General features: G+C 42.6%; 4 protein-coding genes and 1 non-coding gene across 7 annotated transcripts; 3 read left to right on the forward strand and 2 right to left on the reverse strand.

Annotated features, from left to right (window-relative positions):
* Window positions 1-29,819: 29,819 nt before the first annotated feature.
* Alkbh1 (alkB homolog 1, histone H2A dioxygenase) lies at window positions 29,820-44,079 on the reverse strand. Of its 2 annotated transcripts, none has more exons than XM_090344611.1 (6): window positions 43,830-44,079; window positions 42,240-42,348; window positions 40,510-40,639; window positions 36,272-36,362; window positions 33,336-33,529; window positions 29,820-30,402 (listed from the first exon to the last, which is right to left on the reverse strand). In XM_090344611.1, exons 1-6 carry the CDS (start codon window positions 44,001-44,003, stop codon window positions 29,976-29,978), a joined length of 1,125 nt encoding a protein of 374 aa, XP_090200737.1. In that variant the 5' UTR covers window positions 44,004-44,079; the 3' UTR covers window positions 29,820-29,975. The 2 variants fall into 2 exon arrangements, with proteins under 2 accessions (XP_090200737.1, XP_090200735.1); XM_090344609.1 differs by having other exon boundaries at window positions 40,510-40,672.
* Window positions 44,080-44,094: 15 nt separating this feature from the next.
* Window positions 44,095-49,428, forward strand: Slirp (SRA stem-loop interacting RNA binding protein). The gene is made up of 4 exons (XM_090344612.1): window positions 44,095-44,191; window positions 46,432-46,490; window positions 47,873-47,980; window positions 49,317-49,428. The coding sequence occupies exons 1-4, from the start codon at window positions 44,095-44,097 to the stop codon at window positions 49,371-49,373; spliced, it is 321 nt and encodes a 106-aa protein (XP_090200738.1). The 3' UTR covers window positions 49,374-49,428.
* Window positions 49,429-86,780, reverse strand: Snw1 (SNW domain containing 1). Its single transcript, XM_090344616.1, has 14 exons — window positions 86,676-86,780; window positions 81,607-81,760; window positions 77,025-77,186; window positions 67,892-67,987; window positions 67,693-67,799; window positions 66,919-67,023; window positions 66,267-66,336; window positions 64,743-64,808; window positions 62,231-62,347; window positions 61,009-61,150; window positions 57,207-57,303; window positions 55,673-55,790; window positions 50,188-50,351; window positions 49,429-50,103 (listed from the first exon to the last, which is right to left on the reverse strand). Exons 1-14 carry the CDS (start codon window positions 86,687-86,689, stop codon window positions 49,905-49,907), a joined length of 1,611 nt encoding a protein of 536 aa, XP_090200742.1. The 5' UTR covers window positions 86,690-86,780; the 3' UTR covers window positions 49,429-49,904.
* Adck1 (aarF domain containing kinase 1) lies at window positions 86,344-174,845 on the forward strand. 2 transcript variants are annotated; one of them, XM_090344613.1, is made up of 12 exons: window positions 86,344-86,678; window positions 94,371-94,438; window positions 104,403-104,548; window positions 106,915-106,998; window positions 122,486-122,689; window positions 141,586-141,744; window positions 155,018-155,176; window positions 158,540-158,656; window positions 168,198-168,347; window positions 169,629-169,826; window positions 172,896-173,089; window positions 174,156-174,845. In XM_090344613.1, exons 1-12 carry the CDS (start codon window positions 86,626-86,628, stop codon window positions 174,325-174,327), a joined length of 1,704 nt encoding a protein of 567 aa, XP_090200739.1. In that variant the 5' UTR covers window positions 86,344-86,625; the 3' UTR covers window positions 174,328-174,845. The 2 variants fall into 2 exon arrangements, with proteins under 2 accessions (XP_090200739.1, XP_090200740.1); XM_090344614.1 differs by lacking the exons at window positions 86,344-86,678; window positions 94,371-94,438 and adding an exon at window positions 96,853-96,928.
* Window positions 174,846-282,567: 107,722 nt separating this feature from the next.
* LOC150054752 (U6 spliceosomal RNA) lies at window positions 282,568-282,673 on the forward strand. Its single transcript, XR_016537760.1, has one exon. It is a non-coding gene; the product is annotated as a U6 spliceosomal RNA (small nuclear RNA).
* The last annotated feature ends 5,685 nt before the right edge of the window (window positions 282,674-288,358 follow it).

Below are 288,358 nucleotides of genomic sequence, written 5' to 3' on the forward strand. Positions count from 1 at the left end.
TAGTCCTGGGGCTTGAACTCAGGGCCTGAGCACTGTCATTGGGCTTTCTTCAAGATTAGTGCTCTACCACTGGAGCCACAGCACCACTTCCAGCTTTTTCTGTATATGTGATACCAAGGAATTGAACCTGGGTCTTCCTGCATGCTAGGCAAGCACTCTACCACTAGGCCAAACTCCGGGCCCCATATGGAAGCCTTTTTCTTTTTGCTAGTCCTGGGGCTTGAACTCAGGGCCTGAGCACTGTCCTTGGGCTTTTGTTTCCTCGAGGCTAGTGGTCTGCCACTTGAGCTACAACGCTACTTCCAGCCTTTTTTCTGTGTATGTGGTACCAAGGAATCCAACCCAGGTCTTTTTGCATGCTATACAAGCACTTTACCACTAGGCCAGACTCCTGGACTACCACCAACGTCTCCTTCTCCTCCTCCTCCTCTTCCTTCTTCTCCTCCTCCTCCTCCTCCTCCTTCTCCTTTTTCATCTTCTTCCTCTTCTTCTTTTTGTCAGTCATGGGGCTTGAACTCTGGGCCTGGGCAGTAGCTCTGAGGAGCTGAAGAGCTCAGTGCTACCTCCCTACTCCTTCCTCCCTCCCTCCCTCCCTCTCTCCCTTCCTTCCTTCCTTTTCCTTCCTTCCTTCTTTTCTTCCTTTCTTCCTTATTCTTTCTTTCTTTCTTTCTTTCTTTCTTTCTTTCTTTCTTTCTTTCTTTCTTTCTTTCCCTTCCTTCCTTTCTTCCTTCCTCCCTTCCTTATTCTTTCTTCTTTGTTTCTGTGTGTTTTTTGTGTGTGTGCCTTCCCTGTGGGGGTCTGGGTACTGTCCCCGAGCTTCTTAGCTCAAGACTAGCATTCTACCACTTACTTGAGCCACAGTTCCACTCCTGGCCTTGTGGTGGCTCATTGAGGATAGGAATCTCAAGGATTTTCCAGCTTGGGCTGACTTTGAATTGCAGTCCTCAGATCTTAGCCTCCTAAGTACCTAGGATTACAAGTATAAGGCGCCAGTGCCTGGTGTGAGACCATTTTCCATGGTAATATTTGCACTTACTGAACTAGACAGGCCCTAGAACGGCTCAATGTTGCATCAGTATTGGGAGGGCTGAGCTATTTAAAGGAACCCGTGTATGTAAACACAAAGCTGCAAGAGGCATGATGGCACCTGATCACACACCTATCAGGTTGCCTGCTGAGTATCTAGTAGAGTAATTCTAACTAATAAGACATTTGCAATAAGTGTTCTGAGGTAAGACAAACTAACACCCCAGGAATGGGCAAGAGCTTGTGCTTCAACGGCAAGTTTCTTCCCTGGTGTTTCCTTTACTCTAGGAACTTCCTACCCAAATGTCACACCTCACACTGCCACTCTGAATTTCCTGCGGGCATTCGTTCAGCTAAGTGCTGCAATCATCTGAGGGTTCAACTTCCGGAAGCGGACTTTTGCTTCTGGCTCTCGGAAGGAGAAAGGGGGGGAATATCGATAATGATTGTGGCTGCTGTGGTGGTGCTAGTCAGGATCGCAGTGGCAAATTTTGAAATGGAATTCAAACGAGATTAGTTGTCTTGGCTCATACAACCAAAACAACCAAGGGTAGATCTGACTGGATTCAAGTGTTCAAACGGTGTCAGAGCAATATGTCTCCATCCTGGCTTTGGTGTCCCTCCTTTGAGATTTATGTTCAGATTGACTCTTACCATGTGGTGACTTAGCTGGTGACAGGCAAGCTTCTATACAAGTATTTTTGGAACCTCAGCCAAAAGACTGATGTGTAGCTCAGTGTCTAGAGCTCTTGGCTAGCATGTAGAAAATCCTGGATTCAATCTTCAGCACTATAAAAACAAAACAGAGAAAACAAACTTAAAAAAAAAAATCTGAGGGCTGGGAGTGTGGCCTAGTGGTAGAGTACTTTCTTAGCATGCAGGAAGTCCCTGGTTCAATTCCTCAGTATCACATACACAGAAAAAGCCAGAAGTGGCCAGGAGTTTGGCCTAGTGCTTGCCTAGCATGCACAAAAATGTGAGTTCAATTCCTTGGTACCACATACATAGAAAAGCTGGAAGTGGTGTTGTGGCTCAAGTGGTAGAACACTAGCCTTGAGAAAAGCCCAGTGACAGTGCTCAGGCCCTGAGATCAGTCCCTAGGACTGGCAAAAAAAAAAAAAAAAAGCTAGAATTGGTGCTGAGGCTCAAGTGGTAGAGCACTAGCCTTAAGAAAGCCCAAGGACAGTGGTCAGGCCCTGAGTTTAAGCCCCAGAACTGGAGGAAAAAAAATTGGAGCTCAGCAATAGTACATCCTTTTTTCAGTCTTTGATATCCCTACATAGACTTCCTCCCTTTGGCCTGGCTTGGGTAATATACCTAAAGGTAAATCGGTTGATCAGACTTGAATCTTATGCCACTCCTTCAATTGGAGCCAATGGTTTCCCAATTGGAGGAGATAAATGCTGTTACCAGAAAAAAAAAATGATCCTGGGAAAGGCATAAGCAACAGAGGGTCATTATTCTAATCATGTTAGATATGAGAATATGGTAAGAAGCAGGAGGTAGGGATGCCTAAGATACTTTTCACTTTTTCAGGACACAACAGAAAATACTGATACAGCCTCTTCCTCAAATCTGACCTCCAAAATTTATTTCCACATTAATTTCTACTTATGGAAATTATGTTTGTTTATTAACTGAATAATGTGATTAACACTGTATCATCTTCCTCTTCAACAAATCATCATCCTAAAGCAATGAATAAAAAAACCATGTGTGTACGGGCCAGGAGTTTAGCTTAGTGGTAGAGTGCTTGCCTAGCACGCACAGAGACCTGGGTTCGATTCCTCGGTACCACATACATAGAAAAAAGCCGGACGTGGTGCTGAGGCTCAAGTGGTAGAATGCTATCCTTGAGAAAGTCCAAGGACAGTGCTCAGGCCCTGAGCCCAAGCCCACGACTGGCAAAAAACAACAACAACAACAACAACAACAACAACAAAAAACCATGTGTGAACCTGACGCAGTGGCTCATACCTGTAATCCTAGTTACTCAGAGGCTGAGATCTGAGGATCAAGGTTCAAAGCCAGGCCAGGCACTAAAGACCATGTGACTCTTTTCTCCAATTAATCACTAAAAAATGCGAAGTGGAACTACTCTGGGGTAGTAGCCTTGTGCTGAAGAGCTCAGGGACAACACCCAGGTCCAGAGTTCAAGCCCCATCACCCACAGGAAAACAAAACAGTAGTTCATGCCTATAATTCTAGCTACTCAGGAGGCTGAAATCTGAGGATTGCAGTGAAAAGCTAGGAAAGTCTGCAAGACTTTTTTCTTCAATTAATTACTAAAAAGTTCAAAGTAGAACTTTGGCTGAAGTTCAGGGACAACATCCAGGCCCTGAGTTCAAGCCTAACGACTGGCACCAAAATAAAATAATAACAATAATAATAATAATAATAATAATAGTAAGAAAACAGAGAAGCCACATTCTGAGAGGTCAGATCTTGGAGTCTGTAATATTAGAGTGCTAGCACTCTGCAGGCAGCCACTTGTTACAAAAGGCCTGCAGCCCACAAACACACTTAACACAGACACAGTTAGGAAACAGGCCAGAAAAAGAAGAACAAAAACAATACCAACAAACCAATTCAGCTCCAATAGAGAGCTGAATTGCAATGCCTTGGTGACAGAACAGCCAGGAGATAGAACAGGAACATGGAGACACATGGCATGGCATAATGGCACCTCAGCTGATCCAGATCTAAATAGGGTCAGCTCAGTGGGCAGGATCTCAGGAAACTCCCAGTCCCAGGCACTGGCCTGACAGGTTCAGTAACCTATCAGGCCAATGTCTGTCCCTGTCTCCAGTGATTCAAGTAGGCCCATCACCTAGGGAGGAGTTGGGGGAGCGGGGGGGGGGGGGGGGGGGGAAGGACTTCACCTATCCCCACTATGAAGACAAGATGCTAGATCTTAAATGTACATGAATTTATGTACCAGCAGACCTTTTCCATGTAGGGAAGATAGGCCTCAACCTCCCATAAAGGGTATACTTAAAGACTACTCAGAGACTGGTGATTCAAGCCATTTATGGAGGTTAATTAAGACAGAATCAGAGCATTCTCTATGTGCAAAGCTTTCTTAAGGCTATGACATCTGCATTCCTCTGAAGCAGAGTTCCCCTAGCTCACCTTGAGCTAGGCATGCATTCAATGAATGGCTGCTCTCCCTTCTAGGCTTTCCAGCACTGGGTGGAAAATTCCCTGCACACAGCAAGAGGCATCAGGATGGTTGTAAGCAGTTACTTAGACTCAGCCTCCCTAACTCAGTAATACTCAGGTGTGCACATAGCTGCATAAGACAAAGAAGTCTGATTGCACAAGCTGAGAATTTACTCTCCGAAAGAGTGTAATAATGACAAAGAACTCATAGACAACCATACCAACTCTGAATATGTGATAGTCAATTTTAAATTACAGAGGGGATGGAGCTGTAACCCAGCAGTAAATAAAGCATGTTGAGCATACACAGAGGGCCCTAGCTTCAATCCCCAACACTAAAATAATTTTTAAAATGAGGTAAAAGGGATGGGAGGGAAAAACTGGGAAAGAGTGAGGGAAGGGGTGAAATTGTTCAAAAAGAAAGGTGCTCATTACCTGATTCATGTAAGTAAAAGCCTTTTGTATATCACCTTTATAACAATAATTTTTAAAAATCAAAAAGTAAAATGACATGAATTGTATTATATATGAAATATATCTCAATTTTTTAAAAATATAAATAACACTGAGCCGGGAGTTTGGCCTAGAGTGCTTGCCTAGCATGCACAAAGACCCCGGTTCGATTCCTCAGTACCACATACGTAGAAAAAAGCCAGAAGTGGTGCTGAGGCTCAAGTGGTAAAGCTCTAGCCTTGAGAAAGTCCAAGGACAGTGCTCAGGCCCTGAGCTCAAGCCCAGGACTGGCAAAAAAAAAAAAAAAAAATATATATATATATATATATATATATATATATATATATATAACACATACATTTATTTTCCCTAGTCAACATTGAATAGGCCTTCTGTGGAGTGACAAGAGTTTGCATATTTAGGCACCTGTAACCCTAGCTACTTAGGAATTTCAGATCTGAGGATCCTAGATTGAAGCCAGCCTGGGCTGCAAACTCTGTGAGACTCTTATTTCCATTTAATCACAGGAAAAGCCAGTAGTAGTAGCACTGTGCCTCAAGTGGTAGGGTGCTAGGTGTGAACAAAAGGAGCTCAGGGAAAGCACCCAGGCCCAGAGTTCAAGCCCTAGGACTGGAACAAAAAGGAAAAGAAAAAGTGTAATTTTAAGCAATGCTGCCACTTCTTTTCCATGCCAACTTTGATTCTTCAAATTTTCACCGTCTTCCCCTTCACTCTGTATTTACTTGGCAATGCTTCACTCATGTCCCTGGACAATATAGTTTCATTTAAAATGATCTTTTGAAACGATTCTCCCTGTTCTTAAAAAAAATACCTTTTTTTTTGTTGTTGTTGTTGTTTTTGCCAGTCCTGGGCTTGAACTCAGGGCCTGAGCACTGTCCTTGGACTTTCTCAAGGCTAGAGCTCTACCACTTGAGCCTCAGCACCACTTCGGGCTTTTTTTTTTTCTATGTATGTGGTACTGAGGAGTTGAACCCAGGTCTTCGTGCCACTAGGCCAGACTCCCAGGCCCCCCACCCCTTTTTTTTTTTTTTGCCAGTGCTGAGACTCAAATTCTGGGCCTAGATCTTCTCCCTAAACTCTTTTTTGCTCAAGGCTAGCACTTGACCCCATGAGTCACAGTGCCTCTTCCAGCTTTTTCTGTGATTAATCAGAGATAAGAGTCTCACAGTCTTTCCTGCCCCAAATGGCTTTAAATTCCAATCCCAGAGCTCAGCCTCCTGAGTAGCAAAGATTACTGTTGTGAAACATGGGCACCCAGCTTATTTCCTATCTTATACCATCCTCAACTTTAATCCTTCTGGTGCCTGATATCTAGAGAAGTCATTTGAACCTGTCTTGAAGCGTGTTATTCTGTCGTTTATATTCCCAGGTGACTCCAAAGCCACATGAAAGTCATTCCTAATAAGTGTCTTTAAGTTAAGGTATTAAATCAGGCAATGTGGAGGCTACCAGAGATATCAATGTTATAAGGTGAGAGTTTACAGAATACACAGAAGCCACTCTGCAAGTTCGAATTTTGGAGTCTTTTATTAAAAAGGCCAGTGACTGCACAGCGGACTCCGGCCTCAAAGTCTAGCAGTCGTAAACCACACTCAATACAGTTAAAAAACAGGCCAGAGATGACAGAAACAACAGATACAACACCAACAGACTAATTCAGCTTTGATGGAGAGCTGGATTGGGATGCCATGGTAACTGTAGAAGACTCAAGGCAGGGGACAGAGTCACAGGAAGCTTCCAGTCCCAGGTACTAGACTGACAAGTCTAGCAACCTACCAGCCAAGTGCCCACCCCTGTCTCCAGGGATGCACGCACCACCTATCACCTGGAGGAAGGGTGCTTAACCCCCCCCCCCCCACCAGGAGGAATGTAAAGCTTTCCTGGGCTTTGTTTTCATAAGCAGAGTTCTCCCAGCTCACCTTGGACTACACATCTGTATTTAATGAATAGCCTCTAACCTCTAGGCTTTCCAGCACTGGGTGAAGAATTCTAGCCAGAGGTGCCAGGATCATTGGGAAGCCACCAGCCACCAGCATCTGGGCAGGCATTGGCATGGTTGAGACTCAGTTTCCATACTTAAGGCTCAGCCACCTTACTTCAACAAGACTTAGCAAGGAAAGGAGCTTTCTTGTTCCTACTTCAAGACACTGCTATTCTGCCCTTTCAAAATATAGTGCCTCCTTCTTTTTGTATCCATAACAGCTTCTAAAGTCTAAATAACAACCTTAGAATCACCTCTTATTTCAACCCAAACCCTTTCCCATGCTGACCAAACTCTGTCCCCCCACATCAACCCCCACTCTTCCCTCCTTGGTCAGTATTCCTATGCTTAAAGGTTGACTGTTTCCCAGACCCTAATGCAGTGATTGGATCAGGATCAGAACCAGGAGTGTGGTTGATTCAATCATAGTTCAGTGATTAGAGGAAGGAAACCCATCTGATCTCTTAGAAAGTGTGGTGGGGGGCCAGGATTCTGACCTAGTGGTAGAGTGCCTGCCTAGCATGTATGAAGACCCGTGTTCAATTCCTCAGTGCCACATACATAGAAAAAGCAGGAAGTGGTGCTGTTGGCTGAAGTGGTAGAGCTCCAGCCTTGAGAAAGTCCAGGACAGTGTTCAGGCCCTGAGTTCAAACCCCAGGATGGCAAGAAAAAAAAGTGTGATGGATGAATGCAAGGTTCATATCTGCTGTAAGAAGAAAACTATCTAGGAAAGAAGCTGATGCCAGGAAGAGGGACAGAGTGGCTTAAAGGCTCATGGGATTGATTGGTGCTGTGATAAGACCATGCTTGCCATATGTACTGGACATCTCAATTAGGCCAAGTAAACAACAGCAGAAAACCTCCACGAAACTCCATTTAATCAGGTTAAAGGTGTTGTGTTCCCTCACCCCACCCCTTACCTGCTCCATGGATCTTGACTCCAAGGCCTATGAGCTGTCACTGAACTCTTTTGCTCAAGGCTAGCACTCTACTACTTTGAACCATACACTTCCAGTTTTCTGGTGGTTAATTGGAGTCTCATGGACTTTCCTGTTTGGCTGACTTTGAAACAGCAATCCTCAGATCTCAGCCTCCTGAGTAGCTATAATGTCAGCTATGAGCCACCAGAGCCTAGCCTGAGTTCATGTTTTGAATGTCAATGTCTTTCTGCTTCTTAGTCCTTTCCATTTTGAAATGATGCACCTATTTATAATCATAATCATGGAAAATTGACAACAATACTACTAGTTTGTTTTAATAAGCAAGTCATTATTTTTCATGTTGATAAAAGACAAAAACTACACAATCATTTAATAAGCACACAAAAAGGGCATTTGTTAAAACCTAGAACTTTTTCAGGATAAAAGTTTGCGGTAGTTCAGAATACAACAGAATTTCCTCAACCTGTAATAAGATGTTTACAAAACCTATACAGCTTGAATTATTCTAAGTGGTAAAAAGTTAGTTTTGTTAAAAAGAAAAGTTTCCTTCTAGAGCCAGAAACAAGGCAAGAATGTTAGCTTTCATTACTTCCATTTTAACACTGTACTGGCCTTGTAGGTTCTAATCAGGGAAACTAAAAGAAATAAAAAGCATCCAGATTAGAAGGAAGAACTAAAAACAATTTCTACTCATAGATGATATGATCTTCCCTGGAGACTATGTTAAGGAGTCATGACAGCTACTTTGAAAGCATGAAGCAACAGACTCAAGAATGGCAGTCAATATGTTGAGTGGCCAAGCAATGGAAAGAGCCATGGTCCTTGGTGATGAGGAAAAGCAGAAAAAAATCTGGCTCCAGATTTCTTTAAGAAACAATCTGTTGAGCACTGGTGGCTCATGCCTCTAATCCTAACTGCTTAGGAAACTGAGATTTAAGAATCACAGTTTGAAGCTAGCCTAAACAGAAAAACCTGAGATTCTTATCACCAACTAACCAGCAAAAAGCCAAAATAGAGGTGTGGCTCAAGTGGTAGAGTGCTAACCCTGAACAGAATGGCCAAGTGACAACACCAAGGCCCTTAGTTCAAGCTCCAACTCCAGTGTTGGTACGTACACACGTACACTCACATGTACACACACACATTTCCTAGTGATTTAACTCACTACCATTTAGGTTATCTTTGCTTGTATTCAAGTAGGTACCAGCTGCTATGGACATACAACACATTCACCTTTAGTCTTAAGGATTCAAGGCCAGCTACTTCCAGTGCTCAGGAAGGCTGAGGCAGTAAGACTCTTTTTGAGTCTCTTCTCTCCATCTATTTGAGGATTTGCATCCTTCACCCTTTCTCTAGAGATGAGTTTGCACTAGTTGAATAAACACACATGTGGCAAAACTGCTGGCTTCATTTCCTGCTTCTGAAAGACTAGCTCAGGCTACAGCTAGCACCAAAAGCTCAATTCCAAAGTGCAGAAAAGACTATAGGCCTTATCCAGGTGTGACTCATCAACATCCTGGCCCAGTTAAGAAGGCCATAGGGGAAGGTCATAACTCAGGCTCAGAGTTGGAGAGGGAAGGCCCACAGTGGAAGGTGGTGTGGGCCTTGTGCTGAAAAAAAACAAAAAAGAACTTTTTTTTAGGTGGAGGGGACAGGGTCTTACTGTGTAGTCCCAGGCCAGCCTCTACTTTTGGGGTCTCAGTCCAGCCTACTCCGTGTTGGGATTACAAGTATATGTCACCACCTCTAGAAAATCCTTAGAGAACTAGCAGGTAAGGACTAAGGATGTCTTTAGGCTGTCTATCATATTGAGTGAGATTGAACAACAGGAAGGAACAGTTGAGGTATGCTGGAAAGGGGTAAAAAGCAGACTTTCCATCTGAGAAAGGTATAGATTTCTCTTTTTTTTTTTTTTTGCCAGTCCTGGGGCTTTCTCAAGGATAGCACTCTACCATTTGAGCCACAGCACCACTTCCAGCTTTTTCTGTGTAGGTGGTACTGAGGAATAGAACTTAGGGCTTTTTGCATGCTATGCAAGCACTCTATCATTAAGCTACACTCATGGCCTAAGGTATAGGTTTCTACAGCATGTGGGAAACCCTTAGTGAGGTAAGAGGAGGCAGTTAAGAAACCACTCCATTAATAAGCCGGTATCAACTTCCTAAGGACTTTCCTTGAATGAAGAGTGGGGGGAGGAGGGTAAGGAAGGTAGGAAAGATAAGAACAAAAAAAAATATTGTCCCTGAGAAGACAGAGGCTCAGCCATCCCTACCCGGTCTGCACACCACTAGTCCTCTCCCCTCCTCCCCAAGAGCGAAAACCAGGTCAGCTGGTTTATTTTAGGCTGATGTCCCAAAGAGATTCCTCTGTTTGCCTGTTCCCAGGCGATTGCTGGCTTTCTCTCTTAAAAGTTCACTGAAACAGATGGAGGTCAACCTCAATATGGCTTTCCTGTGAGGATCACCACACTGGAAAGGTGGCCAAGGTGCAGCTGGAGGGTCATCTGGGCCCCATGTGACAGCATCTGTGCAGGGGGAGGGCTTCCCAGAAGGCTGGGTGGGGCTGAGGCCAGCAAGGCAGAAGGGTGGAACTTCCAACCCTGGTTCCTTGACCCCTGCATACTCAGAAGGTCTGGAACAGAGAGCATGCAGAGTCCAGGGACTAACAGGAGGATGTGTTTAGAGAAGCAAAGGAAGGAAGTCAGGAAAGGAAGATATGGGGGGCAGGCCAGTGGAGGGACAAAGGTCACTTCTGGGAATGCACACACACACACATGTAGGCACGCCTGTGCAGTGATATACTTATATTCCCAGGGAAGGAAAGGAACTTTGGCATCTCTGTTTGATCACTAGCTGGTGAAATACTGCCAGTGAGTGGAAAAGCAGGAAGAGCAGAATCCTTGGTCTGGTTAGCAATTACCCATGCTTCTTTGTTGGAGGAAAACTGGTTTTAATGCGCTTTCACCTGGAAGTCAAACAACAATAGGCCAGTTGCTGGTGTCTCACACCTGCAATCAATCCTAGCATCAGCCTTTGAATGAAGAAGCTAGGGGCAGCACTCTCAGGCTCTGAGTTCAAGCTCCAGTATTGGTGCAACTCAACTCATTCCATAGTAAACTGGAGTTTTGAAAAGCAATTTCACTGTCATACCAGAGTTACTGGTAAATTAAAAATTTTAAAAAATGAGGCCCAGAGAGGCTGGATGACTATCATAGCAGTTGGGATTTATTTAAGTGCAGAAGCTCCAGGGTACACTGCACTTAGAGAATTTCACACCCGGGTCTGGAATTTTCAGTAAGACCCTGTAGTCTTTCTAATTAGTGACACATTTACAAGGCGTTCGAATAGATAGATCCATGGAGGAATCACAGCACTTTACCCCAGGTTAGCTCTAAAGTCTAGCTACCAGTTTTCATGCCACATAAAGAAATAGGGCTCTAGAAGATGGGTAGCTAAATGGGTGAGAAGAAATAAGACCCATTGCTCCTCTGAAAGCTGCCCAGATCTGCCTACTTTGAAAAGGTTCAACCACTGTTCAACAATAGTCTGTCATTCCCATGTGAAAAAGGTTTGGCTTTTCTTGTTGTTGCAAATTAAATTTGTATGTGATATCGTCTGGCTTTAAGTATTGACAACCAATTTGAGTGTGTGCGTGTGTTGTGTGTGTGTGTGTGTGTGTGTGTGTGTGTGTGTTGCTACTGGGTCTTGAACTTAGGGCCTGGCCACTATCCCTTAGCTTTTTCACTCAAGGTTGGTGTCCTACCACCTAAGCCACGCCTGTACTTCTGACTTTGTGGTGCTAATTAGAGAAAATAATCTCAATTTTTTTTTTGCCGGTTCTAGGGTTTGAACTCAGGGCCTGGGCTTTGTCCTTAAGCCTCTCTGTGTTCAGGCTAGCACTACCAGTTGAGCCACAGCACTGTTTCTGTGTATGTGGTACTAAGAAATTGAATGTAGGGCTTCAGACCTGCCAAGAAAGCACTCTACCACTAAGCCACTTTCCAAGCCCCTCTCACAGACTTTCCTACCAAGGCTGGCTAAGAATAACCGTTCTGGGAGCTGAGCTTCCTGAGTAGTTAGCATTGCTGGTATGAACCAACACCTGTCTTGCTCTAAGCATTTCTGAACTCTATCTGCAGAGTGAGTATAATGGCTGGACACACAGCTCAAGGCTCCAGTGATAGAGCCACGTACTAAGTACCAAGCCCTCAGTATAAACCCCAGTGCCACAATAAATAAACAAACAAATAAACAAGTGAATAAAGTACTCACCACCACATGTTGCATAGAAACTTACTTGAGGGAGTGAAAATAAAATGATAAACACTGTGCTTAGGGTCTTATGTGCATTGAACAGAGCAACTAATTGCTCTTATTATACTTTATATATGTAGATATAAATTATAAGCCCGCAAGGAGAGAATACACTGAATGGCAAACACAAGTAGCTTGTTCTTCATTTAAAAGATTCCCACCCTCTTTTTTTTGCAGTGTAGAGGGGATTGAACACAGAGCTTCATGATCACTATGTCATCGCTTCAGCCATGTCTCCAGTCTTCTTGCTTTTTTTTTATAGGGGCTCAGACCCTTTTTTCAGGCCAGTCTTTGGTGGTGATCTTCCAACCTCTACCTCCCACGTCACTGGAGTAATTGCAATGCCTGCTTTTTGTTGTTGTTGTTATAATATGAGGGTCTGAACTCTGGGTTTAACACTTGCTAGGCAGGCACTGTTACTTCTGAGCCATGCAACACACTGTGTTTATTTTTTATTTGGGCCTCACTTTTTTCCCAGGACCTTGAATAGATCACTAATCTGCCTATTTTAGACTTCCTGTCATAGCTGAGATGACGGGAATATGCCACCATGCCCAGCTTCTTCCAGATTACAGGGGGAAGGGAGTCTCTTGGAAGCATTTTGCCAAGATAGGCTTTGAATTGCGATTCTCCCAATCTCAGCTTTCCAAGTAGCCAGGATTCAAGGATTGAACCATCAGAGCCTGTCTTGGCTTATTCTGGAGAACAGTCTTGTTAATTTTTGTTGGGTTGGCTTCACCCTCCACTTTGTGAGTAGCTGGGGTTGCTAGCATGCACCTTCACACTTAAACCAAAAGTTCTATTTCTTGCCATGTACAGTGGTTCTCACCACATATCCCATACTTAGAAGGCTAAGGCAGAAGGATCAACAGTTCGAGGCCATCCTGGGCTGGAAGGTCTTTGAGATTCTTATCTCCAATAAGCAGCAAAAAGCTGAAAGTACAGGTGTAGCTTAAGTGTCAGCCATGAACAGAAAAAGTTAAGAGACAGTGTGCAAACCCTGAGTTCAAGCCGTGACACAAAACAGAAAGAAAGAGAGAGAGAAAGAAAAAAGAAAGGAAGGAAGGCAAGAGAGGGATAGAGGGAGAGGGAAGGAGGGAGGGGGGAAGGAGGGAGGGAAGAGGTAGGAAATAAGGGAAGGGAAGAGAAGGAATGGAAGGGAAGTAAGGAAAGGAAAGGAAGAGAAAAAGAAAGAGAAGCTGGGCGTGATGGTTCACACCTGTAATCCTAGATACCCAGGAGGCTGAGATCTGAGGATCTTAGTTCAAAGCCAGCCCGGGCAGTAAAGTCCATGAGACCCTTATGTTCAATTAACCACCAGAAAACTGGAAATGGCACTGTGGCTCAAGGGGTAGGGTGGTAGCCTTGAGCTGAAGAGCTCAGGGACAGTGGTCAGGCCCAGAGTTCAAGCACCACGACTAGAGAGAGAGAGAGAGAGAGAGAGAGAAAGAGAGAGAGAGAGAGAGAGAGAGAGAGAGAGAGAGAGAGAGAGACAGACAGACAGACAGACAGACAGACAGACAGACAGACAGACGATCGGACCCAAAAGAACTGAGGACTACCATAGACAAAGCGACCCCTTTCTTCTTGCCATTCATCTCAGGAAATAGGCCTAGCAGGCCTTGGCCCAGACTCACGGAGTTCCAGACTAGAAGTTGAGAGAAGTTCAGTGTTGGTGCTGCATGGCTCTTAAGCAGCAAGAACAACACCGCCTGTACTGAGAGCTGCCACTGAGAAGTGCTGCAGGTGGAGAGGGTACTTGGCACCTTGGCACATGGTTTAACCCTTTCTCCCAGGTTCCCTGTTGCAGTCACTGGGGATAATAACCTGGTGAAGGATTAGTGGAGTCAGTTCAGGCCCAGTAAAATGCTCCCTAAATGTCAGCCACAGCTCTGCTTCAGGAGCCCAGGAGGGGGCCAATGCCCCACAGATGCCCGAAAGCCACAAAGAAGCCGTGACATGTGCCTTTATGGCTGAATAGAGGGGGAATAATCCCTGTAACATTGTCACAGTAGAGGACAACTCCTGTACCAGGTGTCTTTATGGTGCTGAGTGGTTTCAAGACAGCGGAAGAAGACTGGCATGTAGGGTGTGTTTGTTGAAAATCAAGTTCTTTAATGTTACTTAAGCAAGCATAGGGGTGTGCGCCAGGTGGCAAGCAGGGACAGGGGAGGGTGATGGCGGCAGTGGGGTGTATGAGTAAGTGTGTACACCTGTGTGTTCTGAGAATGTATCTGTGGGAGTCAACGGTTCTGAGAAATGGAGATGTCCCCTCACCCTGAGGCCCCTGGTATAGGGTAGACTCTTGGGGCCAGCTGGTATATTACACACCTGGTGTTTTGTCCTTGGGGGTGTATGGGGACCCCATTGCTCAGTCACATACACATCTTGGAAAGTGGGTTCTGGGGTATCCATTCTGGAGAGCGGAGCCTCGACTGTTGTCCCCCAACTGGTCACTAGAGGGAGGCCTGGGTTCAGAAGTAGCTGCAAATGGTGTCGAGAGGGGCTGTAGGCCCTGGGAGGAGGAGGGTACAGGAAGGATGCATGCAAGATAGGACAGATCCACGCTCATTCTACCCTTCACCAGGTAGAGGCCAGCTTGCGAATTTTGTCCACGAGGTCTTGAGGGAAAAGGGATTCCCCTGGTTAGGTGTGAAAAGCTGTACCTTGTCTTCTCCGGGGCTAAGCCCCCTTTCCTTTCTACCCTTTCCTGTGTCCCTGGTATGTGCACACCCACACTCCAGCCTACACAGCCACCTTTTTTGCACACCCCACAAAGAGCCACCCAAGGTCCTGAGGTGGGCATCCTAATGGGAGGATGAGTTGAGGATGAAGCCTGCATAGGTCTAGAGAAGCAAGTGCAGCTTCTTGGGAAGAAAATGAAGTTCACGGGCTCTATGTACAGTCCAGGACAGGACAAGGGGGAGGCAAACATTCCTCTTGAACCTGTGTGAAGAGGCATGGCTAGCAGGGAGCTTTGAAGGAGGATATGTCGTGTGTCTGTGTGTGTACCATGCTGGGATTTGAACTCAAGGCCTGAGTGCTGTCCCTTAGCTTTGTTACTCAAGGTGGGCACTAATCACTTGAGTCATAGCTCCATTTCTGGATTTTTTTTTGCCAGTCCTGAAGCTTGAACTCAGGGCCTGGACATTGTCCTTGGACACTTTTTTTTTTGTTGCTCAAGGCTAGTGCTCTACCACTTTAGCCACAGTGCCACTTCTGGCTTTCTCTATGTATTTGGTACCAAGAAATCAAACCCAGGGTTTCATGCATGCTAGGCCAGCACTCTACCATGTAGGCTACACTCCCAGCGCTGGATTCTTGTTGTTGTTTTGTTGGTTAACTGGAAATAATAGTCTCGTGAACTTTCCTGCACAGGCTAGGTTTGAACCTGAATCTTCAGCTCTTGAGTAGGTAAGATTATAGGGGTGAACCATCAGCAGCTGGCTCAAGGATGTGTCCTCTTTCACCTAGATCTCTTGAGCAAAAGCATCTTGTAGTCTGTCTCTCTTCTCCTGTCCTTTCTCCTTCCTTTTGTCCCTCTCTTCCTCCCTGAGACTCCTGAGCCTCACACATGCTAGGCAATGCTCTACCACTCCCCTCCCATCCCAATACCTGTGCATTTACATGCCACGTCCAGCACAAAACCTAGTGGTTGGTGAAATTTCAAGAGAGCCAGCAGAATAAATGAAGTCTCTAATTCTTGGGTGATTTCTCATGGGAAAGCGGAGTCTCTTTTTCTATTGTTGAGGAACCTGTGACTTAAAAATATACAAGTTCTTGGGCCTTGAGTGTGGCCTAGTGGTCGAGTGCTTGCCTAGCATGAACAAAGCCCTGGGTTTGATTCCTCGGTACCACATACACAGAAAAGCCAGAAGTGGCGCTGTGGATCAAGTGGCAGAGCGCTAGCCTTGAGAATGCTCTAGGACAGTACCCAGGCCCTGAGTTCAAGCCCCGGGACTGGCAAATATACATACATACATATATATATGTATGTGTATATATATATGTATGTGTATATATGTATATATATAATTGTTTATGTGGTACTGAGGAATTGAACCCAGGGCCTCATGCATACTAGGCAAGAATCACGAAGCCACATTCCCAGCATAACAAACCCAGCAAAACAACATAACAGCGCAACAAAACACAGTGTAGCAAAACACAGCAGCAACAACAAATACACAAGTTTTTTGTTAGTGTCCTGAAAATGGGGACCATATTTCCTCCTGGGCTGGAGTTGAGGGGTGAATGTTGGTGTATGTGTGTGTGTGATCCTGGGGCTTGAACACAGGGCTCAAGGGCCATCCCTGAGCTTTTTATTTGCTCCAGGATAGTGCCCTACCACTTCTGTCACAGCTCCAATTTTAAGTGTTTTTTTTTAGGTTTTTTTTTTTTTTTTTTTTTTTTTTTTTTTTTTTTTTTTTTTTGCCCATCCAAAGGCTTGAACTCAGACCCTGAGCATTGTCCTTGGACTTTCTCAAGGCTAGAGCTCTATCACTTGAGCCACAGTGCCACTTCTGGCTTTTTCTATATATGTGGTATTGAGGAATCAAATCTAGGGCTTCGTGCATGCTAGGCAAGTACTCTACCACTAGGCCACACTCCTGGCCCAGTTTTTTTTTTTTTGTGGGTCATGAGGCTTGAAGTTAACCTGGGCACTGTCCCTGAGCTCTTCAGCTCACCTCTCAGGTCCTTTTGTGCCCCGGCTGGCTTTGAACCTTGACCCTCAGATCTCAGCCTCCTGAGTAGCTAGGATTACAGATGTGAGCCACCAGGCCTCACTCCTGCTCAGTTTTAACTTTTTTGTGTTCAATTGGAGATAAGGGTCTCATGAACATTTGTGTCTGGGCTGGCTTCACACCATGATCCTAGATCTCAGCCTGATGAGTAGCTAGGATTACAGGTGTGAGCTACGGCTCCTAGCTGGGGGCTGACCTTCTCCTCCTTCTTCTCCTTCTGCCAGTCCTGAGAAATGAACTCAGGGCCTGGGAACTGTCCCTGAGCACTTTTTCTCAAGCCTAGAACTCTGCCACTTGGGCCATAGCACCACCCTGGGCGTTTTCTGTGTATGTGGTACCGAGGACTTGAACCTAGGGTTTCATGCATGCTAGGTAAGTACTCTACTGCTAGGCCACACTCCAGCCCTGGGGGCTGACGTCTAAAAGAAGAAAGAGAAAATGTTGGTATGAAACCTTAGAAACTAGGTCATCCAAGGTGGTGCTGTGCCTTTTTCCTCTTTACTGTTCAGATGACCCTCAGGGGAAGCCAGCTGCCATGTCACAAGGACCCGAGCAACCCTGTGGAGAGCCCATCTGGTGTGAACTGAGGACTTCTGCCAACAGCCAGGTTGGAAGCTTGTGCTCTTGCCTTGTGGAGCTTCAGATAAGTGCGTGCCAGGTGATGGTGCAAGCAAAGCTTTAGAAGCAGCTCTGGACTTAAATGTACCACCTACGGGAGTTACTCCCTGACAAACAGGGAGATCTTAAATGCATATTACTGTAAGTCACTAAGTGTGTGGCATAATTAATTAACTAATGCCGACTTTAAGAGCACTCCCAATAAAGAGAATGCCTATTCCCTCCTTGGGTTTTGTGGTCAAGAAACAAGAAAAAGGAAACATAGGAGGAATAGCATTTCTCTTAGTGATAAGGGCCAGATTGTAGGTCTTCAGTCATGGCAGCTACTGTTGACCCCAGATGATAGGTGGACTTGCCCATGCAGTCCTGAAGAACATTAGTTTAGAACAGACTTCCCCTTCAGAAGTAAAAGCATCAACTTAGCAGGTGGTTCATGCCCAAAGGAGATGATCTGAGTTAAGGTTGTCCAGGTAATTTGCCTCGAGTCATAGTTCTACCATGGAGCCATACTTTTAGTGTTTCTATTTTTCTTTTTCATGTGGCTTGAACTTGGCCTGGGTGCTGACCCTGAGCTCTTCAGCTCAAGGCTACCACCCTACCCTTAAGCCAAACTCCACTTCCCATTTTCTAGAGTTTAATTGGAGATAAGAGTCTCAGGTCCTTTTGTACCCTGGAGGGCTTTGAACCTTGATCCTCAGATCTCAGCCTCCTGAATAGCTAGGATGATAGGCGTGAGCTACCACCTTGTTCTTTTAGCTTTTTTTTGCACTGGTTATTTTCAAGCTAGGGTAATATTTCTTCTCATGCACTGGTCTAGACAATGGTAATTCTATTTTAGGCTTTTAAAAATATATAATTTGGGAGAGGTGGGAGTTTGCCCTAGTGGTAGAGTACTTGCCTCTACCCAGGGCCTCAAGCATACTAGGCAAGAACCAAGAAGCCACATTCCAAGTGTATTTTAGGCTTTTTATTGTAGCTAGAATGACAAGCGGGCATCACCTGGCTGTTTCCACTGAGATGGAATCTCAGAGACTTTTCTGTCCAGACTGGCCTGGAACTGCAAGCTTCTTACTATGAAGCTAGGAAGCTGGGATGTCAGGTATGAGTTTGTTCCTGCTTCTCAGTCTCTCTCTCTCTCTGATAAGATATACATCTATTGCATATGCATAGTTATTTCAAAATCTGCTCATATGTATCTGCTTATAGTGCAGGAATCCAATGAATGAGTCATATTTGGTTCCTTTGCTTTTTAACATTTATGCTTCCTGCTACATAATCACTAAACATTGTTGTCACATCTCTAGCCCTGGATATTTCAAATCTCATTTTCTTATTTTTTTTAAAAAAAGCTCATCAGAATTCAGTATTTCAGATTAGTAATCTTGAAGGAATCCTAGATTTCTTTTCTGAATCATGAGCTCAAGTATACTGCTCTACCACTTTGAGCCACAGTGCCATTTCTGTTTATTTTTTTTTTCCTGGAGGTTAATTGGAGATAAGAGTCTCTTGGACTTTCCTGCCTGGGTTGGCTTTGAATCACAGTCCTCAGATCTCAGCCTCCTGAGTAGCTAGGATTACAGGTGTGAGCCACTGTGCCTGCCAATTGGAGAGACTTGTCTTTTTTCTTGTTTTTGTTTTTGCAAGTCCTGGAGCTTGAACCCTCAGGTCCTAGGCAACTTCCAGCTTTTTCTCTGTGTGTGATACCAAGGAGTCGAGCTCAGGGCTTTATGCATGGTAGGCCCCTGGGTTCTTTTTACTCAAGGCTAACACTGCACCTCTTTGAGCCACAGTGCCACTTGTGAAGACATTTATTAATAACCAATCACATACTATTTGTGTGTGTGCTCAACCTGGATTGCTCATCTCTTTAAAGCCACCATGATGTACCTTATTGTACAGCTACATCACAATGTATTTACATATTCCTGGTTAATGGACAATTAGGCTATTCACCACTATTGGTGGTATCACAATGAATATCCCCAGACAGTCTGTCTGTCTTCCCACTCTAGCTCACCCTGTTCTACACTGTCTGGATGAAGGGAGGGGAATTGTGCAGGACTTTGGTCTTTTGTACAGAATGGCCACCATGGCTTCTGTCTTTATTTTTCCTCTTGGGAATTATTAGAAACAACACACAAAGGAGATTTATGAAAGAAGATGACAGTATGGCTGCATGTTAGGGGCACTGGAAAAGCATGCTTTCTTTCCAGGTGGCATGTGCCTGTCAAAGAGGGCTTGCAATCACATGGCACTCTAACCTTCCTAGAGTGCTCTGTGCTAGCTGACTGGCTGGTGTGTGTGTGTGTGTGTGTGTGTGTGTGTGTGTGTGTGTGAAAGAGGAGAGAGAGAGAGAGAGAGAGAGAGAGAGAGAGAGAGAGAGAGAGAGAGAGAGTCTGAATGGCTGAGGTCTTGCAGGAAAGGAAGGAGTGTGGATATCTGGGATGAGGAGAAAGGGTTCTGACCCCACAGAGGGGTTTCTGCCAGAGGTTTGTGTGTGCACAGCATCCCAGGGGCTGCTGACAGGGTTCTATGTATGCTGAGTGAGGATGTGACCAAACTCAGGGATGTGCTGCTGGTAAATGAAGCGAAGCATTTCCATGGCAACACAGCACTCTGCTCCCAGCCAGATGCCAAGCCCTTAAATTATATTTTTCTGGCTGAAAGCACCTCAATTGCCTTTGGTCTCCAAAGCAATGGGACTCTGGGGGTACCAGATGCCTCACCCTCATCTCCAACCTTTCAACAAAGCCCAGGAGCTGATAAGCAGAGGAGATGATCTGCGCTGGTAGATTTTGTTTGCAGGGGAAGACCTGGGAGTAGCTGTTGGTAAAGGATCCTGGAGCCATTTGGTGTAGATCATCATTCCTGGTCTGATGACCCAGGGTTAATAACCTCCAGCATTTCATCCTAGGAGAAACATTTGCACAATGAATGTCACAAGAGATGCCAGTCAAGACTTCCACTCATTCTTTTCACCCATTCCCATCCATTGTCCTTTGTTTGGTTTTGCACTTAGATCCTATGCACTATCAAGTGTTTCTAACTCCCTGGCCAGGGTCTAAGGGGTAAACAAACAGTTCAAGGAAGACAAGTGTCCAGCTGACATTTCAGGCAATTCAAGTTTGGATTGTTTACACACAACTAGCTTGAAAAGGGAGGGACCAAAGGGGCCATTTAGGGGGAGCATTTCTGTGTAAGTAAAGTCAACCAAGTGAGAAGGAAGCAGATGGGGAGGGGGTAGGGAGCTGAAATAACAGAGGGAAGGGATGAGGGAGGGGAACACAGAATTTGCTGTGGTTCTGTGTCTTTCTGATTCTAGTTCCCTGTGAGGATTGACTGGAGTGCTTGCCCCTGATTGTTTTTATGATTAAGAGATTTTTTTTTTTAATCTTGCTGTAGAATGTTCAAGCTCCCTAAGGAATGGAGTGTACTTGGACAAGATTGGATTGGTGCATCTTCTAGCTGCATTCCTACTCAGAACAAGCAATGAAGTCTTTGAGTCTGGTTGGATTTGTACAAATGCAACATTTGCCTGCTGCTCTTCCAGTGCAGATGATGTGCAAAGACTTGTGTGGGATATAATGCCACAGAGTTTCTTCATCATAACCTATTTTATTGAGCAATTACAATGTACTAAACACTGGAAATAATCCAGAATAAGCACCTCCTTAGGGGGTTTATTCAGAGAACACAAATAATGAGAGAATGAATGATTTAGAAGCAGATAGAGCTATGGGTTATGGACAAGTGAGTCCCTCAGTGTGAGATATAGTTACAACTACTGAGGTTAGAAAGGCCTAAAAAGCCAGGCATGGTGGCTCACGCCTATAATCCTAGCTACTCAGGAGGCCGAGATCTGAGGATCATGGTTCAAAGCCAGCCCAGGTACTAAAGTCCATGAGACTCTCATCTTTAATTAATCACCAGAAAAGTGGAAGTGGTGCTGTGGCTCAAGGGGAAGAGCCCTAGCCTGGAGCTGAAGAGCTCAGGGACAGTGGCCAGGCCCAGAGTTCAAGTCCCACAACCGACAGAAAATAAATGGCCTTTGGCCAATAACAGGGCAGTGAATCTGTAGCTTTTCTTCCTTTTTCCTTTTTCTTCCTTCTTTCTTCTTTTTCTTTTTTGTGCAGGGGCCTGAATTCAGGCTCAGGCAATGTCCCTGAGGTTTTTGTTTTTTTTTTCTCTCAAGTCTAGCATTCTACCACTTGAGCAACAGCTCCACTTAAGGGTTTTTGGTGATTAACTGGAGATAAGTATTATAGAAGCTGGGCACCAGTGGTTTATGTCTGTAATCCAAGCTACTCAGGAGGCTAAGATCTGAGGATCACAGTTCTAAGCCAGTTTGGGCCAGAAAGTCTGAGAGACTTTTTTTTTTTTTGCCAGTCCTGGGGACTGAACTGAAGGCCTAAGGACTGTGCTAGGGCTTTTCTCAAGGCTATTGCTTTACTATTTGGGCCATAGCACCACTTCCAGCTTTTCTGTGTTATGTGGTACTGAGGACTCAAACCCGGGTCTTTGTGCATGCTAGGCAAGCACTCTACCACTAGGCCAAACTCCCAGCCCCGAGACTCTTATCTCTAATGAACCACCAGGAAACCCAGAAGCGGTTCAAAGTGGTAAGTGCTAGGACTTGAACTCAGGGCCTGGGTGCTCTCATTTGGCTTTTCTGGTTGACATTCTACCACTTGAACCACAACTCTATTTCTGGCTTCTTGTTGGCTAACTGGAGGTAAGATCTCATGGACTTTACTGCCTAGGCTAGTGTTGAACTACCACCCTCAGCTTCCAGACATGAGCCATTGACTCTGGGCTGGATTAAATTTATGTAAATGTTGATAATTGGCTTCCAGGGGGCCTTACCAATCTTATATTAGTAAGTCTTACATTACAAAGTAGTCCTTCAGGGCACCCAACAGTAGGTATCCAGTAGGTACAATGGTTATTGACTCATTATTGCCAGGCAATGTTCTAGACCCTAAGGCACAACTGCCTTCTGGTGCTTAAAGGCTAGAGAAGGGAAACAATAATTATTATATATATATATATATATTTTTTTTGCCAGTCCTGGGCTTGAGCTCAGGGCCTGAGCACTGTCCTTGGACTTTCTCAAGGCTAGAGCTCTACCACTTGAGACTCAGCACCACTTCCGACTTTTTTCTATGTATGTGGTACCAAGGAATCGAACCCGGGTCTTCATGCATGCTAGGCAAGCACTTTAACCACTAGGCCAAACTTCCAGCCCCTAATTATTATATTTTCTTTATAAATATTATTTCTTATGCGACCCATGTAAAATTACACGGTTTTTCATAAATGCTATAAAAAAACAGGACAATGAAGGTTTCACTGAGAAGATATTTGAGTAGACTTGAAAGAAGTAAGCATACTTCAAGTGGGAAGAAAGTCCTAGGCCAAGGAAACACTCAAGTACCAGCAGGAAGGCACTTGTCATGACCGAGGTACAGCAAGGAGGCTAGTGTGGTTGGAACAGAGTGAGGCAGCCCAGAGAAATCAGGCCCAGATAAACTGGTATTTGAAGGCACTTGTACTCAGGTTTAGGAGTGACATGACCTGGACAGGTGTTAATAGCTCTTATTCTGCTGTGCTGCCACTCAATATAGGGCCAGGTCAAGGATAAGATAATGAAGATGCTACAGCAAGAGTCCTGTTGAGGGGGCTGGTGGCATGATTCAAGTGGTATGTGCTTGTCTGGAAAGTGCTAGGCTGAGCTCAGTCTAACAATATTACCCCTGCCCCCTACTCCTCAGAAAACCAAATGATCAGTTGAGAGATAGCAGTGGCTTGAACCAACATGGTAACTGAGGTAAAGAGACAATTAGATTATGTACACTTTAAAGGTGCAGTGCATATTTCCTCTAGGATTAGAAGTATGAGTGTCAAAAGTTTGTAGTTTTATTTAGTTCTGCCCAATTGCTGGGAACAAACTATCTTGTGTTAATTTGCACTTAACTGCCAAGGAAGTCAGTACCTTTTTACACGGATTGGCTATTTGCCTTATTAATTTTTTTTTCTGAGAAGTTCATTTTCTTTTACTGAATACCTCATTTCTTCACGAAAAACCATGCCCACTGTGGCTGGGAGTTTGGCCTAGTGGTAGAGTGCTTGCCTAGCATGCATGAAGGCCAGGGTTCGATTCCTTGGTACCACATACATAGAAAAAAGCCAGAAGTAGTGCTGAGTCTCAAGTGGTAGAGCTCTAGCCTTGAGAAAGCCCAAGGACAGTGCTCAGGCCCTGAGCTCAAGCCCAGGACTGGCCAATAAATAAATAAATAAATAAAATAATGGTGTCTCTTAAAAAAAAAAACAAACCATGCTCACTGTTCTGGCTACTTTAGCTATTTATGTCTATTTCTCATTTTAGAAATAGAGCATTTGGTGTGCAGAACATCTCCTTTTTTACTTATTTATTTTATTGTTGGGAGGAGAAAAGGGCTCAAGAAGGTAAACTATGGCTCAGTTCAGTGACTTATTCAAGGTATCAAAGCTAAACATGACAAGTGTTACTAAAATTTAGCTTTCTTAGTAATCATCCTATTTTATGCACCTTTTACTAAATCATCTTACCTTAATCTGGTTAGTAGCTGATCAAAAAGGATAAATCAAAAGGAATTTACTACCCCAGGCTGAGAGACAGGATTTCCATTGCTTCCCATTGTAGCCCAGGAAGCAGGAGATAGCAGGAGAGGCATCTGTACTTTCTGTCCAGCTCCTCTTCCCTTCAGGCACACTGCAATCAGCAGTCCCCACACAGGGCTCCTCTTTGGCTCATTACCATTCTAATTTGCCTTAGTTGAATCCACCTAAGGTATTAAGTTTTTCTTTTTTCCTTTTGCTACACAACCTTCAGATTAGAGGAAAATGGATAAGACCAGCTTATCTTATGAAAAACGGGAGCTGAGAAAATTGGAATGCTGAAAAACCAAATCTTGCTGAGTCTGTCCTACTCAGCAATACATCTGTGTGTTGCTGAGGCTTCTAGGGAAAACTGCACATGAGGTGAGAATGGACACAGGCAAGAGGCTGTGGTGGAAGAAGCAGAAGGCACTCGGTGGATCCATCTGAGTCAGGCATATTTTAAAACAAGTGGAAGGTCAGAGACTCTGAGAGGTTGTCAGAATGATCAGGGAAGACATCTAGTAAGGACAGTTGACTGTGACACTTCATAAAACCACTGTTACTAAGCTCAGAATGTACCTCACCTGCTCCTGCAAGACATCCCACAAAAGCCTTTCAAGAAAGTAAGTTATGTTAGCTACAGAAAATTGAAAGTCTATGAGGATATTAGCTTTTCTATGCTCACTTTCTATGCTGTTTCGCTCACTTACTATATTAAGCATTTGATCTAACTTTTTTCTTTTCTTTCTTTTTTTTAAGCCAGTCCTGGAGCTTGGGCTCAGGGCCTGAGCACTGTCCTTGGGTTTTTCCTCAAGGCTAGCACACTACCACTTGAGCCACAACACCAGTTCCAGCCTTTTCTGTGTATGTGGCACCAAGGAATTGAACCCAGGGCGTCATACATGCTAAACAAGCACTGTACCATTAGACCATGCTCCTGGCCTAGTCCAATTATCAAATACACCTCTAAAGCATGATTTGTAGGACACAAGTATAACATAATTTCATTAATGAGGCCCCTTCCTTAGTCAATGATGTCCTTAGATATGACAGTAAATTTTAGAGAGGCAGGACTGCCAGGTCAAAGTTATCTTTCTTAAAAAACTTTTCTCTCTCTCTCTCTCTCTCTCTCTCTCTCTCTCTCTCTCTCTCTCTCTCTCTCTCTCTCTCTCTCTCTCTCTCATCCTAGGCCTTGAACTCAGAAATACAGAAAAGCACAAGTATCAGAAATAATCCCACTGCCATTCACATTTTGGTATACATACTGTTCCAGTTTAAAAAAAGAATAAGTAGACATTCTGTACAAAATTAGGCTACTATGCAGTTTGTGACTGTATTTTCTTTTTTTTTTTTTTGCCAGTCTTGGGGCTTGAACTCAGGGCCTGAGCACTGTCCTGGGGTTTCTCAAGGCCAGCACTCTACTACTTGAGCCACAGCACCACTTGCAGCTTTTTTTGTGTGTATGTAGTACCAAGGAATTGAACCCAAGGCTTCGTGAATGTGAGGCAAGCACTCTACCAGTAGGCCAAACTCCTGGCACTGTGACTGTATTTTCTTAGTGTTGTCTTAGTACTTCCACATGTATAGGGCATGTCTATTAGGAAATGTGTTCCAGAAAGAAAGTGCTAGAGAAGATTCTAGAACCACTGTTGAGAAACTACATGAATCTCACCAGCACATGCTAGCTGCTGGATGCTGAGCTTATTTCCAATTCTCATTAAAGTAAACATTTGGACTCAAGTCTTTTTGGATAGCTCTGGTTATTCCTGTCAATTCAATTGCTAGAAGTCAAAACCATGAGGATGACCACAAAATTTATCAAAGCCTTCAGAGAGGAAAAGGGGATGTAATTTGGGACTGTGTCTAAATGGTACGTTGGTACATTATTTGCTCATCATGTGCCTGATTGTCTATAGCCATTCACATTCTCACAAACAGTATTAGAGGAACAGTTTCCTCAGGCACAATAAAGAAAAAAGTTCTTACCTAAAAAAGGTGAGGTGCCAGTGGCTTATACATGCAATCCTAGCTAGTCAGAGGCTGAAATAGGAGGATCATGGTTCAAAGAGTAGAGTGCATGCCTAGCATAAATGAAGCCCTGGGTTCAATTCCTTAGTATCAAATACACAGACAAAGCCAGAAGTGGACTGGGAATGTAGCCAAGTGGTAGAGTGCTCACCTAACACGCACAAAGCCCTGGGTTTGATTCCTTGGCACCATATACACAGAAAAAGCCAGTTGTGGAGCAAAACGTGTCCAAGGACAGTGTCCAGCCCCTGAGTTCAAGCCACAGGACTGGAAAAAAAATTCTACTTTTTAGGAGGGCAAAGGGGGAATTCAGAAAGGAAGGGAGATTAGGTGAACAAGCACAATCTTGGTATTACACAACATGGAAAATGAACAACTTGTGGGCAGGGATGAAGGGGGAATCTAGAAGAGAATGAAGGAGGGGGTGACTGTCCAGAAGAGAAATGTATGCATTACTTCAATTGTCGTAACCCTCCTGTACAACACCTTAATAGTAACAATTATATTAAAACCAAACCAAGGTTGGCACCAGTGCTAATCTCTAATCCTACCTACTCAAGAGGCTGAGATCTGAGAATCACAGTTTAAAGTCAGGCAGGAAAAGTCTGTGAGACTATTTCCAATTAACTACCAGAAACAGGAAGTGGTGCTGTGACTCAAAGTGGTAGAGTTCTATCTTTGAAAAAAAGAGCTCAGGCTCGGCACCCCGGCCCTGAGTTCAAGCCCCAGGACAAACCAAAAAATCCTAGCTCAGTGACAGTGCACAGGCTCAAAGGTCAAGCCCAGGACTGGCATACATACACAAAAAGAACACTTGCCCTTTAGTCCTTTCTTGGTTTCAGATCAGTTCCTAGGGTCCTTTCTTTGAGTGCCAGTTCTATCCCAGGAGTTACTTTTCTCCATCAGAGGCCAGGTCATTTATTAACTTTTAGGTTCAGTGAACCATCTAGGTCTCTTGTCATGGCTCTGCCCAGCCATTACAGCACAAAAGCACCCACAATAATATGTACATGAATTAAAGTGGCTGGGTTCCAACAAAATTTTCACTATTGTGGATACTGAAACTTGAATTTCATATGCCATTCAATAGTCCTGATTTTTTTTCCCTCCTACTTCTTGGAGTCCATTGAAAGGGTGGGGCAGAGGAACACTGCAGGCGATTCTCCTCACCATCCAACCTGAGAAGCACATTCCTTATGGGAAGCATGCAAGGGCAGACAGGAATCTGCTAGGTGCAGTCCTGTTTCTATTTCCTTCTCAAACTTCAAGGATAAGTCTAGCATTTGGGCCTTGATACTCAACTGAAGCAAAAATAATCAGTTCTAATGCTAAGGGTAGATTGTTTCTGTTGGCTTTACTAAATGACAGTATGTTGGTTTCAGGTAGATACATCTAATGTACATTACAGATGACCTAAGGACTTTTCCCAGTGGTAAATTTAATTAAATACAATTTCCCAATCATGCACTAATTTTAGAAACTTACATGTAAGTAATAATTCTATATTAATTTTTATTCCTTAAAAAAATATATATACCTAGGATGGGATGTAGCTCATTGGCAAAGCGCTTGCCTAGCAAGTACACTATGCTGGGTTTGCTCCCTAGTACCAAAAAACAAAGGACCTCCCCCAAAATAGTTAAAAAAAATCTATACTTGCTTTTCTGGGTGATCACACTTATGGTTTATGGGCTAGAGGATCATGCCTGTAATCTTAACTGCTCAGGAAGCTAAGATGTAAAGAGCTCTATTCAAAGTCAGCCCAGGGGGGAAAGTCTACGAGACTCTTATCTCCAACTAACCACTCAAAAGCCAGAGTATAGTTGTGGGTCAAGTGGTAGAGCACTAACCTTGAGCACAAAAGCTCAGGGACAGCACCCATGCCCTAAGTTCAATCCTGAGGTGCGCGCGCGCGCGCGCACACACACACACACACACACACACACACACACACACACACACACACACAATCTATGCCTGCTAGCATATGAACTTCATACTCAATACTGGTGATTTGTTTTTTAGAAAAAGGTAGGGCATAGAAGATAAATCTGCAAGACATGTTGCCAATATCAGTCAACAAAGTGGCTACCAGCAGGTCTTCCTTGCAAACAAGCTCATTTAATAGCAAAACTGGCATATCTTAATCTACAAAGGAACATCTTTCTGTTTGGTTTTCTTTTTGTTTTTTTCATTTTTTTTTTTTTTCTTGCCAGTCCTGGGCTTGGGCTCAGGGTCTGAGCACTATCCCTGGATTTTCTCAAGGCTAGGGCTCTACCACTTGAGCCACAGCACCACTTCTGGCTTTTTGCTATGTATGTGGTATTGAGGAATCGAACCAGGGTCTTCATGCATGCTAGGTAAGCACTCTCCACTAGGCCAAACTCCCGGCCCCAAAGGAACATCTTTTTAAATATCAAAATCTCCCAAGGAAGAAGGCAATAAATATTCTATTGTATGAATGAGGAAACCAAGGACTAGACAAATGGTGCAGGGTACGGTGTGGAATTTATGGGGTACAAAGATTCAAATTTGGCAGCTAGTCCTGCTAGCACATGCCTATAATTGCAGCATTTGGGAGGGTGAGGGAGGAGCATCCTAACTTCCAAGCCAGCCTGGGCTAGAGACAGTAAGATATCCCATTAATTAATTAATTAAATTCCCAGCCCAGTAAGACTCTTTTAAAAACAAAACAAAACAAAGCAAAACAAGTGAGATTCTTAAAACACAAAAGTCTAGGACTGGGAATTTGGCCTAGTGGTAGAGTGCTTGCCTAGCATGCACAAAGACTTGGGTTCAATTCCTTGGTACCATGTATATAGAAAAAGCTGGAAGTGGTGGTGTGGCTCAAGTGGTAGAGCTCTAGCCTTGAGAAAGTTCAAGGACAGTGCTCAGGCCCAAGTTCAAGCCAGGACTGGTAAAACAACAACAAGAGCAACAGCTTATTCCAAGCAGTCTCACTGGACAAGAGAGCAGTGATTGTACTGTCAAGCAGTTTTCTCTTCTGTGAGATAACTACAAAGAATATCCAAGGCAGAGGTGGGTGGGTGCTTTAGCATAGGAATAGCCACAGGGCTTCAACAGCATGAACAATGTTCCAAATAAAAAGGAGAAAAAAACTAATCTCAGATACACTAACCCTCAAAGAGAGATACAGATCTTTAATTTAAAACTGAGTAAGTTTATTCATGAGGAAAACAGTAACAGAATACCCTCGGGACTTTTTTCAGTTCAAAAATTAAAACTGCTTTAAAAAGTCAACAAAGACCTGACCAGTAAGCTTAGATACTCAGGAAGCTGAGACCTGAGGATCCAGGTTCAAAGCCAGTCTGGGCAGCAGTTTGTGAGAAATTCATCTCCAGTGAACAAACAAAAAGGCAGAAGTGGAGCTGTGACTCAAGTAGGAGAATGCTAACCTTGAGCAAAAAAGCTCAGGGATAGTGCTGAGGCACTTAGTTCAAACCCTGTGGCCAGCATTTAAAAATAGAAAAACCCAATAGACAGAGTTTGGAGATGCTAAAAGGCACATGGACAATCTATTGTTCCCTTTTATAAATATTTATCTTTTTGGAAAAGCTATGGCTGTGTTCAATGTCTTTTCTAAGAAATGAGATTTCCATTTTCAATGTATTCATGTGTTTAGGATTCCTCTGTGATAGTCAAAGAAGAAAGAAGAGATCAGAACTTGATGGTGACTGGAAGAATTAAGATGAATATAATGGGAGGTTCACAGAAACACGATTTTTTTCAACAGATGTGCAGTATTTCCCATCTATAAAATCAGAGGCATTTAGACTCCACAGACTCATAAACTCACCTCTACCTCTTTCAGAGGTAACGGCAGAGCCTGGAAGATATATATGGATGATCCTATTTCCTGTGGATGATCTGTCTAGAACCAGCTGCAGTCAAATACTTTTCTGAGCACACCGAAATATTTATTCTTCAGGATGTGTTCCAAAACAATGAGTTATTCCCTGTCTGTCTTGGCCCTAGAGCCCATGATCATTTTCAAACTGTCTGAATGAAAGAATGAGACTTTGAAGTCTCAGCTGTCAGGGTTTAATCTGGCCCGTTTTATTCTGCTGTCCTGGTCAGTCAAATGACAGAAACCTATGGTGATGTCTCTCTTTTTCTCCTCCATGTGTTCCGAAGGGAAGTCCTGGTCTGTGGCTAGTACTTGTCGAACAGTCATGTTAACACGAGCAGTTTTCAAGTAGTTGGCACACACCTGCCAGTCCTCCATAGAACAGGGCTCCACCACTGATCCCCTGGGGAGGACAGCTGGGAGAGGTGTGTCTAGGCAATGAGGCAGGCCTTTTCCCTCAGGGCTTGGAAGCACACGAGGGACTGCATGGTTTAACAGGCGGCTGAAACCTGACATTACCATTATGTCACCACTGTGCATAAACATGGCTGTGGGGGCTTCATCTCTTTTGAGACCTCCAAGGAGAAAGATGGCAGACTGTCCAAAACTATAAAAAAAATAATAATAATAAAAAAAACAGCAAGGTTTTGTTAGTAGTCATAGTGGTAAAAGTTATTACATTATTTATACTTCCTTTTTGAATGTTCCTCTTTTGGCTTGTCTCTGCATCACTAAACCATGATCTGCTATCTATAATTGAATTTTTTCCCCCCAAGTGTTGAGACTGAGCACAGGGCCTTTCACATGCTATTGGAAATGCACATTTTATGACAGGGATTGGGTCTGGGTTTACACAGAAACTTGCAATCCTGCCTTAGCCTTCTAAGAAGCTGGGATTAAAACCACGTACCCCGTATCTGGCTATTTATTAGCTACACTCATGATTGCACAAATGTACTGGAAAATAAAATTTGGTGCAGTAAATGAACAAATTATCCATAAACTTTATCAATGAATCTTTGGACTTTTTTTCTCCCCTTTTTGGGTCATGGGACTCGAACTCGGCCTGAGCTGTTCACCTCAAGGCTTCCACCCTACCCTGGAGCCACAGCCCAACTTCTCGTTTTTTAGTGATTAACTGGAGATAAGAGTCTCAAGGTCTTTAGTGCCTGGGCTGGCTTTGAACCTTCATCCTCAGATCTCAGCCGCCTGAGGATTACAGGTGGGAGCCACCTCACCTGGCTAAACATTTAAACATATGTTCTTTTTTTTTAGTCGGTCATGGGGCTTAAACTCTGGACCTGGACACTGTCCCTGAGCTCTTTAACTCAAGGCTAGCATTCTACCCTTTGAGCCACAGCGCTGCTGAATCTTTGGACTTTCTTGTCTAGGCTGGTTTTGAACCGCAATTTTCAGGTCTCAGCCTCCTGAGTAGCTACGATTACACGTGTGAACTACAGGCAGATAGCTATATTAATGCATTTTTTAAGATTCAGTATTTCAATACAATGTTTTGAATCTGTTACTACATTACTATGTGTAAGATATTTTCTTCATTGAAATACTAGTAATCGTTGGAAAAATTTGCTCCATATTTGCTCCAAAAAGGCTGTTTGTCTTTTGGCCTTCTATTTGTCTATCCACAAAATACTAATAATGCCTTTCATTATCAAAAACATAACCATATGTCTTAAAAGACTTAAGGCTGGGAGTTTGGCCTAGTGGTAGAGTGCTTGCCTAGCATGCACGAAGACCAGCGTTCGATTCCTCGGTACCACATACATAGACAAAGCTGGAAGAGGTGCTGAAGCTCAAGTGGTAGAGCTCTAGCCTTGAGAAAGTCCAAGGTCAGCGTGTTCAGGCCCTAAGCTCAAGACCAGGACTGGCAAAAAAAAAGACAGTATTTCTCAGCACGAGTAGCTAATGTCTATAATCCTAGCTACCCAGGAGTCTGGAATTTGAGGATTGTGGTTCAAATCTAATCTGTGCAAGGAAGCCCATGAGACTCATCTCCAATTAACCAGCAAAAAGCCAGAAATGGAGGTGTAGCTCACAGATAAGGAACAGCACCTAGAACCTATGTTCTCATACTTGGGGGTGGGGGGAAGGGAGGGAGAAGTTAGTCTTACAGAAAGAGTAACTGTAACTACTCTGAAAAGGTTAGGTGAATTTTATTTTATGATACATTGTTAAGATGATCTATCCACAGTAATGGGCCAAGAGTTTGTCCTAATGGTAAGAGTGCTTGCCTAGTAAGCACAAAGACCCAGGTTTGATTCCTTGGTATCACATACATAGAAAAATCTGGAAGTGGTGTTGTGGCTCAAGTGGTAGAGCTCTACCCTTGAGAATGGTCAAGGACAGTGCTCAGACCCTGAGTTCAAGCCCCAGGACTAGAAAAAAAAAAATAGAACAAACCATCATTCTTAGCTGGGCACGGTGGCTCATGCCTGTAATCCTAGCTACTCAGGAGGCTGAGATCTGAGGTTCGCACTTCAAATCCAGCCAGGGCACTAAAGTTCATGAGATTCTTATCGCCAATTAACCGCTAGAAAACCAGAAGAGGGGCTGTGGCTCAAGGGGTAGGGTAGTAGCCTTGAGATGAACTTAGGGACAATGTCCAGGCCCAGCAGTAGGGCGGTAGCCTTGAATTGAAGAGCTCAGGGACAGCGCCCAGGCCCAGGGTTCAAGCCCCACGACAGACCAAAAAAAAAAAAAAGTCCACAGTGAAAGAGTCCAGCTATTTGAAAAAATTCAGGGCTGAGAGTTTGGTCTAATGATACAGTGCTTGCCTAGCATGCACAAAGACCCAGGTTCATGTCCTTGATAACACATACATAGAAAAAACTGGAAGTAGTGCTAGCTCCAGGCCTGCCCCACTCCCCGGATTCAGTCCTGAGCTTGAGCACTTCCTTGGGCTTTCTCAAGGCTAGAGTTCTACCACTTGAATCACAGTACCACTTGCCTAGGCAAGCATTCTACAGTTAGGCCAAACTCCTGGCCCATGACTGGCTTTTTAAAAATTTAATGTTGGAGTTGGGTGGTACATATCCATAATTCTAGCTAGTCAGGAGGCTGAGAATTGAGGATCACAGTTCAAAGACAGCCTGGGCAGGAAAGTCTATAATACTCTTACCTGCAATAAGCTATTCAGAAAAAACCTGAAGTGGTGTTGTGGCTCAAGTGCTAGCTTTGAGTAAAAATAAGGAACAGTGCCCAGGCCTCATGTTCAAGCCCCAGGACTGGCAAAAGAAAAAAAGATGTTGGGCCAGGTGCTGGTGGCTCAGACCTGTAATCCTACCTACTAAAGAGGATGAGATCTGAGCATCAAGGTTCAAAGCCAGCTTGGGTAGAAAAGTCTGTGCGATACTCCAATTAATTATTAAAAACGCTGGAAATGGAGCTGTGACTCAGTGTAAGTGGGCTAGCCTGTAGCACAAAAGCTCAGGGACAGCACTCTGGCCCTCAGATCAAGCTCCAGTCAGAAAACAAGAAAAAAAACGATACAAAGTAACTCAAACTTCCCTGGAAGGAACTTACCTGAATGATAGCAGGGGTTTGGAATGATCTAGCTCAGACCTGTCCACGTGGATTCCCAGTGTGGAGTCTAAGCGGTAGTAATTCAGGATCCCTGCTTCAGCTCGGAAACCCTGAAACCCACAGGCAGCAGCTACTTGCTCTGAGAGGAAAGCCAAGTCAGGAGGGAAAGGTGTATAATGATCTGCTGAGTATTTCTTTGGTAAAAGTAGAGAAAATAAGAAAATAAATAATAATCTTAGGAACATAGGAAAACTGTGGCACAAAATTAATTTACCACACTTTAAAATCCTCCAACTCAAAAACTAACATTAACATAGCATTGTCCATTTAACCCTTCTTGAGGCAGTCAGTAATTCAACAATGAACATTCAAAATACTGAAAAATATGGCAAGCACTGTGCTATGTAGTAATAAATTACACAAATTCATCTGCATGGAGTCTAGACGACCCTCCAGTACTCTTTAATGCTGAGGAGGATAGTTCTCTTGGGTAAAAAAACTGCTACAAACTGCTGGAGTTGGCAGCAGTCAATCTGATGAGATGATATGCTCAAAACATCTGAATTGGCTAGGAATGTGGCTTAGTGGTAGAGTGCTTGCCTAGAAGGCTACAGGCCTTGGGTTCAATTCCTGAGTACCACATAAACAGAAAAAGCTGGAAATGGTGTTGTGGTTCATGTGGTAGAGTGCTAACCTTGAGCAAAAGAAGCTTAGAGACAATGCCCAGGCCCTGTACTCAAGCCTCAGGACTGGCAAAAAAAAAAACAATTATATCAGAATTAAGTCTTATTTATAACCTTTGCGCACCGGCCATCTAGACTTTGAGTCTCAGTTTCACATGCAGAGGAGCTGAAGAGCTGAGAAGGCTGTGTTAAACAGGCAGTGATGACCCTCTTCATCCCCCCATCCTCCCACATCTGACTCTGCTCTCACCTCTCTTTCTTCCCTAGGTTAACCTCAAATCTGATCAGAAAATCCATTTTGTCTCAAGCTCCCTTAGTGCCTTCTTATAATTCAGTTGGGATAACAAGTCTCAGAGCTGGACAGATGGAATTTAGCTAGAAGTGAGCTTTTAACTTCAACCTTTTTTTTTTAAAACAATTTTTACTTTTCATTTCTTTAGTAAAAAGGCTAACTTTGAGGTCCACTGGACCAACAATAACAAATAAAATTATCGTTGCAAGCAATAGCTAACCTTTTTATACTAAATGCCTTTGAGTGCTCAACATAGTCAAGAACTGCAGCAATCACTCTACAATAAATTAATCTCTTAATTTTTATATCCACCTGCTGAGGCAGGCATTGTCAAATACAGGATTCAGACACCGACTGCCTAACCCAGAGAAAAATCACATGGCTTGTTCCTTGAATAGTTTCCTAATGAACCTGTGGTATAAAAAGCATATCTCAGCCAGGTGTGGTGGCTCCTACCTGTAATCCTAGCTAGCAAGGAGGCTAAGATCTGAGGATCAAGATTCAGAAGACTAAAGACTGGGCACTAAAAACTGTGAGACTCTTACCTCCAATTAAATACTAGAAAACGGGAAGTGGGGCTGTGGTTCAAGGGTCGGGTGGTAGCCTTGAGCTGAAGAGCTCAGGGGCAGTGCCCAGGCCCAGAGTTCAAGCCCCGTGATCCACCAAAAAAAAAAAAAAAGCATATCCTAGGTCCAGGAGTGTGGCTTAGTAGTAGATAAGTAGTAGAGAGTAGAGTGCTTACCTAGCATGCACCAAGTCCTGGGTTTGATTCCTCAGTATCACATACACAGAAAAAAAAAAAAAAAAAAAGCTGGAAGTGATACTGTGGCCCAAGTGGCAGAGCTCTAGTCTTGAGCAAAAGTGCTCAAGGACAGTGCCCAGGCCCTACATGATTTGCAACAGTTATTTAGTGAGAAGGATTGACTAAAACAATGGAGTTTTTCAAGACTAAATGCTTAGTAGGTAGAGGAGGTAGTCTATACCCACATGTTTTCTTCCATTTTTTTTTTCTCAGTCCATAAAATTTATTTTATTCCAGGAAGACATCCTATGAAAATAAGCAGCCAACAAATTCTAAACAATAATGGAACAGAAGTGGTAGTTGAGACTTGCTCTTAAAAGCAGTAAGAGGTGGGTGCTGGTGGCTCAGACCTGTAATCATAGCTACTCAGGAGGCTGAAATCTAAAGATCACAGTTTGAAGCCAGGCCAGGCAGAAAAGTTATCTCCAATTAACCACTCAAAAACCAGAAGTGGGGCTGTGGCCCAAAGTGGGAGAGTGCTAGCCTTTAACAAAAAGAGCTCAGGGACAGAGCCTAACTCACCCCTCACAAATAGTAAAGAAATATGGATATTCCTGAATCTGTACATTTTGAGAAAGCATTGACAGATAATACTCTGAAGACAAAATTTTCTCTTAACAATTATTCATTCTTCTAGATAGTAAGTGAAGTTATTTACATGTGAAGATCTATAAATTTATTTATTTACTTGTCTAGCTTTTAGATTTATCTTAGTTTTTAGAGAAGGGCCTCACTGTGTTGTTAAGGCTGGCCTCAAACATTTTTTTTTTTTTTGGCCAGTCCTGGGGCTTGAACTCAGGATTTGAGCACTGTACTTGAGCTTACTCAAGGTTAATGCTACCACTTGAACGATAGCACCACTTCTGGCTTTTTCTGTGTATGTGGTACCAAGGAGTCAAACCCAGGGATTTGTGCATGCTAGGCAAGTACTCTACCACTAGTGTACACTCCAGGCCCTGGCATCGTAATTTCGACCCTTCCAAGTTATAGGATTCTAAAATGAACTATAATAACTGGCTCCTAAAGAGAAACTTCAAAACAGGAAATCAATGAGACATCTTTTCAAAAATAGTTTATACTCTACATTGTCTCTGTTGTTATGGTCATACTTTAAGAAGTACATAAGTGGAAAACAAAAGAATTTTAAAACCCTGGATACCTTGCTGTCCCAGTTATAATGGTATCCTAAGGTCACCCAGCGCAGTTTCTCCAGTAAACTTCGTGGTTGTCGTTTGTTCATTTCTTTACACCTATAGAGGTTGGCAAGAAAATAGAGTTTATTCATCTTACATAGTAGAAACAGCACTATGTATGGATGGTGGAGTCTATAATTTAGTATACTCTCGTATAATCTGTTAGCCAAAATTCGGTAGGGGAAACAAGAACAGATAAATGAGGTGAATAAGCATAGGTCAGCAGTAAAAAAATATTGGCATTTTTAATTTCTGATTTTAATTTCTAAATCTTCTGCTGAATGGGATTAACTTTAAATGTTAAAACTCTAGAATCTCAGTAATGATACAACAAAAATAAGAGAAAAGAAAAATAGAAACATGATAACATTAGATCTATCTATGGGAAACGAGCCCAATGTATTGTGGTCAATGTTAAATATCTAGGGGATCCTCAATTTGGCCTTCTAAAAATGGAGGATGACTAATCACAGTTATTATGACTATAATGATGGTGGCTTCCCAGAATTGCAGGTTGGGAAAAAAAGCCTGGCAAAATATATAGAATAAAATTTACAAAAAACCTGGTTTAATATGACTTTTTAAACCCTGTTTAACATAGCTTAGAAAATTGAGACTTAGCTAGCAATTAAAGCATAACTGAAATTTATTTGATTTCTGTCATTCTATTGTCCAAACCTTAAGTTAGGAGAGAGATACTCTTTCTGAAATTATATCTTGTCTTATCTATTTTTTTTTTTTTTTTTGCCAGTCCTGGGGACTGAAATCGGGGCCTGAGTACTTGGGCTTTCCCCAAGGCTACCACTTGAGCCACAGTACCACTTCCAGCTTTTCTATATATGTGGTACCAAGGAATCGAACTAGGGTCTTCGTGCCTCATAGACAAGCACTGTACTAGTAGGCCAAACTCCTGGCCCCACTTTTCCTTTTCTTTTTCTTTTTTTAAAAGAGGAAGCCTGGGTAGGGAGTTTGGCCTAGTGGTAGAGTACTTGCCTAGCATGCACGAAGACCCAGGTTCAATTCCTCGGTACCACATACATAGAAAAAAGCCAGAAGTGGTGCTGAGGCTAAAGTGGTAGAGCTCTAGCCTTGAGAAAGTCTAAGGTTAGGTGCTCAGGCCCTGAGCTCAAGCCCAAAACTAGCCAAAAAAAAAAAAAAAAAAAAAAAAAAAAGGAAGCTTAACCAAGATTTGTTTTAGTTTATTTTATTGTCAGGATAATGTATAGAGGGGTTACAGTTACATTCATTAGGTAGTAGGTGCATTACTTCTTGCAAATTGATACCCCTTCTCATGTTTTTGCCCCTGTTTTTCTCCCCCAAATCCCTTCCAATCACCTTGTTTTCCCCCCTTCCCTTCCCTATTTCAAATAAACAGATAAACATATATACAATATAATTAACCAAATTTTTGTCTAAAAAAAATCCCAGCTGGCTGGGAATGTGGCTCAGGTGATAGAGTGCTAGCCCCAAGCAAAAGAAGCTCAGTGACAGTCCCTTGGCCCTGAGTTTAAGCCCCAGGACTGGCAGGGTAAAAAAAAAAAAAAAAAAAAAAAAAAAAAAAAAATCCAGCTGTTTAATACAAAGAGAGGACTCCTTTAAGGAATTTGTGCTGGGACAAGAAAGGGCACATTTGAAGTTTAAGAAGAAATGAGGAGAAATAGGCAGTAAAGTTCTAGTAATGGATTGAACATCACGGACTTGGAGAGGTATGAGAGAGCTCAAAGTTATCTATCTCATCAGTAAAGCTGTGACAGAGAAGAATTATATATGACATGAAAGAATAGCCAGTAAGCTGAGTGCCTGTGGTTCACATCTGTAATTCTAGCTACTTAGGAGGCAAAGATCTGAGGATTGTGGTTCAAAGCCCACCTGGACAGTAGTCTGTGAAACCCTTATCTCCAATTAGACACCAAAAAGACAAAAGTGGAGCTGTGGCTGGAGTGGTAGAGTGCTAATCTTGAGCAAAGAAGCTTAGTCAGTACCTAGGTCCCGAGTGCAAGCTCCAGGACTGGCACAAACAAATAAACAAAATCCTTGAAAACAAAAGAATGACCAGCATTTAAATTGGTGGTAATGGCCACATAAGGCAAAAGTGAAGGCTTTCCTGGAAGCCCATACTCAAGTAGCCCTCATCCTGATGTTTACGCTGTCTTCTATAGTTTGTAAGTTGAGAAGGACATCATGACACAGACATCTATCAAGACCAGTATAGATAGTTCAAAGGAAAGGAACAAAACACTGATTTATTTAAGACAGGGGTACCTAAGAGAGACAGTTAATCTATTATTCTTTCAAAGAACTATGAAGATGGCCACTGGATTTTGAGAGGGCCCACACCACTGTCTCACTGATAAGAGTAGTTCAGTATATCGGGCCGGGAGTTTGGCCTAGTGGTTAAAGTGCTTGCCTAGCATGCATGAAGACCCGGGTTCGATTCCTCGGTACCACATACATAGAAAAAAGCCGGAAGTGGTGCTGAGGCTCAAGTGGTAGAGCTCTAGCCTTGAGAAAGTCCAAGGACAGTGCTCAGGCCCTGAGCTCAAGCCCAGGACTGGCAAAAAAAAAAAAAAAAAAAAAAAAAAAAAAAAAGAATAGTTCAGTATAATCTGACCGCGTACGAATGTGCGAATGTGGAGTTTATATTAATGCCTGTGTTTCTTCTGGGAGTATGCAATTTTGTCGTGTGTTAGGAAGAAACTGCCTATGTGGCCAGTTTCTAGTAAAGTCTGGGCACTGAGCTTCTTCAGTGGATATGCCACAGATGTGCATCACAACTCACTCATGACTAGGAAATCAAGCATGCACAACAAAATCAGCAAAGGACAAAACAGCATAGAACAAGTCTGGGGAAAACCAGATGTGAGCTCTCCCTATGAAACCACTCAGCATGAGCTTAATTTCCCTAGCCATGAACTGTTTCCTTCTCTTTCCCTCACTCTTTTATAGCCCTGATATCAAACCCAGAGCTTCATATACGTTAGGCAAGTGCTTATCACCTTTCTACCACTAGCCAGCCTTTTGATTTTTCTGACTACTACACCCATAAACATTTAGAAGATCAACTGAGACAGGCAAGAGTAAAAAGGAGAATATGCTCAATTAAAAAAAAAATCACTTTTACTTCTTTGATACCTCTACTCTACCAGGAAGAATTATTTCCTTCTCTGTTGCTACAGTTTTGTTGTTTTTTTTTCTCCTAACCTCATTGTAAGCTTCTGAGCTCTATTATATTTCCGTAGATAATGAATTTTTGTTACTGACGTTCAAGGAGAGTGTTACATTAAGCTTTGTGTCTCTATTGCCTTGTATCATGCTTAGTAGCCAGTGAGTATTTTTTTGGGGGGGGAGGGTCATGAGGCTTGAAGTAGGCCTGGGCACTATCCCTGAGCTCTTAAGCTGAAGGCTACCACCCTACCCTTGAACCAAGCTCCACTACCTGTTTTCTAGAGGTTAACTGGAGATAAGAGTCTCAGGTCCTTTTGTGCCCAGGCTGGCTTTGAACCTTGATCCTCAGATCTCAGCCTCCTGAGTAGCTAGGATTACAGGTGTGAGCCACCTCGTCTGGCTCCCACTATTTGTAGAATGCATAAATGGTTGTGGAAACAACATGAAGGTTCAAGTAACTGTTCTCCCAGGACCAATAACTGACATAGCATAAGACAGGTAGCAGCATCAGCGTGATTTAGGAAAGTAGAACTATCAATGATACTCTTCACTATGACACTAGAAGTCTTTAAACAACTTGCTTTTACGTAGAACAAAAAGAATGAAGCTGAATAAAAATGGAGAATTTGATGATTAATGTGGATGAACTCAACATTTAAGTTCTGATAAATGGATTGTAAATGGATTTCAGTTTATTATAACTGTCAAAGCATCTATCCAAATGTTCAAATGTTCTCAGGGAAAGAATACAACTGTGCTGCCTTGTATGGAAATGAGACAGACAAAACCCAGGATGTTGTTTTTGGGTTTTTTTGGTCAGTTCTGGGGCTTGAACTCATGGGCATCATCCTTGGGCTTTCTCAAGGCAAGTGTTCTACCATTTGAGCCACAGCACCACCCAGAACTTTGTGTACACTAGCAGAGCACTCTACCGCTAGGCCACATTCCCAGCCCTCATTGTGCTCTTTTAGAATAGTTTCTCCAAAGATCTGTGATGATCTGATCAGTGTATTAGCTCTCAGTCTTAGGAAAGACTTACCTCAGAAACTCTTTGCTCTGTTCCCACACATCTTGGGTCTCTTGTTCAGTCATGTGCTTGTCCAGGTTACATACATTAGGTTTCTGTGAGTATAACTTAAGGCACTGCTTTACCCAGTGCCATTGGTACCCTGGGAGGAAGGGGTTTGGGATAAAAATAAATCCTATACAAAAGATGGGTAGAAAAAAGAAAGGCAAATTCTCTGTTATTCTGTCATTCACTCTCTATACCCTTTAAATTATGCTCAAGTTAATGAAAAGTTAGGTTCTGATCATCAGGCACCTACTCCTATGCAAATATCCCTGGCTTTTTGAAGAGGCACAAATATCCCATTAACAACTGCAAACTGTTTTATCTCAAAGCCAATTCTAGAAGTCAAAGTGCCAAAAGTCAACTTTCTAATACAGTCATCCAAGACTTTAGAATTAGGTGATAGAGGCAGGAAAACTGAAAGTTTGAGGTCAACCTGGGCTACACAGTGAAAACTTACCTAAAAAATAAACAGTTCTAAGAACTCATGGCTAGTGGTGGAGTGCTTGCCTAGCATTCATGAAGACCCGGATTTGATTCCTTTCCATATACATAGAAAGTGGTGCTGTGGTTCAAGTGGTAGAGCACTAGTGCCTTGAGAAAACCCAAGGACAGTGCTCAGGCCCTGATTTCAAGCCCGAGGACTGCTCAAAAAACATAAGAATGAAAAGCAAGTAGTAAAGAAAAAGGCCAAGACTCAAACAAAAACAACTTTGGTTTTAGTGTCCTACTCTTCCCGTCATTTTGAATTCAACTTAAATATAAAATAACAATAAAGTGGTAGAGTGCTAGCCTGGAACAAGAACAGATCAAGAACAGTGTTCAGGCCCTGAGTTCAAGCTTCAGGTATACTGGCTGGCACACATACACACACACATACACACACAATAATATCTCTGAAAGTATTAGTTTAAGTGATTTTTTTTTTTTTTTTGGACAGTCCTGGGGCTTGATCTCAAGAGCCTGGGAATTGTCCTTGGACACTTTTTGCTCAAGACTAGCACTTTGCCACTTGAGCCACAGTCCATCTCCAGCTTTTTCTGTGTATGTGGTACTGAGGAATTGAAGCCAGGGCTTCGTGCATGCTAGGCAAGCACTCTACCACTAGGCCAAACTCCCGGCCCAAGAGAATAGTTTTGATTTAGCTCAAGCATGTACAGTGGTAGAAAGCTAAGCATACCACATGTATAGTCTAATGTGAAGTTCATAATTACGGTGGTTACTTTTTTTTTTGGCCAGTCCTGGGGCTTGAATTTATTAACTATAATTATCCTTTCAAAAGTTTATAGTCTTGATAGCAAGTTTTAAGCTGTTATGCTATTTAGCAATTTGTCTGGCATGATACTTATGCATTATTTTATTATTTAAAGCAATTTTTTTCTGGCAAAGTAGATGTACGGATGTATTCTGTGCCAGGGAGTCCAGACTCAGTATCTATTTTAATTTTTATTTGTTACACCCCTTCCTGCCACATAAAGACAGGTAGCACTGACTCTTGTTCTTCAATTAAAACAATGGAAACAATTTAAGGTGTGCTAGGGAGTGGAGTGGAATATTTATGTGATTACTTTTCTCATTTGTCTATTATGTATACATATATATATATATTCTTTTAATTTGTTTTTTGCTCACAGTTTCTTTTGTGAAATTAAGAGAAATAAATGAGTAATTTCATTTACTCTGAGGGCAAGGGCACTTACCAGGATAGCCTTCAAGTCCATATGCTCGCCACTTGCTTACTGGCTGAAGCCCTGCTCTGTGTGCATCATGCTCACTGACTGAGGACACACTTAGCTGAGACCTAACCACCTGGTAGGAAAGAAACAGAGAAAGGTTAAGGCTGTTTTGTAGGTCAACCTAGGAACTTCAGATCTCTAAAGTCATTTCTGGTATGGGGTAAAACTAAAAGTCTTATGCCTAAAATCTTAATCTTAGCTCCACCACTTGATGTAGGGCTTTTTAGATGAGTCACCTAATTTCCTAGAAAGCCTCAGTTTCTTCATCTGTATTCTAACACACATTATGCAGACAAAACTAACATAAGTTGAAACAGGAAAATTAATATCAGACTTATTCTGATTTGCTAAATTACCTTTTTCTATGAGACATACCCTAATGACTTAACAGGACTCAATGAAAGGTGTGTTGCATTGGGTGATTCCCATTGACAATGCTACTTATGTGCCAGATTGTTAAGTATCACTTTCTCCACTACTTTCATCAGATGCATTGTTATGACAACTTCTCTAATTTGCTTTTAGTCTTTTGAGCTGAGGAGGTCAACTTTTCACATACTCAACATATAATGTGTGTTTAGTGCTGACTGCTTTGGGTACTTTGCCAGGCACATCATGTCCCATCTTCAAGAGGCTCACATTCTACAAACTATCAATGCATTACTGGAAAATGGAGCTGAATTAGGGTCTTACCAGGTTTTGTGAGTCAAGTGTTGTTATTTGCATGCAGACTTTTTACTGTTAGCCTGACACTTGAAAGGCATTTTGGCTTTCGAGTTCTAGACAAGTGTGGATTTATTGCAGTTTTACCGAGTGCTTTAAACTAAGCTTGGGCCTCATCTTGAGCATCGGTGGACAATACCAAGGGCCAATTAAGGGATTATATACATCCGCATTTGTAAAGCAAAATATAAAGAGAAATGGCAGCACAGTTGTTCTTCTTGTGTACTCCTTTCTTCCTACTATTTTTCAGATACCCCATTTTCAAAGAGAATATATGTATGTGCATTTAAGTGTGTGTGTGTGGGATTGTCTCAAAATTCCTCCATGGCTTGCTTCTCTGTAAAAGTCCCACAGGAGGCAGGGACCACTTGAAATCCACAACGGGTTAGTTAACCACGTAACTTTCAAGTTAGTCTCAAGTTTGGGGGGTTTTCGAGGTTTTTTTTTTTTTCTTCTTATTTTTATTTTTTTGCCAGTCCCGGGGCTTGAGCTCAGGACCTGAGTGAGCACTGTCCTTGGACTTTCCTCAAGGTTAGCACTCTACCACTTGAGCCACAGCCATGTGGTACCGAGGAATCGAACCCGGGGCTTCGTGCATGCTAGGGAAGCACCGTACTACTAAGGCCAAACTCCCGGACAGGTTTTTTTTTTTGTTTTCGTTTTTTGAGGGTACAGAACCTTATCCCCGTGTGCACGGAGGCGCAGGCGGCGGTGGCTCTCGCGGGAGAACGTCCCGGAAGCCCCGGCAGGAGGCGGGGCGCGGGGCGCGGGGCGGGGCGGGGCGAGGCGAGGCGCCCGGCGGTCAGGTCGCTTCCTCGTTCGGGCCCATACCTTAGAGGCACTAGGACCGGTGCCACGGGCTGCCGAGAAGTCGATGACCCCACCCAGGTCTCCAGTCCCGGGCCGGCTCTGCCTGTAGAAGCGGAAAAGTTTTCGAAAGGCGTCCTCTCCGGGTTCTGTCGTCAGCGTTGCCACAGGACCCGCGACGGCCGTCATCTTCCCCATTTCGGAGGCTGTCACATTTGACCCCGGAAGTAGATCTCCCAAGGGTTCTTCCGGGGTCGCGACGTGAGGTCACACGGATCTCCTCTTAAAGATGGCAGCCTCCGCCGTGAGAAATGCTATGGCGCTGCGCTCCGCCCTTGGTCGGCCGGTTGGTTTTGTCAGAAGAATTCCTTGGACCGTATCGTCTCGTAAGTGGTGGGCACACGGGAGGTACACGGTTCTCAGGCCCGAGCGATCTGCAGAGCCCTCTGGTTCCTGTGCAGGACTCCAGTCAGTCAGCTTGGTGGCCGCACCGGGCGGCCCAGTGTGCGCCTGCGCAGGCCCAGGGCCTTGGAGGGAAGTTTGTTTGCAGAAACGGACGTTCCCTGAGCTTTTGGGCCGCGAAATCACGGTTTGCCTCCTGCGATTCTGGACTGGGAAGGTTTGTTGATCACGTTGACACAGAGGGACTGTTTAGACCGCAGTTGTGGATCATGGGTGCAAGGTACTATAAAAGTGTAGCATTGGGGACAAAAGAACATGCCATGCGTAGTAGAGTGCTTGGCTTAGCTTGCGCGTAGACCCAGGTTCGATTCTATGGTACCACATACACAGAAAATGCCAGAAGTCTACCACTTAAGCCACAGCATCACTTCTGACTTAGTTTCCTTACTTGACGCAAAGCTTAATCTAGACAAGAATTGGTGAAATCCCACACCAACCTTGGTTTTTACCAGCTGTAGTTTTTTTTTTTTGGTCAGCCCTGGAACTTGAACTCTGGGCCTGTGGGCCTGGGCATTGTCTTGAGCTCTTCAGCTCAAGGCTACTGCCTTACCCCTTGAGCCACAGGGCCACTTCCGGTTTCCAGTGGTTAAGAGTCACAGTCTTTAGTGCCCGGCTGGCTTTGAACCGTGATCATCAAATCTCGGCCTCCTGAGTAGCTAGGATTGCAAGCGTTAGCCTCTGTACTCGGATGTTAAAGTCAGTCTTTGAGGCCTCATAAAGCTAGTACAATGTTTATACTTCAATAAACAATACTCAGTGAATGTTTCTGGCTGACTCTGGATAATTAGGACTACTGGCATTATGAAAGGAAGGGAGCTGGGTACCTGTGGCTCAGACCTGTCATCTTAGGTTCCTAACTACTTTGGAGGTTGAGATCTGAGGATCAAGCTTTGAAGGCAGCCAGAACAGACAAGTCCAGCTCTTATTTCCAGTTAACAAGCAAAAAGCTGGAAGTGAAGATGTGACTCAAGAGGTAGAGTACCAGCCTTGAGCAAAAAAGCTATGCAGCAGTGAGAGGCCCTGAGTTCAAACCGTAGTACTGTCACACACATACACAGAGAAAAAAAGGAAAAAAAAAAGGAATGGAACTATTGATAGGAATATTTATGGGAACTATTTATAGAACTATATGTAGGAGTCCACAGGGTAGGATTCAGTTTGCTGTACTGGAGAGTAACTGTGGGGCAGCAGTGGGAAATGACTGGAAGAGTAGATTTAACTTACTGTAAACTTTTAAGTTATGAAAGACCAACACTAAGTTAGGATTTTATTTGGAAATCTGTTATGTTACTGATAAAACCATGGGTAATAATCTTTTTATGATCCTTTTGTATGATCTGCTCACAAGGATTAAAATTCACATACTCACTATTCACTATGATGGAAACAATATTTGGTTAATATGAAGACTAGCCACTTCAGTGATTTATTCTTTTGTATTGCCAGCCCATCACCAAGTCTGCTACTTTATAGCAATGTAATCAGCCTGGTAGCTGCTTGCTCAGTCTTAAGGCCAAGGAAAAGCAGAATAGTTCCTGTCTATAAGAAATTTAGGGGCTGGGAGTGTAGGCTAGTGTTAAGAGTGCTTGCCTACTATGCATGAAGGCCTGGGTTCAATTCCTCAGTACCACATACTCAGAAAAGGCTAGACATGGTGCTGTGGCTCAAGTGGTAGAGCACTAGCCTTGATAAAGCCAAAGCACAGGGTTCAGACCCCAAGTTCAAGCCCCAGGACTGGCCAAAAAAAAAAAAAAAAAAAAAAATCTGGGGACAGCTGAGTGTTGGTGGCTTCCGCCTGTAATTCTAGCTAATCAAGAGACTCACATCTGAGGCTTGCAGTTCAAAGCTAGCCTGGGCAAAAAAGTCTGAGACTTTTATGTCCAATTAAACATCAAAAAAGCAAGAAGTTGGAGGTGGGAGTGTGGTCTAGTGGTAGAGTGCTTGCCTAGCATGCATGAAGCTGAAAGTGATGCTGTGGCTCAAATGGTAAAGCTTTAGCCTTGAGAAAGCCCAAGGACAGTGCCCAGGCCCTGAGTTCAAGCCCCAGGACTGGTAAAAGGAAAAACAGAAATCTGGGGACTCCAGGGCTCTTTGGGTTTTATGTCTAATCCGGGAGAGGGAACACAAAGTATAGTTTTTCATGTATCTTTTTTCCTTTGAACAGATGAGCTAAGAGAACACTTTGCGCAGTTTGGTAATATACGGAAGTGTACTGTACCTTTTGTAAGTATTATGTTTAGAAATTAACTATTAGGAGTTGGGGGATCTGTGATAGAGTACTTATCTAGCATGTACAGGGCACTGGGTTCAATTTCAGATTTTTAATTTTTAAAATAATGTTAAATTTTAAAGTGAAAACCAAATATACTAACATCTAACGGAATGAAGGTTTCTTACGGGTGGGAGGTGGTGGTGAGAGGGGTACCAATTAGCTGGATCCTCTGCTTGATATCTTACAGCTTTTTTTGTCTGTGTTGTAGTTTGCTTCATAAGAGGCTCAACTAAGGAGAGGTCGCTGCCTTTTTTTTTTTTTTTTGCCAGTCCTGGCTTGAACTCAGGGCCTGAGCATTGTCCTTGGACTTTCTCAAGGCTAGAGCTCTGCCACTTGAGCCGTAGAACCACTTCCTGCTTTTTTCTATGTATGTGGTACCAAGGAATCAAACCCCGGTCTTCGTGCATGCTAGGAAAGCACTCTACCCCTAGGCCTGGTCTTTGCCTTGCTTTTTTATCTTTGGGTTTTCAACTGGGAGCTACTTTCAGCTTCTCAGGAGCATCTTCAGTTCTTGGTGACCTGCCTTCTCTGCTCTCCCATACACCATGGCAACTTGATTTTTATTTTTATTTTTTTATTTTTATTTTTTGCCAGTCCTGGGCTTGAGCTCAGGGCCTGAGCACTGTCCTTGGACTTTCTCAAGGCTAGCACTCTACCACTTGAGCCTCAGCACCATTTCCGGCTTTTGTCTATGTATGTGGTACCAAGGAATCGAACCCGGGTCTTCGTGCATGCTAGGCAAGCACTTTAACCACTAGGCCAAACTCCTGGCCCCAAGCAACTTGATTTTTAGAGGCTTAGCTTTTCTAGTTCCTAAGAATTAGGAGGTAAGGGCAGGCGCAGCAGCTCACGTAATGTAGATACTCACGAGGCTGAGATGTGAGGATCATGGTTCAAAAGCCAGCCTGAGCCCTAAAGTCCGTGACACTCTTATCTCTGATTAACCATCAGAAAACCCAGGGCTCAAGAGGTAGAATGCTATCTTTGAGCGGAAGAGCTCAGGGACAGCGCTCAGACCCAGAGTTCAAGTCTCACAAGTGACAAAAAAAGTAATAATAGTAATTAGGAGGTAATAAGTACAATGCTTTGGCAACCATTTCCATTGACTATGACTGCATGTGGAAAGACAGGAATTCATTATTGGCAGAGGAAAAACAGGACTAACACTCTTAAGTTAGCCTTGAATATGGGAGGATAAATATGTACTAACACAGGTTAGTGACAATTGCTAATGTCTGTAGTCAGATTTTGGCAAATCTAAATGTTAGTATTTGGAGTTCATGAAAATTTCAAGTTCACAATTGACCTTATCGTTTATATTTTGAATTGTTAGGACAAAGAGACTGGCTTTCACAGAGGTCTAGGTTGGGTTCAGTTTTCTAAAGAAGAGGAACTTCAGAATGCATTACAACAAGAAAATCATATTATTGATGGAGTAAAGGTAAATTTTTTCCTATCTTATGACCTCTCTCATTCATCAATAAATAGGTCAGAAGTGTGGAATAACAAGGATCTTTGAGAAATTTATGCTCGGTAAGCTTTAATGCTTGTTAAAGAGTGGTGTAGATTCTAGAAGGTCTGGGAAGTATAGAAGACCTTTTGTGTTCCTGAGCTATGAGCTCAGAGCCTTATGTATGCTAAGATATACCCAACACCTAGAAGACCCTTAAATGGATAGCAAGGCATGCACATACACACACACACACCTACCCACCCATGGGGGGGGGGGGGGGTGTGTGTGTGTGTGTGTGTGTGTGTGTGTGTGTGTGTGTGTGTGTGTGTGTGTGTGTGTGTGTGTGTGTGTGTGTGTGTGTGTGTGTGTGTGTGTATACATATCACATAACTGTGTAAACTAATCCCGGCCAACCTGGGTTGAAGTCTTGGTTTTTCCATTTACTATGTGATCTCAGTTATATGGGCTTATAAATTTTTAACTAAAGTTCAGAATAAGAGACAAAGACAAATACTTAGCATTTCAGTTATTAGTCCTGAGTCCCTAATAAGAAGGATCTCATTGGGCACTGGTGGCTCAAACTGATAATCCTACCTACTTAGGAGGCTGAGACTCTTACTTCCAGTTAACCACCAAAAAGCCAGAAGTAAAATTGTAGCTCACTAGCCCTGAGTAAAAAAAGTGTGCAGATAGTATCTAGGCCATGAGTTTAAGTCCTAGGACCAGCACAGGAAGTGGGGGAGGAACGGGGGCTTAGGGGATGGGGTGAAGGGTGGTGGTGGTGTATTTTTATATCAAGTGGTACTATCTAGTTTTTGTTGCTGTTGTTGTTTTGGCCTGTCCTGGGGCTTGAACTCAGGGTCTGAGCATTGTCCTTGGTCTTTCTCAAGGCTAGGGCTCCTCCACTTGAGCCACATTACCACTTCCAGCTTTTTTTTCTATATATGTGGTACCGAGGAATCAAACCTGGGTCTTCGTGCATGCTAGGCAAGCACTCTACCACCAGGCCAAACTCCCAGTCCTGGTACTATCCATTTTTTTGTTTTGTTTTTGCCAGTCCTGGGCTTGAGCTCAGGGCCTGAGCACTGTCCTTGGACTTTCTCAAGGCTAGAGCTCTACCACTTGAGCCTCAGCACCATTTTCGGCTGTTTTCTATGTATGTGGTACTGAGGAATCGAACCCGGGTCTTCGTGCATGCTAGGCAAGCACTCTGCCATTAGGCCAAACTCCCAGCCCCGTACTATCCAGTTTTAATGTGTGTGTATGTGTTTTATAACCAACAGTGCCTTTTCTTAAAGTGCTTATTTGATGTTTCTCCCCCCAGGTACATATTCAACCTCAAAGACCAAAACTAGGGGATCAAACATCAGATGAAGAATAATATTTCTGAATATTTCTGAATATTATTCATTAAATAAAGCAAACATAAATGAGAATTTTGTCTAAATGTTTTTATTGGAAACAAATAGTTGCACTAAACAAGACTTTATTTTCCCCACTCCAAAGTAAAACAGCACAGTAGGGGGAAAATTCACTTGCTAGCACATTTCCAAAATGTGAATATCCTCAAATTGTAATTGGGGCAACCTCATTGATAAACAGTAATTCTTACACAAAATAGTACCCCCAGACTGCTAATGTCACACAAAAGGAAGTGGTCTTGACTGTGGGGGACTGGAGCAGGTATGTTCCCTAAGTGCCAAAAGGTGGGAAAAGCATAAACACAGCCCACTCTTTAAAAAAAGGAAGTAATTCAAAGTTGCATTTTCAATCCCCCATCTCATATAATAAAAAGTAGCACTGGGATCTGGCACCCAGATTTAGTTTTTATCCTGACCATTTATAAAGTGTACCCCCATGACTCACATCATTAGGGTTATGGACAAAGTTCATTGAATGGGAAGAGGAGTATCTATTCCTTTCTCCTCTTCTTGCCTTCATGTTCATGTTCCTTGGGTCGGCTGCTGTCTGAAGGTCTTTTAGAGCCACCGTGCTGTTTAGCTTCTTCCAAAAACTTGTCCAAACCAAAAGGATCTTCCTCAAACTGAACTGGTCCTTCTCGTCCTCTCTGCCTACGGTCTGAACCGGAAAACTCTTTGTCGGGAACAAACCTAGGGAAAAAGAGAAAGGATTATGAACTGTTTTTGTTTCACTGGTGTGAATACTGAGATAGGGCTGTGTGCCGTGTACAGTACCTGTTGGTCTTTATTCTGGCTTCTAGGTCATCACCATACATGTCCTTGTCCAGATTTTTACTGGGCCTGTAGATACTCTGGGCCATGTCTTTACCACCTCTCCAGGCTTGATCATAAACATTGTAAATTTCATCCTCTCCACCTGCAAATCCACTGTCCATGCCCTGTGGAAATATGGATGTAAAATAAATGCTTATTATCAAAAGGTGAATCTGATTACTTATGAGCAATAAAAACTTGTTCACTTATAGCTCCCATTAAAAAAACAAACCCTAGGGCCGGGAGTTTGGCCTAGTGGTTAAAGTGCTTGCCTAGCATGCATGAAGACCTGGGTTCGATTCCTCGGTACCACATACATAGATAAAAGCCAGAAGTGGTGCTGAGGCTCAAGTGGTAGAGCTCTAGCCTTGAGAAAGTTCAAGGACAGTGTTCAGGCCCTAAGCTCAAGCCCAGGACTGGCAAAAAAATAAAATAAAATAAAATAAATAAATAAATAAAAAAATAAAAAAACAAACCCAAATTCTGAAGTACAATTTTTAAAAAGATCTTCATTAAAAACCTCAACAGGATTCCTCCCTCTCCCTCCCCCCCCAACCCCCTCCTATCCTGGGGCTCAAACTTTTGGCCTGGACACTCCCTGAGTTCTTTTTTGCTCAAGGTTAGTGCTCTACTATTGAACTACAGCACCACTTCTGGTGTTTTTCATGATTAATTAGAGATAAGGTCTCACAGACTTTTTTGCCCAGGCCGGCTTTGATTAGGATTATGGGCCTGAGACATTAGCACCCAGCTAAGATTAAAAATAAATAAACCTTTTCAGGTCATGTTTAGGTCCTTAGCCAGAGGCTTAAACAAAGTACAAGTTTGTCTATGTTGACAAAGCATTACAACTGATGGATGTTACTATATAGCAGGTAACTGAAGCTTTGTTTTTATGAAATGGCAAAACATTTATCTGATGCCATTTAGAGTATAAATGCTATATTCCTTAACTTAGTGAGGATGCTATAGCAGAATATGGCTCTCAATGAAAAGTTTAAGTCAACAAGAAACAAAAGATTTTCATCAGTTTTAAAATATTTCATGCTCAATATTTTAACAGGGAATAGTCCTGAAAATATATCCTGACAATAAGTGGTCAGGATAAAAACCTTTGATTCTGAAGCTCAGTACCTAATAGTAGCTCATGTCTGTTACCGTAGCTACTCGGGAAGCTTGGATCTGGAGGATCATGGTTAACAACCAAAGTCTTCAGGACTCCCATTTCCAGTTAGCCAGCAAAAAACAAGGCTGAAGCTGGGTGCCACTGGCTGACTCACACCTGTAATTCTAGCTACTCAGGAAGCTGAGATCTGAGGATCATGGTTCAAAACCAACCTGAGCACGAAAGTCCATGAGATCCTTCTCCAATTAACCACCAGGAAACCAGAAGTGGCACTGTGCTTAAGTGGTAGAGTGCTAGCTTTGAACTGAAGAGCTCAGGGACAGTACCCAGGCCCAGAGTTCAAGCCCCATGACTGACCATAAGAAAAAAAAAAAGCAAGGCTGGAGATGTGGCTTAAATGGCAAACTGCCAGCTCCCAAAGTTCAAACTTTGATATGCCAAAAACCTAAGCAAAAACAACAACAACAAAACAGCAACAACAACAAAAAACATAAGAAGCTGGTACTGGTAGCTCAGGCCTAATCCTAGCTACTCAAGAGGCTGAAATGTGAGGATCATTGTTCAAAGCCAAATTAGGCTAGAAAGTCAGTAAGATTCTTATCTCCAATTAACCACCAAAAAAAAAGGCAGAAGTATATTAATTAATCGAGAACAAATTGTAGAACATCAAGAACCCCCATCAAGAAGCAAACATCTATAATTCACTAAACACAAAAGGGGAAAAAAGAGAGAGAAAGAAAGTTAGAAGTAAAAATAAATAACGACAATGGACACTGACCACCTCTCCATAATTTCCCTAAATATGAACGGGTTGAACAATCCAATCAAAAGACACAGAGCAGCAGACTGGATTTAGAAACACCACCCATCCATATGTTGCCACCAAGAGACCCACCTCACTGCCAAAGACAGAAACAAATTCCAAGTGAAAGGATGGAAACGAATTTTCCACGCCAATGCACCATGCAAAAAAGCAGGAGTAGCAATCTTAATCTCCGACAAAATTAACTTGTCAGTAAAATCAGTATATAGAGATGGCCATTATATATTAGTAAAGGGTACAATCCATGCCCATAATATTAGTTATAAACATTTACTCCCCCCGGGAGCACCCAAATTCGTCCAACAAACTCTTTTAGAATTACAGAACAAGATAGACACAAACACAATCACAGTGGGAGACCTCAATACACTACTCTCAACAAATGACGGGTCAACGCAACAAAAATTAAGCAAAGACACCATCGACTTAAATGACACCGTAGCCCAGCTGGGCTTAACAGATATACACAGAGTCTTCCATCCAACGGCGAAACTTTTTACATTTTTCTCAGCAGCACATAGAACACACTCCAAAATAGATCATATAATAGTTCATACAGAAAACTTAAGCAGATACAAGAGGTCTGATATAATCCCATGCATTCTATCAGACCACAGTGGAGTCAGACTAATTCTGAACAATGCAGTCAAAGTCAAAAAACATTCAATCACTTGGAAACCAAACAACACACTTCTGAATAACTCCTGGGTAACAGATCAGATCAGAAAAGAAATTAAAAACTTCCTTGAATGTAATGACAATCAAGAAATGTCACAAAGGAACTTATGGGACACAGCAAAGGCAGTTCTAAGAGGCAAATTTATCGCACTAGGAGCGCCTATTAAAAAAAAAAAAAACAAAACAGAAGAAGAGCACGTAAATAACCTTAAAAAAACTGAAACACCTAGAGGAGCAAGAAAAAGTTAATTCTAAAACAACTAGAAGGACAGAAATAACAAAAATAAAATCAGAAATTTCAGAGATTGAAATAAGATCTACTATACACAAAATTGATAAAGAGTCAACAAAATAGACCCTTGGCAAGATTAATCAAAAGAAGGAAAGGGGAGACTCAAATAAACAAGATTAGAGACCCCACGGGAACAATCACAACTGATTCCCAAGAAATTCAGTCCATAATGAATAGGTACTACCAGGGCCTATATTCAAAGAAACAAGAAAATCTAGTAGAAATGGATGATTTCTTAAATAAATATAGGCTACCCAGACTGAACAATGATGAGGTAATAAACAAATTGAACAAACCAATTTCTTACAACAAAATTGTGGAAGCAATCAGGGAAATGCCAACCAAAAAGAGCCCAGGTCCAGATGGATTCACTGCGGAATTCTACAAGACATTTTTTTTTTTTTTTGGCCCCTTTCTCTTTCTGGCCCCGCTCGCTCCGGCCCCGCTCGCTCCGGCCCGGCTAGGCCCTCTTTCTAGCTCAGGCCCTGCTCGCTCCCGCCCGGCTCGCTCCGGCCCGGCCCTGCTCCCGGCCCCGCTCGCTCCGGCCCCGGTCGCTCCCGCACGCTCCTGGCCCCGCTCGCTCTCCGGCCCTGGCTTGCTCTGGCCCCGCTCGCTCCGGCCCGGCCAGCTCTCGCTTGCTCCTGGCTCTGCTCGCTCTGGCCCCTTCTCGCTCTGGCCCCGCTCGCTCCGGCTTCGCTGGCTCTGGCTCGGCTCGCTCCCGCACGCTCTGGTCCTGCTCGCTCCGGCCACCACTCGGTTGGGCTCTGTTCACTTCAGCTCAGCTCGCTTCTTTCGCTCTCTGTCGCCGTCGCAGTCTTGTCTCTGCCACTTTTCCGGTTTGGTTGTGTCTCGTCTCTGCCACTTCCGGCTTGGTTGTGTATGTGGGATACCGAGGAATCGAACCCGGGTCTTTGTGCATGCTAGTCAAGCACTTTAACCGCTAGGCCAAACTCCCGGGCCCTCTACAAGACATTTAAAGATGAAATAACACCTATACTCTTGAAACTCTTCCGAGAAATAGAAACAGAAGGAGCAATACCAAACTCATTTTATGAAGCTAATATTACTCTCATCCCCAAACCAGGGCAAGACCCAACAAAAAAAGAAAACTACAGACCTATCTCTCTAATGACCACAGATGTAAAACTCCTCAATAAAATATTAGCCAACAGAATCCAGAAACAAATTTAAAAAATCATACTCTATGATCAAGTGGGCTTCATCCCACAAATGCAAGTCTGGTTTAACATTCGCAAATCAATCAATGTAATACATATCAATAGAGTTAAGGATAAGAACCATATGATAATTTCTCTGGACGCGGAGAAGGCATGTGACAAAATACAACATCCATTCATGTTGAAAGCACTAGAAAAAAATAAGAATAAGAGGTACATTCCTCAAAATAGTGAAAGCCATATATGAAAAACCTACAGCCAGTATTATACTAAATGGTCAAAGACTGGAACCATTCACCTTAAAATCAGGAACTAGACAGGGATGCCCACTCTTTCCACTTCTCTTCAATATAGTGCTGGAACCCTTAGCCAGAGCAATAAGGCAAGAAAAGGACATCAAAGGGATCCACATAGGGAAAGAAGAAATTAAACTATCCCTATTCGCAGATGACATGATCCTCTACTTGAGTGACCCAACAAACTCCACTCCAAAACTTCTAGAATTAATAAAACCTAGAATAGCCGAAAGAATTCTAGGCAAAAAGAGCAATGCTGGTGGTATTACAATACCAGACTTCAAACTCTACTATAGAGCCATAATAACAAAAACTGCTTGGTACTGGCACAAAAACAGACCAGAAGACCAGTGGAACAGAATAGAAGACCCAGAAATAGAACCACATACCTATAGGCAACTTGTATTTGACAAAGGAGCCAAAGATATACAGTGGAACAAACACAGTCTATTCAATTATTGGTGCTGGCAAAACTTGGCAGCCACATGCAGAAAACTAAAAATTGACCCTAGCCTGTCACCATGCACAAGCATTAACTCAAAGTGGATCAAAGACCTCAACGTCAGACCGGAAACTGTGAAACTGCTACATGATAAAGTAGGAGAAACACTGGAACTCATAGGCACAGGCAAAAGATTCCTGAACAGAATCCCAGGGTCACAGCACCACTTCCAACCTTTTCTATGTATGGGTTACCGAGTAATTGAACCCAGGTCTTCATGCATGCTAGGCAAGCACTCTACCACTAGGCCAAACTCCCGGCCCCAATCTTCATACTTTTAAAGTGTAAAGTTTTCATGCTCGTAGCATTAAAAAAAATTACAAAGAGCAATGCAAAAAATAACCCGAAATACCTTCCTAGAAAACTAGCTTCAAACATAGCAGCCAACTGTAAGAGTCACAATCAGAAGAGTTTCATCTTATCTTTAACACCATACAGCTTTTAATTTGTTATTATGCCATTGGTTAACTAAAATCTAAGATGTGAATTTCCTTTCCCTTGAGGATAGGTTTCCCTATAAACACAGAGAGGCTGCTTCTCAACCCCTGTACCTTGGACTGGTTGAAGAGTCTTTGGTCATATTGAACTTCATTTGAGGTTCGAGGATTAGGTACACCTAGAGCAATCACTTCACTGATATCTCGATTTTCATTTCTTTGCAGTTTTGATCTATTTAAAATATAATATTATTAGAAACACTCTGCAGACAAGTTGAATATATTAAATTTAAATACAACTAATCTCAGAAGCAAAGTATGTCTGTGAACATATATCCACCAATAATGTGTAGTCAGAGTGGAAACTCTCCAGCATTTCCAGACGCATGATTAGAGAAGGTAATTCTACAATTAGGACTTCCTGGTAGTGCAAAACAACATCTATGAAACTGGTTCTTGACATGAAATTCCTTAATATAAGCAATTACCTTACAACCATGCCTTTATCCTGGAGGGTTCAAAGGGTTGGAAGTGGATGAAAATTGGTGCATCATGTGAGTCATCTTCTATAAACCATAATCTCTTTAATTGCACCTAACAATTTTACTCTAGAATTTTGAGGAAACCATGCCAGTGTTGTATTTTAATTCTTCTGATGGTTTAGTATAAATAATATGTATATCCTAATGAAATATAGTGATTGTCATCATTTATTTCACTGGAAACTCAGATCTTAATTTTCAGACAATTTGATTTTTATCCAAATCACTTATTTACAGCTTTTCTATGTTATCAGTTCTCAAGCTGGCCTTGAACTCTTTGATCCTCTTAATTTTCCAAGTTGCTAGAACTACAGGTATGTGTTACTATGTCCCAATAACTTCACCGGTTTTAAGGGCCAAATTTATTTAGGAGGTCATATCTGAATTTTATAAGTGTCATTAATCAAACACTTTCACACTTCATTCATCTTCTATATTGTAGATTTGCTCACAACTGTGCATAGCTTCTCTGCTTCCTCTAACTATACTTATTCTGGTATATAAAATGTACCAATTATACCAGCAGGTATGACTTAAGATAATAACTTAAGCTCCTAGGATGATTAGAGCATGGAAAACTATTTGGAAAGAACTATTTGTAATCTTCATGTTGAATACTACCTTTATACTAAAGTATTTCCTGAAATACTGCAGACTTAGGTGAATCACATTCTTCCCCTGTTCTGTCCTCATATATACATCCAGTTTTTTTCATATCACTATGTATGTATTAAGAGTGTTTGGAAATTTTCACTAGTTATTTTATATGACACTGCCCCTCTGAATTTTAAGTTAAATTGCTCACTAGAAGGCTGAATCCTATTTCTTAGAAAACCTAGTCTTTACCCCATTTAATTAGGCTCACTACTCTTCATGTAAAGGGATGTGAATAAATGTATGACTGACTGTATTTCCTATGTAAAAGCATGTGAAACATGATCATTTGTCTCACTACTGGGAGCAGAAAATGATAATCAGAACAGTTTCATTCACTACTTCCTTCTCACAAACATGTTCTGGATTCCCTTTTCCATATCCCCATCATTGTCAGTTCTAACTTAAAAGGCTGCTCTTCATAATCTCTGCTTACATCAAGTACCACCTACCTCTTATCAGGAGCTGCCCTGGACAGATTACGGTCATGCTGTCTCTCTTTTCGTCTATCATGCCGGATCTCATCCCTCTCACGTGCCTCCCCATCCTCTGTGTGGACAAAGAGGAAAATTACTTTATCAGTGTATATTATTATTTTTAATTTTTGTGGGTCATGAACTCTGCCTGGTCACTGTCCCTGAGCTCTTCAACTCAAGGCTAGCACCTAGCCCATGAGTCAAGCCCCACTTCCCATTTTCTAGAGGTTAATTGGAGATAAGAGTCTCAGGTCCTTCTGAGCCCAGGCTGTTTCTGAACCTTGATCCTCAGATCTCAACATCCTGTACAGTTGGGATTACAGGCGTGAGCCACTGTGCCTGGCTTCCATTAATATTTTTAGATGTGTCAATATTTTTAAGATTAAAGAGAAAAATATATGTACCTTTCTTTTTGAGACAGGGTCTCACTATGTACCCTGGTTATTCCCAGATTGCCCGTCTTAGCTTCCCAAATCCAGGGATTACACATGTGTCCAACACATCTGGCTCCATGTTCTTTGTAGTCATATTTAGCCTTGGTGACTTTACTTGTAATTAATTTAAATCCAAGAAATATGTAAATTTTGAATGTAGACTGTAGAATCATGCACTTAGTTGAAGCTCTTAGTGCTACTACTGTCTTTAACTTACACGACTGTATCAAAGCACTAAGCTGGAGTGAGATGGACAGAGATGCTAACTAAGCTTACAACATTAACTGGAAAATCTAGAGGTGTTCATTATACAATGCTTTCAAGTTTTCTTGAACAGTGTATGTTTCCTTTATACTTTGCAAGATTCTATTGATGGAAGAAACTTTCAATTGCAGACCTTAGGGGCTAGCTGCATCTTGATCTATATTATATTTATGTCTATCTGTGTCTATTCTTACCAGCTTCACTTCCAGCTTTTTGCTGACTAACAAGGTAAGTGTTTGTGGACTATTCTGCCCTGGTTGGTTTACAACTGTTATCCTGGGGTGAACAAATGAAATGCAGCAGTGGTACCCAGTGGACACTACACTGAAAATGAACTGTACAGTTTGTGGGCAGGGATGGGTGAGAAAACCTGGGAAAAAGCAAAGAATGAGGTGACATAGTCCAAAAAGAAATGTACTCATTGGGCCAGGTGGTAAGGGTGCTTGCCTAGTATGTATGAAGACCTGGGTTCGATTTCTCGTTACATATACATAGAAAAAGCTAGATAGAAGTGGTGGTAGAGCTCAAACCTTGAGAAAGCCCAAGACAGTACTCGGGCCCTGAGTTCAAGCCCCGGGACGGGCAAAAAAAAAAAAAAAATGTACTCATTATCTGACTTATGAAATGGTAACCTCTCTGTATATCACCTTTATAATAATAGAACAAAATAAAACAAAATAATTGCTAACTTTAGACCCGCCTCTGTAGTACTGTAGGTACGAAGCCCCTAATCCAGCTGTTGCTTTCGTAAGACAGGATCTTGCTTTGAAGCCAAGGCTGGCCTTAAACTTTCAACTTTGCTGCTTCAACTTGTATGCTACGATTGTATGCTCGTCTCACCACATTTATAGATTAATATTTTTTGTCTGTTGCACTCATTTCAATTTGACTGTATTCTCCTCCCTATGCTCTAACAGTACAATCTATCTAGGAAAAACCTTGTACATTCTAAGCACACAGTATGAACTAAAGAAATAATGAATAACTGTACTAGTCTAGTATATGGTAATAAGCAGCATTCCTCACAAATTTCTTGAATATACATTGCAGACCACTAAAGCCAGATTAAAATATAATGGCAGTTTTGATTAGAATATTTATTAGTCTACAAGATAAAATAAAACAGAACACAAAAAAAATCTCTTTTATATAAGTACCTTATATAAAGTATCTGGGGGCCAGGAGTATGTCCTAGTGACAGAGTGCTTGCCTACCATGCATGAAGCCCTGGATTCAATTTCTTGGTACCACATACACAGAAAAAGCCAGCAGTGGTACTGTGGCTCATGTGGTGGAGCACCAGCCTTAAGAAAGCTCAAAAACAGTGTCCAGGCCCTGAGTACAAGCCCCAGGACTGGCAAAAAAAAGTATTTGCATTAACCTATACTTATAATACACAATAAAATATAATACAACATAAAAGCTATGTAAAGAATTAGTATTCCGTATGACTTAGAGAATGAAAACTCTGGGGAAAAATGTCTACAATTCTGGCAATTCCCCCCTCCTCACTATTTTCAATGTACTTTTTGGTTCAGTCTGTAAATATGGTTCATGAAGATAGAGAATCAACTATATATATATACTATTCAGAACATTTGGAATTTCTAGCATTCCTCCATATTAAAGAACCATCTTAAAAACTAAACGTTTATTTTCTGTTGCTTCAGCTTAAACGAGAGATTATACTCCATTTCTATGTTCTGAAATACCTATGTTTTCTTTATATGTACTGAATGACTTTTTTTTTTTTTTTGGTGTCATGGGGCTTGAACTCTGGCCTGGGCCCTGTCCCTGAGCTCTTCAGCTCAAGGCTACCACTCACCTACCCACCCCTGGACCTTGGTGCTATCCCTGAACTCTTCAGCTCAAGACTACCACCCTACCCTGAGCCACAGCCCCACTTCCCATTATCTAATCATTAACTGGAGATAACAGTCTCTAGGTGGCCAGGAGTTTGGCCTAGTGCCTAGCATGCACAAAGACCTGGGCTCGATTCCTCAGTACCACATACGTAGAAAAAAGCCAGAAGTGGTGCTGAGGCTCAAGTGGTAGAGCTCTAGCCTTGAGAAAGTCCAAGGACAGTGCTCAGGCCCTGAGCTCCAGCCCAGGACTGGCAAAAAAAAAAAGGGTCTCTAGGCTTTGTATTGCTTGGGCTGGCTTTGAACTTCTGATCATCATATCTCAGCCTTCTGAGTAGCTAGGATTACAGGTATGACTACGCCCAGCCTGAATGACTTTCATAGGCAGTAAAAAAAAAACAAAAACAAAAAAAAACAAACAAAACCAAAACAAGTAGATTTTTAAAAATCAGATACATCTCTCTTTGCTTCCAAGCCCCATGAGGGGAGCAGTCTCTTCCATCACTTGCTCCTGCTATGCTATGATGCCACGTGTTGCCACAGGTCCAAAGCAAGGGAGTCAAGTGTGATGGATCGAAACCTCTGCAACAGGAGATGAAAATACTGGAAGTACTACAAGCACCACAAAATACGATAGCAAAGCGCACTAGAAAGTAATGCATGCGCTGAATCAAAACCTAAGTAGGGGAAACCACACAATAAAAAGAATCTGCATCACTGCATTTCTGCAAGGACTACTGTCTTCTTTATGACTTCCATTATACTGTCACATGAAAATAAAACACATTTATATTTTTTAAGGCTCTAAAATTTGGGGGTTATCTGCTTTGGCAATATACCTTACAGAATAGAATAGTGAGTACTCAATAAATGAGTAAATAGTATTTTCTTAACAAATGAGTAACAAGTACTTAGCCGGGCGCAGTGGCTCACACCTGTAATTCTATTCTCAGGAGGCTGAGATCTGAAGACCACAGTTTAAAGCCAGACTGGGCACTAAAAAGTCTGTGAGACTCTTATCTCCAATTGATCACCCGAAAACTGGAAGTAGCACTATGGCTCAAGGGGCAGGATGTTGTCTTGAGCTGAAGTGCTCAGGGACAACTCACAGGCTCAGAGTTCAAGTTCCATAACCAACTTACCGAAAAAAAGTAAATAGATAAATGAAATGAGATATGTATTCTTCACAGAATAAATTTCATAACTAGAACACCATACCTTTTTCCACATGGGTTTTGATCCCAGCTCTCCTCTCTCTGGCTTTTTGGGCCATCTCTCTAAGTTTCTCTTCATGTTTCTCTTTTTCTTTTTGAGCCATCTTTCTTTCTACTTGGGCACGTGTTTCCACAGCCTCCCGAGCCTGTTTATTAGAAAAGTGAAGTGTTAAGCAGGACACTACCAGGGGATAAATAAGTGCAGTTATTTGTAACTACTCAACTAAAGTCTAGCTTGCAAAAGTAATGACAAAGAACTCAGACTTGTTATTGCTTATTAAGGTTAAAGCATACTGCCTAGAATTTTTTTCCCCCTAAGTATGTGAAACAGAGGAATTGAACCCAAGTCTTTGTGCATGCTAGGAAAGCACTCTACCCCTAAGCCAAACTCCTGGCTCCACTGCTTAGAATTTTTATAAAGATAGCTTTTTATTCTAGGGAATGTTAGGGTTTTTGTTGTTGTTGTTTTTGCCAGTCCTGGGCTTGAACTCAGGGCCTGCCACTTGAGCCACAGCAACAGTTCTGGCCTTTTTCTATGTATATGTTACCAAGGAATCGAACCGGGTCTTCATGATTGCTAGGCAAGCACTATATTAGTAGGTCAAATTCCCAGCCCCAATATTAGTGACTGAAACTGTAGTAAGCCCAATTTACTACAAAGCAAACCTTGTCTAAATATACATTGCAATTTAAAACCTTAGTGTGCATTTGAAATACTTTTATTGTGATACAGAAGATGTACTTTGTTATGTTCTAAACATATGCCATTCCAGGCTATATAAGCCTGAAGGTCACATACTAATACCATAATGCCATGTAACTACCATATTAATAGCCAATACCAAAAATGCCTTCTAATGCAGGACTCATTTAATAAGAATGGCTATCTACTCTTCTTTGTAAATGCCTTTATAAGGACTTGTACATCTAAAACAGAGGATACTTATGAAATGTGTAACAGTATTTAGCAATCTTCACAAAACTGGAACAGCCTGGGGAAATATTATAGTGACATATACATGTATGGTACAGGGAGGGTATGTGTATAAACACAAAGCTTGGATCACATACACAGCTCTAACTAGTACCTTCAGTCTTTAGTAGCACATATACCTCAAGTTACAGTCTCCCTAGATACTCAGTACTCAGTTAAATTAACAGTACCTTAGGTAAACAAGAATGGAATTGCAAATTATCAAAAATACTGGTGAAGAACACAGACCAACCTTTCGATCAGCAATATAGAGAGCTTCTGCCAGTTTGGCAAAATTTTCATTTATGTGGACTGTCTGAAGTCCTCTTCCATCAGCAGCCAGACGCTTGTCTAATGGAATTGTATAACCCTAGGGTAAGAGCAAAGAGAAAATATCAGCACAATGCACAGCTGAGCTACAATAATTATTTTAAATCAATTTAAAATGGCCCATTTTAAGAACTACTTGACATTTTGAGGGGGTGGAGGTGGGGTCAATTGTGGGGCCTGCATTCTTTTTATTAGCTCAAGGCCAGTATTCCTACCATTTTGAGCCACAGCTCCACTTCCAGTTTTCTGGTGGTTAATTGGAGTCTCATGGACTTCCCTGCCCAGGCTGGCTTTGAACCTAGACCCTCAGATCTCAGCCTCTCGAGTATCCAGGGTTATGGCCACCAGTGGCCAGATCCACTTGACATTTTTATCTTTTTTTCATAATCAATGTAGAAGCAACTGACTAGTACTCTGTATGCAGGACTGAATACATCTATGATGTGATTCTATAAAGCTGGCAACATTATTGTTTATATTTCACAGATGAAAATAGCAAGGTACAGAGTATAAGCAGTGTCTCTAAAGTCATACAGCTAGTAAATGACACTAGTCATACAGCTAGTGAACAGGATTTAATCCATAACAACTTCACAGCCCAATCTTTGAAAAGAAAGATTTTCATGTCAGTAATGGTGCGTTAGAATAGATGGAAATCACTGTCTAACGGCCAAAGTACTTCTCAAGTAAAATAACAGTCGTGGACAAATAAATATAATCTCAGCATCTAGTTCTAATCTGCTATATTTAATCACTTGTTAGATTCTTATAAGTTTTGGTAAGTGGCAAAAGCCAGGTCTAAGTTTGGGAAATATCTGAAATTCAAATTCACATTTAATTTTAATAACTTAAGGACTACATTTGAACATCTAACTTAAAGGCTAAGCTTTATTTTTCCTGATTTCTGACTAGTATCTCAAGTTCATGGTCTCCTAATAAAACAGTGCTTTAGTCTTGCATGGTGGTGCATGCCTGTTTAAAACAGAGAAAAACAACAAAGAGAATCCCCCCAAAAAAAGACCCTGATGTTAAGAGAACAGCTCAATATCACATGGCTACTACATATATATATATATATATATGAACATATACACCTATATGTGTATATGTAATTATGGGGTTACATATGCATATACATAGTTGTGTATGTACATACATAAACCCCAACACATTCAGCCAGCCAATTTAAGGAGCAATTTATATCTCATCTCTAGTAAAGGGGCCTCTTTTACCAAACAAAAATTAGACATATGTTTTGGGGAATTTATGATTAAGAGATATATCTCAATTTATAGACTGGTAATGACTCCTAGAAAGTCTGGTGATTAGTAGATAGACCTATAACGTATATGTATATTATATACACACACATACATATTTATTTAGTTTGAGAGAGGATGTCACTATTTAGTCAGCTTGTACTGGACCTTGCTATATAGGCCAGATTGGTCTTGAATTTGCCGTTCTCCTGCCTCAGCCTCCCAAGTGCTAGGGTTATAGGTACACACAGAGGCAATATGTAGAGTGTAAAGATCTTCAGGTCACAATGTCATAGAGATGAACCACTGAATATTAAAATACTGAAAATACCTAAACATTTACTATCTTTTCTCATATGCTAAGACTGAAATAACTTTTGGATATAAATTTGAGGTTTTGGAGAATACTATAACTAATATGGTATACTTTGTTATGTTCATTATTTGTGTGCTTCTGGTAAGTTATAGTACATAAGGAATTTACAGGGTATGTATGTACGGGGTATTAACATTTCTATTGTATTAAAAAAGTCACATGTACTTTTCTTTCTTTTGGTGGGGGTAGGGTCTTAAGAGTATATATATATATACATATATACATATATACACATATATATGTATATATATATGTATATATATTACACACACAGACACAGACACACACACACACAGAGGGATTTGCATTTACTAGACAGGAGCCATACTGCCCTTTTATTGTTTGAAAGAGTTCTTCTTCCTTCCTGGGAATGAATGTGGACAGTAATCTGCCTATTAGGCAGAAGTAGGCTTCCTGTCACAGTTAGGATGATAGGTATAAACCACTACACTCAGATATATGTTGAGAATGGGGTCTCAAACATTTTTTGGCCTTGGCTGGCCTGGTAGTGTGAACCTTACAATCTTAACCTTCCAAGCTGCTAGGATTATAGATGTGAGCTACTGGCATCCAGCTTGTCTTTGTTCTTTTTGGTAGTGCCTGGGATCAAATCTAAGGTCTCATACATTGTAAACATGAGCTTTACCACTGTACTCTCACCTCAGCCCCTGGCATTGTGGAAACATTCAGTGAAGTGAGGTGCTAAGGTTCCAACTAAAGTTTCCCAGATTTTATATAGGTCCTTCTGTTTCCTAGAAGATTATAATATAAAAGGACTTATTTTATGACAACTTAATTACCTTTGCATTTTTCCAGTTGGAAATACAAGGAGGAATCTTCCACTCTTGTTGTTCCTTTACAGTCATCTGAGTTAAGAAAGCAATGAAAGATATTTTTAGATTCATAGTCTAGCTAAAAACTCAAATACAATCTTTTTTGTTTAAGATTGCTCCATTTACACTGACATATGCAAAGTGTGTCAAAATCTAAAATTCCCTTTGTTTGGTAGCCATACATAGCATGTCATTGTATTATGGATTCTAGTAATAATTTCAACTGTTAAGAAGAGAGGGAGAGTGGGGGGGGGGAGGAAGAACGAGTACGCGGAGAAAATATCCAGAAGTTAATTTTTTGTCAGTACTAGGACTTGAACTCAGGGCCTGGGCACCATCCTTGGACATTTTCTGCTCAAGGCTAGTGCTCTGCCACTTGAACCACAGCACCACTTTTGGCTTTTTCTGTGTATATGGTACCAAGGAATTGAACTCAGGGCTTCGTGCATGTAAGGCAAGCACTCTACCACTAGGCCACACTCCAGCCCCTTGTTTTCTGTTTTTTACTCAGCGATGTCATTACATGAGCCACAGCTCCACTTCCAGCTTTCTGCTGATTAACTGGAAATAAGAGTCTCATAGACTTGCCTGCCCCAGGCCGGCTTTGGACAACAATCCTCAGATCTTAACCTCCATAGCAGTGAGTGTAACATGTATGTGCCACTGGTGCATGGCTGCAGAAATTTTTATTTTTTTGCAGATCCTGGGGCTTGAGCTCTGGGCCTGGGTGCTGTCAGCTCAAGGCTACCATCCTACTCCTTGAGCCATAGTCCCACTTCCCATTTTCTAGTGATTAATTGGAGATAAGAGTCTCAAGGTTGGGACTGGGAGTTTGGCCTAGTGGTAGAGTGCTTGCCTAGCATGCACAAAGACACGGGTTCAATTTCTCAGTACCACATACGTAGAAAAAAAAGCCGGAAGTGGTGCTGAGGCTCAAGGGTAGAGCTCTGGCCTTGAGAAAGTCCAAGGACAGTGAGTGCTCAGGCCCTGAGCTCAAGTCCAGGACTGGCAAAAAAAAAAAAAAAAAGAGTCTCAAGGTTTTAGTGCTCTGGCTGGCTTACAGGCTAGGATTACAGGTGTGAGCCACTGCACCCAGCTTTGCAGAAATTATTTTTGACATTTATAAATGCATACTAGTGTTTTTCCATATTGTAAATGTGATTTCTTTCAGATAAAAAGTTGTTCCATTTGGTAAAATCCAGATTATCACTTAGAAACACAGTGAACCCAGGTACTCATTATCTATAACAATAATACCCTATCTTGTTCATTCATTAAAATCAGAGTTAAAGTACCAATTCTAAACTCATAGGTAACATTTCATACACATTACTTCATATTGACTAGGCATCTTTTTGATTGCAAAAAACAAATTTGGAAAGAAAGTTGTAACCAGTGTTGTGACTTGTATCTGTAGGCACAGAAGTTATTTATAAAATTAATAATAACAAGTGAAAAGAAAAAAAAATTGAGGACTGCAGCAAAGAATACCTTTCGACTTGGAGAATGCATGACAGGTGCAGGAGGAGACGGTGGTCCCCGAGGAATTTTCTTATTGATCCTAAAAGAGTAGACCAAAGTACCTTTTCACCTTTTGGTATAGGGAAAGCCCATCAAACATATACCACCGGTTTCAATGACTAAAAAACATGGCCATCCCTGTCACTGTTATACTCTTTCCTACAAAGAGCAACATTCGTAAGGCTTAGAGATAAAGGACATAAAAATCAACTACATATAAAGTATATACCTTAATTAAATGTAAACATGTCCCTGGTAAAAGCTAATCACAAACAGAATAAGGAATATGTGCACCATCCCAAGCTTCTGCACGTCCCTTCCTTCTTTGTTCCTACTTTCTTCCCCATAAACAACCAGTGGTCTTTTATTACTATGGATTAGTTTGCATTTTCAAGTTTAAGATAAATGGCATCATACTTAAGTTTACTTGATTTCTTTCACATAGCATAAATTGTTTTGAGCTTCATCTATGCTTTTGTGCTAACAGTTTATTTCTTTTGTTGCTCAATACTATTCCATTACTGGTGTGCTAACATTTGTTTATTCATTCATCTCTTGACCTGGACATTCTTCTTTAGTATCTTAAGAACAGTAGTTCATTCTCATGAAGTTATCTACTTACTTGAACCGTGGAGGCTCCATTGGATCTTTCTGCATTTCTACCATCCGAATAACTCTCTGCTTAGCTCCAGAGTTAAATGCCACTCCTTGTTGAGATGGCGTGTATCTGAAGAAAACAGATGAAAACTAAATGTGTAACTAGTTCAAGCTTTCAGCAGTCATTTACCTACTACTAGATACATTTTCAAATATTTTATAAAGTATTTTAGAAACAAGAGATAAGAAAACTAGGAATTATGAATGTTCACCAAGTAAAATGTTCATCAAGTAGTAACTGTGCAAACAACCTATCCTTATCCATTTTCTAACCTACAAGGTGCAATTGTTCTGTTTCACAGAGAAAGTGTAGAAAAGTTTCTACTTTTGTCTGTGTTTAAGGAAAAAACATCCACAATAATTCTAGCAAGGCAACTTACAATTTAGCATTTGTAAAACAGAAAGAAAAAAACGACACAAATCCTATATAAATCACACGAAGATTAATTGAGCAAAGCCCCTCAAGTTTAGTAGAAGAAAGATGTCTATTATATATAATTAGAAAAGTATAAAGAGTAATTGTGGTTTGAATCATATAGAGTGGGAAATCATTAATTTCTAAAAATAAAACAAAACAAAAAACAATTATGTCACTCATAGGTAACATCCTAACTAAGTGGTAATTACAAACTAATTTTGTTTTCAATTGTTTGCAAAGGTGGTGAGTAGGCTTCAAAATACATTATTCAAGACAATGTAGGTCTGAAATGAAACTAAGACTTTCAGGCACAGTTCATACCTGATATACTGAGCAGGAGCCAGTTTATCAGCTGCTCGAACTGGCATGGCGGCAGCAACCTTCTGCGAAACAGACTTCTCTAAGGCTACCCTTGTCTTTTCTGTTATCTGAAATCAGAAATATTATATTCAGTGGCTTGGAAGTTAAAAAGGCTATACAAAGTCACCTAAAATAATGACATATGTCAATTTCCAGTTACCTCTTTAATGGCTTCTTCATCAGGTCTTTGCAAGTCTGGATCATCTGCATTCATAACCTCCTTTGGAACCAGGTCAGTATACTTGCTATAAATGACCTAAAATGTTCAAATACAAGCAGACTTAAGAAAAGCAGAGAATGTAAAGAAGCAACCTCATTAAGTCATTTTACATGTCAACAAGTCCCCTCAGCACTCTTATAAATTTAGGACACTTAGTTTTGTTTCTTTGATTTTAACGCCAAGGAAGCTTAAAATATATACAAATTGCTGCTCTGGCTGTCAGTTAATAATTTTCCCTTGACCCCCATGCATTTAAATTATTTGAGACTTTCTAATCAAGTCAGTATCCAGATAAATTGTGCCAACAAAATCTTATGCACCAGTGATCTCTATTTTTGAGGCTCACTAGGACTTGAAATTAATGATTATATAAATTGCCTCCAGCACCATTATCTTGGATTAAAAACTCATCAAAATTTAAGTCAGGTTACCAAATAATTTCCAAATTCACTGGGCCTAGAAAATTTCATTGACCTCATCCTATTTATAAGTTTCTCTTTTCTGGAATCCATTCTATTCAGACTAAGAAAGTGAGTTTGTGCCAAAGTTAAAAAACTCAGAACATATCCTTCCATGACAAGGCAAAGAAGGAAAAACAAAATACATTGTATATGCTTAACTTCTTAATCTATACTCCTAGTAAGGCTTTCCTCTCTCTCTCTCTCTCTCTCTCTCTCTCTCTCTCTCTCTCTCTCTCTCTGTCTGTCTTGTCTGTCTGTCTGTCTGTCTGTCTGTCTGTCTGTCTGTCTGTCTGTCTATCATGGGGCTTGAGCACTCTGGGCCTGGGCGCTGTCCCTGAGCTCTACAGCTCAAGGCTACTGTCCTACCCTTGAGCCACAGCACCACTTTCCTGTTTTCTAGTGGTTAGTTGGAGGTAAGAGTCTCATGTTCTTTGGTGCCTGGGCTGGCTTTGAACCTTGATCCTCGTACCTCAGCCTCCTGAGTCTAGGATTACAGGTGTGAGCCACTGAGTCCAGTTCCTAGTAAGGATTTCTATAAGTTCCACTAAGTCAAACATAGTTTCTTTTAGGCTGACACTTACGTGAAAGGTCCCCTCACAAATAGAATTATTATTATTATTTTTTTTAGTTTATGTCCACTTTGTCAAACATAGTTAAAACTTACACGGAAAAATGTTTAAAAAAGATAGCAGAAATTTGAAACATAAGCACTCTAGACTTTAATGCTTGTTACAAAGTGTTTGATATATATGTATATATATATATATACACATATATATAAAGGAAACTTACGAATATGAAAGAAAAAATTCTTAGGCACTTACAATCTTCAAAAAAACCACTATAGGGCTGGAAGTGTAGCTTACTGATAGAGTGTTAGAAAGCACAAAGCCCTGAGTTTGATACGTAGGTACCACATACACACAAAAAGCTGCAAGTGGTGCTGTGGCTCAAGTGGTAGAGCGATAGCCTTGTAAAAGCTCAAGGACAGTGCCCAGGTCCTGAATTCAAGCCCTAGGACTGGCAAAAGCAAACAAAAACCTCTTCAGGAGACAACTGATAACTATTGTAAGTTAAGTCTTATATTTCAATTACATTCTACCAGTCTGGGCATAAAGCGAGATCTATCTTGAAGATAAACAACACACAAAAAAGGGCCAGGAGGAAGAGCTCAAGAGATACAGGGCCTGGCCGGCAAGATGAAGTCCTAAATTCAATCTCCAGTTTAGCCAAAAAGACCTAAAACAATTTAAAGGGAATAAGCATCATCCCTAACTTCTAAAGAAAGGAATAAAAGACGCTTTCTGTTTTACTCTGGGTGACCTGGCTCTGCCTATAGCTGCCATCTTTCCTTGCTACCCTTTCCCTCATCGTGTTTCCGTTATGAAAGCTCTTCAGTTCCTTAGACATGATGTGCTAACCCTATCTGAGAGTTGATAAGAGTGCTGTTCCCAGATCATCAAGTTGTTTTTGATTTTGGTGTTATGACTAGGGCTTGATCTTGGGGCCTCAGAACTCTCCTTGAACTTCTTTGCTCACAGCCAACACTCTACTATTTGAGCCACACCTCTATTTCTGGCTTTTTGATGGTTAACTGGAGATAAAAGTATCATACACTTTCTGGATTGGACTGGCTTCAAACCACAATATTCAGATCTCAGCCTCCTGAATAGCTAGGAGTGAGCTAGGTGTGAGCCATCAGCATTCACCTAAGAAAATTCTTACCTCTGTCTCACTTGGCCTTCCTAGGCAGAGTCTGACCACTCTGACAAACTATCAACTTCTCCTTAACTCCATCGTTGTGCCTCCTGGCATTGTTTCCTGTCCTCAAAGTACTTTTTACACCATGGAGTTATTTTCCTATTTTACTTCTTTGCTTTGTCTCCCCTTTAAAAGAACAAAGCTCATTAATAGCTAGTATTTCTTGCTAAATATTATTTTTTGCTCTCTCTATATAAAACTCCTTGTTACACTAACACTATGAGGTATGTATGAGTATACTCACATTAATGTTTAATATTCATTAATCTATTTCCAGTGCCTATGACAATGCTTGGTCTACAGGAGGTATTCACTTTTCCCCCCACTGGGCTTGGACTCAGGGTCTGAGCACTGTCTCTGAGCAATTTTACTCAAGACTAGCACTCTGCTACTTTGAGCCACAGTGCTACTTCTGGTTTTCTGGTGGTTTATTGGAGATAAAGAGTCTCACAGACTTTTCTGCCCAGGTTGGCTCAGATCTCAGCTTCCTGAGTAGCTAGGATTATAGGAGTGAGCCACCAGAGTCCAGCTCAGACTTTATTTCTTGGTATAAGAAAATTTAGAAATGTACTATTACATGTTAAAAAAAAACCCATCATTTTCAGTCTTGAGATATAATACAAAATAAGCTAAGCTGTACTGTCAAATATCATCTGATAATGTTATACAGCTGTTCTAAAATGTTGCTTTTCCTAACAAATAGGAGCAGAGAGGTACAATAAAGAGGAATGGTAACCCACAAAGGAGGGATATACCCAAAGACACCACAGTATGAGCCACTGTGCTACAGTGACTCATACTTCTAGGCAAGCACAGGTAGAAGTTCTCAAACAGAAAAAGCTGGAGATGGTGGGCATATCAGTCATTGCAGCTACTCCAGAAAAATAAATAGGAGGTTTGTGGTCCAAGTAAGTCTTAGTAAAATAAATAAATAAGATTCTATCTCAAAAAATAACCAGAGAAAAAAGGGGCTTGGCTTGAGTGGCGGCGCAAATGGCAGAACATCTAACTAGCAAGTATGAAGCCTTGAATTCAAACCCTAGTACTTCTCCCGCCACTCCCCCACCAAAAAAAGATAGGGTTTTATACATTTAAGACTGGCTATGGACACTTGGACATAAGAAATCGTCCTGCCTCACCCTCCTAAAGAGTATGGGACTACAAGTTGTGTGCCACCGTTCTAGGTTTCTGAATTTCGATATAAACTATTGATTTTCTAGAAGAAAATCTGCCTCACAGCTACAAACATAAGTCTCAAATTTATTTTTCTACAGAACAAGAAGAGGGACATGGTTAGAAAGCACAGATTGAGCACAAGCTATACTCCAGCTATGTGAGCTACCAGCGTCATTGTCATTTGCCTTATTTATTTTTCCAGAGCTGAGGATTGAACTCAGGGACCTGTACTTACCAGGCAATGGCTCTTCCACTGAGCTAAATCCCCAAACCCCCTAGTGTCACCATTATTTAAGTGTTCATTTGGGGAGGGATCTTACATAGTGAGAAGGGTACATATAGGTAGCACCTGACCTCAAAAGTCTTACTTGTTTTCAGGGTAGACACTGACACCAGAAATTATGTAACATTGTAGAAGAAGATAACACCAAGATTAGGAACAAATACAGCAATCATTACAGGAAGAGATTCTAAATAAATGGTTCCCTGGTAGTTATATATATTCAACGTAAAATCTCAATACTAATTTAGCACAGAAGAGCTAGTTGCTACTTCCTATTTGAATATTCCAAAGTTAATAACCCTTTAAATGAGCATCAGAAGATTCTAACATCTCATAAGGCAGAATGAAGGACATCTGAAGAGCAAGATTCCTCTGTGGCAATTAATTACAAAACTTAATTTTTTTTTTTTTTTGGTGGGTCGTGGGGCTTGAACTCAGCCTGTGCGCTGTGCCTGAGCTCTTCACTTCAAGGCTACCACTCTACCCCAGGGCCTGGGCATTGTTCCTAAGTTCTTCAGCTCAAGGCTGCCACCCTACCCTTGAGCCAAGCTCCACTTCCCTATTTTCTAGAGGTTAATTGGAGATGAGTCCTTTTGTGCCCAGGCTGGCTTTGAACATTGATCCTCAGATCTCAGCCTCCTGAGTAGCGAGTATTACAGGTGTGAGCCACTGTGCCAGCTAAACTTAAAATTTTTATAGCCAGAAAACCGAATGTGTTAAGAAATACAGTATATCCCAGAAGGTAATGGGGCTGGAGAGAGTTTTCTGGAAACTAAAAGACGCCCTTGAAGGGTTTCTTTTTGTACTCCCTCCTTGAAGGAGGAGTATAAGTGAATTTTGTGATCAAGGTAAAGCAGTAATACATCTATAAACCAGATGATTTTTTTTCCCCTTTTTTTGGCCAGTCCTGGGGCTTGAAGTCAGGGCTTGGCCACTGTTCTTGGGCTTTCTCAAGACTAGTGCTCTACCACTGAAGCCACAGCACCACTTCTGGCTTTTTCTGTGTGTGTGGTACAGAGGAATTGAACCTAGGGTTTCATGCATGCTAGGCAAGCACTCTATCACTACGCCATGCTTCTGGCCCAACCAGATGATTTTCTTTGCAAAGAACTAGACTTTATAGGTACAGTTAACATTTCCATTCTTGCCCTTTCACTATTAATATTCTCTAAAGAATATCAGGTTCCTCTGGGATGAATCAGGATTTATAAACTTCAGTATAAATTTAAAAAATATATCACTTTGACATGGATTCTGCATACTGGTCTTAAACGACCCTGAATTTTTAAAATTAAATTTTATACAGTAAGCAGTCAATTCCTATTTCTTTTAAAACAGAAAATCAATAATATTCAAACCAGCGTCACTGCCAATTCCAGCTCCCTTCCAGGAGCCTCTGAGAATGTATTTGTGAATGCAGAAGTAGGGGCAGGGTAAGGATACTACTAGCACTTAACAGGATGTAACAGTTAGGTTAAACATTGTATAATGCCCAAGAAAGCCCCAAACCACCAAAAATTATCCTCCTCAAAATGCCAATGGTAATGTAATAGGTACTCAGTTCAAGGTGAATTATTTAATGCATTCCAAATTTTTATGTATTAATCCACTTCTAGTTGTTATGAAACTGAGAGTGAAATTTCTCTAAATTATCAGTTTTAGATTCAGTTCTTGTGGTTGCATTATAGACAAACATGTAAAGCTATTAATAGACACAGAAACAATGCTTTAGAGACCTTATTTGGTAAAAATACTGGAATAAAAAAATAATACTGTTCAGTTTTAACAGTCTACCCTATTTCAAGGCAAGGCTACAATCAATATAGATGATTTTTAAATCGATGGGGAGAGAAATTCCAGATTTTCTCTATAAATCAAGCAAAACTCATAATTTCCAGTCTTGAAATGTAATACAAAAGGAGCTAAAGCTGTACTGTAAAATACCACCTGACAATGTTAAATAGCTGCCCTAAAATGTTGCTTTTCCTGACAAACAGGAGCAGAGTGATACCATATGCCAGTAAAGAGGAATGGCAACCCCCAAAGAAGGGTATACCCAAGCAAAGATGGCCAGAGTAAAGCTAAGGTCTCTATAGCACAGGGTAAATTTCCAGTATTATGACCTGCATCTATAAGGACTTTTATTTTTCTTTGGCATGAATAGACTTTAGAGTACTTGGTTGTTGTGATTTTCTTAAGAGTATCGGGGATCAGATTGAATATAGGGCTTTGTGCCCTTTCCACTAAACTATAATCTCAGCCCCTCATTGACTTTTGAAACAAATTTTTGTTAAACAATGAAAACTCATGTCAGTTGCCTGAAACACACTGGTGGTTGCCACTGTGTCAAACTTTTAGGCCAGCTAGGAAGGAACCATTAGAAGAGGAGGGGTGAAAGAATTATGAAGTTGGGGGCCGGGAGTTTGGCCTATTGGTTAAGTGCTTGCCTAGCATGCACGAAGACCTGGGTTCAATTCCTCGGTACCACATACATAGAAAAAAGCCAGAAGTGGTGCTGAGGCTCAAGTGGTAAAGCTCTAGCCTTGAGAAAAATCCAAGGACAGTGCTCAGGCCCTGACCTCAAGCCCAGGACTGGCAAAAAAAAACCAAAACAAAAAAAGAATTATGAAGTTGGGAGGGGGTGGGGAGAAGGAAAGTAGGAGAAAAACATGGGAAGGGATATCAATGTTCAGTAAGTAATACCCACTACCTGACAAATGTAACTGTAACCCCTCTCTATACATCATCCCAACAATAAAAAAAAATGAAATTACAAAGTAAAAGGGAAAGAATTAAAAACTTGAACACAAAGACTTAGATAGAGGTTTCTTATGGCAACAAAAAGACACAGGTGGGGGAGAGAAATGGGGATCAAGACATGAGAAAGGGTATCAACATTTGTGAAGTAATGTATCTTCTATTTGGTGAATATAATGTAACCCTTCTATTAATTACAATAAAAGAAATATGAAAAGAAAAAAAGAATTCAATGTGTATCCTACAAAATTAAGAAGCATGAGAGAAAGGAATGGGTGGCAAGGGAATGGTGAGAATGTTGAAAGAGGTGATATATACTGCATTTATAAACAGTGTTGTTAAAGGGCAATTCCTTTCTTCAACTACTTAAAAGATAATAAAAAATTAAATTAAGACACATGGAGTGAGTTTTTTTTATATTTTATATATAAAATTTTATGTATTTAGTATTTTATGTATTTAAATAATCTGTTTGTTTGTTTATTGCCAGTCCTGGGCTTAAGCTCAGGGCCTGAGCACTGTCCTTGGATTTTTCTCAAGGCTAGAGCTCTACCACTTGAGCCTTAGCACCACTTCTGGCTTTTTCTAAGTATGTGGCACCAAGGAATCAACCCGGGTCTTCGTGCATGCTAGGCAAGCACTCTACCACTAGGCCAAACTCCCGGCCCTTATATATTTATTTTTTATATTAAAATAGATGAGCAAGTCACTTGTTCAGTATAGACAAGATGAAGACGAGTGTGGTGGCTCACGCCTGTAATCCTAGCTACTCAGGAGGCTGAGATCTGAGTACTAGGGTTCTAAGCCAGCCCAGGCACTAAAGTCTGTGAGACTCTTATCTCCAATTAACCACTAGAAAACCATAAGAGATGCTGTGGCTCAAGGAGCAGGGCAGTAGCCTTGAACTGAAGAGCTCAAGGACAATGCCCAGGCCCAGAGTTCAAGCCCCACGACTGACAAAAACAAAAAACAAAAAAACAGACTTGATGGAAAGGAACATGAATTATTGTTTGCTAGGAGTAATAGGGAGCAGAGCTGAATAGGAAATACAAGTCTGAATGACTGTATTCTTCCCAAAGCCCATTAGCCATGATACAGCAGTGGATGCATTGTCAGTATTGCTACAGAAAGTAAAATGAAAAAGTCTGGGAGGCAAAGGATAGGTACACAGTATTTTTTTCCCCAACATCATCAATTCTAAAGAAATCTATCTTAAGTATTTATTTAAAAGGGGGGAGGGGTGCAAAAACTAAAGTTTCTTGGCTCCGAGTAAGCTCGGTCTGTGATGAAATTATTTAAAATTTTATATTTAGTCTGGATTACTTTGTAGGGCAATCTTAAATATAGATGGTAAAAGTTTTATACTTAATTTGTTAAATTAAAATGAGCTATTCAAATAAGGTCTGAGGACCTAGTTCAGTGGTAATGTACAAACAGCACACAAGACTCTGGGCTGGATTGCTAACACTATCCACAAAGAAACAAATGAAGCAAAGTAAGTATTCTGTAAATACACAGAGAGAATTTGAACAGATTAGAGAGAAGTAAAAGCTGATTTGAGGCTAGGCATGTATCTAGTACGCATGAGGTCCTAAATTCCATCATTATTATACTACCCCCCCACCAAAAAAAGTTTAACTTTCTAGAATTATAATTTTAAAGTTTGTTAATATTGTTTTGGAAATGTAAAACAAATAAGCCATACCATAATTATAAAAACAATCACAAGTCTGGGCCGGGAGTTTGGCCTAGTGGTAGAGTGCTTGCCTAGCATGCACAAAGACCCAGGTTCAATTCCTCGGTACCACATAACATAGAAAAAAGCTGGAAATGGTGCTGAGGCTCAGGTGGTAGAGCTCTAGCCTTGAGAAAATCCAAGGACAGTACTCAGGCCCTGATCTCAAGCCCAGGATTGGCAAGAAAAAAAAAATCACAAGTCTAGAGACTCTCAAAGGATAAAGTCATTGTTGAATACTGAGGTAAACATTTAACATACATCACTGCTACTTCTAATTTGGGGGTTTCTTTTTTTTTCCTTTTCTTTTCTTGGTGCTGTTGGGTTCACACCCTGAACATCATGAATGCTCAGTATGTTCTATCATTCAATTATATCCTCAACTTCATTAGTACTTTCTGAAATATTTTTGCTATATAACCCAAGATGGCATTCATCTCATGATTGTCCAACCTCAACTTCCTGGAGTACCAGCACACACAGCATGTGCCATCACACCCAGTTTAGTGCTATTTTTAACATAATCCAATGGCAAGAGTTTTTATCATTTCCACCAGCTTTTCTTTTGTTGTTTTTTGCCTGTCCTGGGGCTTAAAATTGGGGCCTACGTGCTGTGCTGAGCTTCTTTCGTTCAAGAGCTATCACTCTATCCACTATAATACTCGAACCTGTCCATTTCTACCTTTTTTTTTCCCCCCCCTTTTGGGTAGTTTATTGGAGATAACAGTCTCACAGACTTTCTTGCCTGGGCTGGCTTTGAACTGAGATCCTTAGATTTCACACTCTTAGGGTGAAATCCTAGCTGCTCCGAGTAGCTAGGCATCAAGCCTATTTCAACAAACTTAAATTTTTTCCCCACAATTTGTCAGTGAGATAAAAATAAAAAATAAAAGTGATTACCTTGTCTTTTGACTGTCCTTGTCGAGCAATTGCATCATATTTAATTTTTCCTTCAGGGTCTACCTGAATGGCCAGTGCATTTGACATTTTTTTCTTCCGTCCCATATCCAGTGGATACTGGGCCACATGGATCTCTGGAAAAGCACCTCCATCTCCAAAATCCTGTATATTAAAAGGAGTAGAACAGTTAATGATAATTAGAAATTTGAGATAGTCATACAACAAATAATTACTGACTCCTTAGTATGCTAGATGGTATAAAAACAAAAGTCCCTGATTTTGTGAAACTTACATTCTAGTGGACAAAGATTCTTTGAAAAAGAAAAAAACAAATCCTATACTCTTTGGTTTGTAATAGGGGCTATAAAGGTCCTGGGAAGAGGTACTACTTTGAATAGGGTGGATGGGATAATCTGTGAAGAATTAACATGTGAGATAAAGCCTTTAATGATGAGAAAGCAAGATCTAAGGGGAGCATTTTCAAAAAACAGCAAGTAGCAAAGGTGAAAGCTGTGGCTACAACAATGAGCTTAGTCCACTAGAGCTACCCAGTTAGTGAAGACAGAAATAACACAGGTTGCATGTGGAGATTAACACCAAATCATGAAGGGCCTTCTAAGCAAAACGTTTAGGATAAAACAAAGACTTTAATTTTAGTATGTACAAAGGCACACACACTATACTAACAGGTGTGTAACTTAAGGACAAAGATATAAAAACAAGTTTCTTGGGATCAGATTTTTATTAACATGGTATCATTTAACTGTTATATAGGAAAAAAGTAAGTAACACAGCAAGTACCTAGAAATGAAATATTACATTCTTTCTTTCCATTTGATTTCTGGTGTTTGTTTTTCCATTTCCTGGTGGCCACTGTAAGGCTTGAATTCACAAAGGCTTGAATTGCCCTGAGCTTTTTCTCTCTACCACTTGAGCTACAGCTCCACGTTTGGCTTTTCTTTTTTTTCCTTTTCTTTTTTTTCTAATTGGAGACAAGCATCACATGGACATTCCTGTCCAGGATGGCTGTGAATCATGATCCTCACATATCAGCCCCCAGTGCAGGTAGGATTACAAGTGTGAACCAATCGTGCCCAGGATGAACTCTACTCTTTAACAGAACTTTCTACATTATGAAATACTGTTTTTTTTTTTAAGTTCAAAATAAATCCAGTGCATGCTGAGCAATCCTAATTTGAAGATCGAAAGCTTTTTGAGCACTAAAATCATGTCCAGAAGTTTTAGGGGTTTTTTTGGATTAGAGCTGTTCAACTAGTAAGATCTTTGCAATGTCTCAAATTCAAAAACTTCTGAAATCTGAAATATTTCTGGTACCAAGCATTTCTGTTAAGGTATACTCACCCTGTATGATAAAAAGAGAGTCTTGCATTGGTGACTCATGCCTAGCTATTCCAGAGGCTGATATCTAAAAATTCCTGTCCTGCCTGGACAGGAAAGTCTGTGAGAATTTTATCCACTTAGTCAGAAAAAAAACAAAAAAAAAAAGCCAAACATGGAGCTGTGGCTCAAGTGATAAGAGTGCTAACCTTGTATGAAAAAACTCAGGGAAAACACCCAGGCCCCAACTTCAAACCTCACAATGGGCATACATACAAAAAAGAATGATAAAAAGATCAGAGGTTGCAAGTGTAGACTAGTGGTAGAGTGCTTGCTTAGCACATGTGAAGTCCTGGATTTGATTCCTCAGTACCAAACACACAGAAAAAGAAAAAGCTAGGAGTGTTAATGTGGCTCAAGTGATAGTGCACTAGTCTTGAGAAAGCTCAAACCCCAGGACTGGCCAAAAAAAAAAAAACAAAAAAAAAACCCCACCCCAAAAACCCAGAGGTTTAATAAAAAGTTAAATATGCATGTTTTAAAAGACTTCAATTTATTTCATTAGATCCAGGGTATGTAAATTCCTAAGTACAACATGCTTATTTGCTAAGGAGAGACTAGAAATCCTTGGAGACCATCGAATGAAGCAGAGTAAGAGATTTTCTTATAAATTAGGCAGAAATAGAGAATTCCTAAGAAAAAATGCTTCCTGTACCCAGAACATCAATTTGACACATGTTTTAGAGTTCTTCAACTATAATAAGCACTTGAGAACCGTAGATGTAGCATTATGTGGTCATTAGACTTGCCAGAAAATCATAGCTTTTGCTGTGAAAACTAGAACAAAATGCCTTCTTCCACAGAACATTCACTCCCCTAAAAGCATCCATGGCATTTCCAGATTAGCTGGCCATTTTAGTTTGATTTCCAAATAAACTGTTCTGTTCTACCGGAACATATGAAACCTTTGCTAATCCATCAATCCAGATTTTAAAAAAGCTAACAGGTACTGCATGTCATAAAGCTGAAATGCAAACAGAGATTCCACTGTAAAATGAGACTTGCTTCCCCTATTCTGTAATCTACTGATTATTCAAAAGAGGCTCCTTATATCCTCTCAAATTAAATATTAAACTCCTCAATTATATAATACCAGTCACTATCTCTCTGGCTCCAGGTAAGAGAGTGTTATAGCCTTGATCATGTTTTATTTTGTTGTTTCTCACAAATTCCTCTATCAGAGAACAAAAGCAACTATGAAAATCCCTTAACATACTAGATTGCCCTTCACACACCAGAATTCATAGTCTGTAGGAGACAAAAGGGGAAAAGAATGGGGAATATGTTAGGGCAGATCTGACCCAGTTATATGTTCATCTTCTAGGGTTTGTGCAGAATGCAGGGAATGACAATCATAAGACAGAGTACAGAAGGTTTCTGGTAGAATTTTAAGCAAAAGTTTCAATTCCAAGAATACTATAATCGGGGCTGAGCGTATGCCCTAGAGTGTTTGCCTAGCATGCACAAAGCCCTGGTTTCTATTCCTAGGAACCACATACACAGAAAAAGCTACAACTGGTGCTATGGCTCAAAGGATAGAGCTCTGGCCTTGAGAAAACCCAAGGACAGTGCCAAGGCCCTGAGTTCAAACCCTAGGACTGAAAAAGGAAAAAAAAAAAAAAAAGAATGTGATATAACCAAAAAACCAAAAAACTGAATATAGTTGGGAACAATGGCCCATAATTCCAGCTCCTGAGGAGCTGTAGCCTGGATCACAGTTGAAGGTCAGCCTGGCAAGTAAGTCAGCAAGACTTATTATAGTCAATAACCTGGGTTTCAGTGATACGTACCAGTCATCCCAGCCTTAGATAGAAGCATAGTCTGAAGCCCATTTGAATTAAAAAAAAAAAAGTGAGATTCTACCTGAAAAATAACTATGCAAAAATGGCAAAAATGGGTTGGGAGTTTCGCTCAGTGTTACAGCATCTGCTTATCAAGTATAAGACTGTGAGTTCAAACCCCAGCATTGCTGGTGGCAGGAGGAATTCCATTTGGGTATAAAAATGAATGCCATAGTCACTTCACTGACATTCTTAGAGACAATAAGAAGGAATCAGGCTGGGCGTAGTGGCTTATGTCTGTAATCCTAATTGTTCAGGAGGCTGAGATCTGAGTTCAGTTCAAAGCCAGCCCAGGCAAGAAAGTCCGTGAGGCTCTATCTCCAATTAAGCACCAAAAAAGCCAGAAGTAGAGCTTGTGGCTCAAGTGATAGAGTGCTAACCTTGAGCACAGAAGATCAAGGACTGTGTCTACATTGAGTTCAAGCCCCAGGATTGGCATGCACAGGTATGCATGCATGAGTGCGCATACACACACACATACACACGCACACACATATCAGAATGAGTGTTGGGAGAGGGAGAAATGCAATGATGAAAGTGGAGGTCTTCTGCAAACAAAATATTAGTCTTCCTAGTTAAGGAAGACAGCAAAGCACAGAATTAAAAGCAATATGCATTAAATAGAATAAATAGGACCCTGAACAATTAGGTGCCTAATATAAAAGGATAAAAAAAGATAAGATGCAACAGACCAGATTCCTTCTCCCTTACTTTCTCCAAATCTATTATACAATTTTTGTCTCTCACATTTCCTAAAAATGTAACTCATCTGTTTATTAGGCAGGTGTTAATATTCTCAAATTAAAAATATGAAAACCTGGGGCTGGGAGTTTGGCCTAGGTGGTAGACTGCTTAGCATGCATGAAGACCCAGGTTCAATTCTTCGGTACCACACACATAGAAAAAAAGCCGGAAGTGGTGCTGTGGCTCAAGTGGTAGAGCTCTAGTCTTGAGAAAGCCGAAGGACAGTGCTTAGGCTTTGAGTTCAAGGTCCAGGACTTGCAAAAAAAAAATATGAAAACTGCTTTGATTACTCCTTTATTTCTTTTACTTTTGCATAATTGTTCATATACTATAATCTCTAGATTAGAAAGGGTATGTTAGTTCTTTTGGTATAAGTTTAATAGTTTGGTATATAACTATACAAAAAAACAGTACAGTTCTTGGGTTAAAGACAAGTGCCAAGCAAGAAGAAAAAGAAAAATCTGTGAGATATGAATATTTCAACCACAATTTTTTACCAACCTGACATTACTAATCAGAAAGTCCAGTTTACATTTGTTTTACAAGTGTATAATAATAAATTTCAGCACAATAAATCCAAACAGACTATTCACACTTACCTCTAACAAGCGAGGTATCCAGCCTTTCCGGTAGCCGTATGGAGGAGGTTCTCTGCGGGAGGAGACTAGGGAGGTCTGTCGTGACCTTTGAGATCTTGCCTTCTCTTCAGCTTCAAGTTGGTCCTGAGATAGCTGAGTAGGTGCCGGTAAAAAGCTATAAAAAAGAAATCAGAATTTAAAATAACTTACATTTGGTTATTACAACTTAAAGAAAGAAAATCATCTTTTTTTGCCAGTCACTGGGCGTGAACTCAGGGCCTGAGCACTGACCTTGGGCTTTCTCAAGGCTAGAATTCTAGCACTTGAGCCACAGTACCGCTTCCGGCTTTTTCTATGTATGTGGTACTGAGGAATGGAACCTGGGGCTTCCTGCATGTTAAGCAAGCACTCTACCACTAGGCCAAACTCCCGGCCCCTCAAGTGATTTTCTTTAGCAATGAAGAACAAGCTTTTCAATGATTTATGGCAGTATTCAATACTCATCATTTTACTACATGTGGAATGAAAAGTACTCAAAAGACATGTCCAGAATTAAAAATTAGCATATGTTACATAACTATTGGACACTTCTGCTTCTATATCCGCCCCCCCCCCCTTTTTTTTTTGCCAATCCTGGGGCTTGAACTCAGGGCCTGGGCACTGTCCTTGGACACTTTTTGCTCAAGGCTAGTGCTCTGCCACTTGAGCCACAGTACCACTTCTGGCTTTTTCTGTGTATGTGGTACCAAGGAATCAAACCCAGGGCTTCATTAGGCAAGCACTACCTCTAGACTATCCTCCCGGCCCTCTTTTTTTTGTACCTGAGCTCTTCAGCTCAAGGTTACCACCCTACTCCTTGAGCTAGTTCCAGTTTTTTGGTGGTTATTTAGAGATAGGGGTCACAGACTTTAGTGCCAAGGCTGGCTTTGAACCAGATTTTCAGATCTCAGCCTCTGAGTAGCTAGGATTACAGGCGTGAGCCACCTTGCTGGGCTCGGGCCTTCTTTTTTTATTGGTTGGCTGTGGGGCTTGAACTCTGAGCCCGAGTACTGTTTCTGCGCACTTCAGCTAAAGGCTGGCCCCCTACCACCTGAGCCACAGTGCTACTTCCAGTTTTCTGGTGGTTAATTGAATACATGTCTTATGGACTTTCCTGCCCCGGCTAGCTTTAAACTGTGATCCTCAGATCTTGGCCTCCTGAGTAGCTAGCATTACAGGCTTAAGCCAACAGTGCCCATCAGATCTCAGCCTCCTGAGTAGTTAGCATCACAGGCTTGAGCCAACTGGTGCCGCTCAGATCTCAGTCTCTTGAGGAGCTAGGATTACAGATGTGAGCCACCTGGCACTGGCGTCCAAATCTCATAAAACAAGGATTATCCTTTCTATTCTGCCTTCCTCTCTTTCTGTAGTCCAGGCTGGCTTTAAACTGATCCTCTAACCTCAGGTTCTTGATGAGATTACAAGTATGGACCATGATATCTGGCTTTTCCAATTCTTATATACCTTTTTTGAACTATTTTATTTTCATGCCCCTATGTAACAATGAGGTAGATAGAGAAAACACGAGTTGTATAGTGTGTTTTCCCAAGGGTATCTAGTTTAGAATTAAATGTTAAACTTAAGAGGTTAAAGAACTAAAGCAGAAATCCAAAAGATATATAACAATTGTTTAAAGAGTCTACTGTTCTTCTCAACCTCTAGGCTTTATAAATGTTATTATAGTGATACCCAAAGTACCAAAACAAAAAGAAAGAAAAAAAATAAAGGATTTTAGCAGCTGAGGCTATATTAGGGAAAAAAAAATAATTCAGATTCCTGTATCTTGGCTAGTTTAGGTTCTTGAGCACGCAGCAGAATTTACTCACCTATTAAATACTTACTGATCACTTGCCCAGACTAGTTAGGCAATAAGACTATAAACTGAGAAAGCTTACTGGCTTGAAGGGAGAAAAACAATCACACAAGTCCAAATCCAAATTACAAATACACTAAATGTAATAAGGGAAAAGTATAAATTGTCAGGACAGCATATAGCATAGTATGACATCCCTGAAATGGGATGGTGGTGATGTGAGGTGATGTGATGGCTAAGAGCTCAGAATCAATTCCTACTGATGCTACACACAAAAACCTATATAAGAATTGGGAGTTTGGCTTAGTAAAAGAGTGCTTGTCTAGGGCCTGGGAGTTTGGCCTAGTGGTTGAGTGCTTGCCTAGCATGCATGAAGACCCGGGTTCGATTCCTCGGTACCACATACATAGAAAAAAGCCGGAAGTGGTAGAGGCTCAAGTGGTAGAGCTCTAGCCTTGAGAAAGTCCAAGGACAGTGCTGAGCTCAAGCCCAGGACTGGCAAGCAAAAAAAAAAAGAGTGCTTGTCTAGCATGCACGAAGACCGTGGTTCGATTCCTTGGTATCACATACATAGAAAAAACTGGAAATGGTATTGAGGCTCAAGTGGTAGAGCACTAAGCCTTGAAAGCCCCAAGGACAATGCCCAAAGGGCCCCCCCCACCCCAGTTCAAGCCCCAGGACCAGCAAAAACAAAACAAAACAAAAAAAACAAAAAACCTGTATAAGTTACTTACCTTGCTGAACCATTTCTTCCACCTGTACTGACAAGTGTTCTATATTACAAAAATATCTACTTATACTAGAGAATTTGTGAGTAACATAGCATCTAGATATTGCTCAATACGTACTTTATAAGTGTCTGGTTATTTGGAGCTGTTCTATGATTCTAGTGACCCTCTGTATATCATTTGTATCAATGTACGGTATTGTCTATTCATTTACATAGATTGAAAGCAACCAGAGAATCAGAATCTTTCTATGTCTTCCATTTCCTGGATCCCTAACTATCCATGTACTGTCTCCCTGACAATAGGGGGAATTCTTAAATGTTTGCAAGAAAACTAAATTCATTCTGCCCCTGGATGTCTCCGTCTTCCTATCACTAGACTTTTTGCCTATTTAGGATTTTGGGGGAAGAGTGGGAGTGGAGGTTGTGGGGCTTGAACCCAGGGTCTGGGCAGTGGTCTTGGCTCCCTTCCACCTCCATCAAGGTTAGTGCCGTTTCTCGGTTTTCTGGTGTTTAGCTGGAGATAGCAAGAGTCTCATTGACTTTCCTGTGGGGCCTGGCTTTGAACAATGATCCTCAGATCTCAGTCTCCTGAGTAGCGAGGATTACAGGTGTGAGGTACCAGCGCCCAGTTGATCTCAACATTTTTGCATGTGTTCTTCCTTTTGCCACGAAATATTCTAAGAACAATTTTTTCTATGCTTTTATTATGTACCTTGGCATTCTTGGTTTTGCTCAATGCCAGCTCCATAGAGCTGTTTTCTATCTTGTTCAAAACAGTCACTGCATTCCAGCTTTCTGAGTTTTAACACTTTTAGCCCTAGCACTTACTAGCTAGATGCATTATTGGTTTGTTTTATTTACATGTAGTTTGTCCTACTAAAGTGTATGAAGATAGGAAGATTGAAGATACAAAAGAAGTTTCTCCTTTATTCTTACTTGAATACTCAATACAACAGGACATGAATGTGTGGGACACTCTCCCCATACATCAAGCAAGCAAGAATCCAGCACATCTGTTAGATGTCTTTCAACTGGCTTTAGTTCTGACCCTAAATGCCCGGAGACTGTCAATTCACACGGGCAGAGACGGCTGGGTCTTACATGACAGCTCTTACTACACATGGCAATTTCAAATCTGGGCCACCATACCACTAACCTACTTGCTAAAAACTGTTCCCTCCTCTTGTGGCTTAATTGCTAGGCTGGCTCACTCAGAACAACAAAACCCCCCAAACCCATTTGTTTACATTTACTGGGATAGGAAAGAGTATCATAAAAGATACCAGTAAACAACCAATGAAAGCTATGTAGTTATCGTTTAGAAATTGCATTCGGCCACTGCCAACACCAACCACATAATCACATCTCTGGCATCCTTCCTCGCATCCATTTCAAATTCCACCTTTTTCCCTTCCTAACCCCACTACTCTTATCACAGTGCTCTCAGTTCCCGAAGGGCACTAAAACGTTGTCTGCCTATAACCTTTATTAAAGAAAGCTTCCAGTCTGTTCAGCACACTCCACACAATTCTTTTTGCACAAACACAAATGAGCATTTTTGTGTCCTTTGTTTTGCATCTGTGTCTACTACCCCGCCTTCTCGGCGGCGCAAACCTGATTTCCTTCTGTATACACCATCCCCAGGACAGAGGAAGACACCGATCGGCAAAGGATTGTAAGAATTCACACTGTTGCAGGCAGAAAAAGATGTGAAGAAAATAAAATGTAGCAAGAAGTCTCGAACCGATGTGCCCTCAGGTTATTTCCTTTCTTTACTAGACTTTCCCTGTTGAGCTCGCATGGAAAGTTTTCCACTTAAGCTCGCCGGGTAGAAGTTATGTAACTTCTTGGACTCTCCACATCTTTTCCTTAAAGGCGGCGAGCGCCTTTACCTATGGTAACCAAGACAACCGGGAACAGCAAGAATCTGACCCGGTTCTATCTACGGAAGAAATTCAAAGATCCAAAGTAAAGTGCGGTGAACGTTATTAGTCCACAGCGGCCACTACTGCGGGCGACTTAAACAGAACCGCCGTGCAGTTCCGGGACTCGATTGAGGAAGCCGAGTGGCGGGAGAACCGGGAAGCCCGCCGCGGACAGCCCCGCGGGAAAGCGGCTGGGAAGCCGCAGGGTCGCCTCCCCGCGCGCCCCGCGCGGCCCCCCAGCGCGTGCAGCCGAGCCACGAGCCTGGGGACAGGCAGCGCCCGACCCGCCGCGGTGCTGAAGCGGAAAACACGTGAAGCTCCTGAGCGCGAGGCCACGCCGCGACTCTCGGCACCAGTGAGGGGAGCCGTCTCGACCCAGGAAGCCCTTCAGGCCAGACCGCGGCTTCGGCGCGGCCTACACGTCGCGGCGCCAGGCTAGAGGGTTTAGCCACCGCCTCACGTTGTTCTGGATCCTAACCTAGGTCTCTGCCCGCACCGTACAAGCACAGGGGAGAAAAAAAAAATTTAAAAACATGGGCACCTACAGACTCTTCCGTATCGAGGACCCCAATCAACAACCCACCTGGTGAGCGCCATCTTCTTCCGCTTCTTCCAGCGCGAGCGACAGTGCCACGGGGCGGGTCTTTCCCGGAGATTAAGAGCGGAAAGGAAGGAGCGCGCAGTGCGCAGGCGTCCTGGCCGAAAGGCCTTCTGGGATTCGTAGTTATTTGAACAAGAGTACACTATGGATGGGTTCCACGTAACTAACAGTTATCAAGAGACAATCGCTTTAAGTCAAAAGCAAGTACAATATACAATTAGCCTAATCGGTGACTTAACAGTGCTAAACCTTGAGAAAATCCAAGGACAGTGCTCAGGCCTTGAGCCCAAGCCCAGATTGGCAAAATTATTTAATTGTTTAATTATTATAAAGGTGGTGCACTACAGCTTTACAAGTCGAGTAATGAGGACATTCTTTTTGGACACTTTGTGTGTGTGTAGGTGGTGGCTGGGCCTGGGCGTTGTTCCTGAGCTCTACAGCTCAAGGTTACTGCCCTATCCCTTGAGCCACAGCACCACTTCCGGCTTTGTAGTGGTTAATTGGAGCTAAGAGTCTCACAGAGAGACTTTAGTGCCCAGCTTGGCTTTGAACTGCGATCCTTAGATCTCAGCCTCCTGAATAGCTAGGATTGCAGGCGTGAGCCATCTGGCCCGGCTAAGCAGCCTGGTAATGAGAGACGAAAGAGAACACTGAGACAAGGTTACACTTATTAATATGTGAAATCGGTAAGGTATAGACCAAGAGCTGGTATGTAAGACAGAAAGAAAGGGTTAGAGAAGAGACTTTCGAATCCATCCTCATTTTCAACAGAGGCATAGCATGGGAGGCATTTGCAACAGTCATGGTTCTTCAATGTCCTTGGGATGTAAAGATAATAACTGACTAATGGCAATTCTAGCACGATGTAATTAAGAGAGCAACTCTGCCAAAATGAGTTAGCTAGAGCCAAGTGTTTGGTTTGGTTTAGCGTGTGTGTATTGGGGGTGGGGGGATGAGTTGGTGTTTCACCATAATGGATCTTCCTCCTCCCTCCATCCATCATTACTACTGGTAATTAGGAACTGATTGCTCATAACTGAGAGACCACTGCAAGCTGAGAATTAGTGCTTGTACCAAGTTGCAGCAATCAACTCATTCCACTCTAGGAATTCCCAATAGAGGATAGGATTTATTCTCAGAGATCCTATTAAGCTTAACTTGATTCCTAACTAGATGTGACTGTGTGGCCACAACCAAGGTAACATTGGAGGTAGTAGGGTGGGGCAAGTAAGCAGATCTTCTGCAGTCACTTTTTTTTTTTACTTTTTTTTTTTTAATTGGCCATGGGCCTTGAACTCTGGGCCTGGGCACTGTTCCAGAGCTTTTCCGCTCAAGGTTAAGGCTCTACCCCTTGAGACACAGCTCCACTTCCTGTTTTCTAGTGGTTAATTGGAGATAAGAGTCTCACAGAACCTTCATGCCCAGGCTGGCTTTGAACTGTGTTCCTCAGATCTCAGCCTCCTGAGTAAGGTGTAAGCTACCCGTGCCTGACCTACAGTCACTTCTCATGAATTTGAAGTACCTCCACGTCAGGGGATGACACAGGTGCTGTTAGATGAAGCCTGGTAAGGCCAAGGGCACCTGAAGCCTATACTCTCTGCTTGCAAAGAAGCCGCAGAATGCAGCTTTGCCACAACCTAAGCTCTCAGTGTTGATCAAAAACTCATGACTGAATTATGCATTTTGAAGTACAGTAGTTGAGATCAGTGACATATATGGGAGACTCAATAAGATTCCACTAATGCATCCAAAGGCAGGAGAGCTCATTCACATTTTTGAAAGGAGAGGGAGTTTATTCCAGTTCTCACATATGGGATCTGATAAAATATCCACTCTAACAAAACATAAAAACAACAACAAAAACACACGCTCTGAAACAGAAACAACATGTAGCAAACTATGCAAATGTTTGGAAGAGTTTCAAAGCTAAGTGACACATTCTTCTCTCCCATATGATGTATGCTTGAATCTATTTCATGCCAGTATGGTGCTTTATCATCATTCTGTAGTGAAAAGAAGAGGGTTTTTACCTCATTGTCATTCCTTTGTAGATGTCTGTTATATGCCCTCCAAATCTTCACACACACACACACACACACACACACACACACACACACACACACACATCAAAGCTTTTAAAAGCAAAGTAAAATATCAAATGAGTAAAATAAATAAGTAAATAAAAGTATGGTTCAGTATCTTCCTTCTCTCTCTCCTTTCTTCCCCACCGCCCCCTTCCTTCCTTTCTTCTTTTGGTAACACTGGGATTTGTATTCTGTGCCTTTCCCTTGTTAGGCAAACTCTCAAGTTTTCCCTAGTTCTGGCCTGAATCATGATCCTCCCATTTATTGCTGCCTGCATAGCACAAATGAGAAGCCATGAGCCACCATGTCTGGCTTTTGAATTAAGATAGGGTCTCACTACTTTTTTGGGGGGGGGTAGGGTTGGCCTCAAATCACAGTCCTTCTCATCTCTGCCTTTAAGTTGCTTCCAAGTGATATTTAGAATTATTTTGTTAAGTCCTTTAGGAAAAAGTAACCCTGTAGGTCTTTTGCTTGGCATTGAATCATCTGTAAATTAATGTGGATAGAGCTGATATCTTTGCAGTTTAATGTCTTCTCAGTAGTACTGCTTAGGTCTGATTTATTAAAATCTTTTTCCACATCTTCCAATAACATTTAGAAGTTGTCTCTCCATAGATTGTACAGGTATTTCAGGATATGAGTTCTTGAGTTTTTCATTCCTTTGCTATCATGAATGCAATCTGTTTTTAAAAATAAGATTACTAATATCATATAATATAATAACTGTAATTTGTGTTAAACAATCTGTAAATCATCTGGAATCTACAAATCGGAAGGGAATTTTGAGTGTAGAGGACTTAAAAACATAGTCACCTTGCATTTACTGAAGTGTGTTTCTATATCTCCTTTCTGGAACTGAGCAGTTCTTGGGGTGCATGAGTAGAAAGGAGCTTTTTTATCAGCCACTTCTTCAGACACCTCTGAGATTTCTTGTCTAAAAATCACTGCAAGACCTGCTGACCCCATTCCTTTCCAGATTTAATTATTCCTTTTGGAAGTTGGCTCTAACCTTAAGGGAATGTAAAATACAAGAATCCAGTGGGGATGAAGCTTTTGATGCAAAATGACTATTCCTTTTTCTATTGTACAGCCTGGCAGGAGACAATTTGCCCCTTGCTCTGAGCCCTGTCATTTGTTTTGATCATTTTCATTGCTATCCAGTGTGCTGTTGGCTCAGACGGCAGCCATCTAAGATCCGGAGTAATCCTGTTTCTTTAGAATCAGTGATAGAAAATGACCCAGAATATTGCCTGTTTGCAAGCTAAGGAATACTAGTTACTATGGTATGGGTGGCTATGATTTAATTTCTTTTTTTTTTTTTTTTTTGCCAGTCCTGGGCTTGAGCTCAGGGCCTGAGCACTATCCTTGGACTTTTTCAAGGCTAGAGCTCTACCACTTGAGCCTCAGCACCACTTCCGGCTTTTTTTTCTATGTATGTGGTACTGAGGAATCGAACCCGGGTCTTCATGCATGCTAGGCAAGCACTTTAACCACTAGGCCAAACTCCCGGCCCCTATGATTTAATTTCTATAAGAAGGCAGTGGGGCAATAAGTTTGGCTGTTATTGTATGATAATTCTTTTGTGGCTGTTTATTTTAGGTAATCCTTAACAATAGCCCTATGCAGATAGCTGGACTTTTATGCAGTGCTGGCGTTGAACCCAAAGCCTTGAGCATGCTACATGTGCTCCACCACTGAATCTCATCTTCTAGCACTCACAGGACATGGATGGGAAGACTGAGGTTTAGAGATAGTATGCAAGTTGTCCAAGAAAGCAAAGGATGCGGCTTGACTAGAACTTATACAGAGAGAATATGCTTAACCAGTTTTCTACACTCTCTCAACTAGAAGAACTATCTTTCCAAGAAATCTGGAGTCAGATCCGTCTGAGTTCAAGTCTCTCCTCTCTCACTCCTTCATTTACAAACCTCCACCTACATTAAAAGACCATGAGGGTGATAAGAAGTGATATGGGTAACATGTTAAAGTACTCCACTGCTTGCAGTGATGTGGCACTGAATAAATATTAACTGTTTAACTGTTAAAAAATTATGTGCTACTGGGCACTACTGGCTCATGCCTGTAATCCTAGCCATTTGGGAAGCTGAAATCTGAGCATTGTTCAAAGTCAGCCTCAGGCAGGAAAGATGCTGAGTTTCTTATCTCCAATAAATCAGCAAAACCAGAAGTGGACCGCTGGCTTAAGTGGTAGAGCACTAGTGTTGATTGAAAAAAAGGGATAGAACCCAAGCTCTAGGTTCAAGCCCTGGAACTAGCACAAAAAGAAAAAAAAACCTATTTGTTTCACCTGTGCTTCAAAACTTTTGCATTAGTTCTAGACACTTAAAAATTGGAAGGCTTTCCCCCAAACTAACAAACCAATCTATGGGCAAATGAGCTAAAGAAAGACTTCTTAGAAGAAGTAAGAATGACAAACACATGAGGAAATGCACAACATTCCTGACCTTAAAGAAAAATACAGACAAAAGCAATGTCAAGATTCCATCTCACCCCAGTTAGACTGGCCAACATAAAAAATTGGAATAATAACAAATGCTAGAGGAGGCACCTTATTGCATTGTTGGTAGGAATGTAATTTATTACAATAATTCTGGATGTTGGTTTAGAGATTTCTCAAAAAAAAAAAAACCAACCTAAACATAGATCATTATGAGTTTGGGTACAGTAGACACTTGCACAACTATGTTTATTGCTACACTAGTCACAGTAGCCAAGTTGTGGATGCAACTCAGATGATCTACAATAGATGTTGATCAATAATACGCAGTAATATAACAGTGGAATTTTACTTATCTGCTATAAGGAATATGTCATTCTCAGGGAAATGGATCGTGTTAAGTGAGGTAAGCCACGCTCAGAGAGACAAATGGAACATGATTTTTTTCCTCATATGTGGAAGATAAATCTAAAATACTACTGGGTATGATTACCTATACAGGATTCCAGGTATTTACACACCAACAGTGAGATTAAAGGAGGCTACACTTAGGAGAGGAACCTGGTGTAACTCTCTGAATTTGTAAAGTACTATTTATACAGATGAATTGCAGAAAATGGAAACATTTTCTGGTTGTTGTTATTTGTTTTGTTTTTTGTTGTCTTTTTGGTTAAGGGGGGCACAAATGTAGTTACAGTATTCAATATACATTATATAAAAAGTGAACTATGGAACTTGTGGGCAGGGACGGGAGTTGGAATATGAGGGAAAGAGGAGGAAGGAGTGACATTTTCCAAGAAAATGTATATATTATTTGACTTATAGAATTGTTATCCATTGTACAACTCCTTAGTTGTAACAATAAAAATAAATACTGAATAAAAAAGTTGGAAAGTTTTAAGAAAGATGGGGATTTTTAGCTTCTTTGGAAAACCAATAGATCTCGCAACAGTGAGCCAAAAGTCTGTGGCAGCAATTAGGTGGGATATAGTTTGCCAGATGGAACTATGAGCCGAAGTCCCCACCAATCCCCGCTGCATCTATGAAGGTGAGGTTGCACTGTTATGATCAAGAGAGATTATGTGAAATGCTTTACATACCCATGAGATCTCAAAAGAGAACACAAGAGAGAGCAAAGGAAGTATATGACAGAAGAAAAACTAGACAGGGGCTTGTGGTTTTTTCTATATATTTTTATTGTAATTAATAGAAGGGTTACATTATATTCACCAGATAGAGGGTACATTACTTCACATACATTGATGGCCTTTCTCATGTCTTGGTCCAAGGGTTTGTGTTTTAACAAATGAGGATGATTCTCGTGTCTGATCTGGTTTCTTTATTTTTCTTATCTTGCTGGGCTCCTTGGGCACCTGGGTTTGCAAGCCCTTGTGTCATCATGTGTCCTGTCCCAATGGGCTAAGAGTACTGTGCTAGACACTTAGCCAGATGCATGGCATTCAGAGGATGCCTCCCCATAATGTCATCTAGCCAAAGCATGCTCCAAAGTACAGAAACAAAGCAAATCTCTATGAATTCCTGGAGAAACACAATCCATGCACTGAAATACTCCATGATAAAAAGGGAACATCTGTACCAATACATGTTTATAGGGGAGGGACTGAATGACAGATGCAAAAGTTTGGGTGATAACTGAGGTGAGGGGCATGGAGCCACATGGGAAGTGCTATCGCAAGGAGTGGGAGCAGACTCTGTTCTATCTACTGACTTGCCCTTGGTCTTCTTATGAAGTTCCTATGTACACCCCTGTTCCCAGGAGGGAATACCTGTACACACACCACACACACACACACACACACACACACACACACACACACACACACAAACTTGTGCACTAATATTTATAGCAGGGTTACTCATAATAGAGTGTAGAAATCAAAACACCACCACCAACAATAACAAAAATCAGCCCAAATGTCCATCAACAGATGAACAAACTACAGTATATCCACACACTGAGACATTTAGTGATAAGAAGGAATGATGATGATATACTGACACGTGCCCCAAAAGACATGAGCCTTGAAGATCTGTGTGCAGGGAGAAGAAGTCTATCTCAAAGACTAGATTTTATGTCATTTCATAGCTGTACATTTTAGTTTGGGGGACAGGTGGAAACAGAAAGCAGAAACTGGGAATGAAAAATGACTCTGACTTGGTGACAAGTTTGTTCTTGGAGTGTTTAAAAGTAAAAATTTCTAAAATCAGGTATTGTTGATTGTACAACTTTGTGCGTGTCATAAAAACCATTGGATTTACATTTTTAAAGAGCGAATTTTATAATATGTGATATATGTCTACAAAACCTTTTCTCCTCAAAAATCTCTACATCAAGCTTCCCCAGACTACCTCTAAAATAACCTCATGTGCTTTTGTTTCTCTCTTCCTTATTTTATATTGGAAGAATCCCCTTTGCTCTGTGCACGTGCATGCATGCCAGCTCTGGGGATTGAACCCAGCATCTGAGTGTTGCTCCTGAGCTTCTTTTGCTCATGGCTGGTACTCCACCACTTGAGGCACTTCAAAGAAGCTCCATTTCAGGCTTTTTGGGGAGTAGTAGGGGAAAAGTAGCTATTTGAAGTAAGTCTCTCATGGACTTTTCTGCCTGGGCTGGCTTTGAATTGCAGTCCTTATATCTCAGCCTCCTGAGTAGCTAGGATTACAAGCATAAGCAACCAGTACCTGGTTTCTTCTTCCTTTTTTTTTTTGCCAGTCTTGGGGCTTGAACTCAGGGCCTGATCATTGTCCTTGGGCCTTCTCAAGGTGGCACTCTACCACTTGAGCCACAGCACCATTTCTGGCTTTTTTTTTCCTTGGTACACCAAGGAATCGAACCCAGGTCTCTCTGCAAGCACTCTACCACTAAGCCAAACTCCCAGCCCCCTCTTCTAGGTATACTATTTTTCTAATGGCTATTTAAAGACCCATTAATACAAGAGCTTAGCCACTTACTAAAGTAGAGGCAGAGTTACTGGGATTGAGCAAGGAAAAGTTGCTGGGAGGGGGAACATGATGGGCAAGGGGAAAAGCAAACACTCATATAGTTTCAGTAGTAACTTCTCCCACAGGGATCTTGGGAAAAGGAACGGTACCATAAGAATATTCCTCCTCTAGGTCCAACAACGGGACTTTTCTGTCAGTCAGTGACTATGGAAGTAGATCAAGGAGCAGGAAGCTTCCTGGTGAGACAATCCCCTTCAAGCCCATCGTTTCCAGATAGTGAAGAAGCTGTGAGTTCCAAGAAGCCAACACTTGGCAGCAGCTCTATGATGTTGCACGGCCTGGTGGGGTACCTAGGCAGAAAACAGTGAGGATTATACCACCTAATCCACCTAATTCATCATCCATTGTTCTATCAGGAGGCCTTGACCCTCCATCAGAAAACCCTGCTCTTGAGGTTGGCCTAGATAATGCATTAGGAAACTGGTGTGATGTCTTGTGGAATAACTATGAGGGAAAGGAATCCAGGAGTCAGAACAGTGGCTGGAGGCCTGGGGAAAAGTCTAAACTTGGGCTTCATGGGAAGCTGCATGATGATCTTGATAATAGAAATGGAGAGGAGGGGAAAGATAGATGGACAAGGAGAGGAAGTACCCTAGGTTAAGATGGTGACAAGAAATTAAGGAGAGAGAAAAGGATAGTTCATTTGGGAAAGGTATGGGGCAGGGGAGAGACTAAGAACAGCAGTGCTTGGACAAGAGCAGCTGAGGAGATATTTGGGGGGTGAGGAAGCTCATTTGTTCCTCCTGTCCAGGTCAAGAGAACAATTTTCTAGCATTCATATTCATGGAACTATATTCCCCTTTGCTTTTGCCTGGAATATCCAGAGTTAAGGGTAAGGATGTCCTCTTCAGATGTTAGCAAAAGTGGCACAATACGTGGACACCAAAGTCCTCTTGCTTTCTACTCTGACAAAGGGACTGATTCACACAACTGCCAGTGTGGCTGCAGTCCTGTAGGAAAGGACTCTTTCCTCTCATATGATTCAATTCATTCTTATGTTTCCATTCTTATTTTCTTTTCTAATGAAGGCCCCTCACAGCTTCTCTTTTCTGGAATGGAAGGGAATTAAAAAAGATACTAGAGACCCCAGTTTGCATCTCATGTGAGCCAAGATCTTCTCTGGGGACAGGGGGTCAGTGCAGACAAAGCAGCTCTGATCATTCATGATGGTTTTGCTCCCTGTAATTATAGAAAGTATTTAGCTATTGTTCCCTAATTGCTCACTGCAGTTGGGTTTGAGCTTTTTTTTTTCTTCTTCTTTCTTTTTGACAAAAGCTGGGTTCTGATGAGTTGTTTTGAGTTGTTTCTTCTCCCCCCCCCCTTTTCTTTTCTTTTCTGCTTTGTTTCATTGCCATATGAAGGCCTGGCCACTGCACTTGTGAACAGAAGGAGGTGATGTGGTATTTCTGGAGATGCCACTGGCCTCATCTAGTTGTTAGTTCTTCCCCGTCACTCTGTAGGGAAGAAACACAAGCGCTGCTTGGGTCTTTAGAGTGTCCCTGGTGCTGGACTCAGTCCTGGCACAGGTTGTCTCATTCTAGTCTTGAACAAGCCTTAGAGGCAGATGTCATTACCCAAGATGATAGATGAGGATTCTAAGGCAACACACGATCTCAGAGTCGGTAGGTGGCTTAGCCAGGATTCAAACCTATGCTTGCCTCCAATGCTTGAGAGCATTTATAGATGTCTCGGCTAATCAGACACTGGTGTTAACGTTCCCACCACAATGGGGGCACTGAGGAATCCTGTTCTCATCTGAAAATTGTTTATTTCTAGGTTTTCAGTGCGAGGGTTTGTAGGACCTGGAGATGAGGTATTGGATCTTGCATTGGTTCATGGCATGTGTTGGATTTTGCATGTTGAGGTAGCAATGATAAAGAGGAAGGTTACCACACACCATGGGGACTCTAGCTATTAGGATCCTACATACTGCTGGTATGATCAAAAGTTACATGCAGAATATTTAATGCATGGCCTACTTAGAAGAATTAAAGGAATCAACTTGGGGGTGGGGGAGTGGGTAGGAAGCAGCTGAAGACTAGCAATAACAGGAAGCTCTCTTCACCTCTAGAGCTAAGTAAGGGGCCTTTGAGGTTATAGCAGAAGTTCCTAGACAGAAGCTATGGCTTCAGGTGTGAGATGTTGAATTCAAACCCTCATGCTGGCAAAAAAGAAAAAAAAAAATCCAGCTGGAAACTTGAATAGAATTACATTGAATTTGTCTTCCCCCATGGAGGAAAATGCCCTCCGAAAGGCAGCTGACACATCCACTTGCCAGAACTGGAGGCCAATACCTGAGAGACTCAGATGATTCAGATTAACCTGTACAATTCTTTAACATTTAATTCACTTATCAATGAATTTCTTTGGTTATATGTTCTACAAATAATACCTATGAATGAAACCTCAGGAATCTATGATCTACTTGGAAGGACTGTAAAACAGTTCTGATGTTGTGCGCCTGCAGAGCAAGAGCTGGGAGGCCCCTAGGTCTCTAGGGTTAGAGGTCAAGGGCCAGGACTGGTTGCTCTGGCCTGGGCGCCTTAAGCCTCGGAACTACAAATCCCAGCAGGCCGCGCGGCACCGGCTTCGCCGAGCTGCCTGGTGGCCGGGACACCGTTTCCTGGGAACTCGGGGACCGCGGGGGGCCCAGCGGGGCGGCACTCCGGGTGAGTAGGTGGTCGGCGGGAGATCTGCACCGGGGAGCAGGGATGCGGCACGTGGAGCGCAGGGGGGTCACCGTGGAGGCTGCAGGGGTGGGCAGGGGGAACGAAGGGAATCCCAGGTGGTGACCTTGTCACCTGGGCCCAGCGCGTGGCGGCGTGGCTCAGGTGACTGGAATTGACCCCCGCCTCGGGCTGGCGTTAGCTGTGGACCGTCCTCTTCGCGTGCACCCCAGCTGGGCAGAGCTGGAGGAGGGGGGCGGTCTGGTGGCTCGGACCAGCCGTGACACTGGGGCGTGGGACCGGGGCGTGCTTCTGAGCGGGTGTGGGACCCCCTCCTCTGGGGCTTACCTCCAGCACCTGGCAGGTGTCCTGGGCTTCCCGAGGATGGCGGGACGCCTGCGTGCTGACCCCCGCAGCGCGTGGAGATGGCCGGGCGGAAGAGCAGCTGTCGCCCCCCGAGTGAAAGGACCTTCACTTCCCGCTAAGACTGTTCCACAAGTGTCTATGGATTGTCCTGGAACGCGCTCGTCGCTCCCTTGGCTGCCCCGGGACATTCGTGAGGAGTTGGCAGTGAATGAAGACTTTGCCCAGTTACACATTTTTTTTCTTGTTAGCGTTTTCTGCTTGCCATAGTTCTGAAAGTGGAGCGTGCAGCGGAGTCACCCTGGAGACTCTGTTACTCCACAGGATCCGGACCCCTTTCCTCTCAATGTCTGGTTCTGGTATGCTGTTTCAAGGCTGGGTCAGGTCTAACCTGGAGAAGCTGATGATCTGGAAACTTTTTTTTTTTTTTTTGATGTGTGTGTATGTGTATGTCCTAGGCCTGAGCACTGTCCTTGAGACTTTCTCAAGGCTAGAGCTCTACTACTTGGGGCCACAGCACCACTTCCGGCTTTTTCTGTGAATTGTGGTACCGAGGAATGGTACTGGGTCTTCATGTATGCTAGGCAAGCACTCTACCACTAGGCCAAACTCCTGGCCCCTGATCTGGAGACTTGTTAAATTTGAGAAGAACTGTTCTGCAGGAACAAAAACAAATAGTGTGAACTCTTCTCACCAGGCTAAGGGCCTTGTCCTTGTTTGGCAGTCTTGCTTTCGTTGTTGTAGCACACACCTACATAGTACCTTGCACATTGTTAATTCTCCCCCCAAAGTGGACAAGGGCTGAAAAGGCCTTGTTCAATCACTTCTTCTGCCCTTGTATTAGCTGAGCACCTAGGCTAATCATTCACCCTTAGCTCTGTGGTTTCCCCATTTATACCTGGGAATGATGACATTGCTCTCTACTTACTGGTTGCATGGGATACATACCTAACAAGATGACTATAAAGAGCTCTGTAAAAGTTATTGCTAATAATATTTCCTACTGATTAGGTTTAAGCCCCTTTCAAAGGTATGTGCTTATATGAAAGGCAACACAAGGGAAAGTTAAAAAAAAAAAAGTCAACAGACCAGGGCAGGGATTCATTAAGAGAAAGTTTAATAACAAAAGGTGTTTTTCATTGACAGACATATTTCACATCTGACAGGTCTTTTAAAGTACCTGGAGGGAAGCAGTTCATTTGCATGTTAAAGACTCACAGAAGCCCGTCTGGAAAACTCCAGCTCCAATCTCTGTAGACACTGTTTGGCTCCTATATCATCCATTTTATGTATTTCAATTTCTACCTCATTTATTACTGAGGACATTTGTTTAAAAACTGGGTCCTAGAAATGATTGCTGTACTGCAACTTCCTTGCCCAGAGGTGGTCTCAAGGAGAGGGGTGGTCTCTATGCATCAGGGATGGATGCAATGGGAGGATGGGATGCACTGGATGGAAGTCTGAGGAAGTACTAGGGGTGATGGTACAGAATAGATTTAATTTATTTATTGTTATTATCTTTAATTGTACAAAGAGGTATCGTTTTAGCCAATCAGATGATCAGTACAATGCATCATCTTGCTCAGTGTCACTACTCCCATAATTCTCTCCCATCTTTCCCAATCTCATTCATTGCCTCAAGGTCAGTGGTTCCTTTTTCACATACATAAGGGAACTGGCAGCTCCAGGTAGGTGTTTTCACCTGGAGACTTACACAGGTCTCATCGTGATCCATCACTAAACACATTCAGTTTGGGGAGCACTAATTGTGTGATAGACTAGGAGCTGGCAAATTATAGCCTGGGGGCCAAATTGGCCAGGCCTGATTACTGGATGTATCTGTCTTTTAACTGTCCTATAGAGAGGTGATTGCCACCAAGTGGTTTTATGGGATAGATGTCTGGGTCAGCTAGAGTTGGAGGAACGGGAGGAAGTGAGAATTGGACACTCCAAGGTGTCTAAGATTTGCTTCTGAGATGAGAAAAGTAAACTGATACTCCAAGTGGAAGATGAGTTCACATAAAGTTACAGAAATTGCTGCCTTTTTTTTTTTGCAATTATTTTACACCAATTCTTCCCTTTGTATCTATTTAGTAGAAGAGACAGATAGCCAGATTGTTAGAGATAAAATCAGATTGTTAGAGACAAAGTTGTGTTCTTAGCCACCATGCCACCTTCTTCCTGTGGGCTTCTCTGGATGTCCCACTGGAAGATCCCTGAATCTCCCTTCCTGGGGTCATCAAGAAGAAGAGTGTGTCTGACTGAGGTCCTGTATCCTGGCAAAAACAAAATAGCGAGTGAGCTGAGCCTTTTACTGTTTTCAACAGAAAATACTGCAGAATGGGGCTGTAGACTGAGGTAAAATGTAAGGTTAGGTGTGGATTTGCTGGAAGATTAGGCCTAGGGTGTGTGTTGAAATCCTCTGGGAACTAACAGGGAGGCAGGGGTAGGTCCTATGCTAAAACCTATTATTGGAGGAGAAAATAATGAGGATAATTTTAAAAAAGGAGGGACAAGGGAAAAGATCCTAGAGTAGCTATGTAGATGGCACCCTGCTGGACATTTTACTTGGCTTATCTCATTGACCACTATCTTGTCAGGTAGATACCACTGTTAGTGACTTACTTGATGGGAAAGATCAGAAGGCGTGGAGAGATTTAGAGAGAGAGTTAGTAGTTTGCCCAAGGGACTCTAAGTTTGTAAGAAACCCTGTAGGCTCAAGGGTGCCAGAGTATAAGTTCTTACCTCCTACTCTCGCTTGGAAGGATTACTAAAATGTTGGCCAAATGAAATGGGAATAGAGAGGCCTTCCTAAAATAAAGAGTAATGTGAAGAAAAGAAAGAACTAAAGCAAGATTGTAACTTACTTTCTTTGCTGTCTTTATCGAGCTGCCATTGTAAGTATGAAAAGGGATGATTGTGTTTGTGCACCAGGAGCAAAGATTGCTCCAGCCAAACCAACCGTCATGTCAGCACCTCATGTGTGATGAGCTAATTTCAACTTAGCTAATTTCTGCTATTTCATCAAGTATAGTCACTACCTTATCCCTAGAACTTCTCTCTCAACCAGAACTTTCTACTGTTTGACTAATGCCTCTCCATTTCATCTCACCCTTAGTAACCAACATTCCAGCCCCAGCTTCTCTGAATTTGACTCTATCTTTCAGATACATCTATATTGCTGCAAATGGCAGGATTTTTTTTTCCAGTCCTTGGGCTTGAACTCATGGGTGCTGCCCCTGAGCCTCTCTGTACTCAAGGCTAACACTCTACCACTTGAGCCACAGAACCACTTTTTTTTTTCTGCTTATATGGTACTAAGGAATGGAACCCAGGGCTTCATGCATGCTAAGCAAGCGCTCTACCACTGAGCCACATTCTCAGCACAGGATTTTTTTTTTTTAATGGCCAAATCATATTCCATGACACAGTTAGGCTAGAAATGATTATAATTATTTTGGGTAATGAATGCAGTCACCTGGGCCAAAGAAGGGGAAACCTGCTTTTTTCAAGGATAAATGTGAACACTTGAGGCATCTATTAAAAAGAAAATATTTAGAGGAATGATTTACAAATGTGAGCTTGAGTAAAAGTCACTTATAATCCTTTTTTTTCCCTTCAGTACTGGGGACTGAACTCAGAGTCTAGGCACTGACTTTCCTCAAAGCTAGAGCTCTACCACTTGAGCCACAGCACCACTTCTGGCTTTTTTTTTCTATGTATGTGGTACCAAGGAATCCAACCCAGGTCTTCGTGCATACTAGGCAAGCAATCTACCACTAGTCCAAACCCCCAGCCCACTTATTATCTTACTAGAACACAGATTCCCAAGTGTCCCTCGACTCTTCTCTTTTCTGGACTTGGTGGACCAGCACAGGGTAGACCCCATCCATGGTGATTTTTTAAAAATTGTTTTCCAAAATATTAAAGAAAATCTTTATTGTAAAGGTGATAAACAGGGAGGTTACAGTTACACAAGGAGGGTAATGAATACATTTCTTTTTTTCATATATTTTTTATTGTAATTAATAGAAGGGTTACATTATATTTGCCAGATAGAAAGTGCATTAATTGACATACATTGATACCCTTTCTCATGTCTTGGTCCCCATTTCCCTCCCCTCCACCCTCACCCCTCATCTTGTTTTCCCCCCTTCCCTATCCAATTTCAAATAACCATACATTTCTTTTTAAACACTTTTACCCTCTCCCCCATTTTCTCCCACTTACCACTCCCTATTTCCCCTCCCCCAGGTTATATAGCTCATTTCCTATCATGTCTCATGAGCGTCATCGCTGCATTAGCTCATCCTTTGTACTGTTGTTTCTGTGATTCTCTTTCCCTTCCACAGAGTGGATGAACTTAGATACAAGACAACGGGTACAGAAACCTAAAACAGAAAACAAAAATAGAAATAACTGCATACAGGACATATAAGAACTTCTTATTTCATTTCTTGGAGTTCATGTTGATACACTTCATTATATATGGTCCTATGCACTTAGCAATTTGGCTATTGAGATCCCCTGTTAAGAATATCATAGACATGTTCTAGTTATTACAAATTAGGTAAGCCATGCTTTTTTGGGGGGGGGGTTGCCTGAGGTGGCTATAGGTCTATGAACTCATTTCTGGATCTTCAGTTCTATTCCATTGGTCCTCAGGCCTGTTCATGTGCCAGTACCAAGCTGTTTATTATGGCTTTGTAGTAGAGTTTAAAGTTTGGTATTGATATTCCTCCTGCACTGTTCTTCCTGTTAAGGATTGGCTTTGCTATTCAGGGTCTTTAATTATTCCATATGAAATTTTGGATTGCTTCTTCTATTTCATTTAAAGACAAGTTGGGATATTGATGGGTATTGTATTGCACGTGGTGATTTTGAAATGGCACCAAGGCTGATGTGCTTTCAGACATTCCTCTGAGCATTCATTATAAACACTGGGTAGGAAAAGAAGAATACAAAGGAAAGAATAAGCATATTTGGAAAAGTGCTGAGTCCAGGAACAAGAAATATGAAAAAGGATTTGGGTGTGGCTCAAGTATGAGCCTCTGAGTTCAATTTCCAGTACTGTAATAGAGAGGGAGGGAGGGAGGGAGAGACAGAGCGAGAGAGCGAGAGAGAGAAACAACAAATAGGGAACATGGAAAAATGGTAAATTTAAATATAAATTCATAAGTTAAGCACAAACATAAAGATCAGTTGTATGCTATTTAGAGAAAGCTATAAAAGGTAAATTGAAAGAATGGGAAGAAATATACTTTGTGAACATTTAGAAAATGAAAACTACCCTGTGGCTATGAGGGCTAAGTCAAACTAGATATTTTATTTTGTGCTGGTCTTGAGGGCCTGTGCACTCTCCCTGAGCTTTTGTGCTCAAGGTTTAGTGCTCTATCACTTGAGTCAAAACTGCACTTCTGGCTTTTTTTGGGTTAATTTGAGAAGAGTCTCATGAACTTTTCTGCCCATACTGGTTCTAAACCACAGCCCTTTTATCTCAACCTCCGAAGTTGCTAGGATTACAGGTATAATGGCTTTGTTTTTTTCAGAAACATTTTTAATTTTATGTAGGCCCATTTGTCTATTCTTGCTCTTACTTTCTGGGCAGTTGAAGTCCTAATCTGAAAATAATTACCTGTGCATGTATCTTCCGGAGTTTTCTTGTAGTAGAAGTTATATGTAGATATTTGTTCACTTAGTGTTGATTTTTATAAAGGGTGAGAACTAAGAGTCTAATTTCCATCTCCTGCATGTAGATAGCCAGTTTTGAAGAGGCTTTCTTTTCTGTCTTTTTTGTAAGATGTATTTATTATGGGGGTAATGTATAGAGGGGTTACAGTTGCATTCATCAGGTAGTGGGTACATTACTTCTCAAACATTGACACCCCTTCTCTGTTTTTGCCCCCCTTTCCCTCTCCTTAACCTCTCCCAATCATTTTGTTTTCTCCCTTCCATTCCCTATTTCAAATAAACAAATCAATGTGTATATAATATACCAGCTAACAAAGTCAGATACAGTAACAAGAAGAGATAAACCATAAGGAAAAAAAAAAGAAAAGAAATAATTTCACATAGTTCATTAAGAACAATCACAAGGATAAACCTCTTATTTCCATATCCTAAAGTTCATGTTGCTTAGTCTCATCGTATATGACCATATGTTCATAGCTTTTGAGCTATTGTGATAGAGGCTATCTTTTCTCCAGTGTATATTTTTGGCTCTTCCCCCCCCCAAGACCAGAGGTTGTAGGTGTGTCTTATTGGCATTTCATAGCAACTCTGATATGGTAGTATATCATGTATTTTTATATATTTATTTACTATTGGTTGTGGGGCTTGAACTCAGGGCCCTGTCACTGAACTCTTTTGCTCAAGGCTAATGTTTTACCATTTTGAGTCATAGATACATTTCCAGTTTTCTGATGGTTAATTGGAAATAAGAGTCTCATACTTGCCTGCCCTGGACTAGCTTTGAATCCCGATCTTCAGAGCTCAGCCTCTTGAGTATCTAGGATTATAGGTGTGAGCCACCATTGCTCTGCTCATGTGTCTTTTTGTTTATCATTGTTATCTCTGGAATGTAAGGTGTATGTGGGCAAGGACTTTGTTTTCTTCAGTCTCCCCCTGTATCTGGAATAGTACCTTACACTGTCAAAAGAAGGACTTTGAGAGCTGACTGGTGCCATGTACTATGGTCAACATTTTTTTTGGGGGGGGTGGGGGGTCATGGGGTTTGAACTCGGCCTGGGTGCTGTCCCTGAGCTCTTCAGCTCAAGGCTACCACCCTACCCTTGAGCCACGCCCCACTTCCCATTTTCTAGAGGTTAATTGGAGACAAGAGTCTCAGGTCCTTTTGTGCCCAGACTGGCTTTGAACCTGATCCTCAGATCTCAGCCTCCTGAGTAGCTAGGATTACAGGTGTGATCCACCACGCCTGGCTTATGGTCAACATTTTTTTTTTATAATCTCAATTCATCCCAGTTATTTTTCAATAGGTGTAATCCTATTTTATAAATGAAGGAACCAAGGCCCAATGAGATGGAGAAAATGGCAGAGACAGGATTTGAATCCAGGATTAACTACTAACCTTTCTCAATTTCTCTTTCTACTGTAGGGTCTGGGGACATGGCCAGAAAGGCTGTCAAACTTGCTTCATGGACCAGTGCTGCTCTTGGTGCCTCTGGTGTTTACTTCTACAGCAACAAGTATTTGGACCCTAGTGACTTTGGCGCCATCAGAGTGGGCAGAGCAGTTGCTACGGTAGGTTTTTCTCTTTTTTGGGGTATTAGGGGAACTATGGTTCTAATATAGTACTACTTGTAGGTGGATTTGCTCCTACCACCTAAGTAGAGGTACATGTGTGCCCTTGAACATGCTCAAGCTCTTCTACACAGCTGCATTTGACACGGATGTCAACGCATGCTCACATCCCTCATCCCTTTCCTCCTATACACTCAAGTTCTTCTGTCCTGCAGCTAAACAGAATGTTGTCTTGGGAGGCCTGTGCTCTGCAGCCTTTACACTGTTGGCTGTGTGTGTCCTAATTTTATTGATGACTTAAGTAGGTGGGGCTCCTTAGCAATGCTTAGGAAAGGAGACTTGGTAGAAAAGAGATATGGCTGATTAAACTAGATCATGCTTCGGTGAGCTAGTGTGAATGTTCTGATGTAGGTCTCAAAGGTGGAGCCTTGAATGTGGAGAATTCTTTTTGATCCTAAGACTGATAACAGTTGGGGCTGGGAGTGTGGCCTAGTGGTAAAGTGCTTGCCTAGCACGCACGAAGATCTGGGTTCAATTCCTTGGTACCACATACTTAGAAAAAAAGTCGGAAGTGGTGGTGAGGCTCAAGTGGTAGAGCTCTAGCCTTGAGAAAGCCCAAGGACAGTGTTCAGGCCCTGAGTTCAAGGCCCGGGACTGGCAAAAAAAAAAAAAAAGCTGGAAATGGTGCTGTATTTCAAGTAGTAGAGCTCTAGTCTTGAAAATAAAAAGCCTGAGAACAGTGCTCAGGCCCTGAGTTCAAGTCCTATGACTAGGAAAAAAAAAGTTGGAGGTTTGCTTTGCTTTGGAGGTTCAAGGTTTGCTTCAGTGGGTCAGTAGCCACATTGTTCTGGTGTCATTATGCCATTTTAACTTTGCTCACAGAGGCTCTCCCAGACATTGCTGTACAATGGCCTTATTGGTGGTTAGAGTGTCATGTTCCTCATGCTTGCTGTGCCCTGTATCTCTGCCACTGGGGAGCTCATCTCCCTTCCTCTTGATGTGGAGATGCATCAAGATAGATGCATCTCATTTTGGTTGTTGTTCATTTTTTTCTTCAGTACTTAAACATTATCAGAGAAGGGGCCCATGATAGAACTCACCTCAGGGTGGGCTGAGTCAGAGGATCAAATCTGATAAATAGGCTATGGAATATAAAGCCATCTACAAGTGCTTACCAAGTGATTGTTTTGGTCCCAATGTTTTTATGTGCTTTGAGGGTAGAAAGAAACTGTATCACTTGACCCAGCTTTCAAGAACTCTTTGGTCACAGAGTGCATACATGAGGGGTTAAAAAGCATTCTACACCATGCGCCTGACAAACCTGCTAATATGGGCAGACATACAGGTGCGTGGTTGGCATGAGTGTTCTGGGGGAAGCAGGCTTTGAATGAAATGTTAGTGATTTGAAACCTTAGGACTGTAAAGGGAAAAGTATCAGCAGTGTTTTATAAACCAGCCACTAGATAAGGTTTTTTTTTTGTTTGTTTGTTTTGGTTTGGTTTTGGTAGTGGGTTTAGAACTCAGAGCCTCATGTTTACCAGGCAAATGCTTTACTACTTGAGCAATGCTTGTGGTCTTTTTTGGCTTTAGTTTACTTTTTCAGATAGTCTTATGTTTTTTGTCCAGCTGACTTCAGACCACAATCCTTCCGCCTTTTGGCATCTGAATAGCTGGAATTACAGGTATACCTCATCATACCTTGCTTTAAAATGCACATTCTTTAAAGGGCTTGAACCTGATCATCCTGGTACCCTGCTCGGTTTGCAGATCCTGCTCATGATTGGTGTTCAATAAGTATATGTTGGAGGGAATTATGCTTTGGACAGTGCAGATAAAGACAGACTCTTTAATGTAAATCTTCTAAGCTCCTTAACTTGTAGAGTCCCAGGGAAGGTTTGGTTTAGATAATCCTCAAGACTTCTTCATGCCTGAGATATCTTGGAGTCAGTACTGTTGGAATTCTATAAGGACAAGAGATCTTCTCCAGGAGTTTTAAACCAGAGGATCCAGAATCAAAACTTAGGCTTTTACAATAAATATAATGGACAGGAGGGACTCGCTCTTGCGCTTACAGATCTTACATTCAGATGGTCCATAGACCAGGAAATAAATGAGCAAGTCCAGGTTGAGTTGTGGTTAGTTGGGATAAATAATTGAGAGTTCCTGGATCTTGGGGTCTCTGCAGTGGTGGATTTGTGCTAAGCTCTGGATGGCAGAAAGAAGTCAGCCAGGTTAAGAGCTGGGGGCTGCACATCGAAGGAGTAGGACTGGCTCCTTCTGAAGACCCAGCAGTCCATGTTGGGGACTTGGGCAGAGGAGTCATGGGTGATGTCTGAGTGCTAAACTTTCCTTCCTTTGGTTCACAGACAGCTGTCATCAGCTATGACTACCTCACCTCTCTGCGGAGTGTCCCATATGGCTCAGAGGAGTACTTGCAGCTTCGATCTGAGGTAAGGGACCAGAGAGATCTGTCTGGGCCTGGGCCACATCTGATTGTCCAGCTTCCTGTGGGCATCAGAATACCCACTGTGGTATTGACATAGGGGCCAGCAGGTTTGGAAGGGATTGGAGGACCCCTTCCACCTTCATGGAGGTGTTTTAGTGTCGGTGACTAGGGCTGCCAGATCTGCATTCAACTGAGTTCCCTGTACTGAAGTTATTGGGAGCTGCTGTTGGGGGAGGCCATGTATGTTTTGGTGAGGGAAAGTATGGGGACAACTCAAGAGGCATGGAAGCTCTGTTTCTGAGATAACTCAGTAGACTTTTAAACAGCTTTATTAGGCCAACTAGAAGAGGTTAATTGCTTTCCTATACTCTAAGGTCCCTTGGGGACCTCTTGTAGGGGAAGTGGACCCCAATGTGCCCTCCCTTCTCCCCTCACCTGAAACAGGGTGGTTGATGTAGATGTTACACTAGCTGTTTGGGGGATCAAGCAAAAGGACGTTTTTGTGGCATATAGGCTGAGCTTGAGGTCAAGCATAGATACCTTTGGGGTGGCATGGTGATAGGTGGTCGGCCTTTGCTTACTGGCTTTGCTCCTCAACCTGGAACACCCTAAGAGCTTTCCTCCTTATCCTCTGGACTCAGCTTGGGCACCTCTGCTTTGTGTTTTCTCCAGCTACCTTTGCTTATGGAGTAATTTGTTTAAAAACCTTATAAACTTTTCATTGTGGAAATTTCATCCACCCACAAGAGGAGACATATTGTTTCCCTGTAAACAAATAGCTCCAATAAATAAGAACCACTGAAAAAAGCATAAACGCTAAATGGTGATGATCATACATTAATGATGAATAATTCCTTCATAACCTCTACTTTCTCATTTAAAGTTTTCAAAATCTAAATGTCTTTTTTTATTTTTATTTTTGCCAGTTCTGGGGCTAGAGCTCAGGACCTGAGTACTGTCCTTGGGTTTTCTCAAGACTGTAGCTCTACCATATGAGCCACAGCACTGCTTCCAACTTTTTCTATGTATGTGGTACTGAGGAATTGAACTTGGGTCTTTGTGCATGCTAGGCAAGCACTGTACCACTAGGCCAAATTCCTGGCAAAAGTCTTTTTTTTTTTTTTTTTGTAGTTAGTTTGTTCCAGTCGGGATCCATACCAAAGGACATGTATTATATTTGGTTGACATTACCTGACTTTTAAAAAATTTATAAAACTCTATTACATTTAAGATCTGTTACATTTTTTCTACCATTCTTTATTTCCTTAATTTTTGTTTTTGGTGCTGGTCCTGAGGCTTAACTCAGGGTCTGGGTACTGTCCCTAAATTTCTTTTGCTCAAGGGTAATGCTCTACCACTTAAGCCACAGTTCCATTTCTGACTCTTAATAGTGTATTGGAGATAAGAGTCTCACAGACTTTCTTGTTTGGGCTGGTTTTGAACCATGATTGTCAGAGCTCAGCCTCTGAGTAGCTAAGATTATAGGTATAAGCTGTCAGTGCCTGGCTATTAATTTTTTATTTTTATTTTTTGATATTTTATTTATTACTATTATTTTTTTGTGTGGGTCATGGGGCTTGAACTTGGCCTGGGTTCTGTCCCTGAGCTCATCAGCTCAAGTCTACCACCCTTCCCCTGGGCCTGGGCATTGTCCCTGAGCTCTTCAGTTCAAGGCTACCACTCTACCCTTGAGCCAAGCTCCACTTCCCATTTTTTAGAGGCTAATTGGAGATAAGAGTCTTAGGTCATTTTGTACCTGGACTGGCTTTGAACCTTGATCCTCAGATCTTAGTCTCCTGAGTAGCTAGGATTACAGGCGTGAACCACCGTGCCGGCAATTTTTATTTTTATTTTTTAGCTATTTTTTTTGTGAAGAAACCAGATCATTCATCTTGTGTGGAAGTTTCCACTTTCAGCATTTGGATAACTGCATCTTTAAAGTGTTATTTAATGGGAAATATATTCAAATGATACACAATTCAAAATACATATTTGAAACAGGCAAAATGACTCTTTTACCCTTGTTCTTCAGGTACCTAATTTTCCTACCTGGAGGTAGTCATTATGTCACAGATAATAGTTATATGTCTTTTTTTTTTAATTGAAGGATCTCCGTGTCCTTATTTCTGAGATGTAATGCTTCTATCACCTTTCTCCATCTAATCAATGTGGACAGTCTTGGCCCCCACCAGTGTGACTTCTATAGAGAGGTCTAAGCCACACTGGGGGAAAGGCCTCTCTCTGCCTTGGGGAACCTGCAGAGCAGGTGGCCGATGGGTATTGTAAAGACAGTTAATTGCCTGCTAACTTGTAAGTTATCTGAAAGACAGTAGTGCTTTGGCTCCCAGAGAAGCTGACAGCTTTGGGGGATGTGCAGGGAACGTACAGGCTGTCATTTGACAGGAGGGCAGCTCATGATGGCTGGACACACCAGATAACGGGATGTGCAGTCTGGTTCCCAGGAATTATGCCTGGGAAAAGGGATCTGGCTGGCAAGGAAAAGCATGAGTAAATGAGTGTTTTCTTCCATTGGAGTGCTTATCCCTTCTTGTCATCATGACTGATAAAGGAATGAGTGAAGGAAAATAAAAAGCCATCCTATCTCACCTGTCAAGCTAGCATCTGCAGTTTCCAGAGACTAGCACATCAGGTAGTGACTCAAGAAGCACTTTCAAGGTTGGCATTGGTAGGTTGGCCGCGTGACTCAGCTGTGATTCAGCTGTGAAGAAGTGAGTCTGGGGCATTGAGGCACTTAGTTTGGTAGCTGAGGATCTTGGGAGAGAGGACTCTGGACAAGCAGATTCCTAGTGTCCAGGATGATTATAATCTGAGATGGATGGGATTTGCTGCAGAAGGAAGTCATTGCTGGTGTAGATGCATAAGCAAATGGCTGGCAGCGATAGGACAGAGTTGATTCTGGCCAAAGAGTTGTGATACAGGTATTTGTTAATTTTGTAGCTCTGAAGCCATTCGAATTGTGGGAACAATGATTTTTCTTTGGTGAGTTAGTTGCCTTATTTTATACACATTAACAGGTGAGATTTGTGTGGGATTCAACCTATCCTTGTTTCTTAGGCAATTTGGTGGAGTCCTTTCTTCTGGCCTTAGAAATGGAATCACTGATTGTTGTTGAGCCATTTCTAGCCAGTGAGTAGATATATATGCGTATACTAACTCATGCCCACATGAACAAAAGATAGCTGAAAAAACAAACAAACCCTGGGTTTATACTTACATTTCCAGTTCTAGTCCAACACCAGAGTGTTTAGCTTTCTCCCTTTGCTTTATCTCACTTCTTTCTCTGACAGTGAGACCTGCTTCTTACTATCTACAAGACTCCAGAGGCAGGTGACTTTTTAGAGCAGAGTGACTTCTTAGATAGGGGAGGTTCATATGTTAAGGTATTGAGGCTTCATTTAGAAAGATATATTGGATCAAGACATGTACCACTGAGGATAACATGATTTTTGGCTGAGGTTCAGAGATTTTGGAGATTTTCCATAAAACACAGATTGTTTTGATGCTACTGGAGGATAGGGTACAGGAGAATGAAGGGGCAGGTCATCAAGGGACCTGAGGCCAGATTTTATACCTCAAGGTAAGAATCAGGGAAAATTCTGGGGTACAGTTTTATTATGACTTCAGGGAGAACTTGAGAAAGTTTACTAGTTACTGAACATTTTTTTCAGCTTCTAATGTATGTCAGGGAGTGGAATGGGAGGAAGAGATTACAGAGAGGGAGGAGAGGAAGAGGGAAAGGGGGAGGTAGAGGAAGGAGAAAGGAGAGGGAGACATACACACACACACACACACACACACACAGATACACAGAGAGAGACAGAGACAGAAAGAGAGAGACAGAGAGAGACAGAGACAGAGACAGAGACAGAGAGAGAGACAGAGAGAAATTTTCTTTTTTCTTTAACCAAAATCATGGTGTAAAAGGTCCTTGGCCTTGACTTTGACCTATGAAACCTTTCACCTGACCTTGCAGTCACCTGGCCTTACAGTCTGATTATTGAACAGGCCACTGGGACCTGTGCTATAGGTGCTTCAGGTCAGCAAGGGATGTGTGTGTGTGTGTGTGTGTGTGTGTGTGTGTGTGTGTGTGTGTGTGTGTTGGTAATAATTAATGCCTTTTCCTTTCTTGACTGAGAAGTAGAACCCAGGAGATGCAGCACTCTGCAAGGTAGAGATCAGAGACTCAGCCTTGTTACTGATAAATTCTGAACTACAGAATGTGGTGCTGGAGCAAATGGATTGTTGGACTTGACTTTCCAACTTGGTAGATTTTTCTGTTCAGCCACGCCCCCTCTGGAGCAGCAGGAACTCTCTAATTGTGCTACAGTTCCTTTGCACATGCAATGTCAGTCTACCTGGTGAGGAAAATCAGTGCATTCTTATATGCTATGTCCCCCAGGTCCTATTCACTGTTTTCCTTTTTCATCATGGGATATTTGCCTGAGAGGATTCTGCATAGTGGTAGAAAATTGAATCCTTGTTATCTTGGTGACTGGCTTTCTGAGAGTTTGTGATAATTTTCCTAGGAGCATGAGCTGCATATAATGTGCTCTGGTTAGGTCATCTAAGGATTGGTCCCCTGGATTGGACCCAGTGTCTTCTTTTTAGCTTTCTGTGTGCCCAAGCCCTTCAGAGTAATGCAAAGCTGTACAATTTTCTGCAGTGATCCTGACCTCAAAGCCTGTCTGATTCCAGGAGCATTCTACAAGAACTGAATATTCCACTTCTGTTGGAATTCTTGGGGTTTGGCAGGGTCTGGGAGGATAATGAACTCTCTGCCTGGCACCTTGGTCTAAACGACATATGTCATCATAATCAGTTTATTTGTTCATCTGTCGCTGAAGACATTTAAAATGAACTGTAGAAGTCATGGCATTTTACCTGTCATTCAGTATGCCTCTCTAATCATTGACATTTCTCTAAATAATCCCAATGTTATTTCCACAGTTCATGAGATTAACAAGCATGCTTTCATCCATTTCCCTCTGTAGGGACAACTGTATGGACAGTTACTCCTCAGATATCCTGCTGATCTTCACAGGGCTTCCAAGCTTTGTGTCTAATCTTGTCTTCTTTTCAAGAGTGATGGCTTCTTTCCTGTATCTTTCAGGGGCTTATGTTTTGGTCCTTCTCACCAGCATCTAAGAGCTCAAGGCCATGAGGAAATGGAAAAGGTCCTTTCCAGTTCTACATGCAGGCCTGTGGCCTGAGCAAGCAAGCACAGAGGAAAAAGGAAGGGAAGGAAAGAGCAACAGGGTTGGCTGAGTATATTATTCTGCTTGGGCCCCCCTGTTTTGGGGGGGGGGGTCTGTAATTGCCATTCCAGAACTGCCTTCACTCTTCAAACCACAGAGCAAATGTGGAGAACAAATTAATTATGCATCTCCTCAATGTGTGTGATTAAGGGGCAGATGGAAAGAAGGGTTCTCTTCAGATTTGCTGTCAAATAGATTCCCAAGTGGAGGCTTTCCAGACTCAAGAGTACATGTTCTGGGCTCTCCTGAGACATGGATCTGGATTGGCCCACGGCGGAGGCTCAAGTTGCCAGTAATAATATTATTATGGTCTTAAATGCGCTTCTTATTTGCTATTTGTTGAGGGCTTGCACAGTCACACCGGCTCATTTGTGAGAATTTCAGGGATGCTGGAACAACTTTCTTTGCTTAATACCTCCCGAAGTCATCGCTGATGCTTGTAATTCCACTATTAGAAAGTAATTCCTTTGGCCTAAAATTTGGTTTCCTATTAAAATGCAAGTCTCTTTGCATGCTGTTTAGGATGTTTTATTCATTAGGCTTTCTCAGCTACTAGAACTGCCCCTCCTTATAACCTTTCTTTTAGGATTGCTGTCTCTGAAACATAACCTATCTTTGGAACCTCACCTATTTCATAGAACTCTGCCTTTTTGGTAAGAAGAGAGGCAAAGGAGCTTCTGTGATGATTCACTAGTCTATTATAATCATATGTTACCACAATAAGGAGTGGCTTTGTGCGTGTGTGTGTGTGTGTGTGTGTGTGTGTGTGTGTGTGTGTGTGTGTGCATGCCGATATGGGGCTTAGGTGCAGTCTTTTAGCTTTTATTCTCAAGGCTGGTGCTCTACCTGTTGAGCCACGGCTCCACTTCTAGCATTTTTGGTTAACTGGAGATAAGTCTTATGGGCTTTTCTGTCTAAGTGACTTGGGACCACTATCCTCAGATCTCAGCCTTCTGAGTAGCTAGAATTACAGGTGTGAGCCACTGTCACAAGGCTGTTTTCCTTCTGACTAGAACCTTTAGCAGCACAGTACTCAATGCAGGGAAACTTGTGCCCTTCATCCTATTAGCAGCTTTAGCCTAGATTTCCCTTCCATGGGCTCAGCAGGACCATACTGACAGCAGATCCAGACTGTGATTTGACCCAGATTGACATTGTCTCAGAGTGGTTCATGGTGGACAGGGAGAAGGTACAGATAACTATCTGATGTTGTATTGTGGCATAATGTCTCTATGACAGAGGGAAGAGATGTGGGAACAGCTGTCTACTTCGAGTTGGGGCTAAAATAAGGAAAAGTATCTTTTAAAATCCCAGTCATGTAGTTGTAGGCTTTTGGTGTCAGAAGATACCCTAGAGACAATGTACGTCTGGGAATGCAGTTGTTAAGTAATGATGTTTTGAGTGTAGGGTGGAGAAAGTCTTCATCTGGGCTAGTGATTTTCATGGTTGATTAGTGATGTCTGGCATGTAATGGAGTAGTAGAGAGGTAGATGTACCACACATTTGCTATTCCTGGTTTTGTTCAACATTGCAGTTTACAAATGAGCCCACTGAGATTTCAGGAAGCTGAAATGATTTGTCCAGAATTGCATGAGTAGAACCAGAAATGGGCAGATTTGAACCAGATTTATTTCCTTGAGTCTTTTTCTTTTGAAATACAAAGGTTCTTTCTTTGGGTGGGGTAGAGCTTACACATGTTAAACCTATACTTAATCCCTAAACCACACCCACCAGGTCCTGCAGATACTCTAGAAGCATTTCATTGTGGCTACAGAGCATTGTGGTCCTCGATTCAGAGTCTGGGTTCCAATCCTAGCTCTGCCCACTAATTGTGTATCTCTGGTCAAGTTCTTTGACCTTCCAATTTACTTAGCTATAGTAATAATTTTTTCATCTACAAAATAGCAGATAATTTTACCCATTCTATAGGTGGTTATAGAATTAAGTCAGATAATGTATGTATATGGTGTATGGGTTAGGGCCTTGCACATAGTATATTGGGATGATTAATTTTGATTGTCAACTTGGTAAGATAAAGAGTTGCCTAGGAGATCAATAAAGCATGGCTCTGAATCCACAGTGAGCTCAAAATATGAGTAGATTATTGAGGGATGGTGGAGCTTCTTGCCTGATTGTAGGAAGTAGGTCACTGGAAGGTGCTTTTGAAGGTTATGCCAGGATCCTAGGTCCCTTCCCTTTCCCTGCTTCCTGTCTGCCATGAAGTGAGCAGATTCCTCCACCTTCTGCTACCCTGCCCAAGAGATGGGACCAAACTCTCTGAAAACGCAAATCAAGTCATTTCTCCCTCTCCTATGTTGTTTGTGTTGGATATTGTGGTCACAGTGATGATTAATGCTAGCTAATACAATGATCAGCCTAATAAAAATCCCAGCAGAACTCTTGTAGAAATTGGCAATTGATTCTCAAATTCATGAGGGAATGCCAAGGTTATTAGAGAATGACACTGAAAAAGAAGATCGGGGCCGGGAGTTTGGTCTAGTGGTAGAGTTCTCCCCTAGCATGCATGAAGACCTGGGTTCGATTCCTCCATTCCACATATGTAGAAAAAGCCGGATGTGGTGCTGTGGCTCAAGTGGTAGAGCTCTAGTCTTGAAAAAGCCCAAGGACAGTGCTCAGGCCCTGAGCTTAAGCCCAAGACTGGGAAGAAGAAGAAGAAGAAGAAGAAGAAGAAGGAGGAGGAGGAGGAGGAGGAAGAGGAGGAGGAGGAGGAGGAGGAGGAGGAGGAGGAGGAGGTCAGAGTTAGAAAATTTGTACTTCCCAATTTCGAGAATTATCACACAGTGATCATAACAGTGTGGGATTGATGTTAAGGTAGACAAAACTGAGCAATGAAATAGAGTCCAGCAATAGACCCACACAAGTAGAGGCAATTAATTCTTACAAAGATGCAAAGATAGTTCTGTTATCTGTTCAGCTGTTTAATTAGATATTCAAATGCAGAACTGAACTCTGATCCCTACCTCACATGCTACATAAAAATCGGTTCCATACCATGGCTCACATATATAATTCTAGCTATTCAGGAGGTGAAGCTCAAGATGACTGTGGTTTGAAGTCAGCTCAGGCAAAGAGTTTGCAAGCTCCATGTCATGCAAACAAAAGCTGGTGTGATGGTTCAATGCTTGTCATTTCTGGGAAATGTAAATAGTCCAGGCCACCCCTGTTTGAAAAACAACTAAAGTGAAAAGGACTGGGAGTATGGCTTACGTGGCAGAATGCCTGTCTAGCAAGTGCAAGGTTCGGAGTTCAAATCCCACTATCTTCTATCCTTCTAGAAAGGATTCATTTTAAGTAGATCATGTTTCTAACCTGAAACTACTTCTTCCTGCCCTCCTTCGTGTCTGCTTTTTGTCAGAGTTTTATACAAATGACTTGGACTCTGTTTTGATTATGACAACTTTATTAGAGAATGGAAAGACAAGCCATACATGGGGAGAAAATATTTGCAAATAAGTTAGTAGAATACTTGTTTATAGCCAAGTGCAGTGGCTCATGCCTGTAATCCTAGTTACTCAGGAGGCTGAGATCTAAGGATTGAGGTTCAAAGCTAGCCTGGGCACTACAAAGTCCCTGAGACTCTTATCTCCAATTAATCATCAGGAAAGCAGAAGGGTTCTGTGGCTCAAAGGGCAGCATGGTAGCCTTGAGCTGAAGAGCTCAGGGACAGTGTTCAGGCCCAGAGTTCAAGTCCCATGACTGACAAAAAAAAGAATACTTGTTTATAGAATATATATTTTAAAAAAAAACAACTTCTCAAACTCAGTTATAAGAAAACAACCCAGCTGGGCACTGGTGACTTACACTTGTAATCCTAGCTACTCAGGAGGCTCAGATCTGAGGATCGTGGTTCAACGCTAGCCCAGGCATGAAAGTCTGTGAGACTCTTATCTCCAGTTCACCACCACAAGACTGGAAGTGGCACTGTGGCTCAAAGTGGTAGAGAACTAGCCTTGAGCAAAAGAGCTCAAGGATGGGGCCCAGGCTCTGAGATCAAGCCTCATGACTGCCAACAACAACAACAACAAGAATAACAACAACAACAACAACAACACAAAATGATTTCAAAATGGGCAAAAGATTTGACCAGACATTCCATCAAAGAAGATAAAGAGAGGTGGGAGCTGGTGACACACATCTGTAATCCTAGCTATAGAGGCCTGAGATCTGGGGACTGTGGTTTGAAGCCAGCCTGAGCAGAAAAGTTCATGAGACTCTTGTTTCCAAATAACAACCAAAAAGTCGGAGGTAGAGTTGTGGCTCTAGTGTTAGCTTGCTACCCTTGAGCAAAAAGCCCAGAAACTGTGCTCAGTCCTGGACTTGAAGCCCTAGTATCAAAACACACAAAAAAGAAAGAAAATAAGAAGGTACCAAGATAGCAAGTATGCTCATAATGTGATGCTAACTTTACTAGTCATTAGGAAAATGCAAACTTGTACTGTAATAAGATATTGCCTCACACCTATTGCAATGGCTAAAGTGCTAGAAAGGACTTATGCCATTTATTTGGAGGAAGAACCTTCAGGCATTGTTCCAATGTAAAGTGGCACAACCACCTTGGAAAAATGTGGCAAATTCTTAAAAAGTTACACTTACCATACAGTTTGACTTTTCTATTTCTAGAATATATTTATCCACAGAGATGAAAGCATTTATTTCTGTTCCCACACTGGAAACAACTCTAATGTCTAGAAGTAGGTCACAGAACAAATTGTGGTACATTCATACAGTAGAATACTAGTCGGCAAGAAAAAAGGAATTAGCAATTGATATATGCAATTACATGTGAATGTTAGCATAATTATACTGAATAAAAAAAGGCCTGTGTGTGGGATGTTTGACTCCATTTGTATCAGACTAAAATTTATGTCTTTTCTGATAAAAAGCTTAGTGGTTATCAAAAAGGGAGGAATGTAGAGGTATATGGCTGGAACTAAGAAGAGGCACAAGGAGCTGATGGAGCAATGGGATGTCAGGACAACAGAGCTAGAGCTGCATCAACAACTTCAGCAACAATTTGTTGTTGTTGCTGTTGTTGTTGTTCTTCTTTTTCTTCTTCCTCCTCCCCCTTCCCCCTCCTCCTCTTCCTCCTCCTCCTCTTCCTCCTCCTCCTCTTCCTTCTCTTTTTCCTTCTATTACTTTTGTACCAATACTGGGGCTTAAATTCAGGGACTGCACACTGTCCCTTAGCTTTTTTTGCTCAAGACTGGGCCTTTACCACTTGAGCCACAGCTCCACTTGCAGATTTTTTTTGTGGTTTACTGGAGATAAGAGTCTCAGGGCTGGGAGCATGGCCTAGTGGCAGAGTACCTATATAGCATGCATGAAGCCCTGGGTTTGATTCCTCCATACCACATACATGGAAAAAGCCAGAAGTGGAGCTGTGGCTCAAGTGGTAGAGTGTTAGCCTTGATAAAGCTCAAGGACAATGCCAAGGTCCTGAGTTCAAGCCGCAGGACTGGCAAAAATAAATAAATAAATAAATTAGGGGCCAGGAGTTTGGCTTAGTGGTAGAGTGCTTGCCTAGCATGCCCAAAGGCCCGGGTTTGATTCTTTGGTACCACATACATAGAAAAACCGTAAGTGGTGCGGTGGCTCAAGTGGCAGAGCAGGGCTGGCAGTGTAGCCTAGTGGTAGAGTACTCACCTAGCATGCATGAAACCTTGGGTTTGATTCCTTGGTACTACATACACAAAAGCCAGAAGTGGAGCTGTGGCTCAAGTGGTAGAACACTAGCCTTGAGCAAAAAGTGTCTAAGGAGAGTGCGCAAGCCTTGAGTTCAAGCCCATGATTGGCAACCCCCCCCCCAAAAAAAAACCAACTGATCAAGTGGCAGAGTGCTAACCTTGAAAAAGCCCACGGACAGTGCTCAAGGCCCTGAATTCAAGCCCCAGGACTGGCAAAAAAAAATAGTCTCTAGGTTGGCTTTGAACCATGATCCTCAGATCTCAGCCTCCCAAGTAGCTATGATTACAGGTGTGAGATGAGTCACTGGCACCCTACTGATTTTCTAGTTAAAAAAATAATCTTGTATCTATGTTTACAGTGATGTAGTTTTCTCCCCCTTTTTAAAATTGCCTAGTTTTATTTTCTCTTTCTTTCTGTGCTGGTATTGGGGTTTAAACAATGATTTTGTGCTCTTGGTTTTGCTTACTTGCTTGACTATTGCTCTACTACTTGAACTATGCCTCCAGATCTACTTTTTGTTGGTTATGTTGGAGACTCTTTTTTTTTAAACCAGTCCTGAGGCTTGAACTCAGGGCTAGGGTACTGTCCTTGGACACATTTTGTTCAAGGCTAGCGCCTTGCAACTTGAGCCATAGTGCCACTTCTGGCTTTTTCTGTATATGTGGTACTCAGTAATTGAACCCAGGGCTTCGTGCACGCTAGGCAAGCATTCCACCTCTAGGCCAAACTTCTACCCGCTGAAGATAGACTCTTGCAGACTTTTTTTTTTTGCCTAGGCTGGCCTTTGGCTGAAGTCTTCTAGATCTTAGCCTCCTGAGTAGTTGGGATTATAGGAGTGAGCCAAACAGAAGCTGTTTAGTTTTGATATTAGTATAGTATTAGTCTCATAGCATGAGTGGGGAAGGATTCTGTCTTCAGTTTTTAGAAGATTTTTTTTGAAGTTAGAGTTATTTCTTCCTGTGATGCAATCTGGACCTGGACTTTTATTTTTGTGGGAAAATTAACTACAGATTCAATTTCTTTAACACAAAGAGTTCTTTGTGTATCTATGTGTGTTAGTAGTCTGTGTTTATTTTATCTGAGGAATGAAATTTACTGGTAAGAATTGTGGTTAATTGTACCTTTATTATTCTTTTAATGTTTATAACTGTAGTGGTAATGTGAATATTCTCTCTCTCTCTCTCTCTCTCTCTCTCTCTCTCTCTCTCTCTCTCTCTCTCTCTCTCTCTCTCTGTCCTAATCAGTCTGCTTAGAGGCTTATTGATTTTATTGCTATTTTCATGCAATGAATTTTTGGTGCCATCTCTTTCTCGATTCCTATCTATTTCCCTCTGCCTTTTCTTCCATCTCATATCTTCACCCTTATCTCCACTCATCCTCTTTTCTCTCCTGCCCTTTCTTCTCCTCTTCTCTTTTTCTTCTCTTTCCTTCCCTCTTTATTGACTCCTGTTGAAAATTTTCATTTTTAACTTAGTTCCAAATAATTTCTAATTTCCCTTTTAATTTCTTCTTTGACTAAAGATAACATAATAAAACTATAAAGATAATCTTTTTTTTTCCAGTCCTGGGCTTGGGCTCAGGGCTTGAACACTGTCCCTGGATTTTCTCAAGGCTAGCACTCTACCACTTGAGCCACAGCACCACTTCTGGCTTTTTGCTACGTATATGGTACCGAGGAATCGAACCCAGGTCTTCGTGCATGCTAGGCAAGCACTCTACCACTAGGCCAAACTCCTGGCCCCAATATAAAGATAATCTTTTATTTGTGTGTCAATATTCGGACTTGAACTTAGGGCCTGCATACTCATAATTTTTTTTTTTTTTGCTCAAGGCTGTTGCTCTACCTCTTAAGCCACAGCTCTACTTCTGGCTTTTTGATGATTCATTGGAATTAAGAATCTCACAGATTTTCTTGCCTAGACTGGCTTTGAACAGTGACCTTCAGATCTCAGCCTCCTGAGTAGCATAAGATACTGGTACCCAGTTGGTTTACCAGCTTTTTTCTTTTTTTAATGATGGAAGGTAGTTGATTGTACTAAGTAATGAGTTTTGTTATTACATTTCCATATACTCATGTGACATATTTTAATCATATCGAATAATTCATCAAAGATCTCTTGCTGTCTCTTTCCAAGTCATCTTTTCCTTCCTGGGGTTAGTATGGGGCATGAATGTCTGTCTGTCTTATAGTACTTTGGAATCTTAATGGAGGTAATTCTGAGTTCTTTTTTTTTTTTTATTGGTCATAGGACTTGAACTCTGGGCCTGGGTACTTTTTCTGAGATCTTTAGCTCAAGGCTACTGCTCTACCCCCTGAGCCACAGCACCACTTCTGATGGTTAATTGGAGATAAGAGTCTCACAGACTTTATTGCCCAAGATCCTCAGATCTCAGCCTCCTGAGTAGCTAGGATTACAGGCGTGAGCCACCTCACCTCAGCAGTAATTCCCAGTTCTGATGGGAGTCGTTAATTCAGTGTGATATTGGTACCTTTCCCCCAGGTTGAGGGCTAGGAGTCCTGCTTGTGGGGACTCAGGCACAAGGAAAAGGTTGCCCTGCTTGGGCCTTTACTCTAGCCAAATCAATAATGAAACAGCATGGAATTGTTCTCACTAGCTTCTCTCTATTCCCTTCTCAAACCAGAAGCAAAGCTGGCTAATTTATCTAATACTAAGGCAGATTAAGACTTATTACAGCCAGGTTATTGGTAATGAGATAATCATAAAGCAAGTTACTGAGCTGGGAGGGAAAAAGGAAGTTGCAACCTAGGCTGGAGACTGTGCCAGTGGTACCAGTAGTATTTTGATAGAAACGGGAAGCAGATGCGAAGCTTTCAGTGCAGATATGTTATAGCAATGCACCCAGCCAACCAGTGACACTGAGCACTGGGCAGGGGCAGAAGGGAGGTCCTGTGCAAATGGGTTTCTAGTGTTGGGATAGCTGAAGAAGCAGGCAGATGTTTGGGGATGGGGTGAGAACCCAAAGGCTCTATGTTTCAGGTAACATGCTATTGCTAGTTCTTATACACTGGTATGAGATAGATTTATAATTCAGATTACACCCCATGAAAAAGGAACTGTTGTTTCTGTCTTTAAGATTGTGGTTCAAGCCCAACACCGATGACTCTTGCCTGCAATTCTAACTACTCAAGAAACTGAGATCTGGGGGGAATCTCAGCTCGAAACCAGTCTGGACTTTCTCATAAGATACTTAATTCTTGCCTAACTCCCCAAAAAGCCTTCCCCCACAAAACCCAAACAACAACAACAACAACAAAAAAACCAAAGTGGGGCTGGGAGTTTGGCCTAGTGGTACAGTGCTTGTCTAGCATGCATGAAGATCTGGTTTCAATTCCTTGGTACCACATGCATAGAAAAAAGCCAGAAGTGGTGTTGAGGCTCAAATGGTAGAGTTTTAGCCTTGAGAAAGTTCAAGGACAGTGCTCAGGCCCTGAGCTCAAGCCCAGGATTGGCGGAAAAAAAAAAAAAAGGGCCGGAAATGTAGCTGTGGCTCAAGTGGTAGAACATAGTCTTGAGCAAAATAGGTGAGGGACAGCAGCCAGGCCCTGAGTTCATTCATATCCAATGACTGGTACCCCTTCCCCACCTACAACAACCCTTTCAAAGCGTATGGCTCAGCCTTATTAGCTTGAACTGAGTCTAAGGGATGAATGATCCTACAGGTGTAGAAAGACTGCTTTTCTTAAGTTTAACTTTTGTAGGGAAATTGATTTGCTTTTCATTCTGTCTCCTATTGTTAATTTATTGAACACTGCTTATATGTTAGAGCATGAGCTGAGCTCTTTTTAATACCTATTTCACTTAAGTATTATAGTGATGAGTAAAATTTTGATCCCTCCTTTCCTTGTAAGGAAGCTAAGATTCTCAAGTCCAAGCTTGTTCAATAAATAAATAGCAAAACAAGATTTGAATCAAGGTCTTCCTGATTCCAAAACTGTTGCTGTTTACCATTATGTCATAGGAGCCCACTTAGTTTTATTTAAATTTAGTTTGCATTGAACTGTGTGTGGGGGGGTGGGGGTGGGGGATACCTTTGTTTTTTTGCTCAAAGCAAAGTAGAGCCACATCTCCACTTCCAGCTTTTTGGTGGTTAATTGGAGATAAGAGTCTCAGACTTTCTGAGGCTGGCTTTGAGTAGGTCAGATTATAGGTGTGAGCCACTGTCACCTGCCTTGAAGTTACTCCTTAAAGAAGGTATACTTTATTCAGTTGCTGAGCATGGTGGCTTTCCAGCGTGTATCCCTGAGTTCCAGTCTTGAAAGACTGGAATTGACTGATCTGGATAGCAGGACTGAAGGAGAATATGGAAGGAGAAGATGAAGGGAGATGTGTGTGTGTGTGTGTGTGTGTGTGTGTGTGTGTGTGTTGCAAATTCACCTGTCCTGGGCACTGGGGAATAATGAAGGTATTAGAGAAGAGGGCAGAGTGGGAAATGTTGTTGAGAGCAGCTTGCACTCACTGCTCTGTGCCCCTGTCTGTCTCCCTGCAGGTGCACCTCCGCTCCGCCAGGCGACTCTGCGAGCTCTGCTGTGCCAACCGGGGTACCTTCATCAAGGTGGGGCAGCACCTGGGCTCTTTGGACCATGTGCTGCCGGTGGAGTACACCAGCACGCTGAAGGTGCTGCACAGCCAGGCCCCACAGAGCAGCATGCAGGAGATCCGCCAGGTCATCCGTGAGGACCTCGGGAAAGAGGTACCACTCCTGGAATGAGGCCGGACAGGTTGCTTCTGGCAAGCCCCCATGGAGCTTTTGTCACCTGGGCTCAGGAGGTGGGGATCCTCCATTGATGCACAGCCAAATGTCACAGTAAGGCTCAGTGCTAAAGTCAGAGGCCAGAAGAGTCTCAGGGGCCTTCAGGGGACAATATCATTAAAATATGGAATTCCCAGTCAGGTGCTGTGGCTCACACTTGTAATCCTAGCTACTCAGGAGGCTGACATCTGAACATCATGATTCAAGGCCAGCCAGGCACAAAAAGGCCATGAGACTCTTATCTCCAATTAACCACCAGAAAACTGGAAGTGGTGCTGTGGCTCAAGTGGTAGAGTTCTAGCCTTGAGCAGAAGAGCTCAGGGACAACACCCAGGCCCAGGGTTGAAGCTCTATGACCGACAAAAAAAGAAAGAAAAAGAAAAAGAAAAGGAAATAATATCCTATACCTTGAAGGTCCCTCAGAATTGTCTACTAAAACCATTCCTCTTCTTATCTATTATTGTTTGTTTTTTATTTACTTTTTTGTCAGTTGTGGGGCTTGAACTCAAGGCCTTGTTTTTTATTTAGTTTTTTGCCAGTTGTGGGGCTTGAACTCAAGGCCTGAGAACTGTCCTTGGGCTTTTTTTCTCAAAACTAGAGCTCTACCACTTGAACCACAACACCACTTCCAGCTTTTTTCTATGTATGTGGTACTGAGGAATTGAACCCGGGTCTTCGTGCATGCTAGGCAAGCACTCTACCACTAGGCCAAACTCCCAGACCTTATCTATTATTGTATCTAGACTTCTCCCCGTAGAGAATTTTCTGGGTCTTCTGGAGTTTTCTGAGCCAATTGATACTTAAGTTGAGCGTTCAGCAAGCTAATACTTTTGATGCTTTCCAGTTGCCCTTGGTTGAGCTATGGAAGCCCTACCTGTTGTAGGACTCAGTGGGTACGGCATAAGATGGCCGAGACCTTGAACCAGAACAAATATCATTGTCTATGGAAGGGGGATAACCGTGGCTCCCACTTCAGAGGATTGATTGCTGTGAGGAGGAGAAGGGATAATCAATACAACTTGCTTTGGCTAGGGTGGAGCAAATGTCCAGAAAATATTGGGTACTCTGGCGATGGGTTGTTTTCCTTGACTCTGACCATGTGGTTCGGGTGCCTTAGTCTTGGTGTCTGTGCTCCCCTATCTACTTACAATGTGTTTTTTCTGTCCTCTCTCTGCCAAGTGATTCCAGACCATTTGTCCATCTTCCCATCCATTTGGCAAATGTCAGCTCTATTATGAACCTCTCTGACCCTCTCTGAGTCCAGTCTTTGAGGCTCTCCAGAACCCAGAGCAATGGAGTGTGTGGTAGGTCCCGGTGTTTGTTTAATGTGTGAAGGAGCTTCCTTTGGTTACAAAGGGCAGGGCTGAGAATAATAGGCTCAACAGTTTGATGAAGACCGGTTCAATTTTTTTTTATTGATTTGTGTAGAACTGGCTGTGATGATCAGTTCCTTAATGTAGAACTGGTACCAGGTACCCAGCACCCAGCCAAGGATGTCCCCTCATTATTTGGTTCTTTGGTGCTTGGATTAGGCAAGAGGTGAGCTCAGAAACAGCTGTGGCTCCCTTGCTCCTAGAAACATTTCCTTCACAAGGAGAAAAAAGGAATGAAAGGAAGCTTTGATTTGGGGTTTGGAGTGAAGGGGCAGGCTGCAGGCTGAGGGGAGCAGGATTAGGATCGATGCATATCAGGCAGAGAGGACAGGGTCAGCACAGTACCTGTTAAGCATGCCTTTGATTCTTGCTGGGATTGTTGGCCTCCAGTTTCCAACAGCATATGATTTATTCCCAAATTGAAAGGAAATAAATCACTGTAATAGCACTGAAGCACAGCATCGCTGACATGTGGCAGTTTAGTGGGGGTGGATGTGAGGATGGGTGGGGGGGTAGTAGATTAACACTTGGAAGCTTCTGGGGAGGTGGAAGGGGCAAGAGCAGTTCAATGGCTTCTTTGAAGCCTGGGTGGAGTGTGATGGGATGTTTGGGGCATCAGCAGTTATATGGGTCCACTCAGCAGACTGGAGGATGTTTAGGGTTGGATGACATGGAGGATGTTTGGGGTTGAATGACATCTCTCTCACCTCCTCAGCCAGGTAGTCTTGAGCAAGACCTTGTGCCTCCTGGCCTGTCTTATCTGGAGCTCCCTGAGAAAGAGAAGCTTAAGTCAAGGTCATGGTTACTAGGGGTTAGCCTTCACTGCAGGGAAGCTTGCAAACCTTGTTTTTTTTTTTTTTTTTTTTTTTTTTACCACAGCAGGCCCAGGCACAGTCAAAGTCTTCCCTCCTCCCCTGCTTGGGGAGATGTCATTTGTTCCCTGGTGACATACTTTGCGGGCTGTGGGTGGAGGGAGGGGAAAGGAGCTGTGTAGGAAGCAGGGTAGGTGAGTGTGGGGGTGTGAGGGCGGGGGATAAGTCAGTCATTTCACACTTCCCTCCTCCTCCAGCCCCTCCCCTGACACAGTGTGGGGATCAGTGTCACTTCCAGGGTGACACTGGAGCAAAAACCTGGGAGCCTCACTAGCCCTAGGCCCTTCCTTGGTAGCTCTGTTTCATCCCTGCTTTCATGCATGTAGTTGAAAGGACCGAGTGTGGGAAAGGCCATCTTGTTCCCTTTGCTGTTACAATGAAAGCTTTCTCTTGTGAAAAAAGAAAGAAAGGGAGGGAGAAAGAAAGAAAGAAAGAAAAAGAGGAAAGAACTGAGTTTGTCTTGCATTGCTATCTTTCTAGGTCCCAGTCCTTGGCTAGATTCTGAGGCTAGTCCAAGTCATGAGTGCTCTTAAATCTCATACTGCAGACAGAGAGGAGGTGGTTGGGCTGGAGCTCAGGACTGTTGCTGAGCAGTCAGTGGGCCTTGTGGGGTCCTTTCCCATCAACAGAGGCCTTGGAAAGTCACTTATGTCCTCAGGGAATGAGGCTGGCTTTGATCCAGCATGGTCATGGAAGATGATATCTGGACCCTGGACCTCATGATTATGTTTAGTTCAGATCAGTCCACACCTTTGACCATCAAGTGGGTTCCATAAGTATAGAGGAGTGGCCAGCGAAGGGGACCATCCTTTCATAGATTGACTACCAGTGTGCCAGGATCACTTGGCTATGTGCAGCAGCAACCATAATGGGAAGAGACCTATGGTCCTCGAATTCATCAGGAGACACAGTCTTTAAACAGCCTTAGAAGGAACTGAGTTGAGGATGGTGTCAGATTTGGTTCCCAGACTCTCCTTGAGGCCAAAGATCTAGGTGCTGTGCTGACCTTGGCCAGCAGATGGCGCCTGAGCTTGAGAGTCAGGAAGCATGTTGGAGGTTGGCCTTCCCTGTAGAGAGAGAGTCCTGATCAGGTGGATGAGACTCTGGTTCTTTCTACTCTTGGGCACCGTCCAAAGAGCCAAGGCTGCAGGTACAGGCTAAGCTGAGGCTGTTGACTGCTGCTGTGGTTGGAAACATATTCTCCATCTATTAACGGTTTGCTCCCCAGGGTGGGTTGGATGATGGTGGCAATGCTAGGAGGAAGGGCTAAGTAGATGGTCCTTGGTCATGGAGAACACACCCTTCCAGGGGATTATGGGCCTTGTACCTTTTTGGTCTCTCTTGCTTTCTGGCTATGAGGGGGGTGGTTTGTTCTGCTGTGTCCTCCTTGTCACTGCCATTTAGTACCCCTGCCAAAGTTCAGAGCAAAGGCTCTGATTGTGGCCTGGAACTTCCAGAAGCATGAGCACAATAAACATTTTCTCTTAAAAGTGAATTATCTCTGGAATTTCTTCAGAGCAACATGAAGGTGACTAACATAGCCACCTTAGTCTCCTTGAGCTCTTGACCCCTTGCTGGAGGAGTAGGCATGGTTTGTTGTAACAAACACAAACCATCCTTCTACCTTCCTCCTCCGGGGCTCCCTCTGAGGTGCCTTGCAGGCTCTGACAGCCTGTAATTATATGGATCAACAACTTCTCCTTCATTCTTGTGTTGCTTCCCTCCCTTGCTGGTTCAGGGGATTAGGATTTGTGAGAAGGCACAGTGCTGTGAGGATTGGTATGGCTCGATTCTGGTTCATAGGGAGGGGTGCTTGTCAAGGCAATGCCTGGTTGCATAAGTTTGAAGGAGAAAGAGTCTCCATCCCAATGGATGGTACAGACTCAGGCCCTCAAAGATGGCTGGGACTGGAAGAGTTTCAAAGGTTCCATAAAGGTGCAGTGATGGGAGAGCATAAAGCTTCAAGGTGACCATAGAGTCTTGTTGATTGGAATGTGGTGTTGAGGAGGCTCCACCATTGGGCCCGAGACCACATTTTGGAGGGCCTGGAACTTTCTGTTTAGATTGTGAGTCTGAAGGATAGGAGAACTTGGAGAGAGACATGAACAAAGTTGAAAGAAGTGGGATATGAGAGGTGGGCAGCTCAGGGGCTGAAAGAACTCCATAACAGCCCGAGCATGTCAGGTCATCTTGTAGGAGTCGGGAGGACGTAGATGACACTGTCCGAGTTGGGCAGAACACTGGGGAAAGCAGGTTTAACAAGTGGTTAGTAGAATAGTGAACTGCACAGGTAGTTTTCTTTGGTAATGAACACACATACACACACACACACACACACAAACACACAAACACACTCATCCATAGATCCTTCCCTCAAAACACAAGTGAGTCAGATTTTATTCCTACATATTTCAAGAAATTATTGAGGCTGGTTTGTTGTCCTCAAATATAGTTGTTTCGGATAAGATTCTTTCTACCTCTGAAGTTTTATAAGAAACAGAAGGAAATGAGGTCAGCTGCTGGAGTGGAGAGGAGAAATGCCTTTGTTAGGGGCAGCTCTTATGCTGGTATCTCAGGGAGTGTGGTTATATGTTTTTATCACTCTTATCTCTTAACTCCCCTCACAGAGGGGAGAGAGAGAGAGAGAGAGAGAGAGAGAGAGAGAGAGAGAGAGAGAGAGAGAGAGAGAGAGAGAGAGAGAGTGTGTGTGTGTGTGTGTGTGTGTGTGTGTTTATGCAGTGCTGGGAATTATATTCAAGACTTTGTGCTGGTTAGGCAAGTACTCTGTTTTTTGGATTATGCCTTAGTCTTAAAAATATTTATTGTTGGAAGTTTAGCCTAGTGGTAGAGTGCCTGCCTAGCATGCACAAAGACCCGGGTTTGATTTCTCAGTACCACATACATAGCAAAATAGTGCTGTGGCTCAAGTGGTAGAGCTCTAGCCTTGAGAAAGCCCAAGGACAGTGCTTAGGCCCTGAGTTCAAGCCCCAGGACTGGAAAAAATATTTATTGTTATTATAAAGATGATGTATAAAAGGTTCACAGTTACATATGTGAGGTAAAGAGTACATTTCTTTTGGGGAAGTTTTACTCCTATCCTCGTTGTCTCCCTTGTTTTGTTTTTTTAATTTTTAATTAATGAATTTTTATACTTTATTGTTGTTTTAGAGGTGATATACAGTGGGGTTACCTTTACATATGTCAGGTGATAAGTACATTTCTTTCCTTTTGCTTAATATCATCTGTTTCCTCATTCTCTCTCATTCCTCCCCTCCCATTTCCGCTCACAAGTTGTGTGGTTCACTTTCATCAATGTCCAGTGCAGCCAGTAGGCCCAGCTACTGCACATTTTCACTCATTTTCCTCTGACTCTGTGCCATCTCCCACCTTCCCCCAGACATGTACATGTCTGCATCATATATGAGGTAAAGAACACAGAGTCATCTAAGAGTGATAAGACAAATTAAGAAAAAAACCTGTTTCCTTATTCTCGGAGTTCTTTTCAGTAAGTATATTATTTTATATACATACATGCTTGGGTATTAAAATTTGGTGCTTTTCTCCTAAGACTATCCTCTTTTGGTCTCACTATGTACGTGTGTCTAGAATCCTGAATACTTTGTCATATCCTGTTGTGTTTTAAATCTAACATCCGTATATCAGGGAGAACATGCCCCATTCATCTCTCTGATCTTGGCTTATCTCAATCAACATGATTTGTTCTAGGTCCAGCCATTTCCCTGTGAATGCCATTGTTTAATCCTTTGTAATGGCTGTGTAAAATTCCATTGTATATAGGTACCATAGTTTTTTTGGATCTATTCATCTTTTGTGGGACATCTAGATTGTTCCATATCTTGGCTATGGTGAACAGTGAATTAGATCTTAATCTTTAATTTTTTTCCTCATAAAAAAGCTAACTTTGCCTGTGTTGGCCTTGAACTGGCCAGCTTCCTGTTTATAGGTATATGTTGTGAAAAGCATGAATTGTCATCAAGCTTGGCATTAGTGGCTGAGAAAAGACACTGTAGGTGCAAGGACAGCAGAGGCAGAAGTGGGTCAGTGAGGCAGGAGAAAGGCTGGCGTGGGACAGGGCCACAGGGAGAACCTGTGGGAAGTAGATGCTCACTGTCCTTCAGCTTGTTCTTCAGGCTGTGGCCTCTTTGCTAAGGTGGGGCAGGATTTCAGTCTTGTCTAAGTCTGGGTTGTCTGTATAAACAGAACTAACAGGATATGAATATATGCATTTGTTTGTACACCTCTGTCCCCCCCTCACTCTCCCTCTTTCCCTTTCTCTTTCCTTCTCTTTTAGTGCAGAAAGAGAGACAAAGAAAGAGACATTGATTTCAGGGAATTACATCATATGATTATGGAGGCTAGCAAGTCCAAAATCTGCAGAGTAGCCTAGCAGGCTGGATTCACATCCAGCATGAAGCCCATCTACTGGCTGAATTCTTTCTTGCTCTAGGGAAGCCCATCTGTTTTGTCCAGGCTGTCCCCTGATGGTGCGAGACCCACCCACATTATGGAGGGCAATATGCTTTACTCAAATCTACTGAGTAACTGTACCTGTACGTGTCATCCAAAAACATCCACATGGAGTAATCTCAAATAAGAGCTGACTGAATATCTGGGTCCAGTGGCCCAGCCAGGTTGGCACATAAGATGAACCATAATAGTTCTTCATGTGGACCTTGTCGGGGATTATGAATCTGTACCCTCAGGGCCGATTCCCTTGACACTTGACCTTCATATTGAGCTTGTGAAACAGGCAGGAGTCTAACTGCCTGTTGGTTCATTGCCTTGGTGATCTTGACATGGAATATGGGGTAATGACAGTATATACCACGTGGGTTTGCTGTGGAGAAGAAAGGAATTCATGCAAGTAAAGAGGTAGAATGCCTTGGATACAGAGTATATGTCCTGTGGACATTGCTAGCATTTCTTGTGTTATGCTGAGTTTTATGAGAAGGAACTTGGGTTCTGCAACAGTTGGGTTTTTAACTGGATTTTCTAATACCTTGTAGAATTTTCTGTCCATTGTAGTATTTTGCTGGAAGAACCCTTCTTCCTCTTCCTCTGCCTTTTTTTTTTTTGCCAGTCCTGGGGCTTGAATTCAGAGCCTGAGCACTGTCCTTGGGCTTTCCTCAAGGCTAGCACTCTATCACTTGAGCCACAGCACCACTTCTGGCATTTTCTGTGTAGGTGATACTGAGGAATCGAACCCAGGGCTTTGTGCATGAGAGACAAGCAATCTACTGCTAGGCCACGATCCTGGCCCCTCCTCTTCCACTTGATCCATCCCCAGAACCTTTTCACCCTTCAGCTCCTTCTCTCCTCTGGTAGAAATCCCTCATAACTGCCTAGGGAGAAGCCTGGACATCCGTGTATGTCCTCATTTTGTGGGACTGTGTGAGCTAGGGGCTCTGATGTTAGTGCTGGACTGACTGCAGGGGGAGGACTGGATGCAGAATTATGGTTGTACTGCTAAGGAGGAGCCCCAGGTGCTTAGGGTGGTAGGGTTAGTGGGGGTGCTGCCTGAAGGAAGCATCTAGACTGAGTTTCCCTTCCTATGTCTTGGTAGATTGACATGAGGGGTATTTGTAGTAGTGATTATGCTCTGGGATTGGCTAGAGATAGGGAAGTGGTTAGGGCCAAAGTGATCAGGGAAACTCTTTTTCTTCCTTTCCCTGTGGCTCAGAGGCTGGAAGAACACTGTCTTGAGCTCCTGCCCTCTGCGGGTAAAAGATGCCTGGCTTTATTGTTCTTTGCTGCCTACTTGCTGCTTCCTTTCTGGTGCTGAGCCAACCTCTTCCTACCTTTGACTCACTCATGTGCACCTTCTCATGCAGGTACTGCCCTTGTTCTGGCAGCCTTTGTCCCTTGAGCTATTGTCCCCATTGCTTGGTGAGGCCAGCGTACCCTTTACAAGGCCCCAAGTTTTTACGGGCTTGAAGCCACCTTGAAGATTACCTGGAAAGGGTGAGCTACCCCAGACCTGTGTCTTCTGGCTCTGGGATAACATAGGTTTATCCAGGTGTCTGACTTAAAAAAAAATATCCAAAAGGCCACCCACAGAGTGTTCTGGGAACCGAATAGAAGGATCTGGTATCCACAAAGCCAGGTATGAGAGAGAGGCCAAGGAAAGAAATGAGCCTCCTCCCTTTTGTCCTTATCCTGCCTTCCCAGAAGATCTCAATAAAAAATACATTTATATTAAAAACATAATGAAGAGTAAAAAAAACATTTTTCCCCAATAATGCTGAACATCAAAAGGAGATTTTTATCAATTATGAGAGAGAGATTTTGGCCATAAAATGGTAATTTAACGAGTGGGAGATGGATGGCAGGAAGCATTAATGTCAGCCGGGACGGATGGCCTGCCATTAGCCACTGGGAGAGGGAGACGAGGCGGTGGCCGCAGCAGCCTGGCTTTCCTCCTTTAATATTTGGCTGACCCTACATGCAGCTCTGTCCTTACTCAGCCTGTGGCCCATGCCCCCTCCCCACCACAAGCTATTTCCACTCAAGTCTTCCAGGTACCTCCACACAGGTCATCCTCCTGCTCCTCAGTGGGCTTCACACACAGGGTCCACAAGGCCCCGTAGCAGGCAGTGTGGGAGCTGCCCCTTTCTCTCCAGCTCACAGCCTTGCAGCTTTCCATGCAGTCCCTCCTGCTGCTCCTTGCTGCTGCCTACCTTGTATGCTCCTGCAGGCTTGTCCTGCATTCTCATGGGTCTCGATTCCCTTGAATCACATGGACTTAAAAACAACTATCACCACTACCATACCACCACAACCATTACTGTGACTATACCACCACCACCTACCACCTTCACAACTATCCCCACAACTGTCACCACAACCGTAACACCACCTACCACCCCCACAACCATAACTCCACCTAACATCACCATAACTACCCACCACTACTGTAACACTATCATCACCATTATACTACCATCATACTATCACCATTATACTACCATCGTACAAACAAACACACCCACACAAGTCTGGCTTGCCCTCTATTGTCAGGTTCCCTTGACTTCTCATGAACACACACACACACACACACACACACACACACACACACATATACACACACACATATCCATGTGTGCTTAAGCCCACATTCTCTCCCTTCCAATCAGCCCAAGCTAGTTCACCAAAGGGCCTTCCTGGAAGCAGAGTCTCCCACAGATTAAGTCACAGGGAGCCTGGCCTGGGAAATGGGCTTGTTCTTGAAGCTCCATGAATAAAGCAGCAGGCCCAGCTGGCTTATTCATAATCAGCATGAAAAATTGATTAGCCCTTTCCAGATTAAACATTATTGTTTCAACAGTGAACATAAATCAGTTAGACGCAGAGGGCAGGCTTCCCATCACTGGCAAGCGGCAAAGTCAGGTAGAGAATGAGGGGGGTGACCGGAGGGGATGGTGAGGTGGGGACTCTTCCTGGAGAAGGAATGAGAGCACCACACTTCTGCTGGAGGAAAGAGTTTTCCCCTCCATCTGCATCCTGGCACCAGCCGCTCTAGAGACAACATGGCAGGGCCCATGCAGGGATGAGAGGCAAGATGGCAGATCCTCAGGAGGTCAAGGTCATGTACAGGTCAGCCTCCCAGACCAGCCATTGTGGCTTTGAACCTGATCCTCTCCTGGCCTTCCCATTTCCTGGAGGCAGCTTGGGTAACTGTGTGTCTCAAGCATGGTTGCCAATTAAGCTCAGTGCCTGGCTCATTCACTGTTCTGCTGTATGTTCCTCCGTAGGTCAGTCAATGCCTCTGAATGTTTCTACCTCTGGAACTATTAGGAAAAAGGGAGACATATCTTACTGACTGTAGGACTAATTGAAACTACATATTCAAGAACACTTAATGCTAGCCAGGTGCTGGTGGCTCATGCCTGTAATCCTAGCTACTCAGGAGTCTGAGAGATGAGATATGATCAGGGTTCAAAGCTAGCCCAGACAGGAAAGTTCATGAGACTCTTATCTCCAGCTAACTGCCATAAAACCATAAGTGGCACTGTGGCTTAAGTGGTAGAGTGCTAGCCTGGAGCTGAAGAGCTCAGGGACAACGCCCAAGCCCAGAGTTCAAGCCCCATGATTAACAAGCAAACAAATAAACACAAAAAGCACCAAGTTACCAAAACAAAAGGGCTGACCTGTGACAACAGTGGCAGAATACTTGCTAAACCTGATTTAAACACACACACACACACACACACAGACACAAACCAAAGAAACTCATTGCTCCTGTGACAAATGACTACCATGTAGTGGCTTTGATCAACACACATTTATTACATATATTTTTTTTGTATAGTCTGTGGCTCTGAGAAGCAATTTTTCTGGAGACTCTAAGGGAGAGTCTTTCCTGGCCTTTTCTGGCTTCTTAGAATCTGCTTGAGTTCCTTGGCTTGTGTCCCCAACTCCTTATCAAAGCCATTAGTCCCATTAAATCTCTTCCTCTCTGTCTCAGCTTCTTACCTGTTTCTGTTATCATATCTCCCTTTCTTGATTTTCTCTTATGGGGTCCCCCAGGATAACAATGAGCTGAGCTCAAAGGGCTTTGGTACCTCATTCTGGACTCACATGGGAGCAGAGCTCAGGTTTCTTTGTTGTGTGGCTTTTTGCCCTGTCTGGTGGCTGGGGAAGCCCGTTTTGGCCATGAATGGATCTGCCATGGGCTGGGGTATACTATAGCATTCTCCCTGTCCTTCTGGTTTTGGTCTGGCGATGGTTGGAAAGGGCCTTTGGGGCTTTGGGCTAATAGGACAAGCTGTTAGCTTTCTTTTTTTTCCCCTCCAGTCTTTGTTTGAACTTAGGGCCTGAGCACTGTCCTTGAGCTTTCTCAAGGCTAGAGCTCTACCATTTGGGTCACAGAACCACTTCTGGCTTTTTTCTATGTATGTGAAACTGAGGAATGGAACCTGGGTCTTCCTGCATGCTAGGCTAAACTCCCGGCTAAGCTGTCAGCTTTCACAATTCATGGGCCTCCCAGGGTGAGCATGAAGCCTTGTGGTCAGGCTTGCTCTCCAGTGGGTATGAGCTATGTAATGGGACCTGATCTGAGATGGGATGGGGGGTGGGGTGGGGTGGAGGAGACCTGGAGCTGAGGTCAGCTAAGACTCTGGTGATAGAGATGCTGTGGGCTAGATCTTTGGTTCTCTCTTGTATTGTATGTCACTCCCTGCCTGTTCTTCTGCCTCAGAAGGCTCTGTCTTCACTTCCACCACTTACCTGGTTCTTCAGGTGTCAAGCTTTCTTACCTCCTCGAGAGGCCCTCCCTGACCTTTCATTCCCTGAACACTAGCTCTTATGGGACCAATTCTGTCTTCATCTTGCATTCCAGGAGGGACTCTAGGTAGTGATGAGCACAATGCCCTGCATGTATCAATCACTCAGTAAATGAGTAAAGGGTTGACTGTTAGGGAGTGTGTTGGGGCAATGCTATCTGCTCGGCTAAGTGAAACAGGAGTGCTCTGAAGGAACAGATGTTACCCAACTGTAAGGCATTACAATGGTGGTACACTAGGTCCTTGAGGAGCAAAGCCATCTTGCTATCTATCCCCTTGGAGGGACGTAGTTCAGATTCAGGAGGAAGTAGGTGAGTTCATGCTGGAGAGGGCAGCGCAGCTCCCTGGTTCCTGTCTTTGGCCCTGTGATAGGGTGCCCCTTGGGCGCTCTCTGGATCTGAGGGTGGGCATCTGCCTCAGTTGGACCCTTCAGGGGAGGACAGTCAGTCCATGGCTTTATTATTCTCCATTGTCAGGATCTCTGTTGCAGGCAGGGACATAGCGCGTCACCCTGTGAGGCTGCCGGAGTTATTAAGATGGGGAATGTTGAAAGATTAGATTTATGACAGGCAATGGTGGATTATGAGGAATAATTTATCAAATGTCAGTGCCTACAGCCTACACTTTGCAGAAGGTTTGCTTAAGCTACCCCCTCCCCCACCACTAATGAATGACAGCGAGAATGGATGGCTTTCCAGGCTGGCCACCACACTGGGTGTTTATCTGCTTTCTATTAATCATTATTATCACAATAGTCCCGTAGAGTCCTTTCACCCACTACTCTTGAGGTGCTCAGAGCCCCGGAGGCTCCCTCAGCCATGTGGATAGGATTCTTGCTGCTTCTGGGAGGTGTTTCAACCCCCCCTAGGTCAGCAAGAAGGCCCCTAGTCCCTTCTCTGTGATGATGAAAGGAAGAATCTAATCTCAACCCCATTCATTCATTAAGCAGTACTGACTGGGTACAGCAGTTATAGGTTAGGGATTTCAGATAGGCTCAGATGTCATCCAAGCTAGGAGGTGTGATGTCAAGGAGGGAAGTGGAGGTGAGAGGGCCACTATGGGCACTTGTTCTCAAGGACATGAGAGTTCCTAGGAGTAAAAGGTGAGCAGAGGAAGGAAGCCTTCTACGCATATGCAAAGGCCCTGTGGTAAACATGGAAGGAGAGTTCTGGGGGCAGAAAGAGGCCATCTGGTTGGGAGAGAGGGAGGAGTTGGGTCAAGTAAGGTGGGTAGGGTGAGACCTGCTGAGTTGTATTAAGGATTTCAGCCCCTGGAAGCTAGTTTAAGTAGAAAGCGATGGCATGATTAGTTTGGATTTGGAAAGGTCTCCATAGCTCCACGCTATGCAGAGAATGGATTGGAGATGGTAGGCATGTAAGTTGGGGGGCTAGTTGGGCAGTCAGTACAGCCTCAGGGTTGACAAGGATGGTGGCTCACACTGACAGACCAGAGGAGGTTCTGCCTATTCCCTGCCCACCATCACATACTGACCCCTTCACTGGAGGTACCGGGCAAGGCGCCCTCTACTGTAGTTCCTGGGAGGCTGGAGTGGGTGCTGTCGTATACCCTCTGAGGTTGTTTGTACAGTAAGCACTCAGTGAGGAATTGGGAGCCAGAATTGGAGCCTGGGCAGTCTGAGCAGCACTGGCATTGAAGTGTCCCTGCCTCAGGGCATGCTAAGTGTGTGCCTGCCCCCGGGCTCATCCCCAGGCTCATTGCTTCCTGTCAGGTGCTTGTCTTTCTCCTGTAGGAGGACATCGGCTTGGTCTGCTCCGTGAATCCCTCATGGGACCACGTGAGTGATTCCCTGGAGCCTAGAGGCTCTTTAGCAATGGGAAGACTTGAACCTTGGCCTACATTGCTCCTGGGAACTTAGAAACATTAAAATTCCGGGGCTGGGTTCTCCTTTATTTTCTTCCTATCTGAGCCACAGCAATAGCTAATGGCTCTGCAGAACTGACAGTCTGATCCTTCAGAACCCCAGAAAGAAAAAGAACACAAACTCTATGGAAGATGGGGTCTAAGTGTTCTCAAGTTGTTCTTCCCATTATTATTTTATTATAATAAATGGCTCTTAAGGGAAGCTGAGGGCCGAGCTATCCTGCCTTTGGCAGGGCAGCTATTGAGTGGAGAAGGAGAATGACTTGGATGCCCTGTCCTCCGTGGACTCCTCCCCTCTGCTCTCAGAGAGTTGGTGAGAGTTGGTGTAGTCTTGCTGGAAGTCTCCTCACCCTACCTGGCCAGCTGCTGCAAGCCTTGACTGGGTAGAGCAGCTCTGAAGGGGCGTGGTCTTCAGTAGGCCTCCTGCATTTTGGCTGTTGCTTTCTAAGGCCAGAGAAACTATTTTGTTGGCATATGTACTTCACATGGTTTCTCTTGCATAGCAGGTCTGCTGTACGTATTTGTGGACTGGCTTGGGTACAGGAACAGCACACTGGTTCTATTTCATATTCTATTCCATTGGTAGTGGCTGTCTGGAGTACCACATGGAGAGAGAGACTGGAAGGCATCCCTAAGTTCAGCAGCTATGAATGCAGGCATGGATCAGCCATGTCTCTGGCTGGCATGGGTGTACTCGTGTGTGTTACTTTGTTATGTCTGTATAACAAATGACCCCCCAAAACAAAGTGGTTTTAAACCACAGCTATTTATCTATGGCTCAGGATTTGGGAGTAGCTTATTGGATGGTTCTGCCTCAGTGTGTTAGGTCACCCAGAGGTGGGAATGTTGGAATAATTTTAGACGGAAAGACACATGGGAAAGGATTTATTAGGGGATTGGCTCATTTGGTCAGGGAGACAGAGAACTCCCATGACAAGTCATCTGTAGGCTGAAGATTTTGGGATTCTAGTAGCAGCTGTCTAGGGAAGAAAAGAATGGAATTTTCCCTTCACAGCCAGAGGCCTGAGAAGCTGGAGATGGATAAGTCCTGGAATCAAAAGGCTGGAGGGCCTGGAGTTCTGATTTCTGGGGTATCAGATTTCCAGAGGCACCAGAGCCTGGAGTTCTGTTATCCAGGTATTAGGTACCCTTACTTCAGGAGGAGATAGGGAAGTCTCTTTCTTTCTGGACCTCTGGCCAAATGGATGATACCTGCCTACATTCACTCAAGTCATTCATAGGCCAGTCTCCTCTGGAAAGACCCTTACATCCCAAAGTCATCCTTTACCTGTTTTCCAGGTGTTCCTTAATTCAGACAAGCTGGCGGCTAACTCTATGACTGTTCCACATATGATATTTAATGAGGCTGCAGTCATCTGAGGACTCATTTGGAGCTGGCGGGTCTGCTGCCTCTTCAGGGAGCTCCTTGTGGGCAAGAGGTCTGGCTCCTTATCCCGCAGACCTTTCCTGAGTGTCCTCCTGACACACCAACTTGTCTCCCCCAGAACAAATGAGGGGGGGAGGTGTTGCTAAGTCTTCTGTAACTTAGTTACTTTCTACGTAAGTGACTTATTGGGAATGGGTCATTAATTCCTGCTCACATACAAAGAAGAGGGGAAAAATTCTTCAAAGAAAAGTACATTTAAAAAATGATGAGCCTCGGGCTGCGAGTTTGGTCTAGGGGTAGAGTGCTGGACTAGCATGCACAAAGACATGGGTTCAATTCCTCGGTACCACATATGTAAAAAAAAGCCAGAAGTGGTGCTGCGGCTCAAGCGGTAGAGCTCTAGCCTTGAGAAAATCCAAGGACAGTGCTCAGGCCCTGAGCTCAAACCTAGTACTGGCATAAAAACAACAAAACAAAACAAAAAATGGTGAGCCTCTTTTAAAACCATTATGTAAGGAATGAAAGTATACATGTGACCTGTTTACAGTCATAGTCCAATGCCATCTAGGAAGGGACAGGAAAGATCCTGAAGAGGTGGGCTACAGATCAGAGGTATTTGAAATGGGGGTAGGAACTGCAGCCAGTGACTATCTGCTGGTAGAGTGACTGGGGGAGGCAAGGTGCCTAGGCAGGTTTTCCTGGGAAATAGTGCACAGCAGAGAGGTTGCAGATGTAGGAGGTAAAGGCTAGTGCAGGAGTTTTACAGTTCCTCCTGGCTGGGGCTATGCTGACTGCCTTAGGCAGGATTGAGGAGAGCTGGTGAGGTTCATTTCAGCCACTACATTAGCACAGCCACAGAATGCTTCTGCCCATTGGCTCCAGTGGATGGCAGCTGGCACCCAGCTAGGCATGGGGTGGATCAACCCAAGACACTAGAGCCAGATGTTGTTTATTGCCAATGCCATAGTAACTTCCCCTAGGTGGTCTGCCTCAGGTTCTCTGGGCAGTCCCCCAGCTCGTAAGTGGAAACTGCCTGGCCTTGGTATCTGTGCTGGCACTTGCCCTGCTTCGAAGCAGGCTTCTGTCTTTACTGGGTGCCTGGTGGTTTCTCATTCATAAGATGTATCATCCATACAATGCTCACATTTCTAAATCTAAAGTTAATCTGATGTGCCTGACTATGAATCTGACAGGGTGGAATATTTGTTATTAGCCTTGATAGAAAGTCCATCCTTCCCTTCCCCGGTGACAATGAGCAGGGCCAGGCAGACTGAGCTGCATTCCAGTGGGGCCAGCCAAGACATTCCTACCCAGCAAAACTCCCTAGCAGTCATAGTATTGCCTGGCCAGGAGAGCCTGACCCCCTGTCGCATTGTGCCGGGCTGAATGAGGACCCTGGCCTGTGCTTAGCTGCTCAATGTGGCATTTTGGAAACATTACCCAGTAAACTGGCTTCCTGGAATCTGCAGGGCTGATTTAGTGGAGAATCTCTGCCCCGTGACTCAGTTATGTCCCTTGTTCTCTGGCTTCCAAGACCCCAAGTTGCAGCCAGATTGCTGGAGACTTAATGGCCCCTCTGCCAGGACCTAGGGGAGGACACATTTCCTCTGTCCCTTTGATGCTTTTCTCCTCATAAAAGGACACCTCACTTTTACACACACACACACACACACACACACACACACACACACACACTCCATCCATCCAAGGCTAGAGAAACTTTCTGTTGTTGTTGTTGTTTTTTTTCTGTTCAGTGCAGCACCATTGACCATCAATATATCTGAATCCTGGGTCGACAGTAATTAAAAAGCACATAAGTAGTCATTTTTAAATGCAGTTGTTTTACTTAATTGATTTTGCTGGCAGACCCAGAGAGAGAAGAAACAAGAAAGCAAGCCTTCAAATGGGAGACAAGTTTCTGGGAGTGTCTGGAGGCAGCTGAGGGCCCTACTTGAATCTAATTACTGCAAATGCTGCAGTTTGTTTTTTTTTCCTACTAATGGTTTTCTGCTGAAAGGGGAACAGGCAAGGCCTCACTGATTGGAGAGGGTGGTATTTGTTTCAGCTACATTGGAGGGGGGATAATTCTGCTCTCAGGACAGGGTCTATTTTTCTTTACTATCTATCAGCATAAAGTATCTCCACGGCACACTTTGAAATCAGCTTCCATTTAGAGATACTTTATTCATATTTAATTATAGGCTACAATACCGATCTTTACCTTTTTTTTTATAAGTTAGCTAGGAACATCCACTAGCAATCAATTAATGTGCATGAATGTGCATGCATGCATGTGTGCCCGTCTGTGTGAGCACAGGAGGGTATGGGGAATAGGAATTGCTTCCAGCTAGAAAGGGAAAGGATGGTTGTAGGGATGCTGGGGTAGTGACATGGGGTTCTGCCTGACTGGTACCCTGGGCTGAGTGAGAGGTGCAGCCTCCTTTCCCCTGTGTCCTTTGCTTCTACTAGTGAAATTGGAAACATGGTCAAACCCTCCCTCCCAGCTGGGCCTGGTTCAGGGTGCTGAGCTGGTAGCTGGACTTGGTTGGTATCTTGGGGGCATCCTGAGTCCCCTGGTGTGGTGGGGAATTGTGTGTGGTCCCTTCCTGCCCCTGGAGGACATGGCAGCTAGGCTTCCTCTCATCCCGCAGATTAGAATCTGCTCGCCTCAGCCCTTTCCTTCTTCCACTACTCTGTGGGGGTGCTTTTGGCAGCTGTTCTTGTCACACAGCTCTAGTGATGCCATGTCACTCTCGAGGTGCAATGACTCTGCAGTGCTCCTGCAATGACATGAGGTTTAAGGTTGGTTATCCTTCTCAAGAAGCGAACTGATGTCCCCAGGACTAGGTAGAGGCTGGAGGGTAACCCCCCAAGTTCCCTTTGCTGCAGGAATATTGGGCCATTCTAGCTGCCTGGGCGGGAAGAGGGGTCAGCTTCACAGTTCTGCTCCAGAAACCCCCTCCAGGGTGTGGATGGTGTGGAACTCACTGAGTAATGGATGGGAACAGGGCTAAAGCTCTTGCTTCTGCCCCAGAAAGAGAAAGGAAACCGGGTGGAACCCACTTATATTCTCTCTCTCTCTCTCTCTTTCCTCTCTCTCTCTCTCTCTCTCTCTCTCTCTCTCTCTCTCTCTCTCTCTCTCTCTCTCTCTCTCTCTCTCTCTCTCGTCTATATAAGGGCTTAAAGAAATGGAAAGGATTTGAATTTCAGTCTTAGCCATCTTTAAGAAATGTTTCCAATCTGGAAGAATGTTCACATGTACATCATGTTGTCACCGTTTGAATTAAGAAAATTTACCCTCAGGAAAATTAGTGTGGCATTTGAAAGAGAGAAGGAAAGAAAGAAGGACAGAGGGAAGGAGTGAAGAATGAAAGAGGAAGAGAGGGATGAAAGAATGGAGGGAAGGGTGAAGAAGAGCAGGAGGAAAGAGAGAAAGAAGAAAGAAGGGAGGAAGGACAGCGAAAGAAGAGGAGGAAGGAAGGAAAGAGAAAAGGGGAAGGAAGGAAGAATGGAGGCAAGGATGGACGAGTGAAGTTTATTTTCCATCTCATAGAGAAACTGAGGCACACAATGGATGGGCAATCTGCTCAAGACTGGGGACTGGCTGACAGTCTTAGAGTCTCTGCCAGCATGGTCAGGCCAGGAATGGCTTCAGGAAGCCATGATGAGGCATTACTCAGGATAAGAGGTGGGTGTTGGGTCTAGAGCCTCTGGCATAGGTCCCCTGAGCCTGCTCTGTCGGTGGTGGATAATTAAGTGAGTAGAGGTTGCGGTTCTGAACATTCTAGATAGCACTGCTTTGGCCTTTTATGGAGGTGTCCAGTGTCCCTGTGCATGTGGGACAGATGTTCCCTCCAAGTGTCTTCTGTCCCACCCCTACATCTGCCTGATGCCACCAGAGTGGAGAGGCTAGCCAAGGCCCTGGTAAAGGAGAACGTCTGTTGTGGGGCATCGGTGACCCCTTTTCACTGAGTTGCTGCATCATCTTCTCAGTTACTCTGTGCTGTCTCCATCCTGACAGATCCACGACTTGTTCCTGAGCTTCGATGACACCCCTTTGGGGGCAGCCTCCCTGGCCCAGGTCCATAAAGCAGTGCTGCGCGATGGACGGACGGTCGCCGTGAAGGTCCAGCACCCAAAGGTGCAGTCTCAGAGCTCAAAGGACATTCTCCTGATGGAGGTGCGTACTGCCTTTGCTCCTTCCTTTTCCCTCAGTCTCTCTGTCTCTGGGATCCAGGTGACCTGAGTCACTGGCTGACGCTGGCAGCGGGCTGGGAGCTAACCTGAGATCATGATTGAGGCAACGTCATGAGAACTTTGACAAGACCGTGTAGAGGGGTTAGTTACCAGTTTTGATTTACCTCTGGGGCCCTCTGAGATGGTTTCAGAACCCGCAGACCTGCTGGTGAGGGGGTAGGGGGAATGTGGGAAGGAGAGGGATGCAGCAGAAATGAGATGAACCCAGGTGATGGCTTTGGGAGGAGAAAGTTCCATGGTAGGCACAACCTCCAGTCCCTCGGGAAGATCTCCATTCCCTGAATAGTCCTCTCCATTCCTGAATAGTCCTTGCCTGTTAAAAAGTTCCATGGGGTTCTGTTAATTATAACAGAAAGGAGCATGTATGTGGTTGGCCAATAGATAGTCCCACCACTTAGAAATAATTATGCTGATTGTATTTTTTGTTATCTGATGTTTGTTTTGGATGAACAAACTTACCTACCTGGTAAAGGACCTGGGAAAAGCCCCAGGGGCCCTAGTATGCTTCTGGATCATTTTTTCCTCCCAAGTTTCACACATTTAGTTAATTTTTTTAATTGTAAAGGTGATGTATGGAGGGATTATGGTTATATGAGTCAGGTAATGATACATTTCTTTTTGAACAGTGTCACTCCCTCCCTCATATTCTCCCAGCTTTTCTTCCTCCTGACCTGCCTGTGGATTTTTGTAGTTTTATGGAGCCTAAAGGAACAAGAGAAAGCTGGGTGTGGTGGCTCACAACTGTAATCCTAGCTACTCAGGAGGCTGAAATCTGAGGATCGAGGTTCAAAGCCAGCCTTAATCTCCAGAAAACCAGAAGTGGCACTGTGGTTCAAGGGGTATGGCGGTAGCCTTGAGCTGAAGAGCTCAGTCAGGGACAAGGCCCAGGCCCAGCGTTCAAGCCCCATGACTGACCCTCTACCCCCCCCCTCGCCCCCCCCAAAGAAAAAGGAACAAGAGAGTGAGCTATTGTTGGGGAAGTAGGCACCACACCCCTCCCCCACTCTGCTCCATGCACAGGGAAGTTAGCAAATGATTCAGCCTACCACCATATCTTTCTCCATCCTTTTCTTCCTCCCTATCTGTTCTCCCACTTTACTGTGGACTCTTAGGTTATTGTCTAGTCACGTTGAACTAAACACAAGGATTGGGATCTCTCCTATACTATGCCCTAAGTCATGAGTGAGCAGTGTCCTCATCTTGGGAGGAGTGAGAAGAAAGGTGTGTAGACAACCACACAGTGAGAGTAGAGGTGTCGGTTCTGGCAAAGGGTGTGACAAAGTGCTCTGGAGCACTGTGCTTGGCTGCACAGGGCCATCCTGGGGAGGAGTTTGAGTGAATTCCGGGGGAGCCTACAGCTGGGCTGGGCAAGGACAGCCCAAAGAAGGCAGGCAGGATGACCATGGAACTGTATTCCCGGCAGAGGCTTGGAACAGTATCCCTAGTCAGCCCTCTGTATCTGTGGGACAGAGCAGATCTGATTTTCTCCTGTAGTCAGTGGGGAGCCATTTGAGAATTTTAATCAGGGGACTGTCATGATCAGATGTGCATCAGAAATACAAATCTGTTGGCAGTCTGGAGGATGTATTAGAAGGCAGAAAGCCTGTAGCCAGGAGACTAATTGAGGGGCTGCTGCCTTGGTCAGAGAGAGAAATAATGATGTGAAGCAAGGCAGTGAAATGGGTGGAGGTAAAGGATGGGCTTAAGGGATGAACTCATGAGGCTCATGGCTAGCTTTATGTAGGGGAGGGGCAAGGACTGGTATGACTGAGGAAGGGGAGTGGAAGTCTATTTATGTTTCTGACTTCAATGAAGAAGTTTGGATGCCTTTAACCCTGTGTATCAGCCAGTGTCCAGTCAAGGGAGAAGAAATTGCTCTGGATATTTCAAATGGAGGGAAGTTGGAACAGAGAATGAAGTTTACACGGGGATGGTATTACAGAGACCACCAAATGGGATGTTGAGATAGATCGTCAACAGCAGGAAGACACTACCATTCCCATGGTAGAGGAAGTGAGAAGGAAGGACAGGTAGTTTTCTGGATCACAGTCTGTGATGGGGCTGCGTCTGGGATGGGGACTAGTTCTGTGGTGGGGGCTATGTCTGTGAGGGGCCTTCCCAGTGGAGCAAGTTGGAGCCACAGCTCTGGTATTTGAGACAGAAGATTTTTACTTCTTCAGATTCTCCCATATTCTACTGGTATTGCCCACTGGACAAACCTAGCTGGAAGCAACTTAGCAAGGTAGCCTGGGAAATGTAGTATCTTATCAGGGATAGAAACTAATCTTGAGCAATGGAACAGCCATGGGGTAAGATCCTGCTGTGGGTGGTTTTGGATTGAGTTGGTCTGGAGTTTCTGTAGGAATACAGATTCAGGAGTTATACACAGAGATAATCATGGTGGCAGAATGTGGTCACTTAGAGAAGGTGTGTACACCACCTTACTTCACACTTTAGCGTCTCTCTTAGGTCAGTGTAGCAGCCTCTTATTCTCCTGGCTACAGATTTTCTGCTTTCTAATACATCCTCCAGACTTCCAACAGATTTGTATTTCTAATGTGCATCTGATCATAACAGTCGCCTGATTAAAATTCGTGTATGATTCTCTTCTGACTACAGGAGGTTAAAAAAAAAGAGGGGTCAGGAAAAGAGCTGTGAGACAAATCAGAGAAAGTCTGGATAAGTGGGACTGCATTAAACTGCAGAGCTTCTGTTTGGCAAAGGACATAGCTAGCAAACTAACTAGAAAGCCTACAGAGAAGGAGAAGATTTCACTAGCCATACAATGGACAAAGGCCTCATATCTAAAATATTATCAACAGCTCAAAAAATTGAATCACTCTAAAACTAATCTCCAAAGAAACAACCAACCCATTAAAAGATGGGCCAAAGACTTAAGAGTCTTCTCTGAAGAAGAAATAAAAATGGCCTATAGACACATGAAGAAATGCTTGACATCTCTGGCCATAAAAGAAATGCAAATCAAAACAACTCTAAGATTCTACTTCGCTCCAGTTAGAATGGCCATGATTAAGAAATCTAATAACAACAGAGGCTGGAGGGGATGTGGTTAGGAGGGATCACTACTACCCTGCTGGTGGGAGTGCAAACTTGTTCAACCACTATGGAAAGCAGTATGGCAGTTCCTCAAAAGACTAAACATAGAACTCCCCTATGACCCAGCAATTCCACTACTTGGCATTTACCCAATCATCCAGAAACAAGGACATACTAAATCCACTAGCACAACGATGTTCATTGCAGCACTATTTACCATAACAAAGATATGGAACCAACTCAGATGCCCCTCAGTTGATGAGTGGATCAGCAAGATGTGATATTTATGCACAATGGACTTCTATGCTGCTGTTAGAAAGAATGACATCACCCCATTTGTAAGGAAATAGAAAGACTTAGAAAAAAATCATATTAAGTGAAGTAAGCCAGACTCAAAGGAACATAGGCTCAATGGTTTCCCTCATTTGTCTTAATCAGTAGAAACCTTGGGCTCTCCTAGCAGAGATTTACAATAGAGCAAACCCTAGATCCATAAGGCCATATAGTATGACGCTAAATGAAAGGACCTCCATGATATAGAAACAAAAGCCATGTAATGAGTGATTGTTGTCCTTAATGTACTATGTTATCTCTCATCTCTTTTGTTATCCCTTGGTTATGTCTTATTGTTACAGTATTTTACCTTGTTATCTGATATATTGGATATATGCATATTTGGTTATTTGAAATAGGATAGGGAAGGGGGAAAAACAAGATGAAGGGCAGGGGTTGGGGGAGGGAAATGGGGACCAAGACATGAGAAAGGGTATCAATGTTTGTAAAGTAATGCACCTTCTATCTGGTAAATATAATGTAACCCTTCTATTAATTACAATAAAAATATATGAAAAAGGAGCTGTGAGAAGCATAATCGTTTTAGGTGTGAGGTCAGGAGTAGAAATTTCTGAAGGAGTTGGAGGAGGTGTGGTCAGAGAGATTGGAAGACCTGGGATTGAGAAAAGCTGTTACTTTTGATTAAGAATGAACGTACCTTTGAGAATGGGTCATTCTGTGCTACAGAGAGAACCACTTTGAAACTTAGTGGCCTAAAAAAACAGGAGTTTTGCTGTTAAGTCTCCATAGGTTAGGACTTGGTTAGGACTGGTTGGGACTTGGCAGAGAGAGTACAGACCTAGAGGGGTAGTTTCATGGAGCCGGAGGATCCACCTCCGAAGCCGCTCTCTACTATGGCTGGCAGATTGGCAGCTAGGACCTTCATTCTCCTTCTGGTCATTTGGGCTTCCTTACAGCATGGTGGTTAGGTCCTAAGAGCAAGGGTCCCTGGAGAATAAAGATGGAAGTAACTCACAGTTTTATGATCTGGCCTTGGAAGCCATATGGCATTTCTTCCTTAGCGTGGAGGCTGAAGCAGTTAAGGCCTCTTATTTCAAAGGCTGGGAAGTCGACTATCCTTTGATAGGTAAGCCACAAGGTGTTATGGTTCAAATATCTCCCACAGGCTCATGTGTCCAGTGCCTGGTCCCCATCTGGTGGTGCTATTTTAGGAGGTGATGGAAACTTTAGGACATTAGCCTAGTAGGAAGGTAGTCACTAAGGATGTGCATTTGAAGCTTATACCTGGCCCTGCTTCCTGTCTGCCATGAGGCAAACAGCCTCTTCCTCATATTCCTGCCACCAAAGACTGGGGACTAAATCTCTGAAACTGTGATCCAAATAAATCTTTCTTCCTTTTAAGTTGTTTATGTCAGGTATTTTTGTCACAGCATTGAGAGAAGTAGCTAATACATGAGGTTCTAGAAGCATATTGAAATGACAGTTCTGTTATAGCCATTTTGGAAAATAGAGCTTTCCAGAATCACTCAGCATTTGTAAAGTGGGAGATGAAACCAGGTAGGTGATGAAAAGAGTATTTTGGGTTTGGTAATTTAGAATTGTTAGGAAGAGCAGCTACAGAGGAATGAGTTAGAGTAAAAGAGGACTGAGATCCAGCAAGGAAGTGGGAACACATTGTAGAATTATCTTGGCCAGTGGTGAACTTTGCAAGATTGGGAGACAGAGCAGAGCCTAGGCTTAAGGGCCAGGGAGACTAGAGCAGGCTTAGATGATGGGGAGGGCACTGGAGAGTCAGCAGGTAAGTCCAGGAGAAGAACTGAGAGATTGGATATGACACACTCAGTGGGGACCTCCTTAGAGGAGCCTTTGTTCTTGAGGAAGGCAATAAGGCTGAGCACAGATGAGTGTTGGGGGGCAGAGGGAGAGGAAGGGAAGTGGGCAGTGAAGTACATACCAGCCTGATAGCCTCTATTTTTTCCTCTGAAGTAGGAGGCAAGACCATCTGCTGAGAATGGGAGGGTAGGAGGTGGCACTGGAGGCCCGAGGGGGTGAAGGTTTGGAATAGCTGCTGTGCATGTGGCAGAGGGAGATGATGGGGTGAGGGCTGGGGATTGCTGAGTAGCACTGGACCTATGCCTAGAAACCTGAGCATCTACAGAAGTGGTTGGTCTGTCCCATGACCATCACTGAGGGTGAGCTGGGCGGTCAGGAAGATCCCTACCTTTCCTGATTGCAGTAACCTGCCTGTCCAGCTATGCATCAGGACCTCTGTGCCCCTTTTCTTTGTGCAGACCTAAGTAATGGTGGCGGTAAGGTCAATGGCAATGACTGCAGTAAAAGGGATTTGGCATCTTCCTTCCAGAGATAAATGCCATACACTGACTGCCCTTGGGAAGCAGGCTTGGCTTTTTTTCCCCCCCGCACCAGTCCTGGGGCTGAACTCAGGGCCTGGGTACTGTCCTTGAGATTTTTTTTTTTGCTTAAGGCTAATGTTCTACTACTTGAGCCACAGTATCACTTCTGGCTTTTTCTACATATGTGGTACTGAGGAATTGAACTCAGGGCTTCATGCATGCTAGGAAAGCACTCTACCACCAGGCTACATTACTGGCCCATGCTTGTGGCTTGCACCCTGCTGCTTGAGCCAAGACTCCAAACCAATTTTTTTTTTTGCCAGCTCTGGGCTTAAGCTTAGGGCCTGAGCACTGCCCTTGGATTTTTTCTCAAGGCTAGAGCTCTACCACTTGAGCCTAAGCACCACTTTTGGCTTTTTCTAAGTATGTGGTACTGAGGAATTGAACCCGGGTCTTTGTGCATGCTAGGCAAGCACTCTACCACTAGGCCAAACTTCTGGCCCTCCAAACCAGCTTTTATTGGTTCTTTTGGAGATGGAGTTTCACAGATTTTTTCTGTCGGGGCTGGCTTTGAATCTTGCTTCTTGGAGGTATAAGCCACAGGCACCTGGCTTCAGTGAGATGTTTGAGTGTGAGGAGGTAGGGGCTTAAGACCACTGGTTGTACTAATTAGGATGCTTTCACTCCTGAGAATCTGGGAAATGCAGCAAGAAGTGGTATAGAATGACCCCATATTATCTCAGGTAGAGGTGTCTGGAAACCAGTGCTTCCTTGTGGTTTGTAAGGACCTATGTTCTTCCTAGATTTCACTGAGCCATCTCAGCTTCCTTCCTTGCCCTCTTATCAATTGCTCCTCCTCTGCCCAAAACAACTGCATAATTCCTGGTGACACCCATATGCCAAAGAGAGCCTTTTTGTTGTTGTTGTTTATTTCTTTTTCCCATCAGTCCTGGGGCTTGAACTCAGAGCCTGGGCACTGTCCCTGAGCTCTTTTTGCTCAAGACTAGGGCCCTACCACTTTGAGCCACAACACTACTTCTGGTTTTCTGGTGGTTACTTGGAGATAAGAGTCTCATGGACTTTCCTGTTTGGGCTGGCTTTGAACTGTGATCCTCAGATCTCAGACTCCTAGTAGCTAGGATGATAGGCATGAACCACCCGCACCTGGCAGAGAGCTTGGTTTTTTATTTGTTTTCCCCCTGTGCTCCTATCGAAAAGAAATTCCCTAATTTGTAGATGTCTTGATAATGGTAGAAGGTTTTGGATAATGACAAATATTTGGAAAATTGGACTGTTCTAGGTCCTAAGAATAAAGCAATAAACCAACCAACCAAACAAGCAAGAAGTGAATTTTCTTCATTTCTTATTATCTAGAAGTAATACTCACACCTTAACTGTCCTGGCACCAGGAACAAGACCACCTTGACTGCTTAGGCAGTCATGGCTTATCTTCTTAGCGAAGACATGCCTTCCCAAAGGACACACACAAAACAGTAGGTTGGATAGCTAAGAAGCTGGGGGACATGCTTCGGGGTCACCTCCTGGGAACAGGACAGTCTCTGTGCTAGACTGTGGAATGAAGGAAGACAAGGGGAAGCTGCCTCTTGGAACATGAGGTCTGATGAGTCGAGTGATGTTGGTGACTTTGCACAAAAGGGAAAGCTACAGCCAAGGATGTGTTTCAGCGTTGTCATTATCACCTGATACTGTTTCTTTAGCAGTTGGGGCAACCTCTACTTCTAAATGCATGGCCAGAGACTCTTATTGATTTGTGGGTCTGTCCAGAGCCAGACTAATTGGACCCTGAGTTTGGGACAGTGATTCAGCAGGAAGGGGTGAAGTGATGAGGCACAATCCCTCTGTCTCTGAGGACTTGTTTTGCAGAGGTTCATTCTCTGTCATTGCCATTGCCACTGACAGAGCAGGGAGGGCTAAGAAAGCACGTGAGCTGTGGGTAAGACTAACCTCAGGTCTCATGATCCCATCTTGAGTCACTCCCAGGTATCCCTGGAGCTGTTGGAATTTAGGATGAATACCCCTTGCTCTGTTACCCCTAAAGAATGAAGTCATGGCCAAGTGCCATGCCTTTAACATAACCATTGGTCCTAGAGTTTCTCTGCTGCATTGGACAAGCTCTGGCTTAGAGGCCCCGGTGTCACCAGGCCCCTCCCAAGGGTCTCTAAAAATAAAGCCTGGTTACAGTCATGTTTTTGACTTTCCTCCGTGAACAGCATTTGCTGTCTGTCATTTTTTTCCCCTTCTAAATGTGCTGATTGAACAGTGGGTGGCTAGGTAATGCTTGTGTTCGCTGATTTTAGTTTTTCAACTGTGTATATAAATATGCAGAGACATAAGCCATCCCATGGTAACTTCTCTTTACCCTGTAATTCTGTTTTCTAAAATGTGTGTACTTTAATAACTTATCAGAACAAAGATAAAAACCCCGTGAATTGTAAGCTATTTACATAACCCTGAATTGATTTTCGATCCTTGTCGAACATCCATTTTTACCAGTTCAGATCAGTGCAGGCATTCTATTTAGTGAGCTGCTTTTCCATGGAACATTATTTCTTTTATAGTCTATAATAACTTGATAACAGTAACTTCCATTGCAGTTGCATTTTACAATTTGCAAAGCCCTTTCTCTGCCTTATCTTAGCTCCCTATTGTATTTCCTACACTGTATTGTGGGAGGGAAGGCTACATCAAGAAAGAACAAGAAACGCCTGGGCTGGATTCTGTTTTGACAATTCTAGGCTCTGGCTTCAAGTTCCTAAAACCTGCTGTTTCCTTCTCTGTGAAGTAGTAAGAGAAGGATTAAAGTATGTTAGTCAAGAGCCTTAGCACAGTGCCTGGCACACTGCGGGTGCCCAATGACCATTCTCTTTTCCTGCAATTATAAGTTACTTTCACCAGGTTTTGTGTGTGTGTGTGTGTGTGTGTATTCTGTGTCTCTTGTATGCCAGTACTGGGGCCTGTGTACAATTCCTTAGTTTTTTTTTCCCCCCAGTTGTGGGGCTTGAACTCCAGGCCTGGCATTGACCCTGAGCATGGGCTGCCTTAGTCCTTAGATCTCAGCTTCCTGAATAGCTAGGCAAACCCTAGTGTTTTTTTTTTTTTTTTTTTTTTCCCTGACGCTTTACCACTTAAGCCACAGCTCTACTTGTGGCATTTTGGTGGTGAAATGTCTCAATTGATTTTTTTTTCTGTGAGCCAATTACTTTATAGTAAAATAGTTTCATTACTTTATCTTGAAGGAAGTATTAATTATTGAATATACCATGATTAATTCATTAATTTTCAGGTTCACTAGAGAATTCTCAGTTGTTCTGAAACTATGGCCCTTCCCCAAATTCAGAGTTAACCCTTCTTTTTACCCCAATATTAGAAACAAATGCAAATCTATTTTGATAACACAAATGTGAGCATGTCTCAGAGAAACGAGGCCCTTTGAAATATTCATGTGTTTATTTAACTTATTCCTTTGTTCATTCAGTTGAGTATTCAATAAACTGTGGAATGTGGAGGGTGTGCTGGGCTCTAGTGCAGGCATTGGCTATTGGAAGGATTTTATGGAGAAGATGCATTTGGGGAGAAAAATTAAAAAAAGGCACACTGATAACAACACCTGTTTTATTTTAGCTGATTGCATCTGTTGTCAGAAAGAAACCAAGATGGATGTACTTAGGACAGATTCTTAAGAAGGAAATGTAATGAAAAGCAGAAGGTGAAATGAAGGAGTTTTTCTTACTGGCCTCAGCCAGAAAAAAAGCTAAACCTCTTGGATTGCATGATCATGACTTTGACTTTCTTACTCACCCACTGACTGGCTCAGGTGTTGGTGAATCCTCTGAGTTAGGTGTAAAAACATATGTTTGGGTAGGGTTTCTGGGTTTTATAGCTGCCACCAAACTTCAAACTGGCTACCTTCTATAGTGGGAGGCCACTGGCCTGTCCTCAATGCTAAGAACCACAGACATCCATTGAAACAAGCCCCTCATTTTTTTTTCTTTTTTTTATTGTAATTAGTAAAAGGGTTACATGATATTTGCCAGATAGAAGGTGCATTAATTCACATACATTGATACCCTTTCACATGTCTTGGTACCCGTTTCCCTCCCCCCCCACACCCCCCCACCCGTCTTGGTTTTCCCCCCTTCCCTATCAAATTTCAAATATCCAAATACAAATAAATTCAATATATCAGATAACAAAGTGAGATACTATACCAATATGAGATAACCAAGGGACAGCAAAGGAGATGAGAGACAACATAGTACATTAAGGACAACAATCATTCATTATATGGCTTTTGTTTCCTCATTTTTAAGGACAGTGGCCTCTTATATGTGGTTTTGATTTCTAGTTACCAACAGTCAACAGCTGTCAGCACAATACAGAGATTATTTTGAGAAAGAAAGAAAGCCCATTGACACAGTCTTTATGACAATATATTGTTATAATTGTTATATTGAATTAGCTATCTTTGTTAATCTCTTATCCTGCCTAATTATTTAAAAAATGTGTCTTTCTATGTACCCAAAACATAGAAGTTATAGTGTAAGTTCCAGGCCTATATCTACATTTCTGGCATTTTTGGAATGTCTTTTCTGCTACTACAAAGGGACTGTAGCCACAAAGGGACTTGACATCCACAGAATGCTGCGTGTGTGTGTGTGTGTGTGGTACTAGTATTTGAACTCAAGGACTTAAATTGCTTAGGCAGATACTCTGTCACTTGAGCTATCCCTCTAGCCCTTTCTGCTTTTGTTATTTTTGGATAGGGTCTCACACTTTCGCTCAGGTTGGCTTTGAAAAGAGCTCTTTTGGAGGAGCTGAGATTACTGGCATAAGGCACTGTGCCTAAGGCCACAGAATGCTTTAGAATCCAATTTCATGAGTACTGGAAAGTTTCTTGGATTATGAATTAGTTTACTAATTAGTTGTTAGCAATAACTATGAATCCATAAAACCTAAGACTGTTTTTATGATTAATGGTATGAGGTATTAATAGCAACCCATAGTATTAATAATGACAAATTACATAATTGGTTAGTCATAGAAAAATCTTTAAAATGCCTTCCAGTGATGTTTGGATATTAATGATACTTAAAAATTTCACAAGCAGCAATGACCACACAAGAAGTGATTGGTGTTATTGCAAGAACCAAAGATCCCTCCCAGGTACAGATGTGTCTAGGCTGCAGGTAGCTCACTGGGCAAGGAAACTGCCTAAGATAAAAATACTGATTAAGCAAATGAAACTGGCCTGACTCCTTTCCTTATCCTTTTTGGGCAAAGACCCCTGGAGTACAATGCCTTTGAGCTTTTCTTGTCTGAACTCAGAGCCCAGAGAGATGATCTGCTTACCCTTTATCTGGGCCTGAGCGAGTCAATGCTGTTTCTCATGAGCCTGCTCCACTACTTTGGTGGCGGCCAAGGGCCAGGTGGGGACACCCAGCGAGACACGATGATGCCTGGAGACTGCTTTGTTCAGGTGACCGGCTCTGATGTACATGGCCCTGGCCTCATTGCTGCCACCTTCCCTTCTTGTTTCATGTGACACAAACAGAAACAAAACAAAATGAAACCCACTGGGGGAAGGTCATAGGTCTAGCCTGCCAGAGACTGGACAAAGACTGAAAAGAAATTAGACAACAGCTTAATGTAATTAAAAAGGGTTTTGTTGGAAACTGACTGTCATTACCCTGCATGATGATTCTTTCAGAATGGCATCTGGTATATCACCCAGGTTCAAAGACAAAGCAACACATACTTTGTGGTTAATAGCTTTGCTTTAGTTTTTTTTTTTTTTTAAATCACAGATTCCTAACTCAGCATGCATAATCACAGATCAGTACAGAAGCACAGACTGAGGCTCTGAGCTGAAACTTACTTAGCATGTCCTTGTGACAAGACTGGTAGGGGAAGGTCTTTTGATCTCTACAGGCCGATGGGTTTTTTAGTTCTTGCTCTAGTCAGGGGCCTGTGTTCAGGGAGAACCTGGACTCTAATCAGGACTGGAACAACTAGATGGTCTGCCTGTGGCTATGAACACCACAGAGGGCTTCACGCAGGAGGACGGTCTTCTGTGTGTCCCTCCTGGATTGCTAGCATACCTCCATCATTCCCAAGTCCCCTTCATCCTCCACAGGGCCAGCAGCTGAGAACTTGTGAGACTACCTCAGAATCAGGGGCCTGAGCTGGGCACAGTGGCTAACGCTTATAATCCTAGCTACTCAGGAGGCTGAGATCTGAGAATCAAGGTTCAAAGAGCTCAGGGACAGCACCGAGGCCAAATGCAAGCCCCATGGCCCACAAAAAAAGGCGGGGTGGTGGCCCTGATGTTTCTTCCCTGGAGGGGCCCTGGGGCTCTGCACACTGGTTTCTTATTCTCTGCCTGATATTTAACTCACATGACTAAGCCAATCCACCAAAATGCCAGAAGTCCTCTAAAACTTCCTTTTACCATGCTGTCACTCAAGAATCCACAGTGGTCCCAGGTGCATAAAACCTGTTTTCACTTGGGTTCTAAAATCCTTTTTCTCTTTGTCCATGTGTCATTCCAATTACTATTACTGCTTATTATTGTTATTGTGCTGCAGATTGCACCAAGGGAATTGTTCCTGCTAGGCAAGTACTTTACTATTTGAGCTATGACCCCAGCCCTTTTTTTTTTGTTTTGTTTTGGAGATGGGTCTTGCTGTTACTTTTGCCTATGTTGATTTTGAACCTCAATCCTCCTGCCTCCTCCTTCCAAATAACTGGGGTTCCAGGTGGGTATGGCCAAGTCTGGCAAAATATTTTCTTTTATACAAATTATGTAGAAAATAATGCAGGTGGAGTATCCGTTATTCAAAATGCTTGGGACCTGGAAGTGTTTTAGGCATTTTTGGAATTTAGGATATTGCCTATGCATAATAAGCTATCTTGGAGATGGTACACACCTGTCTCACACATACTTCATTTGTATTCCATGTGTTTGACTTGCATATCCTAAAGGGAATTCTATATAAAGTCAGTTCTGGGATTTCCACTTGTAGTGGCATGTAAGCTTTCAAAAAGTTTTAGATTTTAGGACATTTCTGATGTCACATTAAAAAAAAATCCCTTTACATTCTTGGAGCAGCAACAGCACAGGCTGGGAGTGGTCTTATGAGCTTGAGCTCTGGAGTTGAAGAGACCCAAGTGGATTGTGGTTGTGTCCTTCCCTGCTGAGAAAACTTGGGGAACTCACACAAACCTGTAGAACCCCAATTCCCTTGCTTATGAAATGAGATGAACACTCACATACCTTTCATAGGTGGAGCATAAGGGCTGGGTAGTCATCAAGTAGTTATCAAGGTCACCACTCAGAGCAGTGGGCTTATCATGACCTTGGACTTGAGTGGACCACTTTTACTCAAGGGGAGACCCTGGAAGGCAGTAGATGATGTACCTCCAATTCCTGGGTGCAGCAGGCTGACTGTTGGGGTGCTTGGTGGATTTCAGGTGCTTGTTCTGGCTGTGAAGCAACTGTTCCCAGAATTTGAGTTTATGTGGTTGGTGGATGAAGCCAAAAAGAACCTGCCTTTGGAGCTGGATTTCCTCAACGAGGGGAAGAATGCTGAAAAAGTGGCCCAAATGCTCAAGCACTTTGACTTCTTAAAGGTAGGAATGCCAGGGGATGGGGGAGGGCGTGGTGGTGTGGGGTACTTTCACTCTGAATCTCATCACTTCTGGGACATAAGTCAGGACATCTCCCTGAATTTTCTTTTGGAGGATGAATGGTTTTGTCACTGGGGATACATTTTATACAATTTTCAAAGAGTGACCTAGTGTGATCTGTCAGTCAGTTGAGCAGATGTTTATTACATAATCTACGAGACACTAAATACTACCCAAGAACCTATATACAGAGGAGGGATGATGGTGGTGGTGGTGGTGGTGATGATGATGATGATGACGACGACAATGATGACGACAACGACGACGATGATGATTTACAATGATGATGGTGATGGTGAGGCTAACACTACTCTTGCCCTGTCGCACCACATGCATATTACATTGGCTCATTTAATATACAGTTGGCTCTTCTACAGCACAATATGTGCTCCTAGAGATGATAAATTGTATAACAGAAATCACAAGGCTTGTGGGAGAAATGGGTATAAGGGTTACAGCACTGAACAATTCATTCAGAAAAGACTATGGGAGCTGATGAGAATGGCGGCACAGTTTTACACAATACACAGGACCTTTACCTGTGGATGACACAGGGCTGCTGCTTGGAGCGTGGTAGAAGCAGGATCATCCGACATGGGGCAGGAAGTTGTAATACAGGTGTGGTGTCCCATCCACTACTGATGCTGTTGTGTGTGTTACAAGTTCCCATGAGGCACTGTTCAGCACGATGTAGTTTTTTGTCTTCTCAGTGTTTCTAGTAGGCAGCAGCACATAGAAGAAGCTCATGCAAAAGTTGTATTATGCTCAAGCCATTTCTTAATGCATCAATCCATTGGAATTAATTTGTTTTCCAAACAAGGGCTACAGTTGAGCTATCATAGTGGAAAGCACTATCAGATGGCACAGTCACAGCCACAAGTACTCCTTGGAGGATCCACTGGAAATGCTTTGAGGACCCTGGAAGTTATTCATGAGCCATCAAGTCCAGAAGCTGAGGAGCTGGCCTTTGAAGACTGTAGTGATGTCCCACAGGGCACACAGAGTTGGAATAAGGGAGATGGGTGCCAGTAGCCATGTACTTCCCACATGTATTTCCTTTGTGGAGTTGGTGCCCATTTTCCAGATGCTCCCTTGATTGTGATGGCACCTTTCTGGTCTTGTACACAGAGCTCACCTTCAATTCTGGAAGAGACCAACCCTCTCTCCTCTCAAGAGACCGGAAGGCAGGAGGGGCCACTGGAGCCCTTTGAAACTCTGGTGCTAGTTCCAGAGAGAAAGGCCAAGTAGCTATCTTCTTGGGAAGAGAGGTGAGAAGGTCTCTGGGAAAGGCCCTCTTGTCCAAACTCAATTGTTGATGTGGCTTTTGAAGACATCTTGAGACATGGAGCTGCTGTTTATGTTTCTGCTATGCAGACGGTGTCTTTACTAACCACTGGAGAATCCAGAAGCTTGGATGGAGGGGAAAAGGGCTGCAAGGATTGTTTTGAATGGTATCTGTGTGCCAGGGGCTAATGCACTGGACACAGTGCAGATACCAGGAAGACAAATCCTCCCAATGGCCATCATTCCATTCCACAGATGAATCTTTGAGTCTCAGAGATGCCTGGGTTGCAACCTAGGCTTCCTGACTTCAACTCTGGCAATCATCTCAGGGTCTCTGCTGCCATTTACCTGGCAGGAGTGCCTGTCAGTGCCAGAACCATGAGGCACACAAACAGAACCATCTCTTGTGTTTCCATAGAAACAGCCAAATCATCCCCTGTGCTGGCCAACTAGCAACCGCCAGACCAAGACATGCTATAATAATGATAATGATAATGATAATAATAATAATAATAATAATAATAGCAACAACAACAACAGCAAGAACACACATTTTTGAAATGAGGATGCCAAACAGGTAAATAATTGATGTACCAATTTGACCTGCTTCCTCTAAAACCTGCACACCACTCCTAAGATGGGGGGTGGAAGGAAAGCTCTCGAGTAATTAATTTTGCCTAAACACATCACAAGTGGGAAGTGAATTTTGTGCTGTGAACCCAGTTCAGCTCTTAAAACTGGAGATAGATTGCTTTTGCATGCTGGCACCCCATCACAACATCTGTGCGTAATTAAGCCTCAGCAAAGAGTTTTCCTCTCGGTGTATGAGGCCCCTTCCAGTGCTTCTGTGGGGCTTAATAACCTGGCCCTGTGCAATCAATCTCTGAGCCTCAGACAGTGCGGAATGCAAATGCAGGAAGGCTGGGGCAGCCAAGCAGAAGGGGCAGCGGGGCTGAATGGGCGGGACGCGGGTGATTGTGGATCTGGCAGCAGGGTGTGTGCACTGTGGACCAGGGCCAGCACAAGTGGTGGGGTTGTGTCTAATCTGTGGGCCAGTTGGGGACAAGGCAGGGAGGGAAGTGCTTTCTAAGCACAGCATTTGGGGCAGAAAGAACTGAGCATGTGTGAGGAGGTGGGGATGGTGGGAGGGGGGAAGCAGGGTCACCACAGAGTTTCTTCATAGGGACAATCCCTAAGGGCTGTATGTGCTTTCAGAGATGCCATAGCTCCCACAATCCTCTACAGATGAACAGCTGCTGGAGTATAATAATCAACGGTTGACACCGTCATGCACATGCTCTGTGAGCGACTTCTAAAATTGCCTGATGTGTATTTACACTTTAGTCCTTACAAGAGTCCTGCAAGGCAAATGCCATTCAGAACCCATAGAGAATCAGAGAGGTCAAGTTGTCTGCCCAAGGTCACACGGTGTACCAGTACCCAGCAGGAGCAGCTCTGCCTGGCTCAGCGCCTGCGCGCCAGGCCACGGGGAAACGTGAACTTTGTAATGCTTCGTGGGAAGGATCTGCATCATGGAGGAGCATTCTAAATGCACGCTGGCCACCAGCCTCCCAGCATTTTTGTTCATTTTATTTCATTTGCTGCCTTTACCCCATTTTCCGCTTCCTGGATGGAAAGAGGCTTAAGGGAGGGGTGGTGGCCAGACCTTCCTGCTCCATGGTGATTTGGGGACAAGTCACTTTTCCTAATGAGCGGGAAGCCATTTGGCATTTCACAATTTGGTTCCATGTGATTTCATCCTAAGGTCCTTGTGAACCCCTGTGACAAACCCGTCATTTCCCAGTCTGCTGGTTCAGGCATTTCAGCCTGAGCGGGAGAAGCAGAGGACACATTCTGCTGTCATGCTGGAATGATCACATTGGAGGGGGGAGGACACCCCTCCACCTAGCCAGCCCCGCAGCTGTGGGCTTTTGTTCCATCCATCCAGGTGGTCCTGTCAGGGTCTGACCCGTTCCCCGGGCCCAGGGTCCCCACCAAGCAAACTCATCCTTTCCTACCTAGATCCCTGAGATCTACTGGGAGCTGTCCACCAAGAGGATTCTGCTGATGGAGTTCGTGGAGGGCGGGCAAGTCAACGACAAGGAATACATGGAGAGGAACAAGATCAATGTCAACGAGGTGAGCAGAGGACGCAGAGCTGTTGGGAAAAGGTGGGGTTCTGGGGACTGGCCCCCTAATCAATGAGGAGCTGTACAAGAAGTACGGTGGATCTCCCACCCCCCCCTCCACCATGTTGCCAGGTCATGCCAGGACAAGCTAGGTCCCCTACCCCAGGTTTCCTGCCTGTTCTGTTCCACTCAGTGTTCTATCTCTGCCTCCATGGGGCTCTATCATCTTCTCTTGCCTTCTCTCTGCTCTGCCACTGCCCTGACACCCAAGGTACCAGGCAGAGTGGACAGCAGCTACATATACATACATACATATACATACATACATATGTGTGTGTGTGTATGTGTATGTCCATGAATATGTATTCCTTCCAGGTCTGGTTTCCACAAATGAATGAAAACATGGATTTTTTTTTGGGGGGGGCTTGTCTTTCAATATGATGTCCTCCCGTTGCATCTATTTCCCTCCCCCTGCAAATGGCATGACTGTATTTCTTTCTGGTTGTATAATATTTCATTACATCTATCTATATATCTATAAATCTTTATCTCTCTATGTACCACATTTTTTTTATCCAGTCATCTGTTGTTGAGCACTTTGACTGATTCCATCATTTGGCTGTTGTGAACAGTGCTGCAATAAACATACGCAGAAGTCTTTCTGGTGTAGTGGTTTACTCTCCTTTGGATATTTGCCCAAGAGGGGTATGGCAGATCCGAGGGAAAGTCTATTTTCAGTTTTTTGAGGAATCTTCATACTGATTTGCAGAGTGGTTACGTTTACATTCCCAGCAGCAGTGCATGAGGGTTCTTTTCCTTGCACCTTCACCAGTATTTTCTATCCTTTGTTTTCTTGATGGCTGCCATTCTAACTGTAGTGAAATGAAATCCTAGTGTTTTTGCTTTGTTTTGCTTTGTTTTTGATCAGTTGGGGGGCTTGAACTTAGGGCCTGGGGGCTGTCACTGTGCACTTTTGCTCAATGCTAGTACTCTATTACTTTGACCCATAGCACACTTTTGGTTTTCTGGTGGTTAATTGGAGATGACTCTCTCAGACTTTCCTGCCCAGGCTGGCTTTGTAACATGGTTCTTAGTTCTCAGCCTCCTGAGTAGCTAGGATTCTAGTTGTGAGCCCCCAGCATCTGGCTTCTAGTATGGTTTTACCATTTCCTTTATGGCTAAGGATGTTGAACATTTCTTTATGTATCTACCAGACATGTTTATTTCTTCTGGGAACAGTCCAGTACACTTACCCATTTATTTAAACATGGAAGCTGAGGTCTCTACCCCACTCCACTTCAACACAGGGGTGTAGGCCACTCCAGGTATGCATTTGAGTTTACCTCACTATCTTGAGCCTGCAGGTATGACCCAGGTATGTTCACCTGCCAGGAAGCATGAATCTCAGGAGTCAGCAGCCTGCCTGGACTTGCTGTTTGGGTTTCTGAGCCCAGAAGATGCTATTACCAAGGGCCTGACCTGGTGATCATATTTGCCAGTCACTTTAAGAACTGGTGACAGCACTGTCATTGATCTCATTAAAAGTAAAGGTCGTGTGGATGCTGCTTCTGCAGGCAGGATCGGGCCTCCAGAAGCCACACGAGGACTATTGATTGTGGAATCTGTATCGAAGGTTAATTGGATTTTAGTGAATATGTGTTTAAGACCCTGCCTGGGCAGAGGGCCCATTTAATTGGCATGAAATTATCCAGGAGAAAGGTGAGGGAGTCTGGAGCAGAAGGATAGTGGGGACAAGATGATTGGAGGCTGGTAGGCACTGTCCAGTGTTTGTGAAGGCTGGGGATGGATCCAGGTCAGAGAATTATAGATGCCAGCCAGCTGTCCCTGAGGCATGAGAGCCTGCTGGGAACAGAGGGCCCAGGGGCTCTCTAGCTGTGACTAGTTGGTCCTTGACTCAGCCCCCTATTCTTGGGGTAGCATCTCTGTGTGGGTGCCCTGTGGAGCCTACCTGTTCATCCAGATTGTAAATCTGGTAGGGAAGGACTAAGATATGTAAAGCCTTTTAACTAAGCTCTTTTACATGACCCCCAAATCCGTTTTTCAGAGATTTCAGAGGTACCCAAGACACCTTGGGTCTCAGAAGTGACAATTAGAGTTCCCAGTGGCTGGTTCAGGGGTCCATGTTTTGTTGTTTCTCAGAAGCCGTCTATCTGTTCCTTGCAGTGGATAGAGCTTTGCTTATCTGTGTTTGCTGTGGTTGGTGTCTCTACTTTAGAGTGGGGGCTTTGCCTCCTTTGTTTGATGCTCTTTAGCATCATTCCAGTGGGATTTATCTGGGAGTGGAATCAATGGCCTGTGGCATTTAGCCATAAGTCCTACTGTGCCTCCATTCCACACCACGGTAGGAGCAGTGCCCTTTACATGTTTAACTGAGCACTTCCTCTTTGAGGCGTCTGTCATAGAGCTGCAGCGGGAGCTGAGCCTGAATTGCAGAAGGCTTTACAGCTAGGGCTCCAGGGGTGTGATGGCCCTGCTATTGGTTGGGCAGGTGTCCTTGTGTCAGGCACTTGCACCCCAAGTCTGAGCCTGCTTATCTCTGCAGTTGGGAGGATAATGAAGGTCGTGGGGGTGGTACGTGAACTTTGCAACCTGTGAGGCTCTGTATGAGTGGTTTGGTTTGTAATTCACAGACGTGTGTGTGTGTGTGTCTGGGTGTATGTGTTTATGTGTGTCAGCGGTGGAGCTTGAACTCGGGCCTGGATACGATCCCTTACCTTTTATTTTATTTTTTTCTCAAAGCTAGCACTCTACCATTTGAGCCACAGCTCCACTTCTGGCTTTTTGCTGGTTCTTTGGAGAGAAGTCTCATGGACTTGTTTGCTCAGAGATGCTCAGATCTCAGCCTCCCAAGCAGCTAGGATTACAGGCATGAGCCACCAGCACCTGTTTTCCATAAACTCTCTGTGGCTCTTTGCACCCTTCCTGTTTACCCAGCTCTGTGATCTGTGAATGTGTGGATGTGGAGGAGGAAGACCAGGAACCCAGGAAGCATTCGGTGCCCCACCCCCCAATGTAGCCCTCATTTTCTACCTTTCCCCTTGATTCTCTTGGTTTCTACCCTGCCACCTCCTGATTGAATGGGATGTTTACATCTTTGCTCACATGGATCCAACCTGCCAGACTTTCTACCCTGGAACCTGAAAAAAACACTGGTTTCCCAAGTCTCTGGAAGAAAACAATCGTCTGCCGGGTTTGGTGGCTCATGCCTGTAATCCTAGCTACTCAGGATGCTGAGATCTGATGATCGCTGTTCAAATCCAGCCCAGACACTAAAGTCTGTGAGACTCTTATTGCCAATTAACCACTGGAAAACTGGAAGTGGTGCTGTGGCTCAAGGGGTAGAGTGGTAGCCTTGACCTGAAGAGCTCAGAGACAGCACCCAGGCCCAGAGTTTAAGCCCCACAACCAACAAAAAGAAAGAAAGAAAGAAAGAAAGAAAGAAAGAAAGAAAGAAAGAAAGAAAGAAAGAAAGAAAGAAAATAATCTCTATCCACCTTCCATCACTTCTTGAAGTGTGGCCTGGTTTCCTCTAATGTGGGATCTTGGAGAGTTATTTCCTCACAGCAAGGGGTCAGGGTGGCCCCATGGAATCTGGGGCCAGCTCTGTTACAGGATTGTTGCATGAGCTTTGTGCTTGTGCCCAGCACAGTCAGCATGACATTGGGTCTCCTTCCCTCAGCCTGTCAAAGACAGTACCTGGCAGAGGACACGGGAGGCAGGGAGGAAGCACCCCCAGTTCTATTCTTTAGGTAAGGTGGAAGGATGTGAACCTCTTTGGAGTGAGTTGTCATTGGAGGGAGGAGGTGGCAGTGTCACCTGCTTTCCCTCCATTTTGCTGTATCTTCCAGCACTCCTGGCCCAGGACCTGTTTGTGCTTCCTCTGAAGCTGGGGTGACTTGGGATGTGTTTCTGGCAGGGGCTCGAGGCAGATTTCTTGTCCTTGTGGATGGCATGCCTGGCTCCTCTGTGGTGGCTAGTCAAGCTGGGGCTTCTTGGCTGTCCAGCATCCCAGCAGAGCCTCTCCACTCCCAGGTCTGATGGACAGCCAGCATCTCACTGTAGTCCTCACTGCCACTCAGTATTGGGCCTTACATCCCCCAGTGTCAGGGAGTCACCTCAGCGTTTACTCCCTTATGTTCTGCTGTGCTGGGGATATTCTGGCCTCAATGGTGGGCAGCTGCCAGTCATTTGTGATTTATGAATCCTAGAGGTGGGTTCTGGGGATAGGGTGCAGGGACAGGGCTTAGAAGCGTTCAGGCCACCATCAAGTCTGGTGGAGTAGCCTGGCAAGAAACCAGGGGAAAAGCAGACTTCAAATGATGAGCCTCCTACGTAGTATCAGGCCACTGCGTGATTATTCATATTCTGCAACACCAGCTTCTCTTTCTTTCAAGATACTTGGCCTTATATCCCAGATGCCCCCCCTAGAAACATAAATAGACTTTCCCTTGGGGGTGGGAATAAATTAATTTGTGCAATTATAGAATAATTACTTTCAGCCAATTCAAGTCTTGAGAAAAATCTAAAAATAACTCCTCCCTTTAAGTATTATTTACTAAATTAATTTTTTACTGTCTTTTTTTTAAGAGTCTTGCTTTTTCCTTCTTCCCTTGTTAGAGAATGAAGGCATTACTGAAAGTCATTGAGGAGTGGCACATAGTTTTTTTTTTTTCTTCTTTTTTTTTGGTGCCAGTCCTGGGGCTCAGACACTGTCCCTGAACTTTTACATGCAAGACTATCACAGCTCCACTTCTGACTTTTTTTGGTGGTTTATTGGGGCTAAGAGTCTCACAGACTTTCCTACCCCAGGTGGCCTCGAACCATGATCCTCAGATCTTAGCCTCCTAAGCAGCTAGTATTATAGGTGTGAGCCACTGATGCCTGGCACCTGGCAGGAGTGGCACCTAGGTTCTTTTTTTTTCTTGCATGGAACCAATATAAGACATCAGTGGTAGTTTTCGAAATGGCTATAGTAAACAGGTATGGAAGAGCCACTTGTCGAGGATTTCCTACTGATGTGCTTTTCTCCAGATGGAGTCCTTTATTCAGTCCTAGGGACAGGGGGTGGGGAGAGGGCTTCAGAAGTCTTTTAGGGAAGCCTCTGGTCCCAGGAAAAGCTTCCTGAGGATCGGGGTGGCCCTACTATAGCATGCCTGTTTTCTGGACTCAGGTCTCCTGGGACTGGGCTCCCTTCTTTCCATTTCCATGTCCTTCGTCTAACGATTGCATCCAAAGGCTGGCTGAGTGTTGAGTTTGTCCTTGTCTAAGTGCAGGGACAAGGCTGGTGCAGCACTGACAAGGACCTTTCTAAAAAAGGTGTTACTCCTGTCTTCCTGCAGATGCCACTATTAATGGGACAATAACAATGGCTGGACACCGTGGCCTCAAGCAGGAGATGTGGAGCAGTGGGGGGGAGGCTCTGTGCCAGGTGATGAGGGAATCCTGATTGCCTTTTAATTTTCTGTTTTGTTTTTTTCCCAGTCCTGGGGCCTGAACTCAGGGCCTGAGTCACTGTCCTTGGGCGCTCTTCAAAGCTAGCATTCTACCACTTGAGCCACGGCACCACTTCTGTCATTTTCTTTGTATGTGGTACCAAGGAATGAACCCAGGGCTTCATGCATGCTAGGCAAGCACTCTACCACTAGGCCACACTCCCAGCCCCCTGGTTGCATTTTCTAGACAGACTAATTCCCAGCGTCTATTTAGCATGAGTCTAAAAGGCTGAGAAGGTGTGGTGTGACCTTTCAGAGTCGTGCTTGGGCCTTGTTCAACGGCAGCCACATATACCCATGGGTTTTTCCTTTTAATATCTAGGGAAATATACTTTTCCTTCTTTTTCTTTTTCTTTTTTCAGTTGTAGGGCTTGAACTCGGGGCCTGGGCACTGTTCCTGAGCTCCTTTGCACAAAGCCAATGCTGTACACATAGCTCCATTGCCAATTTTTGAGTGGTTCATCGGAGATAAGAGTCTTTTGGGGACTTTTCTGCCCAGGCTGACATTGAATCATGATCCTCAGCCTCCTGAGTAGCCAGGATTATAGGCAGGAGCCACCAGCACCTGGCTGTGAAATTTACTTTTGTTGGCATTGCTATTGATTATAAATTAAGGGCTTAGACATCAATTTGTAGTTCTTATTCAATAGAGATACAAAAATTTCTGAATAGTCCCCCAAAGGCTAATTTAAAAAAATGCATCATAGAACAATAAACAGCTTGTATTTCATCCAGGAATCCTAGTCTCTTATTCTTATTTAAGTACCCACTTACTATTAAGTATTCACTTCCTGAAAGTTCTCCTTGAAACCTCTTACATTCTCCTTTATCAAGGTGTTAAAACATCTTTGGTGTGTGTTGATAAGTCTATTTGTATAAGCTGTATTAACTTGTTGACAATTACACTTTACAAAGATAAGGGCATGTGGGTTTTTCTTCTGAGTTCAAAATACTAAGCTACAAGACTGGAAACAAATGCCATTACATTTGTGTGTCCTCTAGTGGGTGGTATTTTCTCATAAGTTATCATATTTGACCTTGGCTTTTTTGAGATTGCTCTGTAAGGAAGTACAGCAAATGACCTTAGTTGCATTTAATTGCTAAGGTGCCGAAAAAGGAGATGACTTATTCACTGGGCCAAGGTGATTCTCATGAGAAGGTGTTGGCTAGCTCTTGCTCCTCTGCACTTACTCCTCCTACACTTGTCTATCTCCATGGCATCTGGTTAAGATGAGCATCAAGCATGGATGTAATCCTAGCAACTCAGGAGGCCATTACCTAGAGGATCATGGTTTAAAACCACCATGAGGCTCCATCTCCAAAACAGCCAGCAAAAGCCATGCTCGAGGCATGGCTCAAGTAGTTGTGTGCTAGCTGAGCAAGCAACATGAGCAAGAGTGAGTTTAGACCTTGATATCTTCCCCACGTGGAAAGATCCCTAGATGGAGGCATCTAGACAGGACGCTGACGTGGGGAGGACCACCGTGGAGGCTTTGTTGGTGTCTGTGCTAGCAGCTGATGCCATTGTCCCCCTGAAGCAGAAGCTTGGTCTACATAGACAAGAACTCCCCTCCCACACCTACCCTCCCCCTCTCATCTTTTAATGTAGTAATAAGGAGCTCAGCGCGATTAGCAGTATTTCACAAAACTTAAAGAGATCATATATCTCTCTGTGACAGATCTGCCCAGACTAAATGAGATGTCATTTCTCTGCTTTCTGGCTGGAATTCCGTCAGCTCAGTCTGGCTGTGCTGCTTATCTCAGGCTGATCAGGAGCCCTGATTGAACCTTATATTCGTCCTTGACAAATAAGAATGAATTATTGCTTAATAAATGTGATTGGCTGGGCAGGTGCATTCTCCAGGGCATTGTCTCCAGGGAGCACCAAGGAAGCCAGCAAAAGGGGTTTTGGTGGCACAGATGTGGGGACTTGGCTGGATCATCCTGGGGCCAGCTCTGACAGAGGCCCCTCCTCCCTCTCCCAGCAAACAGAAAATGATGGCCTTGAGCACCTGGCAAATTTTCCTGGGAACTTGTATGGGGCCAAGTTTGGTTCCTGTGAACCCTGAAGTATCTGTTTCATTGGCCTGGTCGCTGGGCACAGCACCTTCAGCGCCCTCATCTGGTTGAACACACGCTGCAACCTAGCCTGCCCACCTTCCAGGAGTGTTATGAGAACCAGTAACGACAACCACAGGGGCACCTGGCAGAAGTCACCTGGTCCCAAACCCTGTGATATTCTCATTCACCTTGAAGCCACCCTTGAGAGCAGCATTATTATTACTTCTGTTTTGCCAAGGCTGAGAATATAAGCAACTTGTTTCAGGTCACGAAGCACAATGCAAAAGCACAGAAGTAGGCATGAGCCATGGAGAAGAGCATTGCTGAATTCTACTTTGAACCCTGGCTCTGCCTCTTTCCAGCCATGGATAAGCTAATCTTGAACTTGGTTTCTTACCTGCAACGTGAGGAGTGTCACAATGGAATCTCCCTATAGTGGTGTTAAAATGATGCCAGCTCCAAAGTAGGGCTATTTTTGATCATTTCACTTGGGGCCAGTTATTACTGATTGGGTTTCAGAGGAGATTAATGGGGTTAGGGAAAGCGGGAGAGGTGGGAACCGTGGCATTTCAGAAAACCACAGAGAACTAAGAGTCTCGTTCATATTGAATACAGAGTCTTAGGGTCCCCAGGTCTGGTGCTAATACAAGCAAGTGTATTTATAATAGAGCTAGTCTGTGGTATATACATTATACCTCCATAAAGCTATTTAACAAATACAGCTAGTTCCTGCTGTCTTGGAAGTTTATGGTAGTGGGCCAGATAATCATTAATTAAAAAATACCATGAATAATTGCTCGTCCCATGGAAAAACACAACATCCTCTAAGAGTACATGGTAAGAGCCTCTTATAGCCTGTGGTGGGAGGATCAGGGCTTGAACTTAGGGATGGGGAGATAAATGCCAGGAATGATATGACAGTAAGAATAGCATGTACAAAGGCCCCAAGGTAGGAAAACTGAGAAATCACTAGAGAAAAGAAAGACTAGCTGTGGGCTGGGTTGTCAGTGTTAGTGTAAGATGAGACCAGGCAGGGAGGCAGGGTCTGGTTGTACTTTGTAGACTTTGTAGACAGAGGAAAGATATTAATCCTGTGCTCCCTACTCTATGAGCCCTAACTCCTCTTCCCTGGTCAGAATATATTTGTTAATGAGCAAAGGGTCCAACTGAGGCTGATATCCCAGTAGCAGCTGCTGTCCTGCGTGGCAGCTTTCTGGTTGGACATGTCTTTGTCTCCTGAAAACTCATACACACAATCATCTGCCCGGCTAGGTCTGCTGTATTTAGCAGCTGCTCCCTAGCTGGAAAGAGGCTTTTAGCTTTAATAAAAAAGGGAGTAGAGATAAGAAGACTGCCTCGGCAGGAAGAGCAGCGGTGACAGGATGATTTAAATGGCCTCTCCAGTGTCATTTCTTCTGTGCAGACATCATAAATCAGATTAGCATTGGGCTCTGGTGGGGAGGGGAGAAGGTCTGGACTGGGCTCTGCCTAGGAGAGGCCTAGAGCTGGCAAGGCAGCCCTGGAGGAGGGTGATGGAGCCACCTAGTCCCAGTGCTCCGCCCTAGCCTGTGTTTTGAGTAGGATAGCTCCCCAGACCATTCATTCTCAAAGTCGGGAAAGAATAAAGAGGGACAGACAAGGGAGCAGGGGACAGAGAAATGGGGGTAGAGAAGAGAGGGGCTGTGTGCGAGATGAGGAGTTATAGCTGTTCACTGAAATCACCTTGGGACCTTCACAGCATGTCTGAGTTTCTGTGGTTCTAAGGTATGGCTGTGGTAGAGGAGGACTGGATTAGAGTGGGACTTCTATCTTAAACACAAAAATGACACCATCTCAAATCGTGATTTTCACCACCACCATTCAGGCCTATGTGATCCCTTTCATTTCCTCTTGAAATTTGACCAGTTGGAGGACCTGGGAGGTCCCTGAGACAGGCATGGATGGAGCAGGGCTGCCACCATCTCCCTTCTCTTCCAGATCTCCCGCCACCTTGGCAAAATGTACAGCGAGATGATCTTTGTCAATGGCTTTGTGCACTGTGACCCCCACCCAGGCAACATGCTGGTGCGGAAACACCCTGACACAGGCAAGGCAGAGATTGTCCTCTTGGATCATGGACTCTACCAGGTAGGAGAGCCTTTCCTACCCAGCCTGGGATCTACTCCTGCTGGGGGGTGCAGCCCACTGAAGTCTCTCCTCAGCCACATATCCGGGAGGTAGATAGCTCAAGTAGTCAGAAAGAGCACTGCTTTCCTCGGGGATTGTCACTTTATGCACAAGAGCTCTCCTATACTTCAGATTCTCTGCCGTTAAGTGAGGTTGTCACACCTCCTTTGCAGGCATCATGACCAGTTATTGTGCGTGTGTGTGACTCTGTCCTCTGAGGGACAGCAAGGAAAGGGCCTGTGTGTGACAGCTAGGACCTCGGAGGAGAGGTGGTTGCATGTTCAAACCCAAAAAGGAAAAGGATGTGGAAAACCCCATACTCTGTCTTGTAGAACTCAGGATGAAGAGCCCATTGGAATGAGCTATGAGCTTCCCGCCTGCCATGTGGGAAATTCCTATGTTCAATGAGGCAGGTGGGCCTCAGGATTCCATAGCAACTTTCTCTGCTCAAATTCACATCCTCAACTCTCAGCCTTCTCTGAAATGTGTGCTGAAGGATGGTTGCAGGCCAAGCGAGGCCAGCTGTTGTCTCACAGATGGCCCAGACAACAGGGCTTTAATGGCTGGCTCATGTGCCCATCCTGGGTGTGGCAGAGTCTGCAGGGCTCTGCTTGCCAGGCTTGGATGGTGCCATCAGTCAGTAGTAATGGTAGAGCTCCAAGGGACATGTGTCGAATGCCTGGAGAAAGCGGAGCTGCCATTGCATTCTAGGGGAGAAGTAGCCTACAGGGGAGAAGAAGGGTTGAACGTAGGTTTTGGTGGATAGTTAGCAGACACTATCTCTCTACCACATAAAGTTTCAACATCCCTTCTGTAAAAATCTGAAATCCAAAATGCTTTAAATTGAAAACTTTTGAAGCTCCATGACACCAAAGGAAAAAAAATTCCATGCCTTGAAACGGTTTCATGCACGGTATTATTAAAAATATTGTATAAAATTACCTTTTGGTCACCTGTGTATTGAAACATAAATGAATTTTATATTTACACTGACATCCCATTTCCAAGACATTACATATATGCAATATTGCAAAACCTGAAAAAAATTAGAATTCTTAAACACTTCTGGTCTTAAGCACTTCAGTCAAGGAATATTGAACCTGTTGTAGACTTGAACTTGAGCCCTCAGGAATGGCTGAAATTTGGGCTATGTTTGAGGTAGTGGTTGGCTGTAGCCACAGGCTTAGAAGCCTTTGGTGGGGAGAAGAAGCTCAGATCCTATCACTGCTGTCCTGGCTGTAGGTGCTCACGGACGAGTTTCGCCTGGATTACTGCCACTTATGGCAGTCTCTGATCTGGACCGACATGCAGAAGGTGAAGATATACAGCCAGCGCCTGGGTGCTGCGAACCTCTACCCCTTGTTTGCTTGCATGCTGACAGCCCGGTCATGGGATTCAATCAACAAGGGCATCAGCCATGTGCCAGTCACTTCCACTGAGGTAGGTGTCCCCCTTTCCTGGCACCATGCCATCCCCCATACATGACCTGGGGAATCTCTCCCAGTCTAGAGTCTGTCTTTGATGGGTGAGCTGTTAGGAGCTATGACAACTTTGTATATGTGGGAAGGACAGAATTGTAGTGATGGTGGATGAGAAGCAGGGAAGGGAGATGAGATGATGGCCAAGATGGAGGAGGAAAAGGAGAAGCGTCCCTACCACACCTTATCAGCCTGGAGCAGAAAGAAGGTTCTGTGGATATAATGACCTAGGTGTCTGTAGCTTTAGCTCCAAACCTGCTCACACAGATGTCAGGTTCCTCCAAATTCTCCCCAGGATGTCCTTCTGTTCCTAAGTCTGGCAGCCCTTCCTCGCCTCCTGCCCAGCACTGTCTCCTGTCACGTGACTCCTCAGGCTTCACAGTGGGGGAGAGCCCTTTGCTCCTCCCTGTCACCCTCAAACAGCTGTCCTTTCCTCCTGTAGATTTTTTCCTCATATTTTTTATTGTAATTAATAGAAGGGTTACATTATATTCACCAGATAGAAGGTACATTACTTCACATACATTGATACCCCTTCTCAGGTTTTTGTCCCCTCCCCTCATCTTGTTTCCCCCCCTTCCCTTTCCCATTTCAAATAAACAAATAAATGTATATACAATATACCAGATAACAAGGTAAGATACTGTAACAATATGAGAATAACCAAGAGATGAGAAATAACATGTACATTGAAAACAACAATCACACATTATATAGCTCTTGTTTCCATATCCTGGAGGTCCTTTCATTTGGCCTCATCCTATATGGCCTATGAATCTAGGTTTTGAGCTACTGTAATCCTCTGCTAGGAGAGTCCTAGATGTGTACTAATTATTACAAATCAGAGAAACCATTGAGCCTATGTTCCTTTGGGTCTGGCTTACTTCACTTAATATGATTTTTTCCAAGTCTTCCCATTTCCTTCCAAATGGAGTGATGTTCTTTCTAATGGCAGTCCAACTTGGAATACTGTATTCCAATCTGGGAGTCTTCAGGATACTGATGGTATTTCAAGCCATTGGGCTGAGCAAGGTCACATGGCACACAGTAGGTACTCACTAATTGGCATTGGTATTTACTCAGGAAGATAGAACGCTGATCCAGTTTCAAAGTCAGTTCTCAGAAGTCTACTCTCTTCCAGAAGGCCTTTTCCTTGGCACATTTCGCTGACAGCCTTCCGTCAGTACTTACTCTATCTTTCAGGGGACAAGTCTGTTATAGGCCCTTGGTGGAGTTCTTTATACATCTTCACTCTTCAGCTGCATGGTTGGCATGGGAGGGACCTTGTCTTGTACCTCTTCAATCAGGTTCCTGCAGCGCTGGGATGGCATCTGATAGGTAGCCAGATACTTGGATGAGGGGTGACCTGGGTATCCATGCTGCCCCTCTTCCACAATGGGAAAGTTCTGTGTTTCTGAGCTCTGTTTCCATTCAGAATGAAAGGAACATCCCACCTTGTGTTAGTGTAGTCTAACCAATGAGGAACGTGTTCTCTCTCTAACAAGAAACTCAGAGGTGGGGTTGGTGACCTCAGCAGATCAGACGTGCTCTGGGCTCACTGTCGTGGATCTGTTGGCTTTCCTTTCCACATTCTGTGATGGCAGTAGCAACTCAAGGCTTCACATCTTCATGCAGTGGCAACCAGAGTTAGGAATCAGGGGTTTATCCCTTTATATGTCATTATTTTGGGGCCAGTACTGCCCCATTCACTTGCATTCACTGCTGGTGCTCTACCACTTGAGCCACACCTCCTCATCTTGCCTTTTAGTTGTTTGGCTTTGAACTGTGATCATCACATCTTAACCTCTTGAATAGCTAGGATTATAGATGTGGACCACCAGTGCTCTGCTTCATATATCATTTCTTTTTTTCCTTTTGTTTTGGTCCTGGGACTTGAACTCATGGCCTGAGCTCTAGCTCCTTAGTTTTTGCATTCAAGACTCATATTCTGTCACTTGAGCCTCAGCTCTATTTCCAGCTTTTTCTTTTGGTGATGTATTGGAGGTAAGAGTAACATGATTTTTTTTTCCTGCCCAGGCTGGCTTTGAACTGTGATCTTCAGATTTTAGCCTCCTGAGTAGTTAGGATTATAGGCATGTGACACTCATACCCAGCTCACATGTCATTTTTTAAGAGTAAGGAAACTTCCCTGGAAGTTTCAGGAGAGCTTTGTCCTTATGTTTCATTGGTCAGAAAACTTCAACATGTTCCTACCTAAACCAACCATTTTGTAAGAGGAAGAATGCTCAAAATCAGCAGTGGCTGCAAGCTAGCCAGATTCCCCTCTGAGTCTCTGAGGAGCTTGGCTCCCTGGGGGCCATATGAACAAAACTGGAGTTGTTTCAATGAAGGACTGTGGGGGGATTGTGGCTGGGTCAGCACTCACCAGAGTTGGTTGAGATTCCACACCATTGAGGTGTGCCCAAGCCTGCAGGCTTGGCTACTCTAACAACTCCAGGAGGCATAAAGAGCAATGATGTGCAAAGCATCCTCTGCTTTGAATGCTGGTCCTGGCCTTGCTGAGAAGGGTCCCTATGGTAAGCCAGGCCTTGTGCCTCAAACAGGGACATGCCACTGTGACAGTAGACAGCCTCTTGGCACCTGGTTGGTTCCTACTGAGACATTTCAAATTCCACAGGAAGGGCTCATCAGCAGACTCGGTGCTCTCCATGGACTGTGAGTTTTTCTTTTCATTTTCTGTTTTGAGTCTGAAGCGAGAACATAGGGCCTGGGAGCTGTCCTGAGCTTTCCTTTGTTTTTAATCAAGGCTGGCACTCTTGAATCATAGCTCCACTTATGGCTTTTTGGTGGTTAATTGGAGATGAGTCCCATGGATTTTCCTGACCCAGCTGGGTTCCAACCAGGGTCCTCAGATCTCAGCCTCTTCAGTAGCTAGATTATAGGCATGAGCCACCAGCACCTGGCTGTCCTGAAGCCTTTATAGCCTCCTTTATCCCATGATGTCCAGACCTTTGTCACCCTGAGCTCCTTTTCCCACATCAACCATCTGCGTCTGTCTTTATGGCCTCAGGACTCAGAGATCCGCACCAATGTGACCACCTGCCTCCCTGAGATCAGCCAGCTCCTCAACTGTGTTCCACGCCAGATGCTGCTCATCTTCAAGACTAATGACCTGCTTCGAAGCATTGAGGCCACCCTGGGGACCCGTGCCAGTGCCAGCTCTTTCCTCAACATGTCACGGTGCTGCATTAGGGCACTGGCTGAGTGAGTGTGGATTCTTGCTGTCATTTCCCTTCTGGCTCTTGGTCTGCCCCATGAGTTCTGCTTGCCTCTGATGTTCTCCATCAGCCCACAGAGTCCTGCTGTGCTTCCAAGTTCCAAGATAGGGACAGGAAACAATTCTACTGTCCTGGAAACTGTTTTGGAGTGGCCCAAAGACTTGCTTGTACTGTGAAATAGCAGATTCTAGTACCTCATCCTTCCAGTTCAGCTTTCCTTATTCAAGTTTGAATTGTTTACTGAGCTGGTCCTGAAACTAGGATCCCTAGAACTAGTAAGTTACTAAGGCTAGTACTTTGTCTTGCAGGTGGAACTATAACCCAGGAAAGTACAGTCAGTAGGCTCTGCCAGGAGCTCAGAGCTTCCTAGAAGTCTCACACCTTTGGGGTGTTGACCTTAGGGAAGTATTTCCACAGAAGGGTTCTGGGCCTCCAAATGAGAGGCAGGAATACATACATATACATTCATTAGAAGGGTCATACTCAGTCAGAACTTTCTTGTCCCAGAGAGGTCAGTCCTGCCTTGTTCATGCTAGGTAGGAATGGGTCTTTTGGGGAACTGAGATTTGACCATGTACATCATTACCAAATATCAGATGGGGTTAGAACAAAATATACTGTACACTGAAAGGGCTGTGCATAATTTATATTTTCCCTGAAGGTTTAGGAACTAAGTCTTGAATAGGTCATTATCATAAACAACAGGTTTTTATCATGTCTTTTTTTTTGGGGGGGTCAAGGATCACCTGATTTGGAGTGATTCTTTTTTATCCTCAGAAAGCTTAGAGAAGCTTTGTTTATATTTGAGTGTGGGGATTCTGGATTGACATGTATTTACTACGGTTTTGAAAAGAGAACCTTTGGAATATATTTGAGATAGCTGAGTTTCTCTGGCCCCTGATTGGGTAGGAGCATGATCATGTGACCAAGTGTAGTCCCAGGAGCAGAGAACTGGGAAGCTCTCCAAAGCCACCATTTTACATTTTTTTTTCCTCAGACATCCTGAGCTCACCTTTCTTACCTCTTTATCCTTTCCTTTCTTGCCCCTTTAGACACAACAAGAAGAATACCCATTCATTCTTCAGAAGAACCCAGATCTCTATCTGCGAGGCCTTTAACTTATGGAAGATCGACCTGCACGAACTCATGCTTCATGTGAAGGGGTGGAAGCTGGCCAGCTGGGTCTCGTCCCTGCTTTGCTGGCTAGTTCCTGTTCCACACTGAGTCATGCCCTGCCCCTTCCAGGTGTTTTTGAACAACTTGGTCTTTCCTTCATAGCCTGTCTTCACCTAGTCACCCCATTTCTGTCCTGTGGTTGTCTGCAGTCCCAGGATGACTGTCCACACTACCATCATGGACCCCGGTGGACACCCTAGCCTCCCACTGCAGCCCTTTCTTAAGACTCATGGCTGCACCTCAAAATATGCTTCTATCCTCCAGGAAGAAAACACAACAGCCTCTCATATCCTGCATGTGCCACTGGCTTGGATTTCACCTCTACTTCTGTGTACCCATGCATGGCTATGTGGCCCACAGAGGGCATTTGTAGGAAGTTTGACTTTGTGGGAGATGATGTGGTCTTGGGAGCAGCTAGAGAGGAGACTCCCCAGCAGTGCTACCTTTCAGTGAGGCCCTGTGCCTGTGTGCCATCTAAGGCAGAACTGCTGCTGCACTGTCCCGAGTATTTACTGTTGTGTTTCAATAAATGCCCTCAAGGCTGTGGGCTTGTCCATCCTAACAAATGGGCCTATTTCCACTGTGCCTGGGCCTGGCCAAAGGCTTTCAGCTCTTTTGGCTACTACCTCCCAGAGCTCCCAGGAGGCCTGGAAGAGCATGGTCAGATCATGGTCGTGGGATATCTAGGTTGCAGACAATTCTACCTGGCCAGCAGTGACCATAAACACTGAGTGCCACAAAGCTCTTTTGCTTGACTTCTGGACTCTGTAGCCTTTGTGAGTGGTAGGACTCCTCCCATTTAGTCCCCTTCCTGCTCTTTGGTGACTTTTCTCCCTTTCTATCCCCCCCTCTCTGACTCCTCCTTTTACTCCACAGTCCCTGAGACCTGGATGAAAGGTGTTAAGATGCCCAAGATGGGGAGCTCAGAGGCTCAGGTGAAACCTGAGGCTTCACTTCCCTGGGTCCTCACTTCATCCCCTGTGAGTGGGATACTTGCCTTGTTCTTGGCTTCCCCTCAGCTTCTCACTTGATTCCCTCAGTTTTGGGTTTGGGAGTCTACCAGGTCCCCCAGGCCTTCTGGAGATAGTGATCCTCAAGTGGGATAGTAGGTTTCATCTCTTGAGACTTCTAGGCTACCTGTTTTTACCCTGTTGCTCTCTGCCTGCATTTGCTTCCTCCAACTTCACCCTCTTCTCCAGTTTCTGGATTAACTTCAAACTCCTGCCATAACTCCTCCTATGTGTGTGTGTTTGTGGGCCCACAGATACCTGAGATCCCAGGTCTGGTAATTCCTTGCTCCTGAGCACTGGGTCTCACAGATGATAGCTGTGCTGTCTCTGCCCTTCCTCTTCCTATTCACAATGGCAGACAACCCCTGAGATGATTTGCAGTTCTTTTACTTCCAGAAAGAATTGTTTTTAGTGACCACTTGGATGTACCCAGGAACTTGTGAGAATAACTTGCAAGATGTTACTAATCATGAGGATCCATGCTGCATATTACATTTCATGGGGTCTTTTTATAGCCACAGATGTAAATATAAATGACCTTTCTGCTCTAGGTAATGGTTACTTGCTTTTTCACTTTTGGTGTAGTGGGGAGCTTCCCTGCATTGGGATCCAAAATATCAACACAGTGTGCACAGTTAGCTACCCAGGGAGAGCTGAGAGGGAGGGATTACAGATGCAGGGCAGCATGCAAATAGGGCCAGAGGTTGATGTTTACTTTGACGCTCTGTAAATACATTATAACGTTAAACTGTCCTAGCAGCACTCCGGCAAGGGTCATTTTCTCCATTTTCATGAGAAACAAGGTTTAGAAAGGTTTGGTAATTTGCCTGGAGCCATGCAGTTGCTGAGGGGTGGCCCGGTGCTTTGATTTTAATTCCACAGTGTTCTAAATGATGATTATGCTTGCCTCCTGGGCTGTCAGTGTGCTTCTCAACTATGTCTCCCACACATGGATGTCCTGCCTTACAGGAGGTGTTCGATAGCATGCATCTACATTAAGAGTTGATATCTGTAGTTTAGAAAACTGCACATCCTTCCTGCAGGAGTGGGTGGCCAGGTTCATGTTCTAGGATCAAAGAAGACGAATCTCAGCACTTGGCTGCAGCTGTAGAACTCGGAAACTGTCTAATAACACCCTAGAAAGCAAAAGGTGGCTCCTAAAGGCACTAGAGCAAAATCTGGAGAGTGGAACTTATGGGAGGTCAGCTGTGTCCCATGGTACATGCTTTTTACATGTAAATGTAAAAAGGACAGAAGACAGGGAGTGGCCAGGACAGGTACAGGCAGAGCTGGCAGTAGGTGACTGGCAAGATCATAATAGATAGCCAGATACTGGTGGTGTAACCCCTGTAATCATAGCTAATCAGAAGGCTGAGATATGAGGATCAGCAAATTCTTAGCTCCAGGTAATAAAAAAAAAAAAAGCTGAAAATGAAGCTGTGGCTCAAGTGGTAAATTCATTGCCCTGAGTGAAAAGTCTGAGAAACAGTACCCAGGTCATGAATTCAAATCAGTCTATCTAATTCTAGAGCAGGTCTACCACTTGCTTTAATACTTTAATGTAATAAGAATTCTTTAATAAGAAGCATCTTCAAGGGATTTCTGGTGCCCACACTCGCCTTTGAAATCTTTCATGGTTTCTTGCTCTCCCTTGTACAAATGAGATCATCTGTAGAGCTTCAAGAAGTCCATGGAGGTACATGGAGGCCATGTACCTTTCCAATTTTCTTTTTTTTTTTTTTACTTTTCAATTTTCTTTTCTAAAATATTATTGTAAGCCAGGGACGGTGGCTCACGTCTGTAATCCTAGCTACTCAGGAAGCTGAGATCTGAGGATCGTGGTTCAAAGCCAGCCTGGGCACTAAAGAACAAGAGATTCTTATCTCCAATTAACCACCAGAAAACGGGAAGTAGGGCTGAGGTTCAAGGGGTAGAGTGGTAGCCTTGAGTTGAAGAGCTCAGGCCCAGAGTTCAAGCCCCATGACCCACCAAAAAAAATATTATTGCAAAGTAACTTCAGACTTACTGTAGAGCTGCAGCTAGCACAGAGGGTTCCTGCCAGCCCATCACCTGTCCTTCCCTGATGTTAAGCTCTCATGCTATCAGGCCCCTTGTTCAGTCAGGAGTTATCATTAGCAGCCAAGTGACAGAAGTTGCCCAGACGTTGCCACTGTTCTCACTGATGTCTTCATTGTGCCCAGGAGCCCATCCAGGTTACCATCTGCATCCAGGCATCCTGGCTTCTCAGATTTCTGAGGACTGTGACAGGGTGTCAGACTTTCCTTGTCTTTTGTGACCTTGACATTGTGGAAGAATGTAGGTCATAGATTTTATTGCTTGTCTGTCCCTTTGTCTTTTGTGTTTCCTTGTGATTAGCTGGCTCTGGGTTTGCAAAGGTGAAATGTCCCTGGCATTCAATTCTGGGACCATGTCTTCAGCACGACTTACAGCTTTCATTCTGTAGCAAAAGCTCAGGGATGGGACCTCTGCTTTAGGCTCATACACCAAAGCAAGAAATACGATCCCCTACTTCATGTGTGGGCACTGAAACCAAGAGAGGCCTGACAGCTTCTCAGTCAAAAGGCTCTTAGATATATCTAACTGTAGATATGTCAAAGCACAATAATAAAAAAGGTGGTGTGCTTTTACTATTTAGGTTAACTGTGAATTAACTCCTTTCTTTGTTATCAAACTGGAGATTGGATCCAGGGTCTCATGCTTGCTAGGTAAGCACTGTATAATGTGAGCCATTCCTCCAGGCGGTGAATTAACTCTTAAACATACAGACAGCCAGGCCTGGTGGCTCACACCTATAAATACTAGCTACTCAGGAGCTGAGATCTGAGGTTCGAGATTCAAAGCCAGCCTGGGCATTAAAGACCATGAGACATTCATTTATCTCTAATGAACCACTAAAAAACTGGAAGTGGTGCTGTGGCTCAAGGGGTAGAGTGGTAGCCTTGAGCTGAAGAACTCAGGTTATAGTGCCCAGGCCCAGACTTCAAGCCTCATGACTGATGAAAACAAACAAAAAATCATACAGACAGTGACAAACGAATATGACATCAGAAGCATGACCACAGACCACACCCCCACTACACACACACACACACACACACACACACACACACACAGAGGAAGGGAGACCTAGCACTGAGGCTTTGTCTATACTGGCAGGGGTTAGTAGAGAGAACACAGGTCAGTTCCCCTCTTCAGTGGGCCTAGCGCTCCCTGCCTGCATCTGACTGAAGTGGCGAGTTGTTCAAGCACTGACTATTTGGAGCCTCTGATCTATTGGTGATAAATTGATGGAGCAGTGTCTCTAGGTGGCCATCAGCCAGAGCAGAAGGCCTGAGGAATGGGTTGTCAGCAGCATGGACTTTCTTTTCCCTAAGGCTGGCCATTAGGTGGACCTGAAACACTTTGAGGCTGATTATCAGGAGCGCTTTGACAATTTTCTGCCCCTTGGAGCTACCAGAAGGCACAGCTCAGCTTGCAGGCTGTGTAGTTGATAGGAGATTCCCTTCCCTGCCAGAGGTAAGTGTGCACTTCAGGTGTCAGCAAACACCTGTTTACAATGCTTCCACCAGCACCAAAATAGGGTAGAGTGGAAACTGGTGCATGGCTCTCAAGTTGGCCCAAATCCTTTTGTCCTATGATAGCCTATACTGTCTGTGTGATCTTGAGCAAGTAACTCAGCCTATCTGAGCCTCATTTCCTCAGTATGAAAAGTGGAGGTAATAGTGCCTGCCTACTTTGTATGATATTGAAAGGTTCAGGTGAGTTAATAGATGCACTGTGTTTGGAGAAGATAAACTACTGATGTTTATCATCAATCCCATGACAGGCTTGATTCCCAGTTGTCTTATTGTTCCTTGCATGTTTTCTCTTCAGGAGAGTGAATGAGAGGTCTGGCTCTCTCAGTCTCCCTTGCACCTAGGTTGATACATGAAATGAGGATGAAAGGGAATCTTGAGAGACTTTCTAGGAAAGGTTTTTTTTTAGGAATTGGTCAGGGCATGATTTGCTTATGTTGCCACTTCTTTCTTCTAGTAAAGGAGGTTGGTAAGTAGTTTGGAATGTCTTGAACTATGGCGGTGACCTTGAGGTAATAAGAATAATACAATATTTTATTCAATTACTGACAAGGACAATTTTTGTCACTCTCCAAAGCTGAGGTTGAATTCTTATTCAGAGTGACAATATACCAAGACAAAGTCTTTAAGAAAGCGATTTAAGTTATGGCGCCATGCAGGTGGAACAGCAGTTCTATGGGGCTGGTGTTCTTACAGGAGAAATGAGTTAGGAGCCGGGAGTTTGGCCTAGTAGTAGGGTGCATGTCTAGCATGCATGAAGACCCAGGTTTGATTCCTCAGTACCATATACATAGAAAAAAGCCAGAAGTGGTGCTGTGGCTCAAGTAGTAGAGTTCTAGCCTTGAGAAAGCCCAAGGACAGTGCCCTGAGTTCAAGGCCAAGGACTGGCAGGGGGGGGTAGGGAGAGAGAGAGAGACAGGAAGAAGAAGAAGAAGAAGAAGAAGAAGAAGAAGAAGAAGAAGAAGAAGGAGGAGGAGGAGGAGGAGGAGGAGGAGGAGGAGGAGGAGGAGGAGGAGGAGGAGGAGCAGAAGCAGAAGCAGAAGCAGAAGAAGAAATGAGTTAGATCAGAGCTTTCTCTCCATCTGCACAGAAGGATCACATGAGGGCACAGTAAGAAAGTTTACAAGTCAGGAAAGGAAAGGAGGCCTCACTTGAATCCAACCATGCTGGCCTTTGATGTTGAACTTCAGAACTGCAAGAAGTCAATTCTAAGCCATTCAATCTGTGGAATGTTGATTTGGGGGCCTGAGTGAAGAGACACTCGTTTGGCTCCGTGCTGGGTACTGGACTTTCTGTTTAGAGCTGAGCAGAAGAAAACATTGACCCAGCAACACGTTATAACTGCTGTTGAAATTATGAGAGCAAAGGCTACTTACTGATTAGTTAATGCTATATGCTATTTTCTAGTTGCGACCAGAAGAGTCTCCTGTACTTCTGGCAGGGATCCAGTGTTTGAGTACACTTCTCCAGGGACTGCTGGGGTTCTTAGAACTGACTGGCTGAACTAGGCTTAATTTCTCCTATTGATTTTGCTTGTTTCTGTCTGTGCCAGTCACCCCCAGAGAGCAGGGGGCAGCCATTTCCTTAATCACAGTATTATTTGATACAGACATTCTAGAGATCAGGTACGATATGAACAGTTTCCCATAGGTTGTCCCTACCTGAAGAGAACAGATTTGGGGATCCTGCTGAAGGAGGATTAAGCTTGCAAACTGGGGACTTGTGAAAGCCCCTCTCCCTCTTTCTCTTCCCCATGATCTCAACAAGTCTGATTGACTAAAAGAGAGCTGGTGTGAAGCTGTCACCTCTCCCTTGGGGTCATTCTTAAATAGGCCCATGTAGATGGTTCTGAGAGAGCAAACTTATCCCCAAATGTGTGGCCTTTCTCTTGGCTTTTCCATATATCTTCTACTTCTTACTAGGTGGCAGACCTCATGTCCTACCTTCCACAAGGCCTCCTGCTGCAGACCTGCCTACCCTCCCCACTCTCCTAACCCTTTTCTACTTTCTCATCTTCACACTGTCTCCCTGGATGTGCTGTTCTTGGAGGGTGAGGCTGAAGTCAGCCTTGTCTTTGGTGTGGTGGTGTTCACTTTAGCTCAGCCCACAGACTGGCTGGGAACTGGAGGGACAAGATCAGTTCCACTCCATACTACCTTTAAGGTCTGTAGCCTCTGAGAGAACGTGAAAGCAGCAGTGAATCCCCATCTTTGGTCTGAGGGAGTGAGAAAGGTATTTGGTAACACCACTAAGAAAGAAGATTTGACGAGACCATAGTTGTAATTCTCTGTGAGGCCAGGATATCCCAGAATTTTATTTGCACAAGGAGACTGTGTTAACTGTCTCAGTGGCCCAGATGATCAGCAATTTTCTGGCCCCAAAGGCAGGTGCCAGCCTTCCCATCTTTCAACCTTTATAACCCCTCCCGCATCTGTGTATCTACTACTTTTCTTCTACCTCTCTACCAACACCTGCTTCAGACCTGGTCCCTGTGCCAAAGAGGAGCTTACCTAAAATGCAGTGTTCATGAGAGGTTTCAGATCCATTTGATTTTTCTATTATGTCTCTAATTTTCTTTTATCTTCATTTGGACTTTTCAAGATTTTTAAAAACCATTTCATGACGGAACTTGTATCTTAATTGTGTATTTCTAATTCGTATGATATAGGCAATATTTGTGAAAGATTATTTTGTATTATTGAGACATCTTTTTCTAGGGTACTACATTCATGAACTTTAAAGATCACCACCGTTGCATCTGAAGACATTTCCTTCAAAATGTAGTCATCCTAGCAATAAATATTCAAGGCATTGGACACAGTCAATTTTATGCATGGTATCATCTTGATCCCTTACCTAAGGGTACATGAATTTTAGATGAAAAATGCATACTCACATTAAGTTTGTGTGATGCATATTGTTTTATGAGTTAGAGACCCTGAAAAATGATGACTCTTAAAAGCCTGTAGGTTTGCCTAATCCTACCACTGCCTGTGACCGGAATGTAGTATATGCTCAACTTGAATGCCTTGGAGGGAATGAGTGAGGAGACTCTGAGATGATAACTTAGAGCAAAGCAATTTATCCTATGATTGGACTGCATCAACAATCAGGAAGGAGGCATTTACCTCAAATTATATACAAAGGAGCTGATGGAGTGAAATAGACTGACATTGGTAGAATGAGCTTTAGGTTCAGAAAGTTGACAGATTGGTTTGGGATTCTAAAACAGCTACCATAACAGGTCCCTCCATCCTACTAGGGCCAACGCAGACCTCACAGATCAGTTGCTATATCCTTTGGCGTAGAGCTGGGATGTGGCCCCAGTAACTCAGTGTCCCACTTGACTGCGACAGATTAAAACAATCCTGGCATCTATGATCTCCAAGTAGGAACATTTCTTCACCTGGGATAGACTTAGGACTCTCATAAACATCAAGCTAATGGACTCATTAGCCTCTCCCCAAGCTAGGACAGTCCTAGATTTTTCTGTGATGGGAGGAGGACAATTTGGTTCCATTGGGGTACATCATTTGAATTGTCACTGCAATGGAGTGACATTATCTAGTGTAGAGAACGTTTCTATCAACACTGTCTGTCTGTGTGTCTTTTGAAGGGGATTGGAACTTCCTGGATACAGGGATCCCTCCCAAGGGGTCCATCTCTGAAGCAAAAGGGTTTGTGAGTGAGAGCCCATCCTCTCCCACGCTGTTCAGCTTGAGAAACTGAAGCCGTGGGCCCGAAAGGGTCTTTGATGGTAGCCCAGACACCAATGGGTACTGACCAGCTGGTCATTTAGGGCAAATATCCCTTTCTTGGCCCTGTGACTTTGTACCCATAAACTTAGGAGAGTAGGCCACATCAGTAGTTCCCAACAAAGGCAATGTGGTCCTAGGGGCTTTCTGGAAACGAGTGGTAACATTTTTGATTAACACCCTGATTGGGGAATTATTACCAGTATGGAGTGGGTGTGTATCATGGATGTCTTATGTCTTCCTATGGACAACATGGTTTCATGCAACCAAGAACTTTTCTGTACCTGAGTAAAGTTATTATCTTTTCTTTTGTCAGTCATAGGGCTTGAACTCAGGGTCTGGACATTGTCCCTGAGCTTCTTTGCTCAGGGCTAGTGCTCTACCACTTTGAGCCTACAACACCACTTCCGCTATCCTGGTAGTTAATTGGAGATAAGAATCTCACAGACATTCTTGCCTGGGCTGGCTATGTGGTCCTCAGATCTCAACTTCCTGAGTAGCTGGGATTACAGGTTTTAATTCTGTTAACTCAGGTTGCCTCTGGTTCTAGGGCTCAAACTCAGGTCCTGGGCATTTTCTCTTAGCTTTTTATTTTTCAGGATTAGTGTTTTACCACTTAAGCCACAGCTCTACTTCTGATTTTTTGATGATTAATTGGAGATGAGAGTCTCATGGACTTGCTTGGGCTGACTTTGAACCACAATCCTCAGACCTCAGCCTCTTGTGTATCTAAGATTATAGGTGTAAAGCATTGACTCTGAGTGAGTTCTTAATGTCCCTTGGGATATATGTATGGCAAATGCTGTTCATAATGAATCAAATCAACAATTGATCTTCTCTGCGCACACATTTCATATACCTGCTGAGTTTCCTGGGGATGCAGCGATCATGAAAGGTGACTGATTACTTAATTTGTTTAATTGGGAATCATTGTTCAACACTGGGGAAACTAACCATTGCAACAAAGAACCTGCATTTGAATGGCCAGCAACACATCTGGTTCTCTCTGACTTAAAAACCAAATTTGTAGCTGGGTGCAATGACGTAGGACTGTAATTCTAGCTACTCAGAAAGCAGAGGACTGAGGTTTAATGCCAACCAGAACAAATAGTCCATGAGATCCTATCTCAACCAATACAATGTTGCCGTGGCAGTAAATGTCTGTCATCCTAGCTATGTAGAAAGGGTAAATAGAAGGGCGTAGGTTATCTTGGTCATAATAGGAAATCCTATTTGAAAAATAGCTAAATCAGAAAAGGTTTGGCCCAGAGCTTAAGAGAAAAATCACCTACTTGGTAATAGCAAGGCCCTGAGTTCAAACTCTAGCACTGCCAGATAAAACTTTAGACATGTAGGTAGTTTGTAGGGTTCATGGGTCCCTTACTTCCCACCCCTGCCCCATTGTGAGGTTTGAACTCAGGGCCTGGACACTCCTTAAGCTGTTTTATTTTTTTTGCTCAAGACAAGTGCTATACCACTTTGAGCCACATCTCCACTTATGGCTTTTGGGTCTCATGAACTTTCCTGCCTGGGCTGGCTTCAAACCATGATCCTCAGATGTCATCCTCCTCAGCAGTTAGGATTACAAGCATGAGCCACCAGCACCATGCTGAGTTGATGAATTTTACTTGAAGATGGCAAAGGACATTCCCAAATATTTGTTTACAAAAAAGCATGTTTCATGTTGAGTCTGAATGGGTTAAATAAAATCTACTGGCCAGGCTTTTTTAGCCTTAACACCTTCTGAGACTATGAGAACCAAAGAAAGAGAGGGCATGAAAAATAGAAAACATGCAAGGCATGGTATAGACTGACCTGCTGCCTGTTCCATAGGTACTGGAGAGATGTCTTTGGTTTTGTGTCTAAATGGGATTCAGGATCAGAACTCACTGCTTACGTACCATGGGATTTTGTTGTGGTTGTTAGTTGCAATGGATGGGAACCCTTCCTTGCCAATTCTTACATTAAAATCCAAACATGCAATGTGATGGTAATGGTAATTATGTCAGGGGGTTGGACAGAACCCCAGGGATAGGATTAGTGCCCTTATAAGAAGGGAGCAAGGAGGGTGATGATGTTGCAGGAGAGAGAGGCTGTCTATAAGAGCAGGCCCTGCTGTTGCCTTAATCTTGGACTTGACAGCCCTCTATACTGTAGGAAGGAAATGTCTATTCTTTCACTCACACATTCTATGTTATAACAGCCCAGCCTAAGGCAGCAGTGGTGCCTACTGTATGTGGAAATATTGCTCATAGTTCTCTCCCTTTGGTTCTTAGTACTTCCTCCTGCCTTGTTTTCATGATGCAATTTTAGTGGAATTAAACTTGAACAGCCCCAAATTATATAATTAATTACATTCAGCTTCAATTACAACCACTAATTGATCCAAGGCAGCTAGCACAACACTTTCATTATTGGGCACACAATTATTGAGCGCCTACTTTGTGCTGGGAATAATTCAGGAAATGGTCAATTTCTCCTGGGGAAGGAGAAAAGGCAAGGGAGCTAGGGTTGTCGAGAAAAGCTTCCTAATGGCAGACAATTGTACTCAAGGATTTGGTTGGAAAAGTGCAGGTGGTCTTCCTCTGGGTCTCATTCTTGGGTTGGGTGGGATTTTTCTGGCACTGGACATCACATATTACATTCTAGGTGTCCGTAGTGTCTTCTTCCATTGACTTTTGCATAATAACTAGATAAAAATTAATAGTTAACCAGGCAGGTATGGAAACATGCATCTATCATCCCAGCTACTTGGGAGGCTAAGGTAGGAGAATCACTTGAGGCCCCAGTTCAAGACCAGTCTAGGCATCTTAATGAGACCCTGTCTCAAAAAATAAATCTAAAAGTTTTAAATAGATATAATGAACCCCTGTTACTCCAGGGACTCCTGAGTTGTTACCTGAGTCTTTCCCTTCACCAGACTTCAACAAGGTGAAGGCCTGCTATTTGAGCCTGACTATGTGTTTGGATCAACGGGGCCTTGTGATAAAGGCAAAGGCTGAGTTATCTGGTCCAGGGTAGTGTTTCAGGCTCTACATAACCACCGACTTCCCAGGTGATGTTAACAGATGCTATAGGTCTGTGGAGTACATTTTTAACTTACAAGGCTTTAGGGTCACTGGACTGCCCACTCTCAAGAGTTGACATTCCTAAAGAGAGAAGCCAGGTAATACCAAGTCTTGCCATTCATTTGGGATACTAGGACAAAAGACCTTGAATAGGGTGGTGTCTTAAAAACACCAGAAATTAATTTCTCTCAGCTTTGGAAGCTGAGAAGTCCAAGACCAAAATGCCAGCAGAATCAGTGTCTGGTGGGCCTACTTCCTGGTTTATAGATGGCCTTCTCACATGGCAGAATGGCAAACTTGCTCTCTGAGGTCAGTTGCTAAGGCTCCAACCTCATGATCTAATCCCCTCCCAGAGGCTTGCCTCCTAGAGCAGTCACCTTAGGGGTTAGATTTTCAACATATGGATTCTCAGAGGGCATAAGAATGCTCTATCAGGGAGCTTGTCATGGTGCTTGGTTAGGAGATTGTACTCTAATGGTCCTCCTTGAAAATGGCATTTAATTACTATCTGATAGTACTGGGGAATATGTTTTCTAGCTTCTTCTGGGTTCTCCTTGTTAGGACAGGGTATATGTGCTTTCTTATTTCTCATGGTACTGATTGTAGAAAGTAGCTCACCAAGTGAGGAAGACCACCTGTTCCTGAGGTAGGTGAGTGTCTGTTAAGTGATTTATTCATGTGGTACTTCCTGGGTAGTGGTCTGCATTCCTCTCTGCTCAACCCCTCTCTGCTCATGCATGATACCTTTGCACAGCAATCTCAGGATAACTGTTCCTGAACCACATCAAAGCTTCAGAAGCTTACAGAACAAACCACACCGTGTGACCTCCTTCTCTGGGGGCTGGCCTCTAGTCTAAAGCAAGTGCTACTTAGTCTAGAAATGGTCTCAGTTGTCTCATGACCTCATATCTGAGGACTCCTTGGATCAGACAGAGGGTAGAGAGTACCTCTAGAATCAAGTGAGATGCCAGATTTTATAATTTTATATGATATTATATATATTGATTATATATATCACATATAATTATATAACATAATAACCATAAATTATATATTATAAACATATAATTTTGCATAATGTATACATGATATATTTATATATGTATATGTTACACATGTGTATATTATGTATATTTTAATGTATATATTATATATACATTTATGCATGTCTATGTATATACCTATGTGTTTGTGCAGGTGAGGTAAATGCAAACAAAAGCCCAACTTGATTATTGCTTAATGAAGGGGGAAATGAGGGGAATGGGGGGAAAGAAAGACTGTACTGGATAGTGAAAAATTCTTTAGTGGTTATAGATATATCAAGCCTTCCATTTGATGAAGAATCAGTAAGGCAGTTCTGATTTTTTTTGTTTGTTTCTTTTAGTTTGTGGGAATACAAGTCATGGGGTAGAGTTGTTCCCCATTCTCCTTTGACCTTTCTTCTCTGGAAATGATGTCTTAATTCTGATCCGTCAGTGTATAACTTCTTATTTCTGTCTTCCTCTCCTTTTAGAGCTGGCTTTGGACAGACAGATCTCTGGCTGCCTCTCTCAGGCTGTGGCTTCCAAGGCCTGCCCTGGTTCACAATGAAGCTCCACAGGCTTTGTTTTTCACAGTGGTAAAATACGAGAATCACAGGGATCTTTTTCTTTCTTTACTGTAGTTACTTTGGTGTTTAGCCATCCTTTGTCTTCAGGTTTTGCTGAGGGCATGGCTTTTTTTTTCTTTTTTATGGTTTTCCTTTTCCAATGTAGAATATTGTTTTGGAAGAAATACTGGAGGTAGTGATCACAAACAACCACCCTACCTCCAATAGACAGGACAGGTGAGTTTCAGGGGCACAGGTGGCTCACTCATGATCCTGCTAGACAAGAGAACCCCAATACTCAATGACCATTGACTTTTATTTGTCACTCTGTACTGGCAGAGAAGCTAGGAATCTGGTTTACCTTGTCAAGCTTCAAAAATGAACAGAGACAATGGCTAAATCACACAGTTGTTATACAAATCAGAGAAGTCCACCCAGTGTGCCTCAACTGTTAGGAGGTACTCCCTGAAAACCGTCACGAGGCAGAAGAAATCGGTACAATATACTCCAAACCGCATTGAACAGACCCAGCCTGGCATTTGAAACCTGAATGCAAAAAACTCAGAACAAAAAATGGGCAAAACCAGGACCTTCCTAAGGCACTAGCTCTGACTTTAAGAAGAGACAATTCATAGTCATACAAAACATGACAACTAGGATGTGAAGAATCCCAAATGAGTGACAGTGACAAATGAACCTAACTGTATTACCACTATATAATGGAATCATGCAAGAAGGAGAAGAAAAGAAGAGAGGAGAGGAGAGGAAAGAAGAGGAGAGGGAGGGAGGGAGGGAGGGAAGGAGAGAGAGAGAGAGAGAGAAAGAGAGAGAGAGAGAGAGAGAGAGAGAGAGAGAGAGAGAGAGAGAGAGAGAGACAGACAGAGAGAGAGAGACAGAGAGAGACAGAGAGAGAGAGAGACAGAGAGAGAGACAGAGAGAGAGACAGAGACAGACAGAGAGAGAGAGGGAGAGGGAGAGAGGGGAAAGAGGAAGAGAGAGAAAGTCAGATTTTGACTAGCCACATAGAACAATAACAAAAAACTACACAAATAGAGTTGTGCTCTAGTTAGTATATTCACTTTTCATGGGTGAAATACTGAAACCAATAGGACTGAACAAATAGGTAAATATATCATGGATGATAAAAGCCAGCCATCTCTTTGTCAGGGAAAGGCACTCCAAATCAAGCAAGAGGAATGCTTAACAAATCCTGAAGATAGTTGGAGATAGAAATATTATGTAATGATTGCTGATGGATAGATAGATAGACAGCTAGATGGCTATGTGCATATATACATAATTTCCATGTTAAAGAACAGTGTAATAATGGCAAGGGGAAGAAAGTGGTGTATTAGGAACCGCCTGGAGGAAGGGTGTGAGGGAGGAAAGCTGCTCTTCTTATGGTAGTCAGGAAGCAAAGAAGAGCCAGGAAGGAGAAGAGACAAACTTTGTTTTTCTAGGACACACCCTGCAATGTCCTCTTCCACCTAGCTAGCCCTTATTTTTCCCACCTCTACCATTGCCCAATAGTCCATTCAGATTTGAACCCATCATTGATTAGGTCACAGCTCCTGTGATCCTCTTGTCTGAGGAAATGCACTCTCTCCTTCTCACACCCACCCACAGCTATGCTTTGTTCAACTCTTAGGCATCTGTCAATTAACCATCATGGGAATCTAAGAACAACTGAGGTGGGCCCTCTTCTCAGAAAAGTCACGCGAGGCCACAACCAGCGCTGAGCTGGTTAGCCTGTGTTCTTCTCACTTGAGGCTTCAATTCCTCTTCTGAGTTCATTTATGTTGGTTGTGTACCGCTTCTTATAGTTGTAGGGCTGAGGCCTTAAACTCCTAAAGGCTTTTTTTTTTCTTTTTTTTGTGGGTCATGGGGCTTGAACTTGGCCTGGGCTCTGTCCCTGAGCTCTTCAGCTCAAGGCTACTGCCTTACCCTTGAGCCAAGCCCCACTTCCCATTTTCTAGAAGTTAAATGGAGATAACAGTCTAAGGTTCTTTTGTGCCCAAGCTGGCTTTGAACCTTGATCCTCAGATCTCAGCCTCCTTAGTAGCTAGCATTACTGGCATGAGCCACTGCGCCCAGCCTAAAGGCTTTCTACTACACAGAAAACTCTTTGCTTCCTCTAGAGAGGGTCTTTCAAACGTCTGGAAGGACCAAGTTCCTCTCACCAGATTAAGTCAGGTCCACCAGGGACAACTCCCCTTTTAGTTAATTCCAAATCAGCTTTGAAGCAGTAACAGAAGCTAACCAAGGAGAGCTATCTCAACATAGTCTCCAGGCTGGATCACATTTAAAGGGAGGTGTTACATAAGACATGCTGAGGTGTTTGGGGCATGTTGGAGGCCATCTTAGAATTCCTTCTACCACTGAATGTGTTTTCCACATTTCTGTTTCAGCCTAGCAGATATTTTCACAAATATGAACTACACAGTCTCTTTTTATATCCAATTACTGGCCCATAAAGTCAGTAATGATCATGGTGTCCACATGCCAGATGCTCTTAAGTGTTTTAATACCTTCTTAAATATTGCCTTTAAATATGACCACTGGGTTTTGCAGAGAAGGAAACTGAGGTGGGGTGTGGCTTACCTGAGTGTGGGGAGCAGATTGGAATATATGCCTGTGCCATCCAGCTCTCAGGCTGATCTCTTGACTCCTGTGTCCTCCATGGAGCTTAGAAAAATATTATGCATGGGAGGAACAAATGCCTGATAAATGATTTAAAATGCTGGTAAATTTTATGCAGGTGCTGCATGCCTGTCTCATCCTCTCTTTTTCTCTCATTTTCCCCTCCCTCTACCTACTCTGACAGTAAAGGCTTGCTTACTTAAAGCCACCCTTCCCCTACTTCTCTGATGAGAAAATAGAGAGAATATCAGAGAGGGATGCTTAGCAGGAACACTCACTTGAAGGGGCATTTTGACATTGGCTCTGAAAACATGGCTCTGAGGCTTAGAGGACCTCAGTTCCCAAGATGGGGGCGTGTGGCTTGTCATTCCCTCCTTCTCTTTGCATGTCACCATCACCCTCATACCAGGCTCAGCTATGATCTCCCCGAAAATCTCTCACTGCCTCATCCAATGGAGATTCCCATTTTGTGCTGCATCTCCTGTTCAGGGATCACAGTGCCATGTTTGGCTTTCATGGCCTGGAGGAACGGCACCTAAGTCCAGCTGCTTAGAGAACTTACTCACACGTTCTAAACAGTGTTATGTGAAGCCATAGGAATGCATTTTTTTGCTTCCACAAAGAAGTTTGAACTTTCCCATTCCTCCCAACTCCTGGAAACATTCAGCTTTATCTTTTACATGTACCTTCTGAAAAGACTGAAGGAACAGGAGGGCTTTCTCCATTTGTAAACTTATTCTGCTTGGTGTGTGGGAGGAGCTAACTCTGCTCCCACTTCCAAAACACTAGTCAGGCCTGGCCAATCAGATGGCCAATTACCCCATCTCTCTACTCGCAGTGATTGGGTAGAGGATGATTGTGTGAGCTAACTTGGACCAATCAGAGTCTTCTCTGAGACAACTTCAGCAGTAACAGGAAAAAGGTTGCTGGTGACTATTTCTATAGACAAAGCTTGATGAGAAATGGCAATAAGGATAGATTTGGGGTGCTTTTAGTTGGGCTCTTGGAGTATACTGTGCCTGAAGTCTTCATGGTACTGGAATAGGAGTTATATAAATCAATAGTCCCTCTCACTCCTTACCATTTTTCTTTTGTTTAGGTTGAGATCAGCTTGTGAGAATTACTTTATATAGGAGCCAACATTTTGAAAATGTTGTATTTTAAACTCACTATTTTAATCTTTTATGTACAGACCTGACACTTAGTCTTGATTATATCCATTGTACAAACTGGGAAAACAGAGGCCCAGGCAGGTAAGAAAATTGTTCTGAAAGAAATGGATTCATTATCTAACTTATGTAACTGTAACTCCTCTGTACATCATCTTTACAATAACAATAAAAAAAACTCTCTCTCTCTCTCTTTTTTTTTTTTTTTTTGTCGATAGTGGGGCTTGAGTTCTGGGCCTGGGCGCTGTCCCTGAGCTCTTCAGCTCAAGGTTACCGTCCTACCCCTTGAGCCCCTGCCCCACTTCCGGTTTTCTAGTGGTTCACTGGAGATAAGAGTCTCATGGTCTTTAGTGACTGGGCTGGCTTTGAACCACAATCCTCAGATCTCAGCCTCTTGACTTGCTAGGATTATAGGCGTGAGCTGAAACCCATATTTTTTAAAGCTAGTATTAAAATTAAGAAGAGTAAGGGAGTAAGAGGGGTGGGTGGAATGTTGAAGGGGGGACATAGATCAGGAGGCACCGTATTCATAAGCTGCTCTGTTGAATGGCAACTCCTTTGTACAACAACTTAAATAAAAAATATTTTTTTGAAAAGAAAATTTGTTCATATAGCCAGTGGCAGGGTAGAAATCCTGTGATTTTGTCTTGAACTGAAGCACTTCACATCTTTCCTGTTTCTTAGTATTTGGGTGTAAGTTTCTGGTAAGAACAATGCTGTAGGTTCCGCTTACCATCACTTCACAGTGACTCAGGACACTGAGCACAAACGAATCCCTGCTGAACTTATAGTGTAGGAGCCTACCTTGAAAGACTTCACGATGGTATCCTAGGACCCGAAAGGGAGGGAGTATGCTGCTGCTCCTTTGGGGCTAAAGGGCTCATTGCTATACTACCTCTTCATCTCCCCCAGGGGCTGACTGCAGCGAGTCTTTCCTGCTTGTTCAACCATTCTTTTATCGACATGCATTTTCTGCTGGGCACCAGTGGCTCATGCCTGTAATCCTATTTTTTCAAGAGGCTGAGATCTAAGGAGGGCAATTTGAAGCCTGCCCAGACAGGAAGTTACCAGAAAATTCAATGAACCAGCAAAAAGCCAGAAGTAGAGATGTGGCTTAAGTAGTAGATCAACAATCTTGAGTGAAAAATCTAAGGGACAGTGCAGGAGCCTTGAGTTCCAGTTGCAGTATTGGTGCACATGTTTATACATACAAAATAACAGCATCAACAACAGCAAACCCACAAATATTTTCTGAACATGTATCATGCACCAAATACGTTGTGAGACTGGGAGTGCTAAATGAGTAAGGAGAGGGCTCTTGCCTTTCAGTTGTTTCAATGATGTATTTCCAAAGCATGGCAATTTGGGAGTATTATCAGGGCTGCTGGCCGCCCAGGGCCTGTGTATCACTGGACTTAAGCATTTTCCAGGAGAAGAATGTCATGTCCCCCACTTGAAATTGATCAACCAATAGTATTGTCATGACACGTGACTCCACCATCATTTACAAAGATGGAGACCAGTTTTGAAATGAAGGGGTGCCACCGCCCTGACAACTCAACGGGATCCACTAGTGGGACCCATTCCATTCATAGTCACCTTTGTGGAACACTACTCAATGTCTTACCAGTTCTCTGTTGAGCCGAGAAACTCTATTGCAATCTGTTTCCAGGGCCCTTCACCCTATGGGACTCTCTGTTGGTTTCCTGCGCTCCCCAAGCTCTCTCTCTGAGGGTGACAGCCCAACACCAACTTGTGTTCTCAGCCCCATGCTTTTTATTCCACCCTGTAGCATTTACTAGGATTTAGCAGAAGTCAGTTGCAGCTCAGCAGAGGTGTGTGTGGGGGTTTACGAACGTGCACCTTGTTTGTCTTTTCAGCCCAGAAATCCTGTCAGTGAGGAGAAGCGATAATAACATGCTATTAGGTTCTTCCTGGGTAATGTAATTCAGGATCAGGAGGCAGTTTGGTCATTGAGGTCTCTGAAAAGCTTAGAATAATTTCAGTGTCATTATTCCCCATTTTAAAGAGCCAGGCTGTAATATACAAAAATCTAAATCTATAGCTGGCCACTTCTGTGGGGATATATATATATATATATATGTATGTGTGTGTGTGTGTGTGTGTGTGTGTGTGTGTGTGTGTGTGTATAGTCTCTTAGATGCCTACATGTGATTATGTGTGCAAGCACAGGAAGGTGGGCAGGTGTGTCCACACACCAACACAGATCCATCTTTACAGATCTCTACATATGCCCCTCCCCCAGCATTATTTCTTCCACCATCCATTCCTACTTGCTGCTAACCTGTTGTGAAGTCTCCATTTCCCCCCATCATTATGATAATTATTATGCCAAAAGCAATTAAAATCCCAGTTACATACACAATGTCCAAGGTGTGCGATGACAGCATTTCAGACACCTGCTTCTTTTTCATAAACTCCTTTTTCAGGACCCCAGTTTCCATCTGCGGGTTCTCTCTTCCATGGAAACTTCTAATTCTATATTTTGAAAATTTTGTCTCCCTTCCCCCAGTCATGGGGCTTGAACTCTGGGTCTGGGCGCTGCCAGCTCAAAGCTGGCCCTTTACCACTTGAGCCACAGCACCACTTCCAGTTTTCTGGTAGTTAATTAGAGATAGGAATCTCATGGATTTTTGTGCCTGAGCTGGCTTTGAACTATCTTCCTCAGATCTCAGCCTCTTGAGTAGCTAGGATTACAGGTGTGAGCCTGGATATGGTAAGTCAGACATTTCGGTCAAGAAACCCCAATCTGCTGGATTCACATGTCTCTTTGAATGGAGTTGATGCCTGAGTTCTAGACTTGAATTTCCAGGCTTGGGGATCATAGGACTAAGTGAGCCAGTTCCCTTCTTTGCAATACAGAAAGGATGGTCCATGTGAACAGCAAGTTCCTGAGAATTAGTGTCCAAACCATGAGAAGGTAGACCTCCTGGACCTCCTTAGCCCCTCCCTTGGGGCTTGGTCACATGTTTCAGTCGCCTCGACCACTTAACTCACCCCAGGTGCACTCTTCCTGTGTTTATGAGCAAGGGGATGGGGTTGGGTGCTTGGACCTATTATAATTCTGGTTGGAAGAGCACAGAGCTGCCCTGGGTGTATATTAAAACCCCTTGTGCACCTTTGGTTTCCTATAAATTGGGAATATCAGTAATATTTAACTCAGAGTTGTCATGAGGCTTGATTAAATGAGCACATGTACGGGGATTGGCATATTTTATGAGCTGGTCTTCATCATTCCCTGCACCTGCTCCGTGGCACTTTCATCTTGTCTTCATTGTCCTCTTTACCTGCAGTTTTGACACCACTCTGCGCAGGGAGTTCATATTTCTATTGGTATATCTCCTCCTCCCTCCCACGGCTCCCCAAACCAACACCTCCACTCTTGTTTTCACACAGTCCCTGCAGGCTATCAAGTAGCTTTGTTCATCCACTTATTCAGAGAAGTCTTATGGAGTGTTTCTCAGATGTTCAACACTTCCAATGGCTAGGGATTTAGCAACTGACAGAACAGTCTCCAGTCCGCACTCTCACGGACTGTAATGTGCTTGTGGGGGAGAGAGAAGAAAATTTCACACCGTGACAAATTCTGTGAGGCAGAAAAAGATTGGGGGTCTTGGAGGAGGGTAGACTTTCAGATTTTAAGGAACTCATTAAGAACTGGGCACTGGTGGCCCATGCCTATAATCCTGGTTACTTAGGAGGGTGCAGGAAAATCTTTTGAGACTCTTATCTCTAGTTAACCAGGAAAAAAGCTAGAGGTGGGACTGTGGCTCAAGTGGTAGAGCATCAGCATTGAGTGAAAAAAAGTAAGAGACAGTGCCAAGGCCCCAAGTTCAAGACTGACTCTCTCTCTCTCTCTCTCTCTCTCTCTCTCTCTCTCTCTCTCTCTCTCTCTCTCTCTCTCTCTCTCTCTCTCTCTCTCACACACACACACACACACACACACACACTGAAGGAAGCCAGAGCATTCCATGCATAGAAATAAGACCTAAGGCCTTTGGGCTGGGGTGCTTGGTTTGTTCATGGATGAGGCCAGAGGGGAGTGAAAGGGAAAGCAGACCACAGGTTAGAGAAGTCTTGCAGCCCAGGCAGAATATCCATGAGACTCTTATCTCCAATTAACCACCAGAAAACCAGAAGTGACACTATGGTTCAAGTGATGGAGAACTAGCTTTGAGCAAGATTGCTCAGGGACAGTGCCAAGACGCTGAGTGTAAGCTCCATGACAGACAAAAAGGAAAAAAAAACATTATTGCTAGGGTCTCAGGGAACAAGCATTCACACTTCGCTGCTGGGAATGTAAATCAGTGCTAACTCTGGAAGAACATACCTGAGTTCAGTTCAGGAAAACAAACCATCTTAAGTATTTTAGGCAGAAAGAAATATAATATAGGGATGAGGCAAATGCATTGGAAGAGCTGGAGGAGCTACAGTTAGGATTTGGCTACTTAAAAAAATGTTTGGTTACACTGCCATAAGCTGTGATCAAATGGTCTGCCGAACTCTTGGAGCAACCTGGAAACTAGGAGGTCACAGCCAAGGACGTAGCTATTTTACAGCCCTGCAGACAGTGACAGGTTGGTCTCGGCACAAAGTGACAGTAGCTTAGAGCCTGTTTGTAAGCTGCCAACCAAACCAGAGTAAGAATGACCTGTACCACCTCCCGCCCTCTACATTTCATTGGCAGAAACGAACTATACTTACATTGCTGTATGAACTATACTTACATTGCTGTTGGGAAGGACTCTGGATGAATGCAGCTTCCAATCCTCTAGCCCCTGTGATTACTATCATATCTTTTTGTGGAAGTGAATGGAGAAGGGGATAGAAAGGAGTATTGGGTGCCAGTATAAAGGAACTAATGTAGTTTAGCCTTTTGGCTTCTTAGCATCCATGACTACTCTTTTGTCCATGTTTAAATTTCCAGTAATAACCACTACTATAGTACAGGCTATCATTTAAAATAAACAAAGGTTATATAAAATAATGCTGGTGAAAAGGTAGATTTTTTTTTCCCAAAGAGGAGAGACCCAAAGTCCCATCCGTCAATGAGTCCCTTTCAGCTGGGTTCTTTTATTTGCTAGATCAGTTGTGATCTCATTTGGTACTTGAAAGACGACCTTGTAATATTAAGTGCCACAAACACTCCTCATATAGAATATCAAGGAAAAGAATCACTAGAGAAGCAAATAAAAAAGTAGGGGAAATATAGGCACATATATTATATTTTTGCAATAATCCTTGGATGGTCATTTGTAATTTCTCTCTCTTGTCACAGCCAGAATCCAGTTTTGATTTCTCTGTGTAGAGCAGTGACCTGAGTCTTCCTTCTTTAAAGATACAATCTCTTGGTGGTGTTGCCTTTATAGGTTACTGAATTTTTTTATCATATTTAGTAATGGAATAGACATATCTAAAGATGATTTTGAATGATATCTTCTGATTCTGGGGAGATGATCTACTTTCCTGGCTCTATCACTTCATGTGCTAACCTCACTAAGAAGCATTCTTACAGGCACCCCAGGAAATAATGTCAGATTAGGGAACTTCTTGGCACAATTCAGTTGGCAGAGCACCCCTCTCAAGGTACTAGGAAGCATCCTGAAGCATCTTCTAGGCTCCATATATACTCCTGAACCCTAAGTCTTCTTTCCCAAGATCATTCAAAACTGAATTCCTCAACAATCTGTGAAAAGTTGGTGGAGGAACCCAAGTTTTAGAAGGTAGCTGGCTACACCTTGCTTTTAGCCTTGTGATAGCCTTAGTAGTAGATCTGGTAATGCCATTCCTGGCTTCGGTCCTATAGAATTGTGAGCTGATATAGTCATTGTTTTAAGTCACCACATAATGTGGTGCTCAGCAGTAGCTAATGAATATGCCTTTCAGAGATTAGAAAGCTACAGAAACCCAATGTTTAAAATTAGTATCATCAATAGTGGGACAACTAAGTATTATGTGCCTGCTAATGTGATATTTAGCCCAACAGGAAGTTCACAGCATCCTTTTAAAGTATTTTGATCAATTGTGTTAAATCTAAATCAAAGCAAGCTTTTAGGTTATGCAACTAATGCATTTACCAAAACACATATAACTATAAACTAACCTAGAAAAGATGACATTTACTGTTTGTAAATTATGTCTGAATAATTCTGGCTTAAAATGCAGGCTTTAGCCAGGTGTTTGTGGCGCATCATGTAATCTTACCTACTAAGAGGCTGAAATGTGAAGATTGGTGTTTGAAGCCAACCTAGATAGGAAAGACCCTATTTCCAATTAACCAGAAAAAAAAACCAACAGAAGTTACGGTGTGACTGAAGTGGTAGAGTGCCGGGCCTTGAGTGAAGAAGGTAAGGGAGAGCCCTCAGGCCCTGAGTTCAAGTCTTAGTATTGACATAAAAAGACAAAGATAATGCCCAGTCTTTAGATGTAGCTCAATTTTCAGAAAATATGAGGATACTTACATGACAGTATGAGAAAGTAGACATTCTATGTGACAACCAGCCTGATGTCTTCAACAAGTCAATAAAAAGTCATGAAAAACATGAGTGGGGATTGTTCTAGCTCAAGAAAGACTAAAGAGACATCATAAACAATTTCACTGCATGAAACTTATTGTTTCAAAGAAACAGCTATAAGATATTTTTAGGATAATTGTATAAATTTGAATGTGAAGTAAGTTTTAGATGATAGTAGGGATTATTGTTGTTTTATTAGGTGTGATATTGTTAATTGGAGAAAATTTCCCACTTTCTTGGAGATACATATTGAAAAAATAAAAAGTCATGATGTTTTTAATTTACTCTGAAATGATACCATAATAAGGCAAAAATGGTCAGCTATTACAGCGGTAGAAATTGGAAGATGGTGTAGAGATGTTTATTGTGTTATTTTTCTCTTCTTTCCTGCATGTGTCAAAATGGAAACTCCAGTGACACAAATAAGCAGGAGAAAGCTGCTTGGAGCTGCATAGCTGATCTGTAGCCCACAGCTCCAAAGCAGGTGATGAAATACAGAGCTCAATGCTGCTGCAGAAACATCTATCTGCTGAAACCAGCTTTGGCCTAAGAGTGCCCGTCTGCCTTCTGCGGTCCCAGACAAGTGTGCCCATGAGAGACCAAATTCCCAGCTCTGTTGGCCAGAGGCATTTACCAGCAGAGAAATGGATCTGGAGCCTTGGACCCCTTACGTGCCTGTTAGAAGCATCTTATAAGGCCCAGGGATGCCCTAGCAAAGTGTCTACTGCATTGTCATGTGATCACATGCTTTGGAAGTATCCATTGTTTTCTTCCCTTTGGGGCAAAAGTAAAGTGTTCCAGGCACATATAGGTCAGATAAAATAGCTGGCTATTTACTTAGCCAGGATCCAGCAAAGTGGAGGGTCACCTGAGTGAGATACACTCAGCTGGTGTTTAGTGGGATCCATTCTGTTGTTGTACTTGCTTGCTAGTTATTCTATTACGGTAGGAATGGCTTCCACAAATAACCCTACTGCTTAGGGTGCAGGTTCATCTCACTTATATGCCACAAAGGTACAAGGCCAAAGGTCATGTTACATAGTTAGGGTATATCCCATATACTGCATCAAAACATTGTGTGTGTGTGTGTGTGTGTGTGTGTGTGTGTGTGTGTGTTTGTGTGCTGGTACTGAGGCTTGAACTCAGGGATTGGGCATGGTCTCTTAGCTTTTGTGCTCAAGGCTGGCATTCTACTTCCAGCTTTTTGCTGGTTAATTGGAGATAAGAGTCTCATGGACTTTCCTGTCTGGGTTGGCTTTGAACCTCAATTCTCAGCTCTCATCCTCCTAATTAGCTAAGACTATAGGCATGGGCCACAAGCACATGTAGGGCACTGAATGAGAGGATAGTAGCTTTGATGGTGGTGCTGGTAGAGCTGGATGTGGGGAGAGACAGGTAGGTACATTTTGAGTGTGGGAAGTAATACACAATGGTCCCTCTCCCCACACAAGTATTTATTGATTTGCTCTCTGGGATGCAAACTGAGGCTGAGTTTACCCTGCAGGGCCCACATCTGAGGGAAGGAGGAGGTTAACAGGTACAGGAGTGGGCCTAATGGGGAAACACCCACAGTCTCAGCCAACTCCACAGCTAGTCCTCTCCAGCTAGTCCTGCACTTCAACTGGGCCTAGATGCTAGACCTCCGTTAGTCTATGCATGGAGGGGATGGGGGTGGGGATCCGGGGAAGTGCATGCTTGACCTTGGGCTAAGCAGTTCTGTTCAGCTGGGAAGACTGATGATATCAGAGTCTTCCATACGGGGCTGGCCAAATGAGTACTGGCTGAGAATGGTCCAGGTGAGGGAGAGGCCCTAAACAAAGAAGTAAGCATCAGGAAGTGAGAAGTGCAAAGTGGAAAAGCCAACGAGTTTAGAGGACAGCTGCACCTAGAATGAAGGGAATTGTGACAACTAGATCTGGAAACCAGAGGCAACCTGACCCTGACAGGGAGCAGGAAGAGCCTCCTGCCCTGCCCTGGGTTCTCAGGGTCCTGGAATTTGATCACAATTCCCAGCTCCTCACCCTTTCCCCCTCCCCCCTCCCCCCCCCCCCCCCCCCCCGCCTCCCGCCCTGCTTCCATGCGCATGTGCAGCGTGGGGTTTCAGGAGTCCAGAAGCAGTGTGAAGGAGTCATAGCTGGAGCATCTTCCCACGGGCGCTGTAGCCTTCCATGGGAACAGTTGGCGCTGCCGGGCGGGGGGGGGGGGCGGGGGGAGCTTGATCACTAATCCTAGGAAGGGGGTGCGGGGTGGGGGTGGATTGGCAGAGTGCACGGCTGGGGCCCAGGCAGGGCGGAGACTATGTGTGGGCACGCATGTGCCTGTGTGCGGGTTCCTGCGTGTCTGCGCCCCAGCGCTTCCTCGAATCCAGGAGCCGCAGTCGGCTAGCTCTGCCTCGTCCTACCCAGGCAGGTGCCTGCAGGAGACCGATCACAGCGCCCCAGTTAGGGAGCCGGAGGGAGCGAGGCTCCCACAGCCAGGCTCGGGCTGCGGCCTGGTCCCCATCGGCGCCTGGTCCCCATCGGCGCCTGGTCCCGGCGTGTGCGAACGCAGGCTGAGCGCCCCTGTCGTCTGGGGCCCCCCGTCGGTGCCGTCACGGATCGTTAGGGCTGGGGAGGGAGGACGGGAGGCGCAGCCTGGGCTCCGGCCAGGGCGGAGTGGCTGCTAGGTGGCGGACGAGGGATCGAGCCCCAACCGCCTCGGGTCCTGAAGGTCCTCGCCTTCCACCTTGTCTGGTTTGGCCGGCCGGGGAGCGCACAGAACAGCGTGGCGCACCGAGCGCCCAGCCGGGGACTGCAGCTCCGCCCCGCTCTCCTGCAACTGGTTTAGCATAGAAAAAGCTTTTAGCAAGCAAACACAGCAAGCCAAAACACTCAGATCCTCTCTAAACCAGATGGGGACCAACCCCTTTGTTTCCCAAGGCAGGGCGGCTTCTCGGTGCCGTGCAGGAGGAAGGGAGGTGGTGCCCGGGCTGGTTTGGAGATCTTTTTCCGTGTCTGGTGGGGCCCAGACACCGAGAGAGCTTCTGGTAAGGTGGGCCGTGGGAGCGCTGCCTTGCCAGCTGCTGCTCCAAGCAACTTGCTAGAGGGTTCCTGCTCGCCTTTGCCAGGCTTTTTTGCACTGGCTGGCAAGGCCCCTGGCTTTTTAGAGTTGCCAGATTGAGTACAGGAAAAAAAAAATTAAATTTCAGATGAATAAAAAAAGTATAAAGATGTCCCATGAACTATTGGAGACACACTAAAATAATTCCTTGTTTATTGAGAATCGAAAGGGGAAAAAATAGTATGTTCCAAATAATTGCATAGGAGACACAAAAGCTGATGGCTGATTTTGTATCTAAAACTTACCTGAATCTGGACATCCTGAATGTTCTCCAATAATCATACTGGAGAGCTGCTTTCCTGATCCCTAAACCCTTGCCCCACCCCTCCCTTTTCCATCTCTCCAGAGGTTTAATCTCAGGGACTTTTGCTTGCTGGGCTGACATTCTACCACTTGGGATCCTCTTTCTACCATCTCTCTTCTACTCAGTGCAGCTCTGTGAGTACTCCCTGAGCTGCTTCTGAGGCAGAATCCTGCCAGGAGAAGTGCAGAAGGTGCTGAATTATGCAGCAGAAAATGTAGACACAAGGCCTTGCCTTTCCAACACCTAATCCCCTTGAGGTCAGCTTCCCTTCCTTACTTTAAATGGAAAGACTGATTGGTGCAGATGAGCTGTTGAAGGTACTCACCTGCTCCAAGACTTCTGGTCTGTCACTGAACCCCCAAAGAGCACAGAGTAAATCCACCCAGGCACTTCTTACTCTTATCCAAAGTAGTTCTTTAACCCCTCAAAGGAAGCCCAGGGCCTATGCTGAACTGGTTCTATCACAGAGAAGCAACATAATGTATGATGGAGTGCTGGCTTGGAGTGAGGCAAGACACCTGCTGTTCAGTTGACCCTGCCCATCTTTGTTTGAAGACTCTTGGGGAAAGTCCCCCAGCTCCTCCAAGCCGTAGTGTTCTCATCTGTAAAAGGAAGGGGTGACTTCATGAAAATTCCTGCCATTTCTGAAAAGTGGTCAGTTCTTTTTTTAAAAATTTTTTATCTCAAGGTCTTCCTTCTTGGTTTTGGCCTTTTTTTTTTTTTGTGGGTCATGGGATTTGAACTGGGCCTGGCTGGGCCCTGTCTCTGAGCTCTACAGCTCAAGGCTACAGCCCTACACTTGAGCTAAGCCCCACTTCCTGTTGTCTAGAGGTTAACTGGAGATAAGAGTCTCTGGTCCTTGGGCGGGAGTTTGGCCTAGTGGTAGAGTGCTTGCCTAGCATGCATGAAGACCCGGGTTTGATTCCTTGGTACCACATACTTAGAAAAAGCCAGGAGTGGTGTTGAGGCTCAAGTGTTAGAGTTCTAGCCTTGAGAAAAATCCAAGGACAGTGCTCAGGCCCTGAGCTTAAGCCCAAGACTGGCAAGAAAAAAGAAGAGTCTCTGGTCTTTTTGTATGCAGGCTGGCTTTGAGCCTTGATCCTCAGATCTCAACCTCCTGAGTAGCTGGGATTACAGGCGTGAACCACCAAACTCAGCTCCTTTTTCATCTGGACTTTTTTTTTTTTTTTGCCAGGGCTGGGCCTGTTTTGGACTTCAGCCTCTGGCTGGAAGGAATCTGTAAAGGACAGATTGCTGAGAAACAGAGAAGACTTTAGCAAAGAAGCGTAACAGTGAGGGAGAGCTCAGGGAAAGAGAACAGATGTAGGTGAAAGAAGAAGCTTGGGGATGACCTAGTGCATGGGGCCTATGTTTATTGACGCAGAGGGCCACACAACTAACACATTGGTGGATTGTCCTATCTATGAAAAAATGACTCCTTAATATCTGTACTTCAGGTGAATTCTGCCCGTCCCTAGCCAGAAGTGGGAATTTGACCCATGCTGGAGAAACCAACAGGAGAAAGGGAAATCCTCTTTTCCTGGCCTCACTAGCTGTGTGCACAAAGCAAGCTTTCAATCACATACGGGACCATCATCTTCGTTGCCTGAACATGAAGCAAGCTCAAGGGAAAACAGAACAGAAAGAAAGGCAATCCTAGTGATACAATTTGATCTTCTGGAATCAGCTGTGCCTAAAGCTACACCCATCTTTGGATTTCCCATTTATCTGTCCTAATGAATCCTTTTTGATCATTCCAGTTTGCGTTGAATTTATAGTGACTGTAATTAACACAGTCCTGGCAAATGTAATTCCTAAGAAATGTATCATTTCAGAATGATATATTAGATTCTTCTTACTTGAAGTGGTCCAAAGACCAGCATCATCTGAGCACCTTGGAAGTTTTTTTTCATATAATTTTTATTGTAATTAATAGAAGGGTTACATTACATTCGCCAGATGGAAGATGCATTACTTCACATACATTGATACCCTTTCTTATGTCTTGGTCCCCATTTCCCTCCCCCCAACCACCTTGGACATTTTTACAAAATGTAGGTTCCCAGTCAGATGCTAGTAGCTCACACCCGTCATTCTAGCTACTTAGGAGATGAAGATCCAGAAGATTTTGGCTTGAAGCTTCCCCAGGCAAAACCATCCAACAGAAAAAGCTGGCTAGGGGGACACATACTTGTTGTCCTAGTTAGTGGGAAGTATAAATAGGAGGATAGAAGTCCAGGCTTGCCTGGCAAAAAGCAAGATCTTAGCTCAAAAGTGGTCACAGCAAAAAGGTCTGGGGGCATGGTTCAAGGGGTAGAGTGCTTGCCTAGCAAGCATGAAGCACTGAATTCCAATTCCATACTCCCCCTCATAAAAACCCCCTCAAATAAAAAATGCCAACACCCGTGAATCCATGCCAACAGACCTGTTCACTCAAACTCTGCATTTTAACCAGATTCTAGCTACTGATAGAGAAATGAAAGTTTGTGGAGTATTGCTTTGGAGTAGTGGTTCTCAACTCTACCTGCTCCTTTAAAACTCCCAACACCCAAACCCTATCCAGATCAATTAAATGAAAAGCTGCAGGGGTAGACGCTGAAGGTAGCACTGTCACAGTTCTCCAGGTGAGAAGTATACAACAACATACACCGGAGTCTGGGAGGCACCGCTCTGGGGCAGTGTGCGGGCAGTAGCTGAAAGGTGTAATGCTTGGCGATTTGACACAGGATGGAAGCTGGTTTCTGTGGTGGCTGCAGTAGAGGAACCCACAGCAATGGTGAGTGGTTCCATTGGAAAGTGGGAGCTGAAATCTTGAGCACAGGGAGAAAGACCTGGCTGTTTTCCAAAGATGGAGTCCACAAGCACTATGAGGGTGAGTTTGCCATCCAGGAATACATTCTCCCCACCCCTTCTCCTTTCAAAACTTCTATTCTTCTGAATTCCTAACACAGAACACTCCCTCTTTTTTTTTTAACCCTTCCAGTCAGATCCCTGTGACATGGAGTCTGAACAAAACACAATCAAAATCCCAAACCGAATGCAAATACATATTTTTTTTATTGAACCATGAACCACCTTCAAAACATGTTGACTTTTCATTTTTCTCCCGAAAGATGTCATTGTGGCAAATCAATTCACTCTAGAACGAATCCAGATGTTTCTAAAACCTGTCAACTGCAAGCATGTGGGGCTATGCAAAATTATTCTTGAAATTGCACCTGTGTAGACTTCTTTGCTGTTTCTTTCTGGAGTGATGACATTGAAGGCTCCTTGAGGACACCTGTGATCCACTGTGGATAGGTCCAGGTGGTCTCAGGTAACTACAGTGTATATAAATGTAAGGAAGATTAAAGCTGTCCTCCTTGGAATTGGGAGAAGGAAGATGGGTGGGAAAGTTTCTGGGGGTTGTTTGTGTTGGACTTTGTGGTTTTAACTGGTAGCAAGAAACTTTTTCTTGCCTGAGCTCTAGTGGAGACCAGGGAGAGGACTAAGTGGGGTTGGTGGGGAGAGCTGGAAGGTGCTTTCCCTTACTTACCAATCAGCAGCTCCTTAGGGATTCTAATTAGGCAGCAATATTTTCCCATCAGTTCATTACCAACTTTAACAAGGTCCCAACTCTGGGACCTGCCAGGATAGCCAGGAGTAGCTTGTTGGAGCCTTTGGTAACTTGATTGTTCCAACATATGATTCACAGCAGTAGGAGGGCTCTGAGGCTGAGGAGGTGAAGGAGAGAGTTGAAGAAGAGATGGAGCTAGAGTCCCTTTGTGGGAGACCCTGAGGTGGTACAGTCCAATGTTTCAGGAAAGCCCATGCCAGAGCTTATGGGACACCTAGAATCTTCTGGGAATCTGTGCCCAAGTACAGATGAGATTCTTGCTTAAGTAGAAGCAGGTGATTTCATGGCTGGTTAGAGGGAGAGAAGGAAGAGTGGTAAAGCGCAAATTTTGTTCGGAAGCTTATCTTCCCCTTCTAAGTTGTGAAGAAAGGCTCAAAAACTCTCCTCTGCATGCTTCAAGGCCCCAGAGGCCAATTCTCTACCATAGTAACTTGAAAAATATTTGCATGTCATCATTTTTCTGCTAAAAATTGTCACTGACTGCTTAGCTCTCATTTTCTTAGGCTCAACTTTCTTTTTTGTTGTTCAAGGTTGTCTATAAAATAATCCCACTCAAACTAGCTCTGTTTCAAGCATTTTTTTCCCCATTGAAAAATCTAAGGCTCTGGAAGGCCCAATCTCCTTAACAATTCATAAAAATTGTCATTTCCTCTTACTGCATATTCAAATTCTATCCATTCATTGGAGTTTAACCAAGCCACTGCATCATTCTATACATACTTTAGGGATTTTACCGGCCTTCACTGGATATCTGCACTATGGGCAAAAACAGGGATGAGATCTGGCCTATGGCCTATTCTTATAAAGTTTTATTGAGTTACAACCACGCTCTCACATCTAACTATTTCTGTCACTGCTGTTGCCACAAAACAAAAGAATGGAGAGTTGCAACTGGAACCAAATGAACTAAAGAGTTTAAAACATTTATAATTTATTCCTCTGCAGAAGAAAAGGCTTGGCTATCTCAGCATTTAAATTTAGTATTTACACTTATAGTAAATGTTTTCCAGAAGCCTTTTAGATCATTTTTTCCTCTTTTCTCTTTATTTACTCTGTAGTCTTTCCATCTTTTCCTGCTCTGACTTTTTTCTTCTGTCTGGAACCTAGGACCTTGCACAATAGATAGACACTGCCAGCCCTGTCTGCTCTGAGTTTTGACCACATTTAATCTGTATACTTTCTATCAAAAGAAAGTTTTCTCTTTTCTAAAACCTCAGATACTCATGTATTTATATGTTAGTGTTGCATAATACTCCAGTGTGTAACACCTGCAGGACAGAAGCTCAGATAGATCTATATCTCACACCTTCCAGATTTAGCACTAGTAAGTGAGGAATGAGCCTTGCTGGCTTCAGGGTGTCACATGGCACTTGATTGTGGCTCTATGAAATTGCTACAAAGCACATTTCCAGCCTCTGGCAGTGATATCACAAAATGCTGTCTTCTTCAGCATGGAGGCTTTCTAATCCTGCCTTTGAGCTGGCAGCCCACACCTGCTTCCATGATGCTGAGGTCAACTCTCATGGAGAGAGACCACCCTGCAACTTGATGGAAAAATTATGGGATGGTATTGACTTTGGCTTATTCTCAACTTGCCATTCTTTCCAAACAAGAGCCCATTTTAAAGATTTTTTTTTTTGGCCTAGTGGTAGAGTGCTTGGCTAGCATGCACAAAGACCCAGGTTCAATTCCTCAGTACCACAGATGTAGAAAAAGCCGGAAGTGGTGCTGAGGCTCAAGTGGTAGGGATCTAGTCTTGAGAAAGACCAAGGACAGTGCTCAGGGCTTGGGTACTATCCCTGAGCTCTTCAGCTCAAGGCTACCACCCTACCCCTGGAGCCACAGCACCACTTCTGGTTTTCTGGTGATTAGTTGGAGATAAAGAGTCTCACGAATTTTAGTGCCCGGGCTGGCTTTGAACCTCGATCCACCATCCACAGATCTTAGTCTCCTGAATAGCTAAGATTATAGGCGTGAGCCACCTCATCCAGCTCATTTTAAAGATTTTTATGTACAAGTCCATTAGTACTATAAAGATATACAAGAAATAAAACCCCTAGCTTCTTGTCTCTCAATCCTTATAAAAAACCAGAACTTCTTGGGCTGCAAATGTGGCCTAGTGGTAGAGTGCTTGCCTAGCATGCATAAAGCCCTGGGTTCAATTCCTCAGTACTATATAAGTAGAAAAAGCTGGAAGTAGTGCTGTGGATCAAGTGGTAGAGTCCTAGCCTTGAGAAAAAGAAGTTGGGACAGTGCCAAGATCCTGAATTCAAGACCCAGGACTGGCACACACACATACACATACACCCCCTCTCCCCATAACTACAGGTAGGTATATGGTAGCAGTGAGGATAATGCCCCTCCCCCCAGATACCCATTCCCTTGTTTTGGACTTTGTGATTATGTTACATTGTAAACCAAATAGGATTTCACAGAGGTGACTAAAGTTAAGGACTTTTGGATTATTCATTGGGCCTAGTTTAATCACCTGAGTTCTTCAAAGTGGAAGAGGGAAGCAAGTGGATAGGTCAGAATGATGTGAGGGGGAAAGGAATTGGTCCTCTTGTTTTAGGCTTTGAAGATTGAGGAAGGGCCATGAGCCAAGGAATGCAGACAGCCAGAAAGCCAAAGAAACAGATTCCACTTTCGAGTCTTCAGAGAGAAGCACAGCCCTAATGGCACTTCAAGCTTAGTTCAACAAGTCCACATCTGTAGATTTATGTTGGCTAAGCCGCAGTCTGGGGACTTGAGCTCAGCACCTGGATGCTATTCCTGAGCTTTTGTGCTCAAGGCTAGTACTCTACCATTTGAGTCACAATGGCATTTCTGGATCATGTTTTGGTGGTTAAGACTTTCCTGCCTGGGCTAGTGGTTTGAACCATAGCTTCAGATCTCAGCCCCCCAGGTAGCTAGAATTACCAGGATGAGCCACCTTCTTTTATAATTTTTTAAATTAAGTGATTTGGTGACACTTAAACTAAGTGATTTGGTGACACAGAAAGGCAGAGTGGAGGCCTAATGAGTAGTCCCACCCATCACAGTAAAAAAGCAATGTTGTCTGGATACTAGAGCTACAGATGGGTGATTATCTTGGAAATCATGGCCTCTGCCCTTGAGAATGAGTTAAACTGGGGAAAAGTGAATGGCAGCAGTGATCTTATTTGCCATTCTATTTTGAAGAAAGGATTGGACTCCCCCCTCCTTCTGTTGCTGTAGTTGTCATCCCTCCTGTATATTGTATAGCTGACAGAAAATCAGGAATCAGGACTCAGGAGCTCTGAAGTTCAAGGCCTGGAGTGATTTTCCTGAGTGTTGCTTAGTCTACAAAAACAATATGGTAAATCCTGGATCTGTTATCTGTTATCACAATGATACTTCATAGAAAACCATTGCTCAAATCACACTGGATTCAAAGAGCAATCATTGATGGGCCCTCTGGTCAGTTCTGCTGACCTAAGCTGGGCTCAGCTGGGTTTACTCACAGGTTCCAGGCTTTGAAAATTGAGGCAGCTTGAGGTGGGTCAGGAAAATCCAAGCTGGATGACTCAGTTCTTTATGTGCTGGCCCATCTACCTGCAGATAAGCTGAGTCAAAATAGAGGGATAAAGAAAGAAGTGGACCTTGGATTGGAAGGACATGTTATCATTGCTGATGTATCCCATTGGTCAGAGGAAGTGCCAAGGTAGCTCATGAAAGTGGGAGATAGACCAAACCTTTTCATGGGAACATCTACCAAGTCACATTGCAAATATTTGTGGGGAGAGGGGAGCTAGAGAACTGGGCCACTTTTGTCATTACACTGCTATTAGCTCCTGCAAGGAGAAAATGTCCTTTGTCTCAATTAGCTCCTGAAGACTGAGGTGAACGAGGCCATTGCCCACACCTGATCCCTCTCTGCAGGTGGGCTACAAGAACATCCTCCGAGAGTCCCAAAGGAACCCTCTGGCACTCCAGACCACTGTCTTGTCCCCACTTCCATATGCTTCCTACCCCAGCAAGCTAAATCTCTCCCTTCAAAGGGCCAGCCACCAGCCCCTCCCTTCTGTCTCTCTGCTGCAAGCCTTAGGGATGTCGTGGGCGACCAGCTGCCTTGATGAATGCGGCTTCTGTAAACCTTCTCTTGGCCTGTGTCGCAGCATCAGCGTGAAATGAACTTGTTAATACTTCAAGAGCCACAAACCTTTTCCCCTTTCCCCAGCAAGACGGTATCAAATCGATCTGGCTGGGTGAGCTGCGACAAAGCCCACAGAAAAAAAAGCATCAGCAAATTTAAAGCCTCATATGAGGACTTGATTCACCATAAACTAAATCTTCCCCCAACCTCCCCCAGCAGGCACTGACACTTCCACCGTGAATGATACTGGGATTTATTGACTTGCCATTAGATGTTGATATTGACCAAGACTGAGTTCCAAATGAAAAGGCCCATGGCTGTATATCTTTATTGCTCAAGTAATCCGAGGACTTGCTAATCCTTCCTTGTTTGCCAAGAAGGCCCTGCTTGATAATGTTGTGGAAATTCTTTTAGGTGGGAGCAAGTAACACAGATAAAACAGGATTCTCTTTTCCCACAAGGCCTCTGAAAGAGGGTGGAGGTTCAAGCAGTACATAACCGAAACATTGATCATGTTCTGTCCACACACCCTAACTCACCATACTTCTCCTTTATTTCCCAGAGACCCAGCTTCACCCACTTTGGAAACAACCCAGAAAAATAACCGTAATAAGCCTTTGTTTGGGGCCTGCTCATGAACAGGATATGTTTCCTTTTCCATACTAGATCCACTCGAGGAGCCCAGCCTTGCTTACTGCTAGCCCAGACTGTTGATTCTCCTGTCTCTCTCACTGCTGGCTGCTTGGTAGTGAAATCAGTGTGATGCTTCTTTCTTCTGATTTTCTTGGTCCATTAGAAATACAGAGAAAGAGGGACCATTTCTTATTGGCTACCAATTGATTTTCTCCTGGAGGTACATTCTGCAGTCCTCAGTTTTGGGGACCTAAGATAGGATAGCTATAGATGGGGGCCATACACGGTGCCTTCTGAGTTATTTTAGTGGCTGGGCACCTGGGGAAACTAGTAAGAACAGGACAGGGCTAAGGTAGTGGGCTAAAGTGATTGAATCATGGTGAGATCCACAGTGGCAGAATTTCCCAGCCTGGCTTCCTTACCAGTTCTGAGTTTACATGAGCTGTAGAAGAAGGAGATCTGAAGCCAGTGCGCCATAGAGCCGGAAGGGTGATCACACAGGTAGGAAGCATCACAAACATGCCTCTCTCCCATTCAAGGAACGTGTGCAGAGGCTCTTGTTCCAGCCTCCCGTTAGCATTTAGGCTCGTTTGTAGCACTGTGTCTCTACCAAGGCTCCCTAGCTTGCTGCACTGGAGGTGAAGGGGTAGACTGCAGCAAAGTGGCACCCTCACACTGAGATTCAGAGCCCACTGTTGGCAGGCAGTTTGGGGATTAAAACTTAGCTCTAGCACTTACCAGCTGGGTGGCTTCAGGCAAGCTGTGGAAGCTTTGTAAGCCATAGTTTTCTCCTTTGGAAAAAGAAGCGAATAATAGCACCAGGGAAAATATTGTTTACGGTCTCCCTTCTTCCTTTTGGACAGAATATCAGTGCTGTTCAGAGATCTCTTCCCAGACTCTCTGAGGCTGTAGTCTGAATTCCTCATCCAGAACTGAACATCTGATAGTTCTTGCCAATTAAAACAAAAAGGAAATTTTCTGGAGTGGTTCTTGAGAATGTTTCTTTTCTTTCCTAATAACAGAAGGATAAGGAATATCGTTTTTGTTTTGGCTAGGAAATGTATCTCTCTTTTTTTTTTAAATAAAGTGGGTGGATAAGAAGATTTTGTTTCCCATAGGGAACTTTATTGAGTAATTGGCAGCCATTTGCAATTTCTCTTTGGTGGTACTGAGCTTTGAACTAAGGGCCTCAGGCTTGCTAGGTGGGTGCTCTATCTCTTGATCCATACTACCAGTCCCAACAGCCTCTTATGACCAAGCCATTAAAGAGACATGGAGGCACCTATCTGGAATCATGCCATCATAGGAAGATGACAACGAACCTATTAGCTGCTTATGGTTTTTTTTGCCAGTCCTGGGCTTGAGCTCAGGGCCTGAGCACTGTCCTTGGACTTTCTCAAGGCTAGAGCTCTACCACTTGAGCCTCAGCACCACTTCTGGCTTTTTTCTATGTATGTGGTACCGAGGAATCAAATTCGGGTCTTCATGCATGCTAGGCAAGCACTTTAACCACTAGGCCAAACTCCCGGCCCCTAGCTGCTTATGTTTTATGTGGGCAAAACAAACACCTGTTTGCAGTGCTACTACAAACTAGTTATTCTATTCCTTATAGTCCAAATCATTTTTAAACAGTACAAGTATCTACTTCATGGGTGTTATGAAAGAATTAAATGAGAAAGAAGATTTTTTTTCTTTTTTGGACTTGGTAAAGTCTTGACATATGTTTGTGAAATCTTTCTGGAAATAAGGATAGAAGGGGAAGACGGGACGAAAAGAGCAACAGAGGGCGAATATTGGTCTATATTTCTTTCTGTTTCACAAAGACAAATTAGACTTCAGTCAATGATTCTCCATCCTTGTACTTTCTTCTGGGTTAAGCATCTCTTTCTTTTTTCTTTTTTTTCATATTTTTTATTGTAATTAATAGAAGGGTTACATGATATTTGCCAGATAGAAGGTGCATTAATTCACATACGTTGATACCCTTTCACATGTCTTGGTCCCCATTTCCCTCCCCCCAATCCCTCATCTTGTTTTCCCTCATTCCCTATCCAATTTCAAATAACCAAATACAAATACATCCGATATATCAGGTAACAAAGTGAGATACTGTAACAATATGAGATAACCAAGGGACAGCGAAAGAGATGAGAGATAATAAGTACTTTAAGGACAACAATCATTCATTATATGGCTTATGTTTCTATATCCTAGAAATCCTTTTATTTAGTGTCATATTATATGGCCTTATGCATCAAGGTTTTGCTCTATTGCAAATCTCTGCTAGTAGAGCCCAAGGTTTCTACTGATTATGACAAATGAGAGAAGAGTCTGGCTTACTTCACTTAATATGATTTTTTCTAAGTCTTTCCATTTGTTTACAAATGGGGCAATGCCATTCTTTCTGAGAGCAGCATAGAATTTCATTGTGTACAAATACCACAACTTGTTGATCCATTCATCAACTGAGGGACATCTAGGTTGGTTCCATATCTTTGCTATGGTAAATAGTGCTGCAATGAACATTGTTGTGCTAGTGGGTTTAGTATGTCTTTGTTTCTGGATGATTGGGTAAATGCCAAGTAGTGGAATTGCTGGGTCATAGGGGAGCTCTATGTTTAGTCTTTGGAGGAACGGCTTTCCATAGTGGTTGAATGAGTTTGCACTCCCACCAACAGTGTAGTAGTGTTCTCTCCTGGCCACATCCCCTCCAGCATCTGTTGTTATTAGTTTTCCTGATCCTGGCCATTCTAACTGGAGTGAGGTGGAATCTTAGAGTTGTTTTGATTTGCATTTCTTTTATGACCAGAGATGTCAGGCATTTCTTCATGTGTCTATAGGCCATTCTTATTTCTTCTTCAGAGAAGACTCTCTTTAAATCTTTGGCCCATCTTTTAATGGGATGGTTGTTACTTTGGAGATTAGTTTTGGAATGATTCAATTATTTGAGTTGTTGATATATTTTAGATATGAGGCCTTTGTCCGTTGTTTGGTTGGTGAAGATCTTCTCCCACTCTGTAGGCTTCCTAATTAATTTACTAGCTTTGTCCTTTGCCATACAAAAGCTCTGCAGTTTAATGCAGTCCCACTTATCCAGCCTTTCTCTGATTTGTTGTGATTCCTGGTTCTTATTAAGAAAGTTTCGACCTGTGCCAAGGAGGCCTAGTGTATCTCCTATTCCTTCTTGTAAAGTTTTCAGTGTGTCGGCTTTTACCTCCAGGTCTTTGATCCATTTGGAGTTAATTCTAATGCAGGGTGACAAGGAAGGATCCAACTTTAGTTTTCTGCAGGTGCTTAACCAGTTCTGCCAGCACAACTTGTTGAAGAGGCTGTCTTTCTTCCATTCTTTTTTTTTGGCTCCCTTGTCAAAGATTAGGTGGCCATAGGTCTGTGGTTTAATATCTAGGTCTTCAGTTCTATTCCATTGGTCTTCAGGCCTGTTCTTATGCCAGTACCAAGCTGTTTTGATAATTATAGCTCTGTAACAGAGTCTAAAGTTTGGTATTGAAATTCCTCCTGTGCTGTTCTTTCTGCTAAGAAGTGTTTTTGCTGTACGGGTTCTTTTATTATTCCATATGAAATTTTGGATTGCCTCTTCTATTTCTTTTTTTTATATATTTTTTATTGTAATTAATAGAAGGTTACATGATATTTGCCAGATAGATGGCGCATTAATTCCCATACATTGATACCCTTTCACATGTCTTGGTCCCCATTTCCCTCCCCCCACCCCCACCCCTCATCTTGTTTTCCCCCGTTCCCTATCCAATTTCAAATAGCCAAATACAAATATATCCGATATATCAGGTTGCCTCTTCTATTTCTTTAAAGAATGCCATTGGGATATTGATGGGTATTGCGTTGAATTTGTAGATAGCCCTTGGCAAGATTGTCATTTTCACAATGTTGATTCTTCCAATCCAGGAGCATGGGAGGTTTTTCCATTTCCTCAGTTCTGCTTTAACTTCCTTTTTCAGGGTTTTAAAGTTTTCATCAAAAAGGTCCTTTACATTCTTAGTTAAGGTAATTCCCAGGTACTTTATTTTCTTTGAGGCTATTGCAAAAGGAGTTGCTTTCCTGATTGTTGCTGTAGAGAAGGCAGTTGATTTTTGAGGGTTAATTTTATACCCTGCTACCCTTCCAAAGTTTTGAGTTCAAGGAGCTTGGGAGTTGTGTCTATAGGATTCTTTAAATACAGAATCATGTCATCTGCAAAGAGGGAAAGTTTGACTTCCTCTTTCCCTATTTGGATCCCCTTTATGCTTGCTTCTTGCCTTATTGCACTGGCTAGGAATTCTAGTACTATGTTAAAGAGGAGTGGAGAGAGTGGGCATCCTTGTCTCATTCTTGAGTTTAGAGGGAATGGCTTTAGCTTTTCTCCATTAAGTATAATACTAGCTGGGGGTTGGTCATACACAGCCTTTATTATATTGAGGAATGTTCCATGGATTCCTAGTTTCTCCAGAGCTTTTAACATAAAGGGGTGTTGGATCTTGTCAAATGCCTTTTCTGCATCTATTGAGACAATCATGTGGTTTTTGTCCCTGCTCCTGTTGATGTGTTGAAATATATTAATTGATTTGCGTATGTTGAACCAGCTTTGCCTCCCTGTGATGAATCCTGTTTGATCATAGTGTATAATTTTTTTTAAGTTTTCTTTTCTCTCTTTTTTTTTGCCAGCCCTGGGCTTGGGCTCAGGGCCTGAGCACTGTCCTTGGACTTTCTCAAGGCTAGAACTCTACCACTTGAGCCTCAGCACCACTTCTGGCTTTTTGCTATGCATGTGGTACCGAGGAATCGATCCTGGGTCTTCGTGCATGCTAGGCAAGCACTCTACCACTAGGCCAAACTCCCAGCCCCATAGTGTATAATTTTTTTGATGAGTTGTTTTAGACGGTTGGCCAGTATTTTGTTGAGAAGTTTTGCATAGATGTTCATCAAAGAAATAGGGCTATAGTTGTTTTTCTTTGATGAATCTCTGTCTGGTTTAGGGATGAGGGTTATACTGGCTTCATAGAATGAGTTTGGTAAAGAACCTTCATGTTCAATTTTGTTGAAGAGCTTGAGGAGTATTGGTGTGAGTTCTGCTTTGAAGACCTTATAGAATTCAGCTGTGAATCCATCTGGCCCTGGGCTTTTCTTAGGTGGAAGGTCTTGAAATAGGCCTGTTTAGTTGGGTTAGTTCTTCTTGGTTCAGTGTGGGTATGTTAATATTGGCTAGGTATTCATCCATTTCTTCTATTTTTTTAATTTAATTTAATTTTTAATTTTTAATTTTTTTATTGCTTTTTTATTGTAATTAGTAAAAGGGTTACATGATATTTGCCAGATAGAAGGTGCATTAATTCACATAGATTGATACCCTTTCACATGTCTTGGTACCCGTTTCCCTCCCCCCCACAGCCCCCCACCCATCTCAAATTTGTTGGCATAAAGGTTTGAGAAGTATTCCCTCATGATATTCTGGATCTTGGTAATTTCTGGCGTGATATTACCATTTTTGTCTGTGATTTTGTTTATTTAGGTATGCTCCCTTCTTCTTTTGGTAAGATTTGCTAAGGGTTTGTCAATTTTGTTAATTCTTTCAAAGAACCAACTCCTTGTTTTGTTGATTCTTTCTATAGTTTTTTTGGATTCCAATTCATTTAATTCTGCTTTGATTTTTAATAATTTGCTTTCTTCTAGTGGGATTAGGGTTGGTTTGGGTTAAGCATCTCTTAAAGACAATGGCTAGATTTTAAAACTTGGTATATGGCTCAAATATTGGTAAATTTTCACATTGCTTTATCTACTTACTAATTTTGGGACTGTGAATGGGTTCAGTAAGCAATGGCTCCCATTTTCTTAGGTTTTTATTTATTTGCCATTGAACTTGTAGTCTTGTATGTTCAAGTGGAGAATCATTTTCTAATGCTAAGAAATTGCTTTCTAATTATTTTCTTTTGCTAAAAATCATCCCCGGACCTTGTATAGATGCTCTTATACTTATGATGAACATAGATTCCAGGAAACCCAATTGTTACTGAAAAACAAAATTAGGTTGGTAATTTATTTAATGCACCGAACCTAGCAAATACCGTTGCTTAATAATACAGCACACAATAACATTGAAATGTTTCCCCTGGAGATATGGAGTTCACTGGGAGCTGCTAGCCAGCCTATCCAGAAAGTATCTTACCACATATTGCTAGCCCAGGAAAAGATCCAAGTTCTAAATTTGTATCATCTTCACACCACTATAAATTAGAAAAATAGTAAGTTGAACCATCTGAAGTTAGAAACTGCAGTTGGAATCTCCAAAAAAAAAAAAAAGGTAGAGACGTGCTCCAGAATGGCTTTCTGAACCTTGAAGCTAGGTACGTGGAAATGGCCCATAGTCTCAAGGTGGGTTCTACAGATAATTGTAAAGATGAGAATGGGGTTTGGGAGGCAACTCATTCTTTGCTTTGTGTTGATAGAGTCGGGTCTATCTCATAGGTTCATATTCTTTAAAAATGTAGTTAAAATTATGTAGTAAAATTTAACATGTGTGCCTGTGTGTGTATATAGTTATGCTAACTGCTTCAACATCCAAATGGATGCATGTGACCATCATGTTAGTCAGATGGTTTTAATTGTTATTACTGTGACAAAATACTGGAGACAAACAACTTATTGGAGCAATGTTTATTTTGGCTCTTGACTGCAGGGATTGTAGCCCATGATTGGCTTGTCCCATTGTTGCAGGCCTGTGCTGAGGCAGAGCCATGCAGCATGATGACAGGAGTGTGTCATCGAGAAGTTGCAACGAGGAAGTAGAGAGGAAGAGACAGGAAGCCAGGGACAAGACATGCCTTGAAATTCATGCTTCAACCAAGTTCTGCCTCTTAAAAACCCATTCAGTTTGAACTCATGAGTGTATTCACCCATTGGTAAAGTTAGCCCCTACATAATCCAATTACTTTTGTGGTTTTTAATTAAAAAAAAATCGATTGGAGGGGTCTGAACTTAGGGCCTGGGCACTGTCCCTGAGCAACTTTGCTCAAGGCTAGTGTACTCTGAGCTTCCCTTCCAGTGTTTGAGCTGTTAATTGGAGGTAAGAATCTGAAGGAGACTTTTCTGCCCAGAATGGCTTCAAACTGAGATTCTCAGATCTCAGCCTACTGAGTAGCTAGGATTACAGGTGTGAGTTTTCAGTGCCTAGCCCAATTATTTTTTAATGATTAGACCCATACACTAGAGACCAATCCTTAAGTCCCTGAACCTTTTGGAGGAGGACATTTTATATCCAAAGATTTTATATCAAATTGCTGTATTGAAACCCACAATCAAAATAGAGCTTCTTTATGCTAATGTTTATGGACACATTCTTCTCTCATGTCGAACCTCTGGCACCAACATGTCTATTATCCATCACAATAGTTTTGTGGTTTTGAGAGTGTCATATAAATAGAACTGTATATGTAGTCTATAATCTTTGGAGATTGGGTTCTTTCATTAGGAATAATGCCTAGTAGATCTCTTTCAGTTGTGTGTGTATCAATAATATATTCTTTAAAAAAATTTCTGAGTGGTATTCCTTTCTATAGTTTGCTTTTCTGCTTATCTGCTAAAGGATATGTAGGTAGTATCGAGTTTTTGACAATTAGAAGCAAAGCAGCTATACACATTTGTGCTCACATTTCTGAATGAATCTATGTTTTTATTTCTGTAAAGTAAATAAACTAGACATGCTATTTCTAGGCTACATGGTAAAGTGTACATTTAGTTTTATAAGAAATTGCTAAACGATTTTCTAGACTGGCCACATCATCTTGCACAACCAGAGAGTTCTAGTTATTTCATATTTGTATCAGCACCTGTTATTTATTTATTTATTCATTTATTTGCCAGTCCTGGGCTTGAGCTCAGGGCCTGAGCACTGTCCTTGGATTTTCTCAAAGCTAGAGCTCTACCACTTGAGCCTCAGCACCATTTCTGGGTTTTTTTATGTATGTGGTACTGAGGAATTGAACCCGGGTCTTTGGGCATGCTAGGCAAGCACTCTACCACTAAGCCAAACTCCCCACCCTATTTTTCATACTTTAAAACTTCATCTCATTCTGTCAGGTGCTGGTGGCTCAAGCCTATAATCCTAGCTACTTAAGAAGCTGAAATCTGAGGAACATGGTTCAAAGCTAGCACAGGCAAGAAAGCCTGTGATTCTCTTATCTCCAGTTAGTCACCAAAAAGCCAGACATGGAGCTGTGGCTCAAGTGGTAGAGCTCTAGCTTTGAGCACAGAAAAAGAAAAAGAAAAAAAATTGCCTATGGACAGCAACCAGTTGCTGAATTCGGTCCCAGGACCAGCACACAAAAATCCCAAACAATGAAGAACCTTTATCTTATTGTACGATAGGAATGTAGTATATCATCATGATTTATTTTTCTTTTCCTAATAGAGATGAACATTCGTGTGCACATGTTCACACAAGTGTGTGCACAAACACATCCCTGTTTGACAAGCATCTATCTTCTTATGAAATGTTAGTTGTAGACTTTTGCCAATTTTAAAAATTGGGCAGTTTCTTGTTGAGATTTTTCCTTTATATATTTTGGACACAGTCCTTTGTTAAAGACGTGGTTTGAAACTATTTTCATTCTCTTAACCTTGTCTTTTGCAGATCATAAGTTTTTAGCTTTCAAGAAGTTCACTTTCCAGATTTTGAAAAAACACATTGCTTTTGGTTGAAAAAACACACTTTAAAATATAATATGGTTCACAGTTATAACAGCTCTTGCGTCTGTACCTTCCTTATAATTTAGAAATCTAGTAATACATTTTTGAACTAAAATGTCTTATCTTGATGTTCTTAGTGTTCTGAAGATGACTAAAGCCACTATATATAACAGAGAAGTAAAAAATAATTCTATATGAAAACCCATAGTTCCTGGCCCAGGACAAGGGGGTGGTGGAAGTGAGGATTCCAGAGTTTGAGTGGGTTGAGGTTGCTTGCAGACCTCGATGACTTAAGTTTCTGAGAAAAACCTCCCAAGAAAGGCAGAATAGAGAACACCATGATACATCATCCTTTCAAAACTCCAGGCTGCACTTGAGTCATCTTGCCTGTATCTTGCTTTTCCTCTCTGCTATGAGAGGATTAAAAAAGAAAAGGCTTAGGTCTGTCAAGAGATTCTTGTAGATCAGGTAGGCCCCCCACCAGTTTCAAATTGCTCTGACAAAGACATGCTCTCGAATAAGAAGTAGAAGTGAGCCACAGGGGTGGCCCACTGTGGGCGAACATAGCTGGGGCAGGTAGTTTCATCATCTCTGTGTCCTTGGTATCTCAGCCCCTGAGACAATGGCCGAGCCAGTACAGCAGCTGTATTTTAAAAAGAAGCAAAATGAAGACTAACAGAGAGGAGCCTGTACTTCAGCTACTAGGTGACATTTAGGCATTTCTCTTATTTCCACCTACTGAGGTGGGTTCCATGCCATCCCAAGATGCCACACAAGGGAAATAAGTTTCAAAAGGCAAGACATGAGTGTTGTGTATCCAGGGCCACAGAAGTCAAATGGGAAGCTGTTTTTAGGTGTCAGACACAGAACAGAACACTCTGACTTAGAGGAGTCTTGCTAGCATGGCTTTTTCCCACCCCCCCCTCCAGTTCTAGACTAAAGGACGGATAAGAAACAAACACACAAAAAACCCAACCCAAACAAAAAAAAATGCAAAAAAATGCTTCCGTGCCCTGATTGGTCTCTCCAAGATGTTCTCAACTACCTTCCCAGGCCGCAGGAAAGGAGACTAAATTGCCTTCTTTTTTTCTTGCCAGTCCTGGGGCTTGAACTCAGGCTGGCTTCGTTGGACACTTTTTGCTCAAGGCTAGCATTCCACCACAGCACCACTTCTGGCTTTTTCTGTCTATGTGGTACCAAGGAATCGAACCCAGGATTTCATGGATGCTAGCACTTTGCCACTAGGCTATGTTCCCAGTCCTAAATTACCTTTTAACAAATAACAACAGAACTCCAAGTCAGTTTATGAGTGGAATGGGCCTGGGTGGGAGTCAGGAAGTTGATGCTAGCTCTATGGCTATCTGGATTCTACAAGCAAATCAATGGCACCTACTAAAAATAAAAGCCTATAGGGAAATGCGATTACCAAAGACACTTCAGGCTATAAAAAGGTGCAGCATGCAAAATAAACCACTCTGACTACCTTTAAGAACAAGTCCACCATAAAGCCGGTGGTGATGGCTTTGATACCCCTGAGACTTTCTCATCTCGGTCTCCAGTGGATTTTGAAATGCAATGGAGCTGGGAACAGCCGCTTGGCTAAGCTCTCCAGGTGGAAACTAGAGGACATGAAGTGAGTTTGAAGTGATGAGGTTCTCACTGTTGATTGGCAGTTAAGCCATTGGAGCTATTTGTACTTCATGATATTATAAACACAAGACCAAAGAACCTAAATACAAAAGAAAATATGATGCTGTTCTTCTCAGATCTAGGATCACTTACTTTAACTTCAGGTCTCATGGATTTTCCCCCTGTGTCTTCTATGAGTTTTATAGTTTCCTATTTTATATTTAGATCAATGATCCATTTGAATAAAAATTATGATTCGTGAAAGCACTGGGGTTTGAACTTTGGGCCTCATTCTCATTTGGCTTTTTCACTCAAAAGTGAGACTCTACCACTTGAGCCACACCCACACTTCTGGCTTTTTGCTGGCTAATTGGAGAGAAGAGTATCAGAGACATTGCCCCTCATGTTGGTTCTGAATGGAAATCCTCAGATCTCAGCCTCCTGAGTAGTAAGGATTACAGATATGAGGCACCAGTACTTGGCTGGGTTCATTTCTGTATGTGGTGTAAAATTTAAATGGAAGTTAATATTGTTTTTTAGCATATGAATGTTCAGGTGTTATAGTCCTTACAGGTTTGCCTGTAATTTTGTACTTTGCCATTGCAGCACTTTTGACCATATTTGTGAGTGCCTATTTTAAGACTCTAGTCTTTTAGATTAATGCTTATGTGTGAAAAATCATTCTTCACTTACCTATCCTTTCATTGAAATACCATGTTTTGACCACCATAACTTTATAATAATTAACTAAAATCAGCTATTATGATTTGTCTAATCCAGTTCTTCATTAAACATTTTATTTAGACTCTTCTAGTTACTTTGCCTTTCGATAAAAATTTAAGAGTTAGTTTGTCTAAATGTATAGAAAAGAATCCTATTGAGAATTTGATTAAAATTAAATATGAAGCTAGTTTTAAGTTTTCTGAGGATTCTCAGGACAGGGCTCATGGAGTGCCCTTGTATTTGTAGTTTGGTGTCATAATACAAAAACAAAAAAACAATTAGATGCTGAAACGTTTGTATCAATTGATATTACCATGTGGCTTTTCTTTCCTAGATCAATGATATGCTGAATTCCTCTAGAGTTTTCAATATTAAGCTATATCTGATCAAATGCATGGCTGAATTAATTTTTTATATTGTATAAAATATATGGTATGCATAGTAACATATAATAACTAATAATATATACACATAATATAGAGTATAATGTATATGAAGACAGAAAACACTGTTGAAGAAGTGAGGAGGAGGGACAAAGGGAAAGAGAAGATACATTTGTTCAAAGTATACTATGCATATCTGGAATTATTATTGATACTGCTTGTGATAGTAATATACAATAACTAAAAAATGAGATTTTTTTTTGCATTTTTTTATTGTAATTAGTAAAAGGGTTACATGATATTTGCCAGATAGAAAATGAGATTTTTTTTGTGCCAGTTCTGGGGCTTGAAATCAGGTTCCTGGGTTCTGTCCCTGAGCTTTGCTGCTCAAGGCTAGTGATCTGCCACTTGAACTACAGTCCTACTTTTTGCTTTTTTTTTTCTTAGTAGTTAATTGGAGATAAGAGTTTCATGGACTTCTTGCCTGGACTGGCTTCAAACCACTATCCTCAGATCTAAAAATAGGACTTTAAATATATGTTAACTAGAAAAAATCAGCAAATTAGACCCAGCAAAATAAAGAATAATATAAACAAATTTTTTGGTTCCAGCTTATTCTAAAAGTTAGTCTAGTGGACTCATTAGGTTCATTTTTTTTTTCTCTCCAGTCTTGGGGCTTGAAATCAGGGTCTGAGCACTGTCCTTGGACTTTCTCAAGGCTAGAGCTCTACCACTTGAGCCTCAGCACCACCCCAGCTTTTTTGTATGTATGTGGTACCGAGGAATTGAACCCGGGCCTTTGTGCATGCTAGGCAAGCACTCTACCACTAGGCCAAACTCCCAGCCCCACCTTTTACTTCTGACTAGAAATTCTTTCACTGTACTAGATTAGAGCAGAGAGAATGGATATTCTTGGCTTGTTCTTGATTCTAAGGAAATAATTTCAGATTTTCTTTATTATTATTATTATTATTATTATTATTATTATTATTATTATTGTGTGGGTCATGGGGCTTGAATTCAGCATGGGTGCTGTCCCTGAGCTCTTCAGCTCAAGGCTACCACCATACCCCTGGGCCTGGGCGATGTCCCTGAGCTCTTCAACTCAAGGCTACCACTCTACCCTTGAGCCAAGCCCCACTTCACATTTTCTAGAGGTTAACTGGAGATAAGAGTCTGAGGTCCTTTTGTGCCCTGGCTTTGAACTTTGATCCTCAGATCTCAGCCTCCTGAGTAGCTAGGATTACAGGCATGAGCCACTCTGCCCACTAGATTTTCTTTATTATTAATACCAACAATGTTCGGCAAATAACATTGTTCAACAAGTAACAATGTTCAACAAGTACCCCATGAATGTAACTATAACCCCTCTATTATACATCATTCTGACAATAAAATAAAAATACTATATTGACTCTAGATTTGTTTTTCATAGCCTTTACTATACTTGTTACACACTCCTTATGGTCCTAGCTTCTTCAGTGCTTTTGTTATGAAGTATACTGCATTTTGTCAAAAGCTTTTTCTGCATTTGTTGAGAGTACAAGTCAATGGCAAGCTCATCACCCAGCTTTCATATTCTTTCTTGTACTGCACATTTATTATTTTAATTATTATGTGTCTTGGAGTGGTTCTTTTCTGGTCTTTTCTGTTAGATGTCCCTAATGCCTCTTGATTCTGACTTTTTTTTCTCTTACTTTTGGATAATTTCTCCCATCTTACTAAAATAGTTTTCTATTTTTTTACATTTTAATCTTAATTTTTTATCTTTTTATTTCTTTAGCTAGCATCTCTAGTCCTTCCATGTCCATGATCAATAGATTTGGTACTTTAATAGAATCTCAGATATCTTTTATTTTATTTTTTAAAATTTAGTTTAATTTTGTTGTAAAGGTGCTGTACAGAGGGTTACAGTTATATAAGTAATAAGTAAATTTCTTGATGAACATTGTTACCCCCCTCCCTCGTTTTTCTCCCAATTTCTCTCCCCTGCTTTCTAATCCCAGTCCTCTCCCTAGGTTGTAGAGTTCATTTCTGACTTAGTGTCTTTTAAGTAACGCTACTGCTTTGGTTTACCCGTTGTCCTTTGTTTTACTATATTGGTATTCCCTTTCCTTTCCCCAAATCAGATAAACGTATATGCAAGACACAGGGTAGCAGAATGAAACACAGTGACTACAGGGGATAAATCAAAAGGTGGGGGCCGGGAGGAAGAAAAGAAAGAATTTTATATAGTATATTAGAAACAACAACATCCAAGACAACACACACACACACACACACACACACACACACACACACACACACACCCTCTTGCTTCCATATCCTAGAGTTCATTTTGATTAGCATCATTTTACGTGGTCATAGGAACATAGCTATTGAGCTCTTGTGAACCTTTGGTAGGATTATCCTACACATATATTGATTGTTACAAATAAGAGAAACCATGGAGGCTATGTTTCTTTGGGGCTGGCTCACTTTAGATGCCCTTTTGTAGATGAATGGATCAAGGAAATGTGGTATATATATGTATATATATATATATATATTCAGAATAGAATTCTATGTTTCTGTCAGAAAGAATGACATCACCCCATTTTGTAAGGACATGGAAAAATCCAGAGATCTTGAATGTTCCCTTTGTATTTATTTTATTCTTTTCATTCATCTAGCTGTTCTAATCCATCTAATTTGTCTTTGAACCCTCATATTCTGTCTTCAGTTTGTCTTCTGTCCTCAGAGATTTTCCATTGAGGTTTTTATTTTAGTTATTGAGTTTTTATTTCGGGAATTTCAGTTTGATTTTTTCAGGTTTTATATATCTTTATTAAATTCTTATTTCATATTTTTCAATGTTTCCTTTACTTCATTCAGTTGTTTTATTGTAGTCTATGTGTATTCCTTCAGTAGTTTATTTGTATTCTCCTTGAGTTCACCCAACTTTTTTGTATTTTTTTTTTTTTGCCAGTCCTGGGCTTGAGCTCAGGACCTGAGCACTGTCCTTGGACTTTCTCAAGGCTAGAGCTCTACCACTTGAGCCTCAGCACCACTTCCTGCTTTTTTCTATGTATGTGGTACCGAGGAATCGAACCCGGGTCTTCATGCATGCTAGGCAAGCACTTTAACCACTAGGCCAAACTCCCGGCCCTCACCCAACTTTTTATACATGTCTTTTTTTCATTTAATTGATTACTCTTATAACCATGCCTTTGCATTCTTTGTCCGGGCTATCTTTCTCTTCCTTGTATTTAGTGTCTTTCTACTGTGGGAGTTTTGAAATTTGGAGGTGTTATTTTGCTTTTAAAAAATGTTTCTTGTGTTTCTGCATTGAGATTTACATATTTGAGGCCAGGTTGTTGGAAATTTAATCAACTTTTTCCTTTTCTATTTTTATCTTTTTCATTTCTCTCTCTTGCCTCATTTCTCTGCTAAAAATTCTAGTACAATATGAATAAGAATCATGAGAGCACACACTCTATTTCATTCCTTACTATATTCAATATGACCTTGGCTATAGTTTTCTTATGTGTAGCCTTTATTATATTTGGGTATATTCTTCCTTTTCCTAGTGTTTTCAGAGCTTTAACATGAAGGGTTGTTGAGTTTTGTGTTTTAGTTTCCTTTTTTCTGTTTCTGTGTTAAAACTATATATTTTTTTAATTTTTAAAATTTATTTATTTTTTGCCAGTTGTGGGACTTGAACTCTCCTGGGCATTGTCCCTGAGCTCTTCAGCTCAAGCTACCACCCTACCCCTTGAGCCATAGGGCCACTTCCAATTTTCTGGTGGTTAATTGGAGATAAGACTCTCACTATCTTTAGAGCCCGGTCTGGCTTTGAAACCAAGATCCTCAGATCTCAGCCTTCTGTATAGCTAGGATTACAGGTGTGAGCCACCATGCCTGGCTTAAACTATATTTCTTGCTTTGTGTATGTTAAACCATCCTTGTATCCCTAGATATGTTTTTGATGTGTTACTGAATTTTGTTTGCGAGTATTTTACTGATAATTTTGGTGTCTACATTCATCAGGGAAATTTTCTTTTCCTTTCATGTTGTTTTTGGGTTTTGGTAACAGGGTACTACTTGTTTTGATGATCAAATTTATAGTGCTTCCCTCCCCCCTCTCTTTTTTTGGTCAGTCATGGGGCTTGAACTCTGGGCCTCGGCGCTGTCCTTGAGCTCTTCAGCTCAAGGCTACTGCCCTGCCCTTTAAACCACAGTGCCACTTCCAGTTTTCTGGTTGTTAAATAGGAGATAGAGTGCTGGGGCTGGCTTTGAACCTTGATCCTCAGATCTCAGCCTCCTGTGTAGCTAGGATTACAGGTGTCTGGTTATTATTTTTTATTTTATGAAATACTTTGAGGAGTACTATTGTGAGTTCTCCTTTAAAGATCTGGTAAAATTCAATGATACATTTTTCATTCCTTTCTTTGCCGTGTGCTGTGTTGGGAGTTTCCTTAGTACTGCTTCAGTTTCATTACTTTTTTTTTTTCCTTGTGGTCATGGAGCTTGAACTCAGCATGGGCACTGTCCCTGAGCTCTGGGCCCCCTGGGCCTGACCATTGTCCCTGAGCTCTTCAGCTCAAGGCTGCTGCCCTACTCTTAAGCCAAGCCCCACTTCATGTTTTCTAGAGGTAAATTGGAAATAAAGAGTCTCAGGTCCTTTTGTGCCCAGGCTGGCTTTGAACCTTGATCCTCAGATCTCAGCCTCCTGAGTAGCTAGGATTACAGGCCTCAGCTACTGCACACCCAGCTTCATTACTTCTTGTAGATCTGGTTAGTTTGTCTTTTGGTGTTTAGAAAAAAAAATTCTGTTTCTTCTATATTATCCAGCTTATTAGCATTCTTTGAGTTTTATTGCTATTTGTTGTCGTATTCCTTTTCTTTTGTTGATTTAGATCTCTCTCTCTCTTTTTTTTTTTTTTGCCAGTCCTGGGCTTGAGGTCAGGGCCTGAGCACTGTCCTTGGACTTTCTCAAGGCTGGAGCTCTACCACTCGAGCCTAAGCACCATTTCCGGCTTTTTTCTATGTATGTGGTACTGAGGAATCGAACCTGGGTCTTCGTGCATGCTAGGCAAGCACTCTACCACTAGGCCAAACTCCCAGCACTGATTTAAATCTCTTTTTATCTCTCTGTCTCTGTTTCTCTTTCTCAGTTAGTTTCCCTATGGATTTTTCAGTCTTATTTATCTTTTTAAAGAGCCAACTTTTTGTTTCATTGATTCCGGAATTATCCTTTTAGTCTTTGCTTAATTAATTCTTGCCTGAGCTTTATTATTTCTTATATCTATTGATTTTTAACTTGGCTTGTTTTTGTTTTTCTAGGAGTTTGAGGTGCCTCATCAAGTAATTTGAGATCTCTCTGCTGTTTTAAATGAAGACACATAATTTTTTTTTTCTCAAGGCTAGTGCTTTATCACTTGAGCTATAGCTCCATGTTCAATTTCTTTTGGTTGTTAATTATAGGTAAGAGTCTCTTGGCTTTCTTGTCCAGCCCAGCTCTGAACTATAATCCTCAGATCTCTGCTTCTTGAGTAGCTAGGAATGAGCCACTGGTGGCTGGCTTCTTTCTTACTTTTGAAGGCAATCAGTTAATACTATAAATTTCTCTAGAAATACTGTCTTACTACATCTCAGAGATTGCATTTTCATTTTTTTTGTAGATAAAAAATACTTCCTAATTTCTCCCAAGACTTCTTTTTCTTTAACCCATGGATGATTTGGAAGTGTGTTATTTAACTTCCAAAAATTTCATTCTAACTTTCCATTACCTAACTAGTTTAATTCCATTATGGTCAGATAATACTTGTTATGATTTCAAATATTTTTTAACATGTTAAAGTTTATGTTATATGCACAGTGTGGTCTATTTTTGTGATGGTCCACGAATACACATCTGCTGTTTTTGCGTGAAGTGTTCTAGAAATGTCAATTAGATTCAATTGGTTAATGACATTGTTCCATTCTTCTATTTATTGTTTGGTTTCTGTCTATTGGTTCTATTTATCATTGCAGGGAAAATGTTGAAGTCTCTAATTATAATTATAGACGTATTTAATTCTCCTTTCAGTTCTTATTAGTTTTTGATTCATGTGTTTTGAAGCTCTTTTGTTGGGCATATGCTTAGGATTACAGTTTGTTCCTGGTGAGTTGACCCTTGTAATTTCTTCAGTTTTGAAATCACTTTTTGTCTGATAAAAATATAACCACTCAGTGAGGTTTTCTTTTATATGGTGTCTCTGTAATATCTTTCTCCATTCCTTTATCTTTTTTTGCCAGTCCTGGGGCTTGACCTCAGGTCCTGTGCACTGTCCTTGGACACTTTTTGCTCAAAGCTAGCAATCTGCCACTTGAGCCACAGCACCATGCCCAGTTTTTTCTGTGTATGTGGTATTAAGGAATCGAACTCATGGCTTCTTGCATGCTAGGTGAGCACTCTACCACTAGGCTATACTCCTGCCCCTCCATCCCTTTATCTTAACTCACTGATACCATTATATATGAAACAAGTATGGGTTTGCAAAAATCTAATTTGACTAAATATATCCTTTTGTTTTTAGTTAGATGAGGTCTTGTTTTATAGCTCACACTTATGTTTTACCTACCCCAGATTATTTAGTGCTACAATACAGGCATATATTACTGTGACTGGATAATATTTTTCTTTTAATGGATGTGTTGAATCCTGCAGGAATTACTGATAAGTTATAATTTTGTTCTGCTATTTTATTAGTTTCTTGTTTGTACATTTTGGTTTTTGTTCCTCTGCCATTTAATTTTTTTTTGTGCCATTTGCTTTTTGCCCCTTTGGCTCTCCTCTCTTGATTTTATTAAGGTTTTTAAAAAGCTTTTTAGTATTAAATTATTTTGTGTATCTCATAATTTATAAGGTAGATGTCTAGAGATTATAATACACATGGATATACACACTCATATAGCATTTCACAAATGAATTACACAGTTTTAGTGACTGTAGGTATTTTAACATACCAGTCCCTCATCCCTTCTGTCCTATGTTGCTATAATCTTCTGTAGTATATCTGACATGTTGAAAATCTTATGAGATGAAGTTATAATTCTACATGTAGTCTGGAATATGTCCTAGGAGAAGATTTAATCTGCTATCTAAATGAAAATCCTCATATTAAAATCTGTAGCTATAGAAAATTCCAAACTGTATCTGTAGACAAATTGGAAACTACAGCTATGGATTCCTAATAGAGGAACACTGCAATATTAGCTAGTTAATATTTTCAGCAGAAATGAAAGTCACTACTTTACAGCAAGGAAACTGGGCTAGAGAGGTTAAATACCCGGGCTTAGTCCTTCTGCTGGTCATGACAGGCATAATGTACAGAGGGCCGCACGGCTATCTCTCTCCAGACCTTCCTTTCATGACTCTGACTCAGTCAAGGCAACGTTTTCTTTAGAAAAGCTTGAGACTTGATCTTGGCTTTCAGGATGAGCAGAGATTACCTGGAACCTCTCAAAGTTGCTTCACACTGCCTCTCTTTACTCCTTAATCCTTTATATTCTCCTGGGATGGATGAAAGGATGAATAGCTTCATTATACCCTGAAGACAGGAAAGAATATATGGACATAGAACTGCATTTGTTTTATTACCCTAAAGCCCTTTAATGCCTTTGTCATGGCACAAAATGTGGGTTTTTCCCCCCATGAAGCAGACCAGTGAGCACATTCAGGCCATCTCCTCTAAAAGCTTCTCCGTCTTCCCAGACACAACTACCCTTTTCTCTTCAACACACCACACTACACTCATAGACCAAGAGTTTCTCTTGAGTGCAGTTATGTACTAGTAGATTTTGCCCTGCCTCTCTTAAACCAGGCACCGTTCTAAATGCTGGGAGCCATAACAAGACCCATGTGGGTTCCTGAGCTTGTCAAATTCACAAGAACTTGGACCAACTTCTTAGGGCAGATGAATTGCGATGAATTCTCATGTCATACAAATTAACCGTCTACGTAGTGCATTTACAGTGTTGGGTGAAGTCATTCCCTTGTTTCTAAACTTTTTATCTCCCTATTCCAATGCCCTTTAAAGAATACGTCCCCAGTTTCTACCCCATCTCTGGCTGCTGGCAGCCACAAATCTGTCTCTATGGTTTTGTCTGTTTTGGATAGTTTATATAAAAGGGATCATATAATATGCAATCCTTTCAGTCTGTATTCTTTCATAAAGCATAATATCTTTGAAGTTCATTCAAGTTTGCAGTGTGAATTGGTACTTCATTCATTCCCTTTCCCCTTTTAATTTAATGTTATCTTTAAGTAGATGTACAAAAGAGTTGCCATTAAACGAGGCACTTTTTGTGAATCCAGATTTCTTTTAAAATGATGCCTCAACTTAAACACTAGTATTTTGACACACACGTGTCTCTCCTTTGCTTCTCCTCTGCTTTTTATTTTAAGTTGGAGCTCTTCTTAAAGATGATAAGGAGGGGGTCTCTTCTAAACTGGAGAAGAACACACACAGAGGAAGATTTTTTAATTGTTACTGTTATCATAAGTATTGTTATGATGACTGTCAATACAATGTTTCTGAGATCCCTTCACTTGGGACTATGGAAGAGGTGACAATGTTATTTACTGAGCACTTGTTATGTGCTGGTGTGCTTCCTGGATTAGGAACCCATGCTGAATGAATCACTGAGTGAATGAAATACTACCCTTACCCTTTCAGAGCAAATAACTTTAGGGGCTGGGGCGGCATGTGAAACGAAACATCAACCAATCTTGACAATGCTTCTGTCCGATGTTTGCTCAGTGGTTTGTGAAAACACAAAGCAAGGACATCTAATCCATCAGAAGATATCCAGAAAGGACTGATATTTAAGTCAGTATATGCCCAGCAGAAGACCAGGAAAGAAACAGTTTATGAGAAGACCTGAGATATCATGGTAAACCCAGCAGGCCAATGAAAACACAAAATGGGACACATAATGGAAAGCGATCAGAAAGTGCCAAGCAACTCTCAGCTGAGACAGCAGAGGGAGGCCATCCATTGATGATGAACCCATTCCTAAAAGTGAGTGGGCAGGACTGAGGGAGCTCAAATTGCTTGTGAATTTTAGAGGTGTCAGAATGTGGGTTGAGTGTGAGTTAAGAGTCAATGTGAACTTGAATTGGGATCTTTCGTAGCTCTGGGGCCTTCGACAAAATATTTTCACACTTTTACCCCTTAGATTTGTTATCTATAAAATGATAATCACAATAGCAATGCTATCATGAGGATTGCACAAGTTCACCCAGCATTCACCAAGTGCTTAAATCAGGGCTGTCATGGAAGTAGATAGTCAGTGGCTCTCAGCTTTTATTGTTCCTCCTGATTGTGTACACACACACACACACACACACACACACACACACACACACACACACTGCCACTTTGTGGTGAGCTCCGTAATGGCTTTATATTCACAGATTCAATTGTATGCTGAACATCTCTGTTGGATCCTCAACTTCCATGTCTAAAACCATATTCTTAGGTAATGCACACAAATTCCCTTATCTTCTTTCTAGTCATTTCCATCTTTTTTTTTCCTAGCCTACTTATTTCCTAGATATGGTGGAGCTGGATCCTTTGTAGGCACTATTGTATATTTTCTATTGAGTTAGGAAATGTCTACTGGTACAGGGGTAAGGTGGTAGAATATTGCTAATTAGTCAGTTACTTTCTTTTCTCTACCTTTATCATAATGAAAGTAATCTCAGCCATTCCTATGGTTTTAGAAACCCTGACTTACAGATATCTTCTGATGTTATCGCTCCTTTTTCTGAACTTTATATTCTCAGATTCAATTATATGCTGAACGTCTCTACTGGGATCTTAAACTTCCATATCTAAAACCATATTCTTATGTCATGCACACAAATCCTCTTATCCTCTAGCCATTTCCATCCTTTTTTCTTTTTGCTGGTCCTGGGGCTTGAAGTCTTGGCTTGGCTGCTGTTCCTAAGTTTTTTTTTTTTGGCCAGTCCTGGGCTTAAGCTCAGGGTCTGAGCACTGTGCTTGAACTTTCTCAAGGCTAGAGCTCAACCACTTTAGCCTCAGCACCACTTCCAGCTTTTTTTCTATGTATGTGGTACCGAGGAATCGAACCCATGTCTTTGTGCATGCTAGGCAAGCACTCTACCACCAGGCCAAACTCCTGGCCCCTTGTTCCTAAGTTTTTGTGCTTACAGCTAGTCTGCTACTACCTGAGCTACAGCTCTACTTCCAGCTTTTTTGGTTAACTGGAGATAAGAGTTTCATAGATTTTCCTGCCAGGGCTTTGAACTGTGATCCTCAGATCTCAGCCTCCTCAGTAGTTAGAACCACAGGCTGAGCCACTGGTGCCAGGCTTCATTTCCAAATTCATCACAGCCCTCGTGATTGTTTAAGTGAACACTTAGCCTCCTCATTCCAGACTCATTCCATCTCACTTCTATTAAGTTCTATCAGAAATCATCTGAATATATAATTATGAGCACTTATAAGCAACTCTATCATTGTCAGCAGAACTAACATACAGCCATGTTTCAGGTGATCTGAAGACCTGTGTTTCCACTGTTGCAGTCAGTCTTCTAGGGAAGCAGACATAGAACAATAGTATTAAAACTCAGGAGATGATGCTTTTTATTATTCCTTCGAGATTCTTGGCAAAGACAAGTGGTACAAATTCCTCTTGTCTTTGTATATACTTGCCTTCATTGAAAAGAAAGCGTCAAGTACAATCTCTACATACTTGTGAAGTTATAATTGCACCCCCTCAATAACAACAACAAAATAACAAGAGGTCTATTTCCTCATGGCTGCCTGGCATATTCCCTTTGCTGTGTAGCTCTATAATGCTGTTGCATTCTATTCCTGGACTCAGCTAGGTGACTTACTTCAACCAGTAATGATGCCATGTAATTGTATTACAAGCAGAGTGTTGGGGGAAATACTTGAGCAATTAGGCTTAGTCTGATTCTCTCTCACCTCTGCCATTGCCAGGAGAACATGCTTCCATGTCGGGGGATGGGCAATATGGGAAATTGAGAGCAAGGCTTGTTTGGATAAGTAAAGATCCACCTGACCCTGGTACCACGAGGGAGTCTAGCAAAATCAGCCATCCCCGAGGCATTAAGAATTAGAATCTTATGATGATAGATGACTGGGAAATTCCAAACAGACGTCTTTCCTATAGTCAGGAGGTTATTTCAGAAGAAGAGCAAGGATTTGACTTCCAGTCCCTGTCTTGTCACACTGTTCTTCCTCCAGCTTCTTTCTGATCATGCTGTGCTGATGCTGTCAGATGCTGGGGAGTCTGGGTCAGCTTATTAAGGGGCCTGTACTATGGGCCAGGAAGTCACTGCTGCCATTGCTTTTGATTATAATAAACTTGAAAAGGTATATAGAAGCAGAAGGTCTGAAAGCCAAAGCATAGACTTACAAGCTATCAAGGGTACTCTGATGAAGTTATGTAATCCTTAATTGCATCTTGTCGTTCAGACATAACCTCTATTACTCTATTTCTAGCACCAAGGAACAGCTTTAATTTCACCATTCCCTCCACTGATGAGCCCAGGCTAAAGGGGAGCTGTGGTCAGTCAAGACTGCAGTTGACAGGCCTGAGGAACGCCTCCATTGAGTTCATTCCCTTAAACTCCTCACCTCCTTTTTTTCTTTTCCTTTCCAGTGGTTTAAAAAAATATGGCAAATTCAGTACAATATTTAGACAGTCATCTGTCTAAACATGGCCTTCTGTTCTTGTTAAACCTAATCATGGACTAGAAGTAGGCTCATTTAGTAGCTGCTTAGTTGAGTCTGTGACTTCTAACATCTAGGAAGAGATATCAGTAGACACTAGTCTAAAGCTCTGTTTGGGGAGCTATGGCTTAGGCTTATGAACTGCTGTGTCCATTCTGAAATGGGGTCCAACCAGGAGGTGGCGCTCATTCGCTGCCTAAAAGGTAGTGGTTGGTCACTTCTGTGGGGAGGGAAAAAGGTTAGCCTCTTGGTCAGCTGCTCCAGAGGCTCTGAGTTACAGTGGACAGTGTGTCTTTGAAACACATATGTAATTCCCCTGATGAGGTCAGATCTCTATTTGGTTCCCTCTTCCATTTTGAGGTGCCACTATGAATGACTCTCTGTCTCTCTGTCTCTCTGTGTCTGTCTCTCTGTGTCTCTGTCTCTGTCTCTCTCTGTGTCTCTGTCTCTCTGTCTCTGTCTCTCTCTCTCTCTGTCTCTCTCTGTCTCTCTCTGTCCCTCTCTCTCTCTCTCTCTCTCTCTCTCTCTCTCTCTCTCTCTCTCTCTCTCTCTCTCTCTCTCTCTCTCTCTCTCTCTCTCTCTTCTCTTTCCTGGGATGAGCATAGAGCCAAGGGGGAATGATCGGGACAGAGGATCATGGAGAGGTAGATGGAGGTGGAAGAGGACGGGGTGCTGGCAGGATGCTTCTCTCTACGAGAGATGGCTTCTCTTGCTGCCACTTGGAATAGTAACTCATCAGGTCTTATTCCTGGAGTATCAGGCTTGCCCTTCCTAGCAAGCTTGGGAGTTGGGGGGTACCCTGGGCTGCTGTTTGACTCCAAGCTTTGTTTGTTTTTATTTTATTTTTTGCCAGTCTGGGACTTGAGCTCTGGGCCTGAGCACTGTTCTTGGACTTCCTCAAGGCTAGTGCTCTACTTGAGCCAAGGCACCATTCCTGGCGTTTTTCTATGTATATGGTACCAAGGAATCGAACCTGGGTCTTCGTGCATGCTAGGCAAGCACTCTACTACTAGGCCAAACTCCTGGCCCTTGACCCCAAGCTTTTTATTTTTATTTTGTATAAATTATGGGGAATCTGATGTCTACAGTGAGGAGGATATTTGGAAAACAGAGTAGGGGAGAGAAAGAGGCAAAAACCACAGGACAGAGGAAGACACAGAACTAAACATGGAGAAAGAGGTACAGGAGAGACAGCAACACACACACACACACACACACACACACACACACACACACACACACACACACACACAAGAGGCATTGGTATTGGAGGTAGAGGAGTGGATCTCCATCCCAGCCCATCAACTTCAAGCTCTGTGAAACTTGAGAAAGTCGCTTGACTTCTCTGAGCCTCAATCTCCCCGTTAGAAAACTAGGAGTAATTTCATTTTATCTGTTGTAGTGATGACGAAATGGAAAATATGAGATCATACTTTTATGAATGAGAAAACTCTATTTGGCACCAGTCAGACTTTGACAAAGGATGTGGTCTTGGCCCTTGCTAAACTCCAGAGGTGAGACACTGATGTTCTCAGAAGCTTAGCAAGAAAATGACAGTCCTCTGGCCCCCAATTCCACTTTCTCAGAGAATTTTATAAGTAGGAAAGTTTGTGTGCTTTCAGCTTCTCAGCAGAGGATAGCACTGGAGGTAAGTGAAGACAGTTCCAGATTACTTCCTATAGCTAACATTTTAATGACCTTACTATGTGCCAGGTGCTTTCTGCACATACTATATGGCTTAACATTTGATCACCTGATGCCTTGAGGAAGTCAGTGCCGCTATCAGTTTCATTTTACAGATGTGGATATTGAAACAGTGTCATGATTCTTCCTCTTGTGTATTCTGTTCACTGTTTTTTCTTTTTTTTTCATATATTTTTATTGTAATGAATAGAAGGGTTACATTATATTCACCAGATAGAAGGTGCATTACTTCACAAACATTGATACCCTTGCCCATGTCTTGGTCCCCATTTCCCTCCCCCATCACTGTTTTTTCTTGTCTCTAAGGCCCAATCGTTTAAATAGATTGTGTCTTTGTATTTAGTGTTGCTTTTATTTTGATTTTGCTTTACAGTTTTGAAAAAGATCCTTTACATAGTTGTACAAAGTGGTTTCAGTGCAATGTAACCATTTATGAGTACAATAAATCTCCATCAGTGTCACCTCTTCCATCATTCTCCTACATCTTTTGACGATTCTTTGAGTTCAATAACTTAGCAAGGCAATATCTTGCTGTCTGTATTGGGAAGTAATATGCATAATATATGATTATGCATCATTTTGATTTGTGACGTTTTCCTTCATTTCAATGAAAATTTCCCATATTATATTACAGAATATTTCTTGATCCTAAAGAAACCTTAGGGCACAGATAAGTTTGTTAGTCTTTGTTCTGTATCCATCTTCCTTTCACCTAATTGCTTTAATCTTTGTCTTATTTTCTCCTCATTGCTCTGATTACAACAGGTGTCTCTCCAATCGTATTCTTTTTTTTTTAAAAACCACACAGCTGTTTCTAATTTTGGCTATTAGACGTTTAAAAAAATTATCTTCAAACAAGGAGGTTTTAATGTGTATGACATGTCCATTTATGTTTACAACACGTGTTGACTAGAGTTAGCTCTTCGTAATAAGTTAATTTTGATCTACAATTTCCTTAATTCTATTGTGTTCCTTATCACTTAATCCTACTTTTCTATGGTCTCTTACCTATTACAATTTTCATTTACTTTTATTTTCCTTAAATATCTGTAAGAGAGGTTTATGATAGCAATGAACCTTGATCAGTCACCCTTTCTATCCCTTATCTGTCCCAACTCCATTCATCCCAGCAAGCTTTTCAGTTCCATTTCTACATATAGACATTGAGTATCATGGCTGTCTTTTCCTACCATTCCTCTCTCTGTAGCTCATGTTTTTATGATTATTCAGTTCTCGAATCAAAACCAATGAGAAATTTAGTTTCGTTTTTGGGCTACTTTTTAAATTTAAGATATGTTTTCCAGCCAAAACCTTTTATTATCTTTCAATTCTGGTGTAAAAATAAAATAGACTTGCATTGTTCATACTGAAAAAAAGGTATGTTTTCCCCTATGTCTTTGTTTTTCCTTTATGCTTCCTTGGAAATATGGTGAGCCTGGTTGCCCCTTCTTGCCTCTACTGAGGCCCTGTATTGCGTGGGGAGGGGGAGGGATGGGAATGGAGAGGGGTCTCCTCATCATAGTTTTCCTTAGCTATTTCTAGATCTGCCTACTCACTGTATTAGGTTCTTTCCCCTCATGAAGTAGGGTATTATGAGAATTCTCAAGAATCTTTTGGCTGTTTTTGTTATGAGTGTTATAAGGAGCTATTCTGGATCCTACTAGAAAATTCTGTTTTTTTTCTTGGCTGCTATTTTGAAAGTTGATGGTGTATGGTTTTATTCCTTCCCTTCTTTGGTCCATTTGGTGACTTCTTCACCTTATAGAATATTCAGAGAGAGAGAGAGATTCTGTGTTCTTGCTAAGTTTAAGTGATTCTATTTGAATGAAATCTATATTAATGCTATAAGACCATTAAAACAAAACCAAAAGATCTGATTATCTCTAGGTATTCAGCCTATCTGTAGGTGTTCAAGTATGCTTGCTTGCTTGCTTGCTTGCTTGCTTGCTTGCTTGCTTCCTTCCTTCCTTCCTTCCTTCCTTCCTTCCTTCCTTCCTTCCTTCCTTCCTTCCTTTCCTCCTTCCCTCCCTCCCTCCTTCTCTCCTTCCCTCCTTCCCTTCTTCCTCTTTCTCTCCTTTCTCCCTTCTTCCCTCCTTCCCTCCCTCCCTCCTCCACTCACTCACTCACTCACTCACTCACTCACACTTGCACTCCCTCTCTTTCTCGATTTTGTGTCAAAGCAAGGTGTTTAAAAGAGAGAAAATATACCATGAAGGAAAACAGTGGACTTCAGCTAGATGGCTAAACAGGTTAGAAGGGATAGAGAATTCCCTGTTCCTCATACTGGAAATAGGAGTTAAAGACTCTTCATGTATACTTTTGAAGTACATCAGACTCTGCCCGTGCAAATGAGTTTAACAGGAGGTGACCTTTGTAGTGTGGACGGTTATTTGAAAGTAGATCAGGACAAATTTATAGAGAGTAGTTGCGCTGAATTTTCTCTCATTTCATGAGCTCTACTTTCCCAGATATTTCTGAAATGGACCTCACAGAGGGTTTTAGGTACAGTTTAGATTTGCTTGTTTGATTTTGCGTTCCACTGTATCGATCATAGCTAACATTTGTCTTCTTTTAGTGCTGAAATTTTGGAGATTTTCTTTTAAAGTTTGCTTTTTGCTTTTGAATGTTGCCACAGGTGAGAGGGTTCCATTCAATCACCACCCCTGGTTTCTCCACACAAGAAGGGAAAATCTTAACACTGAAGTTTAGCTTTCTTTGTGTGTCTACAATAGTAAAATGAATTTAAGGAACACACATGGAGAAGCCACTTGACACATCAGAGCATACCTTTACATGCTTGAGCTCGATTTCTTGTCATGACTCATTGCCAAGGTCATCGGGTGGACAGTATCTAATGGGCAATACAAAGTCTGTCTCTTCTTTGGATGATTTTTTGGGAAGTACTCTATCACATGAGCCACGACCCCAGACCATTTCATTGTAGCTATTTTTCAGCGAAGACTTGATGATTTTGTCTGAGCCTCAGACAGTGACCCTCCTCTCTGACCTTCCCATGTAGCTAGGTTTATAGTGCTAAGGTTGTTCAAGTATGTCCATCTTGTTGAAGAAGATGAGGTCTTGCTAACATTTTTCTCTGGCTGGCCTCAAATGTAATCTTCCCAACTTTATCCTACTGAGTAGCTAGGATTATAGGCATGTGCCCCCATATCCAACTTTGTTCTGAATATTTGATTTTCAAGTTAATATTTCCAATTTTCAGACTTTTGTCTATCCAAATTTTGAGTTTTGAATAAGTTTTCAGAATTTTTGGCATTTTATATTCGTGAGGAATTTACTTCAACAGGATGTAAGGGTTTGGCTTGGACTTTGACAAACAAAAATATTTGGTATTGTTCAAATGACAGAGGAGTTTTAAGGGATTTGTAAGAGCTAAACTTTATGGGAGTAATGAGGAGGAAAAACAACAATCCACCCCTGCCCCCCTCTCCCCCCAAAAAAATCCCTCTTTGGGAACACAAGGTAGTCAACTATTTATTATGCTCTCGAAGCCAGACACACATCCCTTCTTATTTGAATCCTCACAGACATCTTTAATCGTTGATTTTCCCCCCTTTTTCTTAGCCACAGAGAATCTTTTTATAATCTGTAGAAACTCCTTCCTGTTTCTTTATGTTTGGCGAAGACCCATCATTGTTAAATGAAGATTTCCTTCCTCTTAACCTCCTCCATCAGGTTAAATGTACCAAGATCGCCTACTTATTAGCCAAGAAAGTCAAGGTGCTACTACTTGCTGAGCTGTTTGAATGGTGTCTTAGTCATGGCTCCATCAGGGAAAGGGACCCTGCAGAATATGCTTATATCTGACTCTGATGTCATAGCTCCTTAAGGCTATCTGCCATTGTGTATATACATAGCCCCTTCATGGCATCCATGGGAGATTAGTTCCAGGACACCCCCAACTCCTTGCCTGGCACAGAAACCTAACTCCACAGACAGTCAAGTCTTTCATAGGAAACAGCTTGGTATTTGCCTCTAATGCATTCCCATCCTCCTATATACTTCCAGTCACCTATAGATTCTTCATAATACCTATTTATGAGATAATTGTTTTGTAAATACTTGTCATTTTGGGTTGTTTAGGAAGTAATGGCAAGGAGAAACGTATGCAGGTGCTCCATGTTCTTTACAGACTTAACCATCATACCTTTGCTACATAGCATACAAATGGGGCAAGCTGAACAGTGAACAATGCTTGTGTGTGTGTGTGTGTGTGTGTGTGTGTGAGAGAGAGAGAGAGAGAGAGAGAGAGAGAGAGAGAGAGAGAGAGAGAGAGAGAGAGAGAGAGAGAGAGAGGTCTGCATATTGGTTCATTTGTATGGACTCAACATAGTACTCAGCATGTAGCCAAGTCAAGTTTTGTTTTATGAAACTTCATGGAATATTTTTCACTGAGTATTTTGATATGGATGTGGAACTTATAGATATGAAGGACCAACAACACACACACACACACACACACACACACACACACACACACACACACACACACACACACACACCTGTTTATTTAGATCTTTGTCTCCAAGGAATTATCTTACATGATTGTAGGTTCTGGTTGGCACAGAACAGGCAGGCTGGCAAACGCTCAGACAGGAGCTCCTTCTAAAGACTACTTCATCTTTTTGTCCAGCTTTGTTTGTTCTTCAGGCCTGATATGAGGCTCACACACACTCTTGAAGATAATCTCCTTAAAGTCCTCTGATCAAAGATGTTAACGACACCTGTAAAATAATTTTACAGCAGAACCTACACTAGTGTTTGCTTGGAGGAAGGGGTACTCTAGCTTATCCAAGTTGAAACAATTGTGTTCACAATTGTGAATGACAGAATGGGAAAGGGAAAAGGAGCTAATTGGAGAGAGGGAAGGGGGGGTTGAAAAATTGCTACTGAGATTTAATTGGTAAGAAATACATCCTTTCTTCTCCCAACAATGGGAAGAGTCACATTGTATAACTGTATAATTGGAAACATTGCCCCCACCCCTGCCCCAATTTGCTACAGGAAGGAGTTCTGAGGGCAGCTTTGCCTGCTAAGTCTCTCTGGTGCAGATTCAGAATGCCACTCACTATACTGAAAATACCCACAGAAATTTAACTTCTTTTTCTTTTAAATTCATTTCACTGGGAATTTTTCCCTTCTCTTTCTTTTAAAAATTATCTTTAAGTAGGTTTTACAAAGGAGTTTCAATTCAACATGCCAGTTTAAGTATAATATATGATTTTTTCCTTCTTCTGTTTTTATGAAAAGAATATGCTGAGGATGATAAAGCCGGTTCAATCTCCTTGTCTTTGATATTATGTATTCAATTTACTTAGATATCACTGAGGCTTTACTGACCATATGACAAGTATATGATTATTTCTTCTTTTTCTGAAATAGTCCTACTAATATCTGGTAAGAAGAACATTTTTTTCTCATTCATTGCACATTAACATTTCCCTCTGAATAGGAAAGAAAAGACTGGCTAGTATAGGAAAGCCAAGTTTGGTGCCTTTTGTCTTGTGCATAGGACAATGTCTTTTTTTTTTTTCCCTTGGTAATACTTTGGTTTAAACCCAGGGACTCTCACTTACTAAACTGGTGCCATTCCACTTGATCCTCATTTATTTTTAATTTTTTTATTGTAATGTATAGAGGGGTTACAGTTGCATTCACCAGATAGTAGGTACATTACTTCTCACACATTGATACCCCTTCTCATGTTTTTTCCTCATTTTCCTCTCCCCACCCCCTCCCAATCATTTTGTTTTCCCCCTTCCTTTTCTTGTTTCAAATAATCAAACATATATACAATATACCAGGTAACACAGTCAGGTATAGTAACAATATGAGATTAACCAAAGGGGAACAAAAGAGAAGAGAAATAACATAGTGCATTAAGAACAACAATCACATAAGATAAAGCTCCTGCTTGCATATCGTATAGATCCTTTTATTTATTTATTTATTTATTTTTGCCAGTCCTGGGCTTGGGCTCAGGGTCTGAGCACTGTGCTTGGACTTTCTCAAGGCTTAGCACTCTACCACTTGAGCATCAGCACCACTTCCAGCTTTTTTCAATGTATGTGATACCGAGGAATTGAATCCGGGTCTTTGTGCATGCTAGGCAAGCATTCTACCACTAGGCCAAACTCCTGGCCCCGAGATCCTTTCATTTAGTCTCATCCTATATGGCTTTATGAATCTAGGTTTTATGCTATTGTAATCCTCTGCTAGGAGAGTCTTAAATTATTACCAATGGGGGAAACCATTGAGCCTATGTTCCTTTGGGTCTGGCTTACTTCATTTAATATGATTTTTTCCAAGTCTTTCAATTTCCTTACAAATGGGGCGATGTCATTCTTTCTGATGGCAGCATAGAATTCCATTGTGTATAAGTACCATATCTTCATGATCCAATCATCTACTGAGGTGCATCTGGGTTGGTTCCATATCTTTGCTATGGTAAATAGTGCTGCAATGAACATTGTTGTGCTAGTGGCTTTAGTATGTCCTTGTTTTTGGACATCATACTAGCTAATTAGAGCAAGAATTGACAAGTCACAGGCCCTAATGAAATAAAAAAAATGGCAGGAACTAGTAAATATTTTTCAATCCAAACTCTCAATATCAATGGGTTTAACTCTCCAAATTGAATGGCATAGACTGTCTAGTTGGATCAAAAAGCAAGATTCATCTTTCTGCTGTCTTCAAGAGACATATTTTGCCCCCAAAAGCAAACATATTTTGAAAGTGAGAGGCTGGAATAAAAATCTATCAAGCCCCAATAAACAGGCTGGAGTTGCCATCCTCATATCAGATAAAATAGACTTTAAACTACAATTAGTGAAGAGACAAAGAAGGTTATTACATACTACTAAAGGGATCTCGCCTCCTGGAGTACATAACCATCCTAAATATCTACACACCAAGTGCCAGAACACCCAACTTCATCAAACAAACTTACTCTAAAACCACATGTAGATCCAAGCACAGTGATTGCTGGTGACTTTAACAACCATTGTCACCTGTTGATCCTCATTTCTAACCTGGATTTCTTTTTTTTTGCTTGTTAATTGGGGATGGGGCCCAGGGACCTTTTTTGCCTACGCTAGACCCAACCTTGAACTCCAATAGTCCAGATCTCAGCCTCTTGAGTAACTAGAATTACAGAAATAAGCCACCTGTACCCAGTGGGACAAAGCCTTTTAATAAATAAAAAATTCAAAACAGTTTTTTTTTTAACCAAATCTTTGAGCAACCTTCTAGGAAAATTCTGCTCTGCATATCTCTGGAGTACATTACTTCTTGGGTATATTACATCTCTTGGGTATCTTCTAAGACATCAGAACCTAATAGAAAGTCTTGATCTTGGACATCTGTTTTTGTGAGGTGTTGATTTGGTAGCAGGGAACTCACGATGGCTAGTTTAATGTATCAGATTCACTGGGCCATGAAGTGCTCTCTAAGTGGTTAAACATTATTCTTGGTGTGTCTGTCTCTGAATATCTCAGGATTACATTTGTATTTGAACTGGCCAAGTGAGTAAAACATATGATTCTCTGGTGGGCGAATGTCACCCAATCCATTGAAGGCCCAAAGAGAACAAAGGCTCAATTAAGAAAGACTTCATTCTCTATCTTCAAACTGGGGCATGGCTTTTCTCCCTTTCTACTTGAGCTCTGTCTGTTAATGGAACTTATAGTGTAAGTTCTCCTGGTGCTCAGGCCTTCAGAGTTGAATTGAAGCTTCCCCTGTGGGTTCTCCTGGTCCCTGGGCCTTTGGGCTGGAAGTACACCATCAGCTTTCCAGAGTACAGAGCTTGGTACATCCCAGTGTCCAAAGCACAAATGAGCCAATAATATGCATTTACATTTCATGTTGCTTTGGAAAACACAAATACAAATACTTGAATAACAGCATGCCTTGAGAAAGATGAGAATTTTTTCTTGTAACAGTCTGTTGCTAGGCAAAGCAGAACTAGAATAGGGTTCCAAAATAAAGGGATCCAAGTTCAACCATTTCTAAGGTATTTTTCTTACATCTTTATCCAGAATAATTCAATACCAACCCAGAAGAGAGGAAATGGTACGTTGAAGGACAACGCTTTCTCCCTTTAAAGATACAGCCCAAAGGTTTTATACAACACCCATTATAGATGCCATTGTTTAGAATGTGATCTTAGAGCCACATATAACTTCCAGGACAGGGATTCTGAGAAACATAATTCCTATTTCAGACCCTACTTCTCTCTCTTCCCCTCCCCCCCCCCAAATAAGCTTCTGTTATTTTGGAGAATGGAAGCGTAGAGTTTTGCAGCTAATGAGCACTGTACTCTGGATGCTTTAATAAAAATGTGACAACGTATTTGTTACCCCCTCGATTGCTTCTAAGTAAAGATGCCTTTTATTCCAAGGATTGGACAATGGTGTTGGACTAAGATTCCAAGAGTTGAGAGCTACTAGATGAGTAACATTTATAGCTCTTAAGGGGTAGGAACTGTCCCAGGATACTAAACATTTGAGGCTAGCACTCTTGATTCCAAAGTACTCCCCAAACTTTTATTTTTAACAGCAACTTAACTTGCATTATAATTTCTTCTGAGTGTGGATGTGTCTGCCTCCCCAATTATAATGTGCTCCTTTAGGGCGGGGCCTCTGTTCTGTGTCTGACTCATGGTAGGTACTCAGTAAACACTGGCTGCATGCAGTGTGGGGAAGTGCCATCTGGAAGAGTCGATATGTAGGGTGTTCTTGACACCCACTCCCATTCTCTTTCCACCCTCACCCTGTCCTCAACTCCGATCTTTTCTTGTGAGTTAATTGGACAAGCAGAAGACAGAATCTGAAGAATAGCTTGCAGTTCCAAGAAATTGATTATGTCTCTTTATGGGATGGTGGTAGTGGTGATGATGAGGTCCTGGGAAGAACACGTTGAAAATATGATTGTAGCTATCTTTGAAAAAATGCATGACACCTATCAGGCTCACTGAGAGGGGTCAGGAGTGAGATTCCCAGACACTTAGAATTTCTGGCATGATGATGCCATCATCACCCATGTACCTCTACTTCCAGAAGAACCTAAGAAGAGCTAGGAGTGCTGGAACATCATAGGGCAGTGGAATCCCCTTAGTCGGAGGGTGAAGAGGTTTGGAATTTTAATTGTGGGATATGAGACACTAGGCCACTGGGTCCGCCAAGCCTAGTTTCCTGTGACACATGGATAATTGGAATGATATCAGTTATTTTGCAAAGGTTAACAGCTAGAAACTGTACCCTCTCTTTCTCCTTCCTTTCTTCCATTTTTCCTTTCTTCCCTCCTTCCCTTACCCTCTTTCTCCCTTTTTTCGTTTCTTCCTTTCTCTTTTGAGGAAGGGTTTTTCTGTGTAGCCCAGTCTGGTCTTGAACCTGTGATATCTTGTCTTTGCCTTCTGAGTGCTAGAATTTTCACAGGTGCTCCACCATGCCAGACTTTTTTTCCTTTCTTTATGCTTTATATTATTTTCAAAGAAACATTTTAGCAGAATCCAATAAAGGCTACTGATGGAGTGTTGAAGGTGATATATACCCAGTAGTCGCTCCTCATTTCCTTCTTGTGAATGTTCTTCATGAGATATATTTTGAAAATCTTCAGATCAGTATTGTTTTCTAAGGGTCTTGAGGATGGTTTCAGTTGTAGAAGAAAAAGCCACCCACTTGGCATGTCAAACTTCCTTTCTCTGAATATTCCCTCCTTCCTTCCTGCTCCACTATTGACTCTAAACCGCCTAAAACAGAAATGTCTTCCAGGAATTCTGGATGAGTCCAAATCCTTCAAATAGCTGGAAGAACAATATTTAAGAAGCAGTAATATCTGCTGGTATTGTTTGAACTTGGGACCCTCTCAGTGTCCTGATACTTGTACTAGGCTAATGTAGGGGAAAAATATTTTTTTCCCCACTGCCAGGTTCATGGCAAAGAAACCTTCCACAAAGGCCAGTTAGCAGAGAAAAGGCTTACAAATTGATTTCACCTGTTTTACATGGTCTCAGAGCTCTCAAAAATGAAGAGCCAGCTGGGTGTGGCGGCTCATGCCTGTAAGCCTAGCTATACAGGAGGCTGAGATCTGAGGACCACACTTCAAAGCACAAAAAGTGCCAGATAATTGGAGACTCTTATCTCCAATTAACCATCAGAAAACCAGAAGTGGCACTGTGGCTCAAGAGGTAGGGTGGTAGCCTTGAGCTGCAGAGTTCAGGGACAGTACCCAAGCCCAGAGTTCAAGTCCCACCCAAGCCCAGAGTTCAAGTCCCATGACTAACAACAAAAAAAACAAACGAAGAGCCAAAGAAACAAGAAAAACTGTGTTTAAAAAAAGTATGTGGGCCAGGAGTGTAGCCTAAATGGTAGAGTGCTCGCCTAGCTTGCATGAAGCTCTGGGTTTGATTCCCTGGAACCACATACACTGAAAAAGCCAGAAGTGGCACTGTGGCTCAAGTGGCAGAGTGCTAGCCTTGAGTAAAAAGTGTTCAAGGACAGTGCCCAGGCCCTGAGTTCAAGCCCCAGGTGTGGCAAAATATTGTATGTATGTATATATGTATGTATTTGTTGGATCTGGAGCTTGAACTCAGGGCCTGGGCATTGTCCCTCTGCCTCTTGAGACATAGTACCACTTCCGCTTTTTGAGTGGTTCATTGGAGATAAGAGTCTCACAGGGGTTTTCTCTCCCGACCCGCGGGTTCAGCTATTCATGCGGCTCGAAGAGGCACCTCCTGAAAGAAGAAAACCAATGGGGGAAAGAGAGGAAGGAGACCAGGCGCATAAAGAAAGACAGAGACAATCTGAGTCGCGTCAAGGCCTCATTTATTAAAAGTAAAGCAGGGTTTATATACCCTGAGTGTAAGGAAGGGAGTATAGAGGGGGGGGGGGATGGAGAGTTTTTGTGATAACAAGAAGGAGAAGTCTCAAGGTTAGGGGTGGGTCAGGCTGTTCTTTTGGCCGTTGTGCTAACCCAAGCAACCACCTGCGGTTATTCTGAGAAGTATTTTGTGCAGATGACTCAACCAGATGCAGATTTGCTCAAGGCTAGAGGGTCTTTGTTTTGTTCCATTTAACTCCTTGGTCTCTGACAATTCCCCCTTTCCTTTAAAGAACAAGGTCTTTATAGGTGGAGAGAACACCCTGTCTTAGGCTATATGGAGGGACCCTTACTCCTGGCAACATGCCTTGTTGAGCCGGCCTCGACGGCCTCTGTATGTTGTGCCACCCAGGGTAAGCTCCATAATAATCCCGTCATTGGATGCTCTCTAGCCGCTTGGGGTTTATCAGCCAAGAAGTGTATGAAACTGGAGCCCTCTTTCGGGAGTGCTTGTTTCGGACCCTACAGGGTCATCCTGAGCCTCTAAGCGATGATAATGCACCAAGATTGAGTTTTTGGAAAAGGCAGAATCAATTTGATTTTTTATAAATCGCGTAAGGCGCTGAAAAGCCCAAGGGCCAAAAGAAATTAGGAGGAGAAGTCCCACAAGGGGGCCCAAGAGGGAGGGTAAAAGAGTTGAAAGCCAGGGAGATGTGGAGAACCAATTTTGATACCAAGATTCTTGTTTTTCCCTTTCTCTTTTTCGCTTTTCTAGGCTAGCTGTAATTTTTTCTAAGCTATCCTTAACAAGTCCTGTTCTATCTACATATACGCAGCATTTTTCCTTTAAAGCCGCGCATAAGCCTCCTTGCTGTAGAAAAAGTAAGTCTAATCCTCGTCGATTTTGGAGGACAACTTCTGCCAGAGAGCATCACCGTCAATAGCATCATGCGGAGTGATGACCGGGAAGGCATCATCATGGTTGTTGACCTGTAAAAGAAAAATATTTTTGTTCTCAGGCGCCACCCTGGAATTAGTTATATGGCTTTATTGTTTATTATATGGTTTTATTAATCTTTCAGGCAACCATCTAGCTCCCCCTTCTTTAGAATTATAAATGCAAGCTGATCCTTTTCCCCAGATAATGACTGGGTCAGGGCCATTCCATATTTTCGTCAGTGGGTCTTTTTATAGGGCCTGGGCGTAGTCTGTTTGTGTGGTTGGATGCCAAAGGCGTTCTGCAGCAGATTTGCCATTAGTGTCAAGAGTTAAAAAGTTTAAAACAAAGAGAGCATGTAATAGCAAAGTCTTATAGTTTCCTTTAAGGGAATATAATGTTTCTTGTGAGGCAAGTTTAATGAGGGTGTTTTTTAAAGTCTGATGAGCCCTTTCCACTATTCCTTGTCCTTGGGGGTTGTAGGGGATTCCAGTAATATGTTTTATGCTCATTTGGGAGCAAAATTGTTTGAACTTTTGACTGGTATATCCGGGCCCATTGTCCGTCTTTATAGTTTGGGGTTGTCCCATGACAGAAAAAACATATAGGAGATGGTTTATAACATCTTTTGTGGCCTCCCCTAAATGAGCAGAGGCACAAATAAATCCACTAAAGGTATCAATGGTAACATGTACATATTTTAACCTTCCAAAGGAGGGGACATGAGTAACATCCATCTGCCAAAGTTGTCCAGGTATGAGCCCTCTAGGGTTTACACCTACATGGGGTTCAGGGAGCAGGGTTAGGCAATTTCTGCAGTTTTTAACAATTTGTCTTGCCTGTTCTCTAGTAATTTTAAATTTTAAGCGCAGGGTATGAGCATTAAGGTGGTGAACAGCATGGGCCTCTTGTGCAAGGGTCACCGGATCAACTGTTTGAGATAAGGTAACTATTTGGGTTGCCAAGTCAGCTAATTCATTGCCCCGAGTTAGTGGCCCAGGTAGGCCAGAATGAGCACGAATATGTCCTACAAAGAAAGGGTACGAACGTTGTCTAATAAGTTTTTGCAATTCAAAAAATAATTGAAAAGTAGGTGTAGTAGGCTGAATAACCGGAACCATTTCTAAAACTTGTAAAGCTCTAACAACATAATGGCTATCCGAAAACAGATTAAAAGGGTGGGTCTTTAATAACCGAAAAACACAAAGTGCAGCAAATAATTCTACTAACTGAGCAGATTTAAAGGAAGTATTTACAAAGTGGGAAACATTATTAATAACATATGAAGCTTTTCCATTTTTTGAACCATCAATAAAAATGCTCAAAGTATTGGGGATGGGCTTTATTAAGGTATTTTTTAGAAAAACAAAAGGAGTAATATTAAGGAATTGAATAAGTCTGTCACTGGGCATGTGAGTATCAAAGCTACCCTGGAACCCAGTGCATAAAACAGCCCAATCATCTTGTCTTTGTTGTAACCAATTAATTTGTTCCTTAGAGTAAGGGGTGATTATGATATCAGGATCCTTGCCAAAATATCTGACAGAAGTCTTGAGCCCCAGAAAAATAAGTTGGGAGACCAAAGAGGGGTAGGAGGGGAGTACCTTGGACTGAGAGGCGGAGGCATGAATCCATAACAGGGGCACGGTTTTTTGCCATAATAAACCGGTGGGTGTAAATTCTGTGGCAAAAATGATTAAATAAAGGGTCAAGGAGGGGTTGAAGTAACCTATATTTTGTTGTGTAATGGCCTCCTCTAACTTTATTAGGGCTTTTTTAGCTTTGGGCGTAAGTTTTCTGGGGGAGGAAGGGTCAGAATCTCCCTGTAGAATATTAAACAGGGGTTTGAGATCTCCTGTTGTTAATTTAAGGTGAGGACGTAGCCAATTAATGTCTCCAAGGAGTTTTTGGAAATCATTTAGACAATTTAGTTTATTCCTTTTGATTTGAATTTTTTGAGCATATATTAAAGAGGGTTCTAATTGAAAACCCAGGAACAAGAAGGGATAGCAAGTTTGAATTTTTTCTGGGGAGATAAAAAGTCCTCTGTCTTGTAAAGCAATAACTATTTTTTGAGTCACTTGATGTGCCTCCATTTCTAGTTTGGCAGCAATTAATAGGTCATCCATATAATGTATAATATATATATGAGGGTATTGAACACGAATTGGGTCTATGGATTGAGCCACAAATTTTTGACAAAGAGTGGGAGAATTAGCCATACCCTGTGGCAACACTCGCCATTGAAAGCGGGGATTAGGGCCCTTATGGTTTATCATGGGTATGGAAAAGGCAAATCTTTTACAATCTCCAGGATTGAGGGGAATGGAGAAAAAACAGTCTTTTATATCTATTACAATTTTAAAAAATCCTTTAGGGATAGCTGTGGGAGAGCCAGGATGTTAGAAACCAGACGATGAACATGTCCCTAGATCAACCTGTAAGGCCTGGAAGGACTGGACTGAATCATGGTTAGCACTGTCAGCTAGTTTAGCTTTCCCAAGTTTTCCTTTAAATGACTCCTGGGGCTGCCTCTGATACCAGAGATAACATATGGCCTGGTGGGGGGGGGGCTAACAATTGCTATCAGACCTGGGCAGAATGCTGGGCAGACAGCATTCTTTGGTTTGGAGGGGCATACAGCATTCCCTCCCAGTTCTGCACCCAAGAAAACCCACACAATTAGAAAATATACATCCAAGTATAGCAACCCCTCACATCAGTGTATCAATTCTGACTCTATTTACATTACTGCAGTTTAACTGCATACCAACTTTACTCAAGACATACTCATACCATTGGTGACATACTCAAACCTTTTACGACTTACATGAACATTCCATGATTATTTTCCCTTTTGAGCAAACATTTAAGAGAATTTTTTTTAGATCCTTTTTTTATTTAGATAAACCATTTTAAAGGAGAGTCCTTGCAGTGAGCTTGAAGCTCGGCCTATAATAAGAAAAAACATTCCTGGCGGGGGAGGCCCGAACCTTCCAGAGTTTATAACAACTGTTCCTTTTTCTGGAGTTATAATTCTGGTGGTGGAGGAACAGAGGTCCAGTCCTGCGCTGCCTGTAGTGGCTCGGAACAAGTCTGAGTCAGCGATGTTTGCATTAGAGGCAGATTTTGGGCGGGAGGGGTCATTGGTTGTCGTGGTGGGTAGGTAGGGCCCCCTACTGGGGCCCGTAGCCCGTTTCCCGAGACCACAGATAAAGGCTGGCCATTTATATCGGTCTTGGACCGGCACTCTTTAGCCCAGTGACGGCCTCTTCTGCATTTAGGACAAAGGCCAGGGGGAAGGGGGAAGGGAATCGTCCCAGGAACATTGGGTTGTTTAATAGTTCCAGGGCATTCTCTAGCAAAATGTCCAATTTGTCCACATTTAAAACAGTTTTTAGGGCTAGATATTTGTCCTAGTTTTCCTGAAGGTGGAGTCTGGTTTTGGAGTATGGCTCCAATGGCCAAATTAATAGATTTAGACATTTTATGTTCAAAGGAATCCACATCATTGCAAATTTTAATCATACCATTTAAATCTAGGGTCTTTGTTTTGCCTCTTAAAGCAGCTTTACAGGCTGCATTAGCATTTTCTATGGCCAACTGTCTAACTATAATATTATTTGTATTTACCTCACCTAATATTTTTTCAGCTGCTTTTCACAGTCTGGCAACGAATTGAGAATATGGTTTATTATTGCCTTGTACTACCCTGGAAAGAGAGGTAGTAACCGCTCCTGTAGCAGGCACGGCTCTCCAGGCGGCCAGGGCAGCCTGAGCAGTCTGGGTTAATATTCCTGCAGGGAGTTTTTGTTGTTTTTCCTCCGAGGCAAATTTGCCCCTCCCTGAAATTTTATCAGAAGACCATGAAGCCATTTGTGTATGTTTTTTATTGGTAATAGCTTGATTTTCTGCCTTATCTATAAATTCAGCTTTCCAGGTTAGATATTGACTCCTGGTTAAAACAGACTGTACAATCTTGTGCCACTCAAGAGGCAATAAATGTCCCTCACCCCCGAGGCCCTCCAGTACTGTTAAAGTAAAAGGGGCGTTAATTCCATAATTCTTAACAGCCGAATGTAGTTCTTTAATTTGTTTAAACGTCAATCTCCTATATGTAATTTGAGAATCTCTCCTTGCCTCCTCCTGATCACCCCCTTCCTCCTCGGAGGCAGAGGAATCTAGGTTTTGTCCCTCCTCCTGCCTTCTGGTGGTGTCCACCTCCTCCTCTCCCACTTCTCCTCCCTCCCCCTCTTGTTCCCGAGGTTGAGTGTTAGAGCGAGTAATTACGGGGAAGGAGAAGGAAACAGTTTGCGCCCCGGATCTGAGTCTACTACTGCGGCTCTTTGAGGCCGAGGGTGTTTTAGCGGGCTTGTTACCCGAGGCATGGGGGGGTAGTCATGGCTTCCCCAATAAGATCCATTTGTAAATCATGAATTTGCAAAGTGAGGTCCCTTAACTCTCTTTTTAAATGAAGCACGTTTTTTAATTCTGTCACTTGTTTCAAGAGAGAGTCTTTGGATTTAAGGAGACCTTGCACCTCCGGAGGAACAGAGAATGATCTCACCATTTCTGTGGTGGGGCTGACGGGAGAGAGGTGTCTGGATAGGGGGGAGGGGTGGGCCAGTGAAGGGCCCTTATCTCTGGAGTCTGTGTAGCTGCAGAAACTTGGGGAAGAGAAAAAGGGCCATATCTTTCTTCCTCATAATGCGCTGCCTCCTCCTCTAGCTCCACCTCAGAGGGGGGGTTGAGCCTGCCATTATTAGGAGAAGTCTTAGGAATAATAGGATAAATATTTTTATAAGGTTTTAGTGACATATTTTTCTTTCAACAAAACAAAAGAATTTTACCAAATCTTTCTTTTTAACTCTTATTCCTCTCTCCCTAAGTGATCCTTTCATTTCTTTTTATAAATAAAACCTCTTTTGATAATGCTTTGCCCATGGTTGATGGGACGGCAGAACTTACCTCAAGACTCTCCCACGGTGCACGAGCGATGCGGTGTGGGCGTCTCTACCTTAATATAATCGGGGTCCCCTGTTCTCCACGCCGTCCGGTAGGTCACCGTGCTTCGAGCCCCACGTTGGGCGCCACTTCTCCCGACCCGCGGGTTCAGCTATTCATGCGGCTCGAAGAGGCACCTCCTGAAAGAAGAAAACCAATGGGGGAAAGAGAGGAAGGAGACCAGGCGCATAAAGAAAGACAGAGACAATCTGAGTCGCGTCAAGGCCTCATTTATTAAAAGTAAAGCAGGGTTTATATACCCTGAGTGTAAGGAAGGGAGTATAGAGGGGGGGGGGGGATGGAGAGTTTTTGTGATAACAAGAAGGAGAAGTCTCAAGGTTAGGGGTGGGTCAGGCTGTTCTTTTGGCCGTTGTGCTAACCCAAGCAACCACCTGCGGTTATTCTGAGAAGTATTTTGTGCAGATGACTCAACCAGATGCAGATTTGCTCAAGGCTAGAGGGTCTTTGTTTTGTTCCATTTAACTCCTTGGTCTCTGACAGTTTTCTGCCCAGGCTAGCTTCAAATCATGATCCTCACATCTCAGGATTACAGGGGTGAGTCACTGGTGCCTGGCTTAAGTTTTATTTATTTATTTATTTATTTATTTTACAAATGTCAGTGGAAGTATAATTGGGAAATAAAAGGGTGAGAGCTGAGAGGAGCTAGAATGAAAGGCCTTCTTGTTGAGATGGTACACTGTGGCCTCTGTCTTGGAGGACCACTTTGCTTTTATCTAGCTGCAGGTAGTACTCATCTGGAAGGGGAGTCCAGGTTGGGATAAGGTTTAGCTAGGGTTTATGGCCTGCTTTCAGGGAGAAGGGTTGAGGATAATTCTTTCTAGTTCCTATGACCTATTTTGGCTGTTTTCCTTTCTTTTTTCTTATCTTTTCTTTTTTTTAATGATGGTGACTGAACTCAGAGCCTTGTGCATCATCCTAAGCAAATATTCTTTTTTTTTAAAATATTTTTTATTGTGATTAATAGAAGGGTTCCATTATATTCACCAGATAGAAGGTGCATAACTTCACAAACATTGATACCCTTTCTCATGACATGGCCCCCATTTCCCTCCCACCCTCCCCCTGCTTATCTTGATTTCCCCCTTCCCTATCCAATTTCAAATAACCAATTAAGTACATATAAAATATATCAGATAACCAGGTGAAATATTGTAACAATATGAGATAACCAAGGGATGGCAAAAGAGATGAGAGATAACATAATACATTAAGGACAACAGTCACTCATTATATGGCGTTTGTTTCCTTATCCTGGAGGTCCTTACATTTAGTGTCATACTATTTGGCCTAATGTCTCTAGATTTTGTTCTATTGTAAATCTCTGCTAGTAGAGCCCAAGGTTTCTACTGATTAGGACAAATGAGGGAAACCATTGAGCCTATCTTCCTTTGAGTCTGGCTTACTTCACTTAATAGGATTTTTTCTAAGTCTTTCTAGTTCCTTACAAATGGGGTGATGTCGTTCTTTCTGACAGCAGCATAGAATTCCATTGTGTATAAATACCACATCTTGTTGATCCCCTCATCAACTGAGGGACATCTGGATTGGTTCCATATCTTTGCTATGGTAAATAGTCCTAAGCAAATATTCTATCACTGAACTTCACCTGCAACCGCTAGCTTTGTCTTTAATTGCAATATCTGGGCGATGTCAGAACACTATTTACAGCCTAGTAGGGGGAGGTGATGGGGGGCTAAGCCGGAAGAACAGGGGGCTCTGGAGACTATACATTCTGCATGGCTGGGGTCTTCTGCAGAGAAGAGGGGCTGCTGTGTACTTTCCAAGTCCCATCATCTCAGACACTCCCATCCACCTTTCCACCTCTCTCCTGCTGCACCCGTTTATCCCAGCCCACTCTCAACCCATCTTTTCTCGCCCACATTTTCTGCTCCCTATCTTTGTCTCTCCATGCCTTTCTCTCTTCAAAAAAAAAAAATAAAATAAAATCAATCCACAGAGCGATTAGATTTGCAAATGAGCGGGCAGGAAACTGGGAACAAAGAGAACCAGAGCCCAAGAGGGAGCAGGTATAATTACTGTAATTAACTCCAGCAGCCAGGGACACAGCCCCTCCTCTGTGCCTGCTGGGAGGTGCTCAGAGGCTCTGCAGGGGAGTCTGAGGGGAGCAGGGCCACCAGGCAGCTCAGACATCACCCCTCTCTTGGGTGGGGCATTCTCCCTGGGGGCCCTGTTCGGAAACCTCCCCCTTGAACAGGTGCCTGAATGAGGTCCATCTCATCCAACCTGGCCTCTACAGGAGGAGAGTAGAGGGATCCTAAGCTCAGAAGATTTGATGTCATCTGTGCCTGGCAGAGTGTGGCCAACAAACAGTCACCTCTTTGATATGTTACCTGGATACAAGACTCTTTGAGAGTTTACCCTATATTCAAAATCCCTGAAGGCCTTTTAGGAGACATAAGGCTCTTATCTCATGACACCGTTATCTCCAAGTCCTGGACATACACACATCATGACACTGAAGACCTTCCATAATCTTTTGCAATCTTATTTTTTTTGCAATCGTTCCTTGGAAAATTTTGCTCTAGCCAATATCTGACTGAGAGTAGCACTCAGAATATGCATACTCTATTTCTTTGCCTTCAAAAATGAGGTTATCTCTTAACCGCTTTGGTTGCACTTGGTGGAATACTGTCTATCTTTGAGAAGCACTGGAAAGTATAGACACAAGTCTGGGCATGGTGGTACACGTCTGTAATCCAAGGGAGGTAGTGGTAGGAGAATCACAGTCCAAGTTTGACCTGAGGAAAAAAATGCCAGACTCTATATGAAAAATAACCTAAAACAAAAAAAGCTTGAGGGTGAGGCTTAAATGGCAGTGTTTGCCTACCAGGCACGAGGCTCTGAGTTCAAAATTTAGTACTGCCAAAACTCCCCCCGAAAAAACAACAACAAAAAGTCAAAAATAGACTTATTTGGGGATTTGTATGTAGAAGCTCATAGTTCTGAATTCTTTTTTTTGGGGGGGGGCAGTCCTGGAGCTTGAACTTAGGACCTGAGCATTGCCCTTGAACTTTCTCAAGATTAGAGCTCTACCACTTGAGCCCCAGCACCACTTCTGGCTTTTTCTATGTATGTGGTACTGAGGAATCGAACCCGGGTCTTCATGCCTGCTAGGCAAGCACCTTACCACTAGGCCAAACTCCTGGCCTCCCCCCTCCACACACCTATTTTTTTTGTCAGTTATGGGGCTTCAACTCAGGGCCTGATGCTGTCTCTGGGCTTTCTCAGAGTTAAAGCTCTACCACTTGAGCCACAGCACCATTTTCCAGCTTTTTCTATGTATGTGGTACTGAGGAATCAAACCCAGGTCTTCCTACATGCTAGGCAAGCATTTTACCACTAGGCCAAACTCCCAACTCCTCAATTCTTTTTTGCACTTTATCTTATTGCCATGGTTCATATGTGATTGCCAAAAATATTTATGTGTTGGAAGTAAAAGGGAACACTAGTGTATGTTGATGTTGCTTGTAGGAGGGGACTTTGGGTGGTAAATAAGGTATTTAGATATAAAATACTCTCTCCTAGGCTCATGGATTGAATGCTTTGTCTCTAGCTGTTTGTGTTTGAGATGACTGGATCATGAGGGTACTAATTTCATCCATGAGTCAATTGATGGGTTCATAGAGAACATATAATTAGAAGGTGGGGTCATGACCTTTTGAAGGGTCTATCTTGTCATGGCCTCTTTATGTCTCTCACTTTCTACTTCCTGGCCACCATGAGGCAAGCAGCTTCGCTTCACTTCATCCTGTTGCCTATATAGCAGTGGAACCAGCTGACCACAGAGTGAACTCTAAAATTATGAGCTCAAACAAACCTTTCCTCTCTTAAGTTGTTTTCTCAAGTATCACAGTGACAACAGTAAAAAAAAATGTGATTCACAAGTAGAGTTACATGAGGTCATGAGGATGGGGCCTATGTAATAAGAATGTTGTCATTTTAAGAAAAGGAGAGAGATTGAGCATGCCCTGTTGATTCTGGACTTTCCAACTTCCACAATGTTGAGAAATGAATTCTTTTTCATCATATACTCTGTGGTATCGTTATAATGGTAGGCAACAGACTGAGACATTCATGGTATCCCTTTTTTAACTCCTATCACTGAGGAAGAGCAGTTAGACCCCCAGATTCCTGGAATCTAAAGATTACCTTTAGGGCTTTGTATCTACCAGACCCCACCTTTGAGTAGCTCCAGCTCTAACCCAACAAGGAAGAGAGCTGATTTAAGTAAGTAAAAAGTTTGTGAACATCCCTTTTCTTTGGAGCTCTCTTGTAGAGAGCTTTTTCTTAGTATTATTGTAATAAAAAATTACTGTGTACTACCTCATGGAGATGGATGGAATGAGTTAATTTGTACGAAACTCTCAGAAGAAGAATTGGTAGACCGTGGTATTATAAAACATTAATTATTGTCCATATTTTAACGTTCCAAACTGAAATATGATATTATTCAGCATTGAGTCTTTCAGATTTCTCACATTTCATTTTTTAAACTCCTCTTCATCCTAATGACTAATTTCTTAATTCAGTCCCTCATAATTTCAGGCATGAGTTACTCTCACCTTCTTTCTAATTGGTTTCCCTTACACTATCCTGTCTTTCAGTATGTTCTTTATGCAAAAATTTGATCCTATCTCTACCCTAATTTAAACCTTTGAATGGTAGCCCACAATGATTGGAATACGAACCAAAGTCATGGGTGCCACATGGATAATTTTCTCCTTGCTCCTGCGTTTAGGCTCATTTCTTTCTCTCTACAGCTCCTTGGAGGTTGTCAAACACATCATGCATCCCTACCTACTTGGGACAGATCAGTTTATTTATGTGTATTTATGTATTGTCCAAGCTTTGTCTGGGATTTGACCTCACAACCACCTGAGCCATGCCTCCAGCCCTGCTGTCTCCGTTTAGCCATCATCTCCTTATGAAGAATGGTTGGATGTTGACTTCCTTCTTCCCCATTATGGCCAAGGTACTCACTCAGAGCACCCTGAGAGTATCTTCATTCTAGAAGGTGCCACTTTTCATGTTTAATTCCTTCACTAGAGTATAAAAAGGAAGGCAGGAATCTTTGTTCAAATGCTCATTTTTTGGCATAGTTTCTTGTGTCTCATCCTGACTCCTTTCTTACTGACTGAATCAACTATTAACCATCTATAAGGTTTGTTATGTATCTTCTGGTTGTCCGTGGGAGAAGCTGTCTTTAGGTATGGTTCTGTTTACTGTATCCATGACCCATGATGCTCCAGGAAGGAGATAATCTCTAAGGCAGGAAGCTTCTGCCTGTCCTTGGTTTACAATATGATTGTAAAGAAGAATTTGAGGACCCATTGAGGTAGAGGTCAAGAAAGTTTATTAGTAAAACAAAGCCAAACCAGGATAAAAAGATAGGGAAGGACCCAGACATAGGTATAATAACAGGTACAATGAGTGCTTTCATATTGTAGGAATTTATGGTGAAATGCAGGTTAGGGTTTGGCTCAAATTCACCTTAGGATAAGTCCTTTCCTTAGTGCTTTCCTTTGTTCTAACACCCAGCTCATTTCGTCATTTTTGCTGTTGTACTGTTTTATCAATGAGGCCCTGAGACCACCAGGTTAGCCTGAGGAATGTTTTTCTCAGCAAACACATTTTGGGTCCAAAGAAATTATTTTCTCCAAATAAGTGTCTCTTTCTTTTGCTCAGTTCTAGAATAGGCTATTCACTCTGGACAGGTAGACAAGATCAGAGAAAAAGCGCTCTTCCCACCATAAAAAAATGAAATAATGAAACCACCACTTAGGAGAGAATGCAAAGCTTTAAGCAAAAATTAGTGCACTGTACTTTTGATGGAGCTACTCAACAATACAGTGTGGGTCTCTAAATTCCTGGCTGCTTTTTCCCGTGCCTTGTTTCCCCTGATCTGTCTCAATAGGGTCTATGACATAATCAGGACCATCACTTTCTGTCTTTGTCTCTAGGCTCTGTTCCTTTCTTCCCTCTTGGTTTCAGCCTCAAGCTAGATCCCTGACAATGACCATTTGCGCCTTCAGTCTACTCACTCAGCAACTTCAGTAAGAAAAGGGTGACTCTTTCCCAATAATTCCAGAAAAAAAAACCTCACTATAGATCTTATGAATTTATTTTCTGGGCCAGGGACTTGAGAAGTGACCTGGTTAGCATGTCTGTCTCTGAAGCTGGCAGTGGAGTCATGAAACATGTGGACTGAGTGGGATAGGAGTGTTTTGTAGAAAAAAGAGATGTTTTTGCCAAAAAAAAAACTAAAAAAAAAAACCACTAAACTAAAAAAACAACCCATGAGGAATGAATTAGAGGCAAACATAAATATTTGTACAGAAGTACCAGGTACTAGTTTCTGAGAACATTTTAATTAATCTTCCTAGCAACTGGAAGAAAATCCATTCCACCCACGACCAAGCCTAAGCGTGGAATGGTTGAGTGACTTGCCCAAATTCACACAGCTCACAAGAAGTGGAGCCAGATTTCTTACCTTGACAGTTTGATTCCAGAACCTTCATTCTTTTAAAAAATATTTTAAATGCAATCTATACAAATGTGAAAACAAACGAGCAAAAGTCCAATCAGAACAAAATGAATACAATAAAAGGTCAGTATAAGCCTGGATCTCACCTACCCTCTTCCCACTTCCAGTTGTCTCCTTGAAGCTTCTACTTTGAAGCTTTATTATGCTATTCTGTGGTATTGGAGGGCTAATTTGGCTTGATGCCCCATGGAGGATGTAGCCTTTCCATGTTGGTCTGTAGGAACTTCAACTTGACCTCTGGAAGTTGTTCCTCTTCTTGCTTCTGGTATTTTCCTCCCAGGGCCATCTCTTCTCAGGAATATTCAAACCAGAACTCAGGCACAGACTAGATCGCACATTTATGCAAATCACTGCAGGGCTTTCCTGGACTACATTCTTTTCTCTAATCCTTTGCACATGAATTGTGCTTCTACCTTCTTAACTTGGGAAAACCAGTGGAGTCTTCAGGATTCTTTCTCCCTGCTTGGCAGCCTGGAAGTAACTTTCAGACAGTAAATTTGGGCTCCCTTCTCTCTGAGATCAGTTCTGAATTCTGTGAGGCTCAGCATCACATAAAACCATTGTTTCATTTCTCTGTTAAACTTTTTTTTGTATGTTTTTGTGCCCATAGTAGGTTTTGAATTCAAAGGGCTGGGCATTTTTTGCCCTAGCTATTTCATTCAAGGCTGGGGTTCTACTATTTGAGCAACAACCTTATTTCTGGCTTTTTGCTGGTTAACTGGACATAAGATTCTTTTTTTCCATATATTTTTATTGTAATTAATAGAAGGGTTACATTATATTCGCCAGATAGAAGGTGCATTACTTTGCATACATTGATACCCTTTCTCATGTCTTGGTCCCCATTTCCCTTCCCCCCACCCCCACCCCTCATCTTGTTTTCCCCCCTTCCCTATCCAATTTCAAATAACCAAATACAAATATATCCAATCTATCAGATAACAAAGTGAGATACTGTAACAATATGCGATAACCAAGGGACAGCAGAAGAGATGAGAGATAACATAGTACATTTTCTGCTGGGGCTGACTTTGAATTGGAGTTTTCAGATCTCAGCCTAGGATTACAGGTGTGAGCTACCAGCCCCTGACTTCTCTGTTGTTTTTCTTTCTTTTTTTTTCTGGCCAGTTCTGGGGCTTGTACCCAGGGTCCTTGGGCTTTCTCAAGGCTAGCACTCTTCCACTTGAGCCATAGCACCACTTCTGGCTTTTTCTGTGTTTGTGATACCAAGGAATGGAACCCAGGGCTTCGTGCATGCTAGGCAAGCACTCTACCACTCTAGCCATGTTTCTGGCCTTTCTCTGTTGTTTTTAAGAATTGTTTTTCAAGGCCAGAAAGTAATTCTGGGCTCTATTACTTCATAATGACCAGAAATATTGGTAGTTTTGGTAGCTTTTTATCTTTCTGGCGATGAACTATACATAAAAAGCGCGTCTACTCCTCTTCTGGCATTTCACTTTTTTCCTTTATTATGTTACAGACTGTTCCATATATATTGACCCTATTCTTTCAGAGGCAGAGCCCATACTTCTAACCCTTGTTCTCTTCTGCCTCAGCAAATGACAGCTTATGTATTATTGGTTATAATTGGTGCTCAATAAATAGTTGAACAGTTGAATAAATTACATTTAAGCTACACCCTTGGGGTTGGACTCTTATGTGCTGATGACAATGAGAACAGAACATTCCATATGTGATGTAGGGTCCTTCGCATTTCAGGCTTTTCTGTCCTTTCTTTTCCTTCCTATGAAGACTTTTTTTTTCTGTCCTCACTTGGCCAATAATAGAATGAGGCATTTAAATGGTTAAACACCAGCTCTTGTCTCTTCCATTTCCCCAAAATTCAATTTATACAATCTAATCACATCTGCTATATTGAAAGGTGTATCACAATTCAGAGAAACACTCTAAGTAAGGGTGACATGGAACTGTGCCTGGACAATTACTGTTATCTAGAAAACCAATTAATGCTTTCTGAATGAATTTGGTGTTACAACTATTATCTAGCTCCTATATGTATTGCATCATATTTCCCCATAATTCATGTCTTCAAGCTCCAGTCCCTAATGTGACTGTATTTGGAGATGTAATTACGGTTAAGAGAGGTCATCAAGATGGGGCCCTCTCCACTGGTATGGGTGTGCTTATATGGAAAGAAGAGACCCCAACGGTGCATTTGCAGAGGCAAGGCCAGTAAGGATACTACAAGAAGACCTGCAGGCTCAGAAAGGACATCAGGAGGAACTGACAATGTGATATCTTGATCTTGGACCTCCAGCCTTCAGAAGTGTGAGAAATAAATGTCTGTTTTATAAGTTATACAGTCTGTGGTATTTTGTTATAGCCATTCCCACCAAAGTAATGGCCCATTTCCCTAAGTGCTCAGTTTCTGCCCTAGTTATCTAGCTTGTAATTAAGACCCATTAAGTGATGCTGTCAGTGATGAGAACACAGATATTCATGATTCATTTGTAAAAGCAGAATGTTAGAAATGCCCTAAGTGTTCATAGCAAAAGAATAAATGGTGAAAGATTAGGATATAGTATTAGGCCCTAATTCTTCAAAATGTGTGCATGATGGAGGTTAACATGGCTTCTAAATTCAAGTAAATCATTTGTCTGAACTTGGACTTTTTCCTTTTCCTACTAAGTTTGGGAAGCAAATGGTGCATGGCTCAATACTGTAGAGCCTCAGTGTATCTTTATTCATCTCACTTCTATATATATAGTAAGTTGTTTAAGCAAGTTTGAATTCAGATCTGTCTGACCCTAACGATATGAGCTCCCGATACCTATGAGGTTGAAGCATTGTTTGCAACCTGTGCTCAGAATGTCATGGGGTAAAGAGTTCAGTGCTCAGCAAGGTTTGGAAAATACTGGGTTAAAGGAAACCAAGAAGATGTCCTTATAGCAAAATTTCTCAGACCCGTTATGAACCCTTAAGTGCTAGAACTATATAAGAGAGTAAAGTAGCATGAGATGTTGCTTTGCCCATCCTGGGGTGAAAGTAGGACCCTACTGCCTGTGGGCAACACATTGTGGTTAAGGCTGTTTGAAAGGTTCCTTGTTTTTGTTTTTGGGGGAGGGGAACTGTAAACTGTCTGGAATCATAAACATTTAGAATGTCAGAACCAGAAAGGCTTAACAAGAAGCAATTTGAGTCTAGCTCTTTATTTTATAAGGGAAAACCAAGGCAGTGGGAGAAGCTGGGTTAGAGAGACTTAAGACTCCTGGTTTTAAATCTAGTGCTTTTTCTTCCTTTTGTGGGTAAAAGAAATACTGTCTTCTTTTTGGCCAGTTCTGGGGCTTGAACTCAAGGCCTGAACACTATCCTTAGGCTTTCTCAAGGCTAGCGCTCTTCCACTTGAGCCACAGTACCACTTCTGGCTTTTTCTATGTATGTGGTACTGAGGAATCGAACAAGGGTCTTCGTGCATGCTAAGCAAGGACTCTACCATTAGGCCAAACTCCTGGGTAATACTATCTTTTCCAGCTTTCTGATAGTCACTCTATTTTCATTTTTCTGTTTATAGCTTTTGTTCTTACTTTCTTTGTCCTGTTCTCTCCCACCTGGATATATTGGGGTTCACAGCAAGATGGCAGATAGACATTAATATCACACAGTCAATGCCAGCCCAAGCAAGATTACTAAGACATTGTCTCAAAAACAAAGTATACACATATATGGCTTAAGAGGTTGAGTGATTGCTTACCATGCATAAGGCTCTGTGTTTAACTCCCAATATACAAAATTAAAACAAAAAGTGCATGTGTGCATGAGAGAGATATGGGAGATGGATCAAATGGAAAACCAGACCAGAGGGATGACCAGAAAGAGAAAAATTATTACAGCCTTACATGGGTCCTGATACAGATAGCTCTGAAAAGGCATATTTGTAACTGAAATCTGGGATATTTTCTCTTTAAAGACTGATAGCTTCCCTTTACCTTATCAATTTTGCCCCTAGGCATTTATCTTACAAAGATATACACACAGAATGACTTTGCAATAGCAAAAGATTAGCAACAAACTAAGTACCTGCTATGCTATATAGTTTTATCAACTATGACACACCCAAACAGTAGCATATTCCAGTGTGTAGCACCACATATCTGTATGGGCTGATAAGGTGCAGTCCACAAGATATGTCAGTATAAATAAGATATACCCATGTCTTAGTTTGAATGCAGAGTCTTAGGGCAAGATATTGCATGTCAGTCAGTTAATCTGGGAGATTATCCCAGGAAAAAGAGTAAATGAAGAGAGTAAGGCAAAAACTGCAAACAAGGAGTCTATTTTTTGAAGTAAAAACAGGCAAAAGAACCCCAATGAAGTACAAACCTTTGAAACACACCAAAGGCCTGCTTCTCAGAGTTGCCTGCCTACTGGCAGAAGACAGATTGAAGATCTCTATCTGGACTGCATTTCACTGTGACTTGAGCAGGTTCCCGTGAAAGGAGAACATCCCAGTGGTCAAGGCAGGACTGATGGGCAGTGCCTTGAGGGGATGGGATGTGGGCACCAGAAGTATCTGTTAGAATAAGAAAGATGCTGGGCGTGGTGGCTCACTCCTGTGATCCTAGCTGCTCAAGAGGCTGACATCTGAGGATCGTGGTTCACTAAAGTCCCCTTAGCTCCAGTTAACCACTAGAAAACCAGAAGTGGCACTGTGGCTCCAGGGGTAGGGTGGTAGCCTTGAGCTGAAGAGCTCAGGGACAGTGGCCAGGCCCAGAGTTCAAGTCTCACGACAGACACAAAAAACCCCAAAACCAAAAAACAAAAAACTTACTGTGGTACCCCAAGTAAGCCTAGAACTTGAGACATCGTTATTCTGACGCCTGAATGTTGGAATTACCAGTGAGTGGTAACATGCCTTGCTTCAGCTTTGATGAATGAATAGATCAAGACGACTATCGCCACAATCAAGACAGAACACCTTTTTTGTTTTCTCTACTTTCTACTGCTAATCAATCATTTCTACTCACTTTAAACAAATGATCATCTATTTTACATATCTTATGGGAGATTTGTCTCTCCTGGAGTTTCTGTAAATGAAAAAACACACTTTTTAAAAATATTTTTTATGTATTTAATAAAAGGGTTACATGATATTTGACAGATAGAAGGTGCATTAATTCACGTACATTGATACCCTTCCACATGTCTTGGTCTCCATTACCCTCCCCCCACCCCCCCTCGTGGTTTTCCCCCCTTCCATACTTTTTTTTTTGGTGAATGTTTGGCTTATTTTGGTCAGTATTTTTTTTTAAGAATTCATATTGGGTTTTCTAAATTAATAGGTTATCTCTTTTTGGCAATGAGTAGTATTATATGTTAGTGATATGGCACAATTTACCATTTATTGTTGTTCAGTTGTGGATTGTGTCTAGTTTTGAGTTATGAATAAATGCCATCATGAAAAAGTCATTAGCAAGTCATTGCATGCATGCTTTTAGTTGAGAGCAGAAATGTTTTTATTTGGGCAGAAATGTTTTAAAATTTTTATTGTGCAAATACTTAAATGGTTGCTGAGTTCTTTTTTTTTGGTGGGCCATGGGCCTTGAACTCTGGGCCTAGGCACTGTTCTTGAGCTTTTCAGCTCAAGGCTACCACCCTACCCCTGAGCCACAGCCCCACTTCCTATTTTCTAGTGGTTAATTGAAGACAAGAGTCTCATGGTGTTTAGTGCCCGGGCTGGCTTTGAACTGCGATCCTCAGGTCTCAGCCTTCTGAATAGCTAGGATTACAGGTGTGCCACTGCACCTGGCAGGGTTGCTGAGTAAGGGGACAGTTAACATTACAAGAACTGGCCAAATGATGTCAAAGGACAGGTATTTTGCATTCTTAGCAGCAAAGTAGAATATTTCCATGTTTTTGGCACCTTGGCAATGTTAGTTATCATTTGTCTTTTCAATTTTAGCTATTAGAGTAGGTGGTGATGCTATCTTTTTTTTTCTTGCCAGTCCTGAGGCTTGAACTCAGGGCCTGAGCACTGTCCTTGGGTTTTCTCAAGGTTAGATCTCTACCACTTGAGCCATAGCACCACTTCCGGCTTTTTTCTATGTATGTGGTACCAAGGAATTGAACTGGGTCTTTGTGCATGCTAGGCAAGCACTCTACCTCTAGGCCACACTCCCGGATGGTGATGCTATCTGGTATTTTTTTTTTTAATGAACATTTTCCCAATAAAAATTATGTTGGATATACATTTTTTGGTGTTGATCCTGCACTTGAATAAGAGATACTGTCCCCGAGCTTTATTTACTTAAAGCTAGTGCTCTTCACTTGAGTCACATCTCCACTTCCCGGTGGTTAATTAGAGATTAGGGTCTCGCGACTTTCCTGTCTGGGCTGGCTTCCGAACACAATCCTCAGATCTCAGCCTTCTGAGTAGCGGATTACAGGCATGAGCCACTGTTGCCCAGCTGGGATATACTTTCATCTGCATATTTGCCAGTTGTATTTTACTTTTGTGTGAAGTGTCTGTCTACATTTTTAATCTATTAATCAAGATGTACTCAGAAGCTGACTTGTTGAATGGAAACCCCTTTGTACAATTATTTGAAGATACATAAATAATTCTGTATATGTAAAAGGGTTCCGCAAAATAAAGCCTTCCCCCCTCTTAATATATGTATTGGATATTTTTTTTTTGTATATGGCTTGCTTCTTCCTTTTCTAAAATACTACCTCAAAGGATAGGAGGCTATATTTCTGCACTAGTCTTATTTATTGATTTTTTCTTCTATACTACATGCATTTTGTGTAATAAGCATTCTTTGCTGTACAAAACACAGAAAAATGTTTTCTTTTAGAAGTTTTAGTTTAGCTTTTACATTAGGATTATGATCAATCTTAAGTTAGTTTATATTTATAGTATAAGGCAAGTTTCAAGGTTTATTTTATTTTATTGTGGCTATTCAATTTTCCTAGCAACATTTGGTGAAAATCTTTTCCTATAGGATTGCCTGGACGTTTTGTCAAAAATCCATTGACCCTATAGGAGTAGGTTTATTTTGAGACTCTTTATTCTGTTTCATTGATCTGTATGTCTACCCTATGTTAATAGTACCCTGGCCTTACTATTGTAGCTTTATGGTAAATCTTAAAATAGTGCATTTCTTACATTATTTTAAGATGTAGTTTAAGTCCTCCAACTCCGTTATTCTTTTCCCAAGTTCTTTTAGCTATTTAAGTCCTGAGCATCAATGTAGAAAATTTATTATCAATTTATTGATTTCTGTTAAGATTGAGATTATATTGAATTTTTACCTCTTTGGAAGTATTGGCATAGTAATATTTAAGCATATTAGTCATATCCATAAGTATGGTATGTTAATTGATTTGTTTACTTTTTTATTTTACTGTTTTCATCATATAATTTTAGCAAATATTTTGTTAAATATAGTCTGACTTTTGTGTATGTATGTATGTATGTATGTATGTATGTATGTATGTATGTATCTATGATGATCCTGGGGCCTGGACTCAGGGCCTGGGTGCTATCCCTAAACTCTTTTGTTCAAGGGTAGTACTCTACCACTTGAGCCATAACTCCTCAACTGACTATTTTTCTGGGGTGTAATTAGAGATAAGAATCTCACGGACTTTCCTGCCTAGGTTGGCTTCAAATGGCAATCCTTAGCCTCGAGTAGCTAGGATTACAGGCATGACCCATTAGTACCCAGCTATAAAAGTCTTTTTTTAATTTAAATTTTATTGTAAAGATGATGTACAATGGGGTATAGTTGCATATGTAGGGTAATGATTACATTTGTTTTGGAACAGTGCTATGCCTTCCTTATTTTCTTCCATTTCCAATCCCCCTGACTCTACTCCCTCCTAAGATGTAAAGTTCATTTCCAACCAAGTGTCTAGGGAAGAGCACTGTTGAATGGGTTCACCCTTTTCCCCATGGATTCTGTGATTCTCCTCCCCTTCACTGAGTCAGATAAACTTATATACAAGACACAAGACAAAGGGTACAGAAATAAAAAACAGTGACAACAGGGAATAAACCAAAGAAGAAAAAAAAAAGGAAAAAAGATAACTCCAAACAGTACAATTAAGAAAACCTCTTGTTTCCATTTCTTGGAGTTCATTTTGATAAGCTTCATTTATATGGTCATATGCACATGGCTTTTGAGCTATTGTGATCCTCTGCTAAGAATATCTTAGACCTATTCTAGTTACTACAAATGAGGGGAGCCATGCAGTATGTTTCTTTGCATCTGGTTTATTTCACTTAATATAATTTTTTCCAAGTCTTTCCATTTACTTACAAATGGGGGCAATGTCATTCTGTCTGATGGCAGCATAGAATTCCACTGTGTATATACACCATATTTTCTTGATCCATTCATCTACTGAGGGGCATATGGGTTGATTCCCTATCTTAGCTATGGTAAATACTGCAATGCACATAGTTGTGCTGGTAGCTTTATGTGGTATTGTTTGTGAGCATTTGGGTAATGCAATGCCCAGCAGTGGGGTTGCTGGATTATGGGGAAGGCCTATGTTTAGTCTTTTGAGGAACCTCCATACTGTTTTCCAGAGTGGTTGAACAAGTTTACACTCCCATCAAGTGTGTAAACTTCTGGCCACATCCCCACCAGCATCTATTGTTATTAGATTTCTTGATAATAACCATTCTAACTGGGGTTAGGTGGAATCTCAATGTTGTTGGCAGTATTAACGTCATGAAAATGGCAAGACTGCCCAAAGTTATCTACAAATTCAATGCAGTCCCAACACAATCCCAAAACCTTCTACAATGATTTAGAAGAAGCAATTCACAAATTTATATGGAATAATGGAAGGCCCTGAATAGCAAAAGAACAATCCTTAGCACAAAGAAAAGTGCTGGAGGAATATCAATACCAAACTTCAAACTCTATTACAAAGTTATAGTTATAAAAACAGTTTGATACTGGCACAAGAACAGGCCTGAGGACCAATGGAACAGAATCAAAGACCCAGAAACAAACCTACAGACTACTGGCCACCTAATCTTTGATAAGGGAGCCCAAATTATCAGATGGAAAAAAGACAGCCTTTTCAACAAGTGGTGTTGGTAGGATTGACTATAAAATGTACAAAACAAAACAAAACAAAACTGATGCTAGATCCTTATGTAGCTCTCTGCACCAGAATCAATTCCAAATTGATCCTCAATCTAAGACCAGATACCCCGATAATATTACAGGAAGAGGGAGGAGAACACCAGGGCTCCTTGGCACAGGCTGAAAATTCCTAAGTAAAGATCCAGAAACATAACAAATCAAAGAAAAGCTGGATAAACGGGATTGCACTGAACTGCAGATTTTCTGCATGACGAACACAGCATGATAAATAGAAAGCCCACAGAATGGGAGAAGATCTGTACTAGCTTGTATCAGAAAAGAGCCTCATATCTAAAATATACCCAGAGCTCAAACAATTAAATCCCCCAGAAACAAATCCTCAAAGAAACAACAAAAGTTTTAGAGAGACTTCTGCGCAGAAGAAATAAACATGGCCAAAAGACACATGAAGAAATGTTCAACATCCAGGGCCATAAAAGAAGTGCAAATCAAAACAGCATTGAGATTCAACCTTACTCCTTGACTATTATCAAGAAAATGAATAAAATTTTATTTTATTTTTATTGTTGGGGTAATGTATAGAGGGGTTACATTCTCCAGATCATAGGTGCATTACTTCTTGCACTATGATATCCTTTCTCATGTTATTGTCCCCATCTCCCCCGCATGCCTATAATCCTAGCTATTCCAAAGAGCAAGATCAGTTCAAAACCAGCCTTGGCAGGAAAATATGTGACTATTACCTTTAATTAACCAATAAGAAAGATAAAAGTGGAGCTGTGACTCGAGTGGTATAGTGCCAGCCTTCAGCAAACAAAACAAAACAAAACAAAAACCTACAAAGGGCTATTGGTCAGTCCCTGAGTTCAAGCCCCAGTACCAATACACACACACACACACACACACACACACACACACACACACACACACACACACACACACAATCTTGTATGTCTTCCCAGCACAGAAAAATCTTGACTTTTGGCCTGAACATTGGGCTATCTAAAGTATGAACTCATTTTCCTCCAGAAAACCTGGTTTAAATCCCCTAAGCTGTGTAATACATGAATTTCAGGAAAGCTTGCTGAGCCTGTAGGGAGATTTAGGGCTCTGACTTATGTTTGGGGAATACTAACTCTTTGTCAATTTTCTGGTTGATGCTCATTTAATTTTTCCACATAGGCTTATCCTCTGCTTTCATAAATACATGCATGACATTTATGGAATACTATGTGCATTTGGGTACCATGGTAGGTCCTTTGCATGTTATTTAATTTGTGATTCACCATAGCCTTGATAATGTGCTCTCAACTTTGCTTTTATTGAAACTCAAGTGGAGTAGTTTATCTGAAGCCTGGTAACCTGTAATTAGCAGATGAGATTTGGATTCATATCTCACAACAAAGACAGATATTGAATTATGTAACACTTCTGCAAGACCCCATGGCATCTATCCTTAATAATGTTTGTTTAGGATGAAAAAAATTTTTTTGGAAGTTTCTTTTTTTAAATTTATTTTTTATTATAATTAATAGAAGGGTTACATTATATTCACCATATACAAGGTATATTACTTCACAAACATTGATACCCTTTCTCATGACACGGTTCCCATTTCCCTCCCTCCTCCCCCCGCTCTTTTTGATTTCCCCCCTTCCCTATCCAATTTCAAATAACCAATTAAGCACATATAAAATATATCAGATAACAAGGTGAAATATTGTAACAATATGATATAACCAAGGGATAGCAAAAGAGATAAGAGATAACATAGTACATTAAGGACAACAATCACTCATATGGCTTTTGTTTCTTTAGGATGAAACATTTTTTAAAAAATGAATTCTCTTATTATTTCCTCTTCCTCTGAACTCAAAGGTACAATGGGACTCTTCAATTTCATATCTATGTTATTGTAGCATGCACTGAATCAGTTAGGAGTGTATTAAGTTGTAAGGAATAAATGTAATGGCAAAATCACCTCATTTTTGTTAAGATGGCTATTATAAAATCAAAAGATAGTTGTTGGCAAGATGTGAAGAAAATGGAATATTTGTACATTTTTGGAATATAAATTGGTGCTGCTGTTTTTGAAGACAGTATGGCATTTCGGCAGGGCATGGCTAGGGAGATCCTCCCCAGAGGAAAGTGTGGGAAGCCAGAGGCCTGGCTCTAGTACAGCCCTTGCCTACCATCTGTGAGGCTAAGTTCAGTCCAGTATTGCCAAAAAAGAAAAATTTGAGAACTATCCTTGCTTACTTCAGAGCAGACATGTTTGTTTATACCAAACAAAACTTCTAAAAGTACAAAAAATATATACAACTGTTCTGAATTCAACAGTTGCAGTATTTATGTTGGTAGAACAGTGCATCCTAGAAAATGGTCTGTTAAGCCAAGAGTATGGCCTAGTGGTAGAGTGCTTACCTAACATGCACAAAGCCCAGGGTTTAATTCCTTGGTACCACATAACAGAAAAAGCCGAATATGGTGCTGTGGCTCGAGAGGTAGAGTCCTAGCCTTGAGAAAACCCAAGGACAGTTCAAGCCCCAGGACTGGCAAAAGAAAAAAAGAAAGGAAAATGGTCTGGAAAAATGGTCTTAGATCTACTGTGACAATGAACAGCCATGTGTAATTAATCCTGTTGCTGCCACATCTTTATTTTTATCTAAACTAGACAGCCATGGAAGCAACTGTCAAAGGCTTTTATTATGAAAAAGGAAAATAAATGTTATGTACTACTTTGTTCTTTTCTTTGTGTAACATATATTTATTCTGAAATAGAGTTGGTCTCAAGTGCCAAAAGAAAAAAAAAGCCTTAAACATATAGCTACTGTATGATCCAATAATCTCACTTCTGAGCCTATATATAAGGAAATGAAAATAGTACCACAAAAATATCTAGACTAGATTCTATGCTTATTGCAATATTATTTAAAACCTAGATTATTCATAATCTATTGATGAATGAATCAAGAAATTATGGTGCATATGTAATATAATCATACATACATGATATTTATATGTACAAGAAAATATTATTCGGCCATAAAAAGAAGGAACTCTGGTCCAGATACCAGTAGCTCATGCCTGTAATTCTAGTGACTCAGGAGGCTGAGTTCTGATGATCAAGTCCAGAGCCAGCCCAGGTAGATAAATCTGAAGTAATCTTATCTCCATTTAACTAGCAAAAAGTCAGAAGTGGAGGCATGGCTCAAGTAGTAGAGCACTGGCCTTAAACAAACAAGCTAAGTGTGCAAGCCCCTGAATTCAAGTCCTTTACAACACACACACACACACACACACAATTTCTGTTATGTTTGACTACCTGGATAGATTCAGAGAATGTTATGCTAATTAAAATAAAAGACATGGGATGACAAACACTAATCTTACTTACATGTGGAGTATAAAACAGTTAAACACACAGCAGTGAGTGAGTAGAACTGTGGTGGTCGGGCTTAGGAGTGGGGGACACGGAGAAGACTTTCAACTGAGCAGGTTCTAGGAACAGAATTGTGGAATGGTGGTGATGGATGTGTGAGCTGATTGTGGTGATCATTACAGTATATACCTATAGCAAATTATCACATTGGACTTCTTGAATGTACTTATCTTTTTATTGTAGTTTTTGTTGGGGTCATGTATAGAGGAGTTACAGTTACATTCATCAGGTAGTGGGTATATTGCTTCTTGAACATTGATACCCCTTCCTGTGTTCTTCTCCAACTTTCCCTTTCCCCCCATCATCTTTTTTCCCCTTCCTTTCCCTATTTCAAATAATCATATGTACAATAATACCAGGCAACACAGTCAGATACAGGAACAACATGAGTTAAACCATAAGAGGAAAAAAAAAGAGAAAAGAAACTCTTCACATAGTACATTAAGAACAACAATCACAAAAGATTAACCTCTTGTTTCCATCTTTACCTCACCATTTCTTTCTCCCACTGAGAGATGGGATCTGTGTTTCCTTCCTTGGAAGCTGCTGGAAACTTTGACCAATAAAATGCTGATAGATACTACATGACTCTTGTCTATGTCTAGGTCATGAAAGACCATGTAACTTCCACTATCTTTCCGGAGTTGCATTGTTCTTAGTGCCCAGCCATCATGCATCCTGTGACAAAAAGTCTGAGCCACATGGAGAGGTTTCACATGAGAAAATTTCATGCACAATCCATCTTAGCTCCTTCTTCATTCAACCCAGCTCAGGTTGCAGCTATATGGTGAAAACTCTCTTCAAGAGGAGTCTCCAGAGCAGGTACCCCAGCTCTGGGCTTTCTGAGTCTCCATAGTAGAGTCCTCAGATGTGGTGGTAGAGGCAAACTCTATTTGGACTATGTTTGAATTCCTGCCCACAGAATCTGTGAGCTTCTGTTTTTGTATCACCAAGTTTGGGTATAGCATGTTGCACAACAAAAATATCTGGAACACCCAACCAGTAATGGTTTTCAGCAGTAGAAGTGTATATGCATGTGTTTGGTGCAGCCAGAAATCTGGAGATTGGCTCCTACTGGAACTGGCTTGTGCTCAGTAGTATAACCAGAGACCCAGTATATGTCCATATTGCCATCCTCAGTATATTGGGTATATACACACACTTATCTTTAAGTAGTTGCACAAAGAGATTTCCATTCAACAAACCAGCTTGCACACTTGAGTTGTTTTCAACTTCTTTTCGGATAATTTACCTGGGTGGCCAGTCTTTGACCAAGATGAAGACCACTACTTCTCTAGAATGCTTTCTAGCATTCAATTCAGAGTGCTGTTGCTGTTAATTGCAACCACAAGGCAGAAAGAAAGTGGAAGAACAAGATTCCCCAGAGCAGGGGTCTTCTAATTGTTTTCCTTGGGTAACCCAGGAAAGAATCTGGGAAGACAGCATAGCCTTCCCCTTGCCTCTCCCCTCCTGGTCTCCCCCCCACTTTTTTTTTGCCAGTCCCAGGACCTGAGCACTGTCCTTGGGCTTTCTCAAGACTTGAGCTCTACCACTTGAGCAACAGTGCCACTTCTGGCTTTTTCTATGTATTTGGTTCAGAGGAATCGATCCCAGGTCTTTGTGCATGGTAGACAAGCACTCTACCAGTAGGCGAATTCCCAGCCTGGCTTTGCCCATTTTTAACTTGACATCTCCCATTTTTCATTATGACTATATCTTTGCCATGAATACACACTTTTTTGGCATATTATAAATACTGACATTTAAAAATAAAACTATTACATTACTCTTTCTAAAGTTCCCCCATAAAGTCTAAATACCACAGTCATTTGATACTACCCCCTTCTATTTAAAAATATACATATGAGTCTTTCTTAGCAGTCAGAAAATATTCCATCATTCCTTTTCCTCCCTGAACTTTTCTCATTCCATTTTTCCTACAATATTTTATCCTGATATACAAGATATGTTATGCTTGAAAGTTTGTTTTCTTTTATTGATTTCTGTATCATATCTCTGCCACAAAACATGTTTATAAATCGAAATCACATTGTAAAACGCTTCATGTGACTGAAGGGCTGTGAGTATTGAAACATTTCTCCTGTATTGGATTACTATTAACATCATTACTACCCTACAATTGAGAACAACAGTGTAACTGTCTTACATTATTTTGCTGTGCAATTATAAAATGTGAAACTGAAATTACATTGAGCATACATCTGCCATGAGGTAGGAAGGATTTAAAAATTATCTCATGCATCTGGGGATGATTTGTGACAATGACATGAAGTTTGGCATCAGTTACTATCTTATTTTCTATTTATTAAGACACAAGCTCTGAGAACATTGCTTGTATAAGCAGATGAAAATGTTAGGGATGTTGATAGCATTGAATTAATTCAGTCATTTCCAATTCTATACCAGAAACCCCATGATGATCTATCATCAAGAATTATATTTAATGATTGTCCATGCACAGCTCTATTAGGACTCTTTCCATTATGTGGAAACTATTTGACTGGAAATGAGTTGAAAAGAAGTTGTTATCCAGGTGTTTGAATTCACTTAGAAATGGATTTGTTACCTAATCATTAGAGCTGCTTGCAACCTCAATATTTCCTAGGCCCCCTGATGGAGTCTAGGACTTGATACTTTGCGATGTATCACATTAAGATTTAGAATGACTGAGCACAGTGGCTTTCTTTTATGAAGTTGGAAAAGGTCTACTGGGAAAGAGAGGTAGGGGGAGAGGAATGGCCTGGCAGCTGCACTGCAGACACAGTCATTTTAGGCAAGTCTTTAGGAAAACTGGAGATGTGGAATTTGATTTTTGCAAATCTGTCAAGTCCTGGACCAAGATTGCCTATATACACCAGGAAGTGAATATGTGATGGATGGATGGATGGATGGATGGATGGGTGGATGGATGGATGGATGAATGGATGAAGACTGCTCTCCAGAGGATAACAAACCCATGGAGAGGGTGGCACTTCTGTAGAGGGTGGCTTTCCCCGCAGTTCTCTTTTAGATATTGGCTTATCTTTACCACATTGCTTTGTGCTAAGTGTCTGATTGGTACCATGTCATCACATCCTCATAGTATTATTCTTATTTTACAGTTTAAGATTCAGGGTGAGAAGTGGAAGCCAGCAAGAACCAGGGGCTTTGAGGTTCTGGGATTCTACTCCTGTGTGGTTGTGTGAACTTGTGGGGATTGGAGATGGTGAACCCAGCAACTCTTCTCTGGTGTTGCCTGGACTTCGGCTGCTGCTCTTTTTAGTTTTTGCTCCCCTTTGTAAGTTTCCCTGAGGCAGTGGTTCCCAGATTTCAGCATACATCAGAATCAAATGGTGGCATTGTGAAAATACAGATATCTGGACTGCACACATAGTTTCTGATGAAACAGGTACATTCATGGGTGACAATGAAATCTGTCTTTCTCATGTCTCCAGGTCTTTCTAAGAAGTCTGAAATCACCCAGTGGAGAATCATTTCTCTAAAGCACTCTCAGCCTTGTGAGGGAGGTTGCTATTTTTAATTCACTTAAAGACCATGGCTTTCTTCTTTAAATAACTTTTAGGGCTGTGTTTTTCTTTTAAATCTGCCTAGGGACCAAATATATGTGTGTGTGTATATATATATATATATATATATATACACACAAATTGTGTATATAGTATATATAAATTGAATATATTGTACATATGTATATATAGTATACTTGTATTATATAATTGTATATATTGTATAGTATATGTATATATATTATATAATTATATATATAGTGTATATATATATACACACACACACAAATATAGTACATTCGTATCAATACTGGAGGCAACTTTGGAAAGGCCTTGAGCTACAGGAATATTTGCTGGAGATTTTCTGACTGATTTCATGCATGGACACACGCACACATGGGGTTGTTGGAAGATCTTTGTCTTTTCCAAGTTGTTCCTTCTGTATGGATGGAATGTCTCCATTCTTCACCCATTAGGCCAGTCTTCAAGACTCTTTTCAAGGCAGTGTCTTCTCTCTGAATTGTGCCTGCTGAGTTAAATTCCTTTCTTTGGAACTCCTCTACCTTGGGTGGCATTTTCTAGGCAGGACATGTCTGCTGACGTGTCGGCTCCCTTACTAGAGGATCGCTTTGATATTAAGTGCTCAATAAATAGTAACTCCCAACATGTAACAAGTACTTACAATAGGCATTTATTACCACCTCACATCTGCTATCTCATTTAAAGCCTTAGGACAAGCTTATGAGGTAGATACTGTTGTCATATCTATTTTACAGCTGAGGAAACCAAGGTACAGGAACAGAACTTAGCTAAGGGTGCACAGTTGCACAGGCACATTTCCTCATTGTGGTCCTTTGATTTCAGGACTGATCATCTTACTAACCAATTCTAAATGCTTCTCTATCAGCCCATGAAAACATATTGATGTTGAATGGTACAATTTATAGCAGGAGAATACCAGTTCGTTTTTTTTTTTTTTTTTTTTTTGGTTCGTTGGTTTTGTGTTGTGAGAAATGCCAAGAAGAAAGGACAACAGAGGTAGGGCATCTGTTCTCCCTCTTTATTTTATTTCTGAAGTGCTGATCCTAGGGTGGGTGCTGTCTCTGAGCTTCTTTGTGCTCAAGGCTGGCTAGCATTCTACCACTCAAGCAACAGTGCCACTTCTGGCTTTCTCTGAGAGGTTTATTGGAGGGAAGAGTCTCACATACTTTTCTGTCCAGGCTGGCTTTGAACTGCAATCCTCAAGTCCTAGCCTCCTGAGTAGCTAGGGTTATAGGCATGAGTCACCACCACCTGGTGGCATTCTCTTTTATGTTGCCATAAGAGGTTCTTAGCAAGTCAAAGTAAACATGTCTCCATTGACCAGCCCAGGCTCACACTAGGGGCGTTTGTAACACTGGTCTAATCTGTAGCACTGAGTTAATGCTATCCACTGGTACTGTAAGGATGTCACAAGGGACAGCATGACAAGTCCTTGGGCATTACAGCTCCATGGAGAGGAGTAGGAGCTGTGCAGCTAGACTGCCTGGATGGGCTAGAATTCCAGCTCTGCCTCTTAATAGCTGTACAGCTTGCAAATCCCTCCATCACCTAGCACTATACATGTCTCTTCATTTGAATGAAGATGATGATAATGGAACCTATCTCAGGGTTATTGTGAGGTCTCAGTGTATTGGCATCTCTAAGGAAGATTGCTAATGATATAACGAAAGTGGGGTGAATATTACTGTTCTGACTATCAGTACTGGGTCCCAGTGTTCAGAGGACTAGTGCATAGTAGGTGCTTGGTGCCTATGTTTTGAATGAACGTCTAATAGGAACTTGGTAAGACTTTACCAAGGTTTATTTGAGAGCAGTGGCTTTCAATTATTTGTGTCTTTGCTAGAGACTCACCAGCAAATACATTTTAAATTCAACTCAGCACACTAATGAAATAGTTCATATTACATATGATGTGTTCTTATTTTCTATTTCATTCTATCTTATTTAAGAAAGCATATTGGCAGCCTGCCAGTTGATTTTTAGAACCTATTAAAGACTCATGTCTTCTTTTCTTTTGATTTTCTTTAAAAAATTACCTTTAAGTAGTTGATTCAAAAGAGTTGCTGTTTAACAAAGCAGCTTATGTACACAATCTATCTTGATCAGTGTCAACCCTTTCAACCTCCTCACCCATCCCGCCCCTCACAATCCCTTCCCTCACTCTTCTGAATTTTGTAGGATATACATTGGCACTTTGCCTACATTCGCCTCCTCTTCTCTCCTTTGTCTGCCTGTTCCCCTTGGCCTCACCCCAACCTTTCAAAGTACCCACTTCCTGGTGTGTGTGTGTGTTTTTTTTTTTGCTGAACTTGGACTCAGGTAAGGATATATCATTTCTTTTTTCTGACCTTTCAGATTTCTTATTGCCTGTTGGGGTTTGAACCCCAGGCCCCATGCATGCTAGACAAGCAGCCTGCCTCTGAGCTTTCCTCCTCAGTCCTCCTTTTCACATGTTGTGATGGACAACTCACACTTGGCAAGGGAAGTTCTTCACCTTCATTTGTCCCTTGGTCCATCTGGAAATAAGTAGTACCACTTCTGCGTAGAATGATGGCTCATGAGCTTAGACTCTGTACCAGACAAACCCTTAGCTGTAGTAAGCCCAGATTCTTGGTTTTTTATTTTTATTTTTTTCTACAACCAACCAGAGTGAGTAGAAGAGGGCACTCTGCTGCTGTAGAATTGTGTTGGGTGGAGCTGGGTATGACTGCGAAGGGAGGCTGGATGGAGGGTGTCCTGGAAGAGTGGTGAACATCTACATAGCTCTAGATGGAGGGGCTTTTTTAGAAACAGATCAGACTCAGTTCAATTTTCTGCCTTGGATTGATACCCTTTCTCTTCTCATTCTATTTTTTTCTTTCTTTCTGGTATATGTTAAGGACAGAATCCCTTGAAAGATAGCTCCATAAATTTTTGTTTCTTTGAAAGCCTTCTATAGCTAGCAACTTGTTTATGTTCAAGGCTTGCATATAAATGTTATGTGTGATACTAGTTCAAGTCCTAAGAGAAGAAAACAGCTGCCTGTGGGATCAAGGGGAGCCTTCTTTGACCTAGGTCACTTGTATACTAACAACAACAATAATTTTAATGTCTCTTACGTTTTAATTAGTTTGTCTTTGGGAGACAGGATTTCACTTTGTAGCTTAGGCTGGCTTTGAACTCATGACCTTCTTTCCTCAGCCTCCTGGTTGCTGGGATTGCAAGTGTGAACCACCATGCCTGGTTTTACCTGTTACTTTTTACTTGTTCGAGAACATTTCTGAGCTTTGATACTGGTGTATTCTGCTCCCTACCACACTAGTGGCTGTGTTCCTATTCTGTTCCCTGTGGTTCTGGGGCTCTATTTTTCTGTGCAGGGATAGTCAATCTTCTCCAACCATGGCCATTTAGGATATCCTGAATATCTCTGCTTGCCTTCTCTCAGTCGAGGGTGTTTCTTTCTTTTTTACTTTTCTAAATGTTAGTGCATCAGTGGATTCCCCCAAAGACTCAGTGATGCAGACTTGCAATTTTCTGATTTTGCCTGTGTTCACATTTTCTAAGTTTTCCCTCGCCTAATTGCTTTCGATAGTTATTTTTGCAGTCTTTATTACTTTCTAATTGTTTTAATGTGGGTTTTTTGGCCCCTCCCTCTTTCTTTTCCTCTAGTTTCTTTATTACAATAGTATTTCCCTACAAAACAGACTTTTGGATTTTATGAAGCAAAATCAATAAAAAGAAAGGTAAACTTCTATAGGATTACTTTAAATTTTTGTCTTCTCTCCCAGATCCAGACAGCTCATCTATTTATTTACTGATTTAACTATCATTTCAGAAAACTGCCCAGTGGAGGATCACAGGGTGTCAGTTATCTTGATGGAGGAGTATCACCTAAAAGAATTTTTGGTTCTTCCAACAGGATCCTGTTCTGCCTCCTGAGTTCAAGTTCAGTGCAATTTCTTCCGAGGCTAGTTACCATGTGCTCAGCTGTGAGGTGGACATGGAAGGAGGATTAGACATTTACTGTCACCCTCAGGGATCCAAAGAGGCTCTGCAATAGGTGAGCAGCTGAACTCATGGGTATGCTGTGTGTGGCCTGGCCTGCTGTACCTACCAGCAGGATGTCTGGCACCTCACACATGCTCTGTGTTTATTCACTCGAAATGAATTACAGGTCAGCCCAGGATAACAGACACAATGGTGCGGATTTGAAGTCCATCACATACCAATATTGGACAACACTTGATCGAGACTGTCCAATGGGGCTACACCGGGGATGGGTCACTGCTGACTTACATCAGCTGGAAGATGTCACAGAAGGAATCTTTTGTGTTGGCAAGGAGCGTGAAGTGTGATATGCAGGCGAGGCTATGTCTTTGCTTGCTAGGTTAATCTTTTGAAGTGCATTAGTAGCTACTCAGCTTTCCATCCTTGTAATGAAATACCTAGGTGGTTCACTTAGAAGTTCATGTGGGTCACAGTTTCGGGAGTTCCTGTTCTGATTGAGTTGTTCCCCTTGTGGTGTGTCTCTGGTGAAGCAGCATGCCATGGCGGAACTACTACCTCAGGAACTAAGAAGTAGAAAAAGAGGAAGAGCCTTAGCCCCTCAAATCCCTCCCACAATGCATCCTCAGTAACCAAAGAACCTTCCATTACGCCTACCTCTTATAGGTCTATCACCCACCATCTGAGAGAACCTTTTAGACAACCAGAAATTCAAGTTGCAATAGTAATAGATGCCAAAGAACCACACAAGGCAATAGTCTGAAATTGAGAGAAATTCAGCCTCCAACCTCTCACCCCAACGAGTCATTGGAAATAATGTTGAGGCATTTTTGGTTGCTATATCTGGGCAGGAGTGCTGTTGGCATGTAATACCAGTGTACAGTAGAGAGCACAGATAGTGTGTCTGGCCATTAAAGCATAGGATACCTCTCCAAAGACTTGGCTGGCTCAAAATGTTGAGGGTGATGGCTTAGAAATCCTGATTTAGGGAAATTGATTAAAAATGGATTAATTCCTTATGGCATGGAATTGGGAGTATTTCATGGCCAATAGTGATTGGAAGCCAAGGGTGTAATGATAGGATAATCTTGGCCTCTTTCCTTTTCTCCTAGATGCTTTAGTATGTACTTCAGGGCAGTGTTCTCCTTTCTTCTTGCTTTATCTTTGGCTTAATATGACCAAAGAGCTAACCAGAGAACTCAGGCATGTTGTTTGGGGAGAGAAAAGAATTTGGAATGGAATCCAGGTATCTTGATTCAAGATACACTTTTGTCCTTAGGCTTTCTATGCGGCATTCCTTGCATTAAGCTTTGTGAGTTATTCACCTGGTAGGCATTGTCCACCAGGTAAGCATTTTTAGAGGGGTTTGATGGCTGTTTTGTTTCCCTTAAGAATATCAGCAGGGTATAAAAGTGCATTTTCACAATAATAGTCCTTACTCCCTGTGCTATTATTCGCTCTCTGTTAATAAGCATTCTTTGGGGAAAAAAAGGTTCAGAAAAATATTTTAGTGGTAGTATGTCTAGGATACTACTGGGTTAAATGAGTATCTGTCTGTAAGACTTCTTAGAGCTTTTATTATTCATAGAGAGGTTTAGAATTTCCTAGAGGAAAAAGTAGTGTACTGTATTCTCAAACTTAATTGACCATGGGAAACATTTTGTAGAACATGTATCAACAACTTACTTTGGAAAACACTGTTTTGGTGGAAATATATGGACTGTAGCACCATGCCACGGGCAAATCTCCTCCACTACCCAAGCAGCTTGCTTCTTTGGGTGAGGTGTGTAACTTTCTGAAACCTCATCTTCCTCATCTGTAAATTGTATCCATAAGTAATAATACTTGCCTTACAATGTGTCTAACTTTGTCACCTAATCTCATGCTTCTATTAGTTCAGTCACATGTTTCATTTTTTTTCTTTTTTGCAGATGTGAAAGTCTTACTGGGCTAGACTCCAGAAGATATCTTATGATCTTTGTATCCTCAGTTCTGCCCCTAATTCCAAACATATATTGGTACTCAGTAAATAATGATGTTTGTTGAATGAATCATTGGGTAATGGATACAATGCATTTGAATGATGTTATTTTTCACATGGCTCCTCCTTTTATCTTCCTTCTGGATAAAAACTTATTGGGAGAGGTAGGCCATGGAATGATAGGGACTTTTACCTTAACACATAAATGGCTTGAGCACCCATGTGGGTTCATACTCAGTGCACTTAACACTTAGTCCTGGTGTATCTGGGGCTCCCTTAAGGAAAATGTGCTTCTCTATTTATAACTTTATGCCACAAGATAATTCTGGCTCATAATCATGTGAGTCTATCACATCCCCATTCAACTTGAAGCCTTAGCCCATTAGGCAGGAAGGGATACTGGTTTCTTTGACATCCTTAACTCTTGCCTCTTTCTTCTTGAAGAAAACTGGGGCTGGCAAGGGGAAATCCAAAAGCTAGCGAGATCTTCCTGGGAGGGTGATGGAATCTGTAGCTGTTTCCATGTTGATGATTGCTGAGAGAGACCAAAGTATGTTCATCGGTGAGCAAACAACAGCCCATATTAATCTTTTTTTTTTTTTTTGGCCAGCCTTGGGCTTGAGCTCAGGGCCTGAGCACTGTCCTTGGACTTTCTCAAGACTAGAGCTCTATCACTTGAGCCTCAGCATCACATCCAGCTTTTTTCTATGTATGTGTACCGAGGAATTGAACCTGGGTCTTCATGCATGCAAGGCAAACTCCCAGCCCCAGCCCATATTAATCTTATGAGCAGTATTTTCCTTCTTTCTTTCTGGTCGGTAGTGTACTTGAACTCTGGGCCTGGGTGCTATCTCTGAGCTCTTCAGCTCAAGGCTACCACCCTACCTCTTGAGCCACAGTGCTGCTTCCAGTTTTCTGGTGGTTAACTGGAGATAGGAGTCTCATGGACTTTTGTCTTGGGCTGGCTTTGAACCTCAGATCTCAGCCTCCTGAACAGCTAGGATGAAAGCCATCTGTGAGCCACAGATGCCTGGCCTGAGTAGTATTTTCTAAAGGAAATGACTTTGAACTCATGTTTTCGGCCTATGTGATGGTGGGCAAGTTTCCTGTGTTCAGGGTCCAGGTTCCTGTGTCGGTAATGAAGACATTTATGTGTTCCTTTGGCTTGATAAGCCAGAGTCAGAAGCAAATAAAGCTGAGCTGGGGGAGAGCCTAGACTTCAAACCTTTTCCGTGCGAATCAGAGGGCAGAACAGAGATCAAGGTTTGTGGTTTACTTGAATCACAAAGCGTGTGCAGAGCCCCAGGTTGAGTGAATGAACCCATTCTCATTTCCCTGTCAGTGTCAGACAGCTAATCAAGCTGTGGATAGCCAGTGTCCATCCATTCCTGCATAACGATTACAAGAAAGCTGAATTCGAATTCACTAATTACTCTCCTCTCTGTTTTCTAAGGAATGATCTAGTGAGAGCCAAGACAGATCTATGCATGAGGAGGGCTGTGTCTGAGAACCTGGGTGGCTCCAGAACGGAGGTGGGGCAGTCACATCCAGAAAAGGAAGAGTGGAAGGGGAAGGAGGGAGTTAAAGGGTGAACATGGTTTCTGGAACTAATGAAAATTGCTCAGTCGGTGTGTGATTTATCAGCATTTCTTCAGGATTACTGCATGTACAGGGCTAATAGGGGATGAAAGAAATGTTTATCCAGGGATAGTAGCTGGAAGGAAAGGATGCTTGGAGTCCGTTGGGGCTTCTGTTTCAACTTGCTGCCATTATCTTTCAAGCCAGGCCTCTGCATTTTCTGACATTTTACATACAGAATTATATTGGTTGAGCTACTGTGTGATGTTTGATTTCCTATTTTCCTATCTATCCAGTGGTGTACAATCTTACATTGGGACAAAAAGGGTGAGTGTAGACACTAGTGATACTTGATTTCCTTTTGTATCATTGCCTGATATGCATGTTACCTAGTAAGGATGGGTGGTCTAAGAATCCTTTGGAAGCCAGGTGCTGTGGTTCATGCCTGTAATCCTAGCTACTCAGGAGGCTGAGATCTGTGAATTGAGGTTCAAAGCCGGCCTGGGCACTACAAAACCCATGGGACTTTTATTTCCAATTAATCACTAGAAAATGGGAAGTGGAGCTGTGGGTCAAGGGTAGGGTGGTAGCCTTGAGCTGAAGAGCTCAGGAACAGTGGCCAGGCTGAGTTCAAACCTCATGATCTCCCCCTGCAAAAAAAAAAAAAAGAGAGAGAATTCTTTGGAACATCACTCTAGGTATATTCCTACATATATCTATATTCCAGGTATATTCCTCAGCAAGTAAATGATTTACCATTCCTGAACTAGGTGTCCTTACATGGTTTCTTCAGTGCTATAATTCTAAGATTATAAGATTCAAAATGATTTTCACAAATCATTTTATTATTCAATCAACAAATATTTATGGATACTTATATGTATTAAACATGGCACTAAATGCTGGGTGAACAAAATTGATTTAGCCCCTGCCTTGTGGGAACTCAGAGATTATAAGGACTTTGACAAATGTTTTATGTTATATTCTAGTAACTCTTAGTATGGTGCAGAGCAATCAAAAGAATCTGACAGTGGGAGGGGAAAAAGTAGATGCTATTAAGCACCTTGGTTGGGTAACACATAAATCTGGTATCCAATTCAATTCTTACCACCACCTAATGAATTAGGTAATAGTCACAGTTTACAGATGAGAAAAATGAGATATGCAAAATTAAATTGCTGAACATCTAAGATTAATGAGGAGTTAAAGTTGAGATTTGATCTTGAGTTAATCTAAAGCCAAAGACAATGCTTTAAATGATTCTTTTGGGTGCTCTCTTTGGTAGTGCATATACTGAAACTGGAACAAGGAAGAGAAGGATTAGCATGGTTCCTGAACAAGGATGACACACAAAATCAAGAAGCATTCCAGGGGTGGGAGTTTGGCCTAGTGGTAGAGCACTTGCCTAACATACAAGAAGACTGGGGTTCGATTCCTTGGTACCACATACATAGAAAAAGCCAGAAGTGGTGCTGTGGCTTAAGTGGTAGGGCTCTCGCCTTGAGAAAACCCAAGGACAGGATCAGGCCCTGAATTCAAGTCCCAGGACTGGTAAAAAAGAAACATTCCATATTTTTAAATAAGAAATAAAAAGTTCTTTTGGAAATACTGAGGTTTGAACTCCGAGCCTTGCAGGTCAAGCCTTGCTTGACCCTTGTCCTCAACCCTTTTTGCTTTATTTTTTCAGATAGTAGGCAATGTAGATCCTGATCCTCCTGAATTCACATATCACATACTTGGGATTATTGGTGTTCTCCATCACACCTAGCTGGTTTTTTGGGAGTGGGTCTTGCTAGCTTCTGCCCAGACTGACCTCAAACCACAATCCTCCCATCTTTGAAGAGTTTCCATTGACAATGCTGCATACTCAAAAGGGAAGCAGAAAGGGTGAGAGTGTGATGAGAGAGAGAGAGAGAGAGAGAGAGAGAGAGAGAGAGAGAGAGAGAGAGAGAGAGAGAAGGAAATTGAATTGTCTCCCAAAGATTCATGTGTGGCTCAGCTGCCACAGGAGGTGGTGGATGCTGTGGGAGGAGGAAACCAATAGAAAGAAATGAGGACATTGTTGTTGGTGTGCCCTTAGAGGAGATATTGGGATGCTGGCCCCTCCCTCTTTTTCTCTCTTTGCTTCCATCTGTGAGGAGGTGAGTAGCTTCTACTGCTGCATGCTCTCATCATGATGTAATTCTCTGCTACAGACCCAGAAGCAATAGCGTTACCTGAGCATAATACTAAAGCTCTGAAACCATGAGCCACATTAAACCTTTTCTTTTTGTAAGACAAGTTGTTACAGAGAATGAAGCTGACTAGCACAGGGTGCTGTTAAAGGTGGTAAGTCAGGAAGTTTGCAGGGGAGGTTGTTCTGGAGATCTGGGGTTGACTCTTCTGATTTGAGGACTTTTGAATGCCTTCTTTCCAAGTCTGCACTCTTCCAGAGACACTGATTTTGCTTGAGAAGCCTATGTAGTGTCTTGGATGTCTCTGGAAGGTTAGGAAGGGCCTAATTCCAGCAATGGAGTCCTGCAAACACAGTCCTAAGGTGACATTCCTTCCTTATCACACTACTCTCTGTGTCCCTGTGAGCATGTTACAAGCTCTTCCAAACCTTATGGTGAGGAAACTGTTCACATGTACCCTGCCACCTAGAGCAGGGAACTCTTCTATGATAAAGGTTTTATTTGTCTATTTATTTTATATATTCATTTTTTTCTGGGTACTTGGGTTTGAACTCAGGGCCTCCTACTTGATGGGCAGAGTATTTAGACTCTGCCCCTCAAACAACTATAAGGACTGAGAGTAGGGTTCAAGTCCTGCTGAGTTCGTACGTGGGTCTGAGTTCAAACCCTACTAGAGACAAGAATAAAAAAGGAAGAGAAGGATTATTTTTTGGCTAAATGAATTATGGGGAAGGGGTCCTCAACTCCTTCCTTAGACAAATGGGGCTCATGCCTTGCCTACCTCAATGAGGAACTCTTCCTCAAATATTCTGTCCTCCATAGGCCTCTGTCTCTGTCTCTGTCTCTGTACTATTTACTGCCAAGGAGCAGTAAATAACTCACCTGCTGTTGATTTCCTCCTTACCGATGGTTCCAATTAATGGGGTAAGTTTCTTTTTTAATGCCAACTTGACAATTTGTCTTGTAATGTTTATTATGGTAGCTTTGCTAGAAAAGAAGTTTCTGAACTGTGCAGAAACATTGATGGCCCCGCTCAGCACTTGTAAATAACGGAGCTCCTCCATGTCAAAAATATTCCTTCATCTAGGGCAATCACCAACTATTCGCTGAGTACAAAGCACATGCCAGATACAGGGAAAAGGACTTGTCAGCATTCAACAAGGCAGGCACTACACTGGACCCATGTTGTATTTTAGGATATCTCCTAGTACAAATACATGACTGTGCACACACATCTGCATATTCATATACATTTGCATATGCATCAGTTCATTTGCATGCATCCATTTATTCATGGATATTTACTGAGTTCTAAGGCATGGGCCAGCACTGGGCTTGGTGTAGGTATACAATAGTTGGTATCACAGACACTTAAGGGATAGTATATGAGGGGAAGGAACTCAGCCAAAACTCTTGCCAGCTATACTACATGTCAATGTGTGTGTGTGGGAGGGGAGATTTGCTAAAGTTGGGGGTACCAGGGCACTTCCCTAATCTGCAAATGAGGGGCTTTTCCTGACAGCGGGAACAAAAGTATCTTGAGCCAGGTGCTAGTGGCTCATGCCTAATCCTAGCTACTTAGGAGGCTGAGATCTGAGGAAGTTGTTCCAAAGACAGCCTGGACAAGAAAGTCCGGGAGACTCATATCTCCAATAAACAACTTAGAGAAAACCAGCAGTGGAGCTATGGTTCAAATGACAGAGTGTTAGCCTTGAGCAAAAGAAGCTCAGGGACAGTGCCCAGGCTCTGGAATTCATGAACTGGGAGGAAGTCCTGATATTCTGAAAAACAAAGCCTCAGAGCTGGGAGCCAGAGATAATGGCGGTCTAGGTAGTGATTTGTATTTTTTTTTAAGTTGGACAAATAGAAAATCTAACCATGAATTTGTATGAACCAATGTAACTGAATCCTAGGCCAAAGCACCCAGGGAGAGGAGATTAGAGATGCACAGGGCCATGTGGACAGCTTTTGGAAACGCAGCTTCCCTGTGACCTAGCACTGGGCTGGCATGAGAGCTGACACCAAACACTACAGGCCTGTAGAATAAATACCACCCAGTAATAGATTTTTATCCACTGCCTCCCCTGAATTCCTTCCAGATTGCAGTGGGGCGGCTGTTTGTGCAAGTCAAACATTGATTCAGCTGCTGGTAGGAAGGGGCTGGGAGAAGGGGCGGGGGAGCTGGAAGGGGAAAGGGGAGAGAACAGGCAGGGAGAGAGAGATAGGGAGGCCCATCAGAGGGTTAAATCCTCTTGCCTGTGGCTCTACCCTCTCTACTGTGCAGAGGCTGTATTTATAGATGGGATAATTGGAGGCTTTGAAAACAACTCTGAAGTGTGGGGCTGATGGGTGGGGGTGGGGAGGCCTGGGTCCCACCTGCTCCTGGGAGCTACCCCTCCCCCACTCTTCCTTTATCTTCAGGCTCCTAACAAGACAGTTATGGTGGCAGTGATGATATTCACTTACCAGTTGCTTGGCATTGCATTTAAGTTCTGCATTTTCAGTCCCCAGAATAGCCCCAGGAATTCAGCCACACTGCTTTGCCCAGCTCCAGGCAGACCACCTGAACTCAAAGGCCTCCACCACCGAACCCCCACCAGCCACTCTCTAGAACCATGCTACATTTTGTTCCTTACAGTGTATGATCAAAATTGGAGATGGTATCCTGTGTATCTTTTTACTGGCTTATTTAATGTCTCTGTCTTTGTCTACTTGTTTACTGGATTCCTGGCCTCCAATAGACATCCAATAAATATTTGTTACTTAACCGAATGCTCATTTAATAGAGTAGGTAGCTAAGGCTCAGGGAGTGAAGTAATCTCGTGGTCACAGCAAATAAGTGGCAGAGCTGAAATTAGCATCGAGGTATGATTGTCTTCAAAGCGGACCAGGAGTCTCAAATTCAGATGCACACAGATGCAATATGGATGAGATGTGCGTGCGTGTGTGCGTGTGCGTGTGTGTGTATGTGTGTGTGTACAAGAGGCCCCTGCATGCTTGGGTTGGGGTGATAATGCTGCCTTTGCCTTTGATGGTGAACCTGGAGCTCCCTCCTTACCTTAGCTGAAAGATGGCTGCTTTTCATTTGCAGATAATTGTTGCTAATGGATCATTCTGATTTTTTTTTTCAGGACAGAAATCTAAAATTTGATGTGAAATGTCCCGGTTTTTAAAATGCTAGCTATAAATCTATGTTTAAAAAATATGCCACAGAGCATAGGCCAAACACAACACAGCTGTAGATGAAATGGAGCTCTCAGCTCATCTGTTCCATACAAAAAGGTGACATGGGTAACACGCCTTCCACGGATGTGCGTGTGTGTGTGTGCGTGTGTGTGTGTGTATTCATAATATACAGGAGAGAGGAAAGGGAGAATGCTGTACCTATTTTAGAGATTAGCAAGGATGACTCCATGAGGCTACTGGGAAGTGGCCAGGAACTCTCGCTCCTAGGCCCCTGCCTGCCTGCCTGCCCGCCCGTGGGTTTTAGCTGTCCACAGACACTTCTTTCCTTGTCTTTCATGACTCCTTCTCTACTTGGGGTATCAGGGGAGGCTCTATGTAATGGTTGGGGATGAGGAGATCTCAGCTAGTGCCACCCACAGGCTTGGGGTACACATAGGAAGATAAATTGCTAGCTTTGTAGGGAGCAGCCTGGCTGATTACCCTGGTTTGGGGTTGCAGTTATCAAAATATTGTCATGCTCCATCAACACACTTTAATTCTGATTAGTCTTTAGTAGCCAACAAGGGAAGAGGGTAGTTTAGCTAGTCTGCAAAGCTCCCTGTGATATGGTGTCTCATCTATTCCAGCTTGGGGTCTCTCAAGAGTGGAGAATCCAGGGATGATTGCTGAGTGAATGAGTGAATGAATTGTTTAAGCGCCTATGGCGAGAGAAACAGAGAAATGGATCTCAGAATGTATCATTGATATTAATGATCACAATATTGGTGTAGCAATAGCTAACAGTATGGTTGCCATATATTCTGTCTCCTTTAGGTGCCTGTGGAGGTAATGTGTATAAAGTTAGAATAGTCACTGGCATGTTGTTAAGTATTTAGGGCACATCTCATGTTACTATTTCATCTAACTCTCAAGCAGCCCTGGGAGAGACACAGTACTACCTCTATTTTGCAGATAGGGAAACTGAGTTACTGGGAGTTGAGCAATTTCTTGGGTAACTCAAAGGAGTAAGTGCTGGGCCAGAATTGGAACCACAAGAGTCTGCTCCGAATTCATGGTGGAGAGGGGCACTTGCGAGGGACATTGGGTTTGATGTGTCTTGTCCCTGTATTTCTAGGTTGGGAGCTGGTGTGGAACCTCTAAGAAGTAGGGCATGGAGGGAGGTGATTAGGCCACCAGGACTCAGATCTTGGAAGAACTGACATACTCATAAGAGAGTTGTAAGGATCTGTATGTCTTTCTGTGTTACCATATGATCTCCCTCACCTTTAGCTCCTCACCAGAGGCTGAATCGATGAAGCTGCCTGATCTTGGAATGTCAGACTCCAAAAATGGGATGAAATAAAAATGTCTTCATAAAGCACCTTGCCTTAAGGATTTCCGTTAGGCAACAGAAAATGAATTTATAAGAAAGGGGTGAGAAGTGAGGAAGAGCACCTCAAGTAAGAAAAGAAGGAGGTATGTCACCGAGAAAAAGTGGCAGTGGGGGATACAGGAGCAGAAGGGTACACGTGAGCTAAGTATTGGAACCCAGTTCAGAGCACTCCTTCTTCTGGGCTGTTCCTATGTGAACGTGATGGAAGCTGACAGATTAATAATCTAAAGGTTTCAGTGCTCTGGGTTTTCAGGTAGAAATTTGCCCGAAGCCTTGCCAGAGCATGGTTTATAAGCAGGGCTTGACCTCAGCTGTCAGCGAGGCCCTGAC

The sequence above is a fragment of the Megascapheus bottae genome, chromosome 14, assembly GCF_031878675.1.
Source record: "Megascapheus bottae isolate mThoBot1 chromosome 14, mThoBot2.hap1, whole genome shotgun sequence".
NCBI classification, from domain to species: Eukaryota; Metazoa; Chordata; class Mammalia; order Rodentia; family Geomyidae; genus Megascapheus; species Megascapheus bottae.

Coding starts and splice junctions, on each gene's coding strand:
- Alkbh1 (XM_090344609.1), bottom strand. CDS start 44,003: ATGGGGAAGATGACGGCCGTCGCGGGTCCTGTGGCAACGCTGACGACA. Junction 42,349..43,829: donor CCGGTCCTAGTGCCTCTAAG/GTATGGGCCCGA, acceptor CTTTCCTACCAG/GTGGTTAGGTCTCAGCTAAG. Junction 40,673..42,239: donor TGGACTTGAAGGCTATCCTG/GTAAGTGCCCTT, acceptor TCTTTTGTATAG/GATTTATTTTTATCCCAAAC.
- Slirp (XM_090344612.1), top strand. CDS start 44,095: ATGGCAGCCTCCGCCGTGAGAAATGCTATGGCGCTGCGCTCCGCCCTT. Junction 46,491..47,872: donor GGAAGTGTACTGTACCTTTT/GTAAGTATTATG, acceptor TTGAATTGTTAG/GACAAAGAGACTGGCTTTCA. Junction 47,981..49,316: donor ATATTATTGATGGAGTAAAG/GTAAATTTTTTC, acceptor TTCTCCCCCCAG/GTACATATTCAACCTCAAAG.
- Adck1 (XM_090344613.1), top strand. CDS start 86,626: ATGGGCACCTACAGACTCTTCCGTATCGAGGACCCCAATCAACAACCC. Junction 155,177..158,539: donor AGCACTTTGACTTCTTAAAG/GTAGGAATGCCA, acceptor TTTCCTACCTAG/ATCCCTGAGATCTACTGGGA. Junction 168,348..169,628: donor TGGATCATGGACTCTACCAG/GTAGGAGAGCCT, acceptor TCCTGGCTGTAG/GTGCTCACGGACGAGTTTCG.
- Snw1 (XM_090344616.1), bottom strand. Junction 50,352..55,672: donor GACTCTTCAACCAGTCCAAG/GTACAGGGGTTG, acceptor ATATTTCCACAG/GGCATGGACAGTGGATTTGC. Junction 50,104..50,187: donor GCCAGAATAAAGACCAACAG/GTACTGTACACG, acceptor CTTTTTCCCTAG/GTTTGTTCCCGACAAAGAGT.